The sequence below is a fragment of the Neolamprologus multifasciatus genome, chromosome 7 (assembly GCF_963576455.1).
Source record: "Neolamprologus multifasciatus chromosome 7, fNeoMul1.2, whole genome shotgun sequence".
Classification (NCBI taxonomy): Eukaryota; Metazoa; Chordata; class Actinopteri; order Cichliformes; family Cichlidae; genus Neolamprologus; species Neolamprologus multifasciatus.
In genome coordinates this window covers 63,210,800-63,478,349 of record NC_140445.1, presented here as the reverse complement: position 1 = coordinate 63,478,349, position 267,550 = coordinate 63,210,800, and the positions used below count along the sequence as shown (strand labels likewise).

At 41.6% G+C, this 267,550-nt stretch overlaps 4 protein-coding genes and 2 long non-coding RNA genes across 19 annotated transcripts in view; 1 reads left to right on the top strand and 5 right to left on the bottom strand.

Moving 5' to 3' along the window:
• LOC146515858 (uncharacterized) overlaps positions 1 to 23,123 on the top strand; it is a 23,203-nt gene extending 80 nt beyond the window's left edge. The window contains exons 1-5 of one of the 3 annotated variants that reach the window (XM_085167844.1): positions 1 to 362; positions 9,691 to 11,517; positions 16,472 to 17,437; positions 17,675 to 17,758; positions 22,680 to 23,123. The exon at positions 1 to 362 is cut by the window's left edge and continues 80 nt beyond it. In XM_085167844.1, coding sequence (XP_085023970.1) covers positions 9,888 to 11,517; positions 16,472 to 17,437; positions 17,675 to 17,758; positions 22,680 to 22,915 — 2,916 coding nt within the window. In that variant the 5' untranslated portion in view covers positions 1 to 362; positions 9,691 to 9,887 and the 3' untranslated portion in view covers positions 22,916 to 23,123. Of the gene's footprint in view, positions 363 to 6,237; positions 6,285 to 9,690; positions 11,518 to 16,471; positions 17,438 to 17,674; positions 17,759 to 22,679 lie in introns of all 3 variants that reach the window. The other 2 variants (XM_085167843.1, XM_085167842.1) reach the window with 2 other exon arrangements.
• Positions 23,124 to 50,787: 27,664 nt separating this feature from the next.
• tshz3a (teashirt zinc finger homeobox 3a) lies at positions 50,788 to 66,798 on the bottom strand. The gene is made up of 2 exons (XM_085167837.1): positions 66,428 to 66,798; positions 50,788 to 54,972 (listed from the first exon to the last, which is right to left on the bottom strand). Exons 1-2 carry the CDS (start codon positions 66,465 to 66,467, stop codon positions 51,662 to 51,664), a joined length of 3,351 nt encoding a protein of 1,116 aa, XP_085023963.1. The 5' UTR covers positions 66,468 to 66,798; the 3' UTR covers positions 50,788 to 51,661.
• A 16,506-nt stretch (positions 66,799 to 83,304) lies between these two features.
• On the bottom strand, positions 83,305 to 106,235 carry LOC146515856 (uncharacterized). 4 transcript variants are annotated; one of them, XR_014875262.1, is made up of 3 exons: positions 104,643 to 106,235; positions 93,006 to 99,686; positions 83,305 to 92,805 (listed from the first exon to the last, which is right to left on the bottom strand). It is a non-coding gene; the product is annotated as an uncharacterized LOC146515856 (long non-coding RNA). The 4 variants fall into 4 exon arrangements; XR_014875264.1 differs by having other exon boundaries at positions 83,305 to 96,609; positions 97,561 to 99,686; XR_014875263.1 differs by having other exon boundaries at positions 83,305 to 97,675; positions 98,855 to 99,686.
• A 936-nt stretch (positions 106,236 to 107,171) lies between these two features.
• On the bottom strand, positions 107,172 to 230,975 carry LOC146515854 (neural-cadherin-like). 5 transcript variants are annotated; one of them, XM_085167834.1, is made up of 34 exons: positions 230,094 to 230,975; positions 224,148 to 229,931; positions 181,457 to 181,654; positions 176,815 to 177,040; positions 175,744 to 175,948; positions 174,519 to 174,630; positions 170,534 to 170,783; positions 165,581 to 165,723; positions 163,915 to 164,087; positions 161,090 to 161,258; positions 160,349 to 160,519; positions 159,871 to 160,043; positions 156,263 to 156,430; positions 153,592 to 153,841; positions 152,138 to 152,265; positions 151,590 to 151,776; positions 148,373 to 148,516; positions 145,824 to 146,107; positions 143,740 to 145,348; positions 142,939 to 143,032; positions 142,031 to 142,215; positions 139,494 to 139,723; positions 138,768 to 139,045; positions 136,049 to 136,263; positions 134,559 to 134,686; positions 134,251 to 134,378; positions 129,714 to 129,837; positions 127,767 to 127,950; positions 127,372 to 127,538; positions 123,480 to 123,744; positions 122,802 to 122,985; positions 117,689 to 117,936; positions 111,355 to 111,509; positions 107,172 to 110,024 (listed from the first exon to the last, which is right to left on the bottom strand). In XM_085167834.1, the coding sequence occupies exons 2-34, from the start codon at positions 225,145 to 225,147 to the stop codon at positions 109,458 to 109,460; spliced, it is 8,742 nt and encodes a 2,913-aa protein (XP_085023960.1). In that variant the 5' UTR covers positions 225,148 to 229,931; positions 230,094 to 230,975; the 3' UTR covers positions 107,172 to 109,457. The 5 variants fall into 5 exon arrangements, 4 of the variants coding, with proteins under 4 accessions (XP_085023960.1, XP_085023959.1, XP_085023962.1 ...); XM_085167833.1 differs by having other exon boundaries at positions 224,148 to 230,143; positions 230,478 to 230,975; XM_085167836.1 differs by lacking the exon at positions 224,148 to 229,931 and having other exon boundaries at positions 230,094 to 230,143; positions 230,478 to 230,975.
• Positions 199,062 to 216,867, bottom strand: LOC146515855 (uncharacterized). Its single transcript, XR_014875260.1, has 2 exons — positions 199,798 to 216,867; positions 199,062 to 199,542 (listed from the first exon to the last, which is right to left on the bottom strand). It is a non-coding gene; the product is annotated as an uncharacterized LOC146515855 (long non-coding RNA).
• Positions 230,976 to 231,094: 119 nt separating the features above from the next.
• mtss1la (MTSS I-BAR domain containing 2a) lies at positions 231,095 to 262,592 on the bottom strand. Of its 5 annotated transcripts, XM_085167845.1 has the most exons (16): positions 261,747 to 262,592; positions 257,743 to 257,804; positions 257,565 to 257,638; positions 245,608 to 245,692; positions 245,326 to 245,417; positions 245,162 to 245,236; positions 244,721 to 244,729; positions 243,099 to 243,256; positions 242,858 to 242,965; positions 241,396 to 241,493; positions 234,590 to 234,722; positions 233,860 to 233,934; positions 233,502 to 233,657; positions 233,006 to 233,182; positions 232,705 to 232,870; positions 231,095 to 232,452 (listed from the first exon to the last, which is right to left on the bottom strand). In XM_085167845.1, exons 1-16 carry the CDS (start codon positions 261,813 to 261,815, stop codon positions 231,665 to 231,667), a joined length of 2,325 nt encoding a protein of 774 aa, XP_085023971.1. In that variant the 5' UTR covers positions 261,816 to 262,592; the 3' UTR covers positions 231,095 to 231,664. The 5 variants fall into 5 exon arrangements, with proteins under 5 accessions (XP_085023971.1, XP_085023973.1, XP_085023972.1 ...); XM_085167847.1 differs by lacking the exon at positions 233,502 to 233,657 and having other exon boundaries at positions 261,747 to 262,589; XM_085167846.1 differs by lacking the exon at positions 244,721 to 244,729 and having other exon boundaries at positions 261,747 to 262,588.
• Between the last annotated feature and the right edge of the window lie 4,958 nt (positions 262,593 to 267,550).

Sequence of the window (267,550 nt, the reverse complement as noted above, 5' to 3'; positions counted from 1 at the left end):
CTGTTACACTTACATACCAGCGGCCAGATGAGGGAGACATACGGCTTCGGGACATGTCGAAGTATCCCGAGTAATTTTTTATAAGATTTCATTACCTCTTTCTTCAACTGGAAATACTACAGAGCAAAGCGCGTTGCTGGCTTCGTCTGGCTAAACCGTGTAAACGCTTTTTTTTTTTTTAGACCGAGGAGGAAAAGGTAGTTAAAGGAGGAAATCAGTGCGCTACTGTGTGCTGGGCGTTTATGATAAAGCGTGTGAAGCGTACAGTCCGTCAGTCAGCAGTCAGTCATCCAGTTCAACATCACTCTCCACTGAACTCCAGCTGTCACATCGCGTCCTCCGCGCCTCTTCGAACTGGCCAGGTAAGAGAAATCACTGCGACTCTTAAAGATTTACCCAAGTTATTTGTGAAAAGTTTCTGACGAGTCGGATTCTGATGGACACGCGTTTCCCAGGGATGCCACTGTTGGTTTTCTTTCTTGTTAAAAAGGAAGTAATGGCGAGGGCTGAAAGGTGACTAAGGAATTTTCTACAGCTCATCGTAAAAATGAGTCGAGAGTCATCCAATAGAATGCAAAAAATGCCAAATCTGTGTATTTCTCTGGTGTTTATTGAGCATATAATTAGTATACAGTTAGACCACGAGCATCATATCCTATCATATTTCACTGCAACCTTCAATTATATCATATTATCGCATACAGGGTTTTTCTTTCACATAATGTAAAATTATGATTTATAAACATCAAAAATGAGGGTTTTTATACTATAAGTTGTGTAGTTATGGATAAGAATGACGCAAGGTGGCTGTGCATTACAATCCCCAGTTTGCTTGTTAAAGACAAGCAGGAGCCCAAAAGAATTCACAGTTTTAAAGTTGTAGTTTTGACACCTCGAGCAGCATTAAAAGCCCACGTTTTAACCTTTTTTCTTAACTATCACCTGTACAGAGCGGCACAGCTACTTTCAAAGCCACCCTCACCCTCTGCCCCCCCCTTCTCCTTCCTCCTGTTTCCAAATGCTCTCCTTTGAAGCGATGATGCCCCATCTGTCATATGTGAGCAAAGAGAGACCATGCTCTGCTCTTCTCAATTACTGAATTCTCCTCATGCCAGCTCCGGTGGGACAGGAGGAGGAGCAGGTGGGTGGCAGTCAGTACGATCAATCAACATGAAATATTCAGCTTTGAATATACACATCATTTACTAATACTGCTGCTGCTCTCCTTGTTAGAAACACCCTGAAAAATAGTTGGGGTGCTTGTCTAAAGCGTTTTATAACCGAGAGCGTGCGTGAGCTGTGACACAGTTCCTGATGAAAAATTGGGCCAGTGCATATTCAGGTGGCACCACAAAAAAAAAGGGTAAACTATACGCTGCACCGACACCAGAGGGGTATCAAAAATTATTATCATTATGACTGAGAAGAAATTAGAGAGAGAGGGAGGGTGAGTGGATGAAACTGTATTAAATTTAGCGCCACAGCCGTTTTCTCATTATGCTGCGGTAAATTCATGCAGCTTACATGACAAAGCTCTGCTTGGCAACTTTCTCCCCTGATAGAAGCACTTGTTTGAACATGAGGCACATGATTTGAATATCTGTAATCCACGCTGAAATCAACAGGCCAGATGAACTTTTTGGCACCTTCTTACCACCACACTGAGTAGGATTTTCTCCCCCCCAAAATGCCTAAGCTAGTTAGACTTTGGCTTAAAATCACTTCGAGTACGTAGACAAAGCAATGCAAAAGTAATTTATTTCGTCTTTCCCCGATGCATTGTGTGGAAATCGTAGAACTTTGACCTTCCCAGTCATTCAAACTCTTCAGGAAACTTTGAATCTGCTAAGTGTCTGCACTGTGATAATATCTCTGTGATGTTGCCTCATGAAATTTGCCCGAGTACTATGGCCTTAAGTATTTGAGCTATGAGGCAATACAGTGAAAAGCATAGCCCCCTCATATGAGAACACAACAGTGAATAATTAATAACCTTGCTCCCAATTCCAGGAAAACAATAGCATATTGTAGGAACGTTGCGCTAATTTAACAAGAGGAGAAAAAACAAAAAAACTTTGACAAAATGTGGAATGCTCTGCCATTGTTGTAAAGCATGTCTGTGTGAGTTTCGCTCTAGTTGTTCCATCCACTGTTGCTTTTCACACTTTCTATACTGCTGCTCCATACTCGCACACAATGTAGGGGTTGCATGCTGTTTGCATGCTGTATACTGTTGTAGTGTAATGTTGTTTGCCTTTGAGATTAATCAGAACCCATTAAATACCCCTCTCTCACCTGCTGGCAGTATGTGAGGTGGAAGTGCACATGCAGGAAGCTATTTTCCACAGGCCTCCTCTCTTGGCTGTCAGCTCCCATTAAGGGGGAAGGTGTCATATCTGTAACACAGCTGAGTGCAGATGGCAGAGTGGAGGGGATGGCTCACCGATTTAAACAATGATTAATGAACAGAGATGGAAAACAAATTACATTGGACTATTGGAGGCAGGGAATTGTTTTTATGAAAATGTTAATTGTGTCTGCCAGGCTGATACCACGAGTGGGGGAAGGGTGGAGTGAGGGCAAGGTAGTGAGGCAACCAGGGGGCTAGTGATAGGACGTCTACTACTCCCCTGGCTCAGATTATCGGCGTGTCTCAGCATGCAGTGTTTAATACCGTACCTTGGCTTTAAGACCTCTAATGTGCCATAACTTTCAAGGTTTGGCTTTTTATGATGAACCCCATGAAGAATTGTCGCCCACCACTGCACCAATTAGCGTTATCTCTAATAATAAGTGGTTGTAAGTGACGAGAGAAGGCGCCCTGTTCTAGTTGTAATTATTGCAGGCGGGTGCAGCTGCACTACTTAGGGAGATGATGATAATTATTTTTCTTTTTTCTTTTTTTTCATTGCGGGTTGATTATTTAAGAGCATCATACACTCATCAGAGTAATCAGGAGAGAGTGATTAGTGAAAATCCACGAGGCTAACAGCTGCCACATTAAACACTTGCCTCTGTTGCCAACACACAGAGGCAGAGTCCTTCCACAGGACAGAGACGAACGAAAGCACTTCACCTTCAACTCCAGGAGCCGCGTGTGTTTGTTAGAAAGTCGAGGCTCGAGTTACACGCAGAATTAGAGTAAACAGAGCTCTCCGCGAAAAAGACACGTTGTTGTTGTGCACCAAGGTCGATCTTCGGCGCTTCGGTTAACAACTGCAGGAGTTTGTTGCAGGGGAGTAAAAGTTTGATAAGGCATTTTTGGGAAGTGTGGGAAAATCGCTCTTCTTCCCTAATGTCCCCTGTTGTGTTTAGGTGGGCACCTTTTGAACGTTCCTCTGGATGGTGACTCTTTGATGAGGCCTAATTCAGCATTATCAAAAAGAAAAAAGAATACAGTCCCAATTAGAGATGTGTGCCATGACCATGTCCGGTGGTCATGCTGCGTTGCTTGCCACTGTGTAAGGCCTGCTAAACTGAGGGCTAATTCTCTTAGCCCAGATGTTGCCTGAGCACAGTCCTGGGATCCCACTGGGTTGATGAGCTCAATCAGTGAAATGATGAAAAGATGATTTTGTCCCTGTAATTACAGTGTGTAAACTACTTAGCTAGGATTGCAAAGGAAGTCATTTTCTAATTACGCTGGTACCCCGTTGTCTAATGGTGGATGTTTTGTTGTTTTAGAGAGCATGTGAGAGAGAGTGAGAGAAAGGGAAGAAGAGCAGGAGGAGGAGGAGGGATGTACAGTATGTGTGAGATAGATAGATTGATGGGGAGAGGAAGAAGGAGAGAGAGAGAGAGGAACTTCATGAGGGGTCTGTGCTCTGCTGCCGCGGCTGAAAAAAGACCATCACAAGGGCAAGATGGCTGCCAAATGAGAGTTCATTGAATTATCAGCCCAGCTAATGTGCCTCGGATTATGCTCTTTGTTTGTCAGTTTTTTTTGTTGCCGTGGATGCCATAGCTTAATGAGATACTGTAAGTGGCATTACCAGACTCCTGCTGTGATTTTGTGATGACTCGTTTAATGACTTTTGTTTTAGTGCCTTCAAGTGCTTTTTTTCCACGACTGAAAATAGACACATCTAGTTGTTTTTTTTCGTGTCTTCCTTTCACTTTTGCAAATATTGGCCAATGCGAAAGACAAATGCAGTGCAAGAAACAAATTGATCCTTTCGCAGCTAGGAGGGCTGCTAACTTAAACGTTGTAGCGAGCGAGAGTTTGCATCCGCCCGGGGAAGTTGTCGAGAAAGCAAAACATGTCAGTCTGTTGCAGACTGAAGAAGCTGTGTTCTTTGAGATCTGTGCGAGTTATGTTGGAGCCGACTGCTGTCATGCAGGGCCCAACCATCTGATGCAGCCTACACCATGTGGATAGGCTTCTCTTCTGCGAGGCATCCCCTCCTCACCCCACACTGTTAACACACCCCATCGTACGCCAAAGCTTTGTTTGTGTCCAGAAAGAACAGGTGGTCTGTGCAAACAAGAGCAACTGTTTACACATTAGTGATCTTAAATACATTCTATATGCATGTGCCTCCGTGTGTGTGTGTGTGTGTGTGTGTGTGTGTGTGAGTGTGTGTTATGGAAAGATAGAGACAGCATGTGAAAACGGGTGTGTTTGCAAATGCCTGACAAAGAAGAGTGAAGTTTATATTTCCTCACTCCGAAGTGTGTGAGAGCTAATGAAAACAACGAAGGAATTTCACGAATCCAGAATTTATTTACAACACACGCACACACACACACACACACACATATGGATATGATACTGCTGGTATTCACCAGAGTACCTGTGCACACTTTCACTCTTGCACGCAGATTGGAACCATTTGTCATCTGAAAAGACTTCGATGCCACCAACTCATACAGGTACTCACACAGCTGGTTGCCTCTAAGCAAACCTGCTGTTTTCAGTCTGACTTCCAGGTGCTATACCCTGTGGCTTTTAGCATGTTGCCAGAGGAACTTATTTTTCCCTTTGCGGCGCGTTCAAGGCCGCTAATCTGCATTGCTGACTGAGACAAACAAAATGAATCGAAAGTCACCTGAAATAGCCGATTCTCACATAACTGTTCATCACTGCTGTTTCACTTGCATGCCAGGTTTATTTTTAAGGGGCACAAGACAGTTTTTTGGGGGGGTTTGATAGTGGTAGAAGGAGTGGCATAGATTTACGTACAACACCCGCAACAAATGTGTATGTATTCTTTTATGAGTTCTTTAGCTATTACTCACAAGGAGCTAGTTTGTCAGTGCTGTGTGTGCTCTTTCTGTGCTCTGTACTCCTGCAGTAATGAATGGTGCTGGTTAGACTATTCTGTCTCCGTCAGGCTTTTGGGGGGCCTACAGAGGAGCTCCTATAGGGTTTCATTAATCTGGCTGTCAGAAAGTATATGTGTGCTATCTTTTGTATGGGTCATGGTGGGCAGCTGTGTTACCACTGCCCTCTTCCTTGAGCATGCTGTTCATCCCCTGACATTGCAGTCCACGGGAGCGTTGGCTGGCTGATTTGGTGGGTGGGCACGTGGATGAAGTGAGATACAGGGGACATAAAGCATAGCATGGGGCTTTCACTGTCTTTACATAAGCTCATGTGTGATAAACAGTTGCCTTCTGCAGCCTGGGAAGTCAGGAATTCCAGGAATTTTGAAGTAGGCTGAACCATTTTACAAAGAATCTGGGACATCAACAGACATATTAAATGTCAGACTGCACGCTTATTTGCTCATATGAGGCATGAGCATCTGCATCCAACTCTATAATTACATATGTGTTTCATTTTTAACTGCATGCGTTCACTATTGAGTTGAGTTTTTATTACTGTATCATGCGAACTGTTTCCAGCCTGCCTGGGTAAACAGAGCACATCTAAGCCACTGCATGTAGATTTTCACACATTATTACAGGGGACGGTAAATAGTTACATACTGAAATTAAACAAGGATTTCCAGTTTTTGGTCATCTGAAAACAACGTACAGGAAAAGGCTGTTATCAGTCATGTTAACAGCAGATGATCTTTAGCTTTCTTTGCTTATTAGAGGGCTCACTGTAGCTGTTGGGAGAAGGCTTTTGCAGCCATTTGTGGTGCATTTATTGTATTTTTCAGTCAACAACCAACATCAATTATTAATGGATTTTTATTAATTTTAACCGCTGCTAAAAAGAAAAATGCAACACGCACTTCTGATCTATAAATTTCATTTACGTGTTTCATTCCACTTTCATCACTCTAGGCCTCGACGCGTCCATCCATCCATCCTACATGGCAATGCACTACAAGGTAAAAATATCGTGTTTCCACTCTCTTGTAGGTCAAATCTTTTATAGAATCCCCTTCGCCTGACAGCGGTGAAAGTAAATATAACAGTGTTTGATATTGTCACATCTAAAATCATCCCGAATGCACAGCCTCCTTGGCTGGTTGTAATGCATGTGTCACATTTTTGTTTCCCTTTTATTGCCTGCGCTAAATCACACCTGCTCCTTGTTCGTATATGTGCGTCCACACCTAAGAGGCGCTACTGTGACACAATGCTTCATAACAATCAAGCGCTCTCTCAATCTGCACTAAAAGAGCCTAATCCACTCTGACAGTGAAAACACCTGATGGCCCCGCTCCCATCTCCACAGATTCCCACCGAACCCAGTCCACACGCACAAGCGATGACGGCTCTCTGCCTCGTTGCCATGCGCAGTTAATCAGAGAAATATCACTTTAGTAAATATGAAGTAGATCTAGTGTATGCTAATATCATTCGCTCACTTTCTTCCTGTCAGATGTGATTAGGTCAGGCCTGTAGCCTTACATTGATCTGAGCTCGGTGCAGACACACTGCTCACACCAGCCATGGCTGCAGGCAGCTCTTTATCCGGGTGCTTTTATGTGCAACATTTTCATGCCTGATCAAACTTGCTCTGGACTAGGGGTAGAGCTATCTCCTTGACTAGTAGCTGACTAGGTATTCCACATTTAGGATATTATTTTAATTATTTAAACATATATATATTTTTAGGGGGCACCAGATAATGGTTTGAGTTGAGTGGAGTAATGTATAACATTGTTATTACTGTTTTACACTGCAGAAGAATCCAAAAGCATTATAACAAAGCTTTAAAAGATACAAGAACACACAGGAGGCGAGCTGCCTGTTTGTGACAACAGCAAAAGTTATTCAATTCAATTCAATTCAATTTTATTTATATAGCGCCAAATCACAACAAAAGTCGCCTCAAGGCGCTTCATAGATACAGAGAAAAACCCAACAATCATATGACCCTATGAGCAAGCACTTTGGCGACAGTGGGAAGGAAAAACTCCCTTTTAACAGGAAGAAACCTCCGGCAGAACCAGGCTCAGGGAGGGGCGGGGCCATCTGCTGTGATTGGTTGGGGTGAGAGAAGGAAGACAGGATAAAAGACATGCTGTGGAAGAGAGACAGAGATTAATAACAGATATGATTCAATGCAGAGAGGTCTGTTAATACATAGAGAGTGAGAAAGGTGACTGGAAAGGAAAAACCCAATGCATCATGGGAATCCCCCGGCAGCCTACGTCTATTGCAGCATAACTAAGGGAGGATTCAGGGTCACCTGGTCCAGCCCTAACTATATGCTTTAGCAAAAAGGAAAGTTTGAAGCCTAATCTTAAAAGTAGAGATAGTGTCTGTCTCCTGAATCCAAACTGGAAGCTGGTTCCACAGAAGAGGGGCCTGAAAACTGAAGGCTCTGCCTCCCATTCTACTTTTAAATACTCTAGGAACAACATTAATTATGTTAATTTTAAATTTGTTGCAAGACATGAGAACTCAAGGTCAATCTAGCATAATAATGAACAGCCACGCTAAGCGGCTGCTTACACGTTTTAGATGATAAGCCAAGTTTGAGATGGATGAATGATGGGCAAAATATTTGCCAGCAGAGTTTGCCTGTCACTCTCTCGGGCGTCATCCTTTACCTTCGCAAAATGAGCCCACACGTTGGATTTCCTGCCTGCCTGACATGTGCAACTGTAACAAATGCAGACACCAGCTCTTGTAAATGACACTGTCTATCTGTCTGACGCAATGTCACCACTTCCTGTGGTTGTTGGAGTTTTCTGCGACTGACCAAACAAAACTTTGCTGACTAAGACTATTTTTGTTGTTTGTTTGTTGTTATGGGTTATACTCATAATCAGATTTGATTTGGAAGGCCGTTATTTACATGAAAGTTAGCGTTTTCATTTTGGTGCCAGGTAAGATTTACTGTGCCGGAGTATGACAGCGAGACTGTGTCGTGCCAGATTGTTTTTATTGCTCTCTTGTTTAGCTCAATCTCTCTTCAAAAGGCTAAATGTAACCCAGAGCTAGTACACATGTGCAGTGTTTAGCAAAGAAGGCATGCACTTGTGCACTAAACCATCGTCAAAGTGATTTCAGAAGATGTTGCAGAGACAGAGCTATTTAGAATTAAGTTCAATCAATCGTTATTGATTGGTTGCAGACTTTATATTGGCTACACCGTACAATAAGAGCAACTGCACAGTAATGACATTAATTAAGGCAAATGCGAACTCGGTCTAACTGACGGCCATTCTTGAAAATGCGTGGGAAGTAGGGCTAACCTCCCATTTGCTTTCTTTTGTGGAAAGGCTGTTCAGGAATATCGGGTCAGGAGCTGTAAAGTGGATCTATGATATAAAGATATAATTTACAGACCTTTTCTTGTCAGATATGATTAAGTCAGCGCCATAATGGTCACATTGATTTCTAATCTACATCTTAGAGCGGACACGCCAGTCACACGAACCGTCGCTCCCTGCCTGCCAACTCTTTATCTGTGTGGTTTTGTGTACATCATTTTTCGTGACTGACTGAGGTTGCAGTCCAGGATGATGTAAGCCTGTGTTAATTCAGTGTGGACAGTGCAGGCTTTGTTCTGTGCCCTTTGGTGCTGCACTGGAGCTGCGCATTGCTCGCCTGTGTGACCTCTACCATTGTAGCACGATGTGAATTTGAAGCTTTGTTTTGCTGCTACAGTCGAATAAAAAAGGGGGAGCCGGGAAGGGCAGGCTTTTTATTCAGATATGCTTCCTTTAACTTTAGTTGAATTTTTTTTGCATCCATCATTAAGTTGTTTATTTTCCTCAGTACTCCTGTGACATAATTATCCTAGTAACGGTTTTATTCAAATATGCAGCAGACCTGCTGAAAAAGCTTAACTATTTACTTTAATCTTCTCTTTAAAGCATTTCAAAGATTTGTGAAATGCGAAGGAAGGGCAAGTAGAAGCAGATAGGCTTTGATGTTTTCTGCTGCCTTAGTATTGTGTGTCACTAACAAAATGAGATCTAGACAAAGATTTTCAGCTTACCCTTTAGTAAAGATGAGATATTTGTTGAGGAAGCCTTTGTGGTTTTACATAATCAGCATTTTCGCAGTCTCCAACAATAATGTAAAACCACAGGTATACTTAAGACAGGATGAGGAGAGTCAGAACCTACTTTGCACTATTTCCTGACCTATTTGTGGTGCATAACTGGCATTATACAGCAGTTGCAAAAGTACAGATTTACACCTCGTTGACAACACATGGCCATATTTATTTAGCTTTGTTTTGCTCTTCTTATTGCTTCTAATTTTTTTAATAATACATTTCCTGCAGCAGACTTTGAAATAACTTAATGCACCTTTTGTTTTTCTCTTTAGGTCAAAAAACAGGAAACAGGCACGCCATCTAAACAGCATGAATCCACATCCTGTTTCAGCTAAATAAGTGCAAACACTTCATTTTACTAACCTTCAGACTGTCCCAGTTAGACACCCCTGACCACCATACTGTAACATCACCCAGTCCCCGAAAGGACAGCTTCATTACCCCGTCTACCCACCCAATTAGGAGCCAGATGGCACTTCTGGCCAACCAAATCATGGATGCACGAATTCTCAGCAGCATGAATGGGAGAGTAGAGCTTTCCCAGTTCCTGAGAGTCACCAATCAAAGCATTGTCTCTCAGGTTAATTCTTCCCAAGATGATAACCGCAAAAACAGGAAGTATCCCTGCCCGTTATGTGGAAAGCGTTTCCGCTTCAACAGCATCCTCTCCCTTCACATGCGCACTCATACAGGTGAGAAGCCTTTCAAGTGCCCGTACTGCGACCACAGGGCTGCACAGAAGGGCAACCTGAAGATACACCTCCGCACACACAAGCAAGGCATTCTGGGCAAAGGCCGCGGGAGGATTAGGGAGGAGAACAGGTTGCTTCACGAGCTCGAGGAAAGGGCGATACTAAGAGACAGGCAGATGAGAGCCGGTCACGTTAGCCAACCGCAAGCAGCGAATATAAACCACCATCAAAAGCCTCTACCGCAGACTTTTCCGACACAGCCTCAGCTGTTAAGCAACTCTAGCGCAGCAGACAGCCAGCCGTGTGGCTCCACCTCTCCCAAGTTGACTACAATTCACGACGAGGCCATCCAGCCCCAAACCACTGGCTTCCGCTGCTCTTTCTGTAAGGGAAAGTTCAGGAAGCAGCAAGAGCTCGAGCGCCACATCAGAATCCTCCACAAGCCCTACAAATGTACTCTGTGTGAGTTTGCTGCCTCACACGAGGAGGAGCTCATCAGCCATGTTGAAATGACACATATCACAGCCGATTCGGGCTCAGGGCAAAAGCCCGCGATTGGGGCTGGTGATCAGGGAAAGCCTGTCGGTGAATTCCCCTGCGAGGTGTGCGGCCAGACCTTCAGCCAGGCCTGGTTTCTAAAAGGCCACATGAGGAAACACAAGGATTCTTTTGAGCACTGCTGCCAAATCTGTGGCCGTCGCTTCAAGGAACCCTGGTTTTTGAAGAACCACATGAAGGTGCACCTTAATAAGCTCGCTGCTAAGACCAATCTCCCCCCTGAGCGCGATTCCTCTGCAGAAATGAGTAACCTGACGCCATCGGAGCATCAGAGCAACCTCTACTCCCAGTACATCTCCCGCATTCACAACAGGTTCCTTACAGCTGAGAGAGTGGACCGCCCAGATTACAACCAGATGATAGCTGCAGCAGGTGTTGACATGAAGGTCAGAGAGATGTTAGGGCGGATGATTTCCTCGGGGCCTGGTGCGGTGACAGATGCAGAGAGCTCTTCTTCGATGAGTCTAAATCATCTCCACCCTCCGCTGAGTTCCTCTAGCATGGAATATCTGCAGAAAGTAATTGCTGCCAGAGATGCTCTCACCAACAGCAGCAGCTATGCGGGTTGGCAGATCATAACACCAGGGTTACCTATTGAACAGCAAATGTTCAGCCCTAAAGAGCAGCAGCAGCAGCAGCAGCAGCAGCAGCAGTGCTCCTCCTATCTAGAGAGATGTCTCCCTCTAGATGATGGGAAACTGTGCTTTGGTGACCCAGACACCAAAAGCATAAGCAGACCTGGGAGCCCCGGAAGCGTGAGCCATCATGGGCCAGCAGAGATGATCACTGAGACGGGGAACTCTGGCAGCGCTGTGGACCATCGACCGCAATCTTCTTCTCCAGCTACAGGTAATCCAGTGCAGGAAGTTTTCAGAGTAAAAGATTCGGAGTACTTCTCAGCCTCTAGATAACGTTTTAATCAATCATTAGGAATTAGTCCCTGATGTTTCCATCTGTGAACTAATCTCAAAATATTTGACATAAAAGCATCTTATTATTGTTATATTTTTTCCCCTTTTTGTCAGAAATGATCAAGTGCATGTAAAACACGTGTCATCATATTTGCGTCGGTGGATTTGAAGCAAGCACAGGGTCAGCAACGCAGCTACAGATATTATCATCCACAAGGACTTTGTCTTCCTTTTAAAGATAATGGCATCATGGTGAATTGTAGGGATAATTAGTACCCTCTATTTTATATCCGTCACATCCCCACCCCTTGCCTACAGGGGCACAAGATGTTAATGCATGCCATCTGGTGTTTTTAATGATTTGATATATACCACCCAGTGATTTTTATGATTTGATCTACCACCTGGTATTTTTATTGATAGTCTTCTGTTCCACCTGGTGATTTAGATGATTCGGCTCTATGGGTAAATGCCTTCTTTATCATGGCATCCTGCTAACATGTTATCATGAGTCTAAATTACTGCTGTAACGGCGTTATTAAGAGACGAGAAGAAAAGATAAATCCAAACTTTGTTCGCTCTCCTCACAGCTTACGCTTACGGTTATTTTCTTCCAGTGTTAGAGAACTACTTATGTGCATCTAAGTCTGCTGCGCTCCTGTGGGATTTGGGCCAGTATCCTCTTAAATGATGGCCGTAGAGCAGAGATAAATGGATCAGGTCTAATCTCATTAGATGTTTTGTTTCCATATTGTACACACATACTGGCATCTGCATATTTACATGTAAATGCTCACAGTTTACAGCCAAATCCCTCTCTGGTTGCTCTTTAAGAAACATATTCAAGCTCTGTTGTTTCTACTTTCCCTCTTCTCCCCTATCTCCGAGACCATACGGTGTCACTTCCAGAAACATTTACGATAGTTGGCTAGCTGAGGATTTGAGCGTGCACAGTTCTGGGATGGCACATTCAGTATCAGACTCTAATTTCAGTCAATATTAAGCATGGAAACTAATTCATTGTAAAGGTCAGGCGTCATTGCTTTAGTCAATGATGGATCCGGCAGGCTCTCTCTCCCCCTCTCCTCCTCTCCTCTCTGTTCTTAGTCCTGTGTAATGGTAGACTCACTCTGGGGGCTTAGCACCGCATTGTTTAGCTCTGACAATATATCCCAGAGACCTCTGCAGCTGCTCCCTGTGCTCACAATGACAGATTAATTAACACAATCACACGCTGCTGGCCCTGGCTCAACGCACAGGTCTGCTGCGGGACAGATAGGTAAATCCTACACATATGGAGAACACGCACCACTTGATGAGGGTTTAATAACAGGGATAAGTTTTTTCGGAGGTGGGGGGTTGTAACTGATCAAGTCTGTCTGTCTCGATGCTTGGACACGGAGGCAGGGAGAGTGAGAGAGCGAGTGTTTTCTAATTCAGGAGAGCGGAGATGCTGAGGAAGAATTACCACTGCCAGATGTTCGGCTTGAGGAACATTGATTAGTCCAGAATTACAGGCTACATTATTCATAGTCAGCCTATGGTGGTCATGAAGTTATTGATGTACCCAATATGGATGGCAAATATAGTACAGTCATGGCTGTCAGAGTGGGAGACAGGTTCTTACAGCAGCCCGATTTAGATTTTTAACTACAAACACGCAGCGTCGTAAATGAGAAATCGGACTTTGATTTGAATAGGAGGCGTGTTATAAATCGCTTCTTTCAATATCTAATCAGGACAGATTTCAAAATGCGCTTTAACTTTAATTATAAGTTGAGATTAAGAATAACGACTCTTCTTAAAACTCACAAAGAGTCCACGCTGCAGGCCTCTGACCTACATCGGACCGGCTAGATCCCACGTCTGAATGAAGAAAACACAAACTGCTAAAAACGCGCTGACAGTTATTAATTAGTCCCATTCAATACTCTTAACCTCAAGGTCGGCGAGCAGGCACCATGTAACGATGTTGTCCCCACAAGTGTTCCCTGCTTTCATGCTACTTTTACTGTAAGTGTTACAGCCAAGAGAGCCTGAAGTGATAAGCGTCTATAAAACTGTGAATGGTAATATGAGCAGCGGTTTACCCAGAAACACAGATAAAGCAGGCTGCTGTGCAGAATATCACTTTTCCTTTGGCTGTTCCACTTCCATCCGTCTATTCTTTGTGATTGTTGAAAGCGAAAAAAAAAAGCATCTTTTTACTAAATAGGTCCTTATCTAACTCTGTCATAGCTTTACAAATTCAGCTCTTATTCACAGATCAGAGTCAGTCTGACTGGTTTGTCTAAACTGATTACCTGTTGGCTTTGCCGTTTCCCTCTCACTTCTGTCTTTTAATCCTCTTTTTAATTATTATTGCAGATATGAGGCTCAAATTAAGCTCAAAATGCTTGTTTTCCTAGCATGCAGATAAAAAGATTTACCCAGGGAGTTCTGAACACCTGCCTTGAAATATTGTTCCACCGTCTCCTGAATGCCATTTGGCTTAATTGACTTGGAAACGTCCCAAATGCGTCATTGACTATGTGGTCTAATTAATATTAATAATATATGCTATTATAAACATCAAAGAACATCTGGTGCCCCTGTTTTTCTCACCAGTCTTGTGTGTGACTCTCACTCTCACTGTTTCATCTTAAACCAAACCAGCCACTATGTATCTCTGTTTTGCATTTCAGTTGCTTGATTACATATGTACAGAAAGAGGCAAAGCCCCGCCGCATGCAGAGTTTGATACCTACAATATAACTGCCAAATGCACGTGTAAGCATATAGTGTGTGAGTACGTGATTGCATTGACGGTGATATATGGACGTAAATTTTAAAGCCCATTTCCATATGAAATGAATCACTCGTCCGAGCCCAGCTGCACGCTTTTTCCATAGACACGGCTCACTTGAGGCATTTCTTTATTTATTTACCTTTTTTCCTCCGCCTTGCACATTCAGTAAGGGCGGATAACTCATACGCATCACTTCATTAGATGCTCTGTGTTAGGTGAGAGAGGCTGGGGTTTGTAATGATGCAGTAATTGGAGTTTTGGTTGATAAATCTAAGCTCTAAAATTACTCCCCTCACATAATGTGCGCCTCTGCACTGTAAGTAAATCTTAAACTGATTAAGTTAGCATGAACCAGGCAATCACAAAGATGGCACCCATCCAAAGGAAGAGGAGGAAAAAAAAAGGCAGAGTCTTCAGTCTTTGTGTTGTTTTTAACCGCTTTCATGAAGGCTGGCAAATGGGTTTAGGAAGGTCCGCACTGAAAGATGAGGTCAGATATATGTGTTTTCTGCATTTGGAGCTGACCGGTAATGTCATCGTAATTTAAGCCACAGAATAATTGAGATATATAGTGTGTCTGAAAGAGTTCCATTAAGCTGTTTGGATCTTTTTTTTCTCTCTCTCTTTTTTTTTGGTCTGTTACTGGAGACAAGGGTGTGGCACTGTTGAAGTCTCTTTCCCGCTCTTGCACACCCCGCACACATGTAATCTTACGTAGACTTTAAATCAAACATGCTCCACACGAGCACGCTCGCACATAAACACTCAGAGTGCAGTGCAAACAAAAGGAGAAGACTTCAGTTCAAGGACACGAATTCCCCATTTCAGCTGTGACTTTTCAATTTCATTTGCTGGAGCTCTATTTAATTAATACGTGGGTGTTATTTTACGGTTTTGTAAATTGTAATAGTAAAAAAACAGCCCTCTCTTTACTACGATTCAGCTCATAATGCAGGTTTTCTATTAAAGTTGGAAACAAAGTAAAGTAACTACTACAGATCATTAGATTTAGATTTACCTCAGAGAATTACCTCAGGGTCAGATCTCGAGGTGTATGAAATTGATATTTCTCTGGCGGGGGATGAATCACTGTTGTAACTCAGATATTAGTCCATTAAAGAAGAACAATAAGGCATCAATATGCATAGAATTAAATTAATGGTGGTGGGTTTATCTCCCTATCCCAGACACATCCCTAAAAGACACAGTATAATGTATGACCTGACCTTCAAATGCCAGGAGAGTGTTGGGCAATAAACTGCCAATATTTGTGGCTTAATGGCATCGGATGACTTTTACTGTAATTGGAATGGCAGCGAAACAGCTGGGCTGTTTAAAGACAGTGCAAGGCAGAGGTCTCAGACAATCACTAACTCAAAATGGTCACAGGGAGTGTGTTTAACCCTGAAGGGTGTTTCTGTGATAGCTATAAGGATTAAACCGAAGGTAAACAGAGGGAAGAAGACATTTAAATTACCTTTAATTAAAAGTTATGGTGTGCAAGATCAAATCTTGCATCCAGATGGATATTATTCACTGGCTAAAAGGAGAAAAATCACCCTTTGTCAGTCTCCACAATAATACACTTTGTACTGTTTGAATTATGTTTCCAATGCTCCATTTTTCAAGTGTGAAGCAAAAATAAACTCAGCTACAGTACATGGTGTGGTTAATCAGAACCGCTCACATGTTGGACTTCGTTATTTCTGACTGGGGAACCCACTTACTGGTTTTGATGGAATGAGGTTCTTGTCTGCAACATCTGCCTTGTTCTAGTTGCTTTACAATCTCACTGTTTATTATTTCTGGAAGAATCTTGTTTGGTGTTAACGTCTTTGGGTGTATTTATTGCACATGGTGGTGGCGTCCATACTGTAAAATGATGGATCACTGGAGCTGAAAGCTGATTACAAGCTTGATTTACTGCAGGGCAGCACTTAAATCATTCAACTCAGCCTGGTGTGGGATTGCAACATTTTTCATGTTTAGACAACTGTTGTTGGTACATGCTCAGAACCAAATGCTCAGTATGTCTCATATACACATGCTTTCCTAATTTGATTAAGTTTGTCTTGTGTTTTTGTTTGTCATCTGTTGCTGTTAGGTGACAAAGTCTACAGGTGTCCACCTTCAAATGACTACACCTCTGCACAGACAGCCTCCCTCGGCTTCCATCTGGATCAGTACCACTTCACCAACTGGCAGAACAACGGGGATCTTTCTTCTCCTCTGCAGCCTAGCAGCAGCAGCAGCTCCAGCCCTAACCCCAGCTCCAAGCTCCGACCCAGATCCAGGGAGGACTGGAGCCCGGCTGCGGGGCCGTACCTCGGTCTGGAGAGCCACAGCGAAAACTCCTCGCTCGTTAACAAGCAGTCCGAGCTCGCTGACCGAGACGCGGGTCTAGACGGCTCTTTGTCTGCTCAAAATCGGAAGTCCCAGTATGAGCCTTTGGATTTGTCTGTCAGGCCGGACACCGTCGCATCTCATTCGGCCGTGTCTCCTGCTGTGCTGGTGCAGATGTCCAGCGTTTTTAGTAATGGACTGTCCTCCTCCATTACCCGCCAGCGACAAAGTTACCCGAACGCACCAGCTGAACTCAGTGTGAAACCCACATTTCAGTCTGACCTCTTGGTGCACGGAGCCAAGGAGGAGATGAACGCACAGAACGCAGGCTCTACAGTTCACGATGGTGAAGGTGAATTTGAGAAATCTGACCAAGGGAGGGAGGACAAAAATGACAACGCTGCCAAGTGGAAAATACTGAAAAATAATGTCCTTGAGTCAAAAGAGGCGGGACAGGCCAGCGCTGATTTTGAGGGTGCTGGTGAAAAGAAGCAAGACAAGCTAGGACAATGGGTCAGAGCTGTGGCTGAATCTCCCATTTCCTCTCTGGAGAGCTTAACTCCAGGACAGTCGGATCCACTTCAGCACCAGGGCGGCCTGCTCTCCTTCCTCAGATCCCAGGGGAGCCTCAACAGCACACCTGCTAGCGCCAACAAAGTCGGTCCGAACGATGGGGGGAACATGGAGAAAGATATTTCATCAGGTGAGCACGAGCTTATATATCACATACACTAAATGCAGCTGTCACTGTTATCAAGATGTAGCCAGAGCTGTCTCCAGATTCGAAGGCAAATATTGCCACCTAGTGGTCAAACAGCAGCTATGCTTCGAACCACAGTATTTCTGTGCATGTGATAAACTGCTGCGAGTGAGAACAGAGCATGATTATTATTTTTTGACTAAGCTCTATATATAACTGGCCAACCAGAGTGCAAGCTCAAACTTTTATACATTGTCTGGTGTGAGGATCCTGCTGCAGAACATCAAAAGAAAGTTTTGGCAGTATCTCAGCCCGCGTCACCTGACAGCAGAAGTGTGAAGATCGAGTGTGAGTGTGTGACTGAATCACACCAATTATGAACAGCACACTTCTCTTATACTTATAGCACTTGAGTTTTTTCTTGCAGATCTTATATCTGATCTCAAACAAGGGCTAAAGAAGACACAGGTGTGTGGCGCTGATTACCCCTACACTTTAAAGGGTGATATAATCTCCTAGTGTGATAGGTTACAAATCGCCAAGCCAATGGAGCCCACTGATGGAGAGGCTTAAGCTCTCGTGCTGGTGTGATATGCTTGCTGAGTGCAGATTTAATAATGCTGTCTCTCAGGAGAGGGAATCCAACAGCTGGGGTCTTTGATATGCATGTATTATGAGTGCAACATGATACACCTTCCCTCTGATCCCCCTCTTATTCAGAAACTCAATATGTTCATGTGAAAGACAGGAAAGTGCCTGTCAACTCCATTAGGGATTAACATCTGTTCCCTTTCTTTATGATTCCAACAGCAAGATGTAGTTTTCTATTTGATTGTACAGATGGTTATTATAATATGCCGAGAAGCACCCCTCCCCTTCACCTCCTGTCATAGGCGTCACACTGTTCATGTTTCTTTCTTGCTTTTATTATGTATAATGCCATTTGGATTTTAAAAAACATTGATTTAAAAAAAACCAACTTTCCTCCCAAAAGCAGAAAAAAACTACATCAAACAGTTTATCCCTCACATGCAGCACGCCGTACCGTAACCGTGGCCTGCACTTTTCAGCAATCGGATCAATGCAAGGAGCTATTTCAAGCATCGCTTGCCTTTTGTTCACTGCAGATTGATCCTCTGCGTTTTCTCTCTCAGGAAGTTGATTTCAAAGGCACAATAAACACCTGTCAGTCAAACTGGACAGCGAGATGCGGGGCTGACATTGAGAGTGCGTCGAGTGTCCTCTAAAACTGAGCTAAGCAGGTGGCCTAGCAGTCTGTCCTGTCTGCAGCGCTGACCAGGTGGCTTTGTCATGGGGCTGTCTTCTGTTGACCCCATCCTCTCCATACTGTATGGCACGTCGAGTGGCATGGTGACATATTGCTGGGCAGTTTGGACATGGAGTGATGTGTTTGTGATGACAGTTCAGGTCGGCTCCAATGTGCCAGCAGTGGTAATTGGCCAGATGGTGACCTCTGGTTGAACCTGTCTGCATGCTCATTAGTCTCACTGAGCCCTCCCTTGTGTTTTAAACACTCTCTTACCGCTGCGCTGCTCGGGCTCGACCACTAGATGGCGACATTTACCACTCTAACAGCTGAGGCTGCGGTAAATATCTCACTCCCAAGTAGTGTGACATGCATCCATATTTCAGAGGCACAATTAGGACAACTACTTCTGAGAATGCTGTCACGTTGCAAAACGGATGCCTTGGGGCAACTTTAAAAAGAGTTAACCAGTTAACCGTGTCAACTGTTCCTTCGGTGATGTCGGATCAGGCCTCGGACTCATGAGAACAAGTGAATATGAGAAGATCGATAAAGAAAGGATTAAGAATGAAAGAACGTGGAGGACAGAGAGAAAGAAAAGGCCCTGATTTGAAAGGTTGAAAGGGGTGAGTCATTATCTCATTGTCTGACCTCTGTGTACCCTCCGCGGAGAGGGTGACAGAGAGCGGGAGAAAAGGAGAGAGAAAAGGAGCGAGAAAGATCACCATAGATGGAGATAGATGGAGCGACAGCGAGGTGAAAGAGGAGCGGTAGTGCGGCTGTCTCTATGAGCAGATGTCGTTTGAGGGCAGCGAGAGGGCAGCGCGGCCTGCCTTTGTGCCGTGCTTCTCCCCATAGAGATAATGAAGGGTGGAGCACTGGGAAGGATGTGCAGTCATCACTCACTGTCTGTGTGCCATCAGAGCTCAGGCCTGTGTCATCCGTCACCATTCAGCTCTTCTGGCCCCCGTCGGCCCCGCCACTGTCATCATGGTCATTATCTCAGCCTGTGACACACAACACACTCTCGCTGCACACACACACACACACAAACGCATCATTGCATGCATGCAGGTGTGAGCATACATGTGTACAATCTCAAGCAAATATGCAAAGGCAAGGCAGGATATGCTTTTCTAGTACTAGTCCCTGCCCAATAGCAACAAAAACAAAAATATATATAAAACTATGCTTCCCATAATAGACAATATAACCACATATAAACCTATTGTTTTGATATATAGAATGATAATAAGAAGAATTACAACTGAAAGACTCAAATAAGTAAAAATCTACTAAATAATATATAAAATTTTGCTTAGTTTACTGTTAAAAATTGATCCAAGGTTGACACACAGTCTGTACAAAAACACAGAGGTTTTAGCCCTATTAAAAAAAATAACTAGTTAAAGGAATGAAAAGAGGGGAAATAAGTTAGATGAAAGGATTATGTTGAACCTTTTGAGTGGTAGGCTGGCTCTGGATGCAATATCTTGATTTTTGAATGAGTAAAAGGCTCATTCAACATGCAGAAATTTGGGAATACACACCAGAGTCGGGTGATGAACTTTAAAACAAATCCCCAAGTTTTCCCCTTTTCTTTGAAATATAAAATGTGAGGTGCAACACATCCATTTGAAGAAATTCTAAACTTGCCTTCTGGTTCATCTCTAACCGAACATACTCGTGACAGATTATTTTTTCTTTTTGTGCTGTGATTTCAACTTCACTTTTGAATAAAGTCGTTTTGAATATGTGGTTAAACTGTTGGTTTGTTTATAATCTGACTTATTCATGAAAGATTGTGCGTATTGTCCTGCTCCTTTTGGCCGCAACTGTGAAAATAAATTGCAAGAAACTGAGATTATCCTTTAAGTTCAGTGTCAACGTTCTGCAGATTCAAAGTCAGTAATCACTCTGTTTTTGTACTGCTGGCAGAGTTCCACTCTTTCTTTCAACACCACACAATCCCACCCTTCTCATTTCCTGTTGAGTCTCTTCATGCATTGTTATATATGTATAGGGGTACGTGTGTGTGTGTGTGTGTGAGTGTATTTCTTTGAGTGAATGGCTGGTCTGAAGCTGTGGCTTGAGTAGCCTGTGAATGGAGGATCATATGGCGGCGAGATGGATGGCTAAGAGCCCACTGCTGTCTCCTCTAATTGTAAAATATTAGTTACATTAGACTCTGGCCTGTGATTAATGGAACTTATTTGGAGGTTGCCCTCTGTTGGACCTCCCCTCTCCTCTGGTGGGAGGACTAAAAGAACAGCAGACTGAGGAAGACGAGGAGGGACAGAAAGCAAGGCAACAGAGGCAGAGGAGGGGGAGACACGCTGGGCACCGAGCGACTAATGTAGGCCCAAGACCTTTTGGCTTGTTATTAACCGACTTTATGAAAGTGTAATAGGCTACAGAATCGTTCACAGCGCCTGAGTGCATTTACAAGGATCTGATAAGATTGAGGAAAATCTGTCGAGTTTATCAAGTTACAAGGGAACGTGTGAAATTTGAGGAAGCGGAAGTCAGAAAAATGACATTAAAGTTTTAACAAGGAGCGTTTATTTTTATGCATCCAACCTCCTCTCCTGTCTTTCCACGTCAGGCTGAAGCCAGGGAAGCTTAAGTGAGGCAGGCAGAGTTTAAGACGCGCCACAAACTGCACTCTACCTGGCTCTGACAAAGCTTATCTTTACTGTTTCTCTGTCTCTCACACACACACACAAACACAGACACACACAGACCCTTCTGTGCTATCCTGATGATATTCAGATGTGTCAGGCCTAGTTTGTAAATGCGCGCGTGTGTGTGTGTGTGTCCTTTACGGCCATCAGGTTATTATACAGCAACAGATGGAGCATTACCTTTTATTGCTCACACCTTCTGTGAGTTTTCCCACTTTTCCCTCCAAAAAACACCTTTTTTATGTAGATGTGAAAGCGAGCGTTGAGCTGTGTACAGCTGTCTCAGCTCTGATGAGGAGCATGATCGAGTGGAAGAGGCGAGGGCGGGGTGAAAAGGCTGAGACAGCCCTCACTTTTTGGGAAGTGATGTCAAATGACATCAGCACATAATGGTTTACTGTAACCATGAATCACAGAAAAACACATTGAAGTGTTAGACAGAGGGGAAAAGAGAAAGTCATTATATGAGGTAAGATCTCAAAAATAGCACAGCGGTGAACAAGGACACATGGCTGTCTAGGTAGAGGGGTAAATGAGTCACTTTTGCTTTGATCTTAGCAAGCCCGAAGGCTTTGGTATCATACTGAGTTTTTATTGAGGTTAGATAAACATCTGGAAGCTACTAGTGTTAAGCTTTGTTGTTTGTATCTTAAGGGTACATTGTGTGCTGGGTCATGTATGTTCACATTGTTTATGGAGAAACTATGCAGCGGGCACGAAGGAGGTGGACAGACAGGACGTTTTGGCATGCCTCACCTCCCAGCTGCAGACATCTGTCATTCCTCAGCTCAACACTTGTGTGCGTGTTTATTTATTTGTGTGTGCGTGCATGTGTGAGTTGTGAGCAGGAAGTGTGTAATAATGAGCATGAACTTGCATGCCTTTTTAGAAAAACCCGTCAGCCCATTAGGTGTCACAGGATGAAGGCTAAGTGCCAAAGTGATCAGAAAATCAACAATCTGCAAGCCTGCAGCAGCTTCAGCGCACAATAACAAATATTAACATTTCTCTCACATCTCACCTGACCACATCTGTTGCAGAGCACTGGAAAAATGACCTGCCAAGACTAATGTTTGCTATCCAGAACTAAAAACATACCACATGCATTCTTCGCAGAAATCAGCATTATTCTGTTTTAGCAGAGGTTTATTCTGCGTCACACAGTGAGGCTTTTTATTTGATTTTATTGGCCGACCGTGTTGTGTTCAGCATGCACAAACCTGATGCATTATAATCTCAAAAACTGCCCGGTGGGATTGTGATTATTTACTTGTTGCAAACATTAACCGCCACCCCATTCCCGTGTATTCGTTTCCAGCTCGGAAGCCTTTCCAGTGCCGTTACTGCCCCTACAGCGCCTCCCAGAAGGGCAACCTGAAGACTCACGTCCTTTGCGTGCACCGCAAGCCGTTTGACAACAGTCTCTACCCTGACCGCCGCCTTCGACGTTCGCACACACCCCAGATGCCCTCCAGACTGCCTCTGAGCATCACGGGAGACAACCGCGCGCCAGAGAGAGACCAGATCGGCGTGACGTCCCTCTGCGGGACTTGATGTTATCGTATTAACAGCACATACAGACAGTTACGGTTCTTGTTTTAGCTTCACCTCAAAAGGATTAGGATGATGGAGATTGTTAAAAAAGAAGTTAACAGCCAACCTTGATGTACATTCCAGTGTTTACTTGAAGAGCCACAGTATGTATTTATCTGTAGCAAAAGAAGCTGCCTATAATAATAAAGTCCATTGTGATGTGAATGTGTAGCTGGGGTACTTAGTGTCGTTCATTTTGTCTAAAGTGTCCAAACGATTTACTTGTGTTTACATGCATCTATCAGTCCAGCACTTGTCTGATAGGGAGAGTGTACCGTGCCTGCCCAAAGCACTTGTTCTTTCATCCAGTAAATACCCTGTGTTACATTTTTGTAAATATCGCTCGATTTCCCTTCCAGTCCAGAAGTCTTGTCTATCTGTCAGGATATGGTGCCAGATGTTCAGGCTTTAATCGCGGCAGATGTAATGAAGTAGAATGTTGCACATCGGAGCTTCCATTTGTTCTGGATTCCACTCCAGGGAGAAAGCCTCTCTCACATATAATTATTGCCCATTAACTCCTATGCTTCATGCCCTCGTGCTGGAACAATGCTCAATTAAGGGGAACCAAAGAAATGGAAAAACTGCAGAGATTCATCGATAGTACATTCAAATGATTTCCCCCCCCCCCTACTTTTTTCAATCCAGTCAAACCAATCATGTGTGTATATACCAGATCTATCCACTAGTGGAACACAGGCACGATCAGCTGAGCTATTGTGCGCTGCTATGGCCATGTATGGTGATTTTAGCGTGATCCGAGCTGCCTCAGCCTCCCGTGCCAAAAGCCCGCCTGTATACCCAGAGATCACCTTGGGCAGCTGTGTGCCTGTTCAGCCGGGGCCTCGTAGCCACAGCGATGTGACTTTGACTGACAGTCGGCCTGACAACTCCATTCATGCGCCACCTGCTAGCTGTCAATCAGGGCGGCCATCCTGGGGCTATTGACGGAGCTGTCAGCCTGTGTGAGATGTGTCTGTCAAAGCCCACCCACTCTGCCACTCTGTCTCCCTGCCTGGGCAGTCTGACATTCGTTTACTGTCCTCCTTCCACCCTTCTTTTCCTTCCATCTCCTTCTCTTTCTTCCACTCTCTGTCTGTCTGTCTCCTGCCTGTTTCCCATCAGAGACATGGCAGCCCCTTAATCCCCGATCCAATCACAGATTCTTTGGGTACACATTTGTCATCCTCAAACCCTCTGGTTTTTGTAATGGAGTGCTTCACAAACACTTCTGCAGGTGACTCGGGCGCCATATACATGTGTTGTTTGGTTTTTTTTGTCACAGCTGCCTCTCGCACGTGTGTGTACCCAGTTAACTCCGAATGTCACCAGTTCTTTTTTCTCCAAGTTTGTCTCTGCACCATCCTCCTCCACCTCCTCTGCTCATTCACCCTTCATGTCTCTACCTGACAGGTGACAAGGTCTGGGCCTCCAGCTGACTGGCTAATCGGAGGCCTGTCATACCTGTCAATATTTTTTCAGGGCTGCGCCAAGCTAGGCCAGACCATCTTTTGAGTTGACCAAGGGCACAGAGTTTTGTGACAAGAGGAGGAAAACTCTAGAAAATTCACTAGCTTGCACCCCTCCAACTACCCTCTGGATATGGTTCATCCCTAAAGCCTCATCCTGTCAAAGCTCCTAATTAGGCGCAGTTTCCCTTAAAGCAGGGACTTTAATTAATGCTGAAGAAGTTTGTTAATTACTCTTAATGGAGATGAATGTTTTAGTTAATGTCACACTACCGTTGTCACTAGCACGCTCAGGATTTTTGTGCTTAAGAAGGCCTGTGTGTTTTTTTAGTGCTGATTTACATTTGGACTCAATTTTAGACCGTGCTGTCACTTGATCTGAGAAGGCTGTGTGCATATGATTGGCTTGACAGACAAGTAGAATGCAGAGATGCCAAATTCTTGTATTTTTATTTGCCTAAGCTTTGGCTCACCTTGACCTTTTGCTGTGAATGACATCCTGTTTACGTGCAGTAAATCAATCCTCATTCTCTGACGCCTATAAATAACCGTTCTCTGGAGAAAAGGAAGAGATGTCATCCCGCTGACTGTCGACGCGGGGTTTATCTTTACAACCCGAAGTCGGAATCGAGCCATTTTTACGCCAAGTGTTTTGGTCTGAAAGTGCAACATTTAAACACGTTAAACGGGGTTAAACACATCTAACAGCTTCTTCTTCTTCTCTTTTCCCACAATGAAAGCGATCACCAACATTTCCTGTTATTATCCATCCTTTTATTACTACTAGTTGCTGTTGCCGATCTGCAGATCATATTTGAGGTCTCTTTCTCAGCCTCATTGAGAGAGGCGGGCCATGTACAGCTAATCAGCTTGAATAAGTAAAGGAAACAGTTTGACAGGCCAGGTAATGAGAAGTAATGAATCACTAATCACAATCTCTTACAACCCTTGGAGCACAGATGAAAAATTAAAGGTAATTAGCTTGCACAGTTGTGAAAACAATATTTAAGACTGTTGGCATCACATGGCACAGACTTAACAGATTTTCTCCGCTGATAACATACATCAACACCACGCTGAAGTCCTAATATCAAGCTGTTATTGGAAAAGCTTTCTAGATGCAATTTTAGTGACTGATCTGATTGGGGTATACACGTCTCGCTCCTTTTTTTTTTTCCTTCTCAGGCAATCTTGCCAAAATGCGAGCATGAAAAATGTTTCACTTAGCTTTTCCCCCCGATTTTTCCTACCAAGGGAAAGAGGGAACATGCCAACAACACGCTTCTAAAATTTAGCTCTAATAAAACACCGAGAAGTCTGTTCGTTCTCTGGTTCCCTCACACACGCATGGAGATGCACATATATAGAATATAAGGTAAATCAGAGATCTGCAGTTGGAGCTGCAAACCTTCTGCAGCTCTCCATGGTTCCTGTGCTTGACAGCAGAGTGAAGGATGCTTTGACAGAGCCCGTGTTTGACAAGTCTGCGTGAGACTCAAAGTACAGGCTCCAGACATGGACTGTCAGTCAAAGCCGGCACATCTCCCAGCTGAGACATGCCAGTTTAGTCACAGTTACAAAGGAACTAATATGCGTTAAGTGGAGCAAGGCACACATATGGGCCTGGTAGAGCCCTGTGTCCCGAGGCTGGGATTGAATGGATGCCAAAGAACATAAGCCCAAGATATAAAAAGAATTACAAGGGGACAAATAAAACATGGGGATTATGTCAGTGTGAGAAATGGAGGCGTTGTAATTCTGCATGTGTGCCGGCTCGCCTCTCCTGTTTCAGCATCCAGGGCCTGTGGGCTGTAGCCCGGCAGTCCTGCACCTGTGCTTTGAGGATCCAGCAGCTTTAGAGACAGAATGGAGAGGAGGCTGTTATACTGTATCAGGGAGGGAGGAGAAAAAGATGGGGAGGAAGGAGGGGGAAGAAAAAGTGGGACAGGACAGACTGATTGGGGGTGCTGGAGACAGCAGGAATGCTGAATCTGGCAAATCAGATGCCAGCACCCGTGTTTTGGATTTTTGGCTTACGTGCAGGAGAGTAAAGCTTTCTCAGTACACGTTTACAGTTAAATACTAGTGACATGAAGTGACTCGATCGGAGTCCATAGGTGCTCCCCCGCTCGGCGGTTAGTGCGGCGTTATCACCGAAAGCCTCCTCTCTCTCTTTCCCTTTCACTTTTTTCTTCACTTTCTGCGGAAAAGACCTGTCTCGCATAACAAACAATTGGACCAAACTCCATTAAAATCACTTCATGGGGATGTGATAGTGCCTCAAGTTAAAGGCTATAATTGAAACGCATTTGACAAACCACGCACCGCAAAGCGACAATAGACAAGCTGTGATTCTCACTTGTTATTCAGTGGAAATGATTATCATCATTTTATTCGGTGCCCTACACAACTTCCTCGAATAGTACATCTTTAAAACAGTGATTCTCGGATTTGCTCATGCTAACGATCTTCAGATGGATAGACACCCGCGTAACGATTTTCTTTTTCTCTACATGAGTCGGTATATAATGGCCAACCTATACGCGGTTTCCTGATGAACTAAAAACTGAAATGAGCTTATTTATTTATTTATTTATTTATTCGATTTGATGACACCCAAGCAAGGCTCCCTGAATGCCACTTTGACAACTTACTGTTCTCCAATCTGCACCGAAGCGCAGTGTAACCAGTCAAACCCCAAGAAGTGGAAAGTCTCCCTGGGAAGATGCTCTCGTCCATTGATTTGAAGTGACAGCCACATCCTTGACAAACACACCTGTCATTGTTCAAGTCACATCACATTTTCAGATTCAAAGACAGAAGACAGGAGCGGTGTGCAGATTTGTGTGTGTCTGCATGTGTGTATTTATGCAGAAGTGAGCATGAGAACCCATAAGAAAGTTTCTTCGTCTCTCGTTTTTTCTTTTTTGTGGGTAGATATGTCCACTCGGCTCCAGCTGTTGTATAGGAACACGGCCAGATTCTTTCATTGGCTTCTTCAGCCGATGTTTATGAAACAAGACATCTGGGATATTTATTTTCAAACAGGCGTCAGAATGGATTTAATGTGCCAGAATCTGCTGACCATCACTCTGCGTGTATAGTCTTATCTCGGTGTGCCTCTGCAGTGGTGTGGCAAGTTTTAAATGGGGAGGGGGGCTGGTTATGGGGGACTGAGGGAGGGGGGGGGGAGGGTGATGAGCTGCTGCAATAATAAGCAGATTTTAATGATTTACTATAAATCAGCAGACGAGGCCTCTGCTTGGGGAGACTGAGGGGGATGACAGCTCCTGACTCACACACCTCGCAAATGCCTTGCTGATGATGTGTGTGCGCTTCAGATCATCAATCACTGAGCACACACACACACCTACGCAAACACACACACAAGTCAGACTTTTACGAAACACATGCTTTCAACACACGTATGCAGGTGCACGGGCACGCACGCACACACACACGTATAGTCACACACATGTTTCTCGTCTAATGTCTCCTGTGCTGTGGCAGGGGACAAATCAATCACGGGTACAGAAGTTCAAGGGGGTAAGAGATTGTCTGGTCCGTTTTTCCCTATGCTATTGATCCCATTTTACTGGCATCATCGCCAAGCTGTCTCACAAACCCCGGGATGGCGATGGATTGAAAGTGGATGATTGAGAGAGGAGGTAGGGTGACATTCACTGTAATCTCAGCCCTCCACCTACACCGAGCCGCCCCCACCGCCTACACCACCCTCCTACTAACATGCAGAGAAATCCAATGACATTGAAAGTTAGGACTGAAGCGGGAGTTTTTGGAGCAGATAGAATGAGGCCCATCAACTTAAATCGGCGCTATCTCGCGGTAAAGGAAACACTCTTGGCAGAGATTAGGAGCGGTTTTTTTTTTTTATTGTTTGTTTTGTTTTGTTTTGTTTTTCCCGTCTCTTTGCGTTTCTCCTCCAGCCATCATACTGTACGTCTGACTGTCTGAAGGTGTGCTGCCATCTCCTCTTTTTTCAAATTGATGAAAAAGACACTGGAGAGAGAACACCTCCTGACAGCACATCCCAAAGTGTGTGGGAGACGTAAAAAAAGAGTGACACAGAACATTTCTCTGAAATTTCAAATGAGGCTCATGTGGAAAATATTGATGCATGCTCAATTTCCTCATAAGTACACTCAGTGTTTCCTTATCTCTTGTGTATAAACAAATGAGGGGGGATTTTTTTGCAGGAAATGATGGATAGCCGTCTGGTGGTTGAGAATCGAAAGGAATACTATTCAAGAGGAGATCACAGGATAAGCATATTGCACACAGATTTTCCAAGAGATGATTGTTTCTGCCAGAACTGGGAATGTTTTATGACAGTTTTGTTTTTCTAGCAAAGTGTTGATTCCCATTGGTCAGATGAGAAAGAAAGATTGCTATCTACAAACTGCCAGTAACACTCTTTCAAAAACTTCCAGATGTATTTGTAATTTGAAACACTGAAACCCTTTTCTCCAGCCTTCCCATAATAATTAAAATCTTTTAATAGCATCGCATCTTTATTTATAACGCACTTTACATCCAACAATGTTGACCAAAGTGCTACAAATATAAGAGAGGAAACAGTTTAAATTACATATAAAAAATATCTTAAAATTAAAAATAATATAATTAATAAGAAAACATTTTAAGAGACATCAACAAGTCCTGCTGTGCTAAAAGCCAAGGTAAATAAATATGTTTTAAGACGTGATTTAAAAACAGATAAGGAAGGAGCCTGTCTAACATGTAAAGGCAACTCATTCTACAGTTTTGGTGCTGCCACAGCAAACTCCCGATCCCCTCTGACCTCACGATTAGTCAGTGTTGGGGAGTAACGGAATACATGTACCGCCGTTACGTATTTAAAATACAAAATATGAGTAACTGTATTCCGTTACAGTTACCGTTTAAAAAGGTGGTATTTAGAATACAGTTACTTTGTTGAAATAAATGGATTACACGGCGGTACTTCCCTGTTTCATATTGTCGCGGGTCAGGACTGTTTGGGTTTTGTTTGACAGCTACGTTCTGTTGTTCCAGGCGGCAGCGTTACGGTTGCCATGGTTACAGGGTGACGCTCTCTCTCTCTGTGTGTTTCCTGGGTGAGAGAGGCCTTTTTGTTGTTGTTGTGCTAAGCTAACAGGCAGAATGCTACCGGTATAGCTCTAAAGAATGTAGCATCATAGGCAGTGTAGTCCGTGCTGCAGGGAGAATGGACTGTCATACACGTTATGTGTCTGTGAGCGAGGGAGGGAGAAAAAGGAAAAGTACGAGCTGTCATCGAGCAAAAACGGGAGCTGGAAGCATGTAAATATAATAATAACCACTGCAGCCAAGAAGAGAGCCTGACGAGCCCAGTTGTAAGTAAGCTATTAAGACTCGACTGTACACCGTGTTCGTGTTTTCCTCTGAAACAATAAGTTCCGTTGGAGCAGCCTTTCAACGCCTCTCTCTGTCTCTCGCAAGCAAAGTGACCCAGACAACAAAGTAAAGCTAGTTTTTGGCTACGAGCCCGACACAGAACCCACCGTATTAGCCAGAGGTCCCTTTACTACGGTTCGGAGCCGCGGACCTTCAGTAACAGTAATAAATCACAGCAATAGTACATTCATGTAGTTGTAAACAGCATGATAATATATTAAGTAATCCAAAGTATTCAGAATACGTTACTCTCATTGAGTAACGTAACGGAATACGTTACAGAATACATTTTGGGACATGTATTCTGTAATCTGTAATGGAATACATTTTAAAAGTAACCTTCCCAACACTGCGATTAGTCCTGGGCACGCTCAGGAGGACCGCGAAGGTATGTATGTATGAAGAAGCTCAGAGAGGTACAGAGGGGCAGCATTGGACAAACATCTAAAAACAAATAAAAGCAGCTTTAAATGGATCCTAAAATGCACGGGCAGCCAATGAAGTGAATATAAAACTGGGGTGATATGCTCGCATCTACGAGTGCCAGTTAAAAGGCGAAAATCCTCAACACTGTATTATGCCTGCGCGAAGATATACGCCAGTTCATATCATTCAGCACCAAGTTTTACAATGTAAAGCCATAATGACAATGTAGCTCAAATCATTTACCTTCAGTATTACAATGCAAACTTCAAGTGATGATGAACTTTAAATCATTTACCGCATTATTAGTATCAGTATATCACCGCCGGGCTGTTTATCACATTATATCTACATTACGATGATGCACAAGTTAATTACAGATGGATAGATGCTTCATTCATCTTTCCTGTTGCTGACATCTTGATTAAAAATGTTTAAAGGATTATCTATGGGGCTTCTATTTGTGTCCTTGTATTTGTCTTTTCAACTTTCATCCACTTGCCTGAATTATTCCCCCCCTGTCTATAAATAAGTTGACAGTGTTCATGTGATGGATTAGTCTGTTGACATTGTACCAACTGCAGGTAAACAATTACTATTCATGCTTCATCGCTGCAGAATCTATACCAGGATACTGCCACTTAGCGAGGGGACAAAAGGTTAGATTGTAGGCCATTGTTCTGCATTTGGTCACATGTCATTCATTTTATAATCCACAGCAATAAGAGGAAAAATTATGTTTTTGGGGGCAAGGAGCACAGATGTGAGCTGGGACTGTCAAAAACACTGAAAGCGTTTCATGTGAACAGTTTTCTGGTTACCGGCAGCAGGGCTGTTTTCACATTAGAGCGGTGTGGCCAGCGTCTGTGGCCTATGACTGTCCCTTTTTGTTGTGAAACACACGTTTATTACCACATGCAGCTCCTTCTCATACGTCATTCATTGTTTATTCAGAACCCAGTTTTGCTTCAGCCCTCAGACCCTGTGGGCGGGATCAGTCTGTGGACATTATGCTGATACAGTATGAGCAGTGAGTCACTGGGAGAAGAAAGAGGGGGTTAACTGCATGCGTGCATGCGTGTGTGTGTATGCACTGGGCCTACATCTGTCAGAGTGTGATTACTGTGTTAGGAGTTTATGAAACAGCCTCTGTATCAACATTATTCATGTCCCTTAGGCCACAGAGTGAAAGGCCTTTTTCATACTAGACTGGAAAAGAGGATTAGACAGAATACTATGAGATGTGTGGCAGAGGAAAACATGTTGTACAATACCAGCATTCAAACGCTATTCAGTCAAACAAATCATCTTTTCTCCAAAATATGATTTGTCTGCTCAATTAGATTCAACTATAGTTAGCTATTGTTCTCTTTTGTTAGAACTGCAAAACATCAAAGGAAAATATTGTTATTCACAGTCGAGCAGAAGCTAGTGACAGTGTCTTACTGGCACGAGTCAAAGATCAGGGCTATATATAGTCATATATTAACGCTTTCTATTGTGGGTGATTGAATGGACAAACAAGCATTTTAAAAAAAACTTTCCTATCAGTTATCGTAATACTGTACTCGTGACAGCTTAAACGTTGGAACACGGCGTTGTATTAACAGTATAACAAAAAGCAAGAGCACGTAAATTAAAAACAAAATAATCTAAACCACTTATGTTTAATGGCTGCGTTCAACAAACAGATTATCTGATTAGTTTACCTTTCAGAAAGTTCCAAGAAGTTCTAGGAGATTGGTGATTCTTCTCATTGCTCATGTTTCTGATTAGGGGGAGAATTTGAAAAAAAGAAAAGAAAAGAAGCAACAATTGCACAACAACTTCTTTATTTTATTAACTGGAAGTAACCTGGAATATACTCCCTAAGCTCCCCAGTTCCCCATGAAATTTAGAGCAGTGACTTAACACTGCTCATTGTCATTGGTGCAGGGCAACATGACATGACACTGTTGTGATAGGTGGTATCCTGTGATTTAAAAGTCAACTAATACTTCAGAGATAACAGTAACGCACTAATACCAGATTTACAACTAGAAGAAGACGGCAAAGAATGAAATAAACAACGAAAACAAGCAAACTAATGTGAAAACTAAATAAATGTTATTAGTTCAATATTAAGAAAATTGAAAATAATTATCGGAAACAGTAAATTAACCTGTCAAAAAGTGGCAAAAAACGTTAACAAAAAACAAACTGAGTTGAATTTTCCATTCTGGGAACAGCTTAACCTCAAGTGACCACTTCAGGAGGAACGGACATATTACAAGATGTGTTTGTCTGCTGCTGTTGAACAGAGTGAATAAAATATCAGTACTTGGTCTAAAACTAGACTGAGCAAAATCAAGGATGGGTTTGACCCCACATGTGACCGGTGCAAACGAGAGCCTGCTTCCTTATTTCACATGTTCTGGGCATGTCCAAAACTGGGTAGCTTTTGGAAAAGCATATTTGAAACCATGTCCAACATATTTGGTGTTCCAATTGCACCCTGCCCGTTTATAGCTATTTTTGGGGTGACGCCTTGTGATGCCAGTCTTTCCAAATCACACTCTGATCTTCTGGCCTTTTGCACTCTTTTGGCCCGTAGAATGATATTATTGAAATGGAAAGAGCCACTTCCACCTGTATATGGGCAATGGGTTAAGGATGTCATGTACTATACTCAGCTGGAAAAGATCCGCTACACTGTAAAAGGTTCGGTTCGGAGGTTTTATGACACATGGCAACCTTTTCTTACTTACTTTGAAAGATTAAGTCCCGATACTAATGCTTAATGTGCGTGTGAGTGGGGTTTTTTTTTGTTGTTGTTGTTTTTGTTTTTTCCCTTGCTGTTGTTCATTTATTTTATTATTTACTTTGTATCTGTAATTTTCTTTTCTTTTATCTCTTCTTTCCTCTCTGGCTGGGTTTTAGTTACATTGTTCTGGATGGGTGGGTGTGGGGGGTGGGGGGGCACGACTGTTTGTTAATATTGCCGTAATTGTTGTTGGAAGCAATTCTTTGTTCAATAAAAAGACCTTGATCAAAAAAAAAAAAAAAAAATCAGTACTTATAGAAAGGATCGCCTTCTTTGATACAAAAGTAGCAAAGCACCTTTCTTTAAAAGTATCATTTGATCTGAATATTTATATGCCAACATGCTGAGAAAAGGTAAACCTTTGCCAGAAAATAATTTGTCATATTGAAAATTAGCCTGCAAACAGTATTAGGCGGTCTCATTAACTTTGACCAGAGCACATCCAAAATCAGAACCCAAAGCGACTGGAAACAAAGTGATAATGATACCAGGTCACATGAAAGTGAAGCACTGATGCGATTAAGGCAAGTGTTTATGTGGAGACACATTAACAGTGACAGCGGCAGGCTGCTGTTTGGACACAGCTGTGATGGAGGGACAAAGCTATGGCCCGTGGTTCATTGGCTGAGACATTACTTGGCCATTTCTGTCTGAGGCAGCGTGATGCCTTGTCACCTGACACTGGGCTGCTTTGACAAGCTGTAGCACCTCAGCTGACGTGTTCTGAAGACCTCGTGTGCACACACCATCAGTTTCTCTTACTCATGTTTCTTGAAGACTTGTCTCTGCCAGTGTGTGTGTGTAACAGTGTCACGTTCTTTACGTTACTGAGAACTAAGAGAGAATATTAGAGAATCTGAGGAGCAGAATGTCATATTTCTTACATGAAAACTGCAAATTTCCATCGAAGAGAACTCTTTAACTCATGAAACTGCATGGGCTAGCCAAAATAACAAAGTCAGAGTTTTTTAATACTATGAAAATATATGCAATGGTGTCTGAAATCTTGATTCAAATGTAATACTGGAGCAGAAAAAGGTCACAGTTGAGAAGCTGGACTGCTGTGACTCTCCTTCTCTGTTTCCTGCATCCTGCACAGCAAAGTCCACGTCCTGATGGAAATCACTCAAACACTGAATGTAAAAGATGTGAGGGATCCTGGAGAATCCTGTGTGTTTGTTGTTCACAGGAGGCAGACAAAGCTCTAACAGGATGTCCAATCATTTTTAGTAATGCAATTCAACTGTGTCCAGTTTTGCAGATGGTAAGCCAGACCTCATTTCTATATATTTTGCATACAAGGAGCAAGACTTTCTGGGAGTGTTTTTAAGTGGTTTTCTGAGGGTCTTCCAGAGTTTTGAAAGATGTAGCTCAGAATCATAGTTTGCATTTAAGTTTATTGTCCTAAAGTTGAACTAGTTTTTTTCTGTTGTGTAATTGCTGCAGCTTTCAGTAACCTCATTTATTCTTGCGCTTACTTCTAAATTAATTACTGTATACTGTATAAAATCACCAAGAAAGAAAAAATGTATGTATTATATTTATTATTGACTCGCTGGGCCCACGTCCTCATTTTAGGTTTGACAGCGTTTAGTAGGTAAAGGTGATGCTTGGACATGAATTGAGCTGCGGTTTGGGGGAGGCTTCGAGGGGGACTGGCGGCGAGTCCCGGGCCTGGCAGATCCCCATGCACTAAATAGAAGTTAAAGAATTGAAAAGGGGAGGGTGGGGCATGTAAACGAGAATGAAGAGCTTGTAGAACTAGGGGAACCGGAAGAAGTGTGTCTGGAAGCGCGGTGCCGCTCCTGAAATTCCGAGACTTAATCTCCAATAAGACTTAAACAATGTGTATTAAAGCACAGGAACTCAAAAGCAGATTATAGCTGCTGTTATCAGTCAAATACAGATATTTCCCTGGACGGGACAGACGCATTAACTGAATGTAATGTTTCAAATCTGTTGCCAATTAGATTGACTTTTCTCTCAAAATCTGTTTTGATTCCATTCATCAGCCTTCAGCAGCACCCTAGGTAGCTGCATTATCTGAACACCACTGCATTTAACCATTCCAAGAGTCACATTCTTTATTTCTATTGTTGTTCGTTGCAAAGATGAACACGTTTATATATTTAAAATAAACAGCGGCAGAGCTAGCCTTTATATTACTGACATATAAGAAAGCGCAATCAGTTTTTCCATCTAGCTCTCATCATTACAGAGAACTTTTTCCCACAATCTAGAATTATTTATTTAAAGCGTTTGAACTAATTTCATGAAACACGCTACAAGCCTTTGGATCCCTGAAACAAGTCGGCGTTTTATAGTTCAAAAGCTCTTTGCTCTTTATTGCACAGCAGGTGAACAACTTGTTTGCTTGTACGCCGACTGCCAGAATAACATGAAAGGTCAGAAACAGGATTTGGGAGACAGCTGCTCATGCTGTAAATATTGATTGAACTGTAGTGGACCACAGGGAAAACATGTAAATTGTTAAAGTGAACTGTAAACGCTTTTAAGTGGTGAACTTGCTTGAAACATCGACCTGTAACTGCCTGCGATATGAGTAAAGTTTGGTGCTTCCAGGTATTGTACATCTGCTTCCTGTCTTTATGGAAGAGGAATCACAACATACCATATTTATCTCTATTGTTACATTTTAAGAGCATATGAATTCTTTGCTATGGTGGAATATAGCAATATGTGTGTGTGAGTGTTTCAGTAAATGCATTGTCCAAAAAGTCTGAAGGGATCAGTTTCACGTTCCCTCCTCTTCCTCCTCTTCCACCCTCAGGAATGGATGACATTTCTTACGAGAACAAACCTTTAATTGTCTGCCCCGACGACGTGTAAGAGAAGTGATGCGTTACATTATATCATCGCGCTGCCCGACGCCCCCCGAATGACCCCAGAATCAGTGATTTGGCTAAATAGACCCATTGTTATCGCTATGTTAATCTTAAACTTCCATCCATTGAATGAAATGTGTGACGTTAAGGACGCGCGAGTATATTTTCCTGACATCACAGAACCTGATTGAGATTGACACCGGGGCCCAGCACCCATCTTTTCCTGCAGGCCACAGCCGATGGAAAACATTCACTATCCTGGTCGAGCCTTAAACTATTAGTGCTCTTTTTCCTTTGTTCTTCTATCTTTGTGGCTGCACCAGAGGGGAGAGCAGAAGAGGGACTGCGACTGAGTGACAACGCTGACTGAATTACCCTTCACCCCATGAGGGTGCAAGTTTGGGTCAGTTACTATTGACAAGCCTCTGCTGAGCCCCGGAGTAGCTGGAGGGAAGAAGTGAGGCATTGTTGTCTTCTTTGTGCTGCTATTATTGGTCCAAATGTTGCTGCAGTTAGACAAAACACACAACACTACAACTCTGCCAAAGAAAGTAAAGTGAGCATACTCACATTCTCCGGAGAGGGAGGGTGGATTGGGGGGGGCACGACTTTCCAGTGACTGACAACTAAATCAGCTGTGGAATTACAACGCTATTTCTCCTTTTGTACATGTTGCCTTACACAAGCCGGGCTCGTATCGGATAACTAATTAGGCAAAGAAAGTAAAGTGCGAAATTCTGCATTGCTGAAAGGTTTGAGAAGGGGAAAACGGCAATGCATTCTCAGACAAGCGACTGTTTGGTGGACCTTATTGATTCCGAGGCAGAGGCAGAGATCAATGAAAAGAAACAGACTGAGACAAAGAGTGGCATTTAAGGGTGGAAAAAGCTGACATTTTCTCCATCACTGTCACAGCAGCAGCCATAAAGCAGCAGCAAATATTAAAACATTTCTCATCTGCGCGGGAGTATTGGCAGCAGAAATTGTTTTCTCCGCGGTGTGATACTCAGGCTGAACTCCCAGTAGAATCCCCGGGGACTGCAGATTGGTGCCTGTGACATATCGGCACCAGCATTTACACACACCTGCCACTCATTCTCAAACAGCCCAGGAGCAGGGCTGTAGAGGGCAGATAGCAGCCGAGGAGGCTGTCGGTTGGACTGCTGTCAAGGTGGGTAGGTGTGGTGGAATTCATCACTGATAACGCGCTTATGTTCGCGGGCCTCATAGAGTGCTTCTATTAGTCAGCAGTGCCCTCAGCGCTTTATGCCGGTTATGCATATGTAATGAGCATGTGCGTCTACTGTATGTGTGAATGATGTTTCTTATCTGTAACCGTGCGTGCTTGTGTTTATTCAGCGCCATTAGTGCAGAGCGCAGGCATGTGGATAAACTATAATGTATGTTTATGTGTGCGTGCTAACCCGATTGTATATAATTATGAGTGCGTCCTGTCCTTCGAGTGCACTCCCAGAGTCTTGAACTCTGAGTGACACGGGTACCGCGGGGTCACATGCCTATTTGTGGGATAAATGATATTATGCTACACTAAGAGAATTACATAGAGGATGTCCCTTGGAGTCACCAGTCTCAGCAATCAGTCATAGTTACTTTGTGCGCCTCTTAAGCCCCTCTATCTGTACTCATCCGCTGGTCTGGAACGGGTGTTAAATGGATCCTAGACCACATCCCATCATTATGAGCTTATGATTTCAGCCTTATGACGAAGAGAGGGAGCGAGAGGGAGCGAGAGAGCAAAACGGAAACAACACAGAAGAAAATTAAGAGAAAGATATAAACGAACAAATGCAGAGGATTCATTTGTGCACGCTTTCCGTGTGCACAATTGCACATATTTCCCTCATCCTAACTCATAATCCCTTCATCTCATCTCCCCGTTTTTATCTCTCCTCCCATTTGTCTGCTCTCCTGCGCCGTCGTTCTAAAACCTGCACTCCCTCCCTCCCGTCCTAGCTGGCAACTCTTCTTTCGCCTCCCTCCCTCCCTCCCAGCTCCTTGCCTCACTCCTTCGCTCTCCCTTGGTGGTATTTGATAGCAGTAAAGCAGGAAGCAGGAGAGCAAACAGCAGGTGAACCCACTTTAATACTCAGCTGTGCCATCTGCTGTGGTCACATGACTGAGCTGCAAAACCCGCTCTAACACCATGATGCCCCATCATACCTGACACATCGATCAATCACGACCAAAGTGCAACAGAGAGAGAAGATGGCGGGAGCGAGGGAGAAAGCAGGAGAGCGAGAGGAAATCAAAACAAAAGCGTGTCTTATGAAGTAAAGATATTAGCTTGTTTTGATGGTTTAATCCGGGCTTTTTATTATAATTGAAACGGGTTCTTGAATAAATTCAATCATTTTTGTCCATATATATAATCTAATATACAAAACACAATTTATGTCGCAACATTAACAAAGTAACCTTCCATATTTGATTTACCGGTGTAATTTCGCTTTTTAAAAATAATGCATGATATACATTAAAGTATGAGCTGGCAGCAAACACACAAATAGACACCAGTGACAGAAATAAAGCCAGAAGGATTCCTATTTCACCAAACAAAAGAACTAATTAAAGGAAAACCAACAAACGTCTTCTGCTTCAATCCAAAGGTCTCGATCGGGTGTGAAGAACACATTCAATTACAGCACACAGTGGCCACAGGAAATGATTCCAGTCAAAGCTGTCCCTACCACAATTAAGCTGTGTTAATTATGTATTTCATTAAGTAAGTGGATTAGAAGCAGTGCTGATGAAATCATAACAGGGTTTGCTGGAGGCCAGGCTGCAGAGAACAGACAGGAAACGACTGATATCTCTCGTTCTTACTTCCACTCTTTTGCTATACCCTGAAATAACCCTATAAATACTTAACACTTTTACCGGCCTATCTAGGTTGCCTTCATTCCTACACAGTCACCTGGTCTCTGTATCTGCATACCATTTTTGTGTAGCATCATATAGTGTAATTGTGCCATAGATACTGTTGACATCCACATGCTGTTTGCAAGTCCTCTGGAAACGATGAAGTCTCTCAGTCTCATCTAAGCCAGTTCATTACCATTCAGGTGCAAAAAGGAGATAAAGCAAAATGCAGATCGCTCTCTCTGTCTCCCCCTCTTTCACACCCATACTCTCTCACTCACTCACATGCACTCTTTCATTCTATCTCTCTCTCTCTCTGCCGTTCTCTGTGTTCTCTGATGTTTTATTTGATATCCCACAATAAAGCCTCTCTTTGAACTGCCATCAATTGTGTATGGATTTTTCCTCTGAGGAGAAACAGAGAGCTGTCTGAAAGGGCTCCAGTCCCGCAGGCTGCCTTCATATTGATGCAGAGGAGTATTGCCATCCTCATTGCTGGATCAATCACTCACGTCACTGTTGTTTTATAGCTGGGGCCACTTCACAGAAAGAAGCCTGACAACATCACCGCAGAGGTTTGCAAAACGATACAGCTCTGATAGTTGAGGAGGGTGGAAGGGGCGGCGGAGAGATGCGGGAGGATTTCGGAGGCAATAGGGGATGAATTTAGATTTTGTAACTGTCACACACATGCACTCGCACATATCTCTCTTTTGTACAGTGGTGGGAGGCTCTGGTTTATTGTTTGGTGTAGCTAAGTCAAAGAGAAAGCAGTGAGGCTATGGGATGTTGTCAAAGCGTCCGGGTCACCTTGTGGATGCAAAATCTCTGTGCTGTCTAACTCTTTATGCGCGCTGTGTTCTCGTTGATGTTTTTTGGATGGTGCTGAGCTTCTCTTGTAGCACTGGGACGTTAATCAGCGGGTAGTTCTTGATATCTTGAAAAGGTTTTAGGTATTTATTATTTTAAAAAATAGTGACTGTCTATTCAAATTCCATTTGAGTTGCGGTCGGTAATCAAAACTTTCACGTTTTATACAGTTGCACCAGGTCGCTCCACCACAGTGATTGGCTCTCTGTCACTGTAGCTGTTCTCTGTTATGTTTTTAACTTTTTCTGTAGTATCAGTAGGACACGTGTTGTTTTTTTTAAAGGGCACATTATTCTGCTTTTTGAGTCCAATCAATGTAATGTAAATGAATATTCTAAATGTAAAAAGGCTCAAAGGTCCACGTCAAGCAGCTGCAAACAATAAGTGCTGTACCTTTTAAAGCTTTAAAGTTTATGATTTCCCAATGACCCCGACCTCTTCCAGTAAGCTCTAATGTTGATGGCTGTTTGTAGTCGACGTGACATAATTTTGGTCGTTCACAGGAATCTTTGAGCAGTCTCTTAAAAAGCATCAAAGATATGTTTTATATATTTCACTAGAGTCAACTGAACAACTCTGTGTGTTTACAGAAAGATTTCTGTTGGATATAAGATCTTTGGAAAACTTTAGGGAGCTTTTATTTTGTTCCTTTGATCTTGTACGAGTCCACGCTCCCAAATCTCTACAGCTGAGCCGGTGAATACAGCGTTGAGGGCTGTATTCACCAAGAAAGACTATAATTTTCTTCCATACGAAATGCAATTGTATTGCAGTGATTGCAATATTTTTACAGCTGTAATTTGCTAACCTTTCAAACACAGATCTGGATCATCTGGTCACATTTTTCATATTTATATATATTTTATAGTTAACAAGCCTACTGATTGCTGGGATGTCAACTAATTTTTTCAAGCTGCTGTCTCAGCAGGGAACGAGCAGTTAATGGCATTCTCAGTGCACTGTGACTAAAGTCCAGTTTTTGATGTCCTTGGTCCAGTCTCAGCTTGAAACAACCTGTTTACAGCCAGTGAAGGCTGGTCTTTGAGGTCCAGAAGCCAACATTAGAGTCCCTCTACAGCCATAAGTCAGAGCTCTCGCTCTGAACTCTACATGACCTTCCTCTACTCTGGTAGACTAGTTGGCTCTGGTATCTCCTTGTTGACCTTAAAGAGACAGGATCTCTTTCTTTATGAATAAATCCTCATTTAAGAGGTCTCCTTTTCCAGAACCTACGAGGTATCAGAGAGGAAAGCATACGAGCAGAAGTTGCGAGTCCTGCCAAAAAGAAGTGGAAGTCTCCATGTCTCGTGAATGGCCCTTTAATTCCCTCTCCTGACAGAAGGCAATGGCTGCCTGGAGGAGGGTCAGGACACCAGTTGGCATGAATAGACACATTTTTGTCTCATCTCCAACTTTCTCTGCTCTGTGCCTCCACTGACTGTAACATCTCATTTTTTTCCCCCAAGCTGGAAGTCTCAACAGCCATTCTTTTGTCATTGGAAGGCGGGCAGGCAAATCTCTGTCTCTTCACTCACAGATGAACAGAAAACATTGTGCCAAAAGCTTCAAAATCACCAAGCTGTTTTCGATTGCATATAAAACACAGAGTTCTCGAACATGTTTGAAAATGACAGGCTGATTGGCTGTGGTCATTTCAGGCTGTGTGGGCCTCATTTTTTCCTGTGTTTCATCAGTGGGTGCATTCATCCATTCAGGATAGATTGAAGCAGTAGCCTTTAATAAAGTCACTAGGCTTGAAAATATATGAATAAAATGACATCCACTGCCTTGGATGGATCAAATTGACTTATCCTGGTAATAGCCCAAGGATAATGTGTGCGTGTATGCGAGCGAGATAGTGTGTGTCTGTGCGGAGAGAGACAGGAAAAAGAGAAAAGGGCAGAAACAGAGATGTATATAGTGGTAAGACAAAGGCAGGAAAGAATATCAGAGAAATAAAACAAACTTGACCTAAGGGGACAGAATTCAATGAAAACCTGCAGCTGGACACATGGCTTTGAATCTTATTTGTATTGGTGAAAGTGACCCATCTCAGGCGCAAGCATTATTAGGGATGCTAGGAAGGAGAAAAACAAAGCCATTAAAGGAGAGAGCACAAGAGAAAGAGTGACAAACTTGATCCTAACAAAGTTAAAGGGTTATTCAACACAAAACATCAAAATTATGAGTCCAATTTCTCCAATTCTGCAGCAATTTGATCACGCTGAGCCACCGAGGATTCCCAAATCCAATGATAGAGAAGAGGAGGCGTTGAACAAAAGGAAAAGAGTTGAAGAAAAGGGAACAGTGATGACAACAAAAGTTTCACGTTTCAGTCAATTATAAGAAAAACAGCCTCTCTCTCACATGCAATTGAGAATCTTGACCCATTATACTGCTTTCCCATCATTTCCTCTACTTTTTCATCCTTGTTTGGCAGATGCGTGTCAGACCGTGGCTTTGATGGAGTGGTTGTGTACCACAATAATGACAGTCAGAAGCGATGGCTGTACAAGGAGACACATGTCTGTTCTCCGTTCTTCAAACATCCAGCTTAAACTCCTGCTATGTGTGAATAAAGAGGACAGGAAGTGGCAGTTTGGCAGCTCCAACCAGGAGTGTCACTCTCAATTGCGTCCCCTGCCAGCTCCAGACACATCGTGCGGCCGAAGAGGTCATGGGTCTGACTCCTCTTTCTTTTTCTCTCTCCCGCTTTTTCCCTCTCTTTCCTTTTCTCCCCAATTTCATCGGTTTTCCAGGACACTCCGTTTCAATGCCACCTACGTGTCGCGTCACAGTCAAGAAGAAGACAGAATGATGTACGGAAGACACAAGCAAGAGCGACGGCGGCACATTTTTTGAACGCTCCGATAAAACATGAAGCTTGTCTTGTCGGATTACCCTGATACCCCGTGTCAAAATCTCTGCCATGTCTTCGTGAAGCAAAGAAGCAGATGTCCTGAGTTTGCCTTCCTACTCTGGACAGAGCCGTCAAGATTTGCTCATGAAGGACAAGGAAGAAATTAGTTACCCGAGGTTTAGTTTATTTCTGTTTTGCTGAATGACTTCTTTTTGTTCCAGAATATTGCTTTCCAGAGAAACACACAGCCTAATATTAGTTGTTTTTTAAAGATCCATATGCACATAGCAGTCTGTCAAGCTTTTTCCTTTAAGCATCACTTCCTCACTTGTCTTAATCTAAAACATGGACAAATCCCATTAAACATGACAGTTTTACATGCTGAAAATACAATACCAAACGGCACTACTGCCATATGCAGTTTTAACAACAGTATTGTAGTGTTGAGTATTATTTTAAATATTAAACTTTGTTAAACTGTACAAGAAAAAAAATTAACAGCAGTCATTTTGACATGAAATAAATGAAATCATACTTAAGAGGAGGTGTTACATTAATTAGGGTTCAGTAATATTTAGGTGCAGAGCCTTAATTAATATCGTGAGTGACATTTGTGTTTGCCTACAATTTCATGTCAAAATGGGTGCTACAAATGACATTTATGAGTGTGTTACAACCCAGGCTCCTGGATTTAAAAGTTAACCCACTGTGATTTGTACTGAGTCCTGAGTTGCCCTTATTCTTTTAATATTTTGCTTCAAAGGAGACAAACTTCCTGGTATTTTTTAAAGTTGTCTTGAGCAGGAGTTTTCAGGGATTTCTGAATGCTTTGTTTTTTTTGTTTTTTTACATTTAGCTGCTTTTCCCTCTCATTTTAGTTTGGAAGGCATAAAATTTTAAGTTGATTACCAAAATGTGATCAACTTAAAATTTTATGCCTCCTGTAGAAGCCAAGATGTCAAGTTTTCAGTAGATTAACTGAAAACTTGGCATCTTGGCTTCTACAGAAGATGAACAATAGCTTAAAGTCATGCCTTTAAGAATTAAGAAAACATCTGGCAAAAACCTGGAATCTAATAGATGCATCTGACCATTCGGTTGCTCCATTAATAATTCGTGCAGCCGTCAAAAAGCCAATCTTTAGGAAGGGAAAGGCCGAGATCGGTGACAACATCTTATGAAAAGGAGGAGAGACGAATCCAAGTTTTAAATGTTTGGTTCAAATCACCGTCAGGCTTACATCTAACTGTACAACACGGTGAAGGCTCAGTCATGGTTTGGGCTGAATTTCAGCGAGCACTGTTGGGGATCTTGTCAAAACCGATGGAATCATGAACGCAAAAAAGGACCATCAGATTTGCATGCAGTACCATCTGGAAAGCGTTTGACTGGCAACAGCTTCAGCGTCAAACACATAGCTTAAAGCAGTAAAAACATACCCATGCTCCGTTTTGCCTTATTTAGTCTAGTTCCATCTATGTTTGAATATGTCTAAATAAAAGCTGCACCTATTTCAAATTTTTCCCATAAGACATAAGGAAATGAAGGGATCCAGATATTGTAGAATAATGTAGCTGAATAAAATATTATTCTGCTGTTGGTAAACTGCTAAAGTCTCCCAGCACATAATTGCACAGTAATTGCTTATTACTGCTTTTATTAATTAAAACAAAACAAAAAACAACAACAAAGAAATTATAGACTTTAGTAGAATGTTAAAGAGAAGCTTAGTTACAATGTTACCAGTAGTTACAAATCATATAGTCAGTCAATACAAGACAAACATTTATAATGTCACTTGCACCAATCACTTGTGACCCAAGTGTCTTTTTATGGAGCAGGTAAATTTACTGGGGTCTGTTGAGAAAAGGAGTCTTCTGTGAAGTGCCATGTTCTTTGTTCTTTAGGTAAGACAAAACAATTGGAACACATCCTTATCACCCTTGAAAACCACAAGTGACGTGTACCCCAGTACATGTCACTGTGCGGCTGCTGCGCTTAAAGCCATAATGTCCACCTGAGATGATTAAGTTACAGATCCCCCTCTTCGTACATCATACACATGTAAGAGTATAAAATCTGCCTAACATCTAGCTTGGGGCTCACTAAGATTACTTGACACATGCGAATACCTAAATGTTATTATCCAACCAGTGTTGGGAAGGTTACTCTTAAAATGTATTCCACTACAGATTCCAGAATACATGCCCCAAAATGCATTTTGTATTGTATTCTGTTACGTTACTCAATGAGAGTAATGTATTCTGAATACTTTGGATTACTTAATATACTGTCAGGCTTTTTACAACTATATGAATGTACTATTGTGTGATTTATTACTATTACTGAAGGTTACTCACCACACCAATACCAACTTGTGAAGTAGTCAGACTCGAAGGTCAAGGAAGGTGGTAGGGAAGCAGACTATGCAGACATTTCAGGTTTCCAAGGTGAGCAATTTATTTACAGTGAACTTAATTTAATGTAACTTAACAAAACTTCCTCCCCAAATAAACTCTATTAACAACTCTCACCATAACATGAATCTGATGACACAACTCACCTCTCCTCTCTCCTGCATCTGGTAGAAACTGGCTTTAAATAGGGCCATCAATTTCCCTCCAATTGCCCAGCCAGTACCACTCACTCAACTGAGGGATCTAAAACTCTACACAGGTTATCCAAAAACACAAAACCTCTACACACTTCTAACATGCACATTTACACAACTAAATGGCAGTATTATCGAAAGGAAAAATATTCAACAAATTTCTTTATAATTTGTTAGAAACATTGTAAAAAAAACTGCAACATCTTCTTGAATGTGGGCTACCCTTTGACCCCAAACTCCAGATAATTTTGCATGGTGGCTCAAGATCTGATGATACTTTTCTGCATTCATAATTGTATCAATTTTGTTAAGATCCCCAACACAGCCACAAACCACGACAGAGACCGGCTGTACCTAATACTTTTGTCTCGTGACCTCCAACACTGGATTGGAAACAAAACTTCAAAGTTGGATTCATCACTCCACAAGACCTGTTAGCTACAGATTTTCAGTCCAGCAATATCTCACCTTTTCCTCACTTCCTTACGACTGGCTTTTTGACAGCCACACTTGCACCGAGACTGTTTCTGATTAGGCTTTATTACAACAGTAGATAGATCAGCTGAAAGGCCAGATGCATCTCTTAGGTCCCATGTCAGGTCTTTGCTGGATTTCTTTCCTCTTTCTTCAGGATATGACTTTCAGATACTGTTTATCTCGTGTAGATAATTCTTCAGGCTTGCCAGTTCTTCTTTGGTCCCCTACATGTCCAATTTCCTCAACTTTTATAGGGAAACACTACACAGCATGCTAAGTTTGAAGTTATTGGCTATTTGGGAATGATCTTCTTGGTGAAAATATACTGTTTTATGCCTATCAAACGGTATTATCTTTGTAATAGATTCAACTAAAGAAGAGGGAACAAATGATGTGCTTTTGTAACAGCTACTAGTGACTTAGTACCTAAAGATACAATTTAAACTGGTTTGTTGATAAGTTGTCTGTTTTGTGCAGACGCAACACTGGTTTATCTCTTGTGTTAGGGATGAGTTATCCCTTTTTATGCTTGAATGATTCATAGGTTAGCATTAAGTGGTTCAGAGAAAAAGAAAAAGAAAAAAACTTGGGAAAAGTCTTGGGAACTACTGATCAAGACCACTTTCAAAAATTCAAAAGAAACCTTGCACCAAGGAAGCAAAAGATAAAGAAATGAACGGTGACTTGAGACTTTTGCACAGCACTGTACATGTGACAGAAGATAAAGTATATCATGATAGGTTAACTTTAAATCCTGAAGCCTGGAATGTAATGCACTCATAAATGTCATTTATATCTGATAAGAAATGATTCTAGATAATGATATGCCTTTGCCAAACAGAAGGGAAGTCAAATGGATTTTGATTCGACTCCAAATCATTCAGTAGCTTTCCGCTAATGTAACTTGATCAGAGCACTCTCAAACCCGAGCTCTGTGAAATGACAGTTGAGATTAATTTTGTCAGCCTTGTAATCGCGCCTTATTGATGTGTTTCCTGTGAAATGGCACATCGGAAAGAGCATCTTCAGCCACGGGGCAACTGTGTTTCATAGAGTAGTCATGGATGGACATTTGATGTTGACCTCTCGATCGCACACCTTCATATCATCAGGCTGGCACGCACACACACTCGCAGGTAATGCTCTATTATGCTGATTTATTGAAGGTTAATTTAATCACTCTTGTAATACCTGACCAGAGGGTGTTCTTACCCGTGAAAAACCCAAGTAGCAGGAAAAAAAAGGAGCAAAACATGACAACAAATCAAAAAGTGATTTCATGAAGGTGGCACTAGAGACAGGCCAATCCATCAGAAGGGTGGCAGAGTGTGGACGTGTTGCCACGCGTGGTGCCAGGCGAGGTGCCAGGCGGTCCAAGGCACATCCTCCATGCCAGAGCCCCGAGGCTGAGTGTCCTCGTCACAAGGACAGAGAGGTCGTTAGGACCAACTGCACTAAATCACATACCTCCTCCCACCCACTGTCGTGGCCAACGAAGCAGGTTGATGCAGAAATACTGGGAGAGGTGAAGCAGCTACTGGTGGAATCCGCTGGTTTGTTACAACTAGTGCACATCATACCCTCTTATTCCAATTGATACAGTGATATATGATGTTGTTATGACACTTCCCCTGCTTTTGAGAGCACCCCAATGTCAACAAGGCTTTACACCCAGTGAATGATTCCTCCTAAATGCATTTTAGAGTTTTGCACAAATACATTTTCAGAGCTAAGTAAACAATGCGGGCCATTATCTAGATGTATTGTTTATGCATTTTGAGCTCCGTGGCTTGGATGAGCAAGTGAGCGAGAGAGCAGCAAAGAGAGGGAAGGAGAGACAAAGAAGGAGCGAGAGAGAGAGAGAGAGAGACTTTCTCCAAAACACATCAGTTCTGTGAGCAGCACTGGCAGATTTTCCATTCAGTCAGCATTTTTCTTTACATGCTGAACAGATAGCTAAAGGTACCACTTAATGTGATGGGAGACAGGATCTAATGGATTGATACACAGGTTTTGACATGCTATTTGAGCATGGAGCTCGCTATAATTGGTCATGTCATTGTGCATTAAACTAACAATATATAGAGTACTGCCCTGAGACGAGTGTCTTTAGCAAATCTGTCAGATATCCCACCAAAATACCTCTGACAGCTATCTCAGGCAACGCCAGAGCACTGCAACACAGCGGCATGAGAACTTGCACCCGCTAAAGAAGGCACATTTGGGAATCCAGACACCTTAAACTCACCTCTTTGTCTCTTTGAATGTTGTCTGCTTTCCAATCTCTGTACCGCTTGTGTTCATAATCGTGGCATTTTGTGGATAACTCAAACCTGTTATACACGGCGACTTTCTTAATATGAAAACAGTTCCTTTTTGCACAAATGTTGGCGGGCCATGACCTCTATATCGCTTGTCGCAGACGCGTGCGACTCCTCCCATACATTAGCGACACGGATTAGGGGTCCAAGGTGAAGCCAACTCAACCCATGACTCCTGTGCTGCTGTCAGAAGACATTGTATCATCTTTGGTGTGGAGGCTATTTGAATTGGCAACACTTCGTACATTGTCTTCCGTCTCATCACGCGAGGAGACGATGGGGTGGGGAGCTGATTGTAGCCAGCAACATCACACGTGATGTCAGGCCAAGACAAACCTAGACAAAAACTATTTTTTTTGTCTTTCTGTGAAGGTTCTCAGTCATCCAGGTCATCGTAGTCAAAGGAGCTTGCAAAGAAAAGCGTCTGGACTTCTTTAAGTTACTTGAAGACATTTCACCTCTCATCCGAGAAGCTTCTTCAGTTCTAAGGTCAAATGGTGGGAGTCCCAGATTTAAACCTAGTGATTTTTTTATTTATTTATTTATTTTTTTGTCCTTTTAATAATTTTATTTCCATGACCTGTTGATATTTTAATATTTTCTTGGATTAAAGTGAACACGAAGAAGGCCGCTTTTTTTCCCTACAGAAATTGCAATTTACGAATTTCCAGAAACATACTTGCACGTAACATCGTGGCCTGGATCAGCTTAGCTGTTCGTGCACACTGCGACAGGAGTGATCTATATCACTGTGCTCTAAAGACATCCACCACTATTTTGGCAGCCATTTTGTTTTCCTAAATACATAGTTTCTCCTTCTCAGCTGTCTGTCTGCTGGCACTGTCAGCCACTCTTGTGTGATTGGTCTGATGGTCTTGATGCTCATCACTCTGTCAGGCTAGGCTCGCCTTTCATTAGTCTGGGCCCCTCCATCCGCCACACTCACACAAATCACATTGACATCCAAACTCCTCAGATCCACAGAGCAATTTAACTGATATTCATTAGAGGGATGACAAGAGCTGATGGGAGATCTGTGGAGTGGAGGAGTGGGGGGACTCATTGTCCTCCTATCCTATCCCTGTCCTGTCCGCCTCCTTCCTTCCCCCTTCACTGCTGACTTTGTTTTAGGAGCATCGAGGCGCATCGGCGTCTGTAACTACCCAACCCTCAAGGAAAGTCAAGACAAAAGAACAATGGATAACACATCTAATCTCCTCTTTATTATTGCAGAAAAATACAACTGAGAGGAGGTTTGTGTTCTTCATTCTAAATAATTGGCTTTAGTAAAGCTGCTCCTTCTACATTGCTCTCCAGCAGCCACTATAATGCTCATTCAAGCAGAAGTCCAATCATTTAGCCTTCTCCCTCCAGCCCCTCATTAACCCCCAAAGTGTCAACCATCTCATTAATGTCCCCAACCATCCTCACCCCAAGTCCATCACTAAGCCCAAAGCGTTATCAACACATACAGTGGCGGAAAAAAATTGATCACGTCTGAGAGGTAATTTTATATCTGCGAGGACTCGGTGAGCTCTGGAAACTCACAAGATATTCAATAAGGGCGCTCAGCCTTTTTCATTTGCATTATCAATGGCTACCGGCCCGAATCCCATCTTTCAATTATCATCCTTTGTTAAGGGCTTTATTCTGCTTGTCAGATGTGAGTCATCGCTGGGTTCTCCCACAACGTTTCACCAATGTATCCTAAACGTCGGAGGGCTGGGAGCAAGTCTGAGGCGGTAATGAGTTTGTGTGAGAAGACGGGGTCAGGACACAGTGTGTGTGTGTTAATTAATCTGTTCCCGGGTGGGAGGAACTGAAGCGAGATGATGAGATTTAAGAGAGTAAATGGGTGTGCTGCACTCGAGCTGTCCTCTGCTGAGTGAACGAGCGGGGTTAGAGGCTGGGCAAATGGCCGTCGTCATAGTAACCATATAACTTCCCCAGCCCTGAGTCACTTAGTCAGTCAGTCATGACAAGCAAAGGTGGGAACATCAAACACAAAGAACATGATGTCCCCGGGCGTCTTCGAGTGAGGCTAAGGTAGCTGGTCAAAAATTGAAAGAGTAAATATGACCGTTCGAGTGTGTGCATGCGTGTGTGTGTGTGTGCCTCCATCAAGCCTGCTGAAAAATATTAAAAAAACAAAAAACACACTCATTATATGGCACTGAGCCTGAATTGTGACTACTCGGATAGCATCAACACCTGCCAGTAATATTGTTAGATCCAAAAGCCTGCTTTGAGGGAATAGCACCTGTCTGTGCATTCTGCACCACTGTCAACTTGTCTCAGTGTGCGTATATAGGATCTGCTTTATTTTTTTCAAGGGACAGTCTTGGAGTCCAGGTGTGTGCCAGATCTGCTGTCTATGCCCAGGGCTCCTGATGGCATCCAAGCCCCCGTGGTAATCAGCCCACTCTGCCTGCTGTTGCAGCTCGCCTGCCTCCTCCTCCTCCTCCAGTGGCTCGTTTCAGAAACATCTGGTGGTTTACATGCAGCACACACCACCTGCCAGACGCCTTGCAGGCAGTGGCACCGCTTGCACCTCTACAGTCCGCTCCACAACAACGCAACAACATAGAAATCGCCGCGAACAACTTGACAAATCGTGGTCGTGGAGACAACTGCACTGGAAAACGTTGAGTTTTAAAGTTCTGTTTAGTGCATCTGCAGATGTAGCCTGGCGAGCAGCTGATTTGTAAAGGCTTACTCAAAGTGGGACAAAAGAGGGGAGGGCTGAGGTTCTCTTTTTTCGGCAACATTCGGCCAATGCTGTGATGTTTGTCTTCATTTAAATCCACCCCGATCAACAAATATAAAAGAACACAATGTATTTTTGCAGCAATTAATTTGATTTAATCATAGAAGCACAAGGCATTAACATATCTGTATTGGTTTGTTTTTTTTTATCAAATAACATTTATAAAACTATTGTGCAAAACAGTGTCCTTTTTAATCTTCTTCAAAGGCTCTGCACCAGTGGATAGTCATAGTCCTCTTAAATTAGGAAATATAACAAGTATGCATAATTTAAACAGCAAATCATAAGCTTACACACTATATGTACATTTTTACACAGACCTGGATTTTAGTGCCCCTTAATCAGTGATAAAGAACAAGGCAGCTTTTACAATCAGCAAAAAACAAGACCGCACAGAGAAAACTATAAAACAAGCAATGAACTTCTGCTGTTTGGCAGATTCTTTAAAGGAGCTTTCCCAGGCATTTGGCTGTTTTAATGTGTTGATGACCAGTTTGGAAGGGCATTTTAAAATCTAGACAGGATAGGACTGTACAAATGTAACAGTATAACATGCAGTCTACCAGCAAATCGAAAGCAAACTCACAAAAATACAAAATAAATACAATAAAATTAGTACATTTCAAGTCAATAGTTGACTCTCGAGTCAAAAGATTCACCGAAATAATCGTGAAACAATCCGTCCCACAAACGTGAACACGGACTGAGGGAGCTTTGACCTACAGTATATTTTAAAGTGAAATAAATGTCTTTTGAAATACAGAGAAATCAGAAATGTGTATAGGCTGAATAGATGTAAACACCTTGTGCTGAAATTTTTAACAGTAGTTCATGGCAACTTTGTGCATTACCACACTTTTCGAATATTTTGTTTTTCATTTTATCTTTTTTAACAGTCTGTCATTCTACATATGTTTTACAGTATTTCTACTGCTAAGAGGGCTTTAACATTTCTCCGTCTCACACACGTATAGCAGATGGTCCTCTGGAGACTTCCCGTGGCTCTTGCTGAGGTGAAGCTTGATGGCATGCTTAGTGGCAAACTTACGGACACAGAGCTGGCAGCGATAAACTCCCCCGTTACTACTGCAGTCATCTTGCGACTGTGGAGGAAGAAAGGACTCCAGGGGCGCTACTTTCTCAGTCTGAGAGTCCCTGACAGTCTGTTTGGGAGACAGTTTGGCCAGGTCCCTGATTCTGAACCCCAAGTGGGCTTCCAGGTGGCATACGTAAGCTGCTGGGGTTCGAATCTGCGAGGCACAGTCACTGCAGAAGAATATAGGTTGACCGGAATCTAGGTTCTTCAGGAACTTCGTTCTGCCCGTTCTCCGTAGCTGGTACTTCACGTTGGCCAGCCAGTGGCTGATGGTGGTCATGGAGAGACCCGTGAAACGAGATATGTGCATTCGTTCTTGTGGGCTGAGGTCATTAATGATATATTTCCCCTCTGACGTCTGCCTCAAGCTCGAGGCAAACTGGGCCTGCAGAAGAAGGAGGTGCTGTGGGTTCCAGTTGGAGTGACGACCCTTTCGTTTGTGGCCATGCAGGGACACGTCGTCATCGTCGTGGGTAGAGCCCACAACTTCAGTTTTATCCGTCACACGTGGGCGTGACGCCGACTTTGTGACATGGTGGGACTGTGTAAGGTTTCTCAGCATGTCTGAGATATCCGACAATGCATTTTCGTGTAGGGGGCTGCTGGATGTGTATGGAGAGACCACTGTTAGCTTTGCAGGAGTAACGAGAGAGATGGGAGAGACTGAGGAGGCCGTGGATGAGGGCGTTAGAGGAGCTGAGTTTACAGAGTCCCCTCGATCGCTTTTCCCTTTTGTAAGGTCCATGGGTTGGTCATCATTTGGCTGGCAAAAGCTATTGTTATTAGCTACACTTTGCTTTTTGGTCTGTGATGGAGGAGCAGCCACAGCGGCCTTCTCAGCCATGCTCTGGCTGAGCCTAGAGAGGAGACTCAAGGGATCTTGGTTTGGCAAAGAGGGCTTGGCTGCTTTCCCCAAGTGAATGTTCATTACTGACTGAAGAGCACTTAGAGGGTTGACAAAGGGCTGCTCTGGAGGAGTGTGACCAGTGATAATGGCGGTGCTGCATCTCAGTGCAGAGGCGAGCGGGGATTTCGCCGCTGCTTCTCTCTTGGGTTCGGTTGCTGGAGATGTTCTGTCACCATGGCTTCCCCTGTCGCTATTGGTTGGGGTAACTTCCCTCCATTCCCGAGGTGAGTCTGCCTCCCCTCCCTTGTGGGATTCTCCAGCCTCGCTGCTGCAGGGGGAGAATTGGTTCTCCCTCTTTGGAGATAACTGCTTAACTCTTTGTTCTACTTTTGCTACTTTCTCAGTCACTTTTTTCACTAAGTCTTCCATTGCCTGAAAGTTGTTGCTGGGAAAAAGTGATGACTGACTAAGTGGTGGGGAAATGAGGGGCTGGTTCTTGGCAAGGGAGGACGGCGCTCCATCGCCTCCGTTGAACAAGAACTTCATTTGTGAATTCTTTTCCATGCTTCCTTGCTTAAGGGCACTGGGGAACTGGTAGGCAGCATGGATGCTAGGATAGCCTCCCCAGCTTGGATTGCCACTCTGTGCCTTATTGATGGCTGATGTCACAGTGTTTTCCAGTGATTTCAGAATATCCAATCCCCCTTTGGGGCTTTCCTTCAGGTCGTCTTCGGTAAGGTAGTTATATTTCGAAATGTCGTATTTTTCCTCCCTCTCAGTATCTTCCTCCTTACTAACAGTAACTGCAACTTGCTTTTCATTTCCTATGGCCTCCTGCTTAGTGCATTCCTCCTCAACCTCCTCTTTCTTGATCTCTTTGAGGGGAGGGGAGGTGGCCGGGGGAGTTGTCGTAAGTTGAGTTTGAAGAGGCGGAGGGGAGAAGGTAGAGGGTGCAAGAGGTACAGACTGGACCCTCTGTTCTGTAGGTGTGGTAACTCTCCCGGGATTGGGGGAGGTAGCCTCGGGAAGTGTTTTGATTCTCTTTCCCACAGAGCTGGTCACCCTCAGGAAGTGTCCTGTCACCATCATGTGGGTCCTCAGCTCTTGGAGTGTATTATGGGAACTCCCACACTCCATGCACTTGAGGATCTGAAATTTGTTGGATTCAAATTGCCAAGCATAGCTAGCACCATTCTGGTGTCCGTAGCGGTTATTTGGGGGCGTGTATGGGCTGGAGGAAGGTTTCTGTAAGGATTCACTAAGTTCTCCTTGTAGGTGTTTAGCTTTAGGGGTTCCTTCTCTAGAGCGCGGTGTAGCACTGAGGTCTAACCCCACAAGCCCCCGCTTCTTTGAAGACATGATTTTGGCTGCCACAGGGGCCATGGGCTCCTTCAAAGGCACTTTCTGGTAGTGTTTGGTCTTGATCATGTGGACACTGAGGTCCTGGAGGGATTCAAAGGAATGGCCACAATACATGCATTTCAAAACTTTCTGGGCATCCTCTTTTCCCTCCATCTCCAACAGGGACCGCTTACGTGGTTTAGACCAGCGCTTTGCGCCACTGCCTGCCTTGTCCTGGTTGTCATCGCGGTAGTGGCCTGTATCATTCATGTGAACTGTCAGCTCCACCAGAGTGTCATAAGCAGCGCTACAGCCCTTACAACGGAATTTACTGGCCCCGGTAAAGATTGAGCCAAACAGCTTTGGGTTTTGCCTGTGGAGTTGGACTGTACTAAAGAGGCTGGGCTCTGACTGAGCGGGGTGACGGCTCTGTGGAGGATGCTGCTGTAGTGTCTTTGCCACTGCAGTTTGGTGCCAGTCATAGCTACCACTGCTACAGCTACTACTGCTACTGGTGCTGTTACTGCGAGCTGGTTTCTCTGCAGAAGTCGAAGACTGCGCCGGTAGAGGGGTGGAGTTAAAATTTAGTGGTGACCACAAGGGGCTGGTGAGAAAGCTGGAGTAGATAGCCTTCATTTGTTCTAACGTGTCCATGCCTATGGGAGGCGTCTTGCTGTCAGCATTTATAGATGCTGCGACAACGCTCCCCTCAACTTTTCTGGAGGGGCTCTCGAAGTCTGAAAGACGGTCACTAGTCTCGCTCACATGTGACTCACTGTCCATCTCTTGTCCTGAGAGCTCTGTGGTCTCAGCTGATTCCTGGTCACATGGCTGCTCCTTGGCAGTCTCTACACTTTGCTCCACGAACTCATCTTTCATGGGAAGGTCGTCCTGAGGGGTTGAGGGCAGGTCGTCCGCTTCTGCTTCCTCATCCTCCGCATGGTGCTCTGTCAGCTCGTCGGGAGAATAAGCTGCGAGGAGAACCAAGACAAAGAGAGAAGGAAAGAGATGAGTTAAATTGCAGGGAGTGAACACGCTATGTTAGAATAACTGGAGAAAAAGTTTCCCTGCTATGTGTGCCCGAGGACTCCCAGGGATAAATGAGCCATCTGTGTGGGAGCCTTTAAAGCTGAGCTGAGAAATTACAGTCATCCCATTTCACCTCATCAACCGTTGAGGTGTTATTTTCCTCTAGGCGAGCCTGTATTTATATACTACCCCAGCCACACGGAACTTATGCCTCCCCTCTTTTCACTCCTTCTATTGGAGGAAAACAAAAAAGAAATATCTTGGCAAAAACATAATGCACCATTTTATTTATCTCAGGGCGCAACAGCTTGAAATGAAAACTAAATCTGAAATTAATGAAGCCCAATCTCACTGTGGCATTCTCCTCTGGGGTAATAAATGAGTTGGATCAACCTCCATCTGTCAGTTAATATGTCTGACGCCTCTTCATCTGCCTCTTCTCTGATTACACACACATACATACTGACACACACACGCGCACAGGCAAAGAGCATGTCTTCAAGAATTTCAAGAAAGGGATGTCAAAATTTTGTTGATGAAATGCAGATATGTTGGATAGACGCCACACAGTTTCATCTGCGCTGAAGTAAGTTCACTAGTTTTTTTTTGATATGACAGATAATCACTACTCCTTGTTCAAACTATACAGCCAAAGACCCAAAGAGTGTTAAATATCACATATAAGACATTTTTAAAACAAAGAATTCTATAATTAAAATCAAAGGAAGCGGGGATAAAGAGAACGAGGCGAGACTGAGGACGGCTGACACGATGGCGATGCATAAGTGACCTGTCACTTTGCATGGTGGCTTCTACAGCTCACGCAGAGACCGATGAGTCTACGTGCGTTGGTGTGTGTGCACCGCATCCCCCCTATGTCTTTCGTGATGACGAGCCTACCCACCTAGCGCCGACTCGCCCAGCACACGCCCCCTTTTCCGCAGTGTCACCGAGCCCCCTGCTCCCTCGCTTCCTGACCACCTCACTCACAAAACCGCTCAACTTAAGGAAAAACAAATACTCTCAGAAAATAGTGGATGGCCTGTGGACAGGTCTGAGGCCATTTGGACAATGTTGTAAACCAAGACAAATACTACGGCAAGAACCTTTAGGTATAGGCTAAACGGTTTGAGCACTCACGCACAGTCGAGTCTATGTGTGTGGACACAAACAGATACACACACACGAGCGCTGTGACTAAATCCTTCATTCCCCCCACCTCCCCATGCACTCACATCCAGTCTAAACAAAAATGTCATAGCTGAAATAACTCTCATTTCCAGTGCTAACAGCCAATCTCTAGGCAGCCATGCGGCTGGCGCTGGTCTGATTTGGGCCCTGGGGGCACAGTCAGCAGGCAGCCCAACTGAGAGGCCAGCCTAATGGAGACCTGGCAGGTGCGGCCCACTCTTCGTCCTCCCGGAGATTTGGTTTGTCACTGGGTATCCATTACCTGCCATTCTCCGCTGATAGGCCCCGACAGCCCTGATCAAAAGATGTCGTTGGGCCCCAGTCCGCTTGGCAGTCAGTGGCATGTCGCTTGTAAAAAGGGCCAAGCAGGGTGTAAATAAAATGACATGATCACTTCCCCGGCCCCTCATGTTCTGGACACAATTATGATAATGTGGACGTTGAAGGGGAGGGAGGGGTCTGGGAGGCTGGTGAAGTGGGCGAGGAGGTAAATTGCTCACCCTCAGGAAAACATGCAAGAGAGATATCTCTGTACAACCAGTGCTGAAGTGACTTCCACATCTTTTCTTTTGCTTTTGTAAGGTCATGTCTGATTCTAATTTAAACGACTAAAACCAGCCAGAATGAGGTAGTTACCACATTTATGTGTCGACTAGCTGCATCTCTCGACTGAATCGTCACGTCGCCTTTCTCATCCTTCAACACAAAAGCATTCCCAGCATTTCTTCGCATTGTCTGGATATTTCAACAAACTGTTGCTTGAATAAATTCTATATCTACATCCCGCCATTGCATTCGTAAGCTTTGCCAGGTCCCTGTCTATTTCTTAACCTGGTAGTAAATGTTTTACATTTTGTACTAACAGAGCTCCAGTCCTATGGTTTATTGTTCATTTGTCATTAAGCCTAGAAAGCACTGAAAGGGGGAGTGAAGTCCAAAAGGACCGGCTATAAAAACCTATAGAGTCAAACCATGCTCCCAGGCAATTTAAAATGCAAAACAAAAACCATTATGTCTGAGCACTATCTGTTAATTTAATCCCCAATGACTGATAATCCATCACACAGGGCGACAACCACATCCAATTATTCTCCCTGCCTTGACTGACAACAGAGGTGATTTATCAAGCTAATAAAAGGTGATGGGAGTATAGAGGCTCCCTTAGAATAAATTATGAATATTATGAATACAACAATACTCCTGGATGCAGTCTTAACTAATATCTGAGCATATGGTGTAAGACCAATGTATGAATTTTCCTAGTGTGTGCGTTGGTGTGAGAAGCAGAGAGAAAAAAAAAAAGGAGATTGCGTGTGTGTTCATGTAATGATAAACTGAGCTGAAGCCATGTGGGGGAAAGACAAGAATCATTAGGTTCTATGAATGATTCCTTTAGGGAGGGGAAATGGGGTGGAGGGGTTAAGAGGGGTAGGAGGTGCACATTCACACGCTCAACATCTCAGTCACAGCTCGCACAGAAATAGCAATAACGACTTCGCACAAACACACAAACTGCAGAAAATCTAACTGTCGCGAGCCGAAACACACGTTTCACCTGATGTAAAAATGCACAACCTCAAATACGCTCGTGCATAATTACAAACACAGCTACTCAGTCGGTTATGACACCCCCCCCCCCCCCCCTCAACAAACACAAACACACACTTGTACACGCATGTAGATGCAAGCGATGAGGAAAGACAGTGACATCTTGGCATGCAGGAGGCATTCCTGTGGAGTATCATTTTCATAAACATAAGGGCCGCAGACGAGGAGGGAGAGATCATCTGATAGAAATACTGCAGTGCTGCTCTGACGATCAGGAACAACAGAGAGGGCAGGGACAGGGGGGTGATTAAGCAGGAAGGTGCTGTGGCTGCCTCTAAAGCTGAGGCTTTAAGTGTCGCTTTCTGTCTGTCTCTTTCCTTCTGTCCTTTGGGTTTTTTCTCCTCGAGTGCAGTTGAAAACATTGTTTTTGACGCTACGCTTTAAACAGTTTTTGTATGCATAAGGAAAATACGGCGCGTGTTCCTGAAAACCAAAAACTATGTAATTTTACATTTGCAAAAGGGAGAAACACTCAGTAGCCTGCGTAATTACGTATTTATTAGCAAATGTAAATTTGAGGAACGCACAAATAGGTTTCCATCGAGCTACAAATTCTTCTAGACCCCTTTCTTAAGTTGCCCCCTTGATGACCAAAGGGAGTGTCTGTGATCTGGTTTTCACAGCTGGGGAAACAGTCTGGGAGCCGGATCACACCCAACACGAGCAGGGTAAACAGGATGTGTCATTAAAATCTCTACCTGTGTCTGACCCTTATACTCAAATGACTGCCTCGTCAAGAACACAACCTTGCTAGAGGCATCGTAGGAGAGTCCTTTACGCGGTCGTCACGAGCACGATATTTTATTTGTCGGCTTTTTCCGCACTAAAACAGGCGCCGCCTGTATAACAGATGGCTGTAAATTGCAGAACAAAAGCACCGCATCTTCATTTCTTTTCCTAAAATTATTGTGCAAAACTACTGCTATTAGTAACAATCTGTAAAATGTTTTTAGCTACGCCACAAACGAATGTATTGAGTGTAAATCCAGCGTGTACATTATATAGAATTACTTAGAAAAGAGAAGTAAGACATAATCTTTACATTCTTGGGAAAATAAAATGGAAATTAATACTGCCGAAGGAGCATTGTCTGTGTGGGTTTTATGGTTAGATCACCTTCAGTGCACAAAGACACAACCGGGCTCCAGGGAGGGAGCAGGAAGCATGAGTGGTCTCTAATAGTTTACTGTAAAAGAAAAGTTCTGCAGTGGTAATCAAAAGGCTACAACAAAAGGCTAAAAGTAGCTTCCAACACAAGAAAGCGAAGCTCTGCAAGGAGAGGGTTAATCTGTATGAAAACACGGCGTGTGTGTCTCGACATGTGTACAATATTTTAGCTGGAACTTGACATCCTTAAACCAACACGAGCCCTCAGCGGGGGGCTCTTACCAACAGGAAAGCACATTAAAGAACAGGAAGTAACCTTCAAAAAACCCCTACAAACCACTGCTTCTTACTCAAGTTTCGCAGCGATCTAAACCTCTCTAATAGATTAGAATAATTTAGTCTAAAACAGCCCCATTCTGTCAAAATAGCAGCAGATCAGGAACATACCTAAAATGCCTTTCTCTTGTACACATTTGTCAAAGTAACACACTCAATCAAACTTAGTTCTCTTACTCTTTTCCCTTTGATCCTCACAAGCTGGCTGAAAGTCCCATGAGAAAAAAAAACGAAACAGGTGATGTGTGATTATTTTAAAAATTAACAAGCTCTGACATAAGTCGCTTTTTCAGATATGACCGCAGAAGACTGTCTTGCGCTGCTCTCTTTTTGTAGGTTTTTAATACATTGCTTTGCTGCCTCGTTGTGCTTATGCGAGCTATCGCGTTACAGGCAATCGTGGATGTCTTTGTCATTTTTTATTTGTGTGTGTTCTCTACCCCCTGATGGCATTGTGAATACATTGTGTCCGCCGATTGTAGTGGAGGATGTGTGATATGGGAGATGGGAAAAACAGAGAGATCATTCTGGCCCCAGGCAAAGCTTAGGGCTGAACCTTGTCAATGCACATGGTAAGAGGAGGGAGAGAGAAAGTGAATAGAGTCAACCCTCAGCTGCTTGTTGTGTTATAACTGGACTTCAAAGCTGCCAGCTGCAAATACAGACCTACAAGACCCGAAACTTCATCTAGTTTATCTAGAATGAGACCTCATCCTGTTTCTTACTATAACCTCCATCTAATATTGAATACTATAAGTTAACCGAAGCCATAAAGTCCTATTTCAGAGCAATAGGTGATAAAATTTTACAGAAGAAAAAAAAAAATACACACAAACTACTTCCACAGGCACGGAAATAAAAGGCAGTAATAAGGACTGAGGCTCCAGAGGAAGGTGATGTTCCAGTCTGATGTGCACATCAAGCCTGTCTCGTCTGATGATACGTAGTCAGTCAAACTTCCTTCAACTATTCCACATCTTCCCTCATTCTTTCCATCATTTTTTATATACGCCTTACTTGAGCAGCTCTCAAGCAAAGTTTCGTGAAGCAGAACTGCTGCTCATTCCTACATTCCTTGAACTGTTTAGGCCTCATATAACAACGTTGTTAAAAAGTCACTGGGCTGTGTGAATGGGGCAAAACAGAAAGACAGCAGCCTGAAAGCCGGACTAAAGCTCAAGTAAGGATATGAGCCAGCTTCAAATACTGGGACTATTTTAGTTTAGACTTTCTGACATTCTAGTTTGCGCAATCTGAAATACTTTCTAGTGGAGGCATGCATATGTGCACCTGAACCTGTAGCAAACATAAACACAATTATCTGTGAATGTAATTCCACGCACCAGGACTCGTGCCTATAAGTCGTTCATGTCGTTGCATTGCAAGACAGCATGCAGTAAACAGTTTGCAATGGCTAGCTTAGTTAATCATTTTGATGTTCGTATTTATTTTCAGCTCCTAGTGTTTTCATAACTGGATTAAACTGGACTGGTCCAATCTGCCCTCGTTTTCTGTGCTACGTGAAGTAAGTTGTCACTCTCAAAGTGATATCGTGGCGGTGCCACAGCAAGGGAGACAAGTATGTAGGGTTTTTTTCTCATTACAAGTAGCTTGAGTGAAATATTTACACGACTGGACAGAAAAAACTGACTGACTGAGATCCAGTTGTTTTAGTCAAAATGAAGACCCGAAGAGTGCGAGCCTAAACCGAACCTAAAGGACAGCCTCTGGGGTTGCCTTTTTGTTTGTTTTTGATGTTAAAAGTCGAAACTTTGGGTCAGAGCACAAGGTGAAGGGTATAAAATCAGGACTGGGGAGTGGGATGACCGAACCCCTCTCAAAACACACAGCTGCTGCCGTGATCGCCTAGCAACGAGGAGGTGATGGACGCAGCCCGAAGATGGATGGCCACCATAAATCACAGGAGTGTGTAGGAGGAGGAGGTAGGACACAGAGAGAAGGCAGCATGAAGAGGACAAAAACAAAAATGTGTTTCCCAGTTTTCTGCCGCAGCAGCACCAGCAGAGCTGGCTCCACTTTTCACGATTGTTGGGGAACGATGTGGGTCTGGGGACTCTTCTGGGCAAAACTAAATGGAAATTTCTGGGTAATCATTACACTGGGTTATAAAGGATCCAATGGATTGCTGTGTAAGGCATAATTGCAATAAACTCTATAGTAGCTTCTACCTGCCCTTTTACGTCTGGAGAGTTTTTTGCGATTCAACTAACTTTTTTAAAGATGATAAAAATGACAGACTATGCCTTTCATAAAGCAACCCTTCAGGCAAGGCAATCTGGGTAGTGTAGTTGCGGGATAAACATCCCTGGGCTATCTGATTATGGCTTACTGCAGCGGCACTGGTGTCTAGTAACACTCAGAGAGAGCGCTCAGCCATCCATCACGCAGTGAGTGTCTGTCTAAGGCTTTCCACCCTGCTTCTTCTTGTCCTGGCTCTCCAGTTACAGCCATACACGGCCGGCCTAAATAATATTCTTCATGATAAATGGCACTATAAGCCTGGTATCCATCATTAATCTGATTTTTAAAGAAGCATCCATCTTGGAGAGAGCCTGTTAGGGCCACGGGAGAGCAGAGCGGCTCGGGTTCATTTAAAGGCCAGGCTGCTGCATGAGTGATACCTGTCAGCCCTGTTCATCAGGGAGCAGCACACACACTCACGCAGCATTAAACACTGGCGCCATATGGCCACATCTGCGCACACGCACACACACCTCTACAATGCCTCCGAGCGTCCTCGTTGTGCATATATTATGAGTAAACAACGCTAACACACTTGTCGGACTTGTATACTCACAAAGCATATTTCTCCCCTTCATTCGACATCCAGAGACGTGTCATGGAAGAACATTCTGTCACTCATCAAAACACAACTCGGTGTAACTCAATCCTCTCTGTCATCTCGAAAAAATCTCCCCTCCCAAACGCTTCTCCTTAAGGGTTTCAGGGAATCTCTCTCACCCCTGGAAAAACTCTCCCAAACTCACACACAAACAACTGTTTTTTGTGCGAAACTCTGCTGACTTTACACCTCATACTACTTCTCTTTGTTTCTCTCGGTGCAATCTCTGTCTTGTTTTCCCCTCTTTCACTCTCTCTTTCCCTCTGCCCCCTATCCACCTCCCTTCTCTGTGTGTCTGGTAAAGCCCGTTTGATAAATGACACACGTCAGCGTGTCAGAAGCGAAGGGTGGGTCAGTGATAAATGACTCTGTTGAAAAGGAAATCGGCTCTCTGGCATGGCTTGGCTATTCTCCTCCTGGATTGGGTTTCAGGACCCCTGAAGACCGGAGCAGCTCAGTTTCCCCCGAAAACAGCACACATCCCCACCAGGCTCTAACGCTCTCTAACGCTCTCTACCTCTGGGAGGGGGTGGTGGGTTTGGAAGGATCCAGCCTGTCCCAATTGTCGCCACAGTGCAGCTGCATCTATCACAACAGCAGTGGGACTATTTTTACAAAGCCTCCGACTCGGTGCCCAGACAGCAGTCTCAGCTGAAAACCTCGGCTGAAAGCACACTGAAAGCTGAAAGGGAAGAGTGTACGGCTAACGGTTTTCTATTTGTGACACTACTACAGCACTTACACTCTTCTTTTGCTCTCAGAGCCCAACCCAATGGCTCGACGTCTGCCAAGTGCGTGTTAAAAAGGAGAGAAGGCCCATTTCAGCGCCCTCGCTCTTCTTCTCGTCATCCCGCCCCCCTCTACCCCTCCACCACCAGCTCCTCCTCCCCTTCCTCCCCCTTCTGCCCTCGTTCTCTCTTCTCTTACACTATCTCTTTCAGTCACTTGCTGGCAGGGTGGCACTGTTATCATTACACAGGCAGGATTTATGGAGTCAAGGCCTATGGCAAAAACAAAAAGGCGTCTGTCAATACCTGTGGGAAACATTCTGTCAGCCTTCCTCCTCCTCCTTTCACTGGTGCTCGCAGCCTCATTAGGTATGCACTTATCAGACACATAGATCACAGACGTGACTCAACCTCACCGGAATCCAGCCACAGGACTTTCATTAGCAACGGGCCCGGCGAGGCCAAAACACTCGCCTTGCTCACACCTGCAGACAACAGCAGCTGAGGAGACGCATTGTTGTTGAACCTCGCTAGCACTGCGTTCGTCGGTTGGACGATTAAGTCCAAACTCGCGGTCCCCCGCTGCTTCCGAAAGGGCGTGCTTTTCACACATAAACAACAGGAAGGCAGACAGATATAAAAGCGTACTTAATTTCACTCGGTGCTTTTACAACCCATTCAGAACATATGGGTGTGCGCCTGCAATGTGTGCTGTAAACGCTTGTATCTTCACTGGTGTCGACACTCTGTGTTTGTTGTTTCTTAGCTGGCACACGCACAACTGATTTGCTAAGAAAGAGGTGGGAAGAGAAGAAAAAGTGGAGACTTCTTAGGCCTGAAGGGTTCAGAGAATTACAACCTGACCGCAGCAGGTGGTTTGTAATTATCATTCCCGTCCATAGTATCAGTAAGTCCAACCACATACACATTCAAACCCAACAAATTCAAAGGTAGATGCTCACTTATTTAAGTGTATACTCACTCACCCGCTCGTAGACAAACATAAGTGATGGCCGCCAGTTTGGCAGCTGTAATCCTGACCCTGCAGAAAGAAGAAACTGTTGCTGTGGAGTCCTGTCCAATCAGACCGACTTCCCCACCCGTCTCCGTCTACATCACACCCTCTCTCAGACTAACTCTTACACAAACGAGCAAAGCACAGCGTTTCGAGAACGAAAAGGGCAGGATGGATTTTGCTGTGGCGGCGTGACAACGCACCGACACGAGCTGCAAACAGCTGCGTCTTCGCCCTAATGTTGTAAAGCCCGTGTCGACTTCCTGTTAAGTCGACGGAGCATTTCAACTTTCCGAAGCCATTTCAACAGCTTCGGGACCCTGAGCTGGTGGCAAATTCACGAAGGGCTCTGCATTTCCAAAGCCGGGAAAGTCTCGCTCTCTCGTGTTTGCTCGCCTGTTTATGTGGCCAGCTGCCCTTGGCTGTTAAGAGCACTCAGACCTGACCCAGGTACGCAGGCCCATTTGTCACCTGCAGCAGAAAATTGAGTTACAGCACAACCAAAGGCGAGCGGCTCTGTGTAATATCAAGTTGATTACATCAAAGTGGTGGCAAACCTCATTGGGCTGGGCACCCCGAGCTTGTCATCTCCAATCACAGGGCCTGTCAGGACTCCATCAGCCTCACGGCTAATTGGACCAACGCTAATGAAGCAGGCAAAACAAGTTTTCTACTGTGGAGAGAGAAACCCTCTCAGACAGGAAAGAAAGAGAGGGAGAAGCCGAGAGTGTGTTTGAGAGACAATGAGAGAGAGCAAAGCAGGGTGGTGTGTGCGTGTATATGTGTGTGTGAGGTGGAGTGGGGGGGTAGATTTTTCATGCAAGTCTCAAGGTTGCAGTGGGCTGACTCTCCCCCTAAGTCCCTAATCAAGGCCCATCATCTGTCATCCTTTTCTTTGCTCTCTCTATCACCATGCTCTGTGCTGCAATCAATTCATCATCACCCTTTGTGTGCCACTGAACAGTTGACAACTTTATAACTTGCAGCTGCACGGGTTGACTGACAGGGGTGGAAGGGGAGCATGAAAAAATGAAGAAATGAATAGATGAATGAATGAACAAAGAAGCCTGGTTTCAGGGAGAAAAAGTTGTTTTCTAAAAACACAAAACGATCTATATTACAGCCTTTTATTCCCTTTCGTCAACAGAGAAAACAGCAGCGTAGCAGGGAAGAGAGAGGAGAGGAGAGGAGGAGATGAAAAAAGAAAAACATCCTTCTCGCTGATCTGAAATCAGAAAGCTTTCAGTCATTCTTTATGTGCTCCCCGCGGCCACTCTGAGCCAGTGAGCATGTACATTAGGCTGGGGCATTTTGATGAAATAAAAGCCCAGGCCAGCTTATGGCTAAACAGAATGGGAGCACTCACTCAGCTTGTCTCTGATTGACCATTAAAGCCATTGATGAATGGGCCTGTCAGGGGAGAGACAATTAAATCAAACATGAAACAAAGCCGTTGTGACGGCCCGGTCTGACAGAGCAAACCCATTCCTCCCCTCCATTACATAGCACACGGCTCCTTTTACAACCCCTAACCCACTCCTCCCGCCTCCTTCACCCACTGTATGTGTGTAACTGTGTCTGCCTATGTGTGTTCAAAGTGAAGAAGTGAGCATGTGCACATGGAAGTGTGATGTTCTCTGCTGGAAGTATGTGTCTGCTTGTGTGTGTGTGATGTCTCACTGTGAAACCACTTTGTCCCCCCCCCCCCCCCCCCCCCCCCTTCCTTCACTTTTTCGTGAGTCACTTGACCATCACGGTAATAGAAACTGTGTGTGTGTGTGTGTGAGAGAGAGAGAGAGTGAGAGCCAGTGTAAAAAAGTACACAGGGCCTTTCAAAGTGGTTTAAACGTGACGTCAGGGGCCTGCAGCACATGGTGGGAAGTGATTTTCTGATGCAAATCGGGAAGGATCAGATCAAAGCCGCATGACAGCCAATCAATCAACCGTCAAATCAGACATGGCAACTGTCGATTATGGCTCCTTCCAGCCCACGAAACCCCATTGTCTGCTCTCAAATTGTTTATCTTATCCCAAGAAAAGAAATACCTCAGAGGTAGAGGTTTTTTTCTCGCTTGTGCAAATAAGTTAAGCGCTGTGATCAAATGCGCACAAAGCCCTTACGCTCTTATGGCACGCCTCGGGCACTCGTTAAGAAAACGCCGCTTATTTCCAGAGGTTTTACGCTTAAAGATCCAGTTTATATTACATCTCGATGCGGTAAACTATCATGGATTCAAGTTTGGAAAAATAGGAAGCGAAAGTTTACAGCAGCCGACTCATCCGACCGGGGCACACCAGCCACTCTAAGCGAGAGCGAAAACGCAGAATGTTGTATATAAACTATACATCAGCTTTATATTGGTAATAGTTTCTATTAGGTCTCACAAGAGTAGCCAAGAGTGACAAAGCGCATCGTTGGAGAGAGGGGAAAAAAGCCCGAAGTGAAAACGGAAATGCGGTGACTGGAAAGTGAGCTTTACAAAACAAATGAACCGCAGCTTTGCCACCGTGAGCCTTATTTTACGCATATAGTATTTGGCTCCACATACCTGCTGCGCGCTTCGGCGCTTCTTGTTTCCTCCGTGGCATTGTTTTTTTAAATCTGTGGGGATTTCCGTGAGAAGTCTTCTTTTTATTTCATATAGCTGCCCCCTCGCCGTATCCGGGAAGATCCACCTCTACTCAAAAAAGATTCACGCCTTCGTGTAGTAGACTGCACAACATCGGGGAGTCCGATGAAAAGAAAAACTAAAAACCATCGTCACTGGAATAAGGGCATGCACTGAGAAGTCAGCGGGAAAATACATAAACAAGGTGAGGGAGCATATTTTTTGTTTTGGTGCGATCGCGTTAAGAATGTCAGCGGTGATAGCCAGCGTCCACCTCGGCTGCCTGGTCTGGCAACAGGCAAAGTTGAGGGATAAGAGAGATGATCGCGTCACTCACAGCAGGAGAATGGGCAAACCCACCGCTCCGTTAACTCTTTACTTCTCAGAGAGGGGCGGACACCACACACGAGTGTCCTCCTACCTCTGGTTTTCAGGCGAGTCAGAGGTTATTACACGCAGGCGGCTGATTATTACAAGCCACAAAACCACAGCTATCATAATGATTCCAGTAATACCGCTGGGCACGTCAGTCTAACGAATAATCATAGAATGTAACGTTTATCACACGTTGTGCTTTATTTATTAAAAGAACACGTTTCCCCCGTTGTTTACTTACGTAACTATAATTTTCTTGCCACAATGTTGCAGTGTATCTGTTACATTGTAATTCATTAATCTATGTGATATTTTAACTTTTGATCAAGTTCTTATGATTTGCTTTTTGATTCACCAGTGTGTGTGTGTGTGTGTGTGTGTGTGTGTGTGTGTGTGTGTGTGTGTGTAAATAATCTCCCACAATTCAATCTTGTACTTTTTCATACTTATGGATCACAGCTGGACAAAACCAAAATGACTAGTATATAAAAGTTTTGATTCCATGGTTTATATTCAATGTAGTTAAACCATTTTATTTTGGCACGCCACAGAATAAATAAATAAAAAACTTACAGTGTATAAAATATGGGTGGGGACAAATTAATAACGCAGTACAATAAGTACAGTGTCAACGAAGACAATATGTACAGTATGTATATGCAATCAACTACATATATAGCAGGAGATGCAAATAGAGAGGACAATGGCTCTCGGAGGCCTTTATACTGCATATTGTACGTCATTTTCACTGCAAGCTCACATAGTCAAAATATTTTATAACTGATGAACAAAATTTGTAAAACAACCGCCTGAAAATGCAAACATGCCCGATGCCTCAGCCACGATATTTTGATGTGAACAGTTAAAAATGTTAGCTTTCATCACAGTAAAAAAAAAAAGTATTACTTCTCCCATATATCTGCATTAGGTAGAGATCAAAGCCAGTTCCAGGGAACAGCGTCATGTCTTAAGAGCCAAGGTAATGAGTTCTTTTTTTACACCACTTGTATCTTTCCTTTTTTTCTCGAGCCAGCAGCATCTCTGCAGAGTGGGACGGTCCCAGGTCTCCCTCTGTGTCTCTGATGTGCGTTGACCCCTGCCAGCAAAAACGGCACATACAAATACCAAAACATACTGCATGCCGTGTGCTCAAAGCCACACACGCATTTTGCAGACACACAAATGCTAGCGAGTGTGCTCCCTCTTTGCCTTCCTGTCTCTCTCTCTCTCTCACACACACACACACACACACACACACACACACACACACACACACACACACACACACACACATGTAAGCATCCTCGTTCAGAGAACAAGAATTAAAGCCCTCTCTGATGAGGACTGGCCTCTGTCTCCGCATCTCTAAGAGCACATAGGCTGGGTCCCTGTCACTTTAACAACATGAAATTACAACCCAAATGGGATGTCAAGGGTTAGCACTGTCTGCTAGAGAACTATGCGAATATATTCTCTCCTATGGACTTGGCCCCACTGTGACCTCCCCCAGGAACAAGAAGTAACCTGGTGATTGGCGTTTTTACAGCCAAATTAAACCGTCTTGGAGCCTGCTGAAGGCAGGAGGAGAAAGCAGTCACTCCAAAATTAGTGAGCCATCATCATGACAGAAAGTAGCGGGGACATGGTGTCATCCAGCTACTGTATCGATTAACCCATAAATAGTATATGGCCTCTACACTGTGGCTCTCCCAGGCTTACACTGTAAATGGAGGTTATCTCAGCTGTGCATCTGTCTTACTTCCCTGTGTGTGTTAAAGCTTTGAAACGGAGATGCTTTAATCTAGCCGGGTGTTTAGCACATTCAGAAAAAGAGGACATTATGGGTATAATTAGAGTGATGCAAATGGTATCTGGTATGCTTCCAGCATTTTAACAATATTGTACTGATGAAAGTTTGCAGGGTTTTATTAAAGAAAACAACAGCGCACAATTTCACAAGCTCAATTACTCACTTGCTTTAAGGTATGCAATTTTATACAGGAAATCTGGATATTTTAATAATACTCAGATACTTTCTTTTTAAGGCGCATGTGTGATTCCTTCTTATGTCAGGTAGCCCTGCTGCATTATTCCTCTCTTCTTGCTCTCGACACCAGGATTATCATAAAAGAGGAACGTCTGTCAAGCCTGCATTGATTTGCACACAAGTTCGCCCAATCAATCTCAAAGTTGTGATTAAAAGGCATGAGCTGCTTCTATTTTTCTACAGAAATCTTTTGGAAAAAAGAGAGAGGCCTTTCAATTTCATAGCCTCCAGAACACTCAAGTATTCATTGCGCTCTACTTTTTGCTTTCAACCTCTCTGCGGGAGGCAGGACTCATGACATCTATGTATGCCGCTCCTATTCACAATGCTATTCAGCCTTCTGATATGTGCTGCAAGTGATCCCTCAATACCATCGAATCGCTCTTATTGGCCTGCACCGTTATGGGCAGCACAGTGCAGAGCCACAGCGCAATCTGACAGTTCTGTTCTCACGAGAAGTCGCCGTCAGCAGCGCTTTGTGCAAGAAAAGGACCAATCTTTTATAATATTGCAAAGTTTTTATGCTATTCTCAAAAACGCTTCGGAATAAAACTTAAAAGCCAACAAATTTGCGATAGATGGGGTGTTTTTTTATTGATTCCTTGCAAACAGACACTAGTGTTTGTCTGTGCACTTGCTTTGTCTGTGTATTCATGTGGCTATGTTCACGGGTGCATAATGCATGGCCGTGTTGAGAAGAATGATTGCTTTATTCCTGCCTTGTAGGTGCAATGGGGGCCAGGGCAGTGTCTTTGGGCAGCTGTATGGATGGCTTGAGGAGGTCTCCATCATTCATAAAGCGCACTCCTACATGTAGAATTGATCTAGCAAAGAAACAGGGTGGCAATAGCAGTTCATCAGTCTTCCCCAACCACAAATCACTCGGAGGTGTCCCCCCAAGGGAGAGGTGACACCATTGTCAGCGCAGCAGTCCCCTCGGACAACAAAAGGGGCCGGGCAGGGACACTTGCTCATACAGCGACCCCGAAGTGTCCAGTGAAATGCGAATACTCTTTGTGTAAATAGTGTATCCATAGGAAAGGTTAAAAAACAACAACTTTAATATAAAAACGTGAGTGAAATGACTGAGGGTGGAGCTAAATGAAGATGTAAAAATAAAACAGCCGTGCGACTCCTTCTGTTTTCTTTTGTCACTGTCGCTACAGGAACAGGAAAAGAGGCACAAATGCTATATGAACGAATTTTTCAACGTTCTGATTAATCTGGAAAACACACCTATGCACCACGTGCTGAAGGTTTTATAAAGGATGCATAATTAAAGCTACCTTTACTCATAGTGTTTAATATATGCACCTCTTCCTATTAATAAGCCAGGTCATTAATTTGTATAAATCAGCTATGTACGGCACAGAGTAATTTCCACTCCTGTAAAGAAAATTGGCGAGATGAAGCTCTTGCCTTTGGCCTTGGGTTGCGCATTACACTCATCTTACATTAGGGCACATGATTCTCCTGTTCTCCTCCTCCTCCTCCTCCTGCTGCTGCTCCTCCTCATACCGTTTGGACTTTGTCATTGATCTTCATTCTAAAATAATCTCTTATCATTTCTCATTGTAAGCCTGCAGAAAAACCTTTTCCAGATCCCAATTCATTAGCTTCACACTGAAAATAGAAAAGCTCAGGAAAAGGTGGACATGTGATGATGGCTCAAAGTAAGCACTTTTTGTGATATAGCCCACGAACCACCTTAAACACTCTTGAGAGATTTTGTTTTACATTCTTGAGGCATGGACGACTTAATAAAGAAACTTTAATGTTGTCATTCTCTTTTCCCTTGTTATTAAGCCATTTAGTTTGGTTTCCCCTTCATGTCCTCATTAATAAACATTAACATTCACAAACTGAATGGGTCAGGCATTGAAAAGGTCTCCTTAACATTTCTTTGTGCTTCGCTCCAGACAGCCGACAACCAACTCTCTCTCAGTCATTGTCCAGACGGGAAAAGTGAAGCATATGGGAGACAAAAGTAGGATTTATATTTTGGGGTAAATTATTAGGAAAAATCGTTAATTTGATAGGGTTCATCCTTTAGGGGTGGTAGACGACTCCACACCATTTCAATTAGTGCACTTCTGATTGTAAAGGCAGAACTCTGGTGATTGATCAAGTCTCTCTCTCTTCTCTTCTTCCCGTGCTTCATTGCCCAAAAGACCCTTTTAAAATATTCAGGTAGATTATGAATTGTTACACCCCTATCTATTTATATCTCCTTTATTGACAGTATTACATTTATATGAAGTCAAGGTGAGGGATTTAATTTAGGACTCTTGCTGAACAGCTCAGAACATTTAGAAAAAGACTGATTAAAGGAAAATGATGTATATGATTAACACTTTTCAGAGGACAAAAAGTGTAACACAGTTGTAACTCTAATATGGATTTGCTGGGATTTTTCTCTGCTTGAAGTACTCTGAACAAATTCAGAAATATTTCAATAAGTTTTAGGAGCTATGGTCTCACTGAGTGACTAATAATTGTGGTGTTACCTTGTTATGGAAATTCAAAGCTATGTCTGGCACATCGCTCCTCTGATGTCACGTCAGTCTGCTTAGAGCTGTCAGCATGTGTTTGAGAGAGGGCTGATTTCTCTCTTTCCTGTTCCTTCTCAGGCGGGGAACATAAAAGGGAGGATGTTTATGATGGACGGGCAGCTTTTTAAAGAGAAGCATCACAGGGTGTTGGATGGGAGGGATCCGAATCAGGACGTCTGTGATGTGACGAGACAGACAGGAACATCCTTCTCCTCGTGTCGAGATGTCAAGCAGGGGGAGTCTTAGCAGAGTAGACAGTATCATCACTCTCCAGAGTGAAGCAAGAATTCACAGGGGAGAAGAGAAGTGGAGGGACAGCGGTGCAGATTGGGCACCGTTGGCCTGACTTTTGTGTCAGCTCGGGTTTTTTCCTCCTTGCTTACCTTGCTCAGTTAAAGCGTTGGAGATGCAGGTTTGCATCGACTTTGTTGTGTTAATCACATGATATGTTTTATTTAAAAAAATCCATTAAAAGAAGCCGTAAAAATAAGAAAAATTGTTCACAGCCATTCTACTGGAAGCGTGCTCAATCTCTAATAATCCTATCAAGCCAAAATTGGCTGCACTTCATCTTGAGGGTGCTCAAGTTAAATAGGGCCAAGTTCATAAAGTGTCTTTCTTTCTTTCTTTCTTTCTTTCTTTCTTTCTTTCTGTGAAGTTATCCACTGGTTTGTGAATGTGTCATTTTTAAGACCAGGGTTTGTCATTTTGGCCATCATAGCTTGCTGTTTTAAAAACAGCAGCGACAAACGAGGTACGGCTCTGAAACTCAGCGTGGCCACACAGCAAAGACTTTTAAATTGAAAGGGAGCCGTAATTTAAAGAAGCCTTATTGTCAGGTTTTACTATAACTTCTAAAGTCATTTGCATTTTGTGTTGAAGAAGACCTGAAACTAGTGAGTGACAACATATGCTCATCAATGTTTACTGAACCCTTTATCAAATCAGCAGTTTGATCTTCTTCTTTGTAGACTTTATAACTGCAACCAGTGGAGTGCCCCCTGCTGTCCACTCCAATTAATGAAGATTTAAAATGCTTTCATTGGCTAAACTTGACCTGCAAGCTGCATTCATAGTTTACACAGTCTGTCAGGGACACTCTCTGAAAGAGGGAAGAAAGACCTCTGACATCACTCTCATGTCTGTTTGCAAAATAAAAGCTATAGCCAGTGAATAGTTAGCATTAACTTAGTATAATATAAAATATGAATAAAAGTGACAAAACCACTGATTATTATCTGTGAAAACAAAATAACACAATATATGGCTTTTCAAATCTTAGCCAAGATTATTTGATAGTAAAATGAAGAGATATACCTTTAATGACACCATTACATAACCACTACACCCAGTGAGGACTTAAGGGCGTGACTATATTCAAAAGACAGACACACAAACCCATTCCAGTCTTTATGCTCATCCTCTTTTCTAAAAGGATGTTCTCACACAGCTGGCTTCTCCCTGACATTTAAACAGAAACATGTTTTCTATCAGAATACATTTGTTTGTGATGTGTCACAAATTTGTGATCAACATGTACTGTGTCATCGCTTTGCTATTCGTTTTCCTGCACGGCACATTCATCGAGAAGCATAAAAATGTGCTCATCTCTTTCTCCTCATGGGTTAGACTGCAAAAGGGCAGTTAGACAGAGAGTCACTGGAAAAAGTCCAGAATTTCACAAGGAAACTACCTTGAAGAGGATATCATTCCCATTTAAATCCATTCATCCATCCTTTTTCTGTTGCTTATCTAGGTCCTAGTCACAGGAGTCGCAGCAGTCTAGCAAAGGCGCGACCTCCCTCTCTATTCAGCCATCTCCTCCATCTCCACCAAGGCTTTTGCAAGTCAGCTGAAAGATTCAATCTCTCCACATGTCCTGGGGCTTCCTCCAAGTAGGACATTCCCGAAACACCTCACCCAGGAGGTGACCAGGAGCCATCCTAGTTAAGAGGTACCCACTTCAGCTTTCTCCTTTCACTGTGGAGGAGTAGATCTATATCTGAACCCCTCCTGTGTGAATGAGTTCTTCAGTATACAATACAAAACACTTTAGCAAGCTTTGGGGTTTTTTTGGTTTGTCTTTTTGTTTTTATGCTAGGAAAATGGAAAATAGGCACAAAGACTTATTGAAACATGCAAACGTAATGTATGCAATATGTAAACCAAAATAGAGTTTTTAGATTTCTAACAAATGTTAATTCTATTTGGTTGGACCACCTTTAACTCCTTTACACAAACTTTCTTGCAATTTCTTTTAACAGTCTTCAGGAAAAGTTCTCCGGGCGTCTTTTTCTTGGATGTTGGCTGTGATTTGTTCTGTTCTCTGTCAAGTTGATCCCACACTGCTTCAATATTGCTGAGGTCCAAAATGTGTGGAAGACTGATAGCCTTCCAGCGTGTGTCCCGGTAAAAAGTTGTGTGTTTTGTGTAGACACAACACTGGTTAATCCCATTAGGTGCCTTTTTTGTGCCTGAATTATTCATAGGTCAGGGTTTAGTGGCCCAACAAAAAAAAATCAATCCTCTGAAAATGGACGAGTATAAGGACTAAAAGAATTAGCCGGATTCCTTGGAAACAAAATATTAAAAAATGAGAGTCGGCCAACGACTTTTGTACAGTGCTTTATATCTAAAGGAGACTGAAGACTTATTTTTATCACTTGTATCAACAGTTTTATTCTTTTGGTTCTTTTGGTTTATAATCCTTACGAGACGGGGCCCCAGTAAACTCGGACCCTTGCTTTTGCAGTCTATATAGAGGTGTCAATTAAGGTATTTTTTGACTTATCTTAATATTTTTATGCATGGTGTCAAAACATTTGGATTGCATTTCAAATTTTAAGCCAAAATCTGATGTTTTCTAAACATAAGCTTCAGTTCAGTTCAGTTCATTTTTATTTCAAACATTTCAAACATGTGCCTTCACAATCATTACAAAGTATCATTCCATTATTTGTTTGAAAAGGAGTAGGCAGAAGTATTTACTTATTTGTCAAGTTTTACCTCTCATTCATTTAATTTTTTTTTAGTCTTAAATTAAGCAAACAACATATGAAACAAAAGTAAAGCAAAACAAAACAAAACATACATAAATCAAAAACAAGAAATTAGCAAGCCCCACCACAGTATAGTTTCTTTCATATGAAAAATACAGAATGTGTATATTTGCAGATACACAAGTTATGGAAAAACAAACAAACCAAAAAAGAACCACAACACCATTACCAGCAACATCACTGTCCTGGGTTAACCCCGTTTTCTTCATTCTTATACTTATTTAAAATTAGGTTTTTATATTTTACTTTAAACTGTTTTATGTTTTTACTGTCTTTTATAGGGATGCACCGATACCGATACTGGTATCGGGTATCGGGACCGATACTGTAAAATGTGTGTGTACTCATACTCGTAAAAGTTAACCGATACCATGAACCGATACCAACTTATTTCATTAATCAGAGGGTGGCTTGTCATTTCTGTTGTAGTTTTTTAGATTGGCCACTAGGGGGCCAATTATTATTTTATTTATTATTTATTTTATAATTTTTTATATTTTATTATTTATTTAATAATAATTATTTTGTTTGTTTGTTTACAATATGGACACTCAGATACTAGTACTCAGATCCAAGTATCGGTATCGTATCGGTTTGAAAAAATTGGTATCGTTGCATCCCTAGTCTTTTATTTCTTCTGTTAGTCTGTTCCATAATTTAACTCCTGCAATTGAGATAGACATAGTTCTTAAAGTTGTTCTAGCACTTTGTATTTTTAAATTCCATTTCCCTCTTAAGTTATACCCACCGTCTCTTTCTATGAACAATTTACAGATTTCTTTTGGAAGCAATTTATTTCTTACTTTATACATTATTTGCGCTGTTTTAAGCTTCACCAAGTCTTGGAATTTAATAGCTTGCATTTTGACAAAGAGTGCATTTGTATGGTCCCTGTACCCCACATTATTTATTAATCTAATGACCCTTTTATGTATAATAGTTATTGTTTGTGTGTTACTTTTGTATGTGTTTCCCCAGACCTCTACACAGTAGGGGTGGGGGAAAAATCGATACTGTGTAGTATTGTGATATTTTGTTTGCTAATAATGTATCGATACAGGGACAGCAGAAATTGATATTTTGTTACAAAAAAGGTTTTTGTGCTCTGACTTCAGAGCATGTTGATCCTTTTTCTGAGCAAGAATCCTGACATTCCTTCACTGTCCAAATGTGTTAAACTTTTTTTTTGGCAGCAATAAACATGACAGTTTACTTATTTTAATTTAAGACATGTTTTATTTTAATTAAGTTTAAAACTTTTTTATTTAATGTAAAATTATATTTTGTTTTAATTTACTTTCAAATTCTTCAGTTGCTGAAGGGGCTGCATAGTTTTCATAAACTGCATAGTTCAGAATAGCTATAATTGTACCAGATGGTTGATTCAGTTAAGTTGGACTAGACTGTAATACAAACCGTTCAGTTTGTCAACAATCAAACTGAAATGAGAGAAAGACTGAGTGTGAGACTTTGATATTAGATAAAATGAATATTGATAAAGTTTACCTTTATGTACAGAATCTGAATATCGCAAAATATTTGTAAAAATTGCAATAATATCGTATCGTGCGTTAAGTATTGTGATAATATCGTATCGTGGGATGTATAGTGATTCCCACCTCTACTACACAGTAGCTCATATATGGCAGTAGTAAAGCACAGTATAAAATGTGCAGTGCTTTCTGATCCAACATATGCTTTGCTTTCCCAGGACGGCAATGCCCCGTGCCAATTTCCCCCGAACATAAGTAATGTGTGGCTTCCAACAGAGCTTGTGGTCAATGATCACCCCAAGCTTTACTGTCTTAACCTAATCAAACCATCTCTGAAATTCAAAAAACGTTACAAAACAAAGTGAAAGGCTAATGGTCCCACACTAGACTCAAAACCTATTTTCCTCGATGACTTTTGGTAGCAAAGAAATATGGTCTGTACAAGGTCTTAGTGAATGGGTACGTCAACTATAGCTATAGCTTCAAGATTTATTACTATTGCAAAACAGGTGAGGTAGGTGAGTATGAGAAAGTAAAACCTCTGTGGAAAAACAATCTGTTTTATTCCTCCCTTAGATGAAACAAACCAAAGTTAAGTATCAACAGTGACATGCTGTTAAAGTTTGCTAGCTCCCGTCCACGGACGCACGTCAAGCTTCTTCCTCTTAAATTAGAGTTAAAAGACATTCCACTCTTAGCAATAATCTGCATAAATTTACACCTTTTAAAAATATGAATGTGCTGTCTTTCTCCTCCTCTGCCTCTTATCCTGTTTGGTAATTAGCCTTTGACCCTCCTGGGCTCGAGCAGGCGTGGAGACTGAAGGACAGAGATAGTTTAAGCGATGGATTTGTCATAGAAATTTCTCATCAGTCTGAAATCTTGAGGGCAGAGCTCCCAATTTATTACATTACAGAGCACATCTTGCAGCACTATCACTTAGGAAGGAAGTGTCAAGCAGAATCTGGCTTTGATTGTCGTGCCAACTCCATTTGCCTGGGTTTTACACCGTGCCCCTTGACTTTGCCATGTGTGGAGAATCACTAGATGCTGGTGATGGGCAGTAATTCCCTTGCCTATAAGAGTGAGTGATCAGAATTCATATTAGCATCTTTACACGCTGATGGCAGCCTGTCACTCCAGGTGCCAAGTGGTCTCCTTGGACTGCAGTCAGTCAGTCACAGGGAAGAAGCTGCTGCCTGTTTTTATCCTGCTGGAGAAAAAAAAATACACGTGCAGATTCATTAATTCCATTTAAAGGACAGAAGCGATATTTACTTTAATAAATTAAACCAGATTTTAGTGCAAGCTGCTTTTATGCCTCCAGTCCTGTGATATTTCTATATCCAGAATAACACCCTTATGTTTGTATCTGCAGGATTCCTCCACACCAAAAGCTAACACATTTTCCGTTAGCAGCTCGTGATTCTGTTGTATTGGTTTCTCTTTCTGTAATTTCACGAGATTAATGACACTGTCACACACTTGTGAAGCGTCCTTAACTAAGATTCAGCGGCATAATGTCCACTCCATCTTTGTTTCATTTTTTTCCCTCCTCCATTGAAATGGCATTCCAATCAGCTTTAAGCCATCTTGAATCCCTCCTTGTTCTGGCGACTGCACAATGATGGTGCCAGTGTTGGGAGAATGTTTTTGCCAAACAGATGGAAAAGCATCACTGTGTTGCACACACTCATACACACATACTTCTCTCTTGGTGATTTCATGGCCTGCACTGACATTCAGTCATTCATTACAAAGTGAATTAATATGCCAGAGTTGCAGTTTTCCCTTAAAAACAGATGTCTGCGCAACATCTAATTAAGCCACACACCAAATCACTGCAGCTCGGTCATCTCCAACCATTTCCCCTCTGGGTAGGAAAGTCCCTCTCATACGTGTACAGTAAAGCTGTACTGGATGTAGATGTTGTGGCTGTGACCTCAGTGCCCAGTAACCTAAATCACTATTTAAATTATTCACACAATAACGACACCGGGGCACTCTATTATGAACATTATTGCTGAGAAATAGGCTGAGCTGAGGTGAAGGATGAGTCTTATCTTTTGCTGTCAGTCGGAGCATTTGTCATGGTAACGGGTTCCTCAGACCTGTGTTCGGGGTTTTCATTGAGCTTTACATAGCAGATTTATCACAGATCACCGGCTGATGTCAACGTCCCAACATTGAGAGAGATGACCGTCCAAAGCCGTTTGGCTTTAGTACTTTAATTTAAGGCCTGTTGATGCAGCGTGGACAGCGATCTGTTTAGTGCAAGCATACAGCACGTGTAAATCGACCTGTACATATGTCGTGCTTTTCTGGAGTGAGGATGCCGAATTCACTCCGCTGAGTGGCTTTGACATTAACATCTACATTTACTGATGCTCATGAAACTACACAGACGGAAAAAACTTTCCGTTTGAGCCAAACAAGACAGAAGAACAGAAACTGTTTTCTCTGTCATTGCTCTTTTTTCCCTGTCAAGAAGCCAAACTCAATTTATGTCAAACAAGGTTTAAAGGACCTTGGGATTAAAGCCATAAACTGGCTGCTGTCAGACCTGAAGCCCTGCTAACAATTTAGTGCCAAACCAGCGTTGTTCAATATCATTTCATATTATATCATGTCACGACACAGTGACAGCTACACATCAGCCCAGTCACAGCTGGTTTGCCCTGAAGAACTCCTCCGATGTCGGCTCCAATCGAAGCTGACTCCACTTTGCTCTGATCTAAAATGGGAAATCTATCTGAAGTACTCTGCGGGGAGCGGCCACAGCTTTTGGTAACGAATGCTAACAGGTCGATCAGGTAATGAGAAGAGATATTTGAGGGGTGGGTGGGGTGGAATGGGGCTGGGGATCCTGTAATGGGCCTGCCAAAAGCCTTCACCGGCTCCATTATAACAGCTAGAGACAGTGCTAATGGAGTACTTGCCTATATACAGAAACAAAACAGCTACAGAGATATTTGCAGCACACAAGTGGAATATTTCTTTTATATTCTCTCTGTGATGCCAATTCAGCTCAGTCCTGTTTACGAGTGTCAAAGCCCACATGCGCACTGGCGCAGATGCGATTCGTAAATGTCATTTTATGTTCACACCTGCAGTTTTAAATTGTTTGCTTGATCTATCGAACACACACACACACACACTGTAAAAAGCTCAAAATGTATACATTTGGAGATGTTTTCTTTGAACTGATTATATTTGTTAGTTTGTTTGTTTTTATTTTACTTGTTCTTACATATTCTAAAAATAATATATAACATATAATAAACCAAACCAACATACTAATTCCATTAACTGGTAACAATAAGCACGATAAGCACAAACTTCATGTGCTAAAATTAATGAGATTTTGAAAATTCCATGAACAGGTTTCGTTTATCAGTAAACGACATTTTTATTTAGAAAAGCATTTGATTAATTTCTTCTTATGCTGTTTTTATAGTTTTACATTGTTTTATTTACTGTTATATTGTTTTTATATTCCCATTTCCTGTGTTGTAAAGCACTTTGTGATTTTTATCTGTGAAAAGCGCTATATAAATAAATTTTACTTACTGACTTACTTAAATTTAATACAAAGTAAAGTTATTATAAAACAAATAAATGAATGTAATTTCAGGTACAGGAGACATAAATTGTTCTACTTGAGTTTTCCTGTTGATTAAGGCTGTTTCGTTTGTTTTTGTTTCTTCGTGTAACCACAGATTTTTTAAAAATATTTTTTTTAGTCCACAGTTTACCTAAATTAAAATGTTATATGGAAATGAATGATTTCGCACACATGCTGATTCATCTGCGTGCAAGTTTCGATGAATTCCTTTCCACTGTTTGATTAATTTGTGTGCACAAGATAAATGCATACAGTGAGCCAACACCAGACCTGCCTTTCATGCCAAAGCCAGGAAGGAGACTACAGAGTGGGACTTGGCTCGTCTTAATAAGACGTAGGCTCCCTTGAAAACATTATGTGAGAAATTTTGGGCTCCCAGAAGTACTGCGATATGGTGGTTTGTCATACATTGTATTCCATGGAATAGCAGTTTGTGTACTCGGTGTAGTGAAATGTGGCCTTCAAATACACATTTTGTCTCTGTATCCGCTGGCTGCCTCAGTACAAACTGGCTCATTGAGCATCTAAATCCCTAAAACGTTGGCACAGTTCTGTTTGCAACTTTAGGCATTTTCCAAGAAATGTGCTCTTAAATGCACACATTATCATTTTACATACCAACATATATACTGTTTATATTGATCACAATTAATAGTGTGGTTTGAATCATCTTAATTGATCCTTTCTGTCATAGTTATGTGGGTGTTTATGTCACCTATTTCCAGTGTTGGTCAAGTTACTTGAAAAAAGTAATCAGTAACTAATTACTGATTACCCCCCAAAAAAGTAACCCTGTTACTTTACTGATTACTTATTTTCAAAAGTAATTAATTACTTAGTTACTTTTTTTAAAACACGATTTACAACCTGAATAGGTGATAAAGCGATAGATCTTTCAGCCCAATTCTACTTTTTCTGCATAATCCATCATACAAAATGTAATCAAATGGAAAAGTCTCTTTTTAAAACTTGTTTTATTAGTTTTAATCTTTTAACTTTATGCATCAAGCAAAAATTAAATTATCTGCAACATTCTCTGACTGGAAGAAATTTGTTTAATATTTAAACCTATTTTCTGCACATTCCAGCACATAAAATAAAATATTTTTTTTGTGTGTTTACACTCAGTCTTTCAAATAGATGCAAGTAAAACACAGCAGAAAATAAATAAAGTCAAAGACTAGCGGTCCTGTTGCTCTATTTTCACCTGTAAAGCAGGAGTGGGGTAGGCGGAGGTTTACCCTGGTGCAGGTGTGCAGCGGTCAGTGGAAGAATCCACGAGTTTCTCTGTGAGTTTCCCATTACGTCGTAGCTACTCGGTGCTTGCTCGGAAGTTTAGGGGTTTTTTCGCTGTAAAAAGAAGTTTTCTTCCCACGCACAACGGACACTAATGTTTTTGTCACTTTTTATGGAATCAAACTCAAAGTAAGGTCAGTACTTCCACGCTTTAAACGCTGCACGCTCATACTCTCTCTGCACTCGATATATGATCCATTGTTGATCTGCACACAGCTGTTGTCACGAACGTCGCACTCGCTTACGTCACTGTCATGAGACATTCTCGCAAAAAAATCACGGTTTAAGTAATGCAGTAACGCAGCGTTCCTACGGGAAAGTAACGGTAATCTAATTACCGTTTTTGCAATAGTAATCCCTTACTTTACTTGTTACTTGAAAAAGTAATCGGATTACATCTCTGCCTATTTCATCTCAGAAAATGCCTTTTATGTCATTTCCACACAGTTTTTTGTTTTGTCTATAGGCCTCTCGCTGAATTGCACATTTGTTTTCAAAGATATAGACGAGAGACCCAAATCCAGGTTTGGCACTTTCCTTGTTCTGCACATCACCGTGTATATATGCTGCTATCTGAACGTCCCTTTAAGAACAATCTCTTGAGCAGAGAGTGATGGAAGAGATGTGAGACCGCAGGAGCAGAAGGACGATGGGACAATTTGTACAATTGGAGGAGAAGGCAGAGAAGGAGAGTGACAGAGGGAGGGTGAAACCTCCACGTGTTTGATGGTGATTGGAGACATCACTTACACAAACAATGAGGCGGAGGATGACAACATCTTCTGCATGACGAGTGTGTTTGTGAAGGCTGTCCTCACACAAGGAAATGGCACTTTGAATCATCCTCACGCCTCAGACATGTACGTACAATGACATGCACAAACACATCTGAAGTCACATGCACGCACAAAGAGATTTCACTTCACATTTTCCAGACTGATGTCATATAAAGTGTGTAACTGCAAGAGGTGGGAAGGAGACGTAGGGTCACTTTGTAGGAGGGAGAGATACGCCTTGTTTGTCAATATGCAAGCACTCAAAGGTGAGAGATAAATGCTGCTCTTGGAAATACGGCCGCATCTGTAACCCAAGATCACTAGATTGTTTAAAAAGAGCTCTGCTCACTCTCCTCTTTCCATCATTGCTCACAGTTTGTCTTCCAAACATAAATGGCCTTGACAACTCACTGGTCTGTGGCCATTCCTCAGCGCCATCCTTTTCCTTTTCCCCCTTTTGGGTAATCTGATTTTAAACTGTGTTCAGTGGAGGCTCGCACACATTGAGTACTGGCATATCACTGAGCTAAGTAGACAGGCCAAAGTACTCTGCAAGTGGCTTTTGTCTTAGTAGCTGCATTACATATGGCTAACACTTTGAGAAAGGTAGAAGAAATAAAGAAAATCCAGCAAGCATAGTTCTCAGCAAAGTCTCCAGATAGAAGTTTGGAGCAGAGAAACTGCAATTCCCTTCCATCATCTTAAAATGATTTCTTTGAAATGTTTGAAAGTTTTCTTTGCCTTATTTTGAAAAAAGTAAACCACAAAAAGACCAAAAAATCTATTATAATAGACTGAAAAAACACACAAGTTATGGTACAAAAATATGTTAGCTGTTCAAGTCGCTCAAAGGTCTCATATACAGCTTGTTGATCAAAAGGTCTAGACATAATGAGTATTTCTCTATGAAATTAAAGATTTCCAAAGTAATAGGCAGCAAGCAAACTCCATATTGTTGAGCAAATATCTTCTGTTATTATTTGCTAACACTTGAATACTTCTTGAATTATTCTGCTTTATCATCATCTTTGCATATTCGCAGACTCTCCCATTGGTTGATCTTTATCTATAAATCTCTCCTTGGGCTGGTTCCATCTTATTTATGTGTTTATATGTGTAAAAACCACAACCAATACAACCTTCGTTCGAACAAAATCATACAATTGATTGTCCCAAAATTCAGAACTGAATTGGGGAAAAAGGCTTTTAAATACGCTGCCCCTGCTTCCTGGAATAATCTGCAGAAGGAACTGAAATGATCAGAGTTGGTTACCTTGGGAGAGTTTAAGTCTGTCTTAAAGGAACGAGAGAACAGCTCTTTTACTCAGTGTGATTGTTTTTAATGTACTCTTAATTTGGTCTGTTATTGTATATTTTACACATGTTGGTATGGGATATCGTATTTGTTTTAAGTGTTATATACCTATGTGGTATGTGACTTTTGTTGCCATGATGCCAGGTCTCTCTTAGAAATGAGATTTTTAATCTCAATGAGATTTTTTACCTGGATAAATAAAGGATTAATAATCATAACTGTGTTTGTTTGCTTTAATCGTATATGTTTGGCATTAGCAAGCAACCCATCTGAATTCCAACCAGTTCAAACAAACAAAAAACCAGAAGTCTCTGACAGAAAATAACTGTCATCAGTCTCACTTAAAAAAAGAAAGTGCTTCCTCTCTGAAGTCAAATCCAATTTTTTTCCCCATTTGCTGAAGAAAATGTTACCAAAATAAAAAAAAATGTGAAAAATACCACAAATATATATTTTTGATTCATTTCGAATCGAATATGCAGCAGTTAGTGTTTGATTTAAAAATACATTCAAAACTGGGTATATATTTTCTTTTGTTCTCAAGAATTTTGCAAAAAATGATTAATGTGCCTGGATATTTAAATGAGATTCAGTCATAAAAAAAGTTTAATGATAGAATGTGCTATCATGCTATAGAATGCATTAGGGCTGCCACAAACGATTATTTTGATAGTCGACTAGTCACCGATTATTTTTGTGATTAGTCGACTAATCAGATCATCATCAATTGGACGTAAAACGTACAGCTTATTGCACCAGCAGCATCTGCTCTTATATAAGTATCATTAGCTTACAGCGTTAAGTGTTTCAGGTATGTGCTAACTAAAAATAAAGACAAGATGGTAGTTTATTAAATTTTAATGAAATGTGCAGATTGTTTCGGTGGAGTTCAATAAACTCAGACGATTTACTCAGAAACAAATAAAATACTGAAAAAAGCCAAACAATAAAATTTTTAAGTTATCTAAGTGACTTATATATATTTAACCTGAGTAGCGAAAGACTGCGGTGGGTTTGAAAACGATTTGCCGGGAGTCCGGTGTTCTCACGGCTCTACTGAGCCTAGCCCCCAGCTAGCTATCGAGCTAGTGGGTAACAGACGTCTCCGGTAACGTCGGAGCGCTTTTGAAAATATGTGGTGTCTTGATAAACTGAGCAGATATTTGAGGTTTACACAGCTACATTCTCGCCTGAAAACACGTTAAACGTTTATTTTCTGACCCAGAAAGAATAATAAGAGTAATATTAAAACTAACTAGCTGCCGCCATTGTTGGAAACTGAGCTGGGCCGCGCTATGAATTCTGGGACACAGCTTCTTCTTCTTCGGGGTTTAACGGCAGCTGGCATCCTTGTACATGCAGTGCTGCCATCTTCTGTTTCAGTCCGTTATTACACTCTTAAATCCTGCTACTTATTCCTGCGTCTTTTGTGATCTTCCAAAGCTTCAAACGACGCGTCGACTATTAAATCAGTCGTCGACGATTTTGATAGTCGACGTAATCGTGACTAGTCGGCTAATCGTGGCAGCCCTACTATACATTTACATAAAGTTTAAGTTCTTCTGCAGGTGGTAAAACCTTTGTTTAATCAGAATCTTCAATAAATCTCATAGACAGTGGCTTCTGTACCCTTTACACGCAGCAATAAGACTGAACATAAATGAAACATTTACCTTACCTGCCTTCTGTTTGCCTGTTAACACCGTCATATAACATGAATACAATTTGTGCTATTCTGAAATCCCTTTCTTTAATCATCGATTGTTATTCTACTTGTACCAGTGCTATTATTTGTGGTTATTTATTGCATGTAGATGAGGGGCTTTCAGATGCATGTGATTCCACAGACCTTTCCAGCTGCAGGTCAAAGTGCAGAGCACCAGAGACACACACGCTTGCACACACACTCAGCAGCACCACTGGAGGTGATCATTTTTCAGTGCTCAGCGGAGCAGATGATGCAAACACGAGGCTTGAGCGCAATCCTTTAAGAAAGCCTATAGCACATTTTGTGATGCCTGGCGATATGGATTATGTTGTAGATTGGATGTTTCCCTAAGCAGATACCACAGAGCGCAGCATGTTTCACACTAACTCGTGAGCACTTAGTCTAGTGCCAACACGCGTGCTCTAACAGGGCTCCTCCTCAGGTGTGGTCTTCCCAGTTACAGACCATCAGCTGTGCAATCCACCATATTCTACTGCCAGGCTAATAAATGACTCGTGTCAGAGGCGGTGTCAGTCTATTGCTTGCTCATTTTGAGCTCGCGTAGGGGTCGGAGAGGAGCTTTGCATTCTCTGCCGTTCTGCTCGGTGACTGGCAAAGTCCTGACTTTATTGATTTCTTTCTTCACTGCTCTTTGTCAAAATATCCAACTGCAGACCTTAAAGACCTCCGCCATTGCTCGACATCTGCAGCCACACACGGCTTCTCTTATAATGGTCGGCTCCTTCACTTTGTTTTTTGAAGGGGGAGGAAGGGATGATAGGCTGTGTGAGTGGAAGATGATTGGAGAACACAATCTAAAGCCTCTGCAGCTCTCTCTTTCTCTGTCTCCCTCCCTTTCTCTCTCCCTGTTTTTCCTCTGTATCTCTCTCGCGCTCTCTCTCTATCTTCCCAGTCTGACACAGAGAAAATATTGTACACTGACTGGCTCCCATTGAATCCACGTTGTGATTCATCGCCCAATTTCAAACTGCCAAGCAGCTAAATTGCACCAGGTCTGCCAAAATTCATCCCAGGAACACGCAGGAGATGTGAAAAATTAAATGTCATCGTGGCACAGTGGAAAACTTTCACCTCTCATCGAGCAGAATATGCTCGCTTCATTCTGTACTGATGGATGATGGCCTGGGGCTATACTTAACCTACTTAGTAATGTCATGTACCGCAGAATGTGTTTACTTTTGAAAAATAGTGAGAAAACATAAACTCTATCAGAGCTTGACATCTGCGCATTCTTCCTCCAAATAAAGTGGCTTTTTATGTTGATGCAGGAATGAATTTTCCCCTTCATCAGACTTGTTTGCTGTATATCATGCGCTAACACTGGATGTGTAAAATAATGCATGCCAGCTGAAAAGACGGATACCGTTTCTAAATAGCAGGAGCTATCCGTTAGGCTTCGGCGCTTACTGGTAGATCAAAAATGTTCTCACGTGGATCCACTTTAGCTGCCAATTCGAAGTTCTATCGGGGAAAGTTCAGGCAGTCCAGACATTTTGAAGAGATAAAGGTACATTATTGAGCGTGAATTAGAGAGAGGGCGAGAGACAATGGGTTGAAAAGCAGAGAAAGGATAAGGTTGGGAGGCAGGGAGAGGGTAGGAGGGCTGAGCGATGACTGGCTACTTTAGCAATTAAAATGTGGGGCAAAGACACAGAGGCTTGGTTTGACCGAGAGACTGCGCCATTCATCATCCCAGCTGCCATAAAGCAGGAGTAGATGGAACCTTTGATTTGAGCTTCACAGGAACATAAATCAAAATCCAAACCATGGCCTGTCAGGGCCATCGCCAGAATAACCCATTTGAGAGAGGGAGAAAGAGGAAGAGAGGGGAGGTAAGGTTGGAGAGAGTAAAGGTAGTTACTTTTCTGGCTTTGCACTCCATCCCACACGCACTCGCGCACAAAGACGCGTGCAGTTTACAGACGCGCACCTTTGTCCCTCCATATGTATTTGATGTTCAGACGCAGCTGCCTCACACCTCTCCGCAATATCGAATCTAGGGATCATTGATCAAGTGGCTGGGTCCTGTCAGTGGCCAGTGGTGTGCCTGACCCAGCCCGCCCTGGCAACATCTACCCGTCCACCCCCCTCCTATCTTCATACCCTCGTATACAAGGCAAAGAACAAGGAAGTGAGGTCATGCCGCGTGTACATCCATCCATCTAAATAGCATGACAACGACAGCTAATAAATCATTCATTCATTGTTTAATCTATTGTCTGCCAGGGCAAAAGTCATGTGGCTGATATGAAGACAGATTTACCCCATGCAGGTGGGGCCCGTTGGAGAGGGATTTTTTACTGTTACTGGTTCCCTTATCAATTAGTAATGTGTTCATTATACCTTGGAGCAATTATAACCACTAATGATTGAAATAACACGGAGGCTCTTTTATCAAGTGAGTGCCAAAGTAATTTAAGCCAATTTAGTCATACATTTTATTTGCGCTGTAGGCTTTTGGGTTCGAAGCGCTGTGACTGACTCGCTTTACTGAGCGAAAGATGAACGATCGCTCATCTACGAGTTATTTCAATGTTACATTCACCTGCACACGTGCCCGAGTGGCTCTAATAATACGTTCATTTGGGAGGGTTGTGGATGAGGCTCCTGACTCACGAGCAAGGTCAGGGAAGGTTCATTTTAAATGCAACGCGCAATTCCAGAAGGATGAATATTTAGGTTCATCTTCTCCACTGTGAGCCATGTTTAATTTATTATAATTACAGAAAGTCTGAGTGAAGGCAGTGTGTTATGAGCAGAGGTAACAACCCTAACATAACCCTATTACGGAAGAGGTTATGTTCCCCCAGTGCCGAATCAATGTAAAACACGTGACCTGAAACAGCTCAGGACAGGTTAATGAGGCTACGTTTGGGACATGCATCTCATTAAGACAGCCAGAGGGAAGGTCAGCGAGCATCACTGTTTACCTTAGCCCACCTACTAACAGAACCATCTCACAAAGGCAGCACAAAGTGCTTTTAAAGACCAGCGAATCATCACGCTGTTATGATATGACTCAGATACAAAAAAGCACCCGAGCACGCATTCCTGTTGGGAAAGGTCACGAGCTCGCATTCAGCGGCAAACGCGGTCGCCATGTTTGACCTGTTGTTAAAGTGACAATAGCGATTGTTTTATGCCAGGTGACCCTGATGCACAATATGATTTAGACGCTATAAAAGCCGATGAGGTAGCGTTGATCTCGAGAAGACTATCAATGCTGATGAATGATCGAGCTCGCGAGGGGATTGAAGTTGGGAGACCGTGAGAAGATGCGTGTTCGTTTATGTGGCGGTGTACGGCAGCCAGCGAGCGGTGTGTGGCACGCCTGTCTGTGCCCGCATGCGGAGCGTGGCATTAGTCAGTGTGTAAAGCCCTACCAGTCAGACGGGAGATGGGTTGAGGGAGATGAATGGGAGGCAGGTTCACTTTATTACTGTCACTCTGCTCTCTCCCAGTCTGCCTCAACCTCCCCACTACCACCCATCCATTAATCACATGTTACTGCCTCCTCCCTCCCTCTTTCACTGTCTATTTCTCCTCCCTCCACCTTCCCGCTCCTCCTCCATCTGTCCCTCTATTTTCAAACTCAAACGTACTGTACCTTCTCCTCCTCACGTTCCCTTTCAATCATAGTATCGGTTTCTGCCTCCAGTTTGCCACGTCCTCGTCCTGAGATCTGCTCTTCACCGAGCCCGTGCAGTCTTAAAAATGATTCATCAGCATAAGTAAGTGACTCTTTTGGATAACAGTGGAGTTTCTTATGGGACTTATGGCTTTTGTCCTGTGTCTCTCCTCTTTACGCCCACCTCCAGCTGGTAAATGGAGTGGTTCTTATAGTGTTTTTAAACACTCAAAGCACTTTCTAACTGTGGCTTTCCCTTCCTGATCCTGGTTCTGTTAACAGTGAGTTCTCTTTCCCTCTGTCCTCCTTTGAGTTGTGTGATTTTTGAGGTTTCTTTCTAATATTGTAGGGTATCTACCTTACAAACACAGGGGGGCAGGGATAGCTCAATAGGTAGAGTAGCTGCCTCATGATTGGAAGGTTATGGGTTCAACTCTACTGAACGGCTACCCTGAGGTTAAATGCAGAGGAGCAATTTCCCTACGGGGACTATCACATACACATTATTATTATTATTATTATTACAATATGTCCTGTGGCACCTGTTGTTGTGAATTTGCGCAATATAAATAAAACATAATTGCAAGAAACTGAGCAGACTATCAGCTAGTTTCAGTCTGTTCAATTAAACTGGGTTTCGCTATTCAAACATTTTGAACACCTTGATTTTAACATTTCAGCCGCTACCATCATTTTTTTTTTCTGGGGTCAGAAACGACCAATTTTGGACAATAGCTAAGCTATCAGCTAGTTTAGTTAGCAAGGTGCATCCATGGACTGCACAGGTTCATAGCACAAACAGACATACCTGCTAATCATTCCAAAGTAACATGCTTGGTATAAATATACAAATTATACATTAAAAAAAACAAAAAATCCAATAATTTTATGAATGAATAAATGAGCTTTACTCACTAAAACTGGAACACAAAGTTCTTGGACAGGCAGCAGAATAGACCGTGTTTTAAGATCTGATTCTGATTACTTTTTAAAGTAACGAGTAAAGTAAGAGATTACTATTGCAAAAACGGTAATTGGATTACCGTTACTTTCCCATAGGAACGCTGCGTTACTGCGTTACTAAAACCGTGATGTCTCATGACAGTGACATAAGCAAGTGCAGATCAAGAACGGACAACATATCGAGTGCTGGAGAGAATGTGAGCGTGCAGCGTTTAAAGCGTGGAAGTACTGACCTTACTTTGAGTTTGATTCCATAAAAAGTGACAAAAACATTAGCGTCTGTTGTGCGTGGGAAGAAAACTTCTTTTTACAGCGAACAAACCCCCTAAACTTCCGAGCAAGCACCGAGTAGCTACGACGTAATGGGAAACTCACAGAGAAACTCGTGGATTCTTCCACTGACCGCTGCACACCTGCACCAGGGTAAACCTCCGCCTACCCCACTCCTGCTTTACAGGTGAAAATAGAGCAAAAGGACCGCTAGTCTTTGACTTTATTTATTTTCTGCTGTGTTTTACTTGCATCTATTTGAAAGACTGAGTGTAAACACAAAAAAAAAAATTATTTTATGTGCTGGAATGTGCAGAAAATAGGTTTAAATATTAAACAAATTTCTTCCAGTCAGAGAATGTTGCATATAATTACATTTTTGCTTGATGCATAAAGTTAAAAGATTAAAACTAATAAAACAAGTTTTAAAAAGAGACTTTTCCATTTGATTACATTTTGTATGATGGATTATGCAGAAAAAGTAGAATTGGGCTGAAAGATCTATCACTTTATCACCTATTCAGGTTGTAAATCGTGTTTTTAAAGTAACTAAGTAACTAAGTAATTAATTACTTTTGAAAATAAGTAATCAGTAAAGTAACTGGATTACTTTTTTGGGGAAGTAATCAGTAATTAGTTACTGATTACTTTTTCCAAATAACTTGACCAACACTGCTGATTACGCCTTAAACAGAATTTAAACTGCTGAGTTACCGCTGGAAATTACATAGGATTCAAAATCTCTGTTTTAAGAGTGACTTGGTTAAGAGGACAGCAAAGACTGTAGCAGTGAAAAAATATACACAACCACACAAAAAGTTCTGCTCTGTGGTTTTGCATATTTAGGCAGCGCTTTCAGAGCCCGCCTCAAGTGGCCATTCCAGGAACTGCAGTTTTTACCACCTCCGCTTGGTTCTTTTTCAGCCAGCCAGAATGGTGCTTGAATAAAACTTTTAAAATGCCTACAGATCATGTAAGCTTGTTACATATTAATTTACATCAATATAATAAAGTTGATGTTTTAAGATAACAAGCTGGTAAAGTTGTGTTGTTCGACTGGTTTTTATTTTAGTGGAGTGTATTCTTTTTGTGAGCGCATTATAAAGCTGGGCTAGGTTTAAACTTACAGTCAGCTGGTGCAACTGGTTCCGGGTCCATAAGCATGAACACTGTTATAGCTGAGACACTACACATCAGTGTGGCGCAGCAGCATTACCCAACCCCTGCAGTGATGCCACCAGCCTTCCCTCTGTCCCAGCAGCTATCAGGCTCTCTGCAGCTCCCATGGGCCACATGTCAGACAGTAGTGCTGTGTTGATGCTTTTGCTACATACTGTATTTATATATATAGCCAGCTAGCTCTTCCTCTCAGGGGTACCTGAACGAGCTGTGTGCTACGTGGATACCAGGGCTGAGGGGGAGTAGGGAGGGAAGAAGGAGAGGCCCCCATAGGCTGGCCGCGCCGCTGTTCCCCCGGATCCTATCGGCTAATGGGTCGGTAGGGATTTGGGGAGGGGGGTGGAGGTGGACAGAGACGGATGGCTCCTGACAAACTCACACTGACAGCCAGTGAATACAGGGCAGCCTAGCAGAAAGGTCAGAGCAGGGATGGATAAAGGACCGCTTGACTTTCAAAGTTTCACCCTGCTTGGTGCCACCGCACTGTCAGTGCGGGGAAAGAAGTGTTTACGGCTCGTCAGTTGGTTTTTCTGTCAAGCTAGCCATGTGTCTTTGCTAACCACCTCTTCATCACACGCGTGAAAGTTTTAGATTCCCACAAATATTCATACCCTGCGCTGCACACAAACACATTTGCACTAACGGGCAAGAAATTTCTAAAGTGACACTGTCCAATTCCAAGTGCAGCACATATATGCAACAGCACTGACATTCTCATTAAGCCTTTAGTAAGCTGTGTACCTTCAAGGAGAAAGAATCAAACCCTCTCTAAATGAACTAATGCTGTTCTCACCCTGGAGGCTCAGTTACTGTGTGTGGATGTGTTTGTGTGTAGGTGATGTGTTTATTGACTCCGGTAGAGGAGTGGATAAGAGGCGAGGCTCTGACTGAAGAACACTGATCCAGTCAGATGTCACCGGCCCTCAGAACTGCCTCTAATGGGGCCCCAGGGACTCTCTATCTCTCTTTCACCCTCTTCCTCCTTCTCTCCCTGCCTCAATAGCTCTCTAAAGCCAATCTCTTTTTTGTGTATCTGCCCCTGGCATTCTGTTTCTATTGCTTTGTGTATTACTGAAGCTACTATTACATGTGTGACTTAATGTTTAAATCTGCTACATAAAGTCTCCCTTCCCATCTTATTGGACGAGGCTGAATGATTTATTAGAACTGCCATGCGTACTAAGATAATATTACATTGTAAAGAAATTGTTTGAGATTTTAGAATTACCTGTATTTGATTTTGTCTGAGAAGTTTGGAGAAGTCGCCTTTGCCTCTACTAAGACATTAGCATAATAACCAATGTAAACTTTAAATAGGAAAACCGCAAGGTAAAAATAAACACGATGTATTGACTTAATGTTTGGTATTATGATATAATAATTTAAGAAACTTAAAGGTAGCTGAACAGTTTACTGTAGCTTAGTGGCTGCAAAACTCCCAGTGAGACGATGAATAGACATACGGGTTCCCTTTGTGTATAGACAACTTATAAAGCTACAGTTACAAGTGTCATCTTTCATATTGGATACAATAATAAAGTTCCACTGAATACAAACCTGATTTCCAGTTGGCTAATCTCACCTTGACCATTTTAAGCACGGCTGTTACTTATTTACATTTTATGCTGGCTGCACCATTTATAGTGACTTTCTCGTGTGCATCTGTGATTACCACTGACTTCAAACTTGCGCAGAGAGCAAACATAAATGTTGATGTCGTGCTCGCCTAACTTTAATGTTGAGGTGTCAAAGAGTTCGTCTCCTGCTACAAGCCAGACATAAGCTTTCACTGCCTCAGTAGACTACTTAAGACGTGCCGCATTTTAATCAGCAAGAAAGAAAATTTCTTGTATAATCAATCTTAGCTTGGCTACATTTAACCAGCTAAAAGGGATGACCTACTATGCCAGGGCAAAAATGCCCCTTGCAGTCCAACTTACAATTGACTGTACGATTGCTGCCTGTCAGTCACCTGCTCTTCTTCTAACATTTCCTGTCTGTCTCCGCTGCCCTGTCAGAATAAAAAGCAGCCTAAATAATCCAAGTAGCAAAAGTGCTGCTGATATGAAATGCCATATATTCTGCAGAAGCTGCAACAGTGTCTACTTTATTCATTCTTTTGACTGATATGTCACCTAACATTTGAGATAAAGCACATTCTGCCTGATTACTTGTGAAACTGTCCACACTTAACCACATTTGATTGCTTACTTAGTGTGAGTCTCATCATGCAAAATCAGCGAGGACACAACTCGTCAGCGGACCGGAGGAACCGGAAGGGACAGATCCCGGCAGGACATCCACTCCTCCCACCGCTCCCAGAAGGCCATGCTTCAGCCATGTGTCCATCATCACTGTCGGGAGGCGTCCATTTTTGAGTCCTCGCGTCCTCCATCTGAGGCACCCCTGTCTCTTTGACGAGTCGTGTGACCTTTTCCCCACGTCAGGTGTCGTGCTCGGTTACGTCAGGGTGGCGGCCGAGTGTCAAAATGTGGTCCTGTTTGTGTCGGTCGGCTCCGTTAATGGTTTTACCCAAAGAGCACCGCTTTGGAGTCAAACAGGATCTGATGTGAGATGACAGGGGTGACAGAGACAAGGCCGGCCTGGCTGTGTTCTACGAGGTGGCCCTGGCTCGACAGGAAGCATCCTATTAAGACACGACACACTGTTCATTATCAGCGTAGTGGAGAGCAGATCTCAGGATGAAATACGTATCTGTACGAGGGAGTATGTGTTTTTGACACTTCAAGACAAGCGAAGGGCACTGAGGAGGCAACAAAGAGGCCCGGCGAATCATTTGCAATACATCAGTCAGATCACATGTGAAGCTACAAAGGATAAAATGCAGAAGTTGGGATGCATGCGTTTAGAGGATGCCTCTGATCCTACACAGTCAGTATAAGTCGTAACCTCGTTTGCTCTCTCTCATTAGATTTTTAGATGGCTCAAAACAGCCTGTGCTCACACACCGTTGCCTGACCATGTTATATCTGACTGGGACACCAGAGCTAGCATCCACTGGGCTCCCCCGAGGCTTCCTTCTCACCCCTCACTCTTACTGTACAATGACTGGAACTGGGGTCAGCCAAATGCCCTATATTTCCCTGTAAATTTGCAACACACTGTAGCATTCAGGACCAAACACTATTTGAGCGCTACGTGTCATTAGTCTTGTGTCACGATTTTCTCGGAAGTGCATTAAAAAGGGGCCCTAACAAATGCGATTTGAGAACACAGCTACTCCTTTGTGCAGCATATTTAGAGAAATATTTGCTCGAGTGAAACACCTCTTAAACGGAGGGTTTGTTCCAGCGTTTAAAACGGTTCGAAAGACCTGTTTGAAGCCTCGAACGTTTGGCGTTAATAGGGCAGAACGGCAGGGAGTATTTGATAACCACAACGGCTACAGTATGACATCCACAGCCAAACGATGGCTACCAGCTCTGCAAACAACCACCACACCCTCGATCCATTTTTATTGTATTTGAGCAGCAGTGTTATATTTCCTGGCCTCCCCTTAGCACCACACACACAGGGCACTCCAAACAAAAAATCCATACTATCGACCCGCCAATGTCACCACAATTACTCTTCCCAAACAGCCATTGAGGACAAATTACATCTGCACTGCCTTTTCACCCGGTCACTATGGCTGAGCAGTAGCCCCCTCACGACACCTCCTCCTCTCAGCCTCTTGTCTCCGTCCCTCCATTTGCCCCCTAACCGAAGTCTGGACGGAGATACGGACAGAGGGGTCGCAACAGGGGACGGGGCAGCAAAAGAGCAAAAAAAAAAGGACTAACAGCTTAGACTACCTCAACACTTCATGAAATATGGCTTCAGCTTATCAGTGATCACACAATTTCAGGCCCTCCGGGCAGCTGCCACTAAATGTGCAACAGTTATTCTGCCTGAACACTCGCTCATCAAAGCAGATATTTTCCCCCACGTTGACATCTAGCGTGGGCAACCAAAAGAAAAAAAAAAAAAAAAAAACCTGCCTGATATTTGCATATGTCGTATTAGAATGGGTGATGTTCAAATATCATCTTCGTGCCGGTGGCAGATTCAAGCTGAGAGCTGCATCTTCCTCTGCACCCGGGCAGGCCTCCAGTGGTGAGAGGTAATCTCGCTCTGAGGTGTGAAGAAAACCACTTCCCATGTTTACATGAATACAGAAGCCCAACACCACAGAAAACCCTCTGGTATTGATTTCCCTGTCTGTATACACTGCCAAAATCATTTATTCACTATTGGCAGCGGTACTAGCAACAACCAGCGTTTAATGCTCTTAGCTATTAAGTTTCTTTGCAAGTAATCTCAGAGAACGTTGTCCCCCCTCCAACAGCAGACAGGGTGATTGAATTTTCCTGATGTTACGATGGCCCAGGAGGACATTTAAATGACTTCTGGTGCAGGTGGCGTATACCTGGGTGTTGGAGTTTGATTCTGTTTCAGACGCTGTGTAAGGTCCCCATTCTGAATCAGGACCATCAGTCACCGCCCACACACGCACACACACTCACATTGCCTTTTACCTTCATCTTAAACAATGAAAGGCTCTACACTCTTTTAACTGTAATAGCTCCAATGCCATCCACTCAGTATTTCTCCTCATAGAAGCAGTCGTGCAGAACTCTTTCTCTCGGAGGCACATCAGCCGCTTCGATTAGATTTTCTACAATATTTTCAAGAATCAAAGCAGGTTTTTTACTTAATGGCCTTACATCTGGAGCAACATGCAAAGGTGTTTCTGGAGTATTTAGAAAAGAAAGTAAATGAATATATCAGTCAGTTTATTAGGGTTAACTGCCTTCCAAGTCAAGCATCCACTGCAATATTTCCCCCAAAAGGTATCACTTTGCTCTTGAAGAAATAAACGCTGTAAAGAAAGAAAGAAAAATAAAAGCGAAATAAATAAATCTTTGTTTCGCTGGAAAACGTGGAGGCATGAAGTCATACATCAACAAAAATCTCATATTCTTGAACATGAAATATTTGAATGACACGAGCTATTTGACAGTGTCGGAATAGGTACCGAGAGGTTTTCGTATTCCGTGGGGGAAATTGTATTTTTGCAGATACTTCCACTGTGTTTAGGCTGGAGATGATCGAAGCAAAGGCAACGTTTCAAACAGTTTTGTACAAAATATTTATCCGAATAAATCAAAGCGCTTCCAATTCACATGACAACCCATTAAGCTCCCTCTCTAGATTTTGCATTAATGCACAAATCTGCATTGTAACACTAAAGCTCCACCTATCAAGAGCTTGTGCGCGTGTGAATCATTCATGCATCTGTAAGTGTGTATCTGTATGATATATGGTGATCAGTCACAGGAGGGGTTTTTACTGCGTGATTATTTCTGCTGTGACACTAACGAGCTTCGGCTGCAGATCCACTGCAGACCAATTACACCGGAGAAGAGGCTGCTTGCTTATTACACTCGGATAATCAGTGGGTTTTACCCTCCATGTTACAGCTCCTGCTACACACATGAACATTTGATTTTCTCAGGATGTGCATGACTGAGCGCTGCATTTATTTTCCTATATATGTGTGTGTCTGTCTCTCTGCGCGTGCATATATTACAACTCTGCTATTCCGACAGACAGCAGGCCATTGTATGTGATGCTGTGCTGTCTATATCGTGGAGCTCCAGCTTGTTGATTTATCACTTCTGCATTTTGTGCCAGAGCTCTCCACTTGATTGTGTCTTTGGTGCACTAATATGCCACCTCTGCATGTGTCACATTGTGACCGGCTTCTGTATGAGGGATTTGTGACTGGAGGGGAACCTTGCAAGCAGGAGACCTACGAGGACAGAGAAGATGAGGGGAGAAAGAGGGATTAAAATCTCTCTGTATTCAGTGATTGGGTTATTCTGGAAAGCACTGTCAGCACTTTCAACAAGAGTTGCAGAAAACCAAAAAGGGGGGTTGGGGAGATCTTTTGATGTACTGTATACAGTACCCGTGTGCATATGAGTGCATGTGTGTGTGTGTGTGTGTGTGTGACGCACTCTAATCACCTTAATTATTTCCTCTAATTACCTGCAAACAGCTAATGAATTCCTCAGGAATCCTATCATGTTGTGTATGTGCTCACATCATCATCCGTTTTGCACGGCTGCCATTAATTTGCTCATAAACAAATACAATTAGCATAAAATGTTTCATTACAGGCTCATATATCCGGTTTAGTCCCTGGTTAGGGTACGAAACGGCTCAACAACAGCACGCACAAAAAGACAGCATTTTTCTGCATTTCCCCTCATGCCTAATAAACGGTTTGATGAAATGAATGTGGATTAGAAAAATATTTCACGGTGTGTGTGTGTTTGTTGTCCTTGCGGACGCTTGTGTGTGCACTCGCATCCATGTTTGCGCGCATCTCTGTTTGTATTTGTGCGTGTTGCTTATTTTTTCTGCTTTATAAATTTTCCATCCAAGGTCGTCTGGAGAAGAGGGACAATGGACTCGGTCCTGGGTGGACTGATGATGAATGTGTACGTTTCATGACAACAAAAGCATAATGACCTTATTCTATAATGAATGGATTCATCATTAAAAATCTCTGGCCTGCGGCAAAGTCTTTTTTGCATATTCTGATGTCACGTCCTCTCTGAGCATCACATGCATTTGTAGTCTACACCTCTGGAGCAGCGCGTGTGCACGAGTGGGTCTATGTGGATGAACTAGCGTCTGCATTCTTATTTGTGCAGGTATACCTTTGCATGTCCTCACATGCATGTGTTTGTGGTACCTGAGGAAACTATGGCACACGTTCCCAGCTCGAATGGACCGGCGTTTCAGCCTCTTTGTCACAGACCTGTTTCCAGACATCTTCAAGATAGCAAAGTCCGTACACGCCATCTTTCCTGTGACAGAGATGAAACCTCCAGCTGAGACTACTTAATGTCACCAAAGCTCAACAGTGGGAAACTGTTCATCAAATGTATTGAAATGATGATGTTTTCTACATGTCTATACTAACAATATAGCATCACAGCTACTTCACAACATATTTTAGTCATTTTTTATTGATTAGGACCAAACTACTGTTTCAAATCCCATTTGATTGGTTTTATTATCTCTTGCGGAGATTTTTTATTTTCTACTCCACTTTATTTCAGTCATGTTGTGGTTTTAGTCTGCTAAATCTATCCAAAAGCTATTATAACTAAAGTGGTTTTTATATTAATGCATCAGTAATACTAAAATAATAGAATAACACTCAAAAGTATTATAATCGAAATTATTATATTAGGGATTTACTGCTGATACTGCTCACCAGAACTCCTACTTATAATATAATCATTTTATATTGAAGTGTTATTCTTAGTAAAAGCCTATTTTCAGCTTTCCTGCAGCCAGCCGGCACCCTGATTTAAAAAACAAAAGAAGAAAAACAGACACATTAAAAGGCTTCACAAACATAGCGTGATTGATTGACAGCGGTCAATTATCAGGTCCTCTCTGGGCCGTATTGATCTCTGTGCAAGATTAGTATCTTTTTCTCCAGCTCTCTGTCCTGCAGGTCATGTTACATGGTCTGACCCTGCCAAGGATACAAATGGCATATACATCTCCTGAACCGCTCCAAATGTCACCTGCCAGACAGGCGCACAGAGGATGAGGAGTCTTTTTTTTAACGATTGTTTTGCGTGTGTGTGTGTTGTTGTTGTTTTTTTTGCAAAGTATGCAGCAGAATAGACAGACTGTCAGGAAACATGAGGAAAGAACAGGGAGCGGCATGCAGTAAAAGACCAGGTACGCTGAGGTTAATCATTTAGCTATGACGTCACCTCTAGCGTCGAGGGGTTTAGGAGTAACCATGCATAATGGAGAATGCAAGCTCATAGGTCTAAAGGATCACAATAGAGATGCTGCTTGTTATACAATGATAATTATTTCATCTGACAGCCTTAGATCTGCTCCTGTTTTAGGAGCAGATGAGTCCTGCTTCAGGATGTGTGCTCTGCAGGTCTCCGTTTTCAAGAGGTGAATCAGGTAAAGCACGTTCAATTAGACTATCTAACACAGAGTGACAGTCTTACCGAGGGCTCGACCACACCGGTGCATTTCGCTGATCTGCCTCAAAAAACCCACTGAATTTAGAAGCCACAGTGGCTGTACTGTACAGCAGCCGGGGGGGGAGGAAGCGGTGGAGTCCGGGTGCCAAGTTGAGAATTCAGAGCTTTCCTTCTGTCTGTAGTCAGGTGGGATGACAGGGGGCGAGTGCTGGTTGGTGGCTCTCCGGCGGCTCTGACAGCCTGTCACAGGGAGATCACTGCCACATGCCTGTCTGTCCACAACGCTGACGGCTGACCCGTCCAACACGGCCCGGCCCGCTGGTCATGCCATCCCTGTCTGCTGTCGGACGTCTCTGACAGCTGACAAGACACCTGGGACACGGCCGGCAGGGGCCAGAGCGCTGCTACCTGTATAGACATCAGGATTTACTGCTGCCAAGGAGAAGAGTGTGGAGAAGGAGGAGGAGGAGGGAGCATACACAATTTATTTTCAATAAAAGGATCACATACTCTGCTTTCTCAACTTCTATTTATATACATTATATACATTTGCCTTCAATTGATGAACCTTTCTCAGTAAAATGAATCCAGGACAATTAAATTCAGCATTTTCCTTAAACGAATACGTGCAAGTTGCTCTGTTTGCACACGTGTGCACTAATTATATTTTTCACTGCGTAACTCCCTTTAGATGTGGAGACAAAGGAGGCTGATGGCTGGAGTCTAGGCTACTGAAACATATGGGCCATGTCATTTATCACGTCCGCTGGTGAAGGAATGAGAGCCCATCAGTGGCCTGGCATTGATCCCTGCATGGGCCAGCCATTGTTTTCAGCAGCACCTGGTGGAGTTCTGTCTGCAGTATAGGGGAGGAGGAGACACACAGAGGGTGGGAGAAGATTCGTCTGGGGAGGGAGGTGTTAACATTTTCTGGGCTACTCATTAAAAGTCACAGAAAAGTAGAAACAAGAGAGAAGTTTGACTTTTGATGCTTTATTCTCTCATATTTCTTTTCTTAAAATAAGGATCTTTAGGGTTTTAGTCCAGTTCTGTGGATGAATAGAGCCTTTTTTACCCTTGATTTTATTTTAACGCTATTTTCAGTGTTATTTAATTATTTTATTTTTAATTTTTTGTAATGAGCTGTTGGATATTTGAAAATAAAGTATTTATCCATCTCCAAAGTGTTTATGAAATGGTGGTAGCTGTATGTATCCTTCACTACTACAGCACTAGAAACACTCCACAAAAATCTACTTTGTCAGAAATACTAAATAAAAGCAACCAAACAAACTCACGCAGTAGGTGCGAGAAACAAACAGTGAAATTTACAGGGCTAATTATAGAGAGTCAAGAATGACTTCTGCTGCAAATGTGCCACTGGTTTGATTTTAATTACAATCTGACAGACTTTAATTATCATTGTGCATTTTACAGTAAATAAAACAATCATAAACTCTAACCTCACAGTTATGTGTACATAAGTATATGTTTAGTGCTTTTACAGCATTAAGACTATATATCATATCTTTAAGATTAATCTGTCATCCTGCCCTAAAATGTAACAAGATGGTAACAGTTAACATATGAGTGAAAGTAAGAGTAAAGAAAGGAAAATAAAGACTCTATTCACTATAATATTCAATTTCTTGGCAATGTTCTGGCTTACCAAGAAATCATGTTTACATGAACGTAGCTAATGTTTCGAGGTGTAATGCTCTGAAAAGAAGCTCTAATATTTTCACCTGGCTTTGTTTAAAAAAACACACACACACATTTGCTTGCTCAGCATTGTTTGTCTGCAGTAATTCATCACGCAGGCTTTGAGCTATTGATGGAGCCAGCATCCTATAGCAGGCCCTTGTCAATGATTCACTCACTAAGCCCATCTGTCAGGCGCCCTCTGCTTCTCCCCCCTCTTCGTCTCAAACACCACTGCTGTTCAGCTCGACCCTCCTCTTCCTCGGTGATGGATGGACAAAGTCCTCGATGGCCGCAAATGGCCGCGTTCAACGCAAGAGCACCTCACTGATTCGTTTGTTGTGTAATCCTGCCTTGAAAAATTCAGTTAGCTCTTGTCTCAAAGTCACCTGTGGCACAGAACAGAAACCATTTACAAGGCTGAAAGAGAAAGGCTTTGTGGGAAGGTGACTTCTGGAGGTGATTGGTAACTATTTGAGTATTCGCAGCTTAGCTGAGGAGAGTGATCGATAAATCAGCCGCTCTCAGAATCCATCACAATTGTGCCACTAAATGCTCTTAATGCAGTCAGTGATAAACTATGGCCGGAGCGCTTCTGGAAGGATCCGGTGCATCCTTGCAGAGCACATTGCTCGAGCACTGAATCACATGGTGAGGGGATGAAGTAACTCTCTGGGACTGAAAAGAAACCTGAGGATCCTGATGTGAGCACAGATCAGTGGTGTGGGTCAGAGCTCAGGTGTGGCGAAGAGTGCCATCTGTGGGCTGATCATGAGAACTGCATAATGAGATGGGATAAAATCAAACTTTCCTTTTTTTAGTTCATTCTTAATACTTAGGACAGGAGCTGGAAAATGTTAACACGGCAACTGTTTATTGGCTTTCTGGGAAATTTCAACTATATCACAAAAATTAAGTAAATAAACACTTAATCGTCACATGTTTCTGATTGTTTGGTCAACAACTGACTAGCCTGACACAGGTCAGGTCAGAGGTGTAGGGCCCTAACAGTGCTCCTCTTATTCCTCCTTGCACAAAGAAGCAGATACTGGTCCTGCTGCTGGGTTGATGTTCATCTACCACCCTGACTATTCTGCTCATGCACTGGCCCATTTGTTGGTATCAAACTGCCCAGACTGTGCTGGGAGACATTCTCGTCACGGCATGAATGAATGCGCCATCCCAGGGGAGCTATTCAACCTGTGCAAGTTGATTGGGCCCCATGTGCCAACTCATGCCATCAGCAGTGACAAGGACACTAGGAAAAAGTCAGGAGGGATAAGGAGAAAGTAATGGTCTGTGGTCCAAACTCGCATAACTGTTGACTTTTTGAGGGTTGCCTTCCTGTTGCCTCTCATATGTCGTCAGATTAATTTGCACCAAAGCAGATAAAATAGATTCAAGCAGTTTATCCATAACAACTAGACCAACTCGATTAAACGTTTAACAGACTTTTAGTTATACTGTGACGATCAACTGTTTCCAAAATGTTTACTTAACTTTTTTCAGAGCAGTGTACAGGATATACTCCAAAACTAACTGCAACACATGCACACTAACATCGAATATAATGCTGGGTTAGTGCAGAATACATTTAGTTTTTTTTAATTTTATTTAATTTAAAATCTCGGTATGGTAGAAAGTTGAGAAGAAAATCCAAAGCAGAGAGTTGAAACAGAGCTCAGTTTAGTTTAAAAGTGTTTAGCTCTATTTAAAAAAAAACAAAAACAGGGGATCCTCAGCTCTTCCCATGAGGGTGGCACGGATGCCCCTCCGGTGGTCCTCCTTGGGCTCTCGCACTCTGGGGCCTCTGGATGTCTGGGGCCTGGATCTCCTCCATGCCTGCTTCATGCCCTGGGGGCGGGGCTATGGCTCTCTACATCCTCTAGCAGACCATTACATGGGGAAACCTTTTGAATACAAGCCGATCCACACAGGTGTGCACACGGGTGTTCACTGTTCGTAGACTTAAATCACACCTTTCTTGGCTGCTACTTCAAAGCACATTGTGCGCTGTCTGTCCTGCGTGCTGCACAACAACATTCAATATTTAGTATTTACTGCTGTTTACACTTAGCTAGATTAATGCGATGGTGTTGTTTAGTATGTTGCTTTGTTTTTTTTTTGCTTGTTTTCTATTCTTTCTCTCAACAGGTGATCCAGGAGATTTTTTCCCCCCCTTTCTCACTGTCCCTCTCCCCTTCTGTTTTTCTTTTCCTTCCTCTTTCTTTCTCCCTTTCCTATCCCTCACTCATGTCTGTCCCGTCTGTAACAACTGAAAATAAAATAAAATAAATAATAACAACAAAGGTCGATCAAATGGACCAATACGGCAATGCCATGATGATCCATTTGGCAAAATAAATCCATTGGGTATCCTTGTTGGTCTTCAGACAACAATTCTGACGGCTAAAGAACCAAATGGGACAGGCAGAAAACAAACAAACAAAAAAAACACAAAAAAACAAAAACAAAAGGAAACTATGATTCAGAGGAAAACATATTACAGTGGAACAGAGCCATTCAACCGCCCCAGTCTCATTAAACACTGAAGCACCGTGAGCAGCTTTGGTGTTGACAAACAGACAAAAACGAAAATTTAAACCTTTGCTGCATATTTTTTTTTATGTATTTCAAATTTGTGTGCTACATTTCTGTTTAAATAGTTACCTATGCTACATTTGGACTATTCTCCCAACTGTTTTAATGCGGAAGATTAAAGATCTTTAAATATTTTCTTGCAGAGATTCCCTTAGTACTGATCTTGTTTTCAGCAGTATGACCACCTCTATCTATCAGTTAAGTTCAAGTTCAAGTTTTATTTGTCATATGCAAGTTAGCACAGGGTCAACATTGCAATGAAATGAGCAGCAGTCACTCAGCAGCATGATACAGTACAGAAAATATAGTAAAATATAATAAAATAAAATATAAAAATATAAAAATAGTAAGGAGCTAAATATTAGAGAGACATGGTAAAAGAGAAAAGATGACTAAATATATATGTATCTATAAATATAAATATATGTACACTAGTGATTAAATAAGAAAATCTTGAAAAGAAATATGACGGGAGGGCAGATGGGATATTGCACAGGAATGAGCAGCAGAAAATTACAGTATTGCACTTTAAATATAAATATCAATGACAATAAAGTGAAATGACCAGTGCAGATTAAACAGAGTACTTGTGAAGCTGCAGGGTAGCTTCTGAGTGCTGTGTTGTGTGTGTTTAAGTGTTGTGGTTGAGGTGTCGTACGGCTTGGTGGTAAGTCTTGTAGTCCGAGCAGACAGACTCCTGTAACGTCTGCCAGATGGTAACAGGGAGAACAGCTGATGTGCTGGGTGGCTGTGGTCCTTGATGATGCTGTGTGCTTTACGGAGGCATCGCTGGAGGTAAATGTCCTGAATGGCAGGAAGCCTCGTGCCAGTGATGTGCTCTGCTGCCTTCACCACCCTCTGTAGTGCTTTACGGCTGCTGGCAGAGCAGCTTCCGTACCAAACTGTGATGCAGCTCGTCAGCAAGCTCTCAATTGCACACCTGTAAAAATTTGAGGTGATGTTGGCGTTCATGCTAAACTTCCTCAGCCTCCTCAGGAAGTAGAGTCACTGGCGAGCTTTCCTGATAGCAGTGTCTGTGTGAAGGGTCCAGGAGAAGTCCTCGGTGATGTTGACTCCAAGGAACTTGAAGCTGCTGACCCTTTCGACCTTGACACCGTTGATGTGGATGGGCTGGTGTTCTCTGACTGGTCGTTTCCGGTAGTCCACTATCATCTCTCTAGTTTTGCTGATGTTAGTCTATCGCCAATACACAACTAAACACAAATCTTTCAAATAGTGTTGAAACCGATTCATCGACCACATCTCAGGTTAAGTACAAACGAATTGATCTCTAATTCTTCTCGTTCACTCCACTTATTTGTTAACGATATTGTTGCAGTGTGCAGTGATTAATTGATGCCATACACGGTGCATTTACAGTAAGAACCATGTCAGCAAACCTCTGGCAAAAGCAGGTTTCCTTTCCATCCATTTAAAAACAAAAGACTGTGAGGTGAAGCATAGTTGCTGCATCTCCAGCTGTGCAGAGATCACCACAGCTTTCACTCACCCTCTGAGAGCCCGGGCCCTCAGCAGTGACCCCCCTCACATCAAACTTGACTGCTCATGTCCTGTCTGCATGCCGAGTTGTCGTGTAGGCTGTGTCGCTCTGTCACAAGACATGTCCCACATTTGCAGCCGCCACCGTTGGCCAGCAGGATGAGAGCGTCTGTCAGGAGAGCTGACACGCATGCCACTTTACTGGGCGACTGACAGAGGGCCACGCCACACTGTCACTTCTTCCAGATCCATTGCCTGAGGATAAACACGGACACACACACACACATACAAAGAGACTCACACATGTTAATAACACAAGAGTAAACAGAGTTGGAATCTCAGAGAGTGACTGACTGACAGGCTGACTGGGTGACCGACCAGGGCTGAGGAAGCTGGAGCACTGTGTCACCCCTCATTCTTACAATCTCCAGCTGTCACATCAAACACTCTGCTCCTGTGTTGCTCCTCCTACATACTCAACTCCACCACCTTCTCCCGTCCCCTACCTTACGTACTGATATCTCATCAGAAATATTTACTGCAGCGCTAAAGGACTCACAGTCCCAGCATGTTAGCCTTCATGTGTACTTTTTAAAACATCATTTATAGTACATGGCTGTATCTTATATGGTTCCTCCTCCTATTCATTCTGTTGGATCTGTGGGGTGTTAATAGTTAACTTACAGACTTATGAACAGTGTTGGGAAGGTTACTTTTAAAATGTATTCCATTACAGATTACAGAATACATGCCCCAAAATGTATTCTGTAACGTATTCTGTTACGTTACTCAATGAGAGTAACGTAACAGAATACTTTGGATTACTTAATATATTATCATGCTGTTTACAACTACATGAATGTACTATTGCTGTGATTTATTACTGTTACTGAAGGTCCGCGGCTCCGAACCGTAGTAAAGGGACCTCTGGCTAATACGGTGGGTTCTGTGTCGGCTCGTAGCCAAAAACTAGCTTTACTTTGTTGTCTGGGTCAACTTTGCTAGCGAGAGACAGAGAGAGGCATTGAAAGGCTGCTCCAACGGAACTTATTGTTTTTGGAGGAAAACACGAACACGGTGTACAGTCGAGTCTTAATAGCTTACTTACAACTGGGCTCGTCAGGCTCTCTTCTTGGCTGCAGTGGTTATTATTATATTTACATGCTTCCAGCTCCCGTTTTTGCTCGATGACAGCTCGTACTTTTCCTTTTTCTCCCTCCCTCGCTCACAGACACATAACGTGTATGGCAGTCCATTCTCCCTGCAGCACGGACTACACTGCCCATAATGCTACATTCTTTAGAGCTATACCTGTAGCATTCTGCCTATTAGCTTAGCACAACAACAACAAAAAGGCCTCTCTCACCCAGGAAACACGCAGAGAGAGAGCGTCACCCTGTAACCATGGCAACCGTGACGCTGCCGCCTGGAACAACAGAACGTAGCTGTCAAACAAAACCCAAACAGTCCTGACCCGCCACAATATGAAACAGGAAAGTACCGCCGTGTAATCCATTTATTTCAACAAAGTAACTGTATTCTAAATACCACCTTTTTAAACGGTAACTGTAACGGAATACAGTTACTCATATTTTGTATTTTAAATGTAAACATGTATTCCGTTACTCCCCAACACTGCTTATGAAAGGGTTGATTTTACTTTCCAGTATGAGTCCCATTACTTTAATATTACTCCATAACACATGTAAGTGTTCTGAGACCAGTTGTTGCAGTTTTCTTTTATCCTTTTTATTTATTTTTGCTTGATCTAAGTAACAGCTGCTCAGCACTTCGATTTAGTGTTAAAAGACATGCTGAATGTGTTTTGACACTGTCTTGTTAAAAAAAGGAAGTGAGGCCCTCCATAGGAAGCTGTCACCCCGATGGCAGCATCTTCACATATTACTTATATTTATCATTCGTTATTATTGGGGTCTTCACAGGTGTGCAAGTTCCCCATACTATGCAGACTAATGTGCACGTTACCATCACGGATGCTGGCTTTTAAACTCTGCGTTCATGTCAACACTTTCCACTTCACAATTAAAGACAGTGAGCATATTTCTGTATGCATTTTTGGAGGGATTGTATTGTTTTAATTTGCATCTGTGGTGACAAACTTTATTCACTTGCAGCAGTTTTCAGATATGTGCCTGAATTCATCCAGGCTTCCACTTTAGGTGTCATGGTGGTGCAGTATGTAGCATCTCTCAGCAAGAAGGTCCTGGGTTTGAATCCTTCTGTGTGGAATTTGCATGTTCTCTCTGGGTATTCTGGCTTCTTCCCACTGTCCAAAGACATTAGATTAATTACTGATTCTAAATTGGCTGTAAGCGTGAATGATTGTTTCTGTTTTAGCCTTGTGACAGACTGGCTACCTGTCCAGGGTGGACCCTTCCTCTCCCCCCATGATATGCTGGGAAAGAAACCCCCAGTGACTTTCAGGTCCACAGGAATATTTTAAATGTTTTTATGTGATCCTTTATGCAGGTAGACAAGATCATTTTTAAAGAACCCCACAAAACATTTTAGTTTTAAAAAAAAAACTTTGCTCAAAAAAAAGGGGAAAAAACACTCAATGCCCTCCCCCAACCAAAAATAAATAAATATTCAAATCAAATACATAAATGTAAGCAACAATTGTTGAATTTAGCCCCTCTATTGGTTATACAGCTGGTTGTACTGGTAATTTCTGCATCATAAATGCCTTATGTACACACTTTGTGTTCATTTTGTCTGTAATGCTTCTTTGTTATTAGTATTATTAGTAAAGAAATTATTTCAATGAAGCTTGTTTCTTTTTTTTTTTTTAGTGTGTGTGTGTTGTATTTTTACTCAAAGTAAATCTGGATACACTGTCTGAAATTTGCAATAGGAACATATGACTCTAATAGATTTTGTAGTACTTAAGCCCCTCATTGCTGGCTCTCCACTCATTTGCTGTGGTTTTCATTTGTAAAAGCCCCTCAGGCGCTGTTGTAGTTGCACCATGGGACTGCTGTGGTACAGTACGTGGAACAACAGTGCCCTCTAATGGCTGAAAGCTAAATTACGTCCATTGAAATAATTAATGGAAAGATAATGTTGTTGTTTTTTGGTAAAGTAAATAAATAAAAACAAAATAAAAAAGTAGTTTTGGGAGCAAGGCAACATTTTTAAAAAACCTCATTTTCGGTCTCAAACAAAACCTATAGGGATGTCGCATCTGTTCAACACTGACGTGTTTGGAGACTCAGTCTTGGAAGTTAATTTGTGATGATAAAAAATGCTGAAAGAGGGTCAGAAGCCACTTTGCAAGTTCTATTTAGCTTTTTTTAAATCCAAAATTATCTGATAATGATATTTAACTGTAAGTGGGTATACTTACTTAAATACTGAAGGAGTGAAACTGAAATGTTTACATTTACACTTATCGTGCACACAATACTTGACCGACTTTTAATAAGTGGAATATTATCAGGGCTAAACTGTGACTCATGATCCCAGAATAGAAATACCCATTCCTCAGAAATCAACCTGCGTGCTCTGCAGAAATGAACTGAATCTGAAACAACAGCTCAAACTGAAAATAATGAGATGTTGTTTATGGGAAAAGTGGTGCCAGTAGCCTGCCAATAGATGGCAGTGTGCATTCATGCAATGCATTTATCTGAGACACGAGTGAACAAAAGTAGACCAAGTGCAATTTAGTAATAATAATATTAACACGGAGAAAAACATGTAGATGACACGTATGTAACATGCAACAATGATCTTTAAGTTTAGGCAGAGATATCCGGTGTTTCGTGTGTCTGGTTCGCTGGTTTCAGACTGACTACAAAACGAATAAAGCTTTTTAGACACCTACGGGGAGTCAAACCCGCCCTCTGAACCTCTCATATCTCTTTGCATGATGCATTATGTAGGTGTGCCGACAGACAGGAACATCAGGCCCAAGCAGCAGCTCTGCGCGCTTCCCCAGCGGCTCGCTCCAGTGTCACAGTTGTTTAACTCCAGTAATGCAGGCCAATTAAGTATGATGTAGGGATGCCTGCTGGGACCTCCGCACTTTGAGTTCTGGAGACTCCCAGAAGCTCAGGTCAGGAGGCTATAGGCTGTGGACATGAATGATTAATCCTGAAATTGACTTTGTTTTTCTCATCAGAGGCCCCGGTTGCTGGTAATAGTTAGCTGAATAAGACAAGAACAGCTGTTCCAGCCTCATCATCTAAATATAACCTGGATATAATATAATCAGATCGTACCTACTTCAGTGATGATGAAAGTTAGCTTCCACTTCAAAAGCTGAAAACTTGAGCATCACTAATTATGAACTCGTATTCGAATGAGAGCAACTTTGAAATATTATCAAAGATATTCATTTATTGAAAAGGAAATAGATAATACAAATGAAACAAAATTGTTTTTTTTCACATAATTAATTTCATGAGTCATTGACAGCAACAGAAAAGTTATCTCACAGGAAACTCATTTGGAGTCTTGCTTTCAGACGTTACTCTTATGAGTTTTATGACATGAGTAGTTTTGACACAGAGTGCTTCCAAAAAGTGCTTTCTGCAGAGTAAATACTGTACAGTGCAATGCCGAGTAAACAATACATCACATCTGATCATTCATTGGTAAACATGGTTCATATCAAAGAACAGAAATGTTCAAAGTTTCATCAATACAGTACATTTATAGCAGACTTCACAGACCCCAAACCTCCCAGTCTCAAAGTATATCACATTTAATTATCTCCCTTTGGATTTCAACCATCGACTTTTGATTCCCGTTGCTTTTTTTCTCTCTCGCAACTTTCAGTTCTGTTTCTGTGAGCGCAACCTCATCCGCTTTTCTCGCAGTTCGGCTGCCCCCTGCTCTCCTTCAGTTTGTCTCTCTGGCCCTCTGGAGTCTTGGAGTCTCTTCTTAAATCGCTAACCACAGCTCGGAGGTTTTTGAACCTGTCCAGCCGAGTGCTCGGGGCTGCCTGGAGTCTGACTTCTGAACCCTGAGTTGCACTTAGGGAGCTGAGAGAGCGCACACCCGCGAGGCCGCGCTCCTTTCCTGCAGGACGCCGTGGTGTGGTCATAGTGCCGAGATCCTCAGGGTGATCCATGTCTCTGATGACCTCACACAGGTAGCGGGCCAAGTCCTGGCTGGAGAAGGACAGGGTTTTCTGGGAGCGGCGGAAGGTCAGAGGGGACGGCAAGGTTTCTGTCTCTGACGGAGGAATTGCCAGACGTAGAGCAATTGCGGCACTGCCATTTCCATTAGACGTGCCGTTTTTGTTGTTGTCCTGTGCGGGCTTAGTCTGCGGGTAGGAGATGATGCTTTGAGGATAACTATATCGGAGTGACTGTGCTGGGCTTGGCTGGAGGGAGCGCTGCAGCTCTACCATGTTAAAGGCATTCTGAGAGACCAACACAGAGAGAAGAAGGGAAGGAAAAGAAAGAAGAGAAGAAAAGATCCGGTTTTCCTCTTGTGTAATCTTTTTTGGGAGTTTAAGAGATAATGAAAAACAGCACTGGCACACCACATTAATCTGAGCCGTGCAGCTCAGCTAATGCCTCTGCTAGCTAATTAACCCATTCCTAAGACTGAGACAAAGATCCAGCATGTAAGAAGAGATGTTGGCAACAACATGACCATCGATCAGCCAAGTAATTAATTATCTAATTGCAGAAAGAGGAAACTGCTACTACAAGCGCTATTAAAACTGAGGCGTTAACAGCTATTGGTATCTACGTTCTTAATTTCTGCTAATTGACTCACAATTCTATATTCCAGGCAATTTGCGGTTCCAAGAAATAGTTTGTGAATTGACACTAACAAGATTTCTTGACTAGTGACTCATACGATGTGGCTGAATCTTTATCTAGGTCACGATTATACAAAATAATAAACCACAACACTAAAAAAAACCACAATCTGAGGATAAAACACAAATTTTGAGCTCCTCATTTCTAAGAAACAGATAAATTAGTCAAAGCGCAGGATTGGGGAAAAAAAGTGAACCTCTGTTCTGATTTCTTTCAAATTTTTGCTGTCAGGTTCTCCAATTAAGAAAATATCACTCAAAAAAAAAACGGGACTGACATGTACAGGTGTTTGCTACAAGAAAAACACCGAATAAGTGCTGCTGCTGGAAGCACACTACAAAGAAAATTACAGCTCTCCAAAAAGACACTGCACCATTTCTCAAGTCTAGAGCTGCACCTGTGCACATAAATGCTCCACAACATTTTTACCACAGTTTTTAAGATAAAAAAATTATATTAAAAAAAAAGCACTGGACACCAACACTGAAACTACGTCCCAGCTGTGAGGTACAGACGAGGGAACATCCTGTTTGGAAGTGTTATTCCATCGAGCGCCTGAACGGTGAATTAAAAATGATACCAAGATTTCTTTTAAATGGAAAAGAAAATCTAAAAACGAATTATTTAGAAAAGAAGGAAAATTTGGGAAAGACTTGATCTTGGACATCACTAACTCACGCATAACATGGTTGTTGCTGCTAAAGGAGAATAAATACTTCCCTAAATTCAACTGCTTTATCTTGCAAATGTAGCTTTTTATCTCAAAACACCAACAAATATTCTCCATCCAGTGTTGATGTTTTATTTCTGTTCATATATACTTTCAAATAATATATCTTAAAGGAAATAAGAACTTAAATAAGTACTCTATGTAAGCTTGGTTGTTATTTACTCTCTATGTCAGAATGCATTTACGTTTACCTGATCTTGCTCTCCTCCACCTTCCTCGTCGTAGTTGAGCACGTTCTCTCGGATGTCCTCCCACTCGCCGTGATGCGCAGACACATGGTACACGCCCTCCTTTAGGCCCTTGTGTCTCCTCCAGCAGGAGTACAGAAACAGGCCCAGCATCAACACTGAGGGGTGCCAGAGAGCAGGTTAACGCAGCAGGGAGCACTGTCACATAATTAGCATGAACTGAGCTGAAAAAGCCCGGCTTTGGCTGCATATGTAATCTACAAAGTTAGGAAATACTTGACTGCAGTCAGGATATAATTTAATTACAAATAAATAAGTAACGCAGACTCATAATACATGACTGTAAATGCATTTTGCATCACACTGACTTGTCCCGTAAGGTCTGTTAGCTGCACCGACTACAGTTAGGACATACTAATAAAACATACGTGCAAACCGAGGCACCACCTTTCCACCTATATTCCCTTTGATGTTGCCTCTCTGTTTCCTGTCTTATCAAAGACCGCAGTTCCTCAGAAACCTATTAACTGAATTTGTACTCTTCCCAGCTTAAACTCAAAGCCTCAGTGGCTCGGCAGAACTCTGAGAGGAATGCAGCAGGAGCCGAAAAAGAAAGGTCCTAAAGCATACACATCAATCACAGCTATTGTGTGCTGAATTATACAACATGCTGGACTGACCTTTAAAGTCCATTAATCTCAACCAATATTTTTCTCCCATCTGCCATCCTTCTCTTTCTCTTTTTTCCTTTTCTCGCTATCTGTTTTTACTAGTTCGCAACTTGACTCCCCCTTTTTATCTGTGTACATTCTTTTGGTCTCTATATATCAGCGCTTGCCTCCGTCTTTCCTTTTTCCATTCCTCACTCATTAAGTCTCTCAGTGTTCCTGTTTTTCAGTCCCTCCCTGGCCTCTGCCTGGCCTTCGCTTTTATCTCTCACATGAGATGGGATCCATTTCAACTAGAATAGTTTATATGGTGCGAGTCAAGTATCAGTTTAATTGGAAATCTTCTGAGAAATGCGGGGTAATCACATTAGTCTGGATTTTTCGAGTAATTGCTTCGAAAGAGAATAATGCGCCGACGACTCATCGGGGGTCACGCTAAAAGGTACTCGCAAACAAAGACGAAAACAAGCCCCGCGAGCTAATCTCCACCGACGTCTTATTTCTTCTGCTACACTTTTCTGCTTCTGTTCTGCACTCGTGCTAGATAGAAAAATAGAGTCTGCAAGCATCCCCCTCCCTCGATCCTCAGCTGACCCTCCTCAGTATGGGGTAGAGGGGAGAGCGGTATTGATCAGCTGACCTGGCTCCTTCACTGTTACGCCAGAGTACCCTTGCAGAAAACATCAGAATTTTGATAAGGCCCGGCACCGACCAGACGGCAGCTTGAGCCCCTCGCCTTGAGAATTACCTGCTCTGAGGTGCTGCCTGCAGGCCCGCGCTCAACCCTCGAAATCACCCGAATTGATATGAAAGGAATCTCTGGAGGGGAGGAGTTCGATACGCAGCGCAGTGGAGCTTAAGAACACTCCCTCCATCACACAAACACACGCACAACTGCTAACAGGTAAACACTGACCACACCGCCCACCCACACACACCGAGGCTGCCTTCCCCGCTACACCTGCAGCCACTACTGCTTCAAGTTATATGGGTGTGTGCAGCTAAACTCCAGCGAGATCAATATCACTCAGGGTGGAGAACAACCATCGCACTCATTCATCAATCCATAACACCACTGCTGCCTCTTTGCCCTCTAACCATTACTACGACCGGGGTATTATGATGTTAGCCTCGATCGGACCGTGCATTATGAATGAGTGTGGCGTAAACGACAACAGAGCCCGATCAAAACACTTAACCCTTTCGCTGTAGCTCCAGTTTGAGGTTAACGAGGGAAAAATGAGCTCCGAGACAGATGAAACATCAGCGGAAGACGAGGGAGAAAAGAAAAGTGACGACCGAGCAGAAGGAAATGAGACAGGTGAGAGATGAGAAGGAGTTGGAAAAAAATTATTTATTTATAAAAGTTTCAGGGGATGAAAAGGACAGGCACTTTACAAGATCGTTTGGCAGCCAGAGCGCATATGGGGAGCTAATTTCTGCTATTCATCAAGAAACAGAACGTCAGATCTGATGCTGGATTAATGAGGATTGGTCAGACATTGGCTCATCTGGCTCTGTCAATAACGCACACTGTGATGGCTTATGTAAAACTTAATAATGAATGATCATTTTAACTTTTAATGCATGTCGAGGCAGAGTTGGAGTCCCCCTTTAATTTAGCACCCAGCTAGTGGTCTCACTTAGCGCAGAGAGCGTGCTGTATGCGAGTGTGTTATTGTGGTGACGGGGGTCATCATTAAACAACTACATACAGTACAAACAGCTGTTCTCTGACTCAAAAAGGATTCATTTTGGTTCCACGTTCAGCCAAGACGGCCGATTTCTCTTTTTTCTCCGCTATGTTTTAGCAAAAGATTTATTTTAGTTTATAGCGTGTGGTTTTTTTAAGGTGCGAAAATGTAATTACGCTCACCAAAGAGCGCTACTCTAATCTGAATTGCATTAAGGAACAGTTTGTAATTCTTGGTGAGGTGAAAAGTTTGAGCCTTGAATATAAATGCCTCGGCTGCAACAGTGGACAAGCTATTTCAAATGGACTTCTTTTAGTTAGCATGCAAGCAACACATGAATTTTCATGATAGATGCCGAGGCCACACTTCATCATCTTTGAATTCATTATCAAATATTGAAGACTGCTTTGTATGTTTCACTCTCGTGTGTCAGAATAACTGATGTCCCAATACTAGCCACATGCCCTGCAGGGAACACGAAGTTAGTTATAGAGGCAGGGACGGTGTATTGAATTGCCCGAGCGTTTTATAAGCCTGTATGTGACAGAACGACTCATAAATAGCAACGTGGCGCTATAGAGAGAAGCGACTGCTGCTACATACACACACGGGCTTGTGTTTAGCTTTGTGAGTAGCAGAAACAAACACAGTTCCTTAGTTAGAAACCCTTAAACTAATGCCATTAACTCATTCCTTTCCTAAACATTAACCATGAGTTAATGCAATCGTCCTCCTTTTTTGACACAATCGGCGAGATATCAATGCATACGCATTTAAAAAGGCCCCGCTGGCAGCAGATGTGGGAAGATATTGAATCTTGATTCTATTAGATCTTAACACAGCTTATGAGACCATCAACCATGCAGCTTTATTAGACTGCTTATACAAGCGGGCCAATGCCATCAGTACTTAACTGCTTCAAGTCTAGAGCCGAAATATTAGTTGAATAATGAATTTGTTGATCAGTTTTGATGGCTGATCAAGCTGTTTGCCCGGTTCATTTTAGCCTCTGTCGATTGATGTTATGTATTTTCAGCTTCTGCTATTTCATAGAGTAAACAATCAGTTTATGATTGACAAAGAAAACAAACACAATGTCTACCAATACTCAAATTATCTTGCATCTTTTCTTTAAAAAATTCACTCTGAATGTTCTTTTGTGTTTCTTTATAGGCTTCATACTAGTCTAGTGATAGAAAGGAATTAAATTATCTGCCATTCAAAACAGACTCGCACTTCTTCTGGAGACAAAAGGTATAGTTTTCATTCATTCATTTCACCTTTAAAACTGATCATCACTGAAAGTTTCTGCACCTTAACAAAACAAATGCATATTTTCTGTTTTTACAGACATTTGTTTTGACAGACATTTGTTTTGACTATTACATGGCTAGGAAAGGTTTTCCATATATGTATTTATACAGCCCCAATTTAATAATGCATGTACTCAGGCATCAATCACAAACATGAAAATGTCAGAACGGAGCAGCTCAGTTCTCAACAGGCACAAAGAAAAGCCAGCATCGCCCTCATCTTATGATTATTGATTTTACAATTCTGCTCCTCACATACAAAGCAGTCAGTGGCTCTTCTCTGGTATACATTTTTAAACTTATGACCCCTCAAATGTCAGAGCGCAACCACAGATCACCAGATGAGTCTTCAAAGGGAAGGTCTTTCAATGAAGGCTCACACACTTCATCACCCAAACCTTGACAAGTCTGTCTTTCTCTTAAAATATTTTCTAAAACCTTACTTTTTAAAAAGCTGGATTTTTAAAGTTACATAATCATTTTTTCTAGTATCAGTGTAATGAAAGTATAATATTGCTCATATTTTGAATCTTTTATATGACATGTGTAACTGTAGGGTTAGGTTGTATGTAGGGATGGGTATCGTTTAAATTTTATCCGATACCGGTGCCAAACCGGTACTTTTGAAACGGTGCCGGTGCTTAAACGGTGCTCAAACCGGTGCTTAAAGAATGGAGAACACAAAATTGGTCCAAAAACCTCTCATGTTCAGCTGTTTTTTTGTAAAAAGATAACAATGTTAGCCTTTTCTGCAGCTATGGGGCATATATGGTATCATTCTTGGCTGGAAGCAGTGCTTAAACAATGGAAAAAACACAAACTTTGTCCAAAAACCTCTCATGTTTAACTGTTTTCCACTTTTTCTTTGGTCATTTTAGCCTTTTTGTCCAGGGTGAAGGGAGTATCTGCCATCAAACAAGAAGACAGCCGCATGTAGCTATGATGATGTTTGCTAGTTCACCTTACATGCATTAATGTAATAACGTGGTTAGCCTACTCAACGTAAATTACACACGAACAACATTAAGCTACTCGCGCAGAGAAGAACGGCTGCTGCTGCATCATCATCATCATCATTTCTGCTACACTGGCAGGGCTAGGGGCCAGGACTCTCCTCTTCGGGTTTTTGGGGGATGTTGCAAACTCCAGGTCCGATAACAGGCACCACACCCGCAGTAGATGTGCTCGGTGTGAGGTCTCGCAGCAAGCTATCAAATACGGCGCATTTTTCAGCTTAAAAAAAAGCGCTATGCGTCGCCAGGTGTTTCATCGGATTTGAGGTGTTACCTTCTTTGACAGTATCACAGTATTAGCTTAAAGCACTTGTTGCAGCTGCTGAGTTTGCATCTTTTGCTGTGAAGTACAGCCAGACTTTTGACCGCTTCGCCTTGGGCGTTTTTAATCTGTAGCTCTGCTCTAAAAGAACGTACGTACCTGGACCCGCCTACTATCCTCGGAAACGTAAAATGATTGGCTAGAATTCAAAGTGTATCACATCTCAGGAAAATAAAGCACCGAAATGTGCGCTGCTTTTCGGTCTGGTTACTACCGTTTATGTCAGAACCGGTGCCATACCGGTACCCATCCCTAGATGTATGACATTTTTGCCTAATTGATGTAACAAAATTGAAAAACCTATAAAATAAGAATTGCAAGGCCAAAATGCATGTATGTATGAGACTTCATGTGAAAAGTAACAATCTCTAGATTATAAAATTATGTGCAAAATGCAAAATGCACATATTTTTTTGCCCAATATATAATATACTCGTCCAACTCAAAATTTTTGCTTTAACGTGTAATTCTGTGACTCTAAGCTCAGTTTAAACCTTAAGCCTGAGAGTGATTCTGGAAACTTTGACAGCTTTTAACAGAATTTAAGTATGTTTTTGTTTTTTTTGCCTAAATCAAACCCTTACCGTTGAATCAACCTCCTCAAGTTTTGCCTGTTGTGTGCGATTCTCATTACAGCTCCACATCCTGTATATTACAGTGAAGTGCACACTTTGGCCATATTAGGGTTGACTTGGGAAAACAGTAATGCACGGAAAAGTATGGACAGAAATGGATAAAAAAAAAACCCATCAAGGACTAAAATGAGTGGATGGTGGGATATAAAATAAGATGGAAAGATAAAAAGTAAGGCTGAGAGTGAAATTGACTCCTGAAGTCAGAGAATAACATTGGGAGAGACAGGGAATACAGGTGTGATGAGAAATATAGAAAAACACATAAAGAAACGCCCTTTTCTCCAAGGAACCTTACAGCTTCCCCATGAATCACAAAATACGACATACAGTGTTTCTCTCCCCGCTTCTCTTCCACTGCAGATATTTCTTTCATGTTTTCACCAACCACCCATGGAGAAATCACATCCTGCCACAACTCAAGAGATCAATAACACTACAAGATATGTGCGTGAATAGATTTCACAGGACCAAACCTGGGTGAAAAACGACTAAAACAGTGGATGTTGCAGATAAAACCGTAACAGGATGTGATAATTAAAGCGTGACAACAACAAACAGAAATAAAAGAATACAATAAATGAAAAGAAACACCTCAGACAAAAAAGCGGAACAAAAAAAACATACAAAAACTGAGCAGAGACGTTGAGTGTCGGGTTACCACAGGTGGAAGAGGACATAGTCGACATAGCTACCTAGAAAGGCCATGACACAGATACTGATGGCGAACATGGAGCTCAGGCTGAGGCTGTTGCTGTCTTCGTGGAACATGGCGAGCGTCACCTCGCAGTGCCGGCCCCGGTATCCCTCGCTGCAGCGGCACGAGTATCGGGATGGAGAGTGAGCCACGCAGGTGCCGTGGCGACAAGGCCGGCTGGCGCAGAGTGTGTAGACGCAAACTTTTCCCAAAGAGCTCTCTTTGGTTATATGTCCTGGGGGGCATCTGCACGGAGAAGACACAGCAGCGTAATGCTGAGACAAGAAACACTTGGGAAGCTGTCAGATAAAAAAAAGAGCAGTGCACTCCACAGAGTTATGAGACCTAAGCTGACAGTGTAAAAATAATACCCTGAGGAGTTACACCTCTTATATCAGATTCAAAGATATGCTCTTTGAAGGTTACAGTGTCGACTGTAACTGGAGAGGGGGGAAAACAGTAAAAGAAATTGAGAAGCTAAGATTGGCTTTGCAGTAGTGGTTCCTCTGTATATTTGCACAAAATAGCCCCTGAATATCATTCACCCCTACCCCCTGCTTCTCTCACTGGTTTGTATCCTGAGGCACTGCAGTAATGACAGAATATGGATGTCCAAGTCCCCAAGTTTCAAAATCACAAAATTTAGTCGTCCTGCAGAGTTTAAAGGTGCAGCCGTGGCCCTGACTGTCACTGCTGTTATACAGTCACGTTCACACGCTATTAGACACACAGTATAACAGGCGTGCTCTTAAAATAGCTGCCATCTGGTGGACACTTTGACTTTAAGTGTATACATAAAAATGGAGTTTGCACTAGCGTGGAACTCTGTGTTATGATCCGCTGTCAGGGCTTATTAAGGCACTTAACGGAGCCAAGCGAACAAGTGAGCATGTTTGTCATGGTAAGTGTGAAGAAGGATCTGAAATTAGCACAGTGTTGGAATGTTTTTAATTGCTTCTTTTCAAAAGTCCACAAAAATCTTTGTATTATTATGTTGACGTAAATGTAATATTTTTTCTCTGCTTCTTATCTATTGTTATTTTTTCTATGTGCTTAAGTGGCGTGTTCCAGTATATTGGAATATATTGATTTTTTTACATGTACATCACTTTGCAATGATGTTTCTGAAAAGTGCTTCATAAATAAAGTTAGATCTATTCTTAACTTTTTTAATTATTTGCTAACTTTGATGCATACTCGGGCGGTTGTCACGTAAAGAACAACCTATGAACAGTGCGATAAACAATAACACTTATTGTGTAGGAAGCCATGTGTGACCAGGTCAGCTTGTGCCGAATGAGCTCAGCAGTCGCAGATGGCTTATGTAGAAGCAGTTAGTGAAGCCGACCGAGGACAATAACCACACTTGCTGAAACACGTAAAGCCTTTGTCCGCTGTGAAAGCCGACCTGATAACAGAGACCATTTATACAAAAACAAGCCATTCGTGTGCGTTGCCACATTACTCTTCATACTTTGCATACAAGACATTACATATGTGGCATTACATAAGGTATACTAACTGTGCGTGGTATTTCTGCTTAACCCTTTAAGACCTACCATAGAACCAAGTCTGCCAGAGCTTATATTATAGTTTTACATGCTGTGGAGCCATTTTTGGGAGCATTTCAAGTTGCTATACATCAATACAACCATTACAGCCCAGATTTTAATAATATGTCTGCATTAAGTGTATAGTAATTACATAAATTGCAAAAAAGTGCAATAAACTACAAAAAAATTGAAAATCGTTTTTGTTTTTTTAACATATTTTTCTAGTTAGAGAAATTTAAGAGGCTTATCCCTCAAAACTGTAAATACAGAAAAGTTGCACAAAATAGTTTCCCACCACAGGAAATTTATTTTGAGTGTCTTCATAGTTTTATTTTTGAAATACACCAATTTTTATAAACTGCATGAAAAACGAAAATAAATATTATAATGCAAATTTGCAAAAAAGCAGCATATGCATCAAAATAAACTATTTCCAGCAGTGCAATATGAGTCCTAAGCATCCCAGAAACGACACAGAAAGTCATAAAGTCAAAGATAACTTTTAAAAACACCAGTATAGGCTCATGAGGCCCTGGTGGTAAAAAACTACATTTCCGTGAAAATGGCGCCACTTCCGGTTTCGGGCAGGTCATGGCGGACATGCGATAGTTCACGCTGATGGACGTAGGAAGTGTTACGAACAGCTGATCGGATCGGCAAAGCGTGTTTCTGGAATATTACGTTTTTGTTACTGCAAGCGCTTTTTATGCAGTTTTTGCAAAGCTTTATGTGGAAGGAAACAGTGACTGAGGACAAGCTGATGGCATAAGATGTAAGTACAACTCCTCCGGTTTCATATGCAAAAAAATTTATTGCGCTAGCTCACGTGGTTGCAGAGCTACCGGGATTTAAAAATAGTTACGCAAAACGGAGCGTGCTGCTCTGACCGGCTTTAAAGGGTTAACGGGAGCTCTGTGGCCCTTGGATCGAATGCTGTTCCTCTTGACATTTTGTTAACAAATTGAAATATTTCCTAATCCTGTCATAGATGAGCTCTGGAAGTTTGCTCCTTTAAAACCTGACCACCATACCTTGTTTATAATGAATAGCAAAATGTACATTTAAACAAACTGCACTCATATAGCTCTTCTCTACTAGATCTGAGCACTCAAAGTGCTTTCTTACTATAACCCTCATATACACACACATTCATATGGGTCGTTACCACCAGAGATTTCAGGTCACTTGACACAAGATGTGAGCAAGAGTGAGGCGGTTGAGGCACGTGAGGAGGGATCTCAAGACTTCTTTACGTTGCTTTCTTTTTCAACTACATGGTCGGCCATAAATGACTGAGAACCTACGCGATCATGTCAAGACTACATTGTAGGTGGCTGACAGCTTTTGTAATAAGCAGTCACCTCTGTTCAATGACGGTTTTTCGCAGTGAACACAGACGTCCTCTTGCAATCTATCTTCAATATGTGAACATTGGCCTCCTTGAAAGAGTGACCTTTGTACTCTAAGTGCAGATGTACAGCCGAATCTTGCGATACAAGACTCATCTGTACTTAGAGGATAATGGTTACAGACGGTTTGAAAGAGGAGTATTTCAAACATGAATAATAGTGGGTCAGTGACAATGTTCTAAGGGACAATGCCTACTAGAGTTTAAAAACTAGCGACTCTCCACTAAAACTGAACAAGTCTCTTGGATGAGGTGAAATGTCTTCAAAAAAACTTGAAGTCTAATCACCTTCTTTTCAAGCTCTTAACCCTTTAAGACCTACCATAGAACCAAGTCTGCCAGAGCTTATATTATATTTTTACATGCTGTGGAGCCATTTTTGGGAGCATTTCAAATTGCTATACATCAATACAACCATTACAGCCTAGATTTTAATAATATGTCTGCATTAAGTGCATAGTAATTACATAAATTGCAAAAAAGTGCAATAAACTACAAAAAAATTGAAAATCGTTTTTGCTTTTTTAACATATATTTCTAGTTAGAGAAATTTAAGAGGCTTATCCCTCAAAACTGTAAATACAAAAAAGTTGCACAAACTAGTTTCCCACCACAGGAAATTTATTTTGAGTGTCTTCATAGTTTAATTTTTGAAATACACCAATTTTTATATACTGCATGAAAAACGAAAATAAATATTATAATGCAAATTTGCAAAATAACAGCATCTGCATCAAAATAAACTATTTCCAGCAGTGCAATATGAGTCCTAAGCATCCCAGAAACGACACAGAAAGTCATAAAGTCAAAGATAACTTTTAAAAACACCAGTATAGGCTCATTGAGGCCCGGGCGGTAAAAAACTACATTTCCGCGAAAATGACGTCACTTCCGGTTTCGGGCAGGTCATGGCGGACATGCGATAGTTCGCGCTGACATCTAATCCAATGTAGGAAGTGTTATGAAAAGCTGATCGGATCGGCAAAGCGTGTTTCTGGAATATTATGTTTTTGTTGCTGCAAGTGCTTTTTATGCAGTTTTTGCAAAACTATATGTGGAAGGAAACTGTGACCGAAGACAAGCTGATGGCATAAGATGTAAGTACAACTCCTCCGATTTCATGTGCAAAAAAAATTATTGCGCTAGCTCACGTGGTTGCAAAGCTACCGGGATTTAAAAATAGTTACGCAAAACAGAGCGTGCAGCTCTGACCAGTTTTAAAGGGTTAAGACAACCATGACCTGGACGATTGAGAACCTACACAGACACAGACAAGTGCTTTTTTCTGTGCCCAGATTTTGTCTAACATTCAGACAAATACACGAACCCCAGTGGATGCCTACAGGGCAACTTAGGGTTCAGTATCTTGCACAAGGATACTTTATCATGCAGACTATGTCACAGACTGAGGATCCAAATGCAGACCCTAAGGCTGAACAGGTGAATATAAAACTGACCCTTATTTGAGTTTGAAACCAAAGTCCATGAGATGCAAAAATCTAATAGAAAACAAAAGGATCTAAACAGCTCCATGAAACACAAGGCAGTATTAAAAGAAGCAAGAACAGACTGGGCTTATATATACACACACTGAGCACACGAAACACAGGAACTAAACACGCCTAAACTAAATCAGGGTAATGAGACACAGCTGAAGTAATCCATGATGGTAAGACAGGTAAAGTCAAACTAAAGAGAAAGCACGAGAGACAAGACGGGAAAACTAACAACAAGATGGGAGACTAAAGAATAAGACACAGGGAACACACGGGAGCCTGAAAAACCTATAAAAAATCTATAACCATGAACAGAACCCAGATAGCCGGCGTTTTAATGAGACTATAGAATGTGGCAGCAATAACTCATATATCAATACACAAGGAATTCACAACACCATCACCTTGTAATAAAATTAGCACGGAGCTTCCAGTCCTATATAACAAACAATATTAAGACTTAAACACTTAAACACAACAGTAGTTGCTTGTGCTTTAAAAATGTACACAAAAGCTGCTCTGGCTCCCTTAGTTTGTCATGAACCCTGGGGTTGTGTGCCTGAGTTTGAGGTGTTGTATTTCAGACTCTTCTGCTTGTGGTACTTTGAGTTTATAGTTTTAGTTCAGGTTTTATATTCTGTAAATTTGTTGCACCTGCACTCATGGTGCCTCCAGAGGTCCACGCAGACCAAGGGAGGGGAGCAGTGGTGCTTCCTGCAGGCGTCTGAAGCACAGCCGACAGAGACCCCCTGTGAAGTGACCACCTGAATCCCCTCTGAAGGCTGCTCCTCATCCAGGGAGATGGCGCGGCCATTAAACCTCAAATCCCTTAAGCAACCTAGTGTAAAAAGGAAAAAGAGACGAAAGAAGGAAAAAATTGTTTACAAATCCAAAAGAAGCACCAAAACCAGTCCTCAGGCAAAATCTTTTATAGACACACATTTACTCTGTGGCAGGGGTTTAAAGTCAAATAAACAGACACACTTGCATTAAGGCACAAAAACATCTGCAAACCAGTGCTCAGACATGCTCTCACACAGGCAAACACATGAACAGCCTCAGGCCAGGTTGTCATCATAGGCTTTTATTTATGGATATTTTCCTCTTTGCTGGCTAGTTTGCTCACAGTTGGAAGCACGAGGCTCAACACATTACTTAAACACACACCAATGCCACTGACTCACTTCTCTCATCTGCTGGAAACCACAGCATCAACACACCAGTACCAGTAAATACCAGTTTGACCACTAAGTCATTCATCAATTATTCATCATCAGATTTTTCTCCACTCATTTATCTTATTCTTTTATAGATAGCTGCATAGCAACCTACCCACAAAGCTCCTGTTATGTCCTGAGGGAAAAGAGTTTCCGAGCATCACCGCAGCGGGGTCAATGATGATCTCCCGACTTTGTCCAGGTGAGGCCGTTACCTCTCGCCGTCCTCCGCCTCTGTCAAGTCGCAGGGTGAACTCTCTCCCGTATCGGTACAGCTCCACCTCATGCCAGTCTCCATCATCCAGGCGATGGTAAGGCAGTGTGATGTTGTAGTCTCCATCTCCAAGGTTGTAGAAAACAGCCAGATGACCCTGAAAAACCTAAAAAGCATAGTAATGCTTACTTTAAGATTCTGATGAGGAAGCAACAAAACTCTGCTACTGGAGACTTTAAGGCTTTCGTCTAAAAGCTGGTCATTTTTGAGCACTTCTTTATGTTAGTGCAGACCTTCCCAAAGTGTGGGGCCATTGCAGGGGTGGCGCGGTATGAAAAGGGGGGGAAGAAAAAACAAAACGCTTGGACACTGCTAGCACAGGCGCCCACAGAAATGCAAAGCAGGAGATGAAGCATCGCTTTATATGTTTCCAAACCAACTTCATTCTAAGCCAAAGACTAGAAAATATGGTGAAGCAAATCTTCCCTTTGGTTTTCAAAGGAGCTTGCAAAGAAAAGCGTCTGGATTTCTTTAAGTTACTTGAAGACGTTTCACCTTCATCTGAGAAGCTTCTTCAGTTCTAAGGTCAAATGGTGGAGAGTCCCAGATATAAACCTAGTGGGAGTTTCCCCCCACAGAGGGACAAAAGGACCCCCTGATGATCCTCTAATCGCCTGAGCCAAGGTGTGAAACTGGGTGTGGGTCACAATCAGCCAGAGTTTCGGGTGAGCTCATTGTGAAACCTGGCCCCACCTTATCATGTGATTTCCTGAGGTCAGATGGCCCAGGATGTGAGTGGGCGTTAAGGCGTCTGGGGAGGGAACTCAAAACTGGATTATAGATGGCAGACAGTTGGTGTCGTAAACGTCTTCAAGTAACTTAAAGAAGTCCAGACGCTTTTCTTTGCAAGCTCCTTTGACTACGATGACCTGGATGACTGAGAACCTTCACAGACATATTCCCTTTGGTTTCACCTGCACAAGGGCCGAGGTAGGTCTCCCTGCAGAATTGGTTTTTCCTGCATCAAGACCAGCGCTGGGCTGTTCAAATCCCGGACAAACAGGATCCCACAGCTGTTTATGTTTTTGAACCCATTTTGCACAGAGAGGCATTTTTTGAAAAATGTATTGATAGCAATGTTGAATATTATTACACAGGAAAAAATAAATAAAAAATTACACGTAAAATAATCACACCGTGACACCTCTGCCTTTCTAAATAGAGGGACAGCGTGTGTATGTTAGCGTGTAAAACCTGCAGATAGTCCGATTAACAGTATTTTGTCTCTATCTGCCATTCTGCAATTCATCTCATGTAAAAAAAAAATAACGTGCGCACAGCGTGACGTGAAAAAGGCACATACCTTTTAACGTTGCGTGACCAACTCTGTATTCCTCGTCCACACGTAAACGCAAAAAAGGAGTTTAAAAAAATCTCAGTTTTCGGTGATTCGAAACGCCGTTTACGTGTGGACGAAACAACTGCGTTTTCAAAAATACTCGTGTAGGTGTGGACGTAGCGAAAAAGAGTTAGTAGTTTATTTTCTTACTACCTGTAATTTATTGCAGATTACTTGTATTTGCTTAATTGTTTACTAAATGTTTGAGGTGTGAAATAAACCGCAATGGAGCAAAATATGGGTGTGTGTGGTTGTGCTTGCGTGAAGAGGGGGCGGGGCCAGCAAAAAAAAAGTTTGGGAACCACTGTGTTAGTGTAAACTTCAAGAGTGTGACTCAAACTGTGAAACGAGGTGACACAAATACTAACTGGATTCCTGCCGTACTGCGCTGTGTTGATGGACAGATTGTGAGCATAACAATATCATAAGAATTAGGCCAGTTCCCACGATGTGGAAAAGGTTGGGTTGTCTGGACAAGTAGACTCTCCTCGGTGGACTAGCCAGAAAAACGTTCCAGTGGTAAAAATTAATTCAGCAATTCTGCAGCCATGATGCTTTGCAGAGATGCTGTACACATCGCTGCATGGCAGAGGCCAGAATCATCCCGAAGGGAAGGTATACAAGAAACAACAATTATCTTCAGCAGTTAAGGATGAGCGAGCAGAACGGACTCGACCAATGAGCGGCTCCCGTAACTGCAGCTTGTACATGTCCACAGCTTAATTGGAAACAGTGGGGCAAGATAATTCACATTCAGCGCAGCCAGCATTAACTATTGCTCCCTCAGCATGAGTATCTCAAATGTGCCTCACCTACTGGTCAAACACACACACGGCGCGCGTGCGTGCACAAAGTAAAAGCTGACTGTGCGCTCCCTATTGCCTCATCCTGCCCTCGAGTCCGCAACAAAAATGAGCAAAGGACTCAATCGATGCTTAAAGGAGAAAAATCAGATTACACAAACTTTCTGCAGAGCCCCCAGAGATCCACGCAATCACCACTTAGCACAAAATCTTCAAGCAAATGTCTAATGCCTGAACCTTCACATTTCAAATCCCATTCAATAATAAAAATGTCGGAGTTTTAAAGTTTTACTGTTCGGAGGGGTGCGATGATCTTTGACAGTGTTGCGGTTCATGTTTGCTACTGCCCCCCCAAAAAAAAAGCTTCTTTGCAGAGTGCATTAGATAAATGTTTTCTTTAAAGAGCCTCCATGCTCCTTGGAGAGATACATGCTGTTTATACCCAGCTAGCCCCTCGTAACCTTTGTGTGAAAGTGTGGTTATTTATTCAGTGTGCACTCTATTCCATATCTACCCTTAAGAAAAAAGGGCAGAGAGGCAGCCCTTTAAATTAGAGTTTGTTGTCAGAAAACACACCAGGATGGTGCTTCAAGTGTTTCTAAGAGCTTTGAGACAACTGGGCTGAAAATGTTTCAGTGTGCCGCTGCAGACAGACATCAGATACTTTATACAGCTCACCAATTCAGCTCCAGAGAGGGTTTCACACAGAGGCTTCACAGCCCGCGTACAGTAAAGGCTACAGCATTTTCCTTTTCCTGTCACTGCTGCACGGCGGCAAGGGACAAGGACGACGCTGTTTCTCGTCGTGTAGTGTAAAGACCCGAGAACAAGATTTGATTCTTTAAACAATGCTGTCGGACAAATAACAAGCATGTTTTCAAAGACAAACCAGTGGTGTGGAAACCATAAAAACGGTGACAGGTTCACTGCAAACAGGTGACCTGTGAGTTCACTAAAAGTGGCAGTCCTAACAGAGATGTTTACTTCCAGGTGCTGTTCACAGTTGGCCTGTCAGTGAGTGAGACAGAAGGCTTTGACAACAAACACTGGCTTCATATCCACTCAGGCAAGAGAGGCATGCTATTATGGAGGTTTGGCAAAGAGAAGCAGACTTGACTCGGCGTGAGCACCTTTCCACCCTCGCCGTGGCACAGCAGCGGCATGTCTGCAGTCATCACTTTGAGCTGCCCGCTTGAACTAAGCTGTGTTGAAACCCTAAAGCTCAGAGCGAGGGATCTGACCTCTGCCTATTACAGTACGCACCGTTCATCTCTTGCCACGCTAAATTGTGCTTCAAATATTAACCAAAGGCAGAAATAAGCCTGAACAGAAGAGGCATCGTTTTTTAAAATAGCAATCTCTCAATAGGAGCATTCTGCCGACTTACTGAAAGGCCTTTTTGAGAACATACATATGTCAATCACCAGCCCCCTCTGGATCCACCCCTATGTCTCAAACCCTGGTATTAATCACTCTTAGTCTGACAAGCATTTTCAGCAATCATTGTCTGGGTCCTAATCATCATTGTAGAGCTCATAAACAAGACAATCATGGCTGTCAAGGTTGAGGGGAGTGACCGGTCATGACTCACCTCTAAACGCAGGTATTCGTTCTGCTCCTGGGAAAGCAGGCTGAGGATAACGCCGGCGGCTGCACGTGTTCGCACCCCAACCTCGACGCTAGTCTGTCGCGCCGGTAGGGACCAGAGAAGGTGGAACTGAATGTGGCTCCGGCCGTCAAAGGAGAATTCTCGAGCCACTTCAATCAAAAACACACAAAGCTTGTTCAATTAATTCAACTGTCATAAGGGAAATGCACGAGGTTATCACAGCAAGAGCATGCTGCTCTGCAAAAACACTTTATTTAAGGCGAGGTTATCTTCCCACAGCAGCGACTTTCCAAATTGGTTTGTATACTTTGCAAAGTTTTAGATGTAAAACTGACTGGAAACGTCACAGTCCAACGAAACGTATCCGGCATGCGTACCTTGATCGCACTGTGGCCCCGTAAAGCCTTTTTCACACAGGCAGCTTAAAGAGCCCCAGTCCCCGTGACAGTGACCCCTCTTGCCACAAGAGGAAAGCTGCTCCAGGCTGGCGCAGTGGTCATCAATGAGCGTGCAGCCTGGCAATGTGTTGTAGGATTCAGCAGGGGAACCAAGGTCATACAGCTGAATGTAAGAATAAGAGGAGAAAAATGTGAAGACAGTAAAAATACAGCAAAGGTGGAGGAATCTTGTAGTTCTAGTGGATGGGATGAAAAGAAACATGACTGCAAAGAACCTTAAATGAATGAAGGATAGCTTTACATTTGATTTTTTAATTGTTTAATAATATCTTATATCTTTCTTAAAAGTGTTCGTTTTTACAGTAAATATCGACACTAATGATTAACAAGAGCTACAAATATAATCAGAGGTACTATGCAACACATAAGTGCTGTAGAACTGTTGCTAAAGCACAGAAAATCCTGAATCATGTCGCACCGATCAATAAAAGATGTACTTGACACCTGGATTTAGGTGGCAGGCAAGGTGTCTTATTTCTGCAGACAAAAGCGTTGGCTGCATTAAAACGAAGGCGCTGCACTTTCAGCAGCAAATCAAAGGGTGTAAATTCTTTCAGTATAAAAGTGGTTACAGTCGCAGGTTAGTGTTGTCATTACTGTAGTAGCAGCTGTTATCTGTACTGATTCCATCGACTTCTGGCAACAATTCAAAAGTGCTTCCAATACAGTATTAAATACGGCACAGCATGGGGAAGCATGGTGGCACTGTGGTTAGCACTACTGCCTTATAGCAAGAAGTTCAATTCCACCATCAGGTGTGTAGTTTGCATGTTCTCCTGTGTTTGTGTAGGTTCACTCCGGTTGCTCTAGCCTCTAAAGCAGTGGTTCTTAACCTTGTTGGAGGTACTGAACCCCACCAGTTTCATACGCGCATTCACCGAACCTCTCTTTAGTGAAAAATAAAATGTGATTTTTTTCAAATTCAAGACAAATATATGTTTTTTATTGGTGCACAAAATGAGCCGCGCATGTCACGGTGGAGGCTCTGCCGAACCCCTGAGACTGATTCACCAAATGGTAAATGGCCTGCATTTGTATAGCGCTTTACTCAGTCCCTAACACTACATTCAGTCATTCACCCATTCACACAATGGTAAGCTACATTGTAGCCACAGCTGCCCTGGGGCGCACTGACAGAGGCGAGGCTGCCGGACACTGGCGCCACCGGGCCCTCTGACCACCACCAGTAGGCAAACATGGGGCTAGTATCTTGCCCAAGGATATTTGGCATGGGATCGAACCACCGATCTTCTGATTAGTGGCTGACCTGCTCTGCCACCTGAGCTACAGCCACCCCTAGGGTTCGATCGAACCCAGGTTAAGAACCACTGCTCTAAAGAAATAGCAGTTAGTGGGGATAGGTTACTCTAAAATCGCCCGTAGTTATAAATGTTACTTTGCACATTATTACTTTATAGTTTGCAAACTATTCGTTTACTAATTAAGCAATGCAGCAATGTGTGTAAGGCAAATATATTTAGATGAACTGATTACATAAAAAGAAACGATCAGAATATGTCAAGCGATAATTCATTCATGTAACACATAATAAAGCATTACCGAGTATATTACTGATAACATTCTGCATCATTACTGGTACATTTACATTTTAAAGATAGAGACACCAGAAGAAAAAGGGATAAGTAACCAACATCAACATTCATAAGGTTTCCCCGCACTACCTTGAGGTCACATTTACATTCTTATTGAAGTGGAGACCTCCATCACCTACACGGCCTGTCATCTGCACAGGTAAACAATAAGAGGTACAGTACAGTCGTCTATTCACCCATCTACCCAACAAGCTTTATAAAAAGGCTTCATGGTAATGCATATGTGGTAATCTTGACCTGCCCCAGACTTTACCTTGCTGTCCACACGCAGGTTCCTTATACATCCAGTATAGTGTTTGTGCTGTAGCTGGGGATATTCATACGACATGTTCTCGTTGATCCCTCCGAGCTGCAGAACATAACTTCCATTGAAATACCTGAAAAGCATGCAGAACAAAAACTGAAGAAATCGAGCAGAAGAAAAGGAACCAGGCACAGTACGTTCTCAAGGCTACAATTAAAAACACAGCTCTCAATATAACGAAGGACACAACAGTTAAACCAAAGCATACACAGCATATCGGCTGTGATTCACAGATGATTCTGGCAGAGATTCACAGATGATTCTGGCAGAGATTCACAGATGATTCTGAATCTTTCTGAGGCTTTCATCACCTTTACATCTTTAGACAACAAATTGTTCCTTTTCTATTATTTTTCAAATATGCATGATGGGTAAATTACATTTGCCTGAAACGACCAACTAATATGCTAACTAATGTTCTATAATACTGGTGGTATTTTCAAAACGGGATGTACAAAGTGATCATTTTAGCTTGTTAACCTGGTATCTGACCTGCAAATATCGTAACTATTAATGTTCCCTATACAAGTCACAACACACACAGTAAAATGCTTCTTAAAGGTTCACAAAATTTAGAGGTTATTACCAGCAATAGCAGCAGTATAGCTCTGATGTGCATTGTTAACTTCAGAAGCTCACAGCTTAATTACACAACATAATAAGGAGCACAGTGGCAAGCCAAGGCCACGATAGGGGGGAGGGGACAAATGTATAGCTGTGACAAAGCAAGCGCCACTATAAACAGAAACATAGTGAAAGATTCGTTTGGCATTTTAAGGATTATATCTGAGGCTTTTATCAACAGCTCCCCTCCTCCGGAGAGGCCTGCTTGGTACACAGAGAAATTGAACGCTCTGAACTCAGACTAGTCTGAGTCACTATCTGATCTCATTTACAAATAATGCTCCTGCATAAACACAATTTCTGATATTATTTATACAGCATGAAGACGAAAGGTTTTGCATGACTGCAGCATCACATACCAGATACCAGTTTTATTATTTTTGCAGAAATAGAGAAAAAACAGACTGTAAATGAAGTTTTTAAATTGTTGCACAAATGCAATTAGTCTGATTTCCAAGTGATGTGTGTCCAATGGGCACAGACCAAAATGCCTCAGGATACAATCTGATAGACATAAAACTAATCAGAGCAATGAAACATGATGGAAAAATGTAAACAGACTGCAGCGTGCAGAAATGCCAGTCGTGAGAGCAATTACTGCCAGCTTGGACAAAGCCGGTTGGAATTCTGCTTGAATGTGACGGGAGCTAGACTCCTTCTTCCTGAGTAAATGAAACAGGAGCTGCTCGATTTGTCATTTTTCCTGCTAAGATATTGAATCTGAAACATTTAACTGAGTATGAATAGAAATTAAATCAGCAGCAATTTTGATTTTGATAGCAATGGTTTAAATTATTTATTTATTATTTTATTATTAGTCAAAGCAAAGGATGTATTACAAATGGCACTTTCATAGTAAACTAAGAATCCAACATTAAAATGCTACGAGTTTGCTGGCAAGCAAAGATCAGCCTTTGGCTACGTCCACACTAGGGGTGGGTTTTTATAATCGATTTATCGATTAAAATTGATTCTGGCTTGGATTACGTAAAATCGATTCATTAAAATCCTGAATCGATTTTTTAATATAAATTTATTTTGCCCGAAATGCCAGAATCTCAGGTGAAATCTCACAAAACTTCAACAACCACCAAACAGCTAAAACAGTAAATGAGAGCAGGAACACGGATTCTGCACAAAGACTTAAACACACAGCGCAGCCCGCGGATCAGAATCAGATGTCGAATTTCTCACAGTCGGGGCTGAAAGCCGACAGCTCGCTGATTCTGATCTGTCGGCGGGTCCGCGCTTTGTGTTCACGCCCTTTATGCGCCGATTGTAAAGCTGTTAGTTTGATGTCTCTCCAAACAATATTGACCGAACCAGCAGCAAAAGAAGATCCAAACTACGCTTCACACAAACATCGTCATGTATTCACTCTTACTTTTACTGTTTTGCTTCTACCATGATGCACAGCTCTCTCTCTCTCTCTCTCTCTCTCCCCCCCCCTCTCTCTCTGTACGGTTTTCTTCATTATTCGCTTGCTTGTTACGCACAAGTCTACCGTTGTTTAAAGCGCTATCGGCCGACTTTTTTTTCTTTCCGTTTTATATACTTACGAAAAGACGAAAAGAAAACCTAATTTCTGCCGTTCAATGCTGAACAAATTTAAACTTTTTAAAATTATGCAAAATGCAAAATGCTTAGCCATGTCTCTAATAAAACAGCTGTAACTTCAGAAGTAATGTTCATATGTTGATTAATGGTTTTCTTTCGTTTTTGATGTACTGCAGAATATTTTTATAAAATCCCAGGCCAGGAAAAATCACCTTCATGTTTTTCTGTGTTTATCTTCAGCTACTTTGACACAAAGGCATCTGCTGTGAAGCTCACACCTTTGATAAAGTCTTGCGTGTGTCAGCTTCCTTTTTATAGATACAAAAAAATGTAAATGTACTGATCTGAATTATAATATTTCTGACTGTCAAAATTTCCCATATTCAAATCGAAGTGAATTGAATCGAATTAAATCGAATCGTGGATCGAATCGATTCTGGACCTTGTGAATCGGAATTGAATCGATTCTAGAAATCAGTGACGATACCCAGCCCTAGTCCACACGTACCCGGGTATTTTTGAAAACGCGTTTGCACCTTTCGTCCACACGTAAACGGCTTTTTCGGTCACTGAAAACGGAGATTTCTAAAAACTCCTGCCAGGGAGGATATTTTCTAAAACTCCGTTTTTGCATTTACGTTTTTTTTTTTTTTAACCTTATTTACAAACAACAGTATAACATACAAGGCACCATCATTAATCCGATTATGTTACATCCTGGGTTGAGCATGGAAAAAAACCCCAAAAAACAAAACAAAACAAAAACAATAAGCACAAAGCTAAAAGAGTTCGTACAAAAAGAAAGAACAGTCATTGAAGGATTTGAACCAAAGGCAAAAATAACGAGCAAAAAAGGGCAGTCATGATTATAAAATAGGGAGGGTTTTTTTTTTAACATAGATTAAACTCTTTAAATAAAACAACAAGTTTATGAGCTTTCTTGTTATTCACAAGTTTCAGCGATTTAGCCCAGAGTTTAAAGTCATTCAGCCATCTGTTTATACATGGTTTAGCTTTAAAGTATCTGCATTTGTGAATAAAAATTTTTTCCCATTAACAAAAACGTCCTAATCAACAAGTCAAAATCTGCATTCTCAGCAAGTATTCCAAATTTTATTACTGTCACCGTCAAATGTGGTAACTGAATTCTCCTGGACTGTAGCCAGCTCCACATGTCAGTCCAGAAGGAGTGCACTGATTCACAGTTGAAAAACAAGTGATCCAGACTTTCTATATCATTTTGTTTTTGCATTTACGTGTGGACGAGAAAAACGGAGAAAACGCAGCGTCAAAGGTGTGCGCCTTTTTTGACGTCACACTGTGCGCCACGTTATTGTTTCGGTGAAATGAATTTCTACAATACTGTTACTGTTAATTGTCTCTGCAGTGTTTAAATGCTTACATATACACACACAGTTACTGTCCCTCCACACATACGACTCGGTTCTGCTTCTATGCCCCAGCTTTGTTTACTTTTTCCCACCGAGGCTTCTAGACTTCTGATTGGCCAACATTTCTACACGGTTAGGAATATAGCGCCACCTGCTGCTTTGGCATGTTCCTAGCAGCGTTTTCCTTCATTTCTGCCTTTAAGCGTGGACGGGGTTATTTTTTAAAACGAAAACGGAAAATGTTTGTGTGGACATAGCCTTTATCTACTAAAGCTGGTCTCTGGTTTCCAATTAGACATTTCCAAGCAGTGTTGACATGATGTACAAACATCGTTATCATTTCAGTCACCTCCCAAACAATGTCAATAGAAGCTTGGTTTTGGTGGAGACATCTTCCTGTTAAAAGGTCGTTTTTCCTCCCTACTGTCACCAAGTACAGGCTCATAGGACAATGTCTCATTCCTTAACTTACAGCATTAAGCATCTTGAGCTGCCTGCTGTTGTGATTTGGCACGGCATAAAAAACATTTATCAACAATTGTGTGTATTTTTTTTTTTAATAGTATTGCAAACTACTGCTGCTGTTGCTAGAGAGCTATTTAGTCCTGTGGAAACACTGGGCATTTAGACACCGTCCCATGGGTCAGGCAGAGTTTTAGGTTTAAGACCAGCGAACAGAACGAATAATTAGCATTTAGGCAAATTTCCCCTGAGAAATTACAAAGCCCAACTGTTAAACAAGTGCGGCTATTGTATTTTTCTGTGTGTGCACTTGTGTGTACGGTAAATTATAACAGATTCATTGATTATCTCATTATTTATCAGTGGTGTCTTATAAAAAATCAAAGGAACCACTTGATTTGTTATAATGTGCAGCATTGGTCACATTTTCTTTATTTAAATATTGATCTTACCTTCCCCTGTTAGGTGTGACTCCTCGGATTTCACAGGATGAGCGGTCCTCTGTCATTGCCCACGAGTCTACGCCTTCTGTCTCCATGACAATTGCAGTGGAACATCGATCCAGAGTAAAGCGCACTTCCTTTAAATTGGGCAAGAGTGAAGAGAGAGGTCATCTCTAATTCATGTGTAGATGTGTGAGTGTACTGCTGCCTGGCACTCTCTTAAAACTGTGGTATATATGTATTATAATCTGATGTCGTCTGCGTACGAAAATGGGGAATACATGCAGAGGGATTTGGCTTGAATGTGCATGTCTTACTTTACTGTTGCTCCTCACATCGAGGCGATGCCAGCGTCTATCAGCCACCCCGACATTGTTTGTTAACTGGAGCACCAAGGTCCCAGAACCATGGTTAATTTTCAGGCTAGGCGTCCCTCCAATCAGCTCTGAGGAAGATAATGATGAGCATTTACATCAACTAGTCTAAAAATCAGCATAAAACTAAAAATGATGAAATGAAAATAAAAAGATTTAAAAATCTAAAGGCGGAGTGAATCAAAAACTGTGATGAAATGCATCACAAACAAACAAAACAGGCAGAAAAAAATGCAAGATGCAAATAACCAGTTTGTGTAGACACAGGAAAAACCCAAGGGACGTATGAAAGCATCTCACTTCAAAACAAAAACACAGCGTGAACCAAAAAGGAGGGTGACAATACAGTAACAAAGCTGAGCTGCACAACGGAATCAAAATTGCACCAGAAACAAATAGCTTTAAAATAAGTCGTCAAATTGTAAACAAAAACAGCTTAATAGTCAGTTACTATTCCCAATGAGCTCTGTGCACGATTTCTGAAATTAGAAATAAATTTTTTTAAATGGTGACACTCACAAATGACACTGAATTCACCTACATTAAAATGGGGCGGGGCTAAAAATAAGTTAAATATCTGAAAACCTGAATAAAATATATATGCATGGCTCGATATCAGCAGTGGTAAATTAGCATGTTTTCTGTAATTTCCCTGAATCAACCCCTTTGAGTAAAATACAAAATTATGGGTAATTTGAAACTGTATGCATGTGAGTGCGTGTATCACAGCACAAATATTTAGACCATGATGGCGACCGCACTGTAATCCAAAAATACAATTCAGACTGGTTTCTATGGATCTATATCTACTCGAGGTAACTTAATTTATCTGCACAATTACAGCACATAATATTAATTACATTAACAATAACATGAATCGCTATAGTAACATGATTTCAGTTTCATCACCATGATTCTTACGATACTGAATCACTTTGTCTAAATGCTGCATAGTGTAACTATAAAGCTTTATGCGTAGCTGTCACAATGCAAAATAGCCTATTCGCTTTGATGAAATATTTACTGCTGTCCTTCACCTGGCAGATTGAGTTTTGAGCCTCTGTGTCAGCAAGAATAAACCCCGCTGATGTGTCCTTGAGTGAGACACTGAAAGTCTATAAGCCTGTTCTAAAGCTGAGCCGCCACTCTGACGCAGGGGGTAAGCAAAACAGAATTCGTTATGGCAGACGGCAAACTATTACATACACATTAAACAGTGAAACGGGGTGTCCTGCGTAGTACCGCATTAACGGTATAACTCAGTCAAGTGAGTGCTCCTATCTCTCAGTGGTGCACTAACGAACAAAATTTGCCTCGTATATCTGATTAGCTACCACCCAGTAATTAAACACACAAAATTAAGTCGCAGGTTTGAGTGCAGTAACGGCCCAGAGGCCCCTTGGCACACATCTAATTATACACTCTTTCTTTACCTATGGCCATGTAGTCTTCGCTGTCCCCAGGCATAAGAGTGGCCATCGGGCCGGCATACAGTAGCAGTCCGTCATCTTCCTCAGTCATAAACTCCAGTGAAAGATGGCTATCAAAGCAAGGCCTGATGGGGGGAAACCAGGCATAGCCGTTGCCAAGGAAACTAACTCTCATCTGCTGACAGTCTGGCCCCTCAAGCTGTGGGGGGCACTGGCACCTGTAGCACCAAGGAGAAAAACAGTGTGGAAAATCAAGGGAAAACAAGGGGAAAGAAACAATCAGTGTCATTCAGTTTGGAGTTCGGAGAAATCTTCACGCCGTCCAATCTCTGGATAAGTGCATGGCGACTTTTCTCCGGCATACGTGACAGCTTTGTTGATTCACGCAGACAGAGGTTTGACTTTGCTCTAACATGCTGGCTGTCAACAGACAGCTGGGAAAGCGCTTTTTCAAATTGCATGCATTAGCCACGAAGCCCCAAATGTTCAACTCCACATTAAATCAATTAGCTATGAACACAACATTACTCTGATCTATTCTTTATCTATCACAGCTGTCTGAGCTGAACCCTCTGGAGGGAGTTCCTGCTCAGCACATCACATTTCCTTTGTTGAAAGATAATTATTTCCATTTCTCTCACTTTTCTATGTGTCGAAGCACCACAGATTTTCTCTTAAGGTATTACACACCGGCTGATAACTGTGCAAATGCTTCATCTTGTAGTTATCCACTTTGATTAGGACTCGAGTGGACTGGAAACCGGAAATTAAATGTGTTTTATGATTTTGCTGACTCTGTTTGAGAGACCACAATGTTAAACATAAATAATCATACATAAATGCCATACAAAGATACACGTAGTAAAGAAAAACAGCTTATTTTTGATGGTGGGGATTCAGGGGACCAGTTGATCTCATCCTGTCCTCTCCACTGCAGGCATATGAGACAAGCTGGCTTTGCTGATAATGTCAAAGCCATCTATTTTCATGCGGTGTCTGAGGAAAGCTGTGTGTACCGAGACTGTTAAGGGATGTTTCTCCCATTGCTGTTTATTCTGCAGAGGGGCAACACATGTCAGGAATACTGATCCATATGCAGCAAAAGGGGCGGCTTAGGCAGAGTGTAGCCTTATGCATACATATGCACACGCAAAGCACAGTGCACCTCGCTCGTCCGCCGTTTCTTCACGAGAGCCGTGCCGGTCCAAATCAGGAGGCGCGTGGCGTGTTTTTCTTACTTCTGACTGACAATATCTGATCAGCTGCTGTCTGAGGTTTCCTGTTAAGCTCCTTTGACAGAGAATAGAAGCAGAAATTGGATTCTTTATGGCTGGACTGCATTCACAGGAATATATGACACATACAGGGAGATGCTCTTCTTACAGAACAAAGGCTCCTTGCAGCAATATACAGATCAATTGGAGCAGAGACAATTTAAAGATACAAGGAAAGAAATGTGTGCACGCTGCTGTTGACAAACTTGCAAGCTAACTGAAATTTTAAGAAGTTGTGCGCAAAGAGGGGGAAGGGTTAATCCCCTTGCCCTATATATATTTTTTAATCCAAGCATAAGTATGTACATGAAACAAAGTGCATGCTGTTTCTTCGGTGATATATGCTCACAGAGACCTGCACACTTGAAGTCCTGAATATTGACTGCAGACATTTATCCGTATATAAGGTTAAATTCAAAGTACAGGTCTATAACTAGAGGTGGGAATCACCATACATCCCACGATATGATATTATCACAATACTTAACGCACGATACGATATTATTGCAATTTTTAAAAATATTTTGCGATATTCAGATTCTGTACATAAAGGTAAACAAATTATCAATATTCATTTTATCTAATATCAAAGTCTCACACTCAGTCTTTCTCTCATTTCAGTTTTATTGTTGACAAACTGAACGGTTTGTATTACAGTCTAGTCCAACTTAACTGAATCAACCATCTGGTACAATTATAGCTATTCTGAACTATGCAGTTTATGAAAACTATGCAGCCCCTTCAGCAACTGAAGAATTTGAAAGTAAATTAAAACAAAATATAATTTTACATTAAATAAAAAAGTTTTAAACTTAATTAAAATAAAACATGTCTTAAATTAAAATAAGTAAACTGTCATGTTTATTGCTGCCAAAAAAACAAGTTAAACACATTTGGACAGTGAAGGAATGTCAGGATTCTTGCTCAGAAAAAGGATCAACATGCTCTGAAGTCAGAGCACAAAAACCTTTTTCGTAACAAAATATCGATTTCTGCTGTCCCTGTATCGATACAATATTAGCAAACAAAATATCACGATACTACACAGTATCCATTTTTCCCCCACCCCTATCTATAACCTTGATAACGAGGTTAGACTCATTATTTGCATCCTGGCAAGATAAACTCAGACTTCAGTTTTCAAAATCACGTGCACACACTCAAACATTGATTCCTCGTATAAAGGCGAGCCTTTAAAAAATGATGTAACTGCAGATTTAGCTAACAATACAGCCGAGCTCCTCAAGACTTTTAGTTCTTTTCGTTGCAGCTGAAGAAGATTTTTTTCACAGGGGACCCACAGTAATTCTGGGCTCAATTTCCAAGGTATCACTCTAACAGCAAATCTACTAGGACTAGAAAGAAGACTGCTGCTCTTATTTCCGTTAAATATCTTTTAAGAGCCTATTTCATCTTAAGTTCTTTACAACTGCAGAAATGCCTCTCACCTGTATCCGTTCTGCGTGTCGATGCAGGTTCCCCCATTAAGGCAGGGGTTACTGGAGTAGGAAGAGCAGCGTTGATGGGTCATCTCTCTGGCAGCGCAGCCACACACAGCCAAGGATGTTACTTTCACTGAGACCAGGGATAAAGCACCCGAGTCTATCAAGGTGGGTGAGTCACCGATGCTTAACTGTGTGGAGCAGCCACCGGATGTCTTGCAATCGGTGTGCACGCACTCATCTACTTGCACCTGGTGCACCTTCGCACGCAATACTGACTGCAGCTGCAGAGAGGAAAGGAAGAGCGCAGCAGATGAGCGAGACAAAAACGAGAATTACGATAATTGTGGTTGAAGATAACAGGGATTTGTATCGCCGATGCCGGTGGCCCGCGGGACACGCTGATTTACACTCGGCGAAACAAAACAGCTTCACGAGAAATGCAAAAGAGCAAGGCAAGGCCTTCATCGTAAATATTTTAATATGCTAACTGGCTACTGTTAAAGACTCATGATATGTCATTGGGTGTGACAGATGAATCACAGCGATGCATAATGAACACATGGACGAAAGAGGGCAAGACAAAGACAACAAATAAATGGGAGAGACAAAGAGACATGACAGGGGCAGGCAGTAAACAGACACAAAGTTGGTGTGAAAATCAAAGGGCAGAAAAAAAGCTGCTGGTTTCCCTCAAACCCCCCCGAGTGTGTCACATGATAGCACATGTACCTTCTTTTTATGTGCGTCGAGGACACCGTGCAGCTTCTCTGGGCGCAGGTAGCCACTATCAGTTAGCACGTTGAAGTGGATGTCCACAGTTTCTTCGTCTCTGTCTGCGATGCTAAAAACGTTGATACTCCCTGGTCTGACAGACAAGGTTTCAGACAGGAAGTCCCAGAACGCCTCGAGCCGACTCTTCCCCTCGACACGAGAGTCGATAAAATCTTTTGCTGTAATGCCTTCAGGAGACAAAGAGAAGGGAGGTTCGTGAAATAAGAACTACCGACTCGTCAATGACAACTACAGAGTTGATCAAAGTCTACCAAGTTCCCGATTCTATTAGCGTGAGACGTAGCCGAACATCCTTCTCTATTGATCCTATTTCCATTCTGAGTCATCCGTAAGGCAAATGAATCATGATGCGCATAACACCAAATTGTTTACTTTTTCACCGAAACAATGTTAGAGTCTTGACAAACTGTCTCGAACAGGATATTTTAATGACCGCGAAGGCAATCGCATTTGGCGTTTCACCTTCCGGTGATATGTGGAGAACGCAAGCAGTCACCTTTAATATCCCAAAAATGATAACAACCTGGAATCAGAGGCATCCATAAGAGCCTTTGACTCCATTTGCTGAATGACTTTTTAAATGTCAAGGACTTTACCTGACACTTCCAAACTGACCTTTATAACTCAAATGTACTCGGAGAGACTGTCAAAAAAATGAACACTCTGACATAAACTTTCGAATGTTGAAGAAGGAGGAGGAAACGATTATCAACAAGCAGTGTGAATGGTTGCTTTACAATGCTTAGAAATGTTAAATAATGCAAGTATAGAAAATTCTTTTGACAGCGTATTATTTTGGTGTTAACTGGATTGACAACCTGATAATCATTCAATGAAAAGTACCAATTTATTCTTGCTTGTGGGAGATGCTGTCTTTTTCAACATCAGCCTCGAACAAGAATTTAACAGCAACAACAAAGAGCGCGCTTTTTTTTGTCTGCGGAGGATGACTGAGAACAAGAATCCAATTGAAAACTTATTGTTATATAATTTGTTTTACTTATAGTCCTGGGGTCACGTACAAGGTGCAATCAAAATGTTCAGTTACTCAGCCCAAAGTCAAAAACCTTATAAGGGTTTCCAGTTTAGCCAATCTCCCATTATAGTTAGTCTCCTTGGGCATTACCATATTGCCTTTAGTGTGGCAGATATTTTTAGCTTGCTCCCTCAAAGTCCAGCTCCTGTCCCTAGTATGTGCTAGAGCTGGCCCGAGAAAAACCCTCAACTTCATCTTTAGGTTAAGGATAACTATTAACCCCATGACCGGAAGGTTGGGGGTTCAAATCCACCAAACAGCTACTCTGAGGTACCCTTGAGCAAGGTACCGTCTCTACACACTGCTCCCCCAAAAGATTTCCACCATGTGGGACTATAAGGGGTTTAAAATAAAACAAAAAAGTTTAGCTAACAATGCTTAAAATACAAACTAGACTGTTGAAAAACAAAACTAACTGACTAAAAAATATAGTGGAATGAGTTTTAGTATTTGTTAGTTTCATGTAATTTTATCACAACGTGTCTGATGAAGCTTTTTTGGATGTCTAATGAGAGACAGAGTGAACTGCCTGTACTGATTTTCCTAAATCTGGCCTTGACAAACGCCCTCCATGCAAAAGTAAATTTAAAAAAATAAATAAACTAAAACAAATCATTTTAAACAATAAAAACACTGAGCTTAAATGACAAAATCTACTTTGTAAACAGAAAAAAATAAAAATAAAAAAAGAATAAAAGGTTAAGAAATACAAAACTGAAATAACTTTGGTAGGTGAAAGTAAAATGCTGTTAAATGTTTCAATATTTATGGAATTGTGTAACAAAAATTGGACAATGTGTACAAAAATTGGACAATCTGCTACATTTCATCATTGCCACTGTAGTGATTAAAAACATAACACAATATCTACATATTAATAACTGAGGAAAAGTGCATTGTGATTGTGTAACAGAAACTTTTCCCATATGTAAACACTGAGTGGAAATGACAATTGTTACACTTGAACGTCTGCAGCTGTGCTATGCCGTCTGTTTTCCTCTTTTTGTCATAGCAACATGTTTGATTCTCAGATTTGCTACATTTGCCTCCCTGCGACTTGGACCACTTCCCCAAAATGAAATTTGAAAATAAAATTGGAAGGACGCAGTTATAATAAACTGTAGGAGATCCAGTACACATCATTAATGCACGAAAGCAAATGCTCACAACAGAGTGATATTAAAAGAGCAGCCGTGCTAGAAGCGGTGTGGTGCTGCCCAAACAGGCTACACCTATGAGGTCAGAGCAACTCAATTTGAATCAGCTACGTGCTTTGATTTTTTTAAAGGTGGAACATTTTGATCACATGCTGTACTGATGAAACAGGGAAAACAAAGTGCAACACATGTCTACCTGCTGTGCCGAAGGCACCCAGGGATTCAAAATTAACCCACAGCGTTCATGCCAACATTTAAATCAGTGTTTGTGCAAATGCTACCGGTCAAACGCAGTGAGGCAGACGATACGATGGCCTTTTCCTCCAGCTCCCTGACATGAACTCTGACTCCTGAGACTACATCAGGCCACACACCATCAGACACCTCAACCCTCAGCCAGTAGCTGCCACCTGGAATGTTCTGTTGCAGGCTTAGCTCTCCTGAGCTATGGTCCACACTGAAGTACCTGAAGAAACAAAGGAAAGCTGTGAAGTAGGAAACTGTTGCTTCAGTATAAAATGAGAGAAATTTAAAAGCAGGGTTTCTTTTGTTTCTTAGCTCCTGTCTGAAAGATATAAAACAGATGGCAGACAGACATTAGGAAAATTGGTCAGTGGTACCTGGGCTCACTCCAACAGGAAGTGAATGCAAATTAATGTTAAAAAACAAAAAGCTCAGAGAAACTGGTAAACAAAAACCGCCAGGAAAAAAGACAGACGAGAAAGGAAAATGTTGCTGCTCGAAAAACTCTTAAAAGGGCTTGATAGTTGTCATGGAAACTGTCAAAATTTGTCATATGAATAAAACAAATATGCAATTGGTATTTCTAATCTGATCTTAAGGGTGTGAACACTGAATAACTGCACGGCTCTGCAAGGTTCCTACGAAACAGGAACATAACACAGGTTTTTGCTTAGGTTTTTTTAATGGGGGTGTTTTTTAATCTGATTGTATATTCCAGAATATCGATCAGCTTGCATTAGAGGCCAAGGAAATAAGATTAGGAGGATTAGGAAAAAATAAGACGGGCCCTTGTTAGCAATGCGCCGACAGTATTTCTTTTAGCCCACATCCTCTTTATTTTACAGTTTGGCAGTTCTTCTGATACATTATTACGTTAGCACTTGTACCACTGCTACACAATGGGAGATCAGCATGTTTTCAGATGCATTTAACAGTGAGCTCTTACTTAGCTGCACTCGTCTCCAGAGTGTAGGTTTTGTTGTCCCAGTCATCTGGATCTGGGGCATATACCTTCCCCAGTGCTGCATTCGCTATCCTTCCTGTTCAAGGTAAACACACACACACACACACACACACACTGACTCAGTCTGGACAGAATCTGCTGATGCCAACACTTATCTTTTTCATCCCTCTCTTCTCCTTATCTTGCATCCTTGTGTTCTGTTCTACTTATTATGCTCATAACTGTGGAGTCCCACTACTGGAATGAATAGGCTCTCAGTGCTCCACTTCAGAGAGCGTGGAGCTTAAGGAAGCGAGGCTATCTCAGTATGGATTATGTTATTATCGACCTGCAGTGCCAGAGTACTGCAGCTGGGTAAACAATGGCAGCCTGGATGAGTCACGCTGCTCCTGTTTTCCACAATTACCAAAAATGTCATGTAGCTGAGTGTGTGATCAAAACACTAACAAGCCAATGTGCCTAACCAACTTACCTGGAGGGTAGAAACACTATAAAGGAATAAGAATCATGATTCTTATCATATTGTGATGTTCAGATGAGCTTCAGGCATAGGGTTGGCAGGGGAAGACTCTGCTGGGAGCTTCAGAAAGGATGTGACAATGATATTACCATAAGAAAACACTGCTAGAATATAATAGAAAGAAAGCAATTATGAATTCCAGACTACTCTAAGCACGTATGGTGGTGAAAACTTTCCCCTAGAGCTGTAGCCTCAGTTTTCCCTCTTGACTCGCGCTGTAAAAAAACAAATCAGGGGCAAAAAGAAGAGAACAAGCAACTCACCCTTGTAGCTATTTACGTAGACATCTTTCTCTCCTGCCTGATGGGCGTTATCATTATGATCGCCAATAGTGATGGTGAGAGTGTTTGTGGCTGTCATCGGTGGCTCGCCGCTGTCAATCAAAATAACAGGCAAGTGGAACTCACTCTGCCTTTCCCTGTCGAATCTCCGCAGAGCGGTGAGCGTGGCAGAGCCATTCCCGTGGTCCTGCAGGTGGAAGTCAGTAGAGTACACAGAGGGCAGGGAGAGATAAAAAGGAGGCCCTTGCTCTGGGGAGTCTTTGTCAGTGACATACAGAAGAGTTGAGCTCCTATTGAGCCAGACCACTTGAGGCACTGGACTGTTCTCCCACAGCATGGGAATGTAGGCTGTCTCCAGCTCTGGCCCGTTGTCATTCACATCTAGCAACGGCAAGCGGACCGTGACGCTGCCACTCAACGGCGGGGTACCCCGGTCTGTCGCCATGACGACCAGCTCATAACCTGCCACTGTCTCTCGATCCAGCGGCCTAGCGACTGTGACCACGCCTGCACCGCTGACTGCAAAATGTCCATACGGGTCCGACTCGGGGAGAATACTGTACGAAATGTCACCGTTCGGACCAGAGTCGGAGTCAGTGGCCACAACCTGGATGACGCTGGTTCCTTTAGTTACATCCTCCGCCAAAGGAGACGGCAGATACGAGCCTGGGGTAAAAACAGGGGCGTTATCATTCTCATCCTCCACCAGAACCAGACAGTGGATCTGGCTGGAAAAGTCAGTGTCCTCCACTTTGATGGTGAGGTTAAACCTTTGCTCCCCCGGCTGCTCAAAGTCCAGCTTTTTCTTCAGCCTCAGAGTGCCCCTCTGCTCCAGTCTGTGGCTAACCATGTAGAATCTCTGATCAGGGTCTCCTGCCATCACGCTGAAGGCCAAATGTCCGTACGAGCCGGCATCGGGATCCACAGCGCTCAGCTCCAGGATCGGAGCGTCTTCCTTTGTGCTCTCAGGTACACGAGCGCCGCACCGGTCCTCTCGAAACTTCGGCACATGGTCGTTGATGTCCGTCACCACTATCGTGACGGTAGCTGTGCCCGTCATGCCGCCACCATCCCGAGCCTCTACCACCATATGGTGTGTGTCGGCACGCTCGCGATCGAGCCCCTCCGCTGCCACGGAGATGGTCCCGGTGCTGGAATCGATCACGAAAAGATCTGCACCGTCTGCGTTTCGTGAATTTTCCGTGATTTTGTAGGTGAGGATTGCGTTTTGGCCTACGGCTGCATCATCGAGGTCTACAGCCGTCATTTCCACAACTAATGTTCCGGGAGGGGAGTTCTCAGCTACGCTGCTGTGGCAGTTATCGGGCGCGCACGAAAAAGTGGGGGCGTTGTCATTGATGTCCCACACGTTGATGATAACGTCCGTAAAGCCGGTAAGTCCCTCGCCCTCCTCGTCGGTTGCCATGACGACGAAGCGCCAGACAGCACGCTCTTCTCTATCCAGGGTGTGCTGGACGTACATCTCCCCCGTGATGTCGTTGATCATGAAGTGTGACTCCGCCCCTTGGCCGTGAATGGAATACCGTATGGCGCCCTGGTCTGCATCTTTGTCTGGGTCGGTAGCTGTCACCTGCAGAGATAAAGACAACTTCCTGAGAAAACGGACATTCATTCATCCAGTCAACCCCAAATTACTGCTTCCTCTTATCTCACCTCAGCCGTCACCCAAATCTTCTTTGCTTTCGGATTTTTTCAGACAGCCCGTTTAAGTGTTTGCACTTTTCCCTGACCACCCAAATTAAAGCAATAAGCTCTGATCAGGCATGTTTCTTACATCTGGCCTCGGAGTAAGTCTGACAGCTGCACTGCTGAATTTCCCCACACTACATCTATCTCTGTAACTTAAATGAAATTTCTAGAACGTTTTAAGGTAGTGTAAAGCACGAACAGTAGATAAACTGAAATAACATGTCACATTTTAAAATTACGATCATTACTTAGCCGCAGCTACGGCCACACTACAAAGGCGGTGTTTTAAGGATTATTACAGATGCTTAAATTACAGTAATTACTGAAAGAAGCACAGTATGCGTGTGGCCTCGTACCTGTAATACAAACACGGGCGACCCATCAAGCTCCTCTGTGACAGATCCGTAGTACTCATTCATGGAAAACACAGGCGCCTCATCATTCTTATTAACCACAGTAACTACCACCGCAGCGTAGTCTTCCCATTTCCCATCAGAGGCGAGAATCAGAAGCTTGTACCTCTTCTGCTGCTCATAGTCCAATGGCTGTGCAATAAAGATCGTCCCAACCTCTGGCTCGATGTCAAAAACACCACCTTTGTTGCCAGATGTTATCTGGTAGCGCAGCTTGGCGTTGGCCCCTGCGGCAGGAATTAAAAATGCATGTTTGAAAATGTGTTTAGCATCATTTTTACACTGTAGTAGAATCCACAGTGGGCTTTGTTCATGTCATTATTTCTTAAATCTCTGCATGCTGATACCTCACTGTTGTCCCTTTTCATTTGCTGTTGCATTCCTCCAAAAACAAAAGGGTGTAACCACAAGGGTATTACACCTCATTTCCTCTAAGACCTGACTATTAGTAGGTTTTCATGTCTTCCTTTCTTCTTTTGATTACTTAATTAAATGGAAACTTTGTACCTCGTCTCCCTGGCTTTAATCAGATACTAATTAAAAAAACAGTGTCGAAAAAAGTAAAAGGGAACATGAGAGCGAAAAGCAGCATAATGCGCTCTGATAGTTCTCCCTAGGGAATGATTGTGAGGCTTGGGAGAGGGTGGGGGGAGGATTGTAGTTTAGTGGCAAGGAAGTCAATATGAAGCTATGTGCTGTGTCTCTATGGTCACCACCCGGTGTGGTGGTTTAATGCTGGAATATTTAAGATAATCCCCTGCAATGTACAGTCTTTGCTTTCAATCATTTTGTTGGGTTAAAGTAGCTTCAATCCCATGTAAATACACTAATCTGTACTATTAACACAACCCTTACTGGCAAAGTGCTCCCTGTCTCCCACAGGGCCCTGGTAGGCTTATTGCGGTCAAACCCAGGGTGGAGTTTTTAAACAAGACAGATTGAGTAGACTCTTAGGCACGAGTGCAACAGTATTGTAACTTTAATGTTGGCGGTTGGAGTTATTCCACAGCAATTCATCATTAGTGCTGCAGCCCAGCCTAAGCTGCACCCCCGCTCCCCATAAATACTTGATTAACGGACCTAAACATGTCTGATAAAGGGATCTTAGGCTACTGCTGTACAGAGGATGAGCAACCGCTTTATTGCTTAAATCCCACCCACCCACTGTGTGGGAGCGTGTCACTCTTTTTGGAACATATGTGCCACAGTGCATTACCGAGCACTTAAATGACTACTAAATCTAGCACACTGCTTGATTTCAGCAGAGCTCAGACCAGATTGGAAAGGACTGCCCACGGGGTAACTTTATGAATACTGCTACAAATGAGGACCTATCTGAAGTAGTTTTGCTGTTTGCAGAAAGAGCCTGGCCAAACTGCAAACTGGAAATGTCTCTCTCTCTCAAAACCCCCCCACCCTAAATATAAAATATTGGTTGTGGTTGGCTAGCTTCAGTGTTGGGGAGTAACGGAATACATGTACCGCCGTTACGTATTTAAAATACAAAATATGAGTAACTGTATTCCGTTACAGTTACCGTTTAAAAAGGTGGTATTTAGAATACAGTTACTTTGTTGAAATAAATGGATTACACGGCGGTACTTCCCTGTTTCATATTGTCGCGGGTCAGGACTGTTTGGGTTTTGTTTGACAGCTACGTTCTGTTGTTCCAGGCGGCAGCATTACGGTTGCCATGGTTACAGGGTGACGCTCTCTCTCTGCGTGTTTCCTGGGTGAGAGAGGCCTTTTTGTTGTTGTTGTGCTAAGCTAATAGGCAGAATGCTACAGGTATAGCTCTAAAGAATGTAGCATCATGGGCAGTGTAGTCCGTGCTGCAGGGAGAATGGACTGCCATACACGTTATGTGTCTGTGAGCGAGGGAGGGAGAAAAAGGAAAAGTACGAGCTGTCATCGAGCAAAAACGGGAGCTGGAAGCATGTAAATATAATAATAACCACTGCAGCCAAGAAGAGAGCCTGACGAGCCCAGTTGTAAGTAAGCTATTAAGACTCGACTGTACACAGTGTTCGTGTTTTCCTCCAAAAACAATAAGTTCCGTTGGAGCAGCCTTTCAACGCCTCGCTCTGTCTCTCGCTAGCAAAGTTGACCCAGACAACAAAGTAAAGCTAGTTTTTGGCTACGAGCCCGACACAGAACCGCCATATTAGCCAGAGGTCCCTTTACTACGGTTCGGAGCCGCGGACCTTCAGTAACAGTAATAAATCACAGCAATAGTACATTCATGTAGTTGTAAACAGCATGATAATATATTAAGTAATCCAAAGTATTCAGAATACGTTACTCTCATTGAGTAACGTAACGGAATACGTTACAGAATACATTTTGGGGCATGTATTCTGTAATCTGTAATGGAATACATTTTAAAAGTAACCTTCCCAACACTGGCTAGCTTCTTTAACCTTTATTTCTAGAAAGTGGAATCAGTAAAAATGTCACGGGACTCGATCGTTCTGCAGTCATTTCAAACTTACCTTCATCCTCGTCATTAGCGCTAACAGTGACAACAGCCAGGCCCACATCTGCATTCTCATCAACGCCGACTTCGTACAGTCGCTGAGCGAACACCGGTTTGTTGTCGTTGACGTCGCTGATGAAAACTCTCACATACGCTGTGTCTGCAAGAATGACAGAATGGCAGGAGATTAAACGGCACGGCACGCGCAGCTCGCACACATACGCACTCGAACCACTACTGTAAGTGTGTTGCTCTCATTCCATCTGTTTATTGATTCTACAATTCATTGTCACTGTTTAGTGGGGGAGAGGTACTTAACCCAGCACAATGTTGCTCAATGACGTATAAATTAGACAAAACATTACTCACAAAGATCTGCTGTAAATTGCATGAATTATTCATTTTGTCAAGAGTTTATTCTTTTTACAGGAGGCACGGTTCTGAAGAGAAAGAATAACAATAATGGGGCTAAACCTCGTCAACGAGCTGCTTTCCTTTTTTTTTAACCGAGTGCGGATAACTAGGAAGGTTAAATATTTATAAGATGACAAGTGTTTGTGTCTTATCTGTGGGCTCCTCATTACATTGTTTATTCCTTTAGTTAAAAAGAGTAAATTATCTCCTCGCAGAGCACATGGGTGACATGTTTATTTGGAGCTGCTGCAGTAAAAGATGGCGGAATGTGGCTTTATTTTCTTGGCTTGTTTTTGCATTCGCCTCCTCCGTTTGGTGCATCCCGGGGGTAACAGAGAGACAGGTAATGTTTGCAGGGGAGATGAGCCCTTCTGGATGCGGTAGATATGTAGACACAACTAAGGCTCATCGCAAATGCTAAGCAGCCCTGGCAACCTGAAGAGAGGGTTTTGCTACTCCGAAACACCACCCGGCACTCCTAACACCTCCTTCACAAACAGAGGCAGATACCCCCGTCTAAATACAAATGTCATAGGACGTCATCCTAAACACAGATATTATTACTGCGGAAATGTCACGTTGTGAACAAAGTAAACAAACAAAGGCCTTTCTGGTTAAATTGTGAAACGAGAAAGTTAAAAAGGGGAAGAAATAAGGGATCGCAACAAGAAAGAGAGTTGGAAGAAATCTCTGAGCTATTTTCACATGGAAGAGAGTGTTGCTGTCTGGTCATGGCAGTAGAATAAATCAAATTAAAATTCACTTTTCAAAGTCAATCCCAAGGTGTAAATGAATGTATTGCCAATGCAGCCTTTTTAAAACACAGTGCACAGAGGAAGCACTCCTCGCAGTTTAGAGTTACAGAGTTTCAGCCCTGTAGGCATATAGGGAAAGAACAATGCTGCTTTTTATGAACTGAACATCAGTCCGGGGCAGAGGTCACCCTAAAGTTAACTCTGCCAAGTTATAAAGTTTCTCGGAATGCCACAGTAGTAAAAAAACAACATATTTTTGCATCAATTTAAGGCACAGGGACACAATGAATCGGAAGTAGCTGTCGCTAATTGTCACATTGTAACAAAAGAGTAATTTACACAAAGCTGGATTCTCAATTGACTTAATTGTCCGGAATAGTTAAGACATTTTGGCACGCGCGCTTTTTCTTGTATAGAGTCAGACGAGTCGATTGAACCCATCAAGTCATTATGTTAAATACAAAGCAAGAGACAGCAGCTTGACACTTCAGCTCTAAAAAATATTCAGAGAATAAACAACCACCAACATCTGTCCAAAGGTAAGAAAAAAAACTCACCTAGAAGCAGTGTTGCCAACTTAGCGACTTTGTCGCTATATTTAGCTAGTTTTCAGACCCCCTAGCTAAAAAAAAGCTTAAAAAAAAAAAAGACGTGAAAGACATTACAAAAAACAATAATTGCTAAAAGAAATTTAATTTGTAGTTCTAAATAAATTCTAAATGCATTTAGGACGTTTTTTGCGCACTTTATGTCTCGTCCACGATGTTATTTCTCTCTCCAGCAGCGTAGGTTACGATTACATTAGCATGACCAATTATGCAAATTAGGTGATTACATCATTTAGCGACTTCTAGCGACTTTTAGGACAACCAATAGCGATTTTCCTTACTGAGGAGTTGGCAACACTGCCTAGAAGGACCCTGAAAGTGTAACAAAAAAATCTAAAAGAATGTAACAGTTACAGATTTTTGTGGAATTTATGTGCCTGCTTCTTTCTGGCTGTGTGCCATAACAAGTTTTTGCACAGAACAAATCAAATATAACATTTTAATTAGTGAACTCTCGGGGTTATGATAAGCAAATTAGCCAGCTAGTGCAGCCCCAAGCAGCTACAGCATTAAACTCAGGTAAATTGAACCATGCAATCCAGTGCTGTGCTGGGAAATCGTGGGGTCCTGCCATTCGTTTCCATGTCATTTTGACACATGCCAATCATCATGAAAACATTGTTGCGCACTCCACTCCCCATGGATATGACAAAAGTTTTGACTCGTCCTCCCAACTCCCTAGATGCCGCTGCGATGAACCATTTATGAGGCAGGCCAGAACAATCCGGAACAAACCCAGTCTATGGAGGCCCTAGCCTGCAGCCTAAGACCCAAAAGAATTAGGGCTGTGTTAGTGAATGATGATGATGAAGGGGAATATTTGATAGCTTACTAATTAAAGTGATTTTTTAGCTCATTTCCACATTGATGATAATTATAACAAATTTAATTCGCCTCGCTTTAGATTTATGTTGCATCTCCACACAGTATATCCAACACTCTGGCTGTTTATGTGCCTTTTGAGATGTGCAGAGACCAGTTCATGCTTGGACTTTTGCACGCTTTGAAATTGTGTGTTAAACAGATAGAATGATCCATCATTACCGAGTGAGATGAAACAGGATATTTCTGTCTGCTGGTTTGATTTTTAGATTTCAGCGTAACAAAACTGCACTAGAAGAGACACTTGTTTATTTTATCTCCTTTACTTCCATTTTCACGGGTGTTTATGCCGGTGAAAAACGCAGGGAGGGCGAGACAAAGAGGGGAGGAGAGATTGGTGAGCCGTTTTATACATATAAAACAGACTGGATGAGTTAGCAGAACTGCCCAACGACACACACAATATATATATAAATATATTTTTTGAGCTTATTTATAATGTTGCCAATAATACATCGGTGCAAGAATAGTTGCTTCAGATTTTGAATTTGCCAAACATGAAACTACTTTAATGAAACTGGACAAGAGTTTTAAGTCGAGATAAAAACTTTCACTCATTCTTAAAATTTCTCACCTGTGTTGGGCTGTTTGTACTTCCCAGGTCGAGCTGACTCTTGGCCATCTTCTGACTGAACCTCCAGTAAGTAGGAGCTACGGGCCTCACGGTCAAAAACAGCTTCTGTGTAGATAATCCCAAGTTCTGGGTCGATACGAAACAGATTGTGGTCTCCACTGCTGTCGCTCAGCAGAGAGTAAGTGATCTGTGGAGCACAGGGAATTTGAAAATTAAGCTAAAGTAAAGTTTCTGCAGTTTTTAACCTGCAGAAACAGCAGAAGTCACAGGCTCTGTAGCTGAAAATGTCAAGAGGGCTAAGCAAATCAATACGCTCCAGTCAACCAATATCGCCACAATCAGTGAGACAGCTGATGAAACAGCTCCCAAACCCACTTCAACAAAACTTTGAAAACAGTGGAACAAAAGCTTCCACGCGGGTGGGATTGTTGTGTGATGTTACATAATGCTCTTTGTAGTGTAAATGGATGGTTTAGCAGGGAAATTTTGTAAAATCACTTCATTTTGCCGTACCTTCACAAAATGATCATAAGTGTATAACCACAAACCTCTCCGTTAAGGCCCAGGTCTTTGTCATGGGCAGATACTTGCAGAACTGAAGTCCCTATCTGGGCTCCTTCGGTCACTGAGGCCTCGTAGATGGAGGATGTGAAAAACGGTACGTTGTCATTGACGTCTTAGGATAGAAATGACATAGTCACCGTGACAATGTGTTCATTTCCTGATACCACTCACAATATGTAACCACTGATATTTTCTCAAAAATGAAATGAAACAACACGTTCACCACAGCAGCTATAGAGGTAAATAACTTCTCTTTAGGCAACACCAAGTAATCCCTCTTTTAACCCTTTAAGACCTACCATAGAACCAAGTCCGCCAGAGCTTATATTATATTTTTACATGCTGTAGAGCCATTTTTGGGAGCATTTCAAGTTGCTATACATCAATACAACCATTAAAGCCTAAACTAATAATATGTATGCATTAAGTGCATAGTAATTACATAAATTGCAAAAAAGTGCAATAAACTACAAAAAAATTTAAAATCGTTTTTTGTTTTTTTAACATATATTTCTAGTTAGAGAAATTTAAGAGGCTTATCCCTCAAAACTGTAAATACAAAAAAGTTGCACAAAATAGTTTCCCACCACAGGAAATTTATTTTAAGTGTCTTCATAGTTTTATTTTTAAAATACACCAATTTTTATACACTGCAGGAAAAACGAAAAATAAATATTATAGTGCAAATTTGCAAAAAAGCAGCATATGCATCAAAATAAACTACTTCCAGCAGTGCAATATTAGTCCTAAGCATCCCAGAAACGACACAGAAAGTCATAAAGTCAAAGATAACTTTTACAAACACCAGTATAGGCTCATGAGGCCTTGATGGTAAAAAACTACATTTCCGCAAAATGACGTCACTTCCGGTTTTGGGCAGGTCATGGCGGACATGCGATAGTTCGTGCTGATGGACGTAGGAAATGTTATGAACAGCTGATCGGATCGGTAAAGCTTGTTTCTGGAATATTATGTTTTTGTTGCCGCAAGTGCTTTTTATGCAGTTTTTGCAAAGCTATATGTGGAAGGAAACTGTGACCGAGGACAAGCTGATGGCATAAGATGTAAGTACAACTCCTCCAGTTTCATATGCAAAAAAAATTATTGCGCTAGCTCAGATGGTTGCAGAGCTACCGGGATTTAAAAATAGTTACGCAAAACAGAGCGTGCCCACTCTGACCAGTTTTAAAGGGTTAAGTAATTAGAATGTGTTTTTACTTTTTAAATAGGTTTTAATACTAATAATGCCAATTTTATATTGTGTATTTATCCCCAGTGTGCTCCTTGTTAACTTCTTTTGTCTCTGAAGCTACATGTGCACATAATATAATACCAATTAAAATGGACTCAGACACAGTTATTAAATAAATTAATAATGATGGTGAAATCTATTCAATTAATTAATTATATCAAATAACAAAGACAGCGAGACATGTACCTGTAATATTCACATAAACTCTTGTGAAAGCTGCAAGCGGCACTGCAGCCACATTTTGCGCCCGGACTTGAAGAGAGAAAAACGGTGTGGTCTCATAGTCCAGCGGCTCGGACACCAGAATGGACGCAGAACCATCTTCCCGGTTGGGAGAGAGGTAGAAACGCACGGGCATGTTGGTTTCAGGGACCATCCCATCCTCGAGGTTGTAGGTCACTCTCGGGTCACCCAGCTGAGACGTTGCCTTGACTGTCTGAATAGCATCAGAGGTTACATCATGACTGTCTTGAAAACCTGGATTTTAGGTATCAGATCAGTAAGGACTAGCTCCTGAGGCAGAAAGTGATAAATGGAGCATACATACATCTCATGATAGAGCAAACACCTATCATCTATCACGAGTAAACATCTCATAATAGGAAAAAAAAAGTCAGCGAGTTTATGCATGTAGCTGATCGCTCAGCTTATATAATATCATTCTACAATCTTGCTATGCAAATTTGGAAAACATGTTTTTTTGAGGAGTACAGGCATTCAGGAGTCCCCCGAATGCCTGCTAATTTCACGGTTAAATCACTGCTCAATAATATGAGGTCAATGAGTCAATCCAAGAAATAATTAAAGCATTTAAGCACTTACAGCGAGACATCTTTAAATCTCTGGACAAATCATAGAAGCAAATTATTCTATATTAATTAGTTAGTTTTAAAGATGGCAGTGAGCATATTTTGTCGTTTTGGACAGAGCCGAAATGTTTGTGAAGGACAGCAGGTCTAATTATGGATGTCATCCATAACAGGCTTAACTAAAATGTTTATGTTTAACAATTTCATGTGTGATTTTGTATAGCCATCCAGTCATCCATCCGTGTGTCGATATCTTTCTATCAGTAACTAAATAATTTAAAAAATAGTAGTGAAAGGCTCATGGTCACGTTTTCTTTTTTTAATATTAAGTTTTTTCTGTTTTTTACTTAAGTAGTTTCATAGAGTGACTCTTAGGCTATGTTCACACTGCAGGCGAAAGCGCATCAAATCCGATTTTTTTGACCCTATGCGACCCATATCCGATCATGGTGTGACAGTGTGAACGGCACAAATCCGATATTTTCAAATCCGATCTGGGTCACTTTCGTATGTGGTCCTGAATCCGATACATATCCGATGTTTTAGAAAGCGACTGCTGTTTGATGGTCACGTCGCATTAAATCCGTCTTTTACGTCACTGTCACAAGACAGACGCCAATTATCAGCGCCCGAGAAGACATCCCGAACGCTTCCTGGCCATCCAGTGTAGATGCCAGTGAAACTGTTTGGAAGACAACATGAACATTTTATTTGTACTGTATAATCTGCAGATTCTGACAGAAATCAGCAACTATCCTTTGAAGCACCGCTCCTCTAAAACAGCAATAAGGATCATTATTAGGTTATTTACATTATTATATAAATAACAAAACAACTTAAAGCAAAAATTGGGAAACGTAAAATCCGAAGTCTTTACATTAAGGCCATCTGTCAAACAATACTGTTTGCTCTGGGTCTAAACAGAGCGCGTTGTGTGTGACGTCTTCTTTTGCGCATGCGGCCGCTTTGAGCGTTCACACTAGAGCGCGTTTGCTGTCACATTTTATCTGTAGTGTGAACGAGCAGACAAAAAAATCAGATTTGAGCATTAAGACCTGCAGTGTGAACGTAGCCTTACTTGTAGTCTCACTGTGTTATCTCAGTACTTTTTAGTCTCTGAATTCTTTTTCCATTACTGGGCAGATTATATTAGCCATTTTACAGCGATTAATTATAAACACTTAATCAGAAATCAGCCCCTGAAAATGTTCTGTCCCCTCTGTGTTGAGAGTTAAGCTCCACCCCTGAGCTGATGGGCACATTTTCTAACTTCACACAGAGCCAGGTTAGCTGTTTTTCGCTTCTTTTGCTGAGCTAAGCTTACTAGCTGCAGGATACAGCTCTATAACTAACTCCCAGAGATTGAGTGCTATCAGTCTACTCATTCAAGTCAAGACAGTGTCGAGTCAGCACATTTCCTAAAATGCTAAACTACTTTTTTCTTTGAGATTGGTCAAGTTTTGTTCACACGTGACAGGTTATTAGCGGTCAGACTGCAGTACGGGTCAGCAGCCTGAAAGAAACACAGGTTATGTCAAATTCTGATTAAATTTTTGCTTCAATGACTGATTATCTTAGAAAGACATAGCGTAGGATGAAAGTCAAACCTGCTGCCTGAGTCCTAAAATAACCTCTTATCAAGAAGTGAGCTGCCTTTTGAAGACCTTGAACAAAAGGACTTTTTTTTCCACCTCAGATTGACAGCTATAAATTTTTCACATCAAAGGAGACATTTTCAATGAATTTAATAAGTCTAGTGTCATAAAATTTGCCAAGCACATGGGATTCAATGTCATCTTTCTGCTACAGCATCACATTAGAACTCTTTTACAGGTTTTTCAGTGCACTGAAGAACCTTCTGAGGCATATTTAAGCTCAGTGTTAGCATAATGTCTAAATAATGGTCAAATTGCTCTGATTCAGGTAAGCAAGCATTCATCTAACGTACCGTAAACAGCAAATAATAAGATTAATAAATAATAATAATGATAATAATGATAAAGGGAAACAAACATTGTAACAGAAATGGAAGTTGCTTGCATCCTTACCACTATGGGTGTGTCCCTGGCAGTGTTTTCAGGGATGACAACACTGTAGCTTTCCTTTTCCCACTGTGGAGGCTGGTTCTTCACATTGGTGATGGTGACTGCCAGCTCCACAGAAGTGCTACGATTCCCACCATCAGTTGCTATGATATCCCTAGTAATATAGGTCCGCTGTGAACAAAGGGAACAGTTCAATGGGGGAAATTATCATCATATTTGATGTTGAAATGATTACTACCCTGAACGGCCTGTAAGATATTACTTTAATCTTGTGACTCTCAGTGAGAAAATGAGGCCCTGTTGACACCGTTAGCAGCAACTACCACAATGTTTATATCTATCTGTGCAGACGTTTTAGCTGCATTATAAGTGACATTAAAAACTTTCAGAAGTCACTGTCACCTCTTTGATTATGTGTTTACTCCTTTATTAATTACATATTGTTAGATTTGTATTGTTTATTGTCATTTATGCTTAGAAATATTTAACCATATATGCTTAGAAGTGTATAATCAATTGTGTAGCGATAGGAGGTTTGATCCTTAATAGTCTGCAGAGACGTTGTGTGCATTCCAGAGTGTTCTGGCATTCACACCTACATCCTGGGAGCATGGGAGAGGTCGTACCTTGTCTTATTGTTTTATGGTAGGATAAACGTAGCTATATCTGTTTTAGTCTAAGTGCCTTTTGTTTAGATGAACTGCTGGACTTCCAGACCAGCAGGGTTAGGGAAGTCTTTATGGGGTCACACTCTGACCACACACACACACACACTTACACAACGCACAAGCAAGGTACTCTTTGTTTGAAGCTATGTATATTCATGTAACCTCAATAAAAGAGCAGTGTTACAGGGGAGCAACTTGGGTCAAGCGAAGGAACGGCGTTTGTCCGGTTCTCTCCCGTGCACGAGAAACATGAAGAACTTTGCCTACTCGTGTCTTGCTTTGCTGTGTAATTATATTGTCTTCAACGTTCCAGCGAATAGGTTCAAGCTAAAAACCTATCACATATAGGTCCAGAAATGTTTGGACACTGACATAACTGTCAGTTTTTTGTCTGTACTCCACCAAGTTTTAAGGGTCTACAAACATGTTTCCTTTACTGCTTTGAAATTATAGCAAAGTGTAATATTTTGCTTAATGTTTAGTAGAAGAGTTAGACCTCTGCGTGACTGTGGGGGCAGCTGTTTCTGGCAGCACAGCAGCACTAAGAAAAACATGTAGATCTGGGCGTTTATACGGATATGTCTTTGTGCGAGCAGATGCAAGCAGCGATAAGCTGTCGATCAGCTAATTGGACGACCCAAACTTGGAAACCATTTAGTTAGACTCTAAACAACAAAAGCAGCAGAATGAGCCATAGAAAAATACATTAAGCCATAATTCTGACTCCATAAAAGCCCTTTTGTTACTGTGCCATAATTGAATTCCAAGGACATAAGGGAGTAAATTTGACTTGGGGACTGCATTTCATCAAAGTGGACACCACAAGAAAAAGTGAAAAGAGTCCATTAGAGTGTTTGAGTCCATTTACCTAAATTAAACAATGAGTAACATTAAAATTACACTCACGCCAAAGTGAAGAAGAAGAACATTTAGAAACGTGTCCTTTTACCCACATATTATAATTGTATTTCATAATAATGACCAAGTCACAGTTACAGAGCTTAAATGAAAAATTGTTCACTATTATTTCACCACGAATTCAATCGTTCAGCTTTAACATTTCGACTACCAGCTGCATTATTCTGTTAATGTAAATCAGGGCCGGCGACTCGATTATTGTGCAGCAGTGGTCAGATAAAAACCAATCTCCCTGAAGTTCAGTATTAGATTTTCTATTTGTGGGACAATCCAATTAGTATTTTTAAAGTAATGCAACTCTTCCAAAGCTTGAAACCAGAGAACAAAGATTGCAATCTGCAATGCCCAATATGGACCCAGCAGCTGCTGCTTTTACATTAAATGAATATCTGACTTGGTAATACTTGGAAATTAAATTTGCTGTAACAGTGTCAGATCTCTACCAGAACATATAAAATATTCTGGATACGGTCATGGCAACCTTTTCCATCTTTTCCACTTAATTCTTTGCGGAACCACGCTATACAGCATGTTGACACGGGATGAGGTCGGCTCTGGCTGTGCACGTCTCAGGGCATAAGAACATTCGTAGTCGCTCAATGGCATATCTCTTCCATTAAAGTGCTTTGAGTCAACTGGGAACAGTGTTTCGCATTTTACTGTGAAGTGTGGTTTGAAATTTTAGCCTTAATTCTTTTTCAGTGTAATCAGAAACTGCGATGAGAAAATCAAAAAGAACAACGTCTCAGACCAGCGAAGACATTTAACATTTAATGAAGGGCTTTTATGGCTACAGCACAAAGATTGTTGCAGGATCCAAATAACTTCTGAAACTACCCTAAAATATGCAACAGCTTTGTTAGGCGAGGTTTTGTGCTTAGCGTTATCAATTTTGCATGAAGTCAGCAGCAAAATTGCCAGAGACTTCCGACACCAGTGCAGTAAAAAGTATGTTAAATAATAAACAGCCCTATAGTGCAATAGCAGGTTTCGGGCCAAAGAGCAGCTCCTGTTGAATAAATTAAGGTGAAAACAGGAAGCCGAGCACTGATAGGTCTCAGAAAGGCTACAACATGCTTGTGAAGAATGTAAGAAATAAAAAAATGTGTTACATTACCGGCATCGACATTATAAATCACTTGAAGCTGACAACGCTCAGCAAACTTCGAAGACAGCGTTTTTAGGTAGTTTTCATACAGAAGCAAATTATGCATACATGTAAATAACTTCTGAAAACAGCTGTGTAATTTATCTTAAGGGGATTCATCTTTGTATTTCACACTTCTCCAAAGATTGTGGCTTAGTGTTTTCATTTTTCAGAAGCTGTTAGCAGGGAGGTTAACTTTGCATTCGTAATCTTCCCCACAGCGTTTCAGTTAATCACTTCAAAATACAAAAATCGTTTGTTGGTGCACACTGTCAGTCTTTTTATCAAAGTCTCAGATGATAAACGACGATGAAAGAAAGCTTACATATATATATATCAAAGCCACAGCATTTATAAGAGACAATGAGTTGCGGTGTATGGTAATTAGCTTCTTTTAAACCTGTGCCATTAATTAAAACACTTTTTTTGACAGCTACTGCAGGTAAGAGGATGTTTTTGCACATTTAAAGGAAAAGTCTTTGTAACGGAGCACTAGAAAAATGCTAGTCATTAAACAGAACCAAAGGACACACGAGTTGTTAAAATGTATTTTGAATAATTTGTTTAGGCTGAATTAGTCTCCCTCCATCTTCTTTCTCTGTGGTATTTCCACATCCAGCACCTCTGGGAGTAGACGTACTCAAGGCACTTTGAGGTGCCTCATTCATTAACTTTGTTGACACAGACCCACAGGCCACTGTGTGTGTCGTCCTGGTATAACTCATTTTGCGGGGACATAATCTACTTCCGCAGTCTCATTACGAGGACATGCCTTCGTTGTACGCAAAAAAGTAAATCCCTAAAAATGAAGGTGAAGACCTGGAAAAGAACAGTTAGTGTCTCTGTGTGTGTGTCTGCACTGGCTGTGGTTGACTTGCCTGTGAGATGGGCTGGTTAACATAGACCCATCCAGTGATGGGGTTGACCTGCAGGTACTCAGGCTGCTCCAGAGACATGGCGTAAGTGATCGCTGCATTAGTGCCAAAGTCATCATCGTGAGCAGCAACACGCAGAAAACTGGTACCGACCAAAGTGTCTTCCCTCAAAAAATCTGCACGGCAAAGAAATAATGTATGTGCACTCACTTTACTGGTCAAAGAACTTGCATTATAGTAGCTTAGGGCAAAGGATGATGAAGATCCTTAAGAACAAAAATAAAACCTCTTGGGTTCTCTAAAAACATCCTCAATTAAATCAAATTACTATATAAAGGTGCACAAAGCCAATCAAATTCTCTATGACTTAATATCAGTTTTATTTACTTCTGCATTTTTAATGGGTCCTGGCTGTGCCGCTGCTTTATTAATGCATATTTCATTTGGACGTCAACAAGAATAACATTTATCCCAAACTTACACTCATAGCGCAAATTCTCAAACTTGGGGCTGTTATCATTTTGGTCCAGTATTTGGATGGTTAGCTGACAGATGCCGATCAGTGGCTCCTCCGCCCAATCAGTAGCCGTTACTGTGATCGAATACTCTCTTTGCCGCTCCCTGTCGAAGCGCCGGGCTGTCACAATCACTCCTGTAAATACAGAATAAGGATCAAACACACGCACGGCAATACCACACAGTGCTTCTGCACCCTGGTATTTCCACCAATCAACCCAAGATTTTGTAAACAAGTAAACAATTATGAATTTATTCTGAGAAAGTCGAGCATTCCTTTCAAGTGCCGTGATTTTGCTATTAAATCTTGAGATGAAGACGACTGAGCACGAGCCTAAAAGAAAATGACTGACAGAATAACATGTTGCCTGCCTGTGCCAGGACTTCTGAACAGCTTCTCTATTTGTCTACCCCTTAATTATGTACACTCATTTTTTATAATCACACTGAGCTTCTCCCAAATTTAATCAAATGTTAATCAATATACAGGTTTTGGCATTTGACTTAAATTCCTAAGAATAACAAGTCAACGTATAACAGTTGATATTGTATCAGTATGCATCCTCACGTCTCCACGCCTCAGCTCAAAATTACCATTAGAGATGACAATTAACATTTAAATACAACACATTCTACCTACAGCAGACTCTCTGCTCTGTGTCTAATTGAGACCTCTGTTACCCCAGACGAACTGAAACTGTTCTACCTGTGTCCGGATGGATTCTGAAGGCAGGCATCGCGCTGTCTCTGTGCATTAGGCCATATTTGACTTTTCCATTTGCCCCCTCATCTGCATCCACGGCATGCACTTGCAACACAAAAGTCCCCGTTGGCTGGTTCTCCAGCACCGAAGCCTGTTCACGATATTGCTGGCACTGAGATAGAGAGGGGAAGAGGAAACAAGGAAGGAGAGATAAATACAAGAAAGTAGTCCTATATAAGGGATTGTATCATCAGAATACGATAATATTAATAAGAAAAAGGGGATCAAAGACACTAAACTAATTAAGTAGAAGGTCACTACACACACCACACAGGGAGATTTTGCACATGAAACACAATATAGCAGTTATAGATACAGTAGACCACATCTTTGGAAATGAAAACACTTGAACTGATTTCTTTTGAAGAGCCAACAGCGAACAGCTTTGTCTTTGCAAAGAATTCAATCCATTCCCCCTAATGAACATATGCCCCAGATAAAGAGCAGCTCTCTGGAGTCGTTCTTTTTTGTAATCAGATATAAAAGCCAGCTACTCTTTCAACAGAATGACCGTGAAAAAAAGAAAAACAATAGACAAAGAGGAGCAAGAATGAAATGGAGAGAAGGAGATGGATCAAAGGACGTGAGCGTGCAATTAAAAGAAGAATAATGCAAGAGTTCATGGGACGCGATGGCACAGACAGCATGGCCGGAGGCAGCTGTTCATAAAAATCACATAATATAAAGCATAAGGTCATGCTGGCCCAGGTGGTTCTGAGGCATAACTTGATATTCAAACAAATCAAGTTGCCAGGAGTTCAAACCCGCCCGGAAGACCCAGGAGCTCCAGCTCTGCACGAATATGTCTTCTGCCGAAGTTCAAGTCATTCCTAATTAAGGAGGAAGTTAATTAAACAGGTACAGTATATTGTGATGATTTTGCAATTTTTTCATAAATTAATTGAAATCCCTCTAGACTGCCTAAAGATAGAGTGGGTGTGCAGGCTAATCGGAACTCATGGGAAAACAGAGCAGAGAGAGACGGAGGCCAGGGAAATGAGAACACCAGAGCAAAAATGTAAGAGTGCTAGAGAGTGAGGCGAGAAGAGGGAGGGAGGAAGGAAAGAGGAACAGCTGAAATGCAATGAGGGGATAAGGCTGAGAAAAATACAACAATGGATTATAAAGGGTTCATGTTGACAGCAACAACAAAAGGAGGAATGCCTGAAAGGTCTGACATTTTGGGAAATACATTTACAGACTCTTTTGCTGATAGTTAGCTGAAAAGATCAATACAACTCTCCTTGCATGGCCTGCATGGTGAATATATAGCTTGAACCAGTAAGTAGTTAGCCTATAAAGACTTAAAACAGGAAGTATTGCACTATCCAACGGTGCTGGAAAAGTCTTGAATAAGAAATAGGTAAACAACCGCCCATAAATACTAGGAGTGCAACATACACAAAATTCACGGTTCGGTTCCATACTTTGGTGTCACGGTTCGATATTTTTTCGATACAAAAAAAATGTTCATGCTTTTTTAATTTGTCATTTATTAAAATTAGAAATATATATTTTAACTCAAAAGTACAGTTTTTAAATTTAATGTTGCTGAAACAACAAAGTAATAAAAATAAATAAATCTATCTGATCGAGAAATCACTCATCTTTGGAAAAGAGAGTTTATTACAGAGAAATGTCTCTTTCCAAAATAAAAGCTATACTATACGCTTCTTCTGGGCTATATTCTCAGCAGCATATTAAACATATCAGGTCCCCATAAGGAGACTCATGTGCTAACGGCTGTCTAAATGACTCGGGTAAAGTTTGTAGCATGCGTGCTTGTTGTTTTTGTCTGCTTTCACTTGTTTTTGCACTAGGATGATGTCTGAGTAAATGTGCAGTCATATTCGTTGTGTTCCCACTAGTGCTGTCAGCGTTAATCTGACGTTAACGCCACAACACGGCAAATCTCCGTTAACGAGCTACCGCGGATCGCCCTGTGCGTGGGGCTGGACGGGGTCAACACGTTAACGAGCTAACTGCGCTAACGCACTAGTTCCCACCAATGTAATTGAGCATTGCGTGGCACATCCGACATACTGTTTTACTTTAGTCCATGACGAGCTTACCTTCAGGGTCACATGTCACATGAAAACCAAAATAGTTCCAAACGCCAGATCTGAATGAGGGTGGGGGAGGTTCAATTTGCCATGTTGCAACAAGAGCTAAACTTCTGTCTTGCTAGCTTAGCTTAGTAGTGTTCGACTACTCCGCCTAGGCTGCACTGTCGAGCACAGATCCACTGAGCGCTCAACACAGACAGCATCTTCAGAAGAAAAGTTGATAAAATAAATTTAAAATTTTGTATTGTTCATACATATGCATACCGAACCGAAAGCACTGTATGAACGGTTCAATATCAATACGAGTATTGTTGCACCCCTAATAGATACATTTATTTTGAAGGCACTACTTTTCTTCTTTGTCCTTGGCTGTTTCACTTTCCTTCCCTCCTTTTCTCAGCCGCGACCAATTAGTTATACCTGCTCCTCGATACCCCGTCCTTCTTGTGTGTTTAATTTGTCTTTGCCATCAAGTCTTTGTCAGATCGTCTGTGTCCTTTGCCCACCTCTGAGCTCCTGAGCCTTTGTCCGTCATGCTGTCTACCCTGGTATCTGCCTGCTTTTGCACCTATAGTTGTGCTAAGCTTCCGTGTGTTTTTCCACTTCCATTTTTGTTTATCTTCTTGGATTTAACCTTTTTTTTTTTGTAGGGATTAAGTAAAAAACAAAATGTACTAAAAGTACCAGGGTTGTCTTCCTCACCTCCTCAAATATAGGTTTGTTGTTGTTGACATCATCAACCCCAACGATGACCCGGGCAGTCGAAGACAGAGGGTGTGGTCCGCCTGATGCATTGTCATCTGTGGCCGTTACATTCAGGACGTACTCCAAACCTTGAAGCTTGGGCAGGGGAGTCGAGCGGAGACGAATCAATCCTGCAATCAAGCACAGACCACTTAAATTACTTCTTGTATAGTATATGGTCTATACTAACAGAGTACATACAACCATTCTATAGCTGTTAAGTAGGATGTTATTGCTGCTGAGGAAGTGGACGCATAGTAAGGGATGTGCTATCAATAAGAACACACTAGAAAATGCATACTGCATACTGTTCTAGACGTTGGAAGCAAGATATAGAGCAGTGAGAATTCAGCTCTCAAGTCCACAGAAAGGTAGAAATCTGATATACAGACTAAATCCAAAAACCAATTTCACAGTAGTGATTTTGTCACATTTCTAATCTAATAATTGCATGCTTTCCTCTAAAGATGCCCATCCAGCTAAAGCACTTGAGCGAAAACATAAAGCAGTACAGTGAGTCTGGTCAGAAGTTAACAAGGCTCAGCAGATGCCTATTAGCTGTTCCTCTTGCCCCCTTTGTCTGCTTTCATGTAACAGTCAAGATAAAAGGTGGGATAAAAGGATGGAGCATCTGAGTCAACATCTTTCTCGTCAACAGAAATACAAAAAGATCAGAGGTTGCAGAATGAGCAAGCAGCCTGTGATGTGAGGAAAACCCATTGAAGTGAGAGCATGGGGAGTTTTTTTTATTCTCTTGTTGTGTTTCTATTCATCCCCTTCAATGCTCTTGATTAAAGACAACACAGCATGCTGATACACACATATGGGAGCGCCTGACTTCCCTCTCTCCTCTATTACTTGTAATTTCACCTGCCCACAGAGCAGGGAAGGATCCAGGTTCTAATGACAATGCATGACATTGCTGCACCGCTACATTAAAATACGCAAACTGTGGGATGTGCGCAGTAATTGTCTCGCCTTAAATGTCAGCCTTGTTTACAAACGCAACACCAGCTCAACCAGCTATTCAGCTAGACGGCATTCGTCGCACATACAGTAAAAGGGAAACCATATAGTGATAGTGATTTCCCCGCACCCAAAGGATATCAGCCTTAGCATTTTCTTTCTCGGAGGATACACAGAAAGGGTGGAAAGAAATATAAAACGATGACACAAAAGAAAGAGGAGCTGGCGGAGCAGAGCTTGGAGATTGCGAACTATGATAGAGCAGTTGTTGTGAAATTGAATTGAAAGGGTTGGGTGACAAATGTCACAGAGATTGCCACTGGTTTCGGATCAAAGGGTAAATAAAAAAGATAAACTGTGCAGTCATCAATGCTAGAAGGCTAAGAAACATGTGGAACATTCCTCTCTGTACCTGGAAAAAGCCAAACCAAGGACAGAAATGTCCTAAATAATGTTATAGATTTTATTTATGACCCTAATAATAGAAAGAGCAGCACGCGTATAGGAAATATAGCTTTTATTATCAGCTTTCAATATTTTTTCACACTGCCTTTGAAAATAGAGGCCGTTCCTCGAAAGCGCAATTCGACAGAAAGCCCATCGATTACAATGAGAGCTGAATAATATGACTCCTGGTTGGAAAATTAAGAAATATCACCTTTCTGGCTGTCAATGACAAAATTTTCTTCCTCGTTGCCTGCTGTTATGGAGTAGAATATAGCATCGCCGTCTGGATCTTTGGCCAGAACTGTTGCAACCAGGGTGTTGGGGCCTGCATCCTCAGAAACGAATGTTCGATATCTGCAAAGAGGAACTCAAGTTTAGAGAAAGTGAGAACATATACTTGGTGGAAGTCAATAATAGGAACGCACAAACAAAGAGACAAGAGATATGAATCATTTACACAGTCCAGGGCATCGAGAAGCTGATTAGACTTATGGTTGTGGCTTTTACTTGTCACTATGATTTAACCTGTCCTCTTAGCTGGCCAGACCAGAGACAAATGATAATGTCTACTGGGATTTTGAAGCCATTGAACAAATGGTGCTTCCACATACCCTGCCCACTGTGGGCCATTTGATCCACTGCCTTTTAAAATGTCAACAGTGATTTGCTTGCTCTGTGGTGCTGGGTAGCAAAATGCCCAGCAAGACACAGGAGACTGATATACCGCTGTGGTACAAAGCACAATGGGGAGGAGATTAACTCTGTGACTAAGAGGACGCGCAGATGAAGAGAAGAAAAGAAAAAGGTGAGAAAGGAGCAGCTAGGTGACAAAAAAGAAGGCTGTCAGTGAAATGACAAGTAAAGTGATATGTGGGAGTGGGAGAAAAAAGAGAGGAAATGAGGACGGCTGATAGAGAGGAGCAGGCTATAAGAGGGGGCGGTGTTCTCACAGAGTTCGAGTTGATTCGTCAGCAGAACTCATCCCCTGCGAGATTTTGTGCTGTATCCTCTTCTGATGCGCGTGTGTGTGTGTAAGTATGCGTGTACGTGGGGTGGGGCTGCGGTGTCTATGGTGAAAAGTCAGAGGTGATTGATGGTTTACAGAAGAACGCTGATGGGTGATTCATCTCCGCCAGCCTCGGCAATCTCCGTGGCAACATGAGTGACCTGTAATCTGTCACCCGGCTCAGAGGCCACCTCTCCGCAGCTCTGAGGGGATGAAACATATACACTCCCTTTGCTTTTCTTCCTCAAGCGTCTTCCTACATCTCACTGAACTGTGAAGTTGTGCTCAGACACGGTACGCCTGCCCGCCTGTCTGTCTGCTTCCCTGCACGTCTGGACATTTTGCATTTCCATGGTGTCTCTCGCCGTCTGTCCCTCACTTCAATCACATTTAGCCACTCTGTGGCTCGTTCAGATGCAAACCGAGAGGAAAAAAAACACTAGCCCGGCCACTCATCTGTCAGGCAAGTATCTCAATTAATCTGAATGTAGGAGTAATTTCTTAAATGTTAATGCGCACACTCTACCTCCACACGAGTCTCTGTTCTTTTTTTGAGCACTAAAGCCCAATTCTAATCTGCAGCCTACAGCCTCTCGGTGCACTCGCACATTTACATGGAGGCTCCGCCACATTAAGTGTCATTCCAACCCTACTAGCCTTAAGTGTGAGTGGGTTATGAATCCTTCCAACACTGAGACTGCATCAGTGCAGGCTTACTACCCACAGTGCTGAAAGGTGAAGAGCTTGTTTTGTTTCCTGCATGAAGGGAACTCCACGCATATGATTGTTGTGGTTTAGGGTCTTTACCTTACAATTTAAAGTGCCTTGTTGTCAGTGTTGGGGAGTAACGGAATACATGTACCGCCGTTACGTATTTAAAATACAAAATATGAGTAACTGTATTCCGTTACAGTTACCGTTTAAAAAGGTGGTATTTAGAATACAGTTACTTTGTTGAAATAAATGGATTACACGGCGGTACTTTCCTGTTTCATATTGTGGCGGGTCAGGACTGTTTGGGTTTTGTTTGACAGCTACGTTCTGTTGTTCCAGGCGGCAGCGTTACGGTTGCCATGGTTACAGGGTGACACTCTCTCTCTGTGTGTTTCCTGGGTGAGAGAGGCCTTTTTGTTGTTGTTGTGCTAAGCTAATAGGCAGAATGCTACAGGTATAGCTCTAAAGAATGTAGCATCATAGGCAGTGTAGTCCGTGCTGCAGGGAGAATGGACTGCCATACACGTTATGTGTCTGTGAGCGAGGGAGGGAGAAAAAGGAAAAGTACGAGCTGTCATCGAGCAAAAACGGGAGCTGGAAGCATGTAAATATAATAATAACCACTGCAGCCAAGAAGAGAGCCTGACGAGCCCAGTTGTAAGTAAGCTATTAAGACTCGACTGTACACCGTGTTCGTGTTTTCCTCCAAAAGCAATAAGTTCTGTTGGAGCAGCCTTTCAACGCCTCTCTCTGTCTCTCGCTAGCAAAGTTGACCCAGACAACAAAGTAAAGCTAGTTTTCGGCTACGAAAACCCACCGTATTAGCCAGAGGTCCCTTTACTACGGTTCGGAGCCGTGGACCTTCAGTAACAGTAATAAATCACAGCAATAGTACATTCATGTAGTTGTAAACAGCATGATAATATATTAAGTAATCCAAAGTATTCAGAATACGTTAAAAGTAACCTTCCCAACACTGCTTGTTGTGATTTGGTGCTACATAAATAACACTGACCTGAACTGCATTCATAAAATTGAGTTCTATGTGATTATTTCAGTAGGACTGCATCTGTAATAAAGAAAAATGAAATGGCTTCCCTTAAAACAAAAAACCCACAAGTTGTTTTTTTAAAAAATCTTACAGTAAAATAATGTTGCTTCATTTGTTCCTTTTTGCTTTCAGCAACCAAATCTTAACTTTATTCTGCTGAATGTATCTGAAATATTCTGTTCAGCACTTTCCACCTTTTTTTAAGTGCTTTATAAATAAAGATTACTATTTTCCATTCTGGTTATAGAGGTCAAGAAGAAGTTGGAGCAAAGAATGAAAAAGTAGTAGAATAATTTCAACAAATGCTGAATACTGTCTGATGCTTTAAATGATTGAATACAATTCAAATGGAGCACACACTTTTTTCTGTAGATGATAGACATCATCTTAATACACCTACTTGGCACATTCCCACAGAAAGTACTGTTACTATTAAATAATGGCAGGTCTTCCCAAAGCTTGCTGGTACATTCTACACTACCCCTTAATTAAGAGACTCTCTGCAGACACAAGTGTGACTCAACACAGAGTTTCACTCATCACTGAGTTGGAGGAAGTAGCAGTTGAATTCCAATTGGGCCCCTGCTCGCTTCCCTCGCAGCATTTATCTACATCTCAGAAAGCCATAGTGTGAGGAAGCGCCTAACACATGCTACCTGGCAAAATGTCTGCATTTCTAACTATCTGTCTGCTGGGAAGAATATTTGCTTGACTGCCGACAGGCTTCTCTGTTTATCTGCATATCTGACTGGCTGTCTCCTGTCTACTCGCAGTGTATGTTTTGGCATTCTCTACTTGCTTCCCCTGCAACCATGTTTCAGTGTGTTTGTCTTTTCAGTTTTATGTTTGTCTGCCTACATCTCCACATTTCTGCCCACCTCATTGTTTGGCTGTGTGTCTAGCCAGTCACTGAGACTGACACCTGACAATGCAACAAGAGCAGGTAACAGAGGTCTGCAACAGTCTTGTGTGAAGGTCATTGAAACATGACTGACAGGACAAGCAGCTTACTTGTTCAATAGAATAAATGTAGCAGAGCCACAGTGACAGTTGCTGCCCACCCACTTATACAGCTTTGCCAAAAAGCCACTCTGGGACACACTGGATTGCATCCATATGTCAGTTTACTGCATACCTTTAGAAAAGGCCAAAAATAAAACCCAGAGAGTGTGAAGTGAATGCTCGAATTCACTACAATATTGGACCACAAACATTTTGAGCTATCCATCAGAACATGCTGTGAAACTAACAATGTCACACTTTGCGATTAATGCGAGTAACAGACTGTTTGGATGCCAGATGGCTGTGATTAACACGCCAAATAAAACATATTGAGTTTGTCTTATGCTGGTGGATTCACTACAGCAGTTTGGAGACGAGTTGGCCACTATTCACAACAGGACTACCAGCATCAAATATTATTGCAACGGATAGCCTCAAGGACGGCAGGTCTGTGATGTATGATGTAACAGCCCATATGTCTGTGATGCAACTACCTTGTCTGCTCAAAGAGTAAAGCTTTGATAAACTCAAATATGATTAGCTGGTGGATCAGAATTTAAGCAATGGCAGCAATAGCAACATTATTTAAACTGCTTGAGTTTGATGTTAAAAAATGTTCAGTTCATTTTTTATTTCAAACATTGTATCTCAGCCTTAGTGTCATGGTCTACGGAGACAGGCCGTGCGGTGGTGTGTGTGATGGACCCAGGTGAGTAGACGGGAGTGAACTTAACAGAAAGCGAGCCTTTATTATGGCTGAAGACAAAGTGTACAAACAAAGCAGGGATAGCGTCACTAAACTAGACTATAACTAAACTGGGAAAACTAATACTGTGACAAACTAAGAAGACTCAGAGACTATGATGATCACTGCAAAGACTGACCGTGAAAACATGGAGGTGAGAACACAGACAACGCGACACTGAACACAGCAAGACTGAGGACTAAATACACACATGAGGTGATCAGGGGAAGTGGAGACACATGAGGACACAGCTGACTAGAATGAAACATAATTACAGCACAGGGGAGAGTAAACCTAAATGCAGTGAACAAAGAACACCAGACTCTTTCAAAATAAAACAGGAAACCCAGAGACATGAAGATAAATCATGACATGAACTTAACATAACTACACAGACATGAAACATGACAGGTAGACGCACGAATCAGGGAGACTGAGTACAGGGGGAGATGACAGAAAAACTAAGAAATTAACTCGATCAAAAATGGATACAAAAATACATAAAACTCAAACACTGGGTCACATGACCCAGCCCATGACACTTCGTTTTTTGATGCAGCTGTTTTATGTTTTCAAACAATAGTTGCAAATGAAGATGATAAACCATTGATTTTGGTTTGTGATGGGGGAAAAAAAGACTACTTACACAGGCTGGGAGAATTCGGGGGCTTCGTCGTTGACATTCGCCATCCTCACACGGACGGTGGCAGTGCCAGAGTGAGGTTCGTCCCCACTGTCCACCGCCATCACCACAAACTCATACAGATGATTAGGCCTCTCATAGTCAAGCCGTCTCGCTGGGAAAACAGTCCCGTGGGGTGAAATGCTGAAGTCCGGGCTCAGGGTGTAATAGGTGAGTTCAGCATTTAACCCCGAGTCACAGTCCGTGGCCAACACTGGCAGGAGGAAAGACATCGCACGAGAGCCATCAATTACGAGTTCATCGAAAAGGGCTGATGAGATGTGATCAGCTCATGAATATGTTGACATCTGTGTAGATCATTATCTCTTCATGGCCTTGCTAAACATGCGATAAATCACGAGCTATGACAGCTACTATTACTTGAACAGAAACGGTGCCCTTCCAGACTGATTACTATCATTTGACTATACGAGCTTAAAGACAGCAAAAAGACAGAGTGGAATGGACAGTGTTTGTGTGTGGATTTGGAAATGATTTTATTCTGGGGTAATTATAGAGAAGAAACAAGTATAGATTGGTTTCCAATGTGTGGTGTGATTTTCTCTAAGAGTATAGCCACAAACACTGTGTGAGTTTCACTTAAAATCACTGTTTCATGCACATCCCCTCAAGCTTATAACAATTGTCTACTGCATATTCTTTTGATGTGTCAAGTATCTGCACCAGCAAGCAGCCTGTGCGTGTCAGTGCCATCTGAACATCTTGTAATACATTTCCAGACAGGTAATTCACTACGCACCCTTTGCATTTAACTGTTACAGTGTGACTGACTCATTAAAAGGCAAAGACAAAGTCAAAGTGAAGTAAATCTCCTTTGAACCTTGCTGTTACTGGCTCAGTCTGCACAGTTTTGTTTTATCTTCTCCAATCGAGTTTAGCTATAGTTTGGTCCATACGTCTTTGGACAGTGATACATTTTTCTAAGTCGGTCTATGTACACCACCACAGTGCATTTTAAATCAAACAATCAAAATGTGATTTTATACACAGTCCTACATTTTCAGAGGCTCAAAAGTAATTGGACAAACTAACATAACTATAAATAGATAAATTGTTTCATTACTTGGGTGGAAAATCCTTTGTAGTCAGTTACTGCTTGAAGTCTAGAACCCAGTGGCATCACCAAATGCTCTGTTTCCTCCCTTGAGATGCTCTGCTAGGCATTTTCTGCAGCTGCCTTCAATTGCTGCATGTTTGTGGGTCTCTTTGGCCTCGATTTTGTCTTCAGCAACTGAAAATCATGCTCTATTGGGTTGAGATAAGATAAGCTATTTGGCCATTAAAGAATATCCCATTTCTCTGCCTTGAGAAACTCTTGGGTTGTTTTTGTAGTACGCTTTAGGTCATTATCCATTTGGAGTGTGAAGCGCCATCCTATCAGTTTTGCTCAGAGAACAGAGCTCTTTAAACTTTAGAATTAATTCTGCTAATTTTATCAGTAGTCACATCTTCAATAAACACCTGACCCGGTTCGACTGGCAGCAACATATTCCTCCACCATGCTTGACAGATGATGTGGTATGCTTTGGAGTGAGAGCTGTTCTTTTTCTTCTCCATACTTTTCGCTTCCCATCATTCTGGTACAAGATCGTCATGGTTTCTAAAGGGTTTTTTCCCCCAGACTGTGCTACCTTAGATGTGTCCTGACCAGTGTTGGTCAAGTTACTTGAAAAAAGTAATCAGTAACTAATTACTGTTTACTTCCCCCAAAAAGTAAACATTACTTACTTATTTTCAAAAGTAATTAATTACTTAGTTACTTTTTAAAAACACGATTTACAACCTGAATAGGTGATAAAGTGATAGATCTTTCAGCCCAATTCTACTTTTTCTACATAATCCATCATACAAAATGTAATCAAATGGAAAAGTCTCTTTTTAAAACTTGTTTTATTAGTTTTAATCTTTTAACTTTATGCATCAAGCAAAAATTTAATTATATGCAACATTCACTGACTGGAAGAAATTTGTTTAATATTTAAACCTATTTTCCAGCACATAAAATATTTTTTGTGTTTACACTCACTCTTTCAAATAGGTGCAAGTAAAACACAGCAGAAAATAAATAAAGTCAAAGACTAGCGGTCGTGTTGCTCTATTTTCACCTGTAAAGCAGGCGGAGGTTTATCCTGGTGCAGGTGTGGCGCAGCGGTCAGTGGAAGAATCCGCGAGTTTCTCTGTGAGTTTCCCATTACGTCGTAGCTACTCGGTGCTTGCTCGGAAGTTTAGGGGTTTTTTTCGCTGTAAAAAGAAGTTTTCTTCCCACGCACAACGGACACTAATGTTTTTGTCACTTTTTATGGAATCAAACTCAAAGTAAGGTCAGTACTTCCACGCTTTTAACACTGCACCTCATACTCTCTCCCGCATGATATATGATCCATTGTTGATCTGCACACAGCTGTTGTCACAAACGTCGCACTCGCTTACGTCACTGTCATGAGACATTCTCGCAAAAAAAAACAAACGGTTTTAGTAACGCAGTAACGCAGCGTTCCTACGGGAAAGTAACGGTAATCTAATCACCATTTTTGCAGTAGCAATCCCTTACTTTACTCGTTACTTAAAAAAAGTAATCGGATTACCGCGTTACTGCCCATCTCTGGTCCTGACAAAGTCTAATCTGGTGTAACCACTGGTTCCCACCATGTTGTAAACACTCTGTATTTCCATTCATGAATTATTTATTCCCTGATTGTGGACTTTTGTGTTCTTGACTTGTTTGTATATTGTGAAGAAGACGCACTATAATAGACATTTCATTCCATCACTTTGACATTTTAGTTACCTGTGCAGTTCACCAGTTTAAGTTACCTTGTTAATCTGAATTAGGGTGGTTTTACAGAATGATACAGTCCTATAACTGCACTGAATATCAGCTATAGTCCTGTTGCAGCTTTTCAACCCTTTAAGATGACACTTTGTCTCCATTTTCTTTTCATCTTTGATTCCTCTGCTGCCACCACACTGGTTATGTTATTTTCTTCTCGGTGCATCGGTTTGTATTGGTTGCCATTGTCTCCTGCCACTGGCTTTGCAGTGCCAACAGTCTTTACTGCTCCAGGCTGTTTATTTGAATGGTTTGAGATTAAATTTGTTCCATTTTTCTCAGTCAGAATGCACCAGAAACAATTGCCCAGCTTGAGATTCCCACTGTAGCCAGTGGGGTAAAGAAGTCCCAGAGGCACAACAACATTTGACAATAAGTAAAGAGAGAGCAATGTGAAAGGCCAACAAATAGCCCCGAATAATGTTGTGTTTTTGGGGTTTGTTTTTGCATATTATGTGGCGTGTTTAAGGGTTAACTTTGTGAGTTAAATATCACACATGGTGAAAGAATAGTTCTGTATCTGTGGCTGTGGCTAAAAACTGAATCTTATACATACAGAATCCCAAAAACACTCAGATCTCATGAGTGCAGTTAAAAGTGTAATTTTAATCACCAGTGACAGTGGCAAAAGTGTGCGAGAGATACAGGGTCACGCATTATGAAGCAAACAACTGTATCTGATTAAAAACACACCGCACTCTGTTTCTACACTTCCCTCAATAGGTTTCTTAATTAGTGTGTATTTTTACAAGTTAAGCAGTGATGACAGCAAAACATATTCTTTCAACCTCATAATTAAAAATTATAAGCTAGACCCATGCAGGAATAGATAAACTGCCATTATTCATACAAAACGTAATAAATCAAAATGTATGGTGGGGTTTGTTTTTTTTTAGCAGCTACAATGGTTCAGTATGTAACAGATTATGATGTAAATACGAAACACTTTCGCTGGGAAACTCAAGGTCAGACGAGAAACTCTTCTGTTAAAATTCAGTTGCTGTTTTCCCCTGAGGAAAAGTTACTTTTTATAAAGTTTCTTTCTTTAATTCAAAAAGAACCAGATGGATGTGACATATGGGGTCAGAGGAATCTCACCCTGCAGCAGGGACGTTGCCGTGGTTACAGTCTCGGGGACTCCATCCACACTATAGATGGACTGAAGAAACTCTGGGACACAATCATTCTCATCCGTTATCAACACCTGAACCTGATTAGTGCCAGCGTGATGGGATAAGAGAGGAGAGGAGAGGAGAGGAGAAAAAAGGAGAGAGGAGAGGAGAGGAGAGAGGAGACGAGTCATACAATCAGTATATAAGGAGACAAAATTAAGCTTTCGTTATCAACTCTCAATTCTAGAAAACAACCGTATGAAGGTTTCTGTACAGGAAGCTGACCCGAAAACTTAATCTAAATTGCATTTTATAGCTCCCCAAGTTGCCAGCTCAACACATTCTTTATCTTCCACTCCATGATTTTCTTGAGTCAAAAATAGAAATGTTCTTAGCATGTGTGTGCCTCGCTGTGCACAACAAAGACCCTCAGTCGCCCCTCCACCCTACAAGCTCCCCGTCACCACTGTGTGTAAAGTGTGAAGTGACAGCTGAGTAATAGTCCTGAAATAGCTGGGATAGGTTTTCCCAGTTTCCATCTCTTATTCCACAACATGCAGCTGAGCAGAAGGAGGTTGTGCCCACGAAATCTGCCGTACAAAGTAAGCGGCCGACATGATAATTGGGCAACAAAATCTTTTCAATTAATAATTGAAATCACACTGCAGTTGTAAATAATTTAGCTAGAAATATTCATTTATGAAGGATATTTTTAGATTTTGATTTCTTGTGGCTAAGAGGCTGCTATATTTTGCAGCGTTCGTCTCTAGATAACAATTGACAAAAAGCGAAGAGTGAAACCGCAGAACAAAACTTCACTTGGGTCACCAGTCGACTTGTTAACATTTAAAAACCATTCAGGCGCGCCACTGCTGTAGACAGTTGCAAACTATGCTGCTCCTCTTTTGGGGTTATTGCCAAGCAGTGTGATGTCAACAGGTCACTGTCGTTAACCGTTATGAGCTATTTAGATGAAAACCTGCCTGCCTCGGAGCGTTGTGGCAGTCCAGTGGGAGAGCGCGACAGACAAAATCATCCAAACAGCAGAACATATTTTGTTATTTCATTTAATTCTCCAAAGTAATAGTAAATGCCCGAGTCGCAGTCAAAAACATCACAGTGGACCTCAGCTTTGGCCTCAGATGACAACACAGCTTGAACTCTTACACGACTCCTATTTGGTGTCCGTATCTCTGTCTAATTAAACTAACCTCTGTTGCAGTGCTGAGGCTGCCTGGCTCTTCACTGGCTCGCACCATCAGAAGGTAGCGCCGCTGGTCATTCTCATAATCCAGTGTCCTGGTCAAGCTGATCTCCCCCGTCTCCTGCTGAATGCTAAAAAGGCTACTGGGATTGATCAGCAGGCTATAGCTGATTTGCTGCTTCTGGAAGGAGATAGCAAACACCACCAGGAAGCTGTAGAACAAAGAGAAAGCGATTAAAAGAGTCTTTATTGTTTGATTTTAGCTGCAGCCTCGTTGAATTAGAAGCAAAATCCTCTTCTCCTACATCAGCACTGCGCTGTAATGAAATCAATTATTGTATGGCCCATTGGCTATGTGCTATAAACACAGTCAATCAGTGATCGTCAGTTCTGTGTAATAATATGATAGTATTATGTAGATATCAGTGTTTGTTTTCACAGTGAAGAGAGTTTGCATTCCTTAATAGCGTGTGATGATAATAAGTCAGTTCATGCTCGAGTGCACTGGTGTGAACAAATGAATATTTATTAACAAATTCTTAACAAGTTATGCTTGAGATCTGACACCTTTTGCGTGTTTTTATGCATGTCTGCATTCATTATTGTAGGACTTATGTTTGCAGAGCAGAGCTATACATACTGCAATTTCAGTGATTTACATTATTATGCTAAAGTCTGCATGTGTAACTGTCCTCATGTGAGACAGCACATCGTCTCATGCCTGCATTCATCTTAGTCTTTGTTAATTTACAGCAATTAAGTGTATTAAAATATGTCTACTATATTGTTGCATTTTTAATGTTGTGCTTGCAGTATCGGGCAATTAAACATACCGAGGCAGCAATGAAGAATCTGACACAAAGTGTTTGCTGATAACCAGATGGGAACAGATAAAGATCTAAAAAGGTCTGGCATATGTGTTTAACAAGAAATGATTTGTAAATATAATAATTTCAGCTTTACAGAATGAATATAACACAGAAAAAAAGCATTTTTCATGATATTTTGCTGCTAATATGCAGCTGGAACGTATCCCTGAGTATGTTTATAAGTGGATGCAAACACAGGCAGTACTCACGGCTGTCCCTCGGGTGTGTTTTCTGGTATTGAGATGGCATAGCTTGTATTGGTGAACTGCGGCGCTCTAGCTCCCGCCACCACAGAGAGCATGGCGGGGGCACTGCGGCTCCCCATGCCGTCAAGGGCCACCACGCTTAACAAGTACTCTCTCTCCCTCTGAAGCACCAGCCCTGTGGTCACCACCTGGCCTGTCTTCTTGTCAACAGCAAAGCAGCCATCACCGCCTACAGGGAAGTACAATGACATTATTTTCCACAACTGGATCCAAACCAATGCGCGGGAGACCGCCTGAATGCAAACACAGAAATGTTTCCTGAATAGCCTTTTGAAATAGGGATTTCTGTCTTATTGTGTTTGTGGAATTAAGATTTATACAATCTGTTAAGCTTTAATAGAATTAATAAATATGATTTATGCATAAACACATTTAATTTTATTCATTCTGTGCAATTCCTTAATCATAATAGTCAACAACTGTTGTCACGTTTAATCATTTTTGGACTTTTTACTTATATTAAAATAATTGGATAGTTTATTCACTATCAACAAGAACTTCAATTATTTTTAACTCTTATTTGTTTTTAGGCAGTCTGATAGATATTTAACAGCAACTGCATTTAGATTACTTTGGACCAAAGTAATGAACTAATGACAGGAAATTGAAGGTAGTGTAAAAGAATTCAGATCATAAACAGTTTAAACTCTTAGTTACTATAAAGCATGTTAGTATATACGTTAATGTATATTTGCTCTTCACATTTAGATGTCAGAATCACAGCATACTGAGAAGAGAAGGGAACCAAGCACAGGTCCTTTAGGGACCCCAGATGCCGTGAAGCAATGATTGCATTCCCTCACTTATTATTTTGAAAGAACACCGTGTGAAACTAAAGAGCAGCTCTGTGCTCAAAATGACGATAAGCTTGAATAGAGGGGCCAGGAATATTTGGTGGCTCATCAAAAACCTCATATATATATATATATAAAGTCAAAGCACCGGTTCTGCTCGGTGAGAATTGACGACTGGTTATCAGGTCTCACTGATATGACTTCCATTACTGACGGCAGTGCAGTGTCAGTTAAAATTTCAGCCTTAGTCCTCAGTAGTTTGCTTGTTCTCAAGGCTTATACTGACAAAAAAGCCTTTCCAAGCGCTACGTTTTAAATTGTAAAGAGCGATTTTTCATATTCAAAAATATTCATATGAAAAAATGGACAGAAAATCTTTTCTGTGGAATTTAGAAACTAAATTTTTTAAACTTTTTATTTATTTACCTTAGAACACCTTACAGTTTTCAATTATTTAAATATGTTTTATTTTATTATATAATAAATAATATTGGTATAAATTGGTCATTAATAATATAAATGGGGGTTAGGAATAATTGATGTTTTATTGTTGTTTGCAACAAACAAGCGTCAGAACTGGAACTGAGGATCAGTTTAGGAATGTGAAGATACATGCACATCTTGCACTTTGTGTTGTACTATCTGGATGATCATCGTGTAATTAAATAAATTATGATTAAATTCTTGTATAAAAAGAAAATCTTAGAGCAGTAGAGGTTCACTAATCTGCAAAACGCTGCATCTACAAGTTGTGGAACAACTTCAGAATAATGTTTGTCGGCACAATCTCGCGAAGGCTTTGAATATCTCATCATCTAGCTCGTCTACAGTAAATAATTGTCACGTCCGGTGTGGCAGACGTGTGGAGTTTGTAGAAAGGACCCAAAAAGGCGGCAGCTCTGGTGCAGGTGAGTATTTATTTACAGGAGTGGGTACAAACAGCAATGGTGGGTGAACATGAAACTGGAAAACCTAAACTGGGCAGAGCTAAGAAAACAAACCTGAACGAAGATGCAGGGAGGTACGGCGAAATACACAGAGAGACAGATGGAGAGACGCAGGAAGACCGAGGGGAACAACACAGACGAACCAGCAACGACTAAGACAGAAGACACAACTTAAATACACTCAGAGAAACACAGGGAGATTACACACAGGTGGGGGACACAGCTGGGAGTGATTAACGTGACGAGACAAGGGAGGCAAACTGAAAACACTCACATAAGACGCAGACCTTCACAATAAAACAGGAACTTACACATGCAAGGACACGGACTAAGAAACGCGGACTAAACACAGGGATGCACGGGCAGAAAAGAATGAACACTAACCGAGGAGGAACAGAATCAATATTACAATAATAGAAAACACCAAACGCTGGGTCAAAAGGACCCAGGATCGTGACAATAATATCATCACAAAATTCTGGATAAACCCATGTGTGCAAGCTGAAAATCAGTCCTCGGGATCTTCAAGCTCGCAGCCAGCACTGCATGTGCTCGAGGAAGATTCCAGAAATCACTATTTGTGGGCACAGTGTGCCATTCCAAACTGTGTCCACAAATACAGGATGAAGCTCTATCATACAGTCTTCTTCAGTTCAGAACGGAAGAATCCTCTTGGATGATATAAGAAACGTCTTCACAAATCAAAAGAAGTTCAGCCGCCTTCCTTTCAAGCACTTGAGATGATACGCAGCGGTAAACACGGCTCTGTTCCAACGTAACTGAGACATGCGGCTGCCATCAAAGCCCAGATGGCTTTATTTTTTTTATTAAAATGGTACATTATCTACATTTAAACATTTTAATTTATCCTGTTTAATACTGTAAATAAACTAAGGGGTTTAAATGATTGCATTCTGTTTAAATTTACATTTTATGTAGTGTGCCTTGGAGATTGCAGTAATTAATAAGTTCTATAATTTTCAGGCTGCTGACAAATCTTATAAAATGCCAAATCCAACACCGTGTTCTTAATTCTCGCAATAATGTGACTTAATAATATGAACCAAGCCAACTTGTAAATATTGGAGATAAAGATTTTTAAAATCACACAGAAAAAAAGCTATAAAATAGGCAATAAAAATGTATTAATACACAATGAAGTAACAGAACAATGCATATGGGAATGACTCAAAATGAACCACAGTGCTAATGTTTATTGTAACAAAGGAAATGCCTCCCTTTCAGCAGTATGCTTTAATGACTTATTGATGGGTTTTTTAAATTATTTTGGAAATATATGGAGGTCTTGGGATCAGAGGAATAAATCAGGAAGTGGTTACACAGGTTTTATAAGATTTGTTAGGATTGTGAGAAATATTGCGTCCTTTTTATATACTCTTTAGACATTCTTAGTTATGACTTTCACCTTCTAAACATTAGTAATTATACTGACAAGTGGCAACGTTTACTTTCCAATTTAAGTTTTCATCAAGCTACTCAACTTCTACTTTTCCTTAAGTTATAAAACATTTTTGTCTGACTGCGTGTTTGTAGAAATTGTAATTAGCAGCTATGGAGAAATGTTTTAATTAGTGAGTCCCATTGTTGTTATGATCATCCTGCCATTGGTTTCCCACTCTTCCACAGACTGACAGCCGGTAGGAGCAATGCATCAACGAAGGTTTCAATGTGCCAAAGGCAGTGAAGGAAGAATGCTAGCAAGTAAACATGGAAGTAATCAATGTAAGACTCTAAATATTTTAAAAAAAGATGGGTGAAAAAATCCGTCCAACGCTATTGTTAAACCACAAGGATGCACGCCATGCATTAGGATGAGGAAGGCTGCATGTAAACATAACCAAGTATTTCTATACAAAAAAACCAAAGCAAAAAACTCTGGAGGGCACTTTTTTACTTTTTCTGCTGCCGTTGAATAAAAAAATTAAATTAAATAAATTAAAATTAAATAAAAAATAAATAAATAAATAAATAAATAAATAATTAAATAAAAATAAAAATAATTAAATAAAAAAACTAAAAAAATTGGGTCAATCAGGGTGTCATCTCATCTCATCTTCAGGTTTTTAAAATTAAGCACAGGATAAGAGGGTAGTTTTTTAACTTTTAAGTTTACGTTAGCTGCTTTGACAAATGTCGCTGCTTATATGAGTTCTCAGCATAGACAAGGGGCGAGACAAAGACAAGGGCCGCTTTGTAGTATTTGTGGTTTAAAGTCAAAACGTGAAGCTGTGCGATGTACTAATGCGAGTCAGAGGGAAGTCAGTAGTGTTTTGTAAAGCCCCATTGGCAAGATTAGCACATCCCCCAATCTCTGACATGTGAACAAACCTCCATCCCCTCAACCACCAGGGGGTCTACTGTGGCAGCCTTCCAACAGCCAAATGCGTGTATGTGTATTTTAGCGTGTGTGTCTGCAGAATTTACTCTGCGTACGCAACATGGAGAATTAGAGAGATAGATAGAGTGCACGATAAGTGCATAAACAAATGTGCGAAGGCCTCTGGCTGCGTGTGTGTGTGTCTGCTGCGATTGTGTATGTGTGTGTAGAAAAAGAAAGAGGGACAGAGATACAGAAGAAAAGAGAAATGGGGTGACAGAGAGATAGAGAATCTAACGGACACCTAAAGAACCTAAAAATGCATGAATGAACGTGTGAATGCCTCTGGCTGTCATGTCAGAGAACTGGTGTCTGACTACTTGTATTTATTTTCAAGTCTCTATAGCTTGTCAGCTTATTTTAACAACGACACAATCTATTTTAATACGACTTCCCTTCTATATGTGTGTGTGTGTGTGTGTGTGTGCGAACAGCAGAAAGCTTACCATCTGACAAAAAGTATTCCACCTCTCCACTTTTACCCTCATCCCCATCATGAGCCTGGAGCTGGTAGACAAACGTTCCCGCAGGGGCCTCGGGGGATACGACAGCCAGGTAAGGGTACGGCTTCATATTCCAATCAGGGACGTTGTCATTGACATCAGTGATCTTCAACTTCACCTTGTTCAGGTACCAGTCTGGGCCTGGGGGATAGTGCAGAGATAGTGATGGAGCTCTGGTTACAAAAAGTGACAGCTGTCATGTAACTGAGTGTGCAGCAGGGAGACATGTTGCCAGGGGAATGTGAAGCGCCAACAAGCACAGAGTCAACTAAGGGTACAGGTATGTGAGATATACATCCTCTCCAGTAGACAGCAAAAACCAGGACTGCATGATTAAACTAAATGTTAATGGGGTTTTTTCCTGTGCCTGTACTGTGAAACTGATACCGCTACAGTCTCAATTCAGCTCAGAGGTCTGGTCAAAGTCAATTACCACACTATCTTTAACTTAGTAATTTAACGGCTATCTTTCCACTTTCTTTTGCTACACCGTAGCTGTCAGAAGCTCAGGAAATTGTTGTAAGTGGATGTCAAGTGGTACGTTTGGGCCCAGGGTTGAGGACGGTGGATATGACATCATCCATTCATTCTCCATTAGGGTTTCCATCCAGGCATCCAGACACCTTGGTTCCCATGGGAGAGAGCCTCAGCCACTGTCTCATCTACCATGTCTGGGGTAAAGCTACCTTGATCTTCCCATAAGGGCGTCAGGATGATGCCTCACGACTGCAGGCACTTTGTCGCCTGCGCACTGCCTCACTGAAGTGAATAAGAAGATTCCAGGAATCCAATTACCAACTCGCTCAACCTAAGCCGGGGCAGACAGCAAGAGAGCACAACAGCACCCAAGGAGAGGCGGTGTAAAACTGCGTCTCTATGACAGAAGCATAGCGTGACTTTCCCCGGAACTGATAGTAAGGGATCGTTATCCACATTAAACACAACGACACAATCTGGAAACGATGTTCACGAGAAAAACTCGCGACGCTGTCACAGGCCCCGATCTGGGATACGTTTTATGCAGAATCTATTCCTGCGATGTGGAGCAAGTCACAAGTTGTAGGCTAAGACACTATTTTCGCAAATACTGGCTGTGATCTTGTGTCAACGTGGCATGAAGGAATATGTCAGAAGAGGTGCCAAACAGTTCAGTAGACTGCAATACACAGAGGCCATCTGCCTCACCCCAGAAAAGAAAAACCCCCTGCCAGGACAAACACATCGACACACACAAGTGCATGCACATACAGATCTTGCATGTCTCTTTCTATCTTCCTGTCTTCCTCTCACAAACACGCCATGGACACTTAGGCACAGAGGTGAGTTACCTAAAGGCTAAAAGTTACTATGGATTTCAAATCCCATTATGTAAAAGGTTTCATGTTTCTATCCACGGGCTATGTATGTACTTTTTAATCCAAGACAAAAGCAGCAGGAGTGTGCGATGCATCCTTTCACTACCTGAGGGCTGCCTCAACAGATGTGCTGTCTGTATAAAGCAGTTCTACTTAGCTGGTTTCCATAATGTTCTGCAACACAACGTCTTTCCAAAGTCTATTATAGCTGATAATGTAAAACTATATACCTCGAATGAGTACATGCACACGGCAAATGGCATGAAGTCTTCAAACCGCATGAAAATATTTGACAGCACCTTGTGTTGGCTCAAATGAGTTGGAAAAGAGAAGGTGGATGCGGAGATCACAATTCCTATTTCTTACAGGAACTCTTTTACAGTTAAGATGCGTTTTGATGAAAAACGCAACGTTACGAGTGTTCACAACTGAAACACAATAGCTATAAAGTGTGTGACAGCTCCTAAAAGGATTGTTAGAGGGATAATAACAGAGAGGGGAAGAAGCTAGAGGAGAGAATTAATCTCGCTTTCTGCTCAGGCTTTAAAGTTGCTCTGTGGAGAGGAAAGTTCTGACTGGGATCTGACGATAGTTCGTTTTGGATAAATAGCCACTGTATCGTGGGGGCAGAGAAACTAATCAATGTTCAGATGCTATCTCCTAAAATGTTGACAGCGGCAATTTATGCGCTTTAAGCCAGATCATCCTGCTCTGTAAGACGGAACAATCCTTTCGTGATGAATAATGAGAAAGGATAAAGATTCTATTGCAAAGTAGACGGGTTTAAAAGGCACTTAATCAAAAGAAATCAGAGCTCCGGCACTTAACATTTAGTTGACTATCAAATCTTTGCGGGGAGCAGTGCAAGACACATTCCTCGCCTCCTGCTTGTTGGTGTCTTTCCCAGGCATGTCTCTGTGGTAATGGTGGTGATGATTTTACAAGGCTCCATCTAATTAGCTTGTTACAGAGAGACTAATCAGAGCCAAGGCAGATAATTAGAGCCTATCAGCTCTGGAATGATAATGAAGAATGTGGTAGTGAGTGCATATGAGTGTGTTTGTGTTGTATGTGCGTTTGCGTGTGCAAGGTGAAGAGTCCATACGTGTGTACGGGCAAACGCCGCGTGCTCCGAGGCCGCAAATGCACGCGACTCCTCTCTGATCTAAATAGGGAGATGCTGTGAATGATGCCCCGTGAGCACCGAACTGACACGAGCTGCCTTACCTGACCAAGACAAAAGATGTGATCAAATAATGGGCAGGGGCTCGCAGGCTCCACTGGATCTTTTAACGTCAAATCTGCTTTCTGTGCCCAGCGCGATGAAAGGCTGGTCTATATTTTACAATAGAGTCTCATACGGATGAGAGCAAATGCTGGATGACTAACATAATAATGTATCATAAAAAGTTGGATGGCAGAGGTGCAATGTGTGGTTGGCAAAGGCTCGGTAAGTACAATGGCGTAGCTCTAAGTGAATGCGCACGCGTCCGTGCAGTATTCTGTTGATGTTTCCTGCTGTTAATCCTCTCCTTGGGTACTTGCTATATAAAGCTGCTAAGTGGCTTGCCTGTATGAAAAAAAAAGTTGTCTCAAGTGCTTCTGTGCACATATACACTGCCCACAGTACAAGGACAGTGAGGGTGTGTGGGAAGGGGATGAGAGGAAACAGAGTAAAGGAGAGAGGCACAGCTGCAGAAACACAAATATCTACAGAGAGAAGGAAAGAGACATGGAGAGGGAAGAAGGAGGCAGCGTGGTAGAAGGAGCATTGTGTGATGGTTAGCACAGAACGCCAAATAACATTGCAGAGACAAGAGCGCAGGGGAAGCACAACAAACAGCGTAGCACAACAAAAGATGGTGGGAGAATCTATGTTTGGAAGGAAAACGTACAGTAGCGGACCGTGAGAGGAGAAAATTAAGACAGAACACACAGTATAATTAACAACAGGTTTTTTTCTAATGCATCCCCCGTTCCTTGTGCTCTCATCGAGGGGAGAAATTAAGATACAAATATTTCAGTGTGGAATTAAGCAAATTGCGTCTGCAAGCATAAATATCAATGGCCCGTGTGAGACGTGGAATTTCAGGGGTGCTTTTTTAGCAGCAAGTGAATGGAAAATGAAAATCAGCTCAAAGGGGAAGTAATGAGGTACATTAGCCAAATGTTTGCAGTGTTAAGGAGGCTCTATTCAAAGCCGCCCACCACACATCCCCCCATCTCTGTGCTTAAAGCAGAGTGTGAAGCCATCAGCGGGAGATCAACACGCTAAAAGCACTGGGGACAAAAATCTATTAACTCAGGGATTCCGGTGCCGCGCGCCACGGACTCTGCTCGGCTCAGAATGGCTGACACGCTAAGCATGTAAATACACATGCAGGCACTTTCATCCCAGAACAATTAGAAATGGTAGACGACCTCAAGTTCTGCTCATTTCCTCCAGTCTGAAATCCCCATCACTGCAGAAATTGTCAAAAACTGTGTTCGATGAAGCGGTCGGTACGTTTTTTTGCAGACTTTGCAGCAATATCATCATTTATCTGTAGGTGCTATACACCCAAACTATACTCAAAAATGTAAAAAGCAGTATTAAAATGAAAAAAAAGAAGTTTTGTGCTTGATATAGGGTTTTGTATTTTTATTTTTTCAATGGCTATTAGGCATTAAATGAGAGCAGGCCATTTGAGAACACGTGTAGAGTTTCGTTTGCAGCTGGCTTCCTGACATAAGCAAGACCTTCCCTAAAAAGACTTCATCTGGATAACAGAACAGCATATTTTGCTCTGTCAGCAGTAATGCTGCCTTGATGGATCCCGTGTGCATAATGCACCCTATCCTATCAGAGATTCTACCTTCTGCTAAAGCCAGATTCTGTGCTGTTCCCAGTTGATGTCTCTCTTTTTCTGTTTCATTTTTCTGTTGTCTACAGTCAAAAATCAGACACATAATAACATAGCTCCACTGCCTTTGAAATGAGGTGTGGGTCAAATCCAGTCCTCTTATGCTTGTGGGGGGGCTCAGCTTTAACGCAGCAGGAGAGCTGCTAGGGCTCGCCATCAGCTTCATATGTCTGGGGTCGGCATCTGTCCATCTTTGGTTTTAGATGGATTAAGCTGTTGGAAAGCTTTTATTGCGCTCGCAGAAGGTTAACAAGACACTGGAAATTCAAGTTGCACCAGCTTCTCTTTACCCTGTGTCCTCTGCTATGCTTCTGAAAGTATTTCCAGCAGAGCTCTTTGTTTATGCCCAATCATACTGCTGACCTGTTGCCAATTAGCATTAATAATGGAATGCGCTACCAGGTTTTATTTTGTATTTGTCCAACTTTTCCAGCCTTTATTATCTCAGCTGGGCGACATAAGGTTTGATTTGCATCCCAACTGTTTTGGAAATTGAGTTTTACATTTATGGAAAATCTTACATTAAGTATAAAAACACAGTAAATGACACTATTGTGGTGATAATGAAGTTGCAGTACTTACATACATCACACTCCTAAATTGTTTATCAATGCTCAATTTCTTAAAAGCTCTATAAAATCTAAAGAAAATTCAGTGATTCTCAAATTATATATTTATTTATTTGCTACACATAATACAAGTCATGAGAAAACATCTATTGTTTGATTTTTTTTCAGTTTATACGATTAAATTTGTGTCTGTACTGTTTTCAGTTTTAGGATATTTGGTGTTTAAATGATTGTATGCTGGGATTAACACCACTGTGGGGGACCCATCCAGCTTTACTAGTCACTCACAGTACTTAAGTCAATAATAAGAGTATTAATGCTTTAAAAATTAGGTATTAATAATTTTTCAGTCTGTCTCTCAAATTTCTGGTGTCAGACCCATAACCTTGTTAGAGCCTGATTGATAAACTGGCAGGGTCAATATTAGGTATTTGCCAAGATATCGGTACCAGCATTTGTAACAGAAATAGAAAAGTCCAGAGAGATTGGAGAAACACCCTTCAAATATCTTATAAGTGTGGACATTACATAGTTTACCCGCCAGAGTGGTCGCCCCATGATCGGAAGATTGGGGGTTCAACTCCACTGAACTACCCTGTGGTACCCCTGAGTATGGTACTGTCCCTACACACTGCTCCCCGGGCGCTGCATTGGTGGCTGCCCACTGCTTCACTGGATGAATGGGTTAAATGCAGAGGAGTAATTTCCCTACGGGGATTAACACATGCACACATTATTAGAGTGCACTCTGCAACTTCCCTGTTGGTAACACAACAAAACACAACCAGCTGAGGTAAGCATCACTAGCCAAAGTGTAAATGAGTAACTGTACGTAACTGTCATGTTACCTTAGTAACAGTGGAGATACAGAAGTTTTTTATTGCTGCCATATAATCTGCATCATTATAACTCATTAATAACATTCTTTACAGCATTATTCCATTTAATAATATTTCTCACAGTATTGATATTGCATTAAAGTTGTGTATTGAAGATGTCCATTTGAGGATCCTTCCATTATGTTACTTTTATTACAAGTACGGTCAGAAGTATTTTATACACATTGCATATTTGTGCTTATTTCGAGTTGATGTTCGGTTCATTAAGGGTCTTAAGCTTCACTGGCGTGACTGTCCAGGTGATACATGCTGAGGGAAACTAGAACATAGAAGGATAACTGCAATGCATGCTTACAATACATATAACACATATAATCTAGGAATGTGTCAGGCCTGAGGCCTTAACTCATTTGGTGTCTTACTATATTTTACTCTACTTGGCAACAGATGACCAGAATATATAATTAGCCCCAGAGGTCCTGAGGGCTTGAAGTTTATTACCTTGTATGGAAGGTGTTATAGAAAAGAGAAGTTCTATGTCTGCTTATAGCCATTAAAAATGTACAAGATGTACCATTAATTGTGGCTAATGTCTGGACCCTATTTTAATCTGTAATTGACGCCATGGGGAGGCGTGTACCCCACTGCTTTATAAGTGTCCACAACATGTATTTTGGTCAGAGGACATATGCTGATGTTTTCTCCTGTGTGTCAATAAACTCATCGTTTGATTGCACTTTTCTGGGGCCTCCGTGGTTTGTCTCACTGCTCTACACTGATCGATTTCGCGACATAACCTTAGTAAAGACGTTGTAACTACAGGTAACATTGTAACTACAAATGTCAGGGAAATTTGTCTATGTTTTGTGTGTCTGAAAGAAAGAGAATATATCAGCTGCTACATCAGATTTTCAATTCACCAATTACCAGTATCATCGTTAAAATTCCTATACCTGCTGGGCTCTGAAACCCTGTATAGGTATCCAATAATACCTAAATACAGTATTACAGACTCACAGACTCACGAACAGTTTCTTCCCAAAGGCCATAACCACCCTTAACTCATACACACACCAATAAATATTTACTTTTTTACACTGGATTGTATATTTGTACATTTTATATATTTTTTCTGTCAATACTGTTCATATGTATATATGTGGCCCCCCCCAATTTATTTGCACTGAGTTGGAGATGCTCTGTATCTCACTGTACAACTGTATAGTGACAATAAAGGCATTCTATTCTATTCTATTCTATTCTATTCTATTCTATTCTATTCTATTAACATGGTTAACTGTTACTTTTACCTTGAACTCAAATATTGAATAGCTTAAGTATTAGACATCTTTGCTATCAAAGTCACTTACCAAATTAAACATGACGGGCTGAACACACGTTTAATAGGCTGATGTGTCTGAGGACTTGGACCTCCACCCGCCATGTTCTGTTACATGATTGTGTTAAATATGTTGGAACAAAGTGGCTGTGTTTCTTTTTGGCATGTTAGCTTTATTCTTGCTTTATTTGCATAGCGCTTTATTCCCTTCTGAGTTGTTTTTACTGAAGCCATAGGGTAGCCACATGATTGCAACAGCTTCTCTTTTTCTTTCTTTCTTTTTTTGTCTTTTGCAGCCACTTTTTCTTGTCTGCACTCATGACTGCATCTGTTTCTCTAAATCTGGGCTGAATTTCAGGGAAGGCCAGGTGGGTGGGGGTGTTAAGGCAAATACACAGAACACAAGCAAACTAAGGAAACCAATTTTACAAAAGAAAATGCTGCAAACTGCAAATCACATTTACTGAAAGAGATGCAAATACAGCAAAAAAAAGACAAATATTGCAGAAAGAGTAAAATATTTTTAAAAGGCGCTATAGAGACAAATGGGATGGGATACACTTGTTTTAACTTTTTTAAAACTGCCTTCTGTTCACATTTTCTTCTCTTTTCATTCAGTTTCCACATGCTTCTCTATTGATTTGGTACTTTAATTCTTGAACAGCACTTTACGACTTTTATGCCAGAGAAAAACGCTTTATAAATAAACTTTTCTTACTTAGTTATTTACTTTCTTTTACAGTTCTTGTTGCCATGTTACCACTTACGAAGATGACTAGTGTTGGACAATAAATATACAAAAAAACAGATAAAAATATTTTTTAAATGTTTGTTTGAGCAGGATTCAGACGTAATCTCAGATACTTGCTGTTAACCCTGCAGCCTTTGTAGCATTTGGCTGTTTTTTTCTTTTGTGAGTTTGTTTTCTATTGTAGGGTTTGTGTGGGCATCTGAACAGCTTGTTTTGGATTTAAGTGTAAAGTGTGTGGCACAAATCGTTTTACAAATATACCTATGTGTAAATTTTTAGTATTCCATTAATTGCCCAGCCATATCCTGAGCAGTATAATCGCTTTAGAAGATGGATGGATGGATCTTTTCTAACTGGCCCCTGACAGCTACAGTCTCTTTTCTGGTGCCTGGCTTCATGTTTCTTGTATTCCAGCCAAACAAATTCTAAAACTTCTTCCATCCCTTTTGTTTGTTGCTTTGAGCCGAGAAAAAATGTGCCCTATTCACTTCTATTCACCCGCACAAAAGAGGAGGATTTAGTGAGGAGCAAGTGTTGAATAGAGATATACTGGTAGTGTGCAGCCTTCTGGGGAAGGAAAATAAATAATTTAGCTAAATATTTCCAATTTCACTTAAAACAACTGTGGCTTATGGATTACTCTTTTTGGTTTCGCATGTAAAAATAACAACATTTAATACGTTTAATTGAACAATTTTGTTAAATGAGTTTAACAAAATTGCTTTAAAATATTTCATGTCTGCAGCAAGCTTTCATATCCACAAGATATTTTTCATCTAATTATTTTCAAACAGTAATGCTCATTAAATAATAAATACAATTCTGCAGTTTATTCAGCGTAATCAAGCATAACCTCAACCAATTTATCAGCGAATACAGTATTAAAGTCTCAGAAAACACAAGCTGACCTCTGACTCACTGACTTTTTATTGCCTGCTGCATGCGATGCTTCGAACCAGGAGAAAAAGTTAGAGCGTCACATTACCCTCACCTCCATCCTCATTTCCTCAGTGATGCGTGTGCTGCTCTCTAGAGCCACAGGCAAGGCCAGAAGTAGCTTCCCAGCATTCACATGACGAGAGCTATATGCATCATGCACTTCTATCTTTGGGATCCTCCACAATTCTGCAGCTTAAGGCTTAAACCCCAGGAAGACCTTTCATCGCAGGCACTACCCACACACTTTCAGTCAAAAGCAGCTTGTTTTTAAAAATGCAATATATGGTATAAGACCAGTGCTATGCAATCGTAAAATTCACGGTAAATTCTAACAAGCTACAACAACTGTTTTCCCTCTCTTGACACGCCAGACTCTAGAGTTAAATGACTATAAATGGAAGTCTTTTCAAGACCTCCTTTGGTGTAGCCTTTGCCATCCATAAACTGAATGTCGATTTGAAAGGTGTCTTTGAACATTTGTATGATACAGATATTTCACTGTTCATTTTGTCACTGGGTTAAACAAAATGCCATAGACTGTATACAAATAATGGACACAGGCACTGTGGTAACCAGAGATGGGCAGTAATGCGTTACTTGTAACGCGTTACTGTAATCCGATTACTTTTTTCAAGTAACTAGTAAAGTAAGGGATTACTATTGCAAAAAAATGGAGACAAAGTGTCATCTTAAAGGGCTGAAAAGCTGCAACAGGACTATAGCTGATATTCAGTGCCGTTATAGGACTGTATCATTCTGTAAAACCACCCTAATTCAGATTAACAAGGTAACTTAAACTGGTGAACTGCACAGGTAACTAAAATGTCAAAGTGATGGAATGAAATGTCTATTACAGTGCGTCTTCTTCACAATATACAAACAAGTCAAGAACACAAAAGTCCACAATCAGGGAATAAATAATTCATGAATGGAAATACAGAGGGTTTACAACATGGTGGGAACCAGTGGTTACACCAGATTAGACTTTGTCAGAACCAGAGATGGGCAGTAACGCGTTACTTGTAATGAGTTACTGTAATCCGATTACTTTTTCAAGTAACGAGTAAAGTAAGAGATTGCTATTGCAAAAACGGTAATTAGATTACCGTTACTTTCCCGTAGGAACGCTGCGTTACATTTTTTTGCGAGAATGTCTCATGACAGTGACGTAAGCAAGTGCACGTTCGTGACAACAGCTGTGTGCAGATCAACAATGGATCATATATCGAGTGCAGAGAGAGTATGAGCGTGCAGCGTTTAAAGCGTGGAAGTACTGACCTTACTTTGAGTTTGATTCCATAAAAAGTGACAAAAACATTAGTGTCCGTTGTGCGTGGGAAGAAAACTTCTTTTTACAGCGAAAAAAAACCCCTAAACAAGCACCGAGTAGCTACGACGTAATGGGAAACTCACAGAGAAACTCGCGGATTCTTCCACTGACCGCTGCTGCACACCTGCACCAGGGTAAACCTCCGCCTACCCCACTCCTGCTTTACAGGTGAAAATAGAGCAAAAGGACCGCTAGTCTTTGACTTTATTTATTTTCTGCTGTGTTTTACTTGCATCTATTTGAAAGACTGAGTGTAAACACACAAAAAAATTATTTTATGTGCTGGAATGTGCAGAAAATAGGTTTAAATATTAAACAAATTTCTTCCAGTCAGAGAATGTTGCATATAATTAAATTTTTGCTTGATGCATAAAGTTAAAAGATTAAAACTAATAAAACAAGTTTTAAAAAGAGACTTTTCCATTTGATTACATTTTGTATGATGGATTATGCAGAAAAAGTAGAATTGGGCTGAAAGATCTATCACTTTATCACCTATTCAGGTTGTAAATCGTGTTTTTAAAAAGTAACTAAGTAACTAAGTAATTAATTACTTTTGAAAATAAGTAATCAGTAAAGTAACGGGATTACTTTTGTGGGGAAGTAATCAGTAATTAGTTACTGATTACTTTTTTCAAGTAACTTGACCAACACTGGTGGTAACACCCCAGTTTTACATTTTGTTACTGTGAACCAGGACAGATCTAATGGAGAGCCCAAGGACAATGCATGTTCATATAACTCAGAAATCATACCCTGCTTTATTAGCTATTTCACTCTGAATGGGACCATAATTTATAATATATACACCATGCTGTGTTAAAGAAGATCTGAAAACAGCAAGTGACAAAGTAAACGCATTAGGAGATTGTTTACTGAGGCATTTGATTGAGGATGCATTTGAATGAGTGTTGAAATCTCTTCTTTTCACACTTTTCTGGCCAAGTGGCAAAGTCCATTTTCCCTATGGATTGGGTGAAATTTAAATGTTTAGCCATGTAGTATTTTTTTATGAGGAAAAGGTTTCATTTGGTATTCATATCACAAGATATGTTAACTCTAAAGCAAGAGAAGGTAACGCTTTAAAATGTGTTTATCATATTGTTTGTATAATACCAGGACCTTGCTAGTAGCTCACAGACACCATTAATGTTATCAGTTCCACCTATGCTTTTCAGAGGATTGTCTGCAGCCTGCAAGACAGGAACACAATATGCTATATCAGGATTTTAATAAAGAGTTTACTTGTAAACTGTGTTTTATTTGCTGTAAAGACGCGTTTGGCCTCCTTTTTAATACAGCTAAACAAGTTTTATTGATCATTGAAGATTTAATTATCTACATTTTAAATTAGTGATGATTCTGATTATTGCAAGGATATTTCTCTAAAGTCATATTGCACCAGTAGCCACAAAATTTGCTCTACACAATTAATAATTTCAGGGCATTTAATGTTTCATATACAGTGTCATAAATATGGAACTACGGTCACTCTGGACCAAAAAGAAGCTCCCAAGATGTCCTAATGGGAGGAGCTGCATACATGATTAATGTAAAATTAAAAACTGCACTTACTGCTGAGTAGTCATGTGCAAGTGTTTGGGGTTACAGCATCAACTACTCTGATGGTATGTGCCCTGTGCTCTTCCAAAATATGCTAATTTTGAAAGCCCGAGGTGCATGCTCCTTCTGTTTGACATTCAGTTAGCGCAGTATGTTAAAACATGAGACAGTAAAAATAGGGTCATGGGTGATGTCTGTCTGGATGTTCTTTTTCTTACGACACCTCTTTGCTACATTTTTCTTTTTAAATTTAGTTCAGTTTTTGTCAATAATTATGATCTTTATTATTTATGTAAATTCTGCATTTTAAAAGCTCAATAGGGGTTCATATATTATTCTTCAAGCATCTTATGTTATTCTTCAAAGTAATTTTTTCCAATGTTGTACTAGTTAATGAGAAACTGATGAAAGGCAGAATGCCCTCAGAGGGTCAAACATCTTCAAGGAAGAATGGTGTAATATGAAGTGCGTATAATGAAGTGTTCACAACTTTAAGTGCACATAACTTAAACATTTGAAGGCTACAGATCATTTTGGTGCTTGCCTTGCTTTCACTTATATTGTCTGGTGTAAAAGGCTCTTTTGCAATAAAACTGTAAATTCCTGCCTGAATGAGAATTAATAATAAATTCTTCAGCATTTCTGTTGAAAAAAAACCCCCATGCATGAGCTCAAGTGCAGCTTTTTTCCTTCTTTTTTTGGCTGTACCATGCAAAACTTCAAAGTAGTAACATGCTGACCAGATATCATTTGAACATGAACTGACAGAAGAGTGGAGACGCAAAAAATACATCCATGATGGGCACGTTAGTCACATTGAAAGTGACTCATCAAATCCCTGCAAGCGATAAAGATGAGAATATAAATTTGCCCAGCTGAGGTAATCAAAACGTCATGTCTTTACTCAAAAACTTCTTCCTTGCTTCTGTCTGTAGAACCTTTGTTGGTTTTATCTCAGTAATCTGGCCCAATTGAATATATAATACAAAATGGGTTTAGCAGTAACACTTTTTTATATTGTGGTAACCAGAGATGGGCAGTAACTCGCGGATTCTTCCACTGACCGCTGCGCCACACCTGCACCAGGATAAACCTCCGCCTACCCCACTCCTGCTTTACAGGTGAAAATAGAGCAACAGGACCGCTAGTCTTTGATTTTATTTATTTTCTGCTGTGTTTTACTTGCATCTATTTGAAAGACAAAAAAAATTATTTTATGTGCTGGAATGTGCAGAAAATAGGTTTAAATATTAAACAAATTTCGTCCAGTCAGAGAATGTTGCATATAATTAAATCTTTGCTTGATGCATAAAGTTAAAAGATTAAAACTGATAAAACTTTTCCATTTGATTACATTTTGTATGATGGATTATGTAGAAAAAGTAGAATTGGGCTGAAAGATCTATCACTTTATCACCTATTCAGGTTGTAAATCGTGTTTTTAAAAAGTAACTAAGTAACTAAGTAATTAATTACTTTTGAAAATAAGTAATCAGTAAAGTAACTGGATTACTTTTTGGGAGAAGTAATCAGTAATTAGTTACTGATTTCTTTTTTCAAGTAACTTGACCAACACTGGTGGTAACAAACGATGGCATGGTGATTATTAATGTAGACTTAGTATTTGAAACTTGTTTCATAAACTATCGATGAACATCTGGATGGCTATTGTAAAGTAACAGATGTTAAACATTGTAAACTGTTAACAGGTTGTAAATGCTGTGTAGGGCACTTATAAACATTATCTGGGTGACTAGTGTACGGTTGAACGTGATGTTTACAGTAGTCACTTTACAGAAGTGAAAGCATGGGGGAAAAGCTATTATGCGAACAAAGATGGAGGAAGAAATGAATCTTATGTTTGGACAAACAGTGGGGTTGAAGTATTCCTCAATACATGAAATATCTGTCTGTGTGTGCTGTGTGTGCAGGAGCTGAGCAAACAAATTTGGCATACAGGTGCATCCTGGGTCCCTGAAGATTCTCATCTATATTAGATATTATGATGTTACACATGTTGCTTAGCAACCACCTGGGAACAGACTAAAATGGTTTGCTTCTTTGCTCATACAACAACTCATTGTTTTTAATTAGGGCTGGGTATCGTCACTGATTTCTAGAATGGATACAATTCCGATTCACAAGGTCCCGAATTGATTCGATCCACAATTCGATTCGATTTGAATCTGTGAAAATTTTGCCTCAGACAGTCAGAAATATTATAATTCTGATCACTTATCAGTACATATCGATATTTTTTATATCTATAAAAAGAAAGCTGACTCTTGTGAGACTTTATCAAAGGTTTAAGCATCACTGCAGATGTCTTTGTGTCAAAGTAACTGAGGATAAAACACAGAAAAACATGAAGGCAGTTTTCCTGGTCTGGGTTTTTATAGCAGATGACCTTAAAAATATTGTGCAGTCAAGAACGAAGTGAAGCAGAGCAAAGATAAAGAGGTTTGATTAGAGACACAGCTAAGCGTTTTGCAATTTTGCTTAATTTGTTTACATCTGTTCAGTATTGAACAGCAGAAATGAGGCTTTATTGTCGGAAGTAAGTTAAAAACAAACAAACAAACAAACAAACCAGCAGCTGGTGGGTAATAAGTAAGCGAATAATGCAAAAAACAGAGATTTTTAGATGGGAAACTATTCCTGAAAGAGAGAGCTCTACATGAAGTGAGATTTTATCGTGGTGGAAGCACAACAGCAAAAGTAAGAGGAAATTCGTGACGATGTTTATGTGAAGCAAAATGTGAAGCGTAGTTTGGATCTTCTTTGGCTGCTGGTTCAGTCAATATTGGTTTTTTTTGTTTTGTTTTGTTTTGGGGATTTTTTGTGTCCCGTTTGGATCTTTAGCCATCAGAATTGTTGTCTGAAGGCCAAGTAAGATGCCGAGTGGATTTACTTTACCAAGTGGATCATCACGGCCTTGCCATACTGGTCCATTTGATTGACCTTTATTATAATTATGTATTTATTTTATTTTTTGTTTTTAAAGACGGGACAGACATGACTGGGGGATAGGACAGGGAGAAAGAATGAAAGAAAGACAGGGAGAGAAAGAAAAACAGAGGGGAGAAGAGACAGTGAGAAAGGGGGGAAGAAAGAAAAGAAAAACAAACAAAACACCTGGATCACCTGTATGGAGATAAAAAACCAGAAGAGAAAACAAACAACAAAGAGCAACATAATAAAAACAGCACCATCACAATAAACTAGCTAACAGTAGATAACAGTAGACTTTTTTAATTTCACCTGTTGAGAATGAAAAAAGAAAACAAGCTGAAGAAAACGAGAGCAACAGAATAAACAACAATCACGATGATATATGGGAATATGACAGTAAATACTAAATATTAAACATTATTGTGCAGCACGTAAGATCAACAGCGCACAATGTGCTTTGAGGTAGGAGCCAAGAAGGGTGTAGTTTGTGTGTGTGAGCACCTGTGTGTACACCTGTGAGCATGAACGCGCTTGTTTTTAAAAGGTTCCTTCATGTAATGATCTGTTAGAGCAGAGGTGTCAAACTCAAATACACAGTGGGTCAAAATTCAAAACTGGAACAAAGTTGTGGGCTAACATTAATATTTATCAAAAAAAATCAAAATATTTAAAAATAAAATATTTTCTTATGGACTCAAACAAGTTTTGCTGAAAAACTGAATTTGGAACAAGCAAAGCTAAGCTGTCCTCCAGGGCATGAAGCAGGTATGGAGGAGATCAAGACTCCAGACATCCAGAGGCCCCCAGAACACAAGAGACCAAGGAAGACCAACAGAGGGGCAGCTGAGCCACCATCCCAGAAAGAGCTGAGGAGAGCCCCAGATGAGGGGTCACTCAGCAGCTACGGAGCAGAAGCCAGGGGGGGTTGTAGTGACGTGCCCGTGAGCTCCGCCGGCAGCCAGCTGCACCAGACCGACCGAGCCCCAGGCCGAGAGGCCGAGGGAACCCCACCCCCGAAGTGGCCCGAGCGAGCCCCAGGCTCCAGGCCCCGATAAGCAGCCACCAAGGAGTGAGCCGGTGTGTCAGTCAATATTGTTTGGAAAGAGATAAAACCTGCAGCTTCAGAATCTAGAACAAAAAGGATGTAAACACAAAGCGCCCGCTGACGCTTCAAAATCAGTGAGCTGTCGGCTTTCAGCCCCGACGGCGTGTCCGTGTACGCATACACGTATTCTGGCGTTTCGGGCAAAACAAATTTATATTTAAAAATCAATTCAGGATTTTAATGAATCGATATCATGTTATCCAGGCCAGAATTGATTTTAATCGATAAATCGATCATCAAAACCCAGCCCTATTTTTAATCTGATCTATAGCTATAAAAGCTGGACTATCGTTTATCGTTTATTTATGTATATAGTACATTTAATTACAACAATAGTGTTGGCCAAAGTGCTGTATAAAGATAGAAATTACACAATAAAATGAAGTAACAAAATCAAATAGCATCAATATCAAATAGCAAATGCCAAATAACAGATAAATAAGTAAATAGGTACATAACTCTCATGCTGCGTTAGAAGCCAATGAGTAAAAATTTGTTTTGAGATTGGATTTAAAAAGGTAGGGGACAGCAGGGGCCTTTCTAATGTGGAGAGGTAAATCATTCCACAATTTAGGTGCCGCGACTGCAAACGTACGATCACCTCTATGAACCAGCCTCGGCTTTGGTGTCGCAAGGAGCAAAAGATCACCTGATGTAAGAGCTCTAGGGGGCCAATGAGGCTGCAGTAATTCAGACAGATACTCTGAGGCCCGTTCATTCAGTGCTTTGTAAGTCACCAATAAATTTTTATACTTAATTCTAAAGCGGACAGAGAGCCAGTGGAGCAAGGCGAGCACCGGGGAGATATGTTCGTATCTCTTTGTTCGAGTCAAGAGGTGAGCTGCAGCATTCTGGACCAGTTGGAGCTAAACAAGTCTGGTTCACGCCTGCATATAAAGAATGACAGTAGTCCAGTTGCGGTCGAATGAAAGCGTGAATTGCCTGTTCTAGGTTTTTAAAAGATAAAAATGATCTCACCTTGGATAAAGGCCTCAGTTTAAAAAAAGACCGCTGTACAACTGAGCTAATCGGTTTCTCAAAGGTGAACTTATTTTCAAATATAACCGCCAAATTTTTAGCATGCGATCTGACAAACAGTAATAATAATAATGGATTGCATACAGTGCTTTTCGAGACCCTCAAAGCGCTTTACAATTCCATTATTCATTCACTCTCACATTCACACACTGGTGGAGGCAGCTACAGTTGTAGCCACAGCTGCCCTGGGGCAGACTAACAGAAGCGAGGCTGCCATATCGCGCCATCGCCCCCTCTGGTCAACACCAGTAGGCGGTAGGTGAAGTGCCCAAGGACACAACGACCGAGACTGTCCGAGCCGGGGCTCGAACCGGCAACCTTCCGATTACAAGACGAACTACCAACTCTTGAGCCACGATCGCCCTGTACTAAAATGCGCAGATCAAGATCTGAGGTACTAGAACTATATATGATATACCGTGCTGCCTAGCAACCACCTAGCAATGGGCTAATGGGCCAGTTTCCATCTTTATGCAAACATTGTATCATTTTAATTTCACAAACAACAGCACAAACACAAACATTACTTTAGCATAGCCACATTCTATTAAAAAAATTCTGAAACAAAAAATTATTGATAGATTATAAAGTGATTAATTAGTATAATTAAAACTGATTAAATGTAATTTGTAAGAGCCAATTAAAGGTTAATTTTATTGGTACTGGTAAAATGATTAGAGGAGAAATATACATGTTTGATGTTAAGAATAGAATTTCTAGTTAATTTCAAAATACTGTTTTGTTAAAGGTATAGAATATAGAAGTGCGACATTCTAATGCGCTTTTTAGTATTTTGGGCTTCCGGCACACTGTAATTACGTAGTTGGGGAGTCGGATAAGCTGGAAGCAACACAGTTTTTTGACCGAGTCTTGCCATGTAAATTAAAAGTTTCAATAAACATCTTTTTTGCAAGAAAAGTACCTGGACTTGCTCGCGTTTCAAATGCATGTTGCCGGACTGACTCCTAAAGGTGGTACAGAAGAGTGAAATAGAGACGGAGTGCCACCACTACATAATTTTAATAATTTTTTAGAAAAATAACAATTTACTACTAAGTCTAATTGACTGTAATTATTATTATTTACTTCAAAAATTATGCTTTATTGTTTTGGGTTCTACATAAATAAATTCTACATAAATACACTTTATGTGGTTTTTAGCGTGCTATGTCCAGGATTACTCCTCAATTCAAAAAACAACCCTAGGTTTGGGTTTGTTTGTCAGTTGGGAAGTGTGCCGTTATGGGTGCATGTCTGATGCAGGGGCGTTAACACCTTTCTTATATCACCACTCTGAAGACCGATGAGCGTTGTCAACAGGTTTACTGATATTCAAAAGGGTAAAACTAAAAACGAGACAAAAAATGCAGTCATGACATACATATGTGCAGCATAATATACATTTATATACTACAATGCTACTACATAGCATATGTCTAATTATGTAAACTTTTTAAACTACTACTGATGCTATCCCAGACGACCTCCAAAATCGCGGGTAGCTAGCTTAACAAAAGGACTAGCTTTACAGCCAAATACTGCATTAGCGGGGAACATATTGTACAAAAAACAAAGTTGCAATTTAGACTTTACGTACATACCGGCGATACAACCATAAACCGAAGATGTGAACAGTATTTTTTTTCCAACAGGACACCATAAACTGTGCCGATATGTTCCCATTCTTTTTGCCTTTCTTGCGCCGACTTCCTGTTCAATAAAGTTGTTTCAAAATAAAGCCGTTTCTAAAGCGCATTACTTGGAGCAACCACAGAGGGCGCTGTAAACACATAATAAATAACAGGTGACTGAGAATGATATTTTAGTGATACAACATTTTACAACTTTTAGTGATAACAGAACAGGAAGGCTGAAAAGTTGTTGAGCATGGGCTAAAAGAAAGTTCATCATCCAAAATATTCCTAAGAAATACATAAATTGTCAAGCTTGATCACCTTTCATACAGTCAGAAGGCCTTTTTGTGCAGTGAGGCAGGAGAAATCTTATTTTCTAAACCTTGGAGATATAAATTTCATACCATCTTTAATCATTCTGATATGCAATCTTCTCATAGTTTATTTAAGCACAAGTAAAGGGGAGATTACCTTCAAGTCAAAAGCTTAAAATTGAGCCAGTTCCAATTTCCATCCCAGCAAAATGTTTAGCATGCTCTTAAAAGCAGTGTTAGTCACTCTGTCATGGATCTTTTTAGTCATGCTGTTATATTCGTCGCATAGAAAAGTCCGATACACAAAGAACTCTGTCAAGAGAAGACACATTACATTTGTTTTATGGTTGATTTTTTTGTTGACATAACCTATAAAGCGGTTTCATACGTGACGTCAAAATTTTTTTAAGACTGTCAAAAAATCTGGACCTTAGACGCCACGTTCATTAGAACACAGATGAGAGTTTCTTTTCTTCCTTCTTTATGTCCTTTATATACAAAGGGCACTTTATTGATTGTTGACTTTGTGTCTAGATAATACAGTTGAAAAATGTGCTATTTGTTTCTGAAAGCCTCAATGGGAATAACAGTTTTAAGTGTCTATACACAAAGAAACAAGCTACCAAAGTCAATGATGAGGTCTACTGACAAAACCCACAGTAGAAGGATTCTTTGCTTTGCTTTCACACTGATGATCATGGTTACTGTGGCACATGAGCTTCATTTATATTTAGACAATTAACTCTTCTGACAGTTTTCTTTTCGCTGCTTCCACATCTACCTTGGCCACAATGTTGCAATAAAGAGAAATGATTATTCACAGAGGTAATGACCTATTACGCACTGCTGGCTTGAAGCCTTTCAGCTTTATTGAGAATTAAATTAAACATTTACAATAAAACGATTTTACATTTTACCGAACAGTCCTTGACTTTGTCCACCTTGTTACAGAAATTCACATATATGTGCCAACATTTATTTAACCCCGTTGCAATAGCATATATCATATCATATATTGTTTTGATTGGTACAGAAAGAAGTGCTGAATGAATAAGCTTCGTGTTTGCTAAGTTTTACAGCACTGAGAAGGTGTGGATGGCAACAGGGAAGGACAAACCACTGTCCCATCAGTACTGGAGGGAGCTCAGAAAGGTCAGTGAACTTCATTAATAAAACGGTGCATACGCACAAAATCTGCGTGTAAATCATGCATAGGCATGCTTCGCACACAAATCAGCGATTTATCAATATTTCCGTACCTGAATTTGTTTGTAAAGTACAAACAACACGAGGGTGTCTTGGCCTGCTTGATGGATGAAGTCCTCCTTGATATATGAGCAATGCCTATCTTTTGCAGCTCCTATATATTGACATTTCCACCCCCTTCTTGTCCAAAACAGGAGCACAGATTACCACTGGTACTGTTGTAGTTTTCATGTCCCACATCTTCTCCATTTCTCGTTCCTTCTATGTTCATATTTTGAGAGATTTCTTTCAGTGAGAACAGATGTCGATAAGCAGACAGGTCAACTCTATTGGTCTTGATTTCTTTATCAGTTTGTATTGATAGTTCATAATAACATTTATCTGATATCTATGTTTTGTTCTTCTGGCATAGCTGGTGGTTGGTTTGTTTTCCATTATTTGTATCACTGGCATGTCGAGCTCCCTTTGAGCTCTATTCTGAACGTAGCAGCTTTACGTAGCGGTAATGTTTTCTTAGTTCTTTCATGGTCTCTAGCTATCTTAAGGAGATTATCCTCTTTGTTTTTGAGGTATGTGTCCCAGCCAGTCATTGTTCTTATAATGATAATAATAATAATCATAATTTTTTTAGGGTTTTCCAAAACCCCGTTAGCCACAAAATGCTCAGAACTACACATTTTTTTTACAGCTACATAAAAAAAGATAAATATAAATGCATTTAAAGAAAACAAAATACTAAGTCAAAGGATGTAAGTTCTAAGCTTTTAATTTAAACACATTCTTGTATTCATTATCTCATCTTAAATTATCTCCCATTCATTTTCCTGTACTTGTCACAGGTTAGTGTGTGTGTGTGTGTGTGTGTGTGTGTGTGTGTGTGTCTTTGGACTGTGGGAGGACGCAAACCCACACAGAGACGAGGAGAATTTGAAAGCACCACAAAGAAAAGCCCAGGCCTTCCGTAGTTTAATCGAACACTGTTATCTTATCTTTTGTTAACAATTACTTCCATCATCACTGAATATCATCACTTACAGTCGCATTTCTTGGCACCTTCCCACGGATGCTGTTTTATTTTTTTTGTTTTCTTTTGTTTTTTACGCTGCAGTGATCATTTCAGGCTGACAGACCACATGCTCTGTGTCCTTCACCTTTTTCTTATTTTTCCTCTAGTCTGTTAGTCTTTTTTATATTTGGACTTTCATGTCTGCAACCTTTATTTTTTTACTTAATCCACAGTGAGTGTTTCATGGGAAATGATATTCAGAAGAGCCGTCTTTTTTGTTTTGTTTGCTTTGTTTTCTTTTATCATCTTACTTCCACTTACAAAGCATTTCAACACTTTGCCCCTTTTCTTACTCAACATAGGACAGAAGTTCTGGTTCATGCCCTGGTCACCTTTTGCCTGGATGATAGTAATTCCACTCTCTCTGGTCTCTGCAAAAAAAACCCATCTTAATCTGCTCCAAATTAGACAGAACTCTGCAGCAAGGATCACATCCACACCAAGTCCACCGATCACACCACTGGTCATCCAGCTTTATTAGCTCCCCATTCTCCAGTGAATCCAATACACAGTTCTGTTTGTCACTTTCAAAGCTCTCCACAACTTGGACCCCTCTTATCTATCAAATTTCCATCATCCTCACACCCTTTCCCGTGCTCCCGTGCCCCAGTCGTTCACCTGACTGGCCCTCGTTTCAGGCTTGAGACCATGGTTGCCACAACCTTCATCTATTCCACCTTCATCAGCCAGGCACTCTGTTACACATCTCACCCAGCTGTTCACATCTGCATATCAACTATAACCCTCATGTTTCAATCATTATTCCTGGATTTTAGAGCTTTCTAGCTTTTGTATTATTAATGTTGATTTTGTTGTTAATTCTGTGTTGTAATGTGACGTAAGGTGAAAGGTGCCAAAAAATAACATTTATTTATTTATTTGTAATTTCTTGGATACATTTCTTAAAACATTTCACCCTTTTCTAGGGATGGGTATCGAAAACCGGTTCTTGTTGAGAACCGGTTCCCACTGTTTCAATTTCTTGGAATTGTTTGTCATTTTTGCAAACGATTCTCTTATCGATTCCAGTCGCCCCGAATGACGTCATCACGTTGCGGAGCGTCATTTACCTGGCAGGAAACACGGCGCCTAAGCGGCTCAAATGCTCAAAAGTTTGGTCATACTTTATGAGAACGGATGACAACAGGGCAACTTGCAATACTTGCAAAGTAGATATTTCATTTAAGGGAGGAAACACTACGAATATGCAAAAGCATTTGCTCACAAAACACGCGATGACCTTAAATGAATGTCGTGTTTTAAATTCCGCTCCGGACTCGTGAATCTCAGCCCAGCAGCAGCGGTAACGTTTGCACGTCCTCTCCCGTTAATGCGGCAGGTAAATAATCAACTAACAGTGCATATTATGTTAGCGCGATCTGCCTTATTACAAAACCTGCCATTACTGTGCATTTAGGTGACCATGATGAGAGACAGAGTCTGGCTCAGATGCTGGCAGTTCTTGCTGCAGTCTACCGTTAGCGTCTCCTTTCAGGCCGGGATAGACGAATGTCACCGAGCAGTGACTCAGTTTGTGGTAAAAGGCTTGAACCCATTTGCCACAGCAGATACTCCCGATTTTCGGTAAGTGAATGTGTTTAATTGTAGGCAGGGACATTACTGGATATTCTTGTGTAATTGCTACAGAATAATTTATGTTATACTTTGTTATTGCTACAGAAGAATATTTTACATTTACAATTTTTTTTCCTGGGGATCCTGTGACGCCCCATTGAAGAGCCGTAGGCTGTGGATCTCTTAAAATCTCACTGTTGGGTTTGTAAGGCCATGTTACTCCTAAATTTCTATCTTGTTCAAAGAGAAGATATAAAACAAAGTTCTGAGCTAATCGAACTTAGTGTTCTCCTTTTTTTTTTTTAAAAAAAGAATCGATAAAGAATCGAATCGTTAAACAGAATCGAAAATGGAATCGGAATCGTGAAAATCTTATCAATACCCATCCCTACCCTTTTCTTAAATCCTGAAACACAACCAACCAGCCAACTTGTAAAACTATATTCCTCTTAAACACCCTCTGACAGCGTGCTCAAATTCCCATGTTTTCAGGTCACACACATAACTAACTCGAATAACATTTGAGCGTTCATTATACACGACATCGGAAAATGTCAAGGACATCTAAGTCAAGTCCTCTTTGATTGTTTTGCAAGTCTCCAAAAATACAAACACACTTTACATTTCATCCACTTCTCAGTACCAGCTTCTTTTAGTAAACCACATCCACATCATTCATGACTTAAGATTCTGGATCCCTAGTTTGTGAGTAGTAATTAGTGATTACTCTTTAAAAACATCGAGTTTTTTTATTTCAGTTTCATACTTGTAAAGTTGTGACGAGATGTATAATTTTCCCCTACTTCACAAACAGTCCTTCCAAAAACTTTCTTAAAATGAATTCCAAGAGTCACATTTTTTCACAAGTGCTAAGATGTATTTTTCAAAAGATTCCTCCCTTTTCTCAAAACTGTAAACACAAAAGCCATTTTCAGACTACATTCACAAAACCTTCTGGCAAAACCACTCACATCAAAACAGTTTTACCTGTGCTCAAAACCACACAATGTTTTCAGAACATGCACATACGCACACATACACACAGCCGGTATAAATAATGACACTACTGAGCATTCATTATATACTACATCAGAAAACAGGGGGTATGCAGCTCACAAAAAGAAAATCAATGTAACATTCCTGCAATTCAGTCAAAAATTCAGTGATTATGGCGACTATCTGCTGAGATTAGCTTACATTCTTTATCTCTTATTATCCTGCTTCCCATATTCCCATGTATACTATTCCAGTGTACTACAATTTACTCACAAAAGTGGCCACTTTCTTATTTATCAATGAGAAGTAAATCAGAGAATGTGGCAAAGCCTATACACCTTGATTAGGTTTATACAGCATAAACATTTTTTGATCTATATTGTCCATTAAGTGTATTTTAAAATGTGTTTATAGTTTTGCAGAATAATTAAATGGGAGACTGTGCAAAGGCTTTGACACAAGAGTGAGTGATTCAATGGTTCACTGGTTCAGAGCACCGAGCGTTCAGGATTTTGTATTTTAGAAATTTAGAGAAAATGTTATGCCCTCTGGTAGCTTAGCTTACTAACTTTAGTTAAGTTTGACAAAAGTGTGACTTTTTATTCTGCCACTGGCACCTTATGGTCACAGGTAGCCACACAACTGGATTGTTCAAAATCTTATCAAATACCAAATAGTGTCAGAATTACACTAATTATTTATACAAACTTGAAATGTGCAATTCACTTGTATTTTTATTTTTATTCCTATTTATTCTATTTATCCCCTTCGTATATTTTATTTATATATGTCTCTGTATTTATATATGTGTGTGTGTGTATATATAGTAGGGGTGGGGGAAAAAATCTATACTGTGTAGTATCGTGATATTTTGTTTGCTAATAATGTATCGATACAGGGACAGCAGAAATCGATACTTTGTTACAAAAAAGGTTTTTGTGCTCTGACTTCAGAGCATGTTGATCCTTTTTCTGAGCAAGAATCCTGACATTCCTTCACTGTCCAAATGTGTTTAACTTGTTTTTTTGGCAGCAATAAACATGACAGTTTACTTATTTTAATTTAAGACATGTTTTATTTTAATTAAGTTTAAAACTTTTTTATTTAATGTAAAATTATATTTTGTTTTAATTTACTTTCAAATTCTTCAGTTGCTGAAGGGGCTGCATAGTTTTCATAAACTGCATAGTTCAGAATAGCTATAATTGTACCAGATGGTTGATTCAGTTAAGTTGGACTAGACTGTAATACAAACCGTTCAGTTTGTCAACAATCAAACTGAAATGAGAGAAAGACTGAGTGTGAGACTTTGATATTAGATAAAATGAATATTGATAAAGTTTACCTTTATGTACAGAATCTGAATATCGCAAAATATTTTTAAAAATTGCAATAATATCGTATCGTGGGATGTATGGTGATTCCCACCTCTAATATATATAATATTCTGTAACTCTGTAACTTCTGTCGGTGCTGTGCTTTTGGAAACCGAATTTCCCAGAGGAACCCACCCGAGGGATTAATAAAGTTTTATCTTATCTTATCTTATCTTATCTTATCTTATCTTACCAATTGCAAAGATATGAACTGAAGGATATTGTATCTTATGCACATATAAATTCACCAAAGGTTTATTGACATACTATGTAGCTGTGCTGCTGCCTGGTGTGGTTAAAAACAACAGTGATTCAAGCAATAAGCAAAACACAGTTGTGCTGTATTCGAAAAAGCAGGAAAAAAGAGCCGAAGGTCACTTTAAACGCGCTGCATAGCTTTTTTTATGTATATAAAATATTGATCATAGCCGTTAACAATGCATCAGCAATGCCAGCAATAGTCAAAACAGACAGCAGAGAAGTACCACCAACACACGTGAAAAAAAAAAGAAAACACTGCAAATCCTCCTAACATTTCAACAAATGTTAAATACATCATCAAAGCCAACAGAAGCCTGTGCTCCCAGCAAATCAATATTAGCCCCTACAGCATAATGAGGGCAGTAACAGGTTGACTGTTGAATCCAAGATAATTAGGCTTTCAGTTGTTTCTTAAAAGAATATACAGCGTTGCTGTTCACGTTTCTTCAGGCAGGTGGCTTCGGTGTTTAAAGACCCTGGCTTGAAAAATGCCTTTTGTGCTTTGTCTAGTCTGTGAAAGAGTCTTCTCTTTGGGCTTTCTCTAACATTAATGAAGATTGGGAGTTGAAGTCGCCCTCAGGGGAGCTATAGACAGTCCATTTATTGTGTGAGAATGAACTGTTAAAGCATATCTCGGCTCATTTCTATAAAGACCTGCCTACTCGCTGAGCCTTTGATGGGCAGATGAAGAAAAACGAAACAACTGGAGCTTCCTGGTGGATATTTGAAAATGAAATTCAAAGTCCAAGTGATTGACAGTGTGTGGGATACCTTGTTATTCTCAAATCAAATTAAACTGGGGAGGAATAACTGTACACACTGGTATTAGGTTCGATTTACATAAGCGCTCCATTAGTAGTCAAGTATTGTAACGTCGCAGCTATGTGTTATATAGATAATTAGAGCTGGTTGTGAAGTGTGCTTTATATTCTCAAATTTGAGATGGAACGATATGGCTGCATTTCAAATAGACACTTGGGGTGGAACTAATATTTACTCAAGCATATGTACAGTGCAGTTTACAGTGTTCTCACCCACCCTTCCACTCAGCAGCCCACCACCCTGTGAATAACGTGATGCACAGTGGCACATATGCACACCCTGTCACACAGTTCACAGTCATTTGGAAAATTGGCAAGGGGACTTTATCTAAATGACACTGCAAGACGGAATATTCCGGTGCAATCTCTCAGTAAGAGGATCTGATAGAAATAGTTTGGACTCTCTGTGCCCTGCTTCACACCTTGCTTTGGGCTTTTATTTGGCTGCCTGGAGCAAGGAATATGCGGTGTAGTTTGGTTTGTTTGTTTTTTCTCTAACTTGTACTCACCATGCATGCGTTTTTTGGGTATAGTTTACACAGAAGTTCATTTGTGTCTTGTTTGTGCATTCATGTGGCGTGTGTGGGCTTTTATGTGTAAGAATATCTATATCTGCCTGCATGTATAGTGCTTCATTTTGGCATCTATGGGCCATACGTGCGTGACCAATCAGCTCACACTCACCTGCGGTTAAGTGGAAAGTATACAGTGTTCCAACCAACCCAACTATAAACAAGAGGAGAGGAGAAGAGAAGAGGAAATACCGGTTGATACCAGATTGTTCTCTTCCATCCCAACCAGAAAGGTGTACGGTTCATAGCAGAGGCTTTCATTTGGTCATTAGTCTCTATCAGCTCCCGTCTGTTAGTGTTAGTATGTGTCACAGAGCTATCTTTCTCACTCTCCCAGGCTTGATGATGGAGAGGTAATTTCAGCTTTATGGCGGTGTGACTCTAATGATGAGGAAGGCATAGCTGAGAGCACGCAAAGGCAGTGAGAAATGCTTTCTGTCTTTCCTCACATGTATATAGAAAAAGACACATCTGAGCTTTTTATGTGCACATAGCAAGCGTGTATGTGTGGATACAAACGGGAAAGGTTCCAACTTGTACTGCCGTCCCCATCACTGAATAGGCTTTTAATGGAGAGTAATGAGGAGCACTTTTGTGGCAGATGTGCCCTCCCTGCAACGGCGTTTTACCCCGAGACTTTAAAAACGGACCCGAGTGAGACGTCAGCAGGCGCCAGTCTCTCCTTGCTTGGTATGTGTTGCAGGAATTTGAATAGGCTGTTGACCAAGTAAGAGTAAGTATCATTTCAGCATAGCACCTAGAGTCACATTAAATGACAAAAGCCCTAGCAGTGTTGGCCAGGCCCAAAATCTGTTACAGGGCCATCTTCTTCACTGGAGTGTGAAATTATTTTAGCTCTTTCCTCATTATAGGATTTTAAAATGCATTATAGTTAGGGCTTTTATGGTGTGCCGCAGCATTAATTCAATTTGCCCCATTCACGCTTTCTTATTATCACTCTCAGTTCAAGCTACAGGGGGAGGAAGCTGCTGAGCAGTGCTCCCCAGCCTTATCTATAAAGGATATAAACTACACTACCCAGCTCAATCAGAGCCAGCCTGGACTGTTCCATCCATTTTTCCTCTGACTCCCCTCTCCCTCATTCTGGATGCTTCTTCCTGTGGTGACCTCCATCTTTCTTTCCATCGTCTATCCCTCTCTCCATTTCCTTCTGAGTTGGTGATTGATGGGGGTGGTCCGAGGAGCACTTTCGATATCTTTCCATAGACACACTCGTGTAGGCAAACCAACAAACACACGGCCCGTGCACGACTTCAGATGCTACACACACGAATACAAACGCAAAACCAGGGCCAGGCAGAAGCAACAGAGGCAGCCGCACAGGTTTAATGGGAAAACAAGCCACAGTGTATGGGTGAGACAGCATTAATCTATCACTGAAACCAGAACTGGACTGTGTTTGTTTAGCACACCATAGAAGGAGGCATTCCAGGAACACCCCATCACTATCTGTTATGTGCAAAAGTACAATAATGCATTGAGCACAGCAAATGTGTTCCTGTGGAAGTCCAGCAGATTAGTATGGAGCGGCTGCGCGAAGCGGGACTTGAGCTCCGACAGTGCTCCTCCACACTTGCGTGAATGCATTTCGATTAAACACACACAGACGTGTTTTGTCCATGTGTGTTTAGACAAAGATGCACAATTACATGCTATACACTATACTAGTCCACATGCACTAAACTGTAACTCGGCATGCGATTGCAGGCGGGCTTACTGGTAATGGGGGAAGAGGAAGAGAGGATAAAGTCCTCATTTAGATATCTAATCCAGTGAGCAGTCTGTCCTGTGTGGACCATCATCTCCCGTCATTAGCAGCAGGCCAGCAAGATTAAAAAAGATCAATGTTTATCACCCACTGTGTGCGAGGAAATCCAAGTCTTAAACCTCCCTATGTCATCGCAATTAATCACAATATCTGCTATCACGGCTATGTTAACAACAGAAATTCATGATTATGGTAAATTCATAATCAACCTTAATGCCCCAAATCTGTGATAATGTTCACGCGCTCACAGTGGATGAGCTCATACTAATATTATTAAAAGTAGTAACACTCCATCAGTCGGATTTAGTGTAAATATAGGGTGATCTTGCACTCAATCCAAATATTAAGACAAGCTGAGTGACTCATTTGTAACTTTGAACGCACAATTATTCACGGGGCGGACTGAACATTTATGGTAAGATCCTCAATTTAGTGTTTGACAAACGCAGCCATTTCTCAGTTAGAGATATCCATCAAAACCAACTTATCGCACATTCACACAATTAATTATTGAAATTACTCGATTAAATGGCAGCTGCGGTGTCAGGGCAGAAAGGGCAGAAGTAATTATGAGTCGATAACTTGTGAAAAATGACGTGAAAAGCTGTGGACAGAGTCCAGGCAACGGAGTTCTTGCAGAATAAGAAAGCTGAAAGCAAAACTGAAAGGCTCCCTTTCCCTGCCATTTTCTTTATTTAATTTTCAACAAAAGCGGTTGTAAGAGCTGCAGGAAACTTAATTCTAATTCTTGATCCTTAATGCGTGGCAGCGGTGCATGCTTCCCTGTTTCCACAGCAAGGCTGGCACTACTTATGACACCGTAACATCCCTATCCCATCCTTCTCAGCACATCATAAGACTGTGGAGACCATATGGTCTGATTAGTCGACAGAATTAAGCTCTACACTGTCGAGGCAGCGAGAAAGATAGACGAGGAGGGAAAAAAAGCCTTGCACGTTCGGTGGTTCCGCTGAGAACAGACACAAATTCGTAGCTGGAACACATTTAGAGAAAAAAACCGCATGCTCCACAAGCACATGCCTGAGCCCAGATTGGAACAGATAAAGCAGAAATGTCCAAGTACAGAAAGGAGGAACATAACAGTCAGTGTTGGGAAGGTTACTTTTAAAATGTATTCCATTACAGAATACAGAATACATGCCCCAAAATGTATTCTGTAACGTATTCTGTTACGTTACTCAATGAGAGTAACGTATTCTGAATACTTTGGATTACTTAATATATTATCATGCTGTTTACAACTACATGAATGTACTATTGCTGTGATTTATTACTGTTACTGAAGGTCCGCGGCTCCGAACCGTAGTAAAGGGACCTCTGGCTAATACGGTGGGTTCTGTGTCGGGCTCGTAGCCGAAAACTAGCTTTACTTTGTTGTCTGGGTCGACTTTGCTAGCGAGAGACAGAGAGAGGCGTTGAAAGGCTGCTCCAACAGAACTTATTGTTTTTGGAGGAAAACACGAACACGGTGTACAGTCGAGTCTTAATAGCTTACTTACAGCTGGGCTCGTCAGGCACTCTTCTTGGCTGCAGTGGTTATTATTATATTTACATGCTTCCAGCTCCCGTTTTTGCTCGATGACAGCTCGTACTTTTCCTTTTTCTCCCTCCCTCGCTCACAGACACATAACGTGTATGGCAGTCCATTCTCCCTGCAGCACGGACTACACTGCCCATGATGCTACATTCTTTAGAGCTATACCTGTAGCATTCTGCCTATTAGCTTAGCACAACAACAACAACAGGCGCTCTCTCACCCAGGAAACACGCAGAGAGCGTCACCCTGTAACCATGGCAACCGTAACGCTGCCGCCTGGAACAACAGAACGTAGCTGTCAAACAAAACCCAAACAGTCCTGACCCGCCACAATATGAAACAGGGAAGTACCGCCGTGTAATCCATTTATTTCAACAAAGTAACTGTATTCTAAATACCACCTTTTTAAACGGTAACTGTAACGGAATACAGTTACTCATATTTTGTATTTTAAATACGTAACGGCGGTACACTGTTTGTGTGTCACCCACAATCTTAAGATCCTTTGTCTGCATATCATTCTTCATCTCTGCAACTGTCTCAAACTCTCATTTTAAACATCCATATAGCAATGTAGCATGTAGCTGCTCTCGACTGCTCCCCCCCCTCGATGCCCATCAGCCCTGAGAGGCACTACATTATCTCCACATCTAAGACACCTGCTCCTGCAATCAGTTGGACTCTCTCTCTCTCTCTCTGTCTGTTTTTCTGCAATGGATTAAATAACCGAACCATGAGATGGACATCATCTTCAAACACATCTTCTAATCTGGGGCCTCAATTCCCTAGTCTTCTCTATAGTCTTTTTGATCGCCAGTGAGACGAAACTTTTGCAAGCCTTTTTCTTCACTCTACCATCTCATTTTGGATGGCACTGATTTTCATCTTTTTAACAAAAGGATGTGAAAATTGGTGCCCCGCAATTACTACAATTTTTGCAATTTGCCCGCTTTGCTCCAAAGCAAAGTTCACGGCATGTCAAAACATCTCACTAGGAAACTTGGCCGGCCATGTGATCTTTTGCACAGCATTAAGAAATCTCCTTGTTCACAGTTCACCCGGCAGAGATTTCAAAGTTGTCCATGTCCTGTGAGTTTTTCAGTGCCTTCTTGAGCCACCGAATGCAGGGCTGCAACCATTGTTATGCTCAGTTAATTGGACCTTTGGGTACAAAAGGTTGAAAAATTCAAGACCAAATAGATAAATAAGCACGAGCGTTGAATTCCCACGGCATATCCCAGCGCTAGCTCCAATTTTCCCTTGCTCATTCTAGCCTATAGGCAGGCTTGTCTGAAAGGCTGATTCATTAGAGTGCTTCAGGACAGTTCTATCAGCCCTTCGACTCAATCACACACCTACCTCTCTGCGAGTTTGTAAACTATCAGCAACAGTCTGTCACAGCCTGTTCGGCGACATATAAATTGTTGTTTAAAGTGATGTTTTGTGACTGTGAGCAAAACTGCTCCTAGTTAATCAATACCACAAAATCAATTCAGCTCTCTGGGGAAATGTCACAGAGAGACTACCCAGCATGCAAAGGTGGGGCAAAAACAAAAGTTTTAGATGGATGGAGGAAGTGGCAGATTAGGCAGCGAGCCAATGAGCTAAAGCACAATCGGTTCATTACAAATCATTCCGCATTAAGGGAAACAAGGCAAACACAATAGCAGATGATTAAATTATGTCAACAAAACCCCCAAACTCACACCTTTGTTTCCCGCTAAGCTGGTGTCAGAGCATCATGGATTAGATTTATTAAAACAAAAGCTTCTCCACTGGTGATAAGCTTCTTGTTCAATGTGTGAGCTGCGCCCATTTATCACACAGGTAGACATCGGGCTGCACAGAGGAATACTGAGAATCTGTGCTATTGGAGGTCAGCGAGACATTTACCTGACAGCGCCTGCCTCTGTGCAATGTCTTGAGCTGACAATGTCTGTGGTAATGGGCATCAATAATGCAGACCCTTGGCCGAATAAAAACTCCCTGTCGCCATGACTATCCTCACAGCTCTGTGCGACAGCACATATGCTTGCGCTCATCTCCTGCTGCACCACGCACAACTTGTGTGATATACAGTATGAGTGTGGGCTGAATGCCTACGTTTCTGGAATTCCAAGATAGCCCACAGAATAACAGAAATAGCCCACATTTCTTGAGCTTTAATTATTTTGGGGGCTGAAATTGAGTAAACGTCTTAACTTCCTTCCTTGACAGCTTGTTCTGATACACGGGGTTTACCGGTCTGACCCCAGATCGGAGCAATGTGTGATCTTAAACTTTAGTTAAAGGCCAGACCATGGTTATTATCGTTAACGAAAACTAATGAAAACTAGAAGTGAAAAAACATTTTCGTTAACAGAAATAAAAATAAAAACAAAAAAGGAAAACTAACTAAAACTGTAATGAGTGTTCACAAAACTAACTAAAATTAACTGAATTTATAGCAAAAATATGTTTAGTTTTCGTTGATGTGTGCGTGTCATACAATAGTCAAGGGTGAAAATGAAGTTTAGTTTCCAGATTTTTTTCTTGCTGTGTCTCATTATGCCAGCAGGTGGCAGCACGTTAGTCGAGTCGTCTGTGTTGCTGTTCCGTCCACGCGCAGAATCATGTCAGGAAAAGTTGGGAGAAAGCGCCAGAGTCCAATTTGGGATTACTTTGAATATGACTGTGTTTTGGATAAAGCAAGTGTCTTGTAGTGGAAAGAGACAAATTATGAGGGACATTTCTAAAGGGAAAAAAAATCCCACAAACCTTAAAGTGCACTTGAAAAGCTCACACAAGAAGGCTAACCTAGCTTACCTTGAGAAGGTAAGGGAGCACACTCAACCATCATCCCCAGAAAAAAGAAGCTAACCCCAGGCAAGGCAGCGTGATGCATCCCGCATCTATTTAAAGAACCCATAGGTGGGAATGTGAGTTGTCTGTCTCTGCGTGTTAGCCCTGCGACAGACAGGCGACCTGTCCAGGGTGCAGTATGGTAGCTGGAATAGCAACATACCCAAGGATGACCAGAAGAGAATGACTGATATGATGAAACTGGGATTTTGTTACACTTAATTATTGCAAACACGACTAAAACTATAACTGAAACTAATCAAAACTAAACTGAAACTAAGGATTTTCAAAAAAATTTAAACTAAACTAGCAAGCAATTGTTAAAAACTAATTAAAACTGATATAAAATTGAAAATCTGAAGTCAAAACTAAATAAAAATAAAAACTAATAAAAATTGCTTAACTATTAAAACCCTGGGCCAGACGTGACAAAATCACATTAAACGCCAATTTCACAACTAAAAACTGCAGTTCTTAAAACGGTCACTTGGGGGCTGGTTCCAAGAACGATTCAATCCACATACAGTCCCGTTTTAAATATGATAGCAAGCTGATACAAAAATAATTATTTCAGTCCCCAAAGATAATTTTCTCTTAGTGACACATTCATCCCAATTGTAAAGACAGTTATGCGGTCACCTCCACCCCAGCTGAACACTGACATTTTAAAGGAGCCAACAAAGGCAGAGCAGCTAAAGCTAAAGCTACACAATGCTCAGAGCCAACCACAAGACAGCAGCCTCAGTGAGAGTCTTAGGTATGAGCGGTGAAAAGATCAAAGCAATTACGAGGAAAATTATGAAGACAAGTGAAAAAGAGAAAAGGGCGGATGTCTTGTTATCTGGTGAGGTTCTAAACATGCTAGAAGATGATGTAAGTAACTGACATTTGGTTTGTTATATAAATCTGTTGCACCTACTTTTGTTTGGTAAGGTAAAAAATGTCAAGGTGGCTGTACAGCAACTCATTCTTAGTTATTTATTTGTAACAGCGCTCTGTCTTATAGCTGAGTACTTTATTTTCAGTTGTTTCAGTCAGAGATCTACTTTACTGAGATCTGGGGGAAATAGTAACATTTTAACGGTTTCTTTCATTGTGAAAAGAATATTTTGTGTTGATTTTTCTTTGTATATGCTGTAAATTACAGCACTTAAGAAAATAAACTCTAAACTGGCAAACACTCTTTATTGACAGGCCAAAAGAACTGGACAAGAAAATTGCAATCACTGCATCTCTAATAATTATAACCCTGTGATAAACTGCCCAGGGTGTACCTTGACTTCTGCCTTGTGACAGTGAGTCTGACTGAGCAAGTGATTAGGAAAACGTGTAGACGGATTAAAAAAGAGAATTTTAAATAAAAATAATAATAACTAGAATTCGCAACTCCAGGCGAAAGTGTTGGGATACTTGCTACTTGCAGACTCGGACTGCGGCTTGCTGTCGATGGGAGCAAAAAGTTGTCGATAAACAGCTTGTTTATGAAAACAGGTGTGCCTAATAAAGAGGCAGACATTCTGAAATTATGTGTGTTTCTGTTAATCATACTTAAGTTCATCAAGAGAAAGACAAAGGGAGCGTGGTGAAAAAAGTGGGCCGAGCTGTAGTCGAACTCACAACCTTCAGCTTCCAAAACATTAAAGAGCATGTATTAACCCACTAACTCAAACGGCAACGCAACAAAACTCAAAACTTGCATGTCCCACATGAGTTAGTGGAAAGTGTGCCACAGCAAGCTGCAGCCACACTATGGTGAGACACAGACAACGACTCGTTAGCAGAGGAATAAGAATACTACTACTACTACTAATAATAATAATAATAAATCCATCCATTTGCTTCTGCTTATCCTTTTTCAGGGTTGTGTGTGGCGTGTCGCCTCTCACCCAGTTGTCTTTGGGCGAGAGGCGGGGTACACCCTGGACAGGTTGCCAGTGTGTCGCAGGGCTAACACATAGACAGAGACAACCATTCACACTCACATTCACAACTATGGACAATTTAAAGTTTCCAATTAACCTACCCCCACTAAGTGCATGTCTTTGGACAGTGGGTGGAAGCCGAAGTACCCAGGAAGAACCCACGCAAACACAAAACACGCAAACTTCACACAGAAAGACCCCGGCCTGATGGTGGAATTGAACTCAGGACCTTCTTGCTGTGAGGCAACAGTGCTAAAAATCGTGCTGCCCCGAAAAAGGAAGCCAATTCACAGACCAGTAAGTGAGTAAGTGGCAGTCAATAATTGTCAAGATTCAAAGCTAGTTACAGCTAGTTCTGTAACTAGCTAGTTCTGTAACTAGCTAGCATAACTAGCTAGCGTAACTAGCTAGTGTTTCTGTAACTAACAGCGTTTCCCTTTGAGTAAATGTAATTAGCTAGTCACAGAACTAGCTAGTTACAGCTAGTTCAATAACTAGCTAGTTACAGAACTAGCTAGTTACAGAACTAGCTAGTTACAGCTAGTTCTGTAACTAGCTGTAACTAGCTAGTTCTGTAACTAGCTAGTTACAGTAAGTGAGTAAGTGGCAGTCAATAATTGTCAAGATTCAAAGCTAGTTACAGCTAGTTCTGTAACTAGCTAGTTACAGAACTAGCTAGTTACAGAACTAGCTAGTTACAGCTAGTTCTGTAACTAGCTGTAACTAGCTAGTTACAGCTAGTTCTGTAGTTACAGCTAGTTCCAGAACTAGCTGTAACTAGCTAGTTACAGCTAGTTCTGTAACTAGCTGTAACTAGCTAGTTCTGTAACTAGCTAGTTACAGCTAGTTCTGTAACTAGCTAGTTCTGAGCTAGTTACATTTACTCAAAGGGAAACGCTGTTCCAAGACAAAACCTGCGATTTCAGCAATGCCCAATTTAAAAAAGACAAATATAAATCCTGAACTTTTCAGTCAGTAATGGCAAAAAACGGTAATTGTGGCTAAAGTAGGGCCCTGACTGACTGTTTATATGGAAAAAATGTGGTACGTATTATTTATTAATATTATTATTGTTTATAAATAATATTTATTAAGTCTTATACCATTTACTCCTTTAAGTACCAATTTCTAATATACAATATTGTAGGAGAAAATTGTGAATGCAGCCATTTTTAAGTATTTTTTTCCATTTGTTTTTCATTTGAGAGAAAATCCATTAAAACTTGAACGTTATGTCAGCAGAGAGTAACTGGTTTCATTTGTAGTTGTCACATTGGTTGCTTTGAGTTCTCTCCAACAAGAGTCAGCGTTACTTTTATTAATCATGACAGTTATGTTCCCCTGACTTTAAACAAAGCAGTTTAGGTTACCCAAAACAAATCACCGGTTTTCAAACAATCCTTAACAGAAAACCGCATAAAAACAAATAATGAATACATTGGATAGAGGATCTTGTTCTTCTGTATCAAAAATCTCTGATTTTATCCAAAAGAAAACTCTAATAAAATAACTGGCAGGAGAAAAAAAGGCATGTCAGTGCTTATATAACAATTAGGCAAACGTGACGACTGACAGAATTGTTTTAACCAGTTTTATTAGTTAGAAAAATTCACCATGAGAGCACTTTTTAAAAATAAAATCATTAGAAACAACTAGAAAAGGCATCGATTTCCATTCCTCCTGTGATGCTTGTATTCGATGCGCCAGTCGTTTTGCTGTTTCACATGGAGGGCTTTGTGTAGAACTTTTCTGCCCTCATCCTACCCACTGTAAAAATGATCCCACTTAGTCCCACATATAATTTTCTGTTAAAGATAGCACTGCTGTAGGATCAGCAGTAGGATCAGTATCTGCAGATAACCCAGCTTAAGGTCTAGAACTTTGTTCTGAGAGAGAAAAAGTTCAACCGAACATCTTTGCTTTCAAAGGGCAGGTCATACTTTTCTCCTCGTCTTCCTTCCATTTGCCCCCAACAATCTTCAAACAAATACGAGCACACGTTGCCCTTTTCGCCGCTGCACAGCACTATATTTCCCCCACCCCCCTGTGCCCTGTAGCCATCCATTCAGTACATGCACACCTCATTCCCCTACTGCCACCCCAACAGTTTCTCACTTCTGCCCTCTAACCATCTGACAATTATTTTTCACCAAGCTGACCTCTCATCAGCAGTATACAACTCCCTGTCTCTCATCTGGCTGCCCTCTACTTATTTTCAGTGAAGCTTAAAGGGGAAAGCAACAATCTCACACATTGGCATGTATTTACACACTTCTTCCATCTTTTTCTGCCTCCGTGCTTCTCTGTTTCTTTTTTATTTCATGTTCGGTTTTGACACCTTTGCCTCACTTAACTTACGTGATCTTAAAGCCACGCGGTGTAACCATGCCCTTAGCATTTAAGTTTGTCCTGACCTTTCTGTGTCCCTGAAAGTAATGTCTTGTATCCACATTAAATATCTCTTCAAGATGTGCACTAGAGCTCCTTTCCTTCTTCTCTCTGCTCTCGTTCTTACTACTTAATCCCATCTTTTTTAAAAGTGGCACCTACACCCTCTTCCTTTCTCGTGTCAGATACATGAGAGGACTGTAGAGAAGAGAGGACGGCGGGGATGTTGCTTAGACACATACGCTTGATATCTGAGAGACCACAGAGCAGAAATATAATGCTGCAGGCGTGTTATGGCTCCACAGCATTTGTCAGACGCAATGAATCTGAGAATCTTTGCCATGGGGAATCTGGATACCAAAAAGCCAATTGCAAGATTAAACATGAAGCAGACTGGTGCACAAACAAATTTACAGAATCACATGTGTAGATGAAAAATAATCTATAAAAATAATCCCCATCTATACGCACATGCAACCTTATGCACATGCTCACGATCGCCTTGAAATCAAGCGTAATCACTAGAGGCAATATTTTTAACGAAATTTAATAAATGCAGACAGCTTTTTGTGAAATTGTTTTCTACTTACACAAACAGCCCCTCAGTCACAAATTACAAACAAAAATGAGATCTCTTCTCAATTCATTTCACATCACAAGGGGAATATGCAAATATAGCTGGGGGGGGGCAAGTAGGAAAAGGGGAAATTGGATTAAAGACAGCATGAGGCAAGATGCTGACTATGAGACAGGAAGAAAGACGAGGGTGCAGGAGAGAAAAAGAAAGAGTGCAGGAGACAGTTCTCTTACAAAATGGGCTGAGAAGGGGTGATTACCACAAACTGAATGCCACCCTTCCCACAGATACCCAAAGGAGCGGGAGAAACCACTTCAATATTCCCCATTCCAACTCACAAAGGAATGCACCACTTGCTCGATACTCCTCCTAACCCGTCAAATACCATTAACAGATTCCCACTCAGGTGCAAAGAAAGGGATTCTTCGGATGGGACAACCAAAAGAAAAAATTCTCCACCGCAAATCTAAAGTGACATCCTCTGTGGGGCAGCGAAAATCCTTTACAAGTGAAGCTGTAGAGGTCCCTCACTCCCTCTTCACAAAACAACACCACATAACCATTTTCTGTGAGTCATGAGTCATGGCCTACTTCCATTGCTTTTACTTTTTTTTCTTATACTGCTGGTTTGATACATAGAAGCTATGTCAGGAAAATATCATTGTTTTCTCTGGGGATTTCTGCTCTACTGAATATAGTTTAGAAGGTAAATATTTCTCCAACATTAGCAGGGGATCTAGTCAAGGAGAAAGCAAGGATGCTTTGATTGGGCCCCGAGAAAGAACAAACTTCTTAAATAAACACAGCGATGCTACTGTGTGCTAAATGTGATGCAACACAGCTGAAGGACTAGTGTCAAAGCTCGTCCTGAAATCCCGACTGTGTGCCTTCGGTAAGGCTCAAATTTGATCCTAATTTGATCTACGTGCACACACTCGCCATACATAACGCTGATGATGAGATGCACAAAATGCTTTGCTTGCACAGTTAAATAAAGTTCGGAGCAAAGTATAATTAAACGAGAAGAGATTATGCAAAAAAAAAAAAAAAGTTTTCTGATTGTTTACTTTTACAAAACAGAAAGTAATTCCTAACTTTGCGGGTGTAATTAAAAAAGTAAGTGGTGTAATGAACCACGGCGCTACGATGGTGCTACGTAATACGAGGACATTTCTTCAGAAATCAGCAAGAGTAATAAACAAGTCCCAACTTGTTAAAAATGGGAGCAGTCAGACACGACAGTATGTTGGATGATTACATTAACTTTTGTTGCAGAAAATACCAATCACAGCGATGACTAATTATATGAGATGGGATCGCAGCACTACATATCAGTAGGGTAATTTCAATCGAGTTCATGAGACTCAACAGCATTCCGGTTATGATCAATGGGTTTCCACCCGGAAAGATGTTGGTACTTTGTTAACGTGGCACAATGTGCCGCACTGTGTGGCAAAGCCAGAACAACAAAGCTGTGTAGATTTGCTGCTGGTGCGAGAAGGAAAGAGCGGTGAATGATTTACCTTACAGTAACTCGTGCATATAAATGAACAGATAAACAACTAGGGATATAAGTTAAGCCTAAGTTCCCCAAGTGGACTATTAGACTTCAAAAAAACTGACAAAAACCCCGTCATCATATTCTTGGATGACAAACAGCAGCTCCAAATTATATCCTGAAGTTAAAAAAAATCTCAAATTAAAACAATATTCAACATCAATCCAAGTAAAACATTTTCCCATCACTGCAAAAACTCAAGCAGAACGCTTAGTGTTCAAACATTTCATGTCGTAGACTCATGCATGGAGCAAAGGCTGAGTTTTTGGTAAGCGTATGCTCTTCTGGGTAAATATGTACGTGAGGATGGACCCCTGCTGAGAGTAATCAAGAAACACTGTTCCCCTAATCTGCAGTGTGCCAGAATAATTTATCCCAGATGCATTTTCATTATCATTTCATAAAATGAAAAGGATCTCCATCCAGAGGAGCGCTACAGTCCAGGTTAAAAAACAAACAAACAAATGAATCACTGCAAGTATGCCTTACAACACGTAGACTATCATGCGATCTGTGCACTGGTCCTACACAGAGTACGCTGAGTTTTTGCTTGCTCTTTGAAAATGCTATGAAGGAAGAACAATTACAAAAATGCTGGAGATTTCTTTGCTTTGACATGTGGGAAGGTGGAACCGTTACTGAAGGTAATACACGAGTATAAGGTGGTCAGGCTGGTGTAAGAACACAGACAGGCTGTTGTTCCAAAGAAAATGCAGTGACGTATTAGATCAGTAGCGAAAAATCCTCCATTGGCAAAGGAAAGGCGTGACATTGAGAAAGGAATACCTGCACAAGAAGGATGAAATCACAAAAGGTATCTGAGCCTCGCTTTAATGTTCTGGTTTATTTTTTATGACTGATAAGACCCAGTAAGGAAGCAATAGGTGTCATTATTTCCAGTAGTCTGTCTGCCTATCCAGACTAAAACAAAATCCCAGCACCGCCAAAGTAAAACAGCAGCATTTTACACATTTTACAACAAAAAGGTTGTGGTATCGATGCAACCAGAGTGTCAAACTAGACTTTTTATCTCCTTTTGCAACAGCACTAATAACAGCTCTTCTGATGACTCTAATCATAAGGCTTTACACAGCAAATCCATTAACATAAGAAAGCCGTACACCAGTGTGATTAGCATTTCATGGCCACATTAACTAGTTAATGGACACATTCACTACACATTTAGAAAATCTGCATTCCCCAGCTAATTACAGAGAGTACTTATTGTCCCGCGTGGACTTTAACCTGTGTGTTCTTGGAATCATCCACCGAAGCGTGCATTAAGCTGCAAAGACAATAAATAAATCACACGTTTAATCTGCGAGCGATGGCTTATGGTAGCAATGGGAATAGAAGTAGTGGTTAAAAAAACAAGACGGAAACGTCAGTGTTGCTCGAAAGGAACAGAGACTTGATTTTTTCATGAGTACCGTTACAGCCGTATACGGGAACTGAGGCCAACTTACAACAAGAGAGTGGAGTCCCACATTGTTGCAGCTGCAATGAGCAACCTGCATCATTACAAAAGTAATGCAGAACTTTATCTTTGCACAGTTTGTTAAAATGCATTTTCAAGCTCTAGGATTTATCTCCATGGCCTTGTTTTTCAATTCAATTCAATTCAAATTTATTTATATAGCGCCAAATCACAATAGTCGCCTCAAGTCGCTTCATATTGTACAGTAGATACAGAGAAAAACCCAACAATTATATGACCGTCTATGAGCAGCACTTTGGCGACAGTGGGAAGGAAAAACTCCCTTTTAACAGGAAGAAACCTCCAGCACAACCAGGCTCAGGGAGGGGCGGGGCCATCTGAGAATGCTGTTGATTATTTTTCCACATCACAGACACTTTCTTTCTTTCTTTTTAAAGGTGAGTGTTAAATGTTCCTTCCTGGAATGCTGTTTGATCTGTTTATTAGACTGCTGTCTGACAGCTTTCTATTTGACATTCAGCAGGTGACCATCAGCGCCACGGATGGCTCAGTGCCACGGAGAGTTCAATAAGTAAAATAACTCAAGATGACACAACGCATAGGGCCTCATTAAAAATGTTGTTTTTGTACCTGAGGTCAGTCTTCGTGTGACTATCCGGCCTCATAATTGCACACAAACATATACAAAGAGACAAACACAACATAGAAAACATCTCACTCCCTCTTTCTCTAAAGTCTCCAAGAGCACTCTCCTTTAACTTTGAGACACAGCGCTAATTTGCTGCAGTACCAAAGCAGATCCTAATGTAAAACCACACGGGATATTAGGTGAAACCTCTAAAAATAAAAAATGGACTCATTCTATCAGAGATATGTGTATGCGAGGATTGGGAGTGAGACGAGCAGAAGAAAGGCCTGTCCTCCCAGACTGCCGTCAGGATTCTGTCTGGCAAGCTGTAGTCACAGGATAAAGGACATGCCATGCCTTTGATCAGGAGAGGAGAGTTTTGCAGGTGAGAGAGGTAAAATGGAGGAAGATCTGAATATCTGTCAGACTAGAGCGGCTGAATTCTGTTACGCATCAGATTTCTGACTGTTTTTGCTTGTTCTGGGGGAGAAAAAGAAAAGAAACTGCAGACACCCTTTACAAGAATGTGTCCCAATCAGCCATGCAATTACCATCCAGAACATGCTGTGCAATGAAGCAGCAGCAGGCAATTCAAATGAAAACAGTGCAAACTGTTTCCTGCTCACTGTGCAGCTCAATTACAAAGCAAATCAATTTGATCCCCTTATTTTTTTACATGTTTTTAAGCTCGACGGTAAACTTTCGGAGCAGCAAAACAGAACTCGAATATCTGATGCACACACCACTTTCACCTTCCCTCCGATATTTGAAAGGTTTCCTGACTGTGGCAGAGCTACTTCAAATCCCTGGGACTAGAGAGTGAATGAGAGGAGGATTAGAGGGGTAATGTGAGTAGATGAGAGAGTGAGGGTCGCTGCGATTTGCCACTCTGCAAGGATTAGCTCGGAAAACATCTTCACAGTCACAAACTACATCAATCAAGGATGTGATTCAGTCAGTTTAAAAAAAATCAAGTAAATTAAATCTTTAACCTAAAAAATACTCTTCTTCTCGTTGCCACAAGTGTGCCCCATATCGCTCACCATTATTTAAATATCGTATCCATATCAAAATAACTGGAAGAGCCATCTAACAATGTCTCCACTGAGTGTGTCACTAATGTGGATTGTGGATGTATAGATGCCATGTGGCACACCTGTGGAATAAGCCTATAGGCTGCAGCTACACCTACCGCCCTGAATGAATGCACTCCAGATGTCAGGCCTATTCTGGGGGCTCCTCTGATGAGGGGTGAGCGGGTCCAGATGGCGGCACAGTTTTACCATGTGCTTATAATGTGCAAGCATTCCGTTTAAATAGGGCATCATCACCACAATGGAAATAATTACAGTCAACAGAAAGGGGGGTGGGGGGTGGGGGAGAAACATGGCCTAAGTTTAGCGCCGATTAACAGAAGAATAATCAACGCACCTCTTTTATCTTGAATCTTTACAGTGAGCTCCACGAACGGCTCTGCCTCCCTATCCAGCCTCCTGGTTATTGTGATATCTCCGCTGTCGCGGCCCACGCTGACCGGAGAGCTCTCTGACTCCGGGTAAATCAACTCGTAGCTGGCTGATTGAAATCTGGTGGGACTCAAGCTCGTTATGACCGAGCCGATGCTGGCGTCTTCGGACACGTTAAGAGAAACCACGGAGCCGGGGTCAAGTAATGCCCTCGGCGAACGCCCTGCCCTCGCTGTCCCCGCTAATTCAGCGGGACGCGTCGTCCACCGCTGTGGAGCGACAGTAACCAACACAGCCTTACTGGTCAGAGGGGGCCATCCGTGGTCTCTGGCATAAACGCAGAATTTGACTTTAGAAGGGAGCCCCAGGATTGAGTCGACCAGTAAAACTTCGCCTGTTTTCGGGACAACATAGAAACTGCCATTTTGGGGGACAGAGATATACGTCAACTCTGCGTTTTTTCCGCTGTCTGCGTCGACAGCCTCCAGCCTGTAAACTACACTACGGAGGGCAGTGGTGTCATGTAAACTTATGTGAATGTTGTCTGCGCTGCGAAAAGTCGGTTTGTGATCGTTGGTATCCAAAACGTCCACTTTTACCGACGCAACGTCGAAGACGACAGACCCAGGTGCGCAGGTCTGGCAGCACAGACCTAAGCTCAGCAGGTATTCTGAGCGAGTCTCTCTGTCTAAAACCCTGGAAGTTCTGAGCAATACACTTCCCCGCTTGTGGTGAGCGAAGGCTCGGAAAGCTTCACTGCCGTTTCCGTACAGTTTGAAGTGCGTTCCGGAGACCGGGCACCATTTTTGCGCGGTGATGCGCCTCACCGGAATAATCAGTCCGTTTACTTTAGAACACGGCGGTGAGTTCTCAAAAACATGCCCGTGGAAGAAAGGCAGTCGCTCCTGTGCTTCATATCCAGCAGCTGGCGTCAGAAGGCAGCATAACAATACACCCCAAATCATGTTGGTGGCAAGTTATGTACCCCCGAGCGTCTCAGAGGGGTTGGTAGGAAATCCTTAAAAAAGAAAGGAAACACACTTGAGAAACATTTCCTTCATAGCCATCCACGGTGCGGTCCTTCCGGGAGAGCCCGCTGAACTTTAAGCTGTTTCATCCTGGGAGATCCGCCTTTCGGCTCCATGTAACACGGCAGCGTGCAGGCAGCCCACAGCGCTGCAGGCAGTTTGTTGTGTTCGCACCCAGCGTTCAGCACTAGAGCACCGGACAGCGCCAAGCGCGGGGGCGTGGCGGCGCACGGGGACGGAGCTCCTCGGTGCACCCCACCCTGTGTGATGGTCAGGAGGGTCTCTGCCTCAAACCTCTGCACGGCGGCACAGCGTGAGCACGCGCAGCCGTCCGAGCGGTGCGCCACATAAATCCGCTCTCTCCACTGAAGGATAATCACTCGTGCTTCCTGTCCAGAGAAAGTCGAGAGAAAGCAGATCCACCATTTCCCCAGACGCTAAATAAACAGCGGTCTTCAAACACGGCAGTTAGAGGTGCCTTGCTCGAGAACACTGGCGCACAAGTTATGAGGAATTATCCACGCAGCACTCCCAAGTGTTCAGTCCGTTCACAAGTCTTCTCTGAACTTTAGGTTACTCTTCTTATCAGGCATTACATTTCTGAGCTGCTCGCACTCGTGGCGCAGAGAGACAAAATAAACTGAAAATGCACCAATATGAATGCAAATCCGACGATCTGGCCTGTTAAACTGTGTAAACATGACTGCTTTAAGACGGGCTGTGCTGAGTAGCGTCTTTCCCTCTTGCGTTATGGCGTTATGCACACCAGAGTTCAAATTAAGACTGTCACCCTGATTGCTCTTCCTTTCCCTCCCCACTCTGCTGGTGTGCCACGCACCCACATCGCTCTAAACCTAATCTGTAGGGGTCTACTGCTAATTCCCACAACTCCCCTCACCTCCCTGTAAGTGGCGAGTCAGAAGAGTAAACACTGTATGGAGCTTTGAGTTGTCGGAAAGATAAGAAAATAATGGGCTAGAGAGCAAGCTCCGTTGAGCTTGTCTCCCATGTCATGTCAGCCTTTTACCTTGAAATGCACGCAGATCAATATTTATATGCCTTGGGGGTGTGATGTTACGCTGGGTATGTAATTCAATGCCATGCACTGCTTCTATGCTCGTGCTCTTGCCAGAATCTGTATTCAGTTTGAAAATTCATCAAAGCTCCCGCTGAAAGATTCTTATCAATTCAAAACCACAATCCATCATAGCAATTTTAGCCAAATCCACTCTACAGTAAACTGTTCTTTTCAGGCAATAACTCTGGTAACTGGCAGCGAGCCTCCAGACAATTCTGAATCACAGCCTGCAGCTGGAGCACAAAGCTCATATTGGTTGCTTGTTGTATTCCTTTATGTGGCACCAGCTCTAGGCTGTGTCACCAGGACACGTGAGCCATCCCACACTCTCGCTGGTGTTTTTACAATCTCTGACCACAGGAGGGAAAGGCATATCAAAACGTGCCCACCAAAATAACCCCAGAGCATTCTATGACAGGGAGCCCATTGATGGGAAATGACCTCATGCAATATTATCAGTGCTTCCATTGAAGGTGAAATTGCGATATCTGAAACAGACACTGTCAGCGAGGACTCTGTGCGCTCTGTTGTGCTCGGCAACTTTTCTTTGAACTTCCTAAGTGCTTCATGAATGCAAATCAAATCCAGTCTTTTATCATGTTGTCTCACATGGTGAAATTCACCGTGACTGCCAGCATGGGAGATAGTGTAGCAGAGGCTAATTCAATCACGGGGGTCAGGCCAGAGTGTGAGGGATAGTTTACTTGAGGGTTGCGGCAGTTATCTACAGAGATGAAACGCCAACATACGACACATCAAAACAACAAAGCTGTAATGAATTTAAAAAAATAAAAATAATGAAACTGTCTCATTATCCCTCTACTCTAACAGATAACTCAGAGCTGCAGGGTATTTCCAAAAAAAGAGAAAGAAAGAAAAAACTCATGCTGAAGAAAGCAGCAAGTGAACATTAGAAAGCTTCATGCTTACTTAATGAATAATTGACCAAATCTATTCCCGTCATTCAAATAGAGGCAGACATAGCTTTTGAAGGCAAAGGTTGCAGCCTAGCATTTCAAATACTCCTCAGAGACAAATGAAGGATAGGACTGAAGGAAAGGCACGTGTTCTATAAACTGATGTCAATGTCTGTCATTCTTCCGGCAAAAATGGGCTCAAAACATCCTGAAAAGATGAAAGTTAGTGTTAAGAGGATTTAGTACAAACTAGGGCTGATACGATTAGTCGACTAGTCACGATTACGTCGACTATCAAAATCGTCGACGATTGATTTAATAGTCAACACGTCGTTTGAAGCTTTGTAAGATCACAAAAGACGCAGGAATAAGTAGTAGGATTTAAGAGTGTAATAACGGACTGAAACAGAAGATGGCAGCACTGCATGTACAAGGATGCCAGCTGCCGTTAAACCCCGAAGAAGAAGAAGCAGCGTCCCAGAACTCATAGCGCAGCCCAGCTCAGTTTCCAACAATGGCGGCAGCTAGTTAGTTTTAATATTACTCTTATTATTCTTTCTGGGTCACAAAATAAACGTTTAACATAGTTTCAGGCGAGAATGTAGCTGTGTAAACCTCAAATGTCTGCTCAGTTTATCAAGACACCACATATTTTCAAAAGCGCTCTGACGTTTTCGGAGACGTCTGTTACCCACTAGCTCGATAGCTAGCCGGGGGCTAGGCTCACTAGAGCCGTGAGAACACCGGACTCCCTGTAAATCGTTTTCAAACCCACCGCTGTCTTTCGCTACTTGGGTTAAACATGATATATAAGTCACTTAGATAACTTAAAAATGTTATTGTTTGGCTTTTTTTAGTATTTTATTTGTTCCTGAGTAAATCGGTTTGGCTGAGATTAAAGTTATAGTTTTACACAGCTGAATACACGTCAAGCAGACAGCTGATTATCAGAAGTGTGAGATGCTCGAGAATATATTCCGGTGTCCTGTTATATTTTAGATAGCAAGGAGTTTATTAAACTTCACCGAAACAATCTGCAAATTTCATTAAAATTTAATAAACTATCATCTTGTCTTTATTTTTAGTTAGCACATACCTTAAACACTTAAAGCTGTAAGCTAATGATAGTTATATAAGAGCAGATGCTGCTGGTGCAATAAGCTGTAGTCCAATGGATGATGATCTGATTAGTCGACTAATGGCAAAAATAATCGGTGACTAGTCGACTATCAAAATAATCATTGGTGGCAGCCCTAGTACAAACATCAGTTAACAGGCAGTTAGGGCCAAACACGAAATAGAGTAGGCTGATGTTTTTAAAAACGAGCCATTCAGCAAAAGTCGATGAAATAATTGCCTTAAACAGGCAGGTTTATTAAGGAACGGCAGGACATTTACAATGGATGACTAAGCATTCAGCTCTCAGGTTACTAATCGCTAGTGAACGTTTATGGGGAACATTTATATAAACTCTGCCCCCACAAGTCTTCCTGGAAAAGCTGCAAAGAGCCTTTTCTGGAAACACAATGATGCCCGACAGGAGCAGCATGGTGTGCTCTGTAGCACCGTTCGTTTAAGTGTTCCTGTGTATATGGTACCCTAAGGACATTTTCCAGGCAAAAAAGCAGTTAAAAGAGCTGGATAAATATAAAAACACTTCACATATGTGTTAGGTACAGCTAATTAGATATGATCTGTGATCCCATTGTGGCTTCTACCTATTAGTATAGGATTTAAGCTCTGCTGTAGAAACCATAACTGTTTAATAACACAGATATTAATTATGGGGAAATGTGAGCGATCGAGTTCAGATGGTATCTTCACCAATAATAGTACTGGCAGATCATACTAAAAAAAACAACCAAACCAAACCATCTCATTACCGACTGTCTATTCTGAGCCTTTTAACTCAGAACAGTATGCCCCCTAAAAGCTGACGCTCATTCACAGGATGACTGAATACGTTTAATAAAATGAGAACAACAGCAGCCACTTTGAAGGAAAAAGCCCCAAATAATCTATTGATTAATGCATAGCTTGTTGTTTTGGTAGAAAAAGGAGGGGGGGAAACGAGCCTCTTCAGGGCCACATCATGTCTGTGGAGACATTTTATTATATCTACATTGTGATTAGTGGGGCCTAGGGCTTTCTCAGTGATTAGCGCACTAAGAAATAATCACTGAGTCGAACAGTATCTCCTTGTAGCCCGGAACAATCACGACTTTTTATTAGCACATTAAAAGATTTCTCACATCACGAAAAGACACAGGAGATAGTGACTGCAAAATAAAAGAAAAAAGAAAATGAGCACTGCTCAGTAGTCCCTCTCACTCTGCCGGACTAAAAGGTGAAATTTTTAAGAGGCAGTGGTGATGTTCTCTTTGAAATGCAGTTTGGAGAGTGAGGACATTACCTCAGATGATCACTGAAGCTCCACGGTTCTTTTTCTCAGTTAATTATCCCAGCAGGCCCCCGACATTAGGCAGGTTTCCATTACTCGACCAGTTCAAGGTAATGAACTGATGGTGTACATTCAATAATGTGCTATTTATGAAGCTGAGAGGATTACGAGCGACCCATTGGGGAACATATGAAAATACTGCAGGCTTCACGAGGAGAGGAGAATAATAACTTCGTCAGACACGGTGTTCCTGTAGCATCTTCTATTTGATTTACAAATGAGCCCAAAACCAAAAGCTTGCTAAGCTAATCTTCCACCTCGAACTCTGTGAGAACAGAAAAGACTAGCTGTATTTTCTCTGCTGCTTTAAATCACGAGCTCTATTGTTTCTTTCTTTTTAATTTTTTTTCAGTGTAACAACGTTAAGTGGGGTCTTAATAAGAGTGGCTCTAAATGGACATTGTACCCATACATCACACGATATTACCTTCCAAAACAGGTCCCTTACCCAGGCAGAGGCCCTGCGGTTCATCACGCCTGTTGTCCAGGGGGGGAGAAACGTTATAAAGTCAGTTTAGGAGCTGTTTTCCAGCAGGAACTATCATTTAATAAATAATGAGAGAGACTTTCTGCAGCTGCTAGAACATAAATTTCACCACTGTTTTACAACATGCAGGCTAAAAAACGAAAACAAAACCCTGGCTGCAATGAATATGCACAGGTTTTTACATTCTATATATGTGTTAGCTTAAAGTTGACTGTATATTTAAATGGCTAATATGAGCATTTTTCCACCCGTGAGTAGTTAAAAAGCACAGTTTGACATTTTTGTTTTTTGTTAGCATTAAAACAAACGAGTATGCTAGCATACCCAGGTACGAATATGGGTTTTTTTCGTCTTGGATGCCGTAAATCGTCCTTTTCTTTCTTGTTTGTTCTATATCCCTCCAACTATCCATCTTTTCAGCCTCCTGCACATCTTCAATGAGGCAATAATGTCAACTGACATCCCCCATTACTGTTCATTTCGAAGCTACAGTTTGCTCAGTCACAGTGAAAGGCCTAAGGCGCCCCCATCTGTGTTTTTAGAGTGCTGCAACGTGGTCAACAGTCCTGCACTCAACGACTGTAAGCAAAGCAAGTGTAAAATTAGCAAGAAAAATCCTGACAGACACTTCAAAAGTTCAAACTGAGCTGAGGGGTAAGAAACGACATATCACCACTATAAACTTTACAAATTAAAAAAACTACTGACTGGATTAGAATCTAAACTAAAGTAAGATCCCGAGGAGACATACTTGTAATAAAATGAAACCCGTTAAAAAGTGGAGAAAGCAATGAAGCAACAAACTTCAAAAGGCTCGGGGAAATAGCTGACACCACTTACACACGAGCTGCATGTACGCAGCAGCTAATTTAAGTTCTTTGATTAATTGCAGTGCTTTACAATATTAAAATATTTTTTCCTGGCACAAAGCAATCAAGTCATTTAACAGTAAAAAGCCAGTTTAATTGCAGAATATATTGACAGTACAATACAGCAATAAAAAAACTGCCATAATGCTTCTATTTTTACATGACTTACACAGCTGCTGCTCAGCTCGTCAAACAGAACAGCAACAGGGCACGGTACAGTAACAATGACAATGACACGACATACAGACAGGCTCACAGAGCGCTGCACCCGTCATTCTCCACGGGCTAGGGATGTGTTAATTAAGAAATGTACAATATAATAATAATAAACATAAACCAAGAACCGAGACACAGAGCATTCGATGACTGGGTTTGAAAGGGACTGGGCTGAAACTGGTTGTCACACAGGGAGAAGAAAGCACAGCCACCAAAACAAAACAAAAATAAAAACTAAAAAATATGGATTACTTTGCATGTATGCGCTTCATACATAACGTTAAATGACTTGACATTGTCCATGATCTCTCGTTACTCTGTCTGGCCTTCATTTACCACATTATATCCTCTTTATTACTTGTGCCTTATTTCACGTATTACATGAGCGGTGTATTTCAATACAGAGCTTCAATGCGTCCTCGCTCGCTACCGAAGGATCCTAGGACCAGACCTGTCGTCTGTTACTGTCTTGCGGAGCTTCACCCCCCGGCGTATAGATACCAGCATATCTATGTCCTCCTGGCTGACAGAGGACGCCCCCTGAGGCGCAAACTGAGCGGGATCCCCTGACAGTGAGCTAGGGAAGGGGAACTGACCCTCGCCGAGGGCGTGGGCGCTGGCTGCCAGCTCTCCTATCTTCTCCACCAGGCTGTGGCGGTTGGCAGCGAGCATAGGGTCCTCCTCAAGACATTGAGCAGCCATGCCGAGGGCCTGCTGTTCGTAAACGGTCCTGTCCGCCCCTCCTCCACAGCCCCAAGATGTGTCAGGGAGGCTCATCCGCTTTGGAGGAGCCCTCATATTGTCACAAGCTGATAGGTCATCGCCATACAGAAACTCCTCACTGCCTGCAGAGTGATGAGACGGGCTAGTGTAACCCGGGGAGTTTGGCACCGTTGGGGTTTTAACTGGCACGATGGGAGGCCGGATGGGAATGGGGCCAGATGTAGACGGCGTGCGTCTCACGCCAGTCTTGGAGGATGGCGTCCGGCGTATAGTGGCTGTCCCTGAAGCAATAGCTCCAGCGCCATTTGGAGTTCCCTGAACAGCCTTACCTGCAGGCAGACCCGCTGTACTCGCAGGTCTCTTAGTTTGGATCATGCGGCGGTAGCTCTGTGCAATGTTACTATGACGAGGGATGGTGGAGGATTTGTCAAAGTCCACCTGCCCTTCGCTGTCAGCGTCTCCATTAAGAGAGTAGCACTCATAATCAGAACCTAGAAATCACAGCAAGTCATGAGAATCCATTTTTCCCCCCACACTGAATATTCAATAGTTCACAGAGCAGTTGTCTTGAAGGGTTAATTAGCAGGTGCTTCATTACATAGCAATTCACAGTAATCAAACTGGAGTTTAAGGCAACACGTACAAATCACACACGTGCAATGATTGAAACACAACAGTTAAATTCATGAATAGTGTGTGTTTAATCAGGCAGGAGTGCGTGGCTCTTCAGGGATGACTGTTACCTTGACTGGGTATGGTGTCCTCGGAGCAGGAGGGGGTGTTGGTCTGGGTGCTATAGCCACTGGAGTACTGCAGAGAGTCTCTGCTGCTCTTTTGCTGCTCCATGCTCAAGCCCCTGGTTAGAACCATGGCTAGAGTACTGGCTGCTGGAGAGAGCGGCTCGCCATGCTTAACACACATATACAGAGATACAGACAGGCAGGAAATACATAAAGATCAGGACACATTTACATTTTCATCACACTGCAATCCCTACAGCATACAAATTGATATACTGGCATCTATTTTTTCACTCCTTTTTACCTTGGCTGCGATGGTTCCTGGGCCGCTTCTCACCCTGTGTGGCTCATCAGCTTGCATTCCAGAATACCCCTGTGGACTGGGCGGAGCCTCCAGTTCTCTCATCTTATCCACAGACTCCCTCCTACGCTGTGGGGTGCTGGCCAACGGCGGTTCGCAGGAACTCGATTTGGCCCAGTCCTGCAACAGCAGACTGAATAATGAGACCGTCTTCCAACTGTGCATCTCCAGTGTTTCGCTGGAAGTTGTGCAGTTAAACACAGAAGCTGTTGATTTGGCTTATAAACTGGTTGGATGCATGGTAGATATGAATAGAGCACGGCAGGGCGTGCAGTTTAGCACAACTTTTTGGTGGAAACATTGGAAAACAGCAAAACAATGATTGTGAAGTTATTCTACGGAATGCGAAATCTGCGAAGGCAACAAAACACAAGAAGCAAAGAAGCAACAAAGTCTCAAAAGAGAGAACCCAAAGCAAAATTTGCAAATGAAAACAAACCTTCCAGCTAGGAACCTTTGATGTGGGTGAGGGAGTATTGGATCCAGGGGAGTGGTTAAATGTGGGGGACGCAGGAAGTATGACAGATAGAGGCCTGATGGTGCCAGTGTGTGAGAAAGCAGGGCGGAAGGTGCCGAAGGATGAGCATGAGCCAAACTGCGGAATGGACAGACAGGTCTGAGTAAGAGTGCTCAACATCGGCGTTATACCACGTTATACCTCACAGCGGCGGTCATTAAAGGCTCACGGGCCTCTTTAAGCTATAGATAAAAATGATTGAAATGCACAGCACATCAGCGCGTGTGTGTGCGCGTCCAGCAAAGCAAGTACGCTGGTAAGAGATGCATGCAGTACTAACCGCTGTAGGAGAGTTGCACTCGCTGACAGACTGGCAGGTTTCTGAAGCCTCAGAGGAGGCTGAGCTTGTTGATTTCTGGGAAAGGAAAGATGGAGTAAAGAACAGTGGAGATGGAGAGGAAAAAGTTAGATGTGAGAGATGCATAGGAAGATGGTGAGAGCTGGAGAAGAGTGTTGATGAGCTTTAGAAGGAGGGATTTTTTCTCTCTCTGAGGGGATCTATATCCTATAGCCTAGATTGAAAATAAAGTAGCCTGTAAGATCATTTATTCAGAAAAAGAACATTGCATCAGTTGGTGTGTTGCTGAGTGTGTTCTCTACACTGTGATCTGTGCAGACTGTGAGAGTCTGAACGACTTTATCAGTCCAGTGAGATAAAAATTCAACATTTGCAACTGATAGAGATCTATTGCAAAAAAAAAAGAGCTCAAACTCTTATGGTGGCTTCATGTGTGAAATACAAAAACATGCAAAAACTCTGTGGTTTTCAATTCAGACACAGCAGACGGAGTGTGATTGTGGTTAAAAAGAGAGAATTATTGTAGATCTGCATTGACAAGAAAGTGGTGTTGTTGCCGTGTCCTCCTGTCCTGATGTTTTGCTGCCAGAGGAATCTCTGGAGATAACAAGTCTGCTTTATTCCTGATTGTTTTGCTGCAACAAAAAAAAACTAAAACATTTTTCCTCCTGACAAAATAAAAAAAATTAAATATCATAGCTGAGACTGCTACCTGGCTTGTGATATCAGAGGGCATGGGCGATGGAGGCTTTGAATGGGTGTTGGCATCTTGGGAGACAAAGCCCGAGTCATGGGAGGAGACGCTGCTCAGCCGATGGGCTCCTGAGGAGGGCATCTGGAGGAGACTGTTGACAGGAAATGGCATCGGTGTAAAATTCAGCATTTAGCATGCATTCTAATCAGGATTAGGATTAATATTATCACATTTATGGTTTTGTAAATCACACAGAAAATAGTAAAAAGAATAAAAGGCTTGTGAAAAATTCATCACAAAAGCTGTGATCGTGAAGGTTGCATTGTGTGAGAAATCTAAATGATTCCATTCTTCTAATTCTGGTCCATCAAAGAGCATTAAAAAGTTATCATTTCCTTTGATTCTTCTTCCTTTCTGAGCATTAACAGCTGTCTTTGTGCTGCTCTGTCATTTTCACTCTCTCTTTGTCACCCACGCATTTTGAAATGAGCAACTCGCACTTCTCACCTCCCCTCCCGTACTCCCCTCCCACACCTCCTCCTTCCCCTCTCACTCTGGAATCCATCCGACATTAACATTTCTCGTTAATCTTCATTCTCTTGGATGAAGCTTAAGGAGGATTGCCAAAATAAATATGGCAAATTAAACACAATAAATCATTTAAAAGTAAAGCCTAGTCTTAAGCGGTCATTTTTCTCTCCTTTGAGTTTTTAATAAGTAAGCTTGTTTTTATTGTTTCCTATTAAAACCTTTGTCTCTTGATCATAATCTTTCATTTGAATGTGCGGCAATGTGTGGTGCTTAAGTTATTACCCTATAAAAGTAGCATCTCATTACTTCCCCAGTCCCCTTAATGATGACTTTCGACACCTCAGTATATATCAGTAAGGGCCTGTTTTTTTCTCAAGGGTAGCTGCAGAGGCAGAGACCATCCTCACTAACTTCTGATGCACACTAGGGCTGGGTATCGTCACTGATTTCTAGAATCAATTCGATTCCAATTCAATTCGATTTGATTTGAATCTGGGAAATTTTTACAGTCAGAAATATTATAATTCAGATCAGTACATTTACATATTTTTATATCTATAAAAAGGAAGCTGACACTTTCCAGACTTTATCAAAGGTGTGAGCATCACAGCAGATGCCTTTTTGTCAAAGTAGCTGAAGATAAACACAGAAAAACATGAAGATAATTTTCCTGGCCTGGGATTTTATAAAAATATTCTGCAGAACATCAAAAACGAAAGAAAAGCATTAATCTACATATAAACGTTACCTCTGATGTTACAGTGGTTTTATTAGAGACACACTGAGCGTTTTGCATTTTGTATAATTTTAAAAAGTTTAAATTTGTTCAGTATTGAACGCCAGAAATTAGGTTTTCTTTTCGGAAGTAAGTAAAAGGAAACAAAAAGCGGCCGACAGCGCTGTGAACAACGGTAGACTTGTGCGTAACAAGCAAGCGAATAATGCAGAAAACAGATTTTTAGACGGGAAACTGTTGTTGAAGTACAGAGAGAGAGAGCTGTGCATGAAGTGTGATTTTATTGTGGTGGAAGCAAAACAGGAAAAGTCAGAGTGAATTCATGACGATGTTTATGTGAAGTGTAGTTTGGATCTTCTTTTGCTGCTGGTTCGGTCAATATTGTTTGGAGAGACATCAAACTAACAGCTTTAGAATCCGCGCAAAAAGGGCGTGAACACAAAGCGCGGACCTGCCGACAGATCAGAATCAGCGAGCTGTCGGCTTTCAGCCCCGACCGTGTCCGTGCCGTCGGGTGAGAAAGGCGACATCTCACTGATTCTGATCCGCGGGTCCGGGCTGTGTGTTTACGTCTTTGTGCAGAATCCATGTTCCTGCTCTCATTTACTGTCTTAGCTGTTTGGTGGTTGTTGAAATTTTGTGAGGTTTCACCTGAGATTCTGGCATTTCGGGAAAAATAAATTTATATTAAAAAGTCGATTCAGGATTTTAATGAATCGATTTCACGTTATGTCTGTGAAGGTTCTCAGTCATCCAGGTCCTCGTAGTCAAAGGAGCTTGCAAAGAAAAGCGTCTGGACTTCTTTAAGTTACTTGAAGACGTTTCACCTCTCATCCGAGAAGCTTCTTCTTTTGAAGAAGCTTCTCGGATGAGAATCCAAGCCAGAATTGATTTTAATCGATAAATCGATTATTAAAAACCCACCCCTAATGCACACCCAGTCATTCCTCTCTATACTCAGGCCTGAAATATGACAGAAACCGCTCAGTGCAGAAAAGCGCTTCAAGGGTTAGTGCTAAAATAATAAAATCACGGGGGAAAGAGTTAATGTATAGAAGTCAGACTGAACTGAAAGACTGTTTCAGAAAAAGCTTACATGCTGGTGGTGCAAGCATCTGTTTTAAAATTAGCCAGTCACACACTGAGTCAGTGGATAAACTGGGAATACCTATAGCATACTAAGAATAGGATACGGCGTTAATTGGAACAAGTGTCAGGGAGGTTCTGCTCGGAGCTGTAGCACTAAATAAAAGTGAGAAGGTATGATATTCCTTCCTCTCAACCTTAAAATGTGTTTGACCTAGAATGGCACATTTGTAGAGAAACTTTTGCGCTATCACCTTAAGTCAGATGAATATGTGGATTTTGGCTCTTGTGTAGGCTCACGGATGTCAGCTGGTGATATTTGACAGCTTTAGACCTAATCTCGCTGTAAGAAGCTTGAGAACTACAAATATATGCCAGGAGCAAGAGCTGAGGAGCTTGCGAGATAGCGCTGCATGTCGACTGTCACTGCTAATCAGGGTGCATAGTGAAGAAGACATGTCACAGGTATATTCATGGATTTATTGTAGTCTTTATTAATGTGCTATTAAGCCGGCTGAAAAGATTTTTTTAAAGTTTATAAAATATATTACAACCTAATGTACAACCAAAACCTTATATATATACTTCCAAATAATCCTGGATGTTTGACCTTCACAGTACGGTATTATGCAGGTTTCATACACAGGCTCTTTGAGTTTGACACTTGAAGAAAAATGTTTTCCTGAGCTCATCTAAAACAAGAATGTAAAGCATGCACTTGCAAGCATGATTTGAAAATTATGGCTTGGAGATTTATTACATATTCATAGAATCTGGGTTGCTCATTTTAAAAGAGGAGACGTCAACGTCATCCTACAATTTTCTAACCACTTAAATGGAAAAGGGAAAACCACAAACAGCATGATTTGTAACTCAAAACAGAGGACATCTTTTATCTAATTCTGGATGTCTGGATCTTTCAGAGTTGCAGTCTTACACGCCTCTCTGCAGCTTCTCTCCTCCTGCTACCCCCCCAAAAACCCATCTCCATAGAGACTGTGTCTGCTTCCAAAAAGACAAAAAACAAACTAAAAACCAGCAACAAACAACTTAAACAATCACAAAGAAAGAACAATACAGTATCCACATCTGAACCAAAGAGTAAAACAGTGAAATGTGGATTATTAAATATTAGGTCTCTCTCCTCCAAGTCTCTGTTAGTACATGACTTAATAATTGATCAACAAATTGATTTACTCTGCCTTACAGAAACCTGGTTGCAGCAGGATGATTATGTTAGTTTAAATGAATCAACACCCCCGAGTCATTCTAACTACCAGAAATCTCGAAGCACAGGTCGAGGGGGCGGTGTGGCAGCAATTTTTCACACCAGTCTATTAATTAATGAAAGACCAAGACAGACTTTTAATTCATTTGAAAGCCTGATGCTTAACATTGTCCACCCCAGCTGTGAAACTCAGAAACCAGTCTTACTTGTTATCATCTATCGTCCACCTGGGCCTTACACAGAGTTTCTGTCTGATTTCTCAGACTTTATATCTAATTTAGTTCTGAGCTCAGATAAAATAATTATTGTGGGTGATTTTAACATCCATGTTGATGCTAAAAATGACAGCCTCAACATGGCATTTAATCTGTTGTTAGACTCAATTGGTTTCTCTCAAAATGTAAAAGAACCCACCCACCACTTTAATCACACTCTAGATCTTGTTTTAACATATGGCATAGAAACTGAACATTTAACAGTGTTTCCTGAAAACCCTCTCCTGTCTGATCATTTCTTGATAACATTTACATTTACAATAATTGATTACGCAGCAGTGGAGAGTGGACTTTATCAAAGTAGATGTCTTTCTGAAAGCGCTGTAACTAAGTTTAAGAATATAATCCAGCCACTGTTATCATCGTCAATGCCCTGTACCAACACAGAGCAGAGCAGCTATCTGAACGCTACCCCAACAGAGGTCGATTATCTTGTTAATAATTTCACCTCCTCACTACGTACGACTCTGGATACTGTAGCTCCAGTGAAAACTAAGGTCTCTAATCAGAAGTACCTGACCCCGTGGTATAATTCTCAAACACGTACCCTAAAGCAGATGACTCGTAATCTGGAGAGGAAATGGCGTGTCACAAATTTAGAGGATCATCATTTAGCCTGGAGAAATAGTTTGTTGCTTTATAAGAAAGCCCTCCGCAAAGCCAGAACAGCTTACTACTCATCACTGATTGAAGAAAATAAGAACAACCCCAGGTTTCTCTTCAGCACTGTAGCCAGGCTGACAAAAAGTCAGAGCTCTGTTGAGCCAACCATCCCTTTAACGTTAACTAGTGATGACTTCATGAACTTCTTCACAAATAAAATTTTTATCATTAGAGAAAAAATTGCCAATAATCATCCCACAGATGTAATATTATCTACAGCTACTCTTAGTTCCATTGATGTTAAGTTAGACTCTTTTTTTCCAATCGATCTTTCTGAGTTAACTTCAATAATTACTTCCTCCAAACCATCAACGTGTCTTTTAGACCCCATTCCTACAAAACTGCTCAAAGAAGTCCTGCCATTGATTAATTCTTCGATCTTATATATGATCAACCTATCTCTAATAATCGGCTATGTACCACAGGCCTTCAAGGTGGCTGCAGTTAAACCTTTACTCAAAAAGCCATCTCTAGACCCAGCAGTCTTAGCTAATTATAGGCCAATCTCCAACCTTCCTTTCATATCAAAAGTCCTTGAAAGAGTAGTTGTCAAACAGCTAACAGATCATCTGCAGAGGAATGGTTTATTTGAAGAGTTTCAGTCAGGTTTCAGAGTTCATCACAGCACAGAAACAGCTTTATTGAAGGTTACAAATGATCTTCTTATGGCCTCTGACAGTGGACTCATCTCTGTGCTTGTCCTTCTTGACCTTAGTGCAGCATTCGATACTGTTGACCATAATATTCTATTAGAGCGATTAGAACATGCTGTAGGTATTACAGGTATTGCACTGCAGTGGTTTGTATCATATCTATCTAATAGACTCCAATTTGTGCATGTAAATGGAGAGTCCTCTTCACACACTGAGGTTAATTATGGAGTTCCACAGGGTTCGGTGCTAGGACCAATTCTGTTTACATTATACATGCTTCCCCTAGGCAGCATCATTAGAAGACATAGCATACATTTTCACTGCTATGCAGATGACACCCAGCTCTATCTGTCCATGAAGCCAGATAACACACACCAATTAGTTAAACTGCAGGAATGTCTTAAAGACATAAAGACCTGGATGGCCACTAACTTTCTGCTTCTTAACTCAGATAAAACTGAGGTTATTGTACTCGGCGCTGAAAAGCTTAGAAATATGGTATCTAACCAGATTCTTACTCTGGATGGCATTACCTTGGCCTCCAGTAACACTGTGAGGAACCTTGGAGTCATTTTTGACCAGGATATGTCCTTCAACGCACATATTAAACAAATATGTAAGACTGCGTTCTTCCATTTGCGCAACATCTCTAAAATTAGAAATATCCTGTCTCAGAGTGACGCTGAAAAACTAGTTCATGCATTTATTACTTCCAGGCTGGACTACTGCAATTCATTATTATCAGGATGTCCAAAAAACTCACTGAAAAGCCTTCAGCTAATCCAAAATGCTGCAGCAAGAGTACTGACAGGGACTAGAAAGAGAGAGCATATTTCTCCTGTTTTGGCTTCCCTTCATTGGCTTCCTGTTAAATCCAGAATTGAATTCAAAATCCTGCTCCTCACATACAAGGTCTTAAATAATCAGGCCCCATCTTATCTTAATGACCTTGTAATACCATATCACCCTATTAGAGCACTTCGCTCTCGCTCTGCAGGCCTACTTGTTGTTCCTAGAGTATTTAAAAGTAGAATGGGAGGGAGAGCCTTCAGTTTTCAGAACCCTCTTCTGTGGAACCAGCTTCCAGTTTGGATTCAGGAAACAGACACTATCTCTACTTTTAAGATTAGGCTTAAAACCTTCCTTTTTGCTAAAGCATATAGTTAGGGCTGGACCAGGTGACCCTGAATCCTCCCTTAGTTATGCTGCAATAGATGTAGGCTGCCGGGGGATTCCCATGATGCATTGAGTTTTTCCTTTCCAGTCACCTTTCTCACTCACTATGTATTAACAGACCTCTCTGTATTGAATCGTATCTGTTATTAATCTCTGTCTCTCTTCCACAGCATGTCTTTATCCTGTCTTCCTTCTCTCACCCCAACCGGTCGCAGCAGATGGCCCCGCCCCTCCCTGAGCCTGGTTCTGCCGGAGGTTTCTTCCTGTTAAAAGGGAGTTTTTCCTTCCCACTGTCGCCAAAGTGCTTGCTCATAGGGGGTCATATGATTGTTGGGCTTTTCTCTGTATCTATGAAGCGCCTTGAGGCGACATTTGTTGTGATTTGGCGCTATATAAATAAAATTGAATTGAATTGAATTGAATTTCATACAAAAGACTGCAACGTGCAACAAGTGGTGTGTGTCTGAATAATATACCTGCACATACTGCTCTTCCTGGAACCTGTGCTACTGGGGGAAGAAGGAGGGGTCTGGTAGGACCAGCTATAATCAGAACCTTTTAGGTCCCGGATCACCTGCAGGAACACAAACAAATGGGGATTTAGACATAGACAAGTCTCTTTTCAAATATAGGAAAAAAGACGAGAACCAACAAGATAAATCCACAAGCTGCCGAGAAGTAAAGGTTAATTAAAATTGAGTTAATTGCAGCTCAAGCACCCTTTCCAGGTGTGAACTGATAACTATTTGTTACTCTAGTGGGTATTTATAGCAGGTGGATGGAGCTATGAAACAACAAGTTGCTTCTTTTCAGTGTTGGGGAGTAACGGAATACATGTACCGCCGTTATGTATTTAAAATACAAAATATGAGTAACTGTATTCCGTTACAGTTACCGTTTAAAAAGGTGGTATTTAGAATACAGTTACTTTGTTGAAATAAATGGATTACACGGCGGTACTTCCTTGTTTCATATTGTGGCGGGTCAGGACTGTTTGGGTTTTGTTTGACAGCTACGTTCTGTTGTTCCAGGCGGCAGCGTTATGGTTGCCATGGTTACAGGGTGACGCTCTCTCTCTGCGTGTTTCCTGGGTGAGAGAGGCCTTTTTGTTGTTGTGCTAAGCTAATAGGCAGAATGCTACAGGCATAGCGCTAAAGAATGTAGCATCATGGGCAGTGTAGTCCGTGCTGCAGGGAGAATGGACTGCCATACCCGTTATGTATCTGTGAGCGAGGGAGGGAGAAAAAGGAAAAGTACAAGCTGTCATCGAGCAAAAACGGGAGCTGGAAGCATGTAAATATAATAATAACCACTGCAGCCAAGAAGAGTGCCTGACGAGCCCAGTTGTAAGTAAGCTATTAAGACTCGACTGTACACCGTGTTCGTGTTTTCCTCCAAAAACAATAAGCTCCGTTGGAGCAGCCTTTCAACGCCTCTCTCTGTCTCTCGCTAGCAAAGTTGACCCAGACAACAAAGTAAAGCTAGTTTTCAGCTACGAGCCGACACAGAACCCACCGTATTAGCCAGAGGTCCCTTTACTACGGTTCGGAGCCGCGGACCTTCAGTAACAGTAATAAATCACAGCAATAGTACATTCATGTAGTTGTAAACAGCATGATAATATATTAAGTAATCCAAAGTATTCAGAATACGTTACTCTCATTGAGTAACGTAACGGAATACGTTACAGAATACATTTTAGGGCATGCAATCTGTAATCTGTAATGGAATACATTTTAAAAGTAACCTTCCCAACACTGCTTATTTTAGCCGTTGGATTACAAAAAATATCAAAATCTCTCCGCTCATAATAAGAAACCTCTGGACTGAAACCACACACGGCAAATTAAATTCTGCTTCAAATAACTTTGCCACCACTGTGTGGAAATAAGCATGTCAGCGGCACTGGAAGAATTTGTAGTATTACACTCCTGTTACCTGCTCACTAGCTGGTGGCAGCTTGTGCGGGTCTTCAGTCAGCAAAGTGAGGTCATCAACAATGGCTTGTAAATGTGTTATTTCTCCCAGCATGGCGATCTCTATATTCTGCAGGGAAAACAGTATTGATCAAATTAAACAGCTACCACATCAACAAGACGCAGCAAAGATATTTCACAGTGTACGTCGGTATTCTTTACACGCACGAGCTTCCATGCTAAAAAGCCTTAATGTCCCTTACCACCACAGGCTGAAGCAAGTTGATGAATGAACAGTAGCGTCCCCTCTCCTCCAGGAGAGCTCTGCGCACTGCCTGCTTCTCCGTCTCCTCCATCAGCAGGTACAAATCGCTGACATCCTGCATGGCGCTGTCCAGCTGGGGGCGCAGATTACCGCGGCCTGCGCAAGGCGAAGGCGAAGGGTGCAAAGACACAAAAAGGCAGGAAGGACAGAGCCGGGGAGGACAGAGGTGAGGGGAGTTGAGTAAATAAAGGAGAGGAGAAGGAATGAAAACAGATTAAGATTTGGACGGGAGGTTACAAAAGTGACGGGAAGTGTCCGCAGTGCAGGAGGGGGAGGAAGAGAGGAAAAGATGAGAGATGATTAAAACAAATAACGATAAGCTGCTGTGTACTAAAGGTCAACACACTTAAAAACATTACGCCAGAATGGATAATGACCACAGGAATGAGAGGACACTGAAACATGTCATCAATCAGTGCAGCTGGAGATGATTTGCAGACCCTGAAATGGATGAGATTGGAAAAACACTACTGTATGGAAGGTCATTCAATACTGCATGCCACAGGGATACTTTATGATAGATACAGGAAGTCTAAGCAACGAAAGAAGGATGAGATGAAGATGAAAACGAGTATTAGGATGACGCACGACGTACACGTACACTGCCAGTCATTTTGAACACTCTACAGTGTGCTGAGTTTTAGCACATAGAAAATACCGTTCCACTTACAAAATATACTGAACTAAAAGGGTGTGAGCAGATCTAAATTAGTATCACTCTATGCTGGCAATCGCTTTGATAAAAAACATTAACAAGCAGAGCGCTGTAGATTATTCTTACAGCTGTCCATATCTTTAATACGTTTGGCTTAATGAGCTACGCTTTCAGCGCACCTGTATTTAATAAGGCACTAATTAACCGAGTCCCAAGAGGACGTGATTTATAGATCCTTGCAACAGAAGCTGTATTCACAAAGATGCAGGAAATACTTGCAGCATCAAACCTCACATAAGGAGCGATTTAGGAAAATTCTCAAATCAGGAAGGGATAGCAGCAACTTTTACCGCAATGCCACGTGTGACATATTTTTTAAAAGGTGCAGCTTGACTGAATTCAGTCTCTATCTGACCTGCTAAATATCTGACCTACTTTCAGACCTACTTGCACAACATGTGTCTGCTGTGCTTGTTTGTTTCCCAAGTAGGTAATTTTAGTATTTAATCACTGTGGAATCAATGTAACTGTCTGGGCAAGAGGCTGCAGATGGAGCGTAGAGACAGGCTGAAGTCATCACTGTTGCACTGTTTAGCTTTTTTGTCAAGTATTACAGAGTTATGCGTTACCTTACACTCCATACCTGGAAAATATCTGGATTAGTTTTTGTTTTTGCGCTATTTTATTCCCTGCTTAACAAATATTCGTGTCTCCTCTCCGTTTTTCACCTCAGTAGCAGACGCTGGTGTTTAAATTGATTTGTAAATAATAAATGGGAACTATTCCATCTTTTAACCACAAATGTTAAGACAGATGGTGTTTTCTTTGACTGGCAGGTTTACGTAAAGATGGGTTTAAGCCTTGAAACTAATATGTGAAGTTCTTATTTGTAGCAGCAAACATACCTAGAAGCTCTACAGCCGGGGATAAACGGCAGACGAAAAAAATGGAGGAGGGTTTCGGTTAGAGGGAGGGAGGAGAGGAAAGAAAGAAGAACAGGCAGCGTTAGCTGTTTTAAATCAGGGCACAATGCATGTTTATGACTAGCCCGTACCACTGCTACGTTAAAATACTGTATGAAAATAGGAGTTTAATTACAGCCAGCAGCGGGGGATAACGCAAGCACAGCAAGGAAAGAAGTTAATTTCTTTGATTTATAGGGTAAACTATCCAAAGTTGGAAAGGAGCCTCTGAAATTGTGCCAAGCATTTTGACTTGAGAGACTTATCCTTTCACAATCCACCCTCTAGATGGTGCTATTTTACTGCTAGTGCATCAACCAGTGCAGACTTCATTAATTAAAATCCGTATAATACTAATTAATATATCATGAGAGAGTTACTAACCTTTTCTTGCTTTTTTCTGGAGTTTTATGGTATCAAGTGACTTTCTTTTGATTTCCTGACGAGATCTCTTGTATTCTTTGGCAAGCATGTGAAGACAGAAGTATAAATTTCCATACAATACACATTGTGCAATTAATGTCTTTTATATTGATGTAGTTATTCACCTTTGGCATGGTCTTTGTCCAGCTGGTTAGCCGTCTTCTTCCATTCCTCTATCCTGTCCTGCAGCGGCGTAACCAGGCCTTCCATAAGAGCACTGCAGCAACAAGAAGAGACAATATTCAAGAGAATGAAGGGTATAACAAATAGGTTTATATTTCCACAGCATAGTAAAGAGTAACAAAATAAGAGAAAGGTCACCATGGATGGAGAACATAATAATCGCCTCAGGACAGGCGAAGAGAGAAAATTGCAACGGAGCAAATAAAAACAAAAGTGACACTTACTTGGTGAAGTGGCGTAATTTTGCCTCAATGCTACGGTGCCGCATACACATCCTTGTCAGAGCTGAGCCAATGTCCCTGGTAGCACCTTGTAAACACAATATGAAAAATAGAAATGTCATCTACGATATCGGAGCTCAGCAATAGAAATTTAGAGCTAGAAGACCCAGAAAAAATGATTTTTCTATAAGAGGGCTACACAGATATGGAGTTTTCTCTCCTGTCAAATGGACTCATCAGCTGGAGAGGCATTTTTAGTTGCAGCCACTAGATGGACGTATGTTGACCGTAAAGGCAGGGCGTGCAAATGTCACATTTGTTTGGGGAAAGCAAACGTTCCACAGTGACCGTAAAATAAAACCCTGCGCTATCTTCTTCCCTCCTGACAAAAACACGTATTTTTCCTGTTGACACTTTAACGTCGCCGCGTGATAATCTCCCCACACTGAGTGAATAACGGCTCGTGTGAATTTGTTACTGTACTTTTCCTCTCTGCTGAAGTGTAATTAAATGAGGTTTTAAGCCCCCAAAGCTCAGGCTGGTCCACTGTGTCACTGATGGTTCATAGGCCAGTGTAATATATGGCAGCACTGATCCTGTTGTAATCTGGGCCACATAAGGCTAATCTCAGGGTCTCTCGCCACAAACACACACACGCACGGACACGGACGCACACAAGGAAAGAGAGAAGACACCTCTCATAGCAGACAGACTCAGAGCTGAGGCATGTATGTGTGTTTGTGAATGATTGCTGGAGCGTACGCGCCGAGGTTTGTTTGTGCGAACGTATGGACAGGTGGTGTATTTTACCAACCCCCGCACCCTTTCCGAAGTTCTCACCCCTTTCATCCTGGAGGAAAAAGGAGGGAACTATGTAAGGGGATATCCCTCTATTCTTCCCCGTCTGCTCTGCCTTTCCTGTTCTCTCTGTTTCCTAAACACCATTCATGCAGGGCAGGCAGCGTTAGGGAGAAACCAGCTCTAACCTTCACTACAAAGCCTGAAGGAAAGAGAAAATGAAACGCACGGCTAATATAACCGGCCTAAAATGAGACTCCGTGTAAGAAATGCTCCAGATTGTCGTCCAGTGAGATCTGTGCTCTTTTCCAGATATCACATAAAGAAACTAGGTTACTGTCTCCTGCAGATAACATGTCAAACTGTCAGACAAAGACCAGCTCACTCCAACGTTCGGCTGTCAACTTCACTGACTGCTGCACTAGTTCAAAGAAACTCAGCAACAGATCTGAGCCCTGTATGCATTGCTCCTCTGAGTGAGAGGAGAGGTGAAAGGTCATCCAGCTGTAACACACAGAGGTATTCAACATCAGCAGGAAGTGATTTAGAAAAGACATGTGGAATCTATACGCTTTGCTGTTGATATAAGCAGAAAGTGGGGCGTCCAACCTATGTAGAGGATTCAGTCAGGTAAGAAACTCTGTTTACACCAGTTCATGATAACCAGAGATGGGCAGTAACGCGTTACTTGTAACTCGTTACTGTAATCTGATTACTTTTTTCATGTAACGGGTAAAGTAAGGGATTACTATTGCAAAAACGGTAATTAGATTACCGTTACTTTCCCGTAGGAACGCTGCGTTACTAAAACCGTGATTTTTTGCGAGAATGTCTCATGACAGTGACATAAGCGCGACGTGCGTGACAACAGCTGTGCGCAGATCAACAATGGATCATATATCGAGTGCAGAGAGAGTATGAGCGTGCAGCGTTTAAAGCGTGGAAGTACTGACCTTACTTTGAGTTTGATTCCATAAAAAGTGACAAAAACATTAGTGTCCGTTGTGCGTGGGAAGAAAACATCTTTTTAAAGCGAAAAAAACCCTAAACTTCCGAGCAAGCACCGAGTAGCTACGACGTAATGGGAAACTCACAGAGAAGCTGCCGTATCCTTCCACTGACCGCTGCGGCACACCTGCACCAGGGTAAACCTCCGCCTGCCCGACTCCTGCTTTACAGGTGAAAATAGAGCAACAGGACCTCTAGTCTTTGACTTTATTTATTTTCTGCTGTGTTTTACTTGCATCTATTTGAAAGAGTGAGTGTAGCACAAAAAAATATTTTATTTTATGTGCTGGAATGTGCAGAAAATAAGTTTAAATGTTAAACAAATTTCTTCCAGTCAGAGAATGTTGCATATAATTAAATTTTTGCTTGATGCTTAAAGTTAAAAGATTAAAACTAATAAAACAAGTTTTAAAAAGAGACTTTTCCATTTGATTACATTTTGTATGATGGATTATGTAGAAAAAGTAGAATTGGGCTGAAAGATCTATCGCTTTATCACCTATTCAGGGTGTAAAGCATGTTTTAAAAAAGTAACTAAGTAACTAAGTAATTAATTACTTTTGAAAATATGTAATCAGTAAAATAACTGGATTACTTTTTGGGGAAGTAATCGGTTATTAGTTACTGATTACTTTTTTCAAGTAACTTGACCAACACTGATGATAACCAATGAGAAACTCAGACATGCATGTGGTACACACGCACTGATTTTGCCTTTCTCCTGCTAAAGCCATTACAGAAAGCACCCACAGCGGCTTCTGACTTCCCAGATGGAAGAAGACTGGGCGATAGATGGATGAGGCACAAGAGAGCAATGTGGGTCCTGGTATCTCTAAAACAGACCGTCCCAATGTCACTATCAGCTGGAGTGAACTTTCAGCCCCCCACTCCTCTCCCATTCACACCTGCCAATTTCCCTCCCGCTCCCCACCTCTTCCCTCCTGTCTCCTCCCCTCCTTCTTCCCTTCCCAAAAGGGGATCAGCTGACAGCTACATCCTGGGGAGGTTCAGGGCTTCCTGACCACGTCCAAGAGCCGTGCTGGCCTCTGGCCTTGACCGGATGGAGAGCGACACGGTGATTCACTCCCGTAGCCCCCCTACAAAGGCTCACAGGCATGTGACAAATATATACAAACTTAAGCCTGACTCGAAAGACAATTATTAAGCAACACTTGAACTTCTGTCCTTCTTTCTATTTTCCTCCACAGCTGAATACCTCAATGTGTTGTTTCATCCTTTTTCTTCCCCAGTTCATTTTGACATTTGTGATATTTAAACTTCACTAAACTACCCCCACAGTCCAGATTCAGCATTTTCAACATGTGGATCTATAACAGTTTATGTAGCGAGAAAAACAGTAAAACTGATTCATCCACCCTGAAAATAATATTTCAACAAAAATGCTGACTTTAAATAATTTGATTACATGTTATAATACTTGATTTGCATATTGTTTATATCACACATATTTTCCTTGATGATTATTTGAATGTTTAAAACTTTTATTTTATATATTTCAGTTTGAACTTAAAAACATTGCTTCATGTTTATGCAGGCAAAGAATGATGTTTGGTCATTTCATGATCTAATGTGGCAGCACAGAGTAAAACAAAGCGAGAACTTTCTCTTTCAGTCCGATTCATTCAACCTTTCCTGTTAAGAAATCTAACAGCCACCTCACTCGTTTAAAAAACTCCCAAACTAAACCACTGTTTTCATTTTTAAGTCATATCATGATTCTTTGATATAGATATATAGATATATCGGATGTCAAGAACATTATACAAAACATATTGTCAGTCAACCTCCCAATGGATCCTCTGATCTTTTTGTTGGATATCTTTCCTGATGGTTTCTCCTATGAGCAGCACTTTCTCCTGCATCTCCATCTCATGACTGCAAGAAAAATGATAACAATTCACTGGCTCAAACCAGAAACACTCACAGTTGCCCAGTGGCTTCTGAAAACTAGACATGTCTATACGATGGAACGGATAACAGCTCAACTACAACTAAAAGTGCCAACCTTTGAGAAAAAATGGAGACTAATTATAAAATATCTTGAAAGGACACTCAGGCCTTAACATTGTTACATCTGTGCTTAGGTATTGGTATGTATGTATGTATATGTATATGTGTATATATGTTTTTTCTTTTAAATTAAGTTTTTGAATAACCCCCACCATTATATGCAGCAGATTAGGTCTCAGGTCATGTTGTTGATGTGAATTGCCTTGTTATTTTTGGCAATAAAAGTTAAAAAAAAAAGGATATATAAATATATCAATACTTGATGTTCTGTAAACATGGTAGCTGATGTGTGCAAGAACTGGAAAAGTGATTATTGAGCAGACCCCTGTGGCTTTAGGATCTGGGCCGACCTCATAGCAGACAGCCACACGTGCATGAATGAAGCAAAACACAGACCACTACGGGGGGAAACTGTTATGCAACAGAACCATATATCTTACAGCTTGGAGCAAACAACTGGGAGTAACTGAACAGTGGACAAATCTGTGGTTCGTTACAGAAGCGCTGCCGTGTGTGCATCTGAAGCTCACGGCGCCCGGTTTAATATACAGGCTGAGCATAAATATAAACGGCCTCGAGATCTGCTACGTATGTTGAAAAAAACAGGCTGTTGGTGGGAAGGTCATGCCCCCGTTGGTGGCTTTAAGCTCTGGTATCTGAGGCCAGCACAGAGTCGTCTAAGCGTTTACTGAGTGGTTCCATCCAGAGCTCTGGTTCTGATTAACTCCCCTGATTCCTTGGGGAAGGAGGAGCATTTTAATAGGCCTGCTTTATAGAGAGTTCTCCTGCCAGGAGTCGGGAGCCAGAGGCTAAACTGCCACAGGCCTAACTCCATGATGTCTTCAACATGGGAGCTAAACTTAAATATCTCTCTTATTCACCATCTAAACCCTCAGCTCAGATTTCATTAGTGCTCAGACAAGCGAGCCTGAATGTCCTTCTGCTGGAATTAAGGCTGGATGCGTTGACGCCGGCTTTCAAGCTGAACGCAGCTCACTTCTTCTCCATCTTGATTTCTGCCTTTTGTGTCAATAAAACACGTTTGTGTGGAATTTTTTTCTAGCCAAGGCAAGGAAATTCCATCATCCGTGAGACAACTGTTATTCTTTGCATTGGCACCTTAGCCACTGTGCTGGCTGTGCCTCTCAGAGACAGTTAAGCCTCCTGCGTTTACCCTCCCTCACCCCTTTTAAGTGAGGCAGAGTGTGAACTGGCAGGGACACAGAGAAGGCCACTGATGGATGAAAGGCAGTGTGGGGTGAGACGGGAGGAGGTTGAAAGAGGGCACACACGGCGGAGGTGCCGGGCGGGTTTGGCCTGTCAGAAGGCAACGGAAGTGCTATAGTGTGGCAGGTGCAACAGGACAACATCGTCCACAATAAGCCGAGAAATTAAAAAATGTATTATTATCGCATTACTGTCAAAATATTTCTGTAATTTGTGTAGTCGTCTCCACTAGAACACTTTATATATATCTTTGAAGAAGAAAGTGAGGAGGACCTGCTTTGATTTTGACAGCTTCACTTGTCTTCTTTAGTTGGTAGTTGAGCAAACATGAAACTGAGATTTCTGAAATCATAACCTGATTAAACATCAAACGTTCACATCGTCAAGAGATTGCTTCAAAGCACAGCTTGAGCTCTTTTGGTGCAGCACAGTAGGAGCTGTCTGTATTATAAATAAAGCAGCATCTATTGCATATGCTGGTGATGGAGCCGTAAGAGTGGCAGATAAAACAGCTGTATCTGTATGGATTATGAAACGAGAGTAGCGAACTGTACGTCTGCAGCAAGAAAGCTACAGATCTGTGTAATTTATGTTGCTTAAATATTGGACATACAGTATCTGTGAGTTTATTCAATAATAAAGATGGTATTTGTCCACTGCATTCACAGTTAGAAGAGGGAAAAAGGGTACAGATCCAAATGTTTTAGGATTAACACAGTGTGTTCTGTCTGTAGCAAAAATCAAAACGTCATTCCAAGCCTTTGTGTCACTTCCTTATACGTGGAATGCTTTTTATTAGTACAATACGACTAAAAGGCAGAGGAAACAGCCCCGGGATCAATTGTTTTAGTCTCTCGCACACAGTCGAGCGCACACTCGTCCCATTGTTGCCTGTCCAGACAGCACGCACAGCAAGTTTCACCTCTCAGACAGACCCCAGTGTTTCCTGATGTGGCGTAAACATGTTCTGGTGTGCATTAGAACAAGACTTTAAAGAGGAGGAGGAGGAAGTGATATTCCTCTGCTGGAGGAGCTTCCTGTTCAGGGGCATAAATGTTTCTAAAAATAATCACCACCCCTCGTCCAGATGCGCTTTTCATTAGAGATGGAAAAAAGGACTCAGGGAAAGAAAAGAAAAAGTACAGCAAAGGGAAGCAATCCACAAACGGCTGTCTTTGTCTCGTGCCAGACAGGGATGTTTAAAGCTGAAGAAGACAGATGTGATGTCCCTTTATGCAAGAACAAATAAGCCATGATAGTCAAAGTTTGACAAATTTACTAAGCAGCGCTCTGCCAACAAATCTGCAGCGATTCAATCAGACGACTCAAGCGCTCCTGTTTGACAGGCTCAGCAATTTTCTTTATCTTAGCTCACCCGAGTCTGTCCGGCCTTGCCCCACCTATGTAAATGCTACTCTGCTCATTTGCAAACAGTCCTGCAAACAATGCAGACAATACTGCTGGTCCTTCTGCTGCTACCTCCATCTGAGTCTCTGAGCCTGAAGTTATCTTGAGCAGCAGTTTGTTATATTAGCCACTCTGCTCTGCGCTGATCATCAGAACCTACGTGTCAAATATAAAAGCTTGAATAGAATAACAGTTTAGTGGAACAGTAATTAGATATTAGGGGTGGGGAAAAATCGATACTATGTAGTATGGTGATATTTTGTTTGCTAATAATGTATCGATACAGGGACAGCAGAAATCGATACTTTGTTACAAAAAAGGTTTTTGTGCTCTGACTTCAGAGCATGTTGATCCTTTTTCTGAGCAAGAATCCTGACATTCCTTCACTGTCCAAATGTGTTTAACTTGTTTTTGGCAGCAATAAACATGACAGTTTACTTATTTTAATTTAAGACATGTTTTATTTTAATTAAGTTTAAAAATTTTTTATTTAATGTCAAATTATATTTTGTTTTAATTTACTTTCAAATTCTTCAGTTGCTGAAGGGGCTGCATAGTTTTCATAAACTGCATAGTTCAGAATAGCTATAATTGTACCAGATGGTTGATTCAGTTAAGTTGGACTAGACTGTAATACAAACCGTTCAGTTTGTCAACAATCAAACTGAAATGAGAGAAAGACTGAGTGTGAGACTTTGATATTAGATCAAATGAATATTGATAAAGTTTACCTTTATGTACAGAATCTGAATATCACAAAATATTTTAAAAAATTGCAATAATATCGTATCGTGCGTTAAGTATTGTGATAATATCGTATCGTGGGATGTATGGTGATTCCCACCTCTATTAGATATCCATCTAAATCATTGGGGTTCATTATGTTAGCCTTGTGAACGTCTTGATCTGGTGTAAACGTGTTCACAACACATCACCCAGTAATTTTTGGGCCACTTCAATCTTGACCAATGTGTTTAATGGACCAATAATAGCAAACGTGTGATCTGATCTGTCATTCTACATTTTCATTTCTTTCCTTTTAATCTCCTCTCTTGCATTCCTCCAGCAGCCTCTCTCATGAATGTCCCCACTCCTCTCCAGCTCCCTTCCAAAGCGGAGTTCATGTTCAGGATGTAGCCGAACAGAGTGTTCCCCTCGTGTTTGTCTTCTTAGTTTGGTATTCGACCTCAGAATTAAAGCTACGCTGAACCCAAAGATTTGTTTTCTCTCTTGTTTTTATTTCCCCTTTTCATCTGTTTCTCACATTATTGCTGCACCCGCTTCACCCTTTACTCTGTGGATGTAGTTATTACAATAGCTGGAAAACATTCATCTGCAGGATGACCGCATTGAGTTTAAGCCCATAAACTCCGTAGTGACTCATGAAGAACTCTGCTGGAAGTTGTCCGACGAACAAGGTAGGAAGCTGAGGGGGAAATGAGAGGCTCTTGTCGATACTTAGCGTGACCTTGTGGTTGAAGGTCGTGAAATAACCAAAGAGCCTTGCATACAATTAGCAGAATGGCACAACAGTTTGTAATTTACCAGCTGCTGTATTTATCTATGTGAACGACTGAACATGTAGGTCCGATCTAAATCACTTGAAATCTATAAGCTAATTAACTGTGAGCTGCAGAGTCTAACCTCTTGGTTCTGGTACACAGAATGCAGAACAGGCTTGTCTCAGGCTTGTACATGGAATGCAAATGTTGATGCATGTCAGCTTTGGTCCGATGGGTACACTTATTATTTGACATGTCTGCAAAAATAGCTGCACTGCTGGGCTAGCACGGAATACATTAATCCCCTGATCTCGCTCTGCGCTAGGCCACGGCCACATCTCGTCCATGCCAGGCTGTCCAGATGGCGGGTAGGGATATCCGTCCCATCTGCCAACCCAGAGAAGTACAGCGGCCAAGCAGATTAGTGCTTCGCTGACACACTGATCTACTAGCATACCTCCACAGAGTATGGACTGAGTGAGTAAGAAAGAACAGACACAGAGCCAAACAGAGAGGCCGACAGAAACATTATTTCCATGGGCGCACGTGTAATGGAGTATGGACGGCGCTAGCTTTGATGAACACACGTAGAAGAAGAAATGTTCATCCGTGCTTAATAAAAACATGCAGTGTATGGTTGTCTGGCCGGTGATCCCACAGTGTAAATTTTTAAAGCTGGGGGTGGCTGATCAGGAAGAGAAGAGAAGGCAGTCTGTGTCTGTGTGTTATAGAGTGGGGCTAAGAGGATTAGCTAAACGCCTCTGCCTAGCCTGGATACCCAGAGCTGTGGAAATCCTACTCCAATCACAACCCCCACCCAGGTCAACTAACCCCCAACTACAGCCAACTCACTTTCTGCAAAACATGGAGACTGTGTCATACTTTCATGGACCATTACCCATTTCTCTTTGACGTCTATCAAACTCAACTACGTTCAAAAACTGGAAAAAAACACATCACACATCCAAGCAACGACTAAATAAGTAACACAGTCTCCAATTTTCTCAACTCGAGTCTGATCCTTTTAAATGTCCTCACATAACATTTTAATATGAACGACAAAAAAGGTCCAGACGACACACCAAAATCCATTAGACTGGCCGATCCAACAATAAAAGAATCCAAAGAGCTTAGGTTAAGTTGCACAAAAGCTTGGTGTTGAAACGTATATACTTAAAAAACCCAAATTCTCCACATATACCATCTAATATAGACTTTGTGGCTTGCAGACCTTTATTGAACTCAGATGCAAGCTATGAGTTCACTGAGACAGACGTGCCTTCAGACATAGATCCGTCAGCGCAGCTTAGAGAAACAGTGCTGTTAGACACAGTGCCAGAACGCCTGGAGGCCAACTCCTCCAGCTGCTTCATAGAAAACAGATGCTAATACCATGACAGCTACCATAAACTCTAGCAACGCAAGCAAGAAGTCTGAACATGGACACACACCGAAGTAGTGTGGCAGACACCGATTCAAACAGAGAGCTGAGTAAGGTTAGTTGAGCAAAGTCATAATACAATCGTGATTAAAAAGATACCCTTTGAGAGAAAAGTGCAGAAGAACAGTTAAGAATTCATAAAATTCGTTTCAGTCACTGTCCTCTCTCGCTGGGACTATCAGGAAGCTGTCGGTGAGGAGAAATGCTGCTTTTCTTGGCAGCGAAGTGTTTACAGTCTGAAGAGAGAGTGTGGAAGCAACAGGGGCGAATGGGTGAGTGTGTCAAAGTTAGATTAAAGGAGGTAAAAGGGGAACGCGATGAAACCTCCAGCTGTGCCAGCAGCTGCAGCTCGTCCCCAAACACAAGCGTAGCTCGGAGTGACGGCGATTGGGGCCAGCAGTTCATAGCCGAGGGCCTGCCCCCTATAGTGCAAATCAGCCCTATAAGGCTGTGCAGACGCCGAGACAAACATAATCACTGCAGGCAGACACACACACACATGTGAAGGATACAGACAGAAAAAGAAGAGAGAGAAACAGAAATAAAGGCTTACTATATACTAACCATCTAATCTCTGAATTCTTTTTATCTTTATGGTCCTAAATAAGTTTGAGTTAGCAAGAGTACAACCATGTGGAAAACAGAGAACATCTGGATGCCAGTTTAGCTTAAATAAATTGACAATGCAGCTGCTAGAGAGGCGAAGTTGCCTAAATAGGTTTAAAGGTTACCCCTGTGCACTGAGAGCTAGCGCCAGTAAATATCGACATTACTCCTACCTAATTAATTACTGGGTTTGGTTTGGAGCACGCAAAGGCTAACACAGCTCACACAGGAGAGACAGAAGTGAGATGGCATGCTTGCTAAGAGCACACAAAAGCTGCTCAAGATGTTTTAGTTTTTTTTTAAAGCTATTTGTAAAACCAGTTGTCCCGCAGCAGAGCTTTGAGCTAAATGCTAACGCTACCACAGAACATGCTTGCAATGACAAAAAAGCATTGCTGCTACAGCACGTTTGATAATTATGTCCACTATGTGCAAAATGTGTTACTGGGCAATCACTTAGTAAGTAACTGTATTAGCTACAGGCCTGATGGGAATTGCTGGTTTAGCCGTGTAGCGCTGAACCACTTGGTTAAATGCCCACAGATCTGTCACAGATATTTCATTATGGAAAAGAATCAAAAGATTATTGAAAAGTAAAGAAACATTGTTGTTACTCCCTTGATTATATTGACGACAGCATGTAAGGGAAAATAGCAGTGTTTTTTATAGGTCATGATAATTTGTCAAATGGAAGAATAATCCCGTCAATCAACACTGAGCACCAATGGAAATGATAAAAGCAGAATAATACTAATATAAGACTTTAGATTTTAGTAAGAAAAAAATTATCTCATGTGTTTCTGTCTAATCCAAGTACACTGATTCCCCTTTAATTGCTCGTCTCTCGTCACCCATGCAGTCTGTGTCCTGAGAAGGATGGCACTAATCCTAAACTTAATGTGCCTGGGAGAAAAGCAGAAGTGGGCGTATGAGTGACACACTTACAGATTTTATACGGCTATCTGCAAACTCTCGTTGCCCTTCTCTCTCTTCTCATCTCTCTCCGGAATATCAATCATTTTGCCATTTTCCCTTTTTACAGCAATTTTCCTTTGAAGTCTTGCCCTTTATTCCTACCGTGGCCTACCCGCCTTTATTGTAGCAGGCTGCCAGCTGCTCGAAGCCAGCAGGCTGACCCCAGTCTACCTCGCATCATCTTACAGAGCTCATGTGCACTCACACCAGGAATCATTTAAAGTAGCCTTTAGTATTGTAATAGCGATAAACTGTTGCTGTAAAGTGCAAGGAAGTAAAACTGGCAATAATAAGTGAACACCGAGGCTGCTCTGTTATTTTTCCCAGTGGTAAGTGGTCAAAAAGGGGCGGTGCCAGTGCAAATAGTGTGAAAAACATCTTGGGATGTGGCCTGTAAGGTCAGGTGACCAGCTACCAGCTGTCACTCTTTGAATACAGTGCGTCAGTGTGCGCTTATGTGTGCCTCGTCGGTTTGCAGGGTTTTTCTGACCTACATACTGCTCTCGACGATCAACTCCGAAGAAATCTGTGTTAATCAGCGGCCTCTCCAGCCAGCCAGTCTGCTGCCACTAGCGCAGTGACAAAGCAGATCAGCAGACCTCATTAAGACCAAAGAAACAATAAGCTTAGATTTTCATTTCTCTGAGCCTCCACCACCCAACCTTGCTCACAGCTGGCTCCACTCGGGTCATCTTAGTGAACAGAATGGTGCCGTGAGAGACAATACACTTACTTAAGGGTGTGAAAAGTCTGTTTATTTTGTTTATGTGACCTTTACGACTTAGTGTGTTTTTCCCTTTCTAACTGCTTGTCTACCAACACTCTTAGCTTCTACTTTTTAACAACTCCCTGCTAAAACAACAAACATATCTGTTCAACAAAGCTGATCGTTATCATGACACTATTTTTCCACCAGTTCATACAGCGGCTCGACTCCACACCACGTGAGGCTAAATTTCCCTTACCTCTAGAATTGGTCGCCATGTCCGCCACCTTCTGAAAGGCATCTAAAAAGGCCACTGCTGCCAGAATCGTGGTCCTGTAAGTACATTGGTTCATTGCACTCTCACCGCACAGAGTCTGTAAACACTGCACAAGAATTTTCCTCACTGAGGTTCACTGTTCACAGGAACTGCTTCTCACCTGAGTTGAGAGTGTAGCTTTGTGGCCTTGGCACTGAAGTCTTCCCACACAGGGTAAGAGCTCTGATAAGAGAAAGGAAAAGTGTTAAACCAAATAAATATCTCATCGAGGACATTCAGGTCCGCATGCAGCAGGCACAAAAAGTTCAGTGTTAGATTTAGTCACACAAAATGCATTTTCTCATTCATTTTGGTGGAAAATACCAGGTTGAAATCCAAATAAGGAAAATAAATGTATATACCCTACCCCCCAAAAACATTTGTTTTATTCTGGGAAAAATCAGTCAATCACATAACGCCTGACAGACCCGGTTTTATTTTAACAAACTAGTAATAAATTTAAACTGATTACCAGATCACTCTCGACTTGTTTTTCTTTTTTTCCCTTATCTTTTTTCTTATTCCATTATCCCCTTTGGTGTGTGTGTATATCAGTTCATTCATATATATATATATATTAGAGGTGGGAATCACCATACATCCCACGATACGATATTATCACAATACTTAACGCACGATACGATATTATTGCAATTTTTAAAAATATTTTGCGATATTCAGATTCTGTACATAAAGGTAAACTTTATCAATATTCATTTTATCTAATATCAAAGTCTCACACTCAGTCTTTCTCTCATTTCAGTTTGATTGTTGACAAACTGAACGGTTTGTATTACAGTCTAGTCCAACTTAACTGAATCAACCATCTGGTACAATTATAGCTATTCTGAACTATGCAGTTTATGAAAACTATGCAGCCCCTTCAGCAACTGAAGAATTTGAAAGTAAATTAAAACAAAATATAATTTTACATTAAATAAAAAGTTTTAAAGTTAATTAAAATAAACATGTCTTAAATTAAAATAAGTAAACTGTCATGTTTATTGCTGCCAAAAAAAAAGTTAAACACATTTGGACAGTGAAGGAATGTCAGGATTCTTGCTCAGAAAAAGGATCAACATGCTCTGAAGTCAGAGCACAAAAACCTTTTTTGTAACAAAATATCGATTTCTGCTGTCCCTGTATCCATACATTATTAGCAAACAAAATATCACGATAATATCTACAAAGTATCGATTTTTTCCCCCACGCCTAATATATATATATATATATATATATATATATATGAATATATTGCTAATAATAATTAGTGAAGTAAAAAGAAAAACAGAAAAAAAGAAGAAGAAGAAGAAGAAGAAGAGAGCTAGAGAGAGGCTGGCTTCTTACCCTAGGATTAGAAAGAGGGTGTTGTATAAGTCCATGCTCTGACTTGTCTTTAAAAAGGCCAGTGTGATTTTTGTTGTGCACACTTGCAGTGTATTATATTTACAGTGTATAATACTAGGGCCGATTGTGAAAATCACAGTGATGTTTAAAATTGGCATACAACATTTTTTTTTATGCTTCGTCTTTATTATTATCAATTCCCTTGTTTCATGATAAAACAAAAACTTGAACTTGCAGCTCTGTGTCTCAGTGTATTTGAATATTTAACTTGTTTCAAACTTGTTTGATACGACGGGTAAACGTTGGCCACCTACAGTGATAAATCTCTTTTGCAAAGAGGTAGATAATTTGTCCCAGGTGACAAAAGAACTACATACTTTTCGATTTGTATATAGATATTTGCATGTCTGGTGTGCAGGCACGTGCCGTGTACAAGGCCTAATATCATTACTATTTATGCACGCAAGCCAGGTAGTAAAACAGTCTTTTGAAAAACCTGGATTAGATTTAGCCCGGGATTGTCACATGCTGCCGTGAGCTATAAGAGCCGACCATTAGAGTGGGACCTTGAGCCCTGGAGTAAGAAGAGGAAGGGCACAACCTCTATGTGACTCTTTGATGGAGAGGAGCTAAAAGGGGTTACACATCTTGATTATATATAGCTGGCATGCAATCACAAAAGAGTCTTGTGCTGCATCACTTATAACCTCCATTCTGGCAATGACATGATTTAACTCCCAGGTTACCTTAGATAAAGTCTTTGCCTTGGAAAGTGATTTAGGAGCCATTCCCTCTTTTTAAAAAAATTGTTTTTCATGAACCTCCCAGCTTGGCTGTTCCCACTTGACTTCAACAGGTGTCTAATTAGCCTGTGGGCTCTGTGGCTCTGAGGGGCTGGAGGGATGTGCTGCCAAGACAGCTGAGGGTAGAGGGCAAAGAATTGGGTAAAGGGGCTATGTGCAGTGCAGCTGGGAGGGGGGCACACTTTGTTTCCCTTTAAAGTTCATTTACACCCAACAACATCCAGGGATGAAAAGGGTGGATAAAAGAGAGAAGCAAGCAGAGAAAGTCTCGTCCTCCCACAGCTCGTCATTCGGGTTAAAAGCATTATCCTTGGACCTGGTAGGAAGTGTTGCTCAAGGACATTTGGTTACTTTTTCACACAAAGAGGCTTGAAATCACGTTCCCTATCACTCTCGTCAGATCAAATCTAATTCCTGATGTAATTCTTGACTCCGGATCTAATCTTGCAGAACATTTTTTTCTCATTTCATCCTGTGCCTACTGTTCTAACACCTCCCACTCTTTGGTTTCTTTTCCTGTTGCCTCATCAGACAGTTACATAACCAACAGGTGCAGCTATTATCCACACATTTTCTCTATGCAGTACAATATAGCACACAGGAGGCTGTGGAAGTGCTACATCTATGTCGCGCAGCTACATTCTAACATTATTCGGAATTAGGAAAGCAGTGCCGTTGGATCGCTGTTTCGATTGGCTTGCGTGGCACAACCATCCGGCAGGAATGAGGTCAGATGTCTGTCTCGGGCAGTGGACATTGATACTGTGCTGACTAAGGGATTCAGCCTCATTCATCTGTGCTGCTTATCAATACACAGACTGCCTCTTTCTGTGAGCCCCTGTCGCTCTCTGGCTCCGGCGTGATCGCAACACAAAAAGGAAATTTATGAAACCAAACCAGCACTGCCAATAGAGCTGATTTCACTGGATCCTGACTAATGAGAGGTCCATAAATAGTCTGTCCTAAGGCGCCCTGATCCTGCGCGCTAGTAATCAATAAGAAATCTGCTGGACTGAAAGAAGTGCTCGACGCTTGACTTGTTCGCTGTTGTAACCACTTTGCTGCATCATGGGTTTCCCGGACAATGAGAAGACTGGGTGCTGCCTCCAGGCCCAATGAATGCGTTCACACTTTCCATCTGTTGTCACGAACAGCAGAACACCCCGGTTCAACTTCCTTCACTTGACCCCTCCCCCAACATACACGAATACACACGCTGACATGTAATCAATACACACACAATAAGGTACGTGTGATTCTGGCTTAAGAAATTGTTTTTAACTAAAAGACAGACAGCACTTGCTTCGTACAAACACAGCGCAAGGTCACACAGTTCAACTGTTAAAAGATTAAATGTGCATTTAATACCAAGTTGAAAAAAATGTAGATATTTCAGTCCAAATAGCAGGAAGCACAATGATAGCATTTCAAGTCTATTTCTGTTCAGAAGCTGAGGTTATGGAGCTCTCATTTGCCTCCTAGAGCATCCTCTTACAGCTGACACTTAATTCAGAAATCACTTGAGGCTGGGATAGAGAAGGAACAGTTGTTTAGGGTTAAATGGCAGCCATCATATGTGTAGAATAACTTCTTCTTTAGTCCTGATAGTTTTACTGTAACACAAAAAAGAGGAATGAAAGCTGGAATATTTTAACTTTGATTATGATCTAACCCGTGGACCATACACCCACAAATAGTGGTTTTGTGTTAAAAGACAAATGTTGTTCTGCAAATGTTTCCGTGCAAGTACTCTGGCACACTTGCTAAAGTGTGAGCACTGTTTGACCTGCAGTACATTATAACGACAACACAAAGGGAAACACGTTTCATCTCCCAGTTTGTCCCACAGCGGTGTTTCAAGTGGGGGAGGACCCGGTGAAGGAGACAAAGGCAGTAAAAAAAATACATCTGATCGGCCACTGTGCAATCACAAAGGTCACATAATTCCCTATCTACTTTAAATTATGTGTGATACCTTCATGTCGTTCACAATGGCCTGGAATAATCCACCCAGCGCTCCACACTCCTTTTCCACCGACTCCATGGTGTCAAAAACAAACAAACAAAAAAAGCTCGCGGAAAGACAAGTATCAGACAAAATATTCCACTGTTGCTGCTTCAAACATCGGACGTGTAGACCTTTGTTTTCTTCATCCGTCCTTCGAAGTGCTGCCCTACAACAACGTAGCCTGCAGCGAGGAGGATGCGAGGACGCACAGCCAGCAGCGGAGCGCACAGACAAAAAGAAATGTGCTGCTCGGTGTCACCGGGTGCTCCTGCTCGCTCTGCCGCCGGTACTCGCCTTTCGGTGGCACAGGAGGGATGGAGCAGGGGCGCTCTCTTCTGCCAGGTTGGACTACAACTATGCAACGTGGAGGGCACATGCACGGTGGCTTCTCATGATCACCGTTTAAACACTAACAGCGGAGAGAGCACTACTCTGGGGAAGAGGGCAAGAGGAGGTGGAGGACGAGCAGGAGGAGGGGGTACGACCGGATCAGTCGCAACAGACGCGGGGACGCGCTGCGTTGTTAATAGCGGAGCAGATGTCTTGGAGCTGGAGGCTCCCGTAATAAGATCCATGGGAATGGAAAGGGGGCTGGTCAAGTGCGTTTTTTTCTGTCTTAATAGGAGGAGGGGACAAGGAGGAACACCCATTCCTCCTTCCACCCCCCACGCAAACAAAAGTGAAGCCCTGCCTTCTCAGCGAACAATTGCCAAACACGCAAAGTAGGATTTCCTCGGGTTTCAATGTGGATTCACACACGTGTCTGTTCATGATCGTTGAGCCACTCTCAGCCGTTTCAGGAAACAGTAACATGTGGGCCATTATCGCCTCATTAAGCGTTAGCATTTAGAATCAACATAACAAATGCTAATTCAAGCCACAGTTATTTTTGACTTTTCTTTGTTGTTTTCTTTGCGGGTCCATGAGAAGACTGCTGGTTGGAACACTTTTGCTTACCAGAGCAACTCCATGCTATCATAGTTGACTAAAACTAGAGGAAAGGTGTGGAAACACGTTTTACATTGAACTGTAATAAAAACAAAATATAGACTTTAGCTCAAAAAAGTTGCAAAGATATGACAATTGCCCGTCCACGACGCAAAGCTCTTGTTCCAGCACATCCCAAAGGTGCTTTATTGGTTTGAGATCTGGTGCCATTTCTCACTGTCATATTCCAGAAACCAGTTTGATCTTATCTTTGTGACGTGGCATGCTATCCTGTTGGAAGAAGCCATCAGAAGATTTGTACACTGTGGTTATAAAGGGATGGGCAAGATTAGCACCAATGCTCAGGTAGGTTACTAAAGGGCCCAGACTGTGCCAAGAGAATATTACAGCATTACTCTATTACACAACCACCAGGCTGAACCGATCCTGTCTACTGATACAAAGTAGAATGGACACCATACCAGCTTTATTTGTAAAGTACATTAAAACAACAATAATGGATCAAAGTGTTGCACAGAAGAATAAAATAAATACGGTGCATATGATGCATAATGAGGCACAGAATAAACATAAAATACAAATGAAATAAATAAAAGACATAAAACAAGAGAAGAACATTAGCCATATGTAACAGGGTCATAAATCACATTGTTATAATTACACAAAATGTGTCCTAAACCCCCAAACTGTTCCTTTTATACCTGACTTTTAGGACCTCCAAGCCTGTAGTTATGTTCATTATCAGTTAGAGCCCCTCCTCATTCTTTTCTTCTTCTTCTTTGGTGCAACCCTATAAATACAGTGTACCCCTTTTGCCTCTCCCCTTTTCTACAATTCCCCCGTGGGGGAGGTTGGTATAATTTCTTTCCCAACACTTTAAAACACACATATAATGCATATTTAGCCACCCTGATATTTCTGATTGCAATTTTAGTTCAATTATTGTCATTATTAAGCCTGTTTTTGTTAGATGTTATAAGTGTGTAGTATGTGTGTATCATAAATGTGTTTTAGGCGCCATAAATGCTAGCATGGATATATACTTCTTGCTAGCTTGGAAGTTGTGGTGGGTTGAGCTAACCCTCTTCCCCACTGTTTGTATTTGGTCGTAGGAGCTGGAGTGGGCAAATTATTTACTTGGAGGTCTTTCTTTCTTTTACCTTTTTTGATCAGGTATGTCGGATTTCATGTTTTTATTTTATCTTATGTCAAATATGTTACGTGTAAATGCATACTTTATGTTCAATGTAAAAATAAATGCCGCCCTTTTCTACAATTCCCCTGTGGGAGAGGAGCTGGAGTGGGCAAATTATTTACTTGGAGGTCTTTCTTTCTTTTACCTTTTTTGATCAGACACAACGCAGAATCACACCGGTTACACATACAATAAAAAATACAATAAAGATCTAAATAAATACAATAGTAAACATTGCACAATGGACAGGGAGGAAAATGGGTTTTAGTAAGATTTAGAAAAAGATTGAGAAGGTCCATGATTTCATGTTGTGTACAGCAAATTCTCCTTTGACCAGAAAACATTTCACTTCATTGTTCTTAGCTGACACGGATGGTAAGGTGTGGTCGAATGCTGCTGTAGCCCATCTGCTTCAAGGTTGTGCAATTAGAGATGCTTTCTGCATACCTTTGTTGAGTTACTGTTTCCTTCCTAGCTGGAAGCAGCCTGGCCATTCTCCTTTGACCTCTGACATCAGCGAGGCATTTTAACCCAGATAACTGCAGCTCACTACATATTTTCTCTTTTGGGACGATTCTCTGTAACCCCCAGAGATGGTTATATGGAAAAATCCAAGTAGAACATCATTTTCTGATGTACTCGGATCAGCCTGTCTTGCACCAACAACTATGAACCATCACATCGCCTTTCCTCTCCATTCTCATGCTCAGTCTGAACTTCAGCTGATCATCATGTCTAAATGCCAAAATGCATTGATTTGCTGATGGGCTGAGTGGATCTACTGATTTTGTACACAAGGCAGGATTTTCTTGCAGTTTAAAATAAGCAAGCTTATACTTTGTATTAAGCTAAGCTGACCAAGATATAGGACTCAAAATTCACAACAATGACATGGTCATTTTCTTCTTTGTTAAAATGGATTAAAATCCAACAAGAAATTACAAATATTGAGACAATACCTCTATATTTCTTCTCTTCTCTCACCCCAACCGGTTGCAGCAGATGGCCGCCCCTCCCTGAGCCAGGTTCTGCCGGAGGTTTCTTCCTGTTAAAAGGGAGTTTTTCCTTCCCACTGTCACCAAAGTGCTGCTCATAGGGGGTCATATGATTGTTGGGTTTTTCTCTGTATCTATGAAGCACCTTGAGGCGACTTTTATTGTGATTTGGCGCTATATATAAATAAAATTGAATTGAATTAAATTGAATTATATTTAACTGAGCTCCTGAGACCTTTACAAACCAACGTTGGAGCATTTGTTTGAGATAACTTGTTTTTTCAACATCATTACCAGCTTGTAGACACAAAATAGAAAATGTTATCTCATGAATGTTCAGGGACTAGTTATTATTTGGTTAGGCAGATATTTGGCTACATACAACCTGACAGTCAGAGACAGGTCATGTGAAAAATAAAGTATTAACATGGCAATCTTGTGAACAGCTAAGTTCACTAAGTGATGTAATAGTTTGTGGAACCACCTTTAACAGCAATGACTTGAAGTAATTGTTTTCTGTAAAACTCAATGACCATGTTAGTCTCACAAATCATTGTGGAGGAATTCTGACAATCTCTTCTTTACGCTGCGGATTCAGTTTGTTGACGTTTGCATTAGCAGGTGTACTGAGGTCTGGACTTTGACTGTGCCATTGTCACATCTTGATTCTTCTCTTTTTCAGTCATTCTGTTGTAAATTTGATGGCGTGCTTGAGATCACTGTCCAGTTGGATCATTTGGGCCATGTTTTAGCTGTCGGATTGATGGCCTCAATGTTGACTCACTGACTGCAAGGTCCTGTGGTTGTAAAACAAACACAATCATACATCCACGACTTGATATTTGGTATTAAGTATTTGTGCTGATATGTTATATTTTTTTTTGCCAAACATGGCGCTGTGCATTATGGCCAAAAATCTCCACTTTGGCAGTGTCTGTTCAAAGAACATTCTTCCAGAAGTCTTGTGGTTTTTCAAATGCAGCTTTGCAAACCTAAGCCGTGCTGCTATGTTCTTTGTAGAAAGAAAAGGCTTTATCTTTTCATTCCAGAACCCATTCTTGTTCAATCTCCAAAAGTTGATTCTGTTCATCTGGACGTAGCGTTTTCTGGGAGAAATGTTTCATCACTCATCCAAGTGACTTCTTCATTGCTCCACCCCAAGGATCGGGTCCCCCGACACAAACAGAGTAACATAGTTACTAGTAACATAGTTCCTGGTACGCTGTTAAGTGCCAGGAGGATTGCCAGGATTTATACATCGGGGAAACCAAACAACCTCTGGCAAAGCGGATGTCACAACACAGAAGAGCTACCTCGTCAGGCCAGGACTCTGCAGTCTATTTACACCTACAGGCCAGTGGACACTCTTTCAATGATGAGGATGTAACATCCTGGACAGGGAAGAACGCTGGTTTGAGGGCGGAGTCAAGGAGGCCATTTACGTGAAAAGGGAAAGACCATCTCTGAATCGAGGAGGGGGCCTAAGGGTACATCTTTCGCCATCTTACAATGCTGTGATTGCAGCCATTCCCCAACTCTCTGTGAATGGTACTCATGGCCATTGATCAGTGGTCTTTGATCAGTGGTCATGAGAATTTGCATAATTATGATTAAGGAACTGACCTCCCAGCCCATTGTTCCTTCAGTGGGCTGGTTTCAGTCATTATGCAAATGTACTGTTTATAAGATTGAAACCTGCAGTCAGCTGAGACTGAAGAAGTCACTTGGATGAGTGACGAAACGTTTCTCCCAGAAAACGCTACGTCCAGATGAACAGAATCAACTTTTGGAGATTTATTTTCCTGGATGATTGAGAATGCATCAAGACATTCTTGTTCAATGTTTTTTAAATTTTGCTGTCATGAACTTTAACATTTAACACGCTAGCTGAGGCCTGTACAGCTCTTGGTTATTTTGACTTTTCTCTGAGCATTGCATGGTCTGATCTTTGGACGAATTTGCTCTGACATTCACTCCTCTGAATGCTCCAGACTAGCAAATGGTCAAAACTTTTGCTCTTATTCAGGTGGTCACAGTGCTGATCAGCTTCTCAAGTACACTTGATTAGCAGCATCTGGCTGCTTTTTAGCTTCTTTTTATTACTATGGAAGCATTAAGGGTGTACTTATTTTTCCACAGTACTGCATAGAGTTGTGTGAAAACTTTGTTTCTCACATGGCTGTGTGTTAGCCACATTATCACTGGTCTTCTATGAAGTGACAATGAGGGACTGGGGTCACCCCACATGATTCCTGCTAAACATCCTGTCAATCTATAACGCAGCACATGTGCCACGCACACAACTTCCTCTCTCGTTTGTCTATTGTTGTTATTCATTTTTAAACAGAGGAGATCCACTCCACCTTACTGTAAAACACGGCCACGTCAAGCCAAAAACTGCAGCCCATGTCAGCAGACAGTCTGACCCTGGAGAGGAAAATTTAGACTTTGCCAGTATAAAGTGAGCAGCTTATTTTGATCAGTCGTGCCTCTTTTTTTAACCACTGCCACTCCCTTGAGGTCATGTCAGTAAAGTTTGGTTACAAAGCAATTACATGATCAGTGTTGTGTCTTGTAATAATATCCTCAATACTTGTTATACAGTAGGAAAACATGTGGGTATTTATAGAGCA

Bases quoted from the DNA above. Each gene is read 5' to 3' on its own strand.
- LOC146515854 (XM_085167834.1), bottom strand. From the start codon at position 225,147: ATGATTTGGGGTGTATTGTTATGCTGCCTTCTGACGCCAGCTGCTGGA. The intron at 156,431-159,870 runs GCAAGTCAACCA...CTTTGTTCACAG, and splicing joins TTAACCAGCCCATCTCACAG to CGGACCTATATTACTAGGGA. The intron at 139,046-139,493 runs GTACATGTGCTA...TCCTCTCTGCAG, and splicing joins TCGACGCACATAAAAAGAAG to CTGCAGTCAGTATTGCGTGC.
- tshz3a (XM_085167837.1), bottom strand. From the start codon at position 66,467: ATGCCACGGAGGAAACAAGAAGCGCCGAAGCGCGCAGCAG. The intron at 54,973-66,427 runs GTATGTGGAGCC...TTCTCCTCGCAG, and splicing joins AGCGCCGAAGCGCGCAGCAG to CTTATTCTCCCGACGAGCTG.
- mtss1la (XM_085167845.1), bottom strand. From the start codon at position 261,815: ATGGAGTCGGTGGAAAAGGAGTGTGGAGCGCTGGGTGGATTATTCCAG. The intron at 245,237-245,325 runs GTGAATAACTAC...TGCTTGCCAAAG, and splicing joins GGACAAAGACCATGCCAAAG to AATACAAGAGATCTCGTCAG. The intron at 233,658-233,859 runs GTTAGTACTGCA...TCCATTCCGCAG, and splicing joins AGTGCAACTCTCCTACAGCG to TTTGGCTCATGCTCATCCTT.